This window comes from Delphinapterus leucas, chromosome 5 (assembly GCF_059928025.1).
Source record: "Delphinapterus leucas isolate spDelLeu-1000000601 "Yukka" chromosome 5, BTC_Dleu_Yukka2, whole genome shotgun sequence".
Taxonomy (NCBI): Eukaryota; Metazoa; Chordata; class Mammalia; order Artiodactyla; family Monodontidae; genus Delphinapterus; species Delphinapterus leucas.
In genome coordinates this window covers 16,468,022-16,756,379 of record NC_143133.1, presented here as the reverse complement: position 1 = coordinate 16,756,379, position 288,358 = coordinate 16,468,022, and the positions used below count along the sequence as shown (strand labels likewise).

Sequence of the window (288,358 nt, the reverse complement as noted above, 5' to 3'; positions counted from 1 at the left end):
GTAATAACATCTAATGGAGTATAATCTGTAAAAATACTGAATCACTATGCTGTACGCCTGAAACTATAATATTGTAAATCAACTATATTTCACTTAAAAGTAGAAACAATTTTAGTGGTATTATAGCTGCTAATATTCATAAAATCAAAGAGAAAGTTTATAAATGCAATTTGTCTTTGATACATCGTACTTGATATAATGTTAAAAAAATATTGGAACCTTCTCATATATTAGATTTTTTTAAAACTACATCTTAAATAATTAGATGAAATAAAATTTCTATTTTGAGGTTATGAAAATGTTCTTAACACAAAAATTTTACCTGCATAAAGTAGGCACTGAATAAATATTTACTGAATGAATGAGAATGTAACAAGACAGAATGGGGAAAAAAGCAACCCAGGCTGAGGCTGCCAAGCAAAATTAATACAGACTACGAGAAAGGCACAGAAATGCATTTGAGGGAAATATATTTATCTTTGTCTTGCTTTTACAGCACTGCATATATTTTCCATTCCTCCATCCTTAGAGGATTGAGGAGTAAGCCATAAAAAAGTGTAAAATAAAATAAAATATAAAAAAAATTAAACCCTCTTTTTATCAACAACGAATGATGACTGTTTGGAGAGGCAATCTGCCGTAGGATCTGCATGTTCTTGCTGGGTATTCTAAGAATTTAACACCCTGACAAGCTCTTTACCTGAGCCATTTCTCAAGGTAGTGACTGCAGTGAGAAACCTTGAGAGATGAGGTAGCATCACTCCCTCGACAGAGAGCAGGCTTGTTCTCACATGCTATAAAAGCAGTAAATCCCCCAAGTTGGGTATTCCTCTGCTATAATGCAATCCACTGCATGTGTAGGAATCCATGAGACCTGGAGGGCACGGGGAAACTGATACAAATATGAAGCTCTGGTTATTGCTTTTGCTGTGAGTAATAAGGTCTTTTGTCTCTGACCCAGGAGTTTCACGTTTTCTGTCAGCATATATTAAACAGTAACAGGTTAATTTTCTAGCAAGTAGGGTAAAATCTCAGACCCTGTACAGCTCTGGACAATGATATCATTATCAAATTTGTGAGTGTGTGTGTGTGTGTGTGTGTGTATACACATACAATTCTATACATATAACTTCATATACACTTATATACATGTACAGCTATATCTCACGTCTAATTTTTTTTAAGGTAGCCTTTGTAACATAATGTTAATGGCATACAATCTTCGGTCATTTATTAAAACTCTCTGTCCCCTATTTTCCTCAACTATACATTGAGAATACCATTGGTAGATAACTCACAGGGCTGTAATGAGAACTAAATTGTGTAATGAATGTAATATTCTTAGAACAATATTTGGCACTCAATAACTTTAACCATACTATTTTACCTTTGATGGGTCTTTTAGAATCCATCATTTTTCAAAGATATTTCACTGAAAGTAGGTTTATAATCCTTCTATAATTATTGAAGAACATTGATTTTGGGGAAAACAAATATAGTGTGAGGAGTAACATTTATATTTGTCATTTGGTATAAATGACAATTTTAAAATAAAGATTTCACATTTTGCCTTGAGTATGAAAAATCATATTTTATTTCAAATAGGCTGACTTCACAAAAGATAATACACATTTTCCTCCTATTTCTAAAATTTATTGCTTTTGAGTTACTCAGACACTGTATTTAAAGACTTCCCTAGTTACGAAATATATTGAAGAGACAACAGTGGCCTCTAGTGATACAAAAACTAAAATAACAGGATGGAAATCTAAACCATTCAAAGGAAAATAAATTTAAATGATTTAGTGAAATAGTCTAATTGATGAGAGATTAATATAGTCTTCACAGAAAGTCTCTTCCCTCAAAAAATAACTCCTTACACAGTGATAAATTAATGTACACACTTTTTCACTCAAACAGAAACTGGCATCTTCACTTCTACTGTTTATAAGGGACTATAGATTCATACATAGATAAATTGTACATAAGCACAAGAATACTAATTTACTTGTCAAACACATTTGACCAACAATAAGTTAGATCTTGCTTGTAAATAGTAGTATTGCACCAGCATTTGGAAACGCACCTAAGATTTAATCTATTAAGACTTGTTCAGAAAAAAACTGTCATGGAGGTCCAATCATTAACTGTTTATATAGATTTAGAGTCAAATAAATTTATTATTATTTTGTCATATGTAAACATATGCACATGTATCATGCAGGTATATATACAAGAATCATATGTCTACATGCTATATACTTGCAGATGTACACATGTATCATATCGATAACATATTCCTGCAGAGGTATAAATATCTTTTAATAACTATAAATCACTTTGTGAGAGTTAAAAAATACTTTCAACTTTTCTAAGAATTATTCTATAAGATACCTGGAAGTTAACATTTACTCCTTCAGCAGAAGAGTTTCTAAAGGAAAAAAAAAAAATAAAAACCTATGGAGGAGATGAATATTTGATGCATATCTAGCCAAAAACTAGACCAAAACAATGCCTAGACTAAACAATAAATCAGCATTATCAATATTTTAATTTTCCTTGTAACTGTTCTATAATTTATTTTCCACTGTCTTACAAAAATGATTTTTATTTTTTGTCATTCTTTATTTTTTAAAACAGTAAAATAAAATTGACTGAATCTACCCTCTAGCTAGACCTGAGAGGTTTATATAGCCTGAATTTCATTTGGATAACTGATACAATAACTATTTTTTGGACACATTCTAGGGGCCAATACGTAGGTAAATAAAAGATCAAATGGAGTATGTTCAGTGTAATGGTCTTTAATCACCCAGAACACCTGAACACACAGACTGCTGAGCGCTAACCCCAGAATTTCTGATTCAAGAGGTGGTGGGGCACGAGGTCTTGCATTACTAGCAAGTTCCAGAGAAATGCTGATTCTGCTGTTCTTGGGAAGACACTCCCAGAACAACTGATTGAGTGTGTTATACTGGTAGGGCTTAGCAAGCATGTTGTAAAATGGGCGTTAACCCAGACTTGGAGAAGTTAGGGAAGAATCCATAGAGGATGTGAACACTGAATCTTGAAGAATGGTGAACAAAGCCAGATGAAGCCAGGCAAATTTTACTGTTGCAAGAGCCCTATTGATAGCTGAGCTTTAATAGCCTACTAATCCAGACCAAACCAAGGCTTCCACTGAGCTGGGAAGTTTATTCACTTAAAAAGAATAGCATTTATCCTTTTCTGACAACTGCAGTTTCGATGAGGTTGAAAGTATGCATGATAGGTGTAAGTGGAAATCTGATCTCATAAGCTTTGGCTAAGCTGGGGTATTTTTGGTCTCAAAGAAAATTTAATACTCAACTTTTCTGAGAGTTGTAGTCCCAAAGGGCTAAACAAGACTTTTGACCTTAAAAGAGGAGGCTTTTATGTCTCTGAACAATAATGTGCTATGCTTCCTCAAACAAAAACAATTATTAAAATAGTGTTATTAATAAATTAATTAAGTCAACCATTTTTTTCATATGTTTGAGCAATGCAATGTGTAGCACATGTACAAGTCACTAAGGCAGAATAGATAGGAACTAATATAAAGGCTAATATGCAAGATACCAAATAACCAGAAAAAACAAAGAAGAGAATTAAGATTAGCAATTTATTTAGTAAATTTCTTAGTCTGTTCTTAGCACAACTCCTAAAACCATTGGAACTTCCTGTGATGAGAGGAAGAAAGGTTTCTTTTGTTATGTTAATTAGGTGATCTTTGGATTTTGTCTAAGGATGGGGGCTGGTTGCCTGGAGAACGAACCTGTGATTAGGGGGCTGGAATTTTCAGTCCCACCCCTTGACCTCTGGGGAGGGGAGAGAGGCTGCAGGTTAAATCCATGCCCAATAGCCAATGTTCTGATGAGCCATACCTTTATAATTAAGCCTGTACAAAAAAACCAAAAAGAAGGGGTTCACAGAGCTTCCAGGTGGGTGAACATACATGGAGATTTGGAGGGTGGCACACCAGGAAAGAGAACGGAATCTCTACCTTTCCCCATTCCTTGCCCTATGCATCTCTTCCATCTGGCTCTTCCTGAGTTATATCCTTTTATAATAAACCAGTGATCTTATAAATGAAATGTTTCTCTGAGTTCTGTGAGCCACCCTCTAGGAGGGTGGAAGGTCAGAATGTCAAGGGAACCTCTGATTATAAGCAGTTTGTGAGAAGTACCAGTAACAACCTGGACTTGGGACTGGCATCTGAAGTCCAAGGAGGAGGTTACTGGAACCGCCAATCTACAGCCAGTCAGTCAGAAGCACAGGTAACAACCTGGGTTTGCTATTGGCATCTGAAGTGGGGGCAGGGAGAGAGCAGTCTTGTAGGACTGAGCCATTCACCTCTGGGATTTGACGCTATCTCCAGTTGCGTAGTGTCAGAATTCAGTTGAGTTGTAGGCCACCCACTGGTGTCACAGAATTGCTTGGATGTGTGGGAATCCACCCCCGCCCGGCACACGATTAGAATTGGGTGCAGAGTCCTAACCTTGTTATTCTCATGTAGTTATAGTATCCAATTCTGAGTTTCAGAAATGCAACTTCTGAAAGACCAAAGAGGAGGCCAGGCACTGAGTTTGACAACAGCCCAGGGAATCCCTGTCAGAGAGAAGTTGCACCTAACCTTTAAGTTTTTGTCCAATACTCAGAGTCCCTGATTCTATCTATTACAACTTCCCTATTTTCTATCACACATTTTTATTCTTTAATTACCCATGAAATTTCCCATGTATTTTATTAATATAATCCCTCTTTTTATCAATAAAAAGGTATAATTACCTGGAAAACATTAAAGGGAAAATAACCTCAACATCTTAAACAGAGTTCTTAGCCAAAACTAAAATCTCAATTATTTGAGTGGCTCTGGACAAGCTATACTAAAGGAAAATAAAGATGAAATGTTTCAGCATGAATTGTTGATAAATCTGAACAAATAATTTATTGAATAAGGTAACATGTGGAGTAAATACCCATGATAAACATCTGCTCATTAATATCTAATAATCTTACTGGGAAGAACTCACTAATAGAAACCATAATACATTTTTATATATGATTTTAAAACCTCCATATATCAAAGACTACAATAAATAAACTTAAAGGGGGAAAAACCTTGAAAAATACTTATATACACAGCTAAAAGTTACCAACATTAACATATAAAAAGATTTTTATTAAGCAATACAAAGATAACCACTCAATTGAAAAAATGAGCAAAGGATGAAAAATGGAGTTTCATATAAGAAAAACAAATGGCCAACTAAGATTAACCTTAATAGTAATAAAGACATACATAAAACAAGATATTCCATATACGGACATATTTTACAAAATTAAAGCTCAATGTTGGTGAGAATATAGAAGAAAGGCATTCTTCAGCCCTGTTGGTAAGAGGGAATTAAAGTGAAAAATTTTGGAGGAATTTGTCAAAGTATACTAAAAGCTAAAAAGATATATCCTTTGGCATAAGTAATTCTAATGTTAGAAATTTATCCTAAGGGAAGTAATTGGACAATTGTACAAAGATTCAGGCATATTTATCATAATATTGTTTATATAAAAATAATTAAAGCATTGTAAATGTCCAGTTATAATGGATTGGTAAATAACATTTGATGTATGCAATATAAAAAAGAATCTAATTATCTTCACCTCATTTTATATTTTGAAATGCTCAATCTGTTGCATTATTTTGAATTTTTAATACAATAATTAGTCTAAGGTTTTATAACAGATTTCCGTGAATTCATTTGAGGTATGTCTGGACTAAAAAAGATATGAAAAGAATATCCTCAAAGAAGGTGGGGACTATATATTCCTCTCTTCACTGAGCAAGTCTAGTGTTGTGATAGCAAACAACCCTCTTCTTTCCTAGAAGAGACTCTTGGGATTACTACTGATAATTTACAATTGTATCATGTGTTAAATTTTCTAGAAGATCTGGGGCAAGAATGATCTCTTTAGAGTAAACCAAAATACACACACATACTTAATTTTGAAAACATGGCTTGATTTGACTCATTGTTTTATTAAGATATGTGTTGTTTAGAAACCTGAGCAAGCACATGTTTAGTCATTATTCGTATACACTTGTCTCAAAATTTGTTACAACCTTTTGTTCTAATCTCCAGGAAGCACGTTTCTTTACATACCTAAGTGAAATAACTAACACTTACTTTCAAAAACCATATCAGTATGTAAATTCTTATCTATAAAAGAATAAATAATCTATTTTACACTTCAATATTATGAGGAAATATTTTATATCTTAAGTTTCTTCAAGTCTGTAATTTAGACATGAGATACTAACATCCATTCTAATAATTTATTCTTTGTTTGCTATCAGCCACCTTGTTTTCAGAGCAGTTCTTCTGATTTTCCAGTATATCCAGAGATAAAAAAAATTCAGGTTCTTCTTCAAAATGCATGCATTCCATTATTTATCTATACAATTATTGGAAGCCTATCTTATGTAAACACATAGTGGTATGATAATGGAAGTTTACAGATATAAACTCTATCCCTAAGGAACTTCTTATTCATTTAGAATGAAAAGTAAGACATGCATAAGTAATTTAGGACTGTAAAAGGCAGAAACTAATAAATGCTAGATGGAGACCTTGATAAAACACTGTGAGAGTTTAAAGGAGGGACAGATAACACCCAGCTGAAAGAATCAAGGACGGGCTCATGGAGGCCATGATATTTCATACTGGACTCAAAAACAATGACATTTGTATAAGCAGTTGGAATGGAAACTCCAGGTAGAGATAACAATGTAAGAAATAGCAGTAGTGAAACGAAACAAAGAAAAGAGAAGGGAGCTACATCCAGCCAGTGCATTTTGGTAATTATTTTACATTCCCCATCAGCTTGAAATAATATAGTTTCAATGCCTATGGCCACAGCTCTATAGAAAGGATTCAAGTGGCAGTCAAGAACACTATACATGCCTGGAGAGAGAATTTTGCCCTTTGTCTATTCTTCTACCACTACAACTACAACTACATCTGCTCTGGGGCCATCTGCCTTGGGACCATCAAGACCAAGACCTTTACTCACTTTTCTCCTGTTTTTACAGATAACCTCATAATTTGCAAGTCTGATGGGTAGGGTGACCATATAATATAATTTGCCTGAGAGAGTTCCAGCGTATGCTTGTTATCTTGGTGTAATTATTATTGGGGTCTCTTTTTAGGTTTTGATAATTAATTATATGGTCTTGTTGCAGGAAAGAAAGTGGGGTGCAAGAAGATGGTCAAGTCCCAGGTCTCAGGCGAGTCCCTGGGACAGCCACCAAGTGTTGGTTCTTGGCTTCGCACAGGAAAGAATTCAGGAGCAAGCCATGATGAAGTGAAAGGAGGTTTATTCAGGGAGATACACACTCCATAGACAGACTGTGGGCCATCTCAAAAGGCAAGAGGCCCCGAAATATGGCGTGGTTAGTTTTTATGGACTAGGTAATTTCAAAGGCTAATGAGTGGGAGGATTATTCCAACCATTTCAGGGAAGGGGCGGGGATTTCTAGGAATTGGGCCACCACCCACTTTTTGACCTTTTATGGTTAGCCTCGGAACTGTCATGGCACCTGTGGGTGTGTCATTTAGCATGCTAATGTATTATAATGAGAATATAATGAGGCTTAAGGTCTACTGGAAGTCAAATCTTCCGCCATCTTGGACCTAACTGGTTCTAAGCAGTGTATGTGTATATTCAATGGCTGTCATTCTTTTCAAAGTTGTGCCTTGCCCACTTCCTGTCTTATTCTTGCTACTCCTAGGTTCTATAAATAACAATTCTGGCCTCATTTCCCATATCTCCCTAAACTCCCAACACTCCCTTGATACTTTGTGGATTAATCAGGGTCAATTACCTGAAAAATCCCTTCAAATCTTTCTCTGAATGCTCTTTTCCTCATTTGATCTAACTAAAACCAGGCTCACCTCTGAGTATATATTTCCGATAATGTCCCCTCCACTGGTGTGGTGTCAAAGGCATCCTTCTTCATTGTTGTGTCCAGGCCCTTCTCTCTTATTCTTCCCTGAAACCATCACCTCAGAATTTTATGATATAGGATTAATACAACAAGACTATCCCTCATTGTTGTAGTCATTTACCAACTCCTGGTTCACTTTCCCTTTTTCCTTAAAGATTTAGTGTTTTGTTTCCTTATACATATCTACAGTCACAATTCAGGGAAGGAATCCCCCAAAGCTTGACCTCTCAGTTTCTGTCCTCTATCCACAGATAATCTTTCTCCCCCCTGCCCCCCACACCTCAGCCACATACTTTCTTAGTCATAACCTAGACCTTGTCAATTTTAGCAGCTATAATGTCTCCATAGCCATGACCTTAAGCATCCTAAACTTCAACCCAATCTTCAGTTCACTTTCCACAGTATCCTGACTCCAATAATTTGTTAACCCCACTGGGGCTTTGACACTGCCATCTTTCATTGTTTCTTACTCCTTTCACGTTCTCATGTGCCCCTTACCTAGTTTGTCTCATGATCAAGAATTACGATCACTGTCTTACTTATACCCCAATGCATGTTCTATTTACCCCATGCCCACACACCTGTGTTATTTGGGATAAAGGAAATACACACACACACGTTGACCTGTCCTACCTCAAATTTGTGACCACTGACTCAGATTGCACCCTAACAATATGACAATCAAGTTTTCCTAATCTACTCACTCCCCTCCCCTAAACAACAACTTCATTTTAACTCCCCATTTCTTAGTTCACCAAATGATCTTGCTTCCTGTTTTGATGAAACTCTCTGAAGCCTCAGAAAAGAAGTACAACAATCAAATATCTCCATCTACCTACATCTAGCCACATTCAGTTGCTATCTCTCTTGTTGCCATATAAGAACTGTTGATGTTCCAATTTACAGAAAAACCTCCTCATGTGCACTCTGTCCCATTAGCCCTCATCACCATTCAAGGGCATTTCTCCTGCAATTCATGCTTTCTCCTGCAATTCATGCTTTCTCCTGCATTGTGAAGTTTTCCTTCTCTCTTGCATCTCTCCATAATATGCCACAACTTCTCTCTTTAAAAGAAGAAAACTAAATAAGACAAAAACAAATCCCTTCAAATCCACTTCCCTCTTCAACAACCACTTTAATTCTCTCATTCCTTTTAATAAAATTCTTTGAACCCAGTTTTCTATATTCACTCTTTCCAATTCTTCATCTCCCCTTCTTCTTGGAACACTTGACCAGGCTTTCACCATTGTCTTTCTCCTGTAACTGCTCTTGTGAAAGTCTTGAGTGACCTCCTCATTGCCGGCCCTTCAGTCAATTCTCAGTCCCCATCTTACTTGATCTGTCAGCAGTATTTGATGTAGTCAGTTACTCTTTTCTCCTTTGAAACACTTTTTTCTCTTGGTTTCCAAGACATGACCTGCCTCATGAATTTCCTTTCAACTCACTGGCTATGTTTATTCTTTTCCTCTATGAATGAGTTACCTCCTTCACCTGCTAGTGTTGAAATGAATCATGCCTTAATCTTAGGTCTCTTTTCTCTTCTATCTACACTCAATTCCTTGGCAACCTCATATTCTTTCCATATGCCAATGACTCCCAACTCTATATCTTCTGAGTAAACCTATCCCCTAAATTCAAGACCCAGGTATCCAATTGTTTACTCAACATCTTCAATTGCATAGGCATCTCAAATGTAAATGCCAAAAAGTGAGCTGCGGATCCCCTCACCTTCAAGACCTACTTCTTTTTCAGCCTATATCCAATTTCACTTAAAATCAACTCACTCTCTCACGTTGCTCGGCCAGAACTTTAAAGTCATTTTTGACTCTTGTCTTTGTATTTCTCTCATTCAACAAATATGTGTATCATGTGCATTCTAAGTTCTATCTATTCTTCTATGTGCTGAAGCTACAGTAGTGAACAAATTAGACAAAAATCTTGGTCTCACAGAGCGTATATACTAGTAGAGAAAAATAAAATTGTAAAATATAGTACTTTATATGTTACTGGTAGCATGGAGAAAAATTATTAAGGATGGGGGATCAAAAGTGTTATGGGTATAGTTTGAAATTTTCAATAGGATACCATGGAAGCCTTCACCAAGAAGGTGACAGCTGAGTAAAGATTTGAAAGATGTGAAAGATTGAGGCATGTGAATATTTAGGAGAAGAACATTCCAAGAAGAAATACTAAGTACAAATGTTCTGAGTCAAGAGTGGTCCATGTATTTCCTTGAAACAGCAGGAGGCCAGTGTGGCTAGAGCAGTGGGATCCCAAGGAAATGAAGGTAATAAATTAGCTCAGAGCTAGATCACATAGGGACTTACAGGTCATTGCAAAGACTTCGGTGTTTACAAAGTGAGATAGGAAACTACTGGAGGGTTTTGAGCAGAAGAAGGGCATTATTTCACTTCTCTTTTAACAGAATTACTGTCTCCTCTTTGGAAAGAACCTATATGAGGGCAATGGTGTAATCAGACAGATGTGTTTCACAGCTACTGTAGTAATTCTAACTTTATATAGTTCACTTTATTGAATTCTAACAACAACTCTTTGGAAGGAATATTATTTTTCAAGAATCTTGGTGAAGGAATATTCAAAATATGTAATAAACGGTTAGTCCCAGGCACTTACTAACTGTAAGAGTCACCAGTCTTAATCATCTAACAGAGCCGTGCCATGCAAATGAGGTAAAGACCAGCCCCACTTGGCTGAATGTGGAAAGTATGATGACCTCCTAAATGAAAGAGATTGGAGCTCCTATTCTGTAATATTTATTAAAATATTTTTATTGTAGGGCCTTAAAATATATAGTCAACCTCAGTTCATTGCATAAAAGTTGAGCTTTCAAGACAATTCTATAATCTCTAGAAGTTTATATGTCCCATATGTGCTAAAAAACTAAATCAATTATAACACAGAGGCAGGGCATTTAGCAAAATTATTAATTTTTAAAATTCATCAGCCACTTAACAGAATTGAGATCCTATTCTAAATAAGTTTTTAACATTTAGTTTCATTAATCTTTTTAATACTCTATGCTATTTTATATACATATCACTAAATGAGAATTTTAACACACACTGCACCATACACCATGATTTTAATGACTTCAGAGAAGGAGGATTGATTCTTCACAGGCTAAAATTCCCTTGATCTAAATATCATTTCTATATTTAGTTAAAGTAACTTATTTTGTCAGCAAAAGTAGATGAATACCCGTCCTACATTTTAATTACTCTCTTTGCAACGTTAATTAATTGAGTTAATACATTTTTGCACCTAAATGTTAATCACACATTTTGTGAATTGCTTGCCTCACCAGGGAATTTAAAGCAACCCTAACTACATTCTTGGCTACAAACTATCTATAAATAGCCATATTGCTATAAACCAAGCATGTGAGGTCAAAGTTTATGATACACTCAATAAATCCTACTATATTTTTTAATCTTCTTATTATATTGTGATGATTTAAAATTATATTTTACAGCTGTCTTTTGTGCAGACATACTTCTATACATTTTCCCATGCTTATAACAAAATAAAAAATGTAGAGATGCAGGTGATTTTTTTCTACAGAAATGAGATTATACTATTCATATTAATCTGAAAAATTATTGGTTTTCCCTTTACACAATATATCACAGTCATTTTTCCAGGTCAACACTTACAAATCTAACCTAATATTTTAAATAGAAGCAGAACATTTTCTATAGATATTCAGATTATTCCTTTTTAAAATTTACTTATAGGTTCTCAATAACTTATTTGCAATTCCAAAATTAATTTTTTTTCTAATTCATTTGTTGGGAAACCTGATCTGAAGCAATATGAGGCTATTTATAATCTTTAGTTAAGCTACTTAATTTGAATATTCTTACATTTTGCTGCAGAAATATAAATGTGTTTGATTATGAGGCACTGCCCCAGGCACCCTAGTGGTATTAATAATATATGGAATATGCTTCATATTATTGTTATAAAAATCCATAAACATCAGAATTCTTAAACAGATTTGGCCTCAAGAGTTTTAGTTAATTGTTTGTACATTTGTATAAAGAATGACGCAATAAACATCCTCTGACCCATCCAATTAAAGACTGGGATTTTTGTTTTTATAAATTAGATCTCTAGAAGTGACATTACTGGATCATAAAATATGGTGGCACTGCTTCAATTCTTACATGCCCTAAATTGCTTTCAGAAATGTTGCAATTCATACTTTTATCAAATATGTGTTAACATGTTTCTATTTCTCATGATTTTATTGGCAAAATATTTTGACAAACCTTTAATATAATAACTTCATAGACTACCTTAATTTGTATACTGCTATTTCCCATGGTGAATCTGCCCTTCTAGAAGTTCCATGCACAACATTTCATAAACAGTCCTGATACACCACAGACAATTTAAAAGAGGCAACTCAGGATGCATAAAGCATAATAGGTCACTTGTTTTAGTAGTTACATTACAAAGAGGTTTTTCTAACCATTTCCAACATCTGCTTGTTACTTCATTTCATTTATTTTTATGCCCTGGATTACTGTCCTTTCTATGCTGTTGTCTGTTAACTGTGAGACTAAATACTAACCCATATTAGTCGGCTGTCTCTTCTTCCCTCCCACCCTTCTCCCTTCTTCATTTCCATTTCATTTGGATATTACCATTTTTCCAAAGCACCTTAACTTTTGATGTTCCCTATTTGCTTCCCCTCTGGTCTCGCTATGTGAGCATTTTCACTTACTATGATACAGAGCTAATAAGCCCATATTTATTTCTCTAGAGTGAACTATTCTCCCTGTTTCACACACATATTGCTATAGGATGTACAGTAGAGTATGAGTGCTATATATGCTATTAGAATATCACATAGGCATTTCACACCCATCTTTCTCTCAGCATCTGCCTTCCAAAAATGCCTGTTTTACTCCTATGTACTCCAAGAGCTAGCACTGCCTGGCATTTAATGAACTCAATAAATGTTTAATAAATGCATAAATGAAAAACGATAGTGGTTTAAATTTCTAGAAAACATTTTCACAGTCATAATTAACACTAAAAACACAATCCTAATAATTCTTTGGTAAGCGCAGAATGTAATTTCAAAGAAGTTAAGCAGCGGAAAAAGGATATAAGACTCAAGTGCGACAGAATCAGGAATAAAATTGAGTTTTCTGGTTTTAAATCTACCTCTATTTCATCTTGTAGATTTTTAACTGATAAGCCCTTATTTTATTCATCTTGATGAATTATATATTGATTTTTGTGTTGCCCTGTAGCTTAAACACATTGTATATAAAACACATTTTATATTGTAAAAAATATAAAATATTAAATGCTAAATAGACTAATTGAGAGTGAACAATTAATGTGAAACATTTAAAAGTATTACATGTATTGTGTAAACAAAAAAATGTATGAATATGAGCATGCATTCTAACTTCCATTATTCTTGACTTACAACAATTTTCACTGGAAATCAAAGGCAATGCGGAGCATTCTGAGCTAGAAGATGATGCCTTTTGTGTTCATCTGCCTGTGTAGTATCTAGTGATTATGTAGATATAAGTATCAATAGATGGAAATGATTTTTCAAAGAGAATATATTTTATTGTATGCAGCATGAGCTTGCAAATAAATACCGCTTTATTCTTATGACTGGTACATATGAATCAAAATCAGTTCTCTGAATTTTTTCAAAGAGGTCAAAATCAATCCAAGGATACAACCTTTCCTTATTTCATAATATTCCTGAACGTGTATGACCAGCAGCCATCACTGTGCCTGTTTCCACATGTGGGAACTCTGCATCACATCCAGGAACCAGTTGTTTCTTGTTTCTTCCCTACATTGGCAGAATAGAATTTTCCCACGCTGGTTTTCTTCAGATGACTCAGTAAATCTTTCAGCTCATCCATAAAGCTCTCTCACACCATCCCCTTCCCAGAGTGTACAGAATGCACACCTGTGGTGCATACATGTTAGGATTTGATCAAGAAGCTGAAAATGGCTCTGTTCCCGGTTGTATTTTATAGTCACAACAGACGTTGGGCAAAACCATTATTCCGTAGACTTTTTACCTGCCTGGAGTGTTATGGCACTTCTGAGCTCACTGGAGTTCCAGAGAACTCCTTGGCCTTTCTGACTTCTTCTCAGCCTCATCCAGATCATCATTTCTCACTGCATTTTTAGAGATATTGCTCATTAACGACCTTTTAAAAAATCAGGGAATTATAAAGATCCATAATCCCTTCAGCAAATCTAACAGAAACTTATCTGAAGATAAAACCTAACCTGACTAGGCATGAGGTTATTTATGATTGCTATCCTATTTAATGTGACTATGCATTCAGGTCCCTGAAGAAATATGAATCTGTTTGATCACGGTGCCCCCAAAGACATAATGGGAAATGGTATAATAATATACCATGTGTGTAACATAATACCTTTCCAAAATTAAAAAGAAAATCTGAAATTCAAAACACATCTAGTCCCAAGGGTTTCAAGTAAGGGAGTATGGACCTACACATATATGTTGAGCTACATCTATGTACTAGCCTGAAAACGTTATCATGATATATTAGATTTTTAAAAGTCTTTTAAATGTATGGCATAATCCCATTAAAAACAAATACATATGTAACTTTGTGTGCATAGGATGTATGTATACATATAAGTATGAACAGATAAATGACTAGAAGTACATATTATTCTATAGTATATCTTATTTTATATTGTTTTATGCATATCAATGTCTTCATATGCAAGTACAGAAAATTTCCTTAAGCGGTTGGATTAGGTTAGCAGGGTGGTGTGCAAAGGGGTGAAGGCAGTTACACAATATTCTTTTACTACAAATATATTTCTAATTCTGCTACTGTTAGCAAAAACATTTACGAAGAACTTACTATAAGGCAGATGTTAGAATAAGCATTTGCACTGATTACTTAGTATTCAGTACAATTTTTTAGAATAGGTACTATTATTATTCACATTTCATTTATACACTTTTTACTTTCTGAACTTCTTAGAGGTGACCAAAAAGCATAGGACCTAAAAACTGGCAGAAATTTCCACTTTGACTGTATAAAATTTAAAAAATTGTTTATTATTTTAAGCTGCTTTGAAAGGAGATATAAATTTTTAAATGCAATAAATCTTTCTTAACATATTTATCAGAAAGTATTCATAAATAAGAGTAATAAGTAGTAATGTTTAACAACCAGCTTGCAGGGTGTTTGGGGAGGGAGTGGAGGAGGAGAAGGTAAGGGAACCCTGATACATTGCATTTTTTCATTTATGTGGTACAAGTACTCCCATTATGGTCAATTTCAAGCTATTTCAACATGACACCACTGAACATGGAGTTGCAATGAGATGTGAATAATTGCTCTTGGGACCCAGTGCAGCCTGACTCTAGTGCCCCTTAGAAGGATAACTCAATAACCCTAGAGATGATGAAGTTAATTTTTACAGCATAAATATAAATGCCAGGGCTAAAATGTTTTAGATGTGCTCATTAAAAAGGAAAGAGAGATACAAGTAAGACAAAGCAAAGCAAACAACTACAAGCAAGATTATTCTGCTTAAGTTCATTATATTTTTTAACATACAAATAATTTTTAGACAAGAGTTTTTAAAAAAACAAACTAGGAGCTATAATTATTGAATATAATTGCATCTATCTGAAAAGTCAGCATGATTAACTATGTTAAGGGGTTATAAGATGTGGGTTTCTTTGTGGTAACACTATATACTTCAGTTCACAGGATTCAGGGAGTGAACACATACAAACCATGTCACTTCAATAGCATTTTCAAAGCTCTGATTCCTTAGGCTGTTGCTTATAAAGTTCTGAAACATGTCACCTAGTCTCTCCATAATAGACATTTGGAAGCTTCTTTTAAGTAGAGTGAATGAGAAGGTTAGGAAAGAAAAGAAATTCTTGCTGTCATATAGACTCCTTAAGGTAAAGATAGAATTGCTTAGATCTTTAAAGTGCTATGGGTAGAGTCATGAATTTTAGAATCCAGGTAAATTTTTCAAGAGAATTGGTACATAAATATTAATGAGATACATGAAAAATAGAATTCCCTTACCCAGAAATTACTTATGAAATATCAGATTAGTACATATGGATTTCTTCTAAATAATAATTTAGATATAGAAATATTCATAAGAAATAACACTTATGAGAGTTAACGTTATGTGTCAACTTGATTGGGCCATGAGATGCCTAGGCATTTGGCCAAACATTATTCTGAGTGTGCCTTTGAGAGTATTTCTGAATGAGAATAACGTTTGAACCGGTAGAATGAATGAAGCAGAAACGGCCTCTCTAATGTGTGTAGACCTCATCCAATGAGTTCAAGATCTGAACAGAGCAAAAAGACTGAGTGGGGAAGAATTCCTCCTGCCTGACTCTCTTGGAGCTGTTACATTGGTTGTTCTTGTCTTCAGACTCAAACTGAAACATAATTCTCCTGGATCTCCAGCTAGCTGACAGCAGCTTTGACTTGTCAGCTTCTATAATTGCCTAAGTCAATTCATTTTATATATGTATATATTCTATAGGTTGGTTCTGTTTCTCTAGAGAAACCTGACTGGTAAAATATTTAACTTATTTTGTTTGAAAAAATATCAATGCGGAAGATTAAAGTGAAGATGAAATCCAAAGTCCTTACTATGGCCTACAATGCCCTACACGATTACCCCCTTCCACCTTGTTAGCTCTCTGACTTCATCTCTTCATTCTTCCTTTTGTTTGTTTCACTCTTGCCACATTGGTTTCCTTCCTTTCATTCACGTCAATCAAGCCATGAAAAGACACGAGGAACCTTAAAAGCATATCACTAAGTAAAAGAACCCAATCTGAAAAGGCTATATACTATATGACTCCAACTATATGACCTCTGTAAAAGGTAAAACTATGCAGACAGTAAAAAGATCCATGGTTGCTAGGGGTTGGGGGGAGGGAAAGATGAATAGGCAGAACACAGAGGACTTTTAGGACAGTGAAACTATTCTGTATGATACAGCAATGATGGATACATGTCATTATATATTTGTCCAAATCCAGAGAATGCATAACACCAATAGTAAACCCTAAAGTAAACTATGGACTTTGAGTGATTATGATTTACCAATGTAGGTTCATCAGTTGTAACAAATATACCACTGTGATGTGTAATAATAATAAGGGAGGTGGTGCTTGTGTGGGGACAGGGGTACATGGGATTTTTTAAACATGTCTCTCAATTTTGCTGTGAACATAAAACTGTTCTATAAAATAAAGTTTATTGAAAGAGAGAGAGAGGAACTATTGAGAAGCCATCTATGAAAATAATACCATTTGAGTTTCAAACAGACAGTCTGCCATGTAGATTGTTCTCTATTTGTTCTTTTATTCTCACTTTCCTCATTTCCTATTCCAAGAAACCAGAACTGTTTCTAAGCCTCTGTTTTGTGTTTTAGTATATTGATAGTAAACTTACATAGATTCAACAATTTCCTCCATATTTTTTCCTAAATTTTTTTCACATATTCATCTGTGTTGTATATAGCCTAGTAATTCAAACACAGCCAATATCTATTAAATAAGTATTGATTGACTTTTATAAGACATATACACATGTTCACTGATTCCATTGCTTGATACTAAATTACAAGTTCATGCTCGAGTGTATTCCCTACTGTGATGGTTTTACCTTACAAGGTACATTTTAAAATATTAGATTTAAAAATAAATCTTTATCTGTATCTGAAGATCTCCTTATTTCTTTAAAACAGCCTCAAAGGAGGGTTTTTGTTTAAATTTTCTAGGTCTTATTTATAAAATATGGCATCACCAACTCCAAGTTGCATTACATGATTTTGAAAGATACCCCAATTTCTACAATGATATAATAACGTGATAATAGAACACTTCGCATTCATTTCATTTTAATTAAGCAACTGAAAAATGATGATTTACTTCACAGGGCACCATACCATGCTTCAGGATCTGTGAATTCTAAAATCGGTTCTTCCACTTGCTAGCTGAGTGGTTTTGGTGCATTGCTTTACTTTTCTCTGCCTTACGTCTTTCATATGTTGGATGGGAACAGGTTATTTCTAAAGTTCCTCCAATGCTAATGCTCAATTATTCCAGCTTAAGAGAATGGACATTTCTAGGTACTAGCCTGCAAACTATGTTAAAATACCATCAACACAATGTAATAACATGCATTCACTAGGCTTAAACATCCCCAAGTTTTTACAAAAGTCATTTTCTTGTCTTTTGTAACTTTCCAGGATTTACAAATTCGGCCTATAGCAATGTGAAAACAGTGCCAGAGAAATTTTAAAAGTGCCTTGTAATTGAGCAATTTTCTTCCTTGGCGTGTTTGCCTTCTTTATTTGTCTTGCTAAGAGCCTCGTTTTTCTATTTTATTACCTACAAACCCTATGCCCTCTATTCCTGGTTTACTATCATTACTTGCTAAATGTTGCTTTTTAAAATTTTTGCTGGATTATTTTTAGGGCCCTAAGGTAGTAAGAATTAGAGAACTACAAGTATGGTTCAAATAAAGATGTTTGCCTTTGTCTTAAAGAATATTTGAACCTTAAAAATCTGTAAATACTGTGGGTCTATAAACAAAGAGAAATAAGTCCTTTTCAAGGCAGTGAATTTTTTACAGGAAATTTCTATTTCTAATAGAAAATACTGGTCTAACTGTTATAACCAAATGGCTATAAACAGAGTCCATCATTCATATAATCCTTATTAAAAATATATAGTGCTTCCCTGGTGGCGCAGTGGTTGAGAGTCTGCCTGCCGATGCAGGGGACACAGGTTCGTGCCCCGGTCCGGGAAGATCCCACATGCCGCGGAGCGGCTGGGCCCGTGAGCCATGGCCGCTGAGTCTGCGGTCCGGAGCCTGTGCTCCGCAACAGGAGAGGCCACAACAGGGAGAGGTCTGCGTACCGCAAAAAAAAAAATTTATATATATATATATATATATATATATATACACATATATATAGTGAGCTTCTTTCTTGGGAATAATGTTACTTGACAAAGAACAAAAAAAAGATATGAACTCTTCCCATAAAGAAAACATAGTCTGACTGGTTGATGGAACATTAAAAAGGTAAGTAACAATACATGCACAACCTTAGAACAGCAAATAAGTATTAAGTACAAATGCGTCTTGTAGATATGATATAATGTTAAGCACTGGGAAAGAAACTTTTCATAGTTGTCTTGACCTCGGTCCTTTAGAAACTAGACCCTAAGGCTTAGATGAAGTGTTGACTCCTTACTTATTTGGGAGGTGTAAGCCCAGACAAATGAGGTTGATGGAAAAATAAATAAATAAATAAAACAAGACAGGGAAAGATGAAAAGCTGTATAGTATGATAAGAAGCATTACAGTACCAGCCCCTTCTTTAGGACAATCTCTGGGACACAGCAGCTGCTGGCAGGCGTGTTCACACAGCACATGTGACCCTGGTAAAAGAACCGTAAAATGCAACTGCTCCTCAGAGGGGTCCACAGGAGAGAGAAAGGAAGAGGAATTTATCTCCTATTTTCACCAGTCAAGGTTCAACCCATAGGGAGCCACTCCCTACATGTCTGCCTTGCTCAGCAACCAGTATCCCAAGCTCCTAGGGGTATATTTCCTTCACATCTGCAAGAGGAGTGACTCAGCTTGGATGGTGTGCGGACTAAGAGAGAAAAAGGAAGACATTAAGGAGATAAGTCTGAGAATACAACAGGTTTGAAAGGTCAGGGAAAATTTATGGGCTTAAATATGGGCTTTCAGATGAGAGAAATTTGGATAATTAAAGAAAAGAGAGAATGTGTTTAGTAGGGAAAACAGTACAAGCAAAGTAGGAAAGAAAAGAATGCACACATGGAACATTATAAACACACTGAGTATGGTAGAGAGAGAGTTTTGGATAAAGATGTGACTGGACGGGATGTTTGGTAGAGTTTGGACAGTATTGCGTGTTAGGCTAAAACACTTAAATTTGACTCAGGCCAGGAAGGCACCACTAATTCCTAAGTAAGCTAAGCTAAGCTAAGCATGTGGGATGTTTAGAGCATCAGTTTGAGGAGTGAGAGCATAGTTGCCGAAGAACAATGAAATGGAAGTATTTTTAAAATCATCATCTATTAAATGTGCTTAATGTGCTAGATACATGTTAAGTACTATTACACATTATCTCATTTAATTCTATACAACAAACATGTGAGGCAATTCCCTCTTACAGATGAGGAAAATGAGGTTCTGAAAAATTAAGCAACTTGCGCAAGGTCACACAGCTAATAATCTCACTCTGCATTCAAACCTAGACCAACTACAAAATTTATATTTTCGCTACTACATTAATGGTCTAAAAAATTTTTTTTATTGCACATCATTTTTAACTTAATAAAATCCTAACATGTATACATAAAGTTTAAATATGAAATTTCCATTGTATTATAATTTCATCAAAGTCCCAAATACTGAGATCAATAAAACAAATCCTCAACACCATCATATTCTAAAGTGAGGTCATAAACCACCTACTCAGAACATTGTGAATTCATTTTTGTCACATCAGCCCATTACCCACACCTAGCCTACAAAAGAGAAGATCAAGTGAATGTGAAGTTCATTTGAAAAAGCCCTTTGTGTCTTGCCCTCCCCAGTCCCCTACCCACCATGGAGAGAAGGGCAGTATGCATTTTACCCTAGGCTAAGCCAGAGGGAGAGCTTGACATGTGTGCCCTGTAATTTGAGTAGGAAAGAGACAGATCTGGAAAGTCTGAAATCAAAGGGTTGTTTCTGGAGTGAGTGGGTTGTTTCTGGAGGAGACCTTTCTCTGGGAGTGAGCTATACTTCCACTGACAGAGAGTCAGAGGCACATTCTCCATGAGTTTTACATGGACATCTGTGTATTTGAAGAGGATAGATGAAGAAAGTTTTCCTGATGGGAGGGGGGTGGCCTCAGCAGAGAGGGCATGCACATTGAGATAATGGGGCAGGGAGTTGTAAGTGAGAAGCCAGAAAAGGCAGCACCCACAAGAGAGCTTCACCTGGAGACCACAGCAGGGAGTCCCTAAGGAGCCCTGAGAAAGGGTCAGCTGTGGACCTCAGTCACCTCTGATTACAGTTCTGCCCCTCAAGAGGACTTTTTCTGTCCTTCACTACTGCTCCTCCCCACTCTCCAAACCTGGAGATGAAGAAGCACAAATAGAGTTGAATAAAGAAACAAAGAAATTGTCAACGACAACCCTCTCACCACACTGCAAGCACTTTTGAGGCAGGCCCAAGGTGGGGCAACAAAAGGGCTTTAAATTGGTAGAGAGTCTGAAGATTTTATATTAGACCGGATTGAACTTGAAAATATCCACACCTCTGCAACTCATCAAGATTCTATCCAAATGACTGAGGAAATAGTAGACTGCAGATGGGGTCCATGGAGTGAGCAGAAATGAAAAAGAATAAAGTTGCCTTCTGCTAGAGCCCCTCAGAGACCAGTGTTTTCAGTTACTGGCTAAGATGTTTATTTACTTATACTGCAATTACTTCTCTAGTACTTTTAAAACCAACGAACATATAAAACATAAATAATATATGTCTTCAATATATTAAAGATAAGACTAAAAGTAGTAGAAATTCTAACATTGTAATTCCACTTTGAAAGTCAATCAGTTGTAATAATCCTTGTATATATTGAAGTATGTATAATATGTTGTAATAATCCCCATATAAGACAAGGATATTGTATATATGCAGGGGGTGATGTGCAATGAGAGAGAAAGAGATGGTTGTTATATGCCTATGAAAGAAAATACTGACGGTTAGGGAAAATTACTTTGATGTGGCAAAAGGCAAAAATCTAGACGAGTAGTAGATTACTACTAGAACATATTGTGATATATATCACATGTGTGTTGAGCATTTTAAAAACTTTTTAATGAAAATGAGACATTAGAGAGTATAAGTCGTAAAGACAGATTAATAACCTATAGTCTTTGTGATTTTAACCCCAATATTCATGTTTTTAAACTCATATTACAATTGATCTTTCCTCTTAGGCATAACCTGTCTCTACCTGGTCAAAAGAAGAGATTCAGAGGAGAAAAACTATACAGTGAAAGGAAAGACCCATCTCTTCCACTCTACAGGACAGCCTTTGGGGAGAGAAAGAGGCCCCCTATCTGATACCAAAACAAAACTCTCTGATACATGAAATTCTATTTCTAGGTTTTTAGACTATAAAGATGAATAAGATATAGTGCCTTACTACGTTTAATTTTGTAAACTTTTGTCTTTTACAAATTGTCTAAAGCAAAATATGACACTGCAAATGATTTTTAAGAAACATTTGTCCCTTTTTGGTTAAAGGCTGCCACCAAGTGGCTAATTTAAAAAACAACATTTTCAGAAGTGATTTTTCTTAAGCATTTAGATCTAGAAGGGAAAATAGGAGGGTATGCAATACACAGTGTGCGTTTCTGTCTTTGTTAATCTAATTTAATCAACATAGAACATCCGTTTGTGGTAATATTATTACCATGCAAAACATTCCACATAAGTTATTTATTTCTTCCTCACTACCAGCCTTTGAGGTAGATACACATGACATCTCTATAGTCTGCAAGTATTATTTCTGTCACCTCTTGTAGAGTCCTGACACAAGCCCAGGAGAGAATCTTCACATTCTAGGTTGGTCTCTAATGTCAATGAACTGTATCTATAGCATCACTTGACTATATGTGGCAGAACTGGATTTTAACCCATTACTGTCTGACACTGGAACTATATATATCAGGACCTAAACTTTTTTTCCCCATGTCTTGAAGTTTCTAGCTGTTTCTTAGAATATTAATTACATTTTTCAAATAACAAAAATATCAAAGCTTTACTTTGTACTAGGATGACAAAATTAATAATAGTGCTAGTATTAGTATAATGTAGCACTAATAGTGAAAGGAAAAATTATCATCTTATTAAGAATTCGTGCCTAAGTATTTCAATTTTTTTCATGTTATGGCAAACAAACCACAAGGGAAAAATAAAAATAACACTCATGAGCTAAATAAAAATGGTATCAATAAATACACATAGAATGCTTGTTTTGTGATCTTACTGAAATGAGATGAAAAATTATTATCACTATGTAGTGTAACTAATTTTACATAAAAGCAATCTATAACAATATACTTTGATTAAGGATTCTTACTAATTGTTGAGATTTATGTTTTGGACATAAAAACAAATTTTGTAAAGGCAAGGTCGCCTACTTCTTATCCTCATAATTATTCATACCACAATGATACCTCTCCTCTCATAGAATCACATGGAAAAAAAGAATCTATTTCTATACAAACTAATTGTATATGCTTTACATTTCATTGCAAAATTATTTCAGTTGCTGTATAATTTAGGCAAAGGATCAGTCAAGGAAAAGATAATTTATAATTCCAAATGCTTTTCCTTTCTTCTTCTTTATAATGTTATAGCAGAAAGGCATAGAGAATAGTTACCACTCTGTTTCACTCCCTCTTAAAAATCATAGGTTGAGGGACTTCCCTTGTGGTCCAGGGGTAAAGAATCCACCTTACAATGCAGGGAACACAGGTTCAATCCCTGGTCGGGGAACTAGGATCCCATGCGCCGTGTGGCAACTAAGCCTCAACTAACGAGCTCGCGCACCTCAACTAAAGAGCCCGCGTGCCACAAACTACAGAGCCCACGCACTCTGGAACCTGCGTGCCACAACTAGAGAAGAGAAACCCCACATGCACAACTAGAGAGAAGCCCACACACCACAACGAAAGATCCCGCATGCCTCAACGAAGATCCTGCGTGCCGCAACTAAGACGTGATGCAGCCAAAAATAAATAAATAAATAATAATCAATAAAACTTTAAAAAAATTATGGGTTGAGGAAAGTCCAAAACGTCTTACATAAGGGTTTAGAGTTTTTTGTTGACCCCTTTCTCCAAAAAAATCATTGACAAGAACTGTGGACTCCAGAAAAAATATCTGAAAAAATGTGAATACATTTTTCATAAGTCACAATGAAAAATCACCAAATCTAAGACTTACTGTTCTGATTTGATCTTTCTCCACTTTCTCCACAAATATACACTTGTAAAGTTAAGGTACAACTCTGTTGCTGTTAGTATTTGCTATCTCAGGATTGAAGTTGATTTGGCACTAGAGACATCAGTTGCCAAAGCAATCTTGAGGAAAAAGAACAAAGCTGGAGACATAAGCCTCCCAGGCTTCAGACAATACTACCAAGCTACAGTAATCAAAAGAGTGTGGTATTGACACAAAAACAGACACGTGGATCTATGGATCAGAATAGAGAGCCCAGATATAAGCCCACACAACTATGGTCAATTAATCTTCAACAAACGGGATAAGAATACACAGTGCAGAAAAGACAGTCTCTTCATCAAGTGGTGTTGGGAAAGCTGGACAGCCACAAGTAAATAAATGAATTTAGAACATTCCCTTACACCATACACAAAAATAAACTCAAAATGGCTTAAAGACTTAAATATAAAACAAGACACCATAAAACTCCTAGAAGAGAACATAGGCAAAACATTCTCTGACATAAATTATACCAATGTTTTCTTAGGTCAGATCCCAAGGCAATAGAACAAAAAGTAAAAGTAAATAAATGAGACTTAATCAAACTTACAAGCTTTTGCGCAGCCAAGGAAACCATAAGCAAAATGAAAAGACAACCTCTGGACTAGGAGAAAATGTTTGCAAATGATGCGACAAACAAGGGCTTAATTTCCGAAATATACAAACAGCTCATACAACTCAACAACAACAAAAAACAACCCAATTAAAAAATGGGCAGAAGGCCTAAATAGCCATTTCTCCAAAGAAGACATTCAGATAGTCAATAGGCACATGAAAAGATGCTCAACATTGCTAATTATCAGAGAAGTGCAAATTCAAAACTACAATAAGGTATCACCTCACACCAGTCAGAATAGCCATCATTAAAAAGTCTACAAATAACAAATGTTAGAGAGGGTGTGGAGAAAATGGAACCCTCCTACAGTGTTGGTGGCAATTTAAATTGGTACAGCCATTATGGAAAACAGTATGGAGGTTCCTTAAAAAACTAAAAATAGGTTTACCATATGATCCAGCAATCCCACCTCTGGGCATGTATCTGGAGAAAACTCTAATTTGAAAAGATGTATGCACCCCAATGTTCATAGAAGCACTATTTTCAATAGCCAAGACATGGAAGCAACCTAAATGTCCACAGACAGGTGAATGGATAAAGAAGATGTGGTACACAATGGAATACTACTCAGCCATAAAAAATGAAATAATACTATTTGCAGCAACATGGATGAACCTAGAGATTATCATACTAAGTGAAATAAGACAGACAAATATCATATGATATCACTTATATGTGGAATCTAAAATGTGATGCAAATGAACTTATTTACAAAACAGAAACAGAATCACAGACGTAGCTTATGGTTACCAATGGGGGAAGGGGGGAGGGATAGCTTAGGAGTTTGGGATAAGCAAATACAAACTACTATATATAAAATAGATAAATAACAAGGTCCTACTGTATAGCGCAGGGAACAATATTCAATATCTTGTAATAATTTATAATGAAAAAGAATATATATATATGTGTGTGTGTGTGTGTGTGTGTACAACTGAATCACTTTTCTGTACACCAGAAACTAACACAACATTGTAACTCAACTATACTTTAATTAAAAAAAAATAGAGTATCAATACTCTATGAATCTTATGTAAGGATTAAGTGACATGATCTAAATAAATGGTCAGTATCATGTTTAGCATAAAATAAGTACAGAAATAGTATTGGATCATTGGGTTTTGGGTATCTGAAGATATTAAAGAAACATTTTAAATTTATTTTAAGTCTGGTAATGGCAACTGGGTATGTAAAAATGAATAGCCCTTAAGAACTAGAGATATGTATTAAATTCTTATCAATGAAATGACATATTATCTGACATCTGTACCTGATAAAACTTTAAAAAATATTTTTGAAGAGATAGATGAAATAAGATTAGCACAATGTCAATGATTTTTTTTGAAGCTGGGTGATAGGTAATATTATCTGTATTTTTGAGTATGTTTTAAAATTTCCATTAAAATTAAGAAAAATATATTCTGCAAGCTAAAACTGAGCACAATAATTCCAATACTCATTCACCTTTAAGGAGGATAAGAGAAGAATTGAAATCTCTGTAAGACAGGAGATAAAGTTCAAAAATGAACAGTTTAATATTAGCTTAAATTACATCCCTGTGACATTTATTATCTAATTGGAGGTTGGTACCTCTTAATCACCATTATCATTTTACCCCCCTAACCCCGCCCTTCTGGCAATCACCCTTTTGTTCTCTGTATCTATGGGTCTGTTTTCATTGTTTTGTTTATTCCTTTGTTTTCTTTTTTAGATTCCATATAAAAGTGAAATCATGCAGTATTTGTCCTTTTCTGTTTGATTTGTTTCACTTAGCATAATACCCTCTACATCTATCTATATGTTGTCACAAATGGGAAGATTTTATTTTATATGGCTGAGTAATATATACCACATTTTCTTTATTAATTTGTCTATAGATGGACACTTTGCTTCCATATTATGGCTTTTGTAAATAATGCTGCAGTGAGCTTTGGAGTGCATATTGAATTAGTGGGTTTTTTTCTTCTGGTAAATATCAATAAGTGCAATTGTTGGATCACATGGTAGCTCTATTTTTAATCTTTCTTTTTTTTTTTTTTTGCGGTACGCAGGCCTCTCACTGTTGTGGCCTCTCCCGTTGTGGAGCACAGGCTCCAGACGTGCAGGCTCAGCGGCCATGGCTCACGGGCCCAGCTGCTCCACAGCATGTGGGATCTTCCCAGACCGGGGCACGAACCCGTGTCCCCTGCATTGGCAGGCGGACTCTCAACCACCGCGCCACCAGGGAAGCCTTATTTTTAATCTTTTGATGAACCTCTATTCTGTTTTCCATAGTAGCTGTACCAATTTACATACCTCCACAACAGTGCACAGGGTTCCCTTTTCTCCACATACTTGCCAACACTTATTTCTTGTCTTTTTGATGGTAGCCATTCTGACAGGTATGAGGTGGTATCTCATTGTGGTTTTGATTTGTATTTCCCTGATGAATAGTGATGTTGAGCATCTTTTAATGTGTCTTTTGGCCCTCTATATGTCTTTAGAAAAATGTCTATCCAGGTGCTCTGCCCATTTTTAAATTGTGTTATTTGGGTTTTTTTCTTTTTTTGATGTTGAGTTTATGGGATTCTTTGTATATTCTGAATATTAACCCCTTTTCATAAGGTTTCTTAAGATGGAAACTTAGGTTATTGATTTTATATCTTCTTTTCTAGTACATGCATTTAATGTTACATTATTTGTTGTATAATGCTATATAAGTTTTCCTCTAAACACTGGATTTATTGCAGCCCACAGATTTTGATGTTATATTTTCATTTTCATTGATTTCAAAATATTTTAAATTTTTCTTGAAACACTGCTTTGACCCAAGTTATTTCAAAGTGTGTTGTTTAATTTTCAAATATTTTAGGATTTTCCAGCTATATTTCTATTTTTTATCTCAAGTTTAATTTCATTATGGTATGGGAACATATTTTGCATGACTCCCATTCTTTTAAATTCATTAAGGTGGGGCTTCCCTGGTGGCCCAGTGGTTGAGAGTCTGCCTGCCGATACAGGGGACACGAGTCCTGGTCGGGGAAGATCCCACATGCCGCAGAGCGGCTGGGCCCATGAGCCATGGCCGCTGAGTCTGCGCGTCCGGAGCCTGTGCTCCGCAACGGGAGAGGCCACAACAGTGAGAAGCCCGTGTACCGGAAAAAAAAAAATTCATTAAGGTGTGTTTTATGAGCACTTATATGGTCTACTTTAGCAAATGCCATTTGAACTTGAGAAGAAGTCATTGGAGAAAATTAGATCATGCTGATTGATAGTGTTGTTCAGGTCAATTATATCCTTAATGGTTTTATGTTTCCTTTGTCTATCGATTACTAAAAGAGGAGAGTTGAAGTCTCTAGCTACAATAGTTGTCTGTCTATTGTTCCTTTCAGGTCTATCATTTGCTTCTTCACGTCTTTGGATGCTTTGTTGGTAAGTACACACATGTTTAGGATTGTTATATCTTCTTGGAGAATCAATCCCCCTATTATTATGTAATGCCCCTCATTATCCCTGATAATCTTCCTTGTCCTGAGGTCCATTGTCTCTGAAATTAATATAGCTACTCTAGTTTTCTTTTAATTAGTGTTAAAAATGTTATACTTTCTCCATCCTTTAATTTTAACTTTTCTGAGTCTTTATATTTACAATGGGTTTCCTATAGACAACATATGGTTTTATTCTGTCAATCTTTCTCTTAATTGGTGCATTTAGACCATTATCATTTAAATGATAATTGATATAATTGGACTAATATCTCCCATATATGTAACTTTTTAATATTTCTTGTACTTATTCTTTGTTTCCTCCCCCCCTTTTTTTTCTGCTTTCTATGGCTTTCATTGAGCATTTTATATAATTTGAATTTTGTCTCCTCTCTTAGCATATCAATTATAAAATTGTTTAATGGTTCCTTTAGAGCTTGAAATAAACATTTTAAATTAATCCAAGTCACTGTCAAGTAACACTTCATGTGTAACACAGGTTTCTTAGAGTGTATTCCCCATCCCTCTGTCCTTTCCTTATAACATTTCTGTCACTCATTTCACTTATCCATATGCTATAATCACCCAATACATTGTTATTATTCTTAACAGTTATATTTTATATCTATTAAAATAAGAAAATTAAAATATTTTTATTCATTTGTTCCTTCTCCAATTCTTCCTTATTTATGTAGATCTGAGTTTTCTGACTTACATCATTTCCTTTCTCTCCAATTCACTTCTTTTAATATTTCCTTCAGGATGAGTCTGCTGGGGATGAATTCTCTAAGTTTGTGTGTGTGTGTGTGTGTGTGTGTGTGTGTCTATGCACAAGAGCGAGATAAACAGTCTTAATATCCTTTTGAAGGACATTCTTCTGAAGGGTAATTTCACTGGGCGTAGAATTCTAGGTGCTTTTTTTTCTTTCAATACTTTAAATATCTCACTCTGCTCTTCTTGTTTGCATCATTTCTGATGTGAAGCCCACTGTAATTCTTATTTTTTTTCCTCTGTAGATAAGGTGTTTCCCTTCCTTCCCTTTGACTTCTTCACAGATTTTTGTCTTTGTCTTTGGTCTTCTGTAGTGTGAATATGATATGTCCAGGTGTAGTTTTTATGAGTTTGTTTGCTTTGCATTTATCCCGTGTTATTCTCTGAGCTCCCTGGATCTGTAGTTTGGTGTTTGCTATTAATTTTGGAAACATTTTGTCCCTTATTACTTAATATTTCTTCTGCTCCATATTCTCTTTCTTCTTGTTCTGGCAATCCTAATACATATATGTTACTTTTCAAAATGTCCCAAGTTCATGGAGTTTCTATTCTTTTTTTAAAAAAATTCTCTTTACCCTTTGCATTCCATTTTGGGAAGTTTCTATTGGTCTACCTTCAAACTCACTGAATCCTGCCTCAGCTGTGTCTATATGGATGAGATGTTTAAAGGCATTCTCCATTTCTGTTGCAGTGTTTTTAATACTTAGCATTTCCTTTTCATACATTCTTAGAGTTTCCACCTGCCTGCTTACGTTAGCTATCTATTCTTGGATATTGTCTTCTTTTTCAATTGAAGCACTTATATAATTCACAGTTATTTTAAATTCTTTTTTTTAATAATTCCAAAATTTGTGTCATGTCCAAGTCTGGTACTGATGCTTGCTTTGTCTCTTCAGATATTATTTTTCTTGCCTTTCGGTATGCTTTGTAGTTTTTTGTTGAATGCCAGTGGTGTTGTATTGGTGAATAAGTATTGAGGGAAATAGGCTTTTAGTGTGAGGATTTATGCTAATCTGAATACGAGTTGGGCCTAATTAATGTTTGCCGTAGCTGTTGGTGCCAGTGGCTTCATATTCCTCTGGGGTCCTGATTTTTGTCCCTCTTCCTCATTGTGGGCTTCCCTCAGTACTCCCTCCTCAGGGTAGGTCTGCATCTTGCAGCTCTGTCAGCTGTATTACACTGTCATTTTCCTGGAATCCAATGTGTGGTGCAGAAGACCAATACTGTCATCTTATGATTCAATCTCAGTCTTTTAATGTGCCTGAAACTCTGGGCTAAAACACTGACTGGTATTTCCACAGTAACTGTTTAGCTTCCCTCCACCCTCTAGACTAGGCAGGAAGGTGAGAGTGATCTGGGTCAGGCAGCATTCCCTTCTGCTGCCTGGGATAAGGCTCTGGGTAAAATTTTTCCCCTTGAAAAGTAGGCCTTTGTTATGGAGAATCCTCTGGACATATTACACAATGATTACTCATATCCCCTCCTCCAGCCAGAATCACAAGGTTAGAGAATTTGCATGTGCAGTAGGAAAACCCAGGGGGGGGTGCCCCTGGAGCTAAAACCTGTGAAGGTATGGGGGTCATCCAAGACCACAGCCCCCATGGGCTTTTCCCTCTCATTCTAGTCCACACTCAGCCTCCAGCAATTCATCAAAATGATTGTTTAAGTATCCCTACCAGTTTATGGCTCCAACAGCTTCTGCTCCAGGTAAGCAGATCTCATCTGTGACTCTCTGAATTTACTTGTCTCTACAGATTTCAGGGTAACAAGTTTCCTTATAATCTCAGGTCTCTGATAAGTCCAAGAAAAATTACTGATTTTCTGTTTCTTCTTCCTCTTCTTGCAGGCACAGGAATGACAGTTTACAAGTTCTTTGCACATTGGAGTTTAAACACTGGAATTCTGTAACCTGAAGACTTTTATCGTGGTGTTCATCAGGTTTCTTTTTATGAGATAGCATCTTCTCTATGAGTTCATCACATACAGATGGATTTCATGGAGAAAAACTAATTACATAGGGTCTTTTAATTATGTTTATCAAACAGACACACAGTGTACACTCTAATACTGTTGAGCATTTTTCTTTCATAAAGCTAACTATCTTTTTAGACAGTACTGCAGCCTTTGGTTTTAGGAGGCTTGCTGTTTCAGCTCTCCATGGACACATAAATACTTAACAACTATGTTTATGGTTCCACCTGCATTTTGCAAATGCTCTCTGAATATCTAGTTGACCTAAGCTGGGATCAGCTAGTGGGTGAAAGATAGAAATATCAAACCCCCATGGACGGTCACCATCTGGAGAATTATCAGTGATAATCACTATAGACTTAAATGTGTCATCTTGATAAAGTCATTGCCATATGAATGCTACTCTGAACCACATTAATGAAGAGCTATAAGATGGCTACTCATAGACACCAAGTAACTTCTGCTTTACAACCAAGAAGAGAATACTTCAAGAAGAGAATATTCCAGAGAGAAGGGTCTGTAAGAAACATGGGTGCCATTTGTTTACTGCTGGGGCAGGAGATACAGTCTTAGTTATGAGGAAAGCAATTTGAGATTAGAAGGCAGCTGTGTTTTCGAGCTGTGCATGGTGTTCTGGTTTGCAGGTCCCCTGTGAAAACAGTCTCCTGACCACCAGATCTTTTGCACACAGTGCTTGTAGACATGCTCCAGAAAATGGTTCATAACATGTATTTCAAACAAAGAAATGAAATGATCTGTGTCACCAATTTAATTCATGCTTGGCATACATTTTCTAGTTGACCTGTGGCGCCCTTCATCTTGATGACTTCAATACAGTGCTCTCTGCACTTGACTCTCCAGGCCCAACAGCTTATCTGGCCACAGTGCAAGCCTGCCGCTGCCCACTCCCCTACCCACTATTCCATCCTATATGAATTATTTTTAACTAAGAAAGTTATTAAGAAGAATGGCCCAAATCAGGAGAGGCGCATATTGAATTCATCAACAGATACACAGCAGGATGCTGTAATTAAGGCTTCACTTGGAGCCTAAACTCTGTGTTGTAATCTTGAAATCAATATCAGTTCTACCACCCATTTTCTAGTCTGAAATAATAATAGTTATAAATATCAATACACTGTGAACTCTAAAGTGCTATGCAAACCTAACATATTATCTCCTTCCAGTGCTATAATACTTAAAAATTACAATAGAGTTCTTTTTCCTCAAATGTTTTAATTAGAAAAAAATTATTTCTCATAAGGGCAGCAAGAAGGATTTTAATGAATTTAAACCATGAAATATAGCCACTACTTTGTAATTTTTGTTCTCATGGAGTGTGGTCAGCAGCCTCTAAGGTGGCCCCCATCATCATGCTGCTGGTGTTCATGCCTTGTCTGATACCCTCCCCTCCAGTGTAGGTGGGACTTATGAATTGCTTCTAACCAACAGAATATGCCAAAGGTGACATGATGTACTAGATTATGTGTATATATTACAAAAGATTGTAACTCATCTTGCTAAGAGACTCTTTCTTTTGCGGGACTTGAAGATGCAAGCTGCCATGTTGTGAGCTGCCATGTGGAGAACAGCATGTGGCAAGGAGCCGAGGGTAGGCTCCAGCTCAGAGCAAGCAGGAAACTGAGGTCCTCAGTCTGGAAAACTGAAAGGAACTGAATTCTGCCAATAACACTGTGAGTTAGGCAGCTGATTCCTCCCCAGTCGAGGAACTTGGCCAACACCTCGATTGCAACTTTGAAAGACCCTGAAGCGGAGGACTCAGCTAAACTGTGCCCAGACTCCTGACCCAGAAAAACTCTGAGGAAATACATGTGTGCTGTTTTAAGCCACCAAGTTTATAGTATCATTGTTAAGCAGCAATAGATAACTAATACACTGAGTTTTACCATGTTCTTTTTAAAGACTGAACATAACTCCTGTAATTGATTTTATGCATTTGCTCCAAATGAGCACTCCTGTTGAATTTTGCCATATGAATAGGAAAAATAGCTAGTATTTATTGAATGCTTCCTTGCACTTAGTACTTTACAGACATTATCTCATTGATTCTATTTTCAATATTTTCCAGCATGGAAGATACAGCTCTCTATCATCATTCATTAAATCAATCAATCAATCTGAAAATCACAATGTACCTCCAGGACAGATAGAAAAGAAAGCACTTAATTCTAAGAGATATCTGGTGGACTGTAAGGATTAGGATTCACTGAGAACAAAACTGAACTATTAATAATACAGAACGTTGCAAACAAGCAAAATTATCTCAAACTTTGCCAAAATTATTAAAGAAATAAACAATTGGCAATGAATTGGTATGGCATTTAGATCATCTTATTCAATCTTCTTAATAGCATCAATTTAATGTCTTGAGTTATGAAATTATATGATAAATGCAATCATCAAAAAGGGCTGAAAAACAGAGACAAATTTACCATTTGCAAGCAGTAGTCTTCAATGAGGCAGTAATCATAATGCACCTTTCAACAGGCAAAGATGAAACACAAGTTATCAAAGCAAAGATGCTTATTTCAAATCATAGTATTTTTTTAAAAGAAAATTCTTTAAAAAAGAAAAAAACATGTCACAGACCCACTGGGGATCAGAAAGAGTTTGGACTATTGCCTTAACATGATTGATGTAAACTTCTTACTACCAATCTCCTGACTCAAAAGCAACAAAACATTTTTTACAAAATATGGTTCAAATTCAATATATAGATTCCCCAAAACAACTAGTGATAGGACTATAGAGTAGTATTTTGGTTGCAGTATAGTAATTCAGGACGTATGTGGTTTTACCGAAAGTATTAACATGACAGTGGAATTTCTTTAAATGTATTTTTAAAAATTTGGAGCCAACAAAACTTTTAGATTTTCTGAAATATTTGTCTGTGTGCTGCTATGACTACTTATATAGGCTCTGTTTCAACTTTATATGGGTTATTGTTTCCTTTGAACTAAATTTTTGAACAAATTGTTCCATCTGAATCTACTCCATTGAATTTATTCAAATTCATTTAAAAATAAACACACTATTAGTATTGTCTTTCACACAACCATATTATAATATTTGACTTTACCCATAAATATTTCAATATATTTATTTTATATTATTTTTATTTTTTGTTCCAAGGTTTTTAGAAATTTATGATAATTCTTGAAATTCTATACATATAACTATGCAATGCTGTTTTGAAATGAATAAAACTGTTCCTCTTCCATGAAAATTAAAATTATATTTTCAACTTTCCCTCAGTATAGGTATGATTAACAGTATTTAACTTTTATCTAGAACTTTTTCTAATTAAATTGAGGTATGTCTCTTGCTCTGATAGATGATAATCAACTTACAGTTACCATGTGAGCTGATTTCTCTCATTTTACAAACGGAGAAGTCAATTGTGGAACGCTGAAATGACTTACAGTTGACCCTGTAGAGAGGAAGAAGCAGAGTCAGTAGGATTGGATCCAGTGATTGTCAGATTCTAAAACTGATCTTTCTTGAAGAGCAAAAATTAAGTCTTAACCACAATAATATCCTATCTGTGATTGTCTGTGTTATTTTAGCTGAACATTGTTTTGTAAATATTAAACTGTCACTTTTGTTTGTTCTTTCAGAAACCTCTCCTTGGTATAACCATACAAAGTATTTGAACTGAAAAGTAGTTCATTTTTCTATGCTTTGCTTGTTTCTTTTGTGTTTACTATTTCCTTGAGTCTTGTTATAAGTTCATGAGTAGGGTGGAGAGGAAGGGGTTAATATGTCTGCCACTCTGAAATTACTACCCACAACCGAAATCACAGCTTAGTTTCTCTCAAAACACATGTTTGCCATTTTTAATCACAGACTCAGTGATTAAGAATGGAATGAAAAAGAGACATGACCAAGGAGCAATTCAAATAAACAAAGATTAAGATGTTGTGATATGTTTATAAAGACTAGAGACATCTGGAATATTCCAGCTAAATAGTACAGATAATGCACTCTTTCTTTTAATAAGGGCTTTGAGTACCATAAAATATCAAAATGCTTAAGTACTACTTCGATCCTCTGTTATTTTTCCTTTGTCTTCTAGTATATGCCAAGTCCTGAGATTTTTCTTTATTCCAATTATATTGTGCACACTACTCCTGACTCATTTTAGATTTTAATCTTCTTTAATTAAGGAGACTCTATATTGTGTTCAAACAGTACCATGTTAATCAAATCTCCATCAATTATGCCTGTCATATGTGTCTTTTCACTTAGAACACTCTCTATCCAAAAGGAAGATATGTGATGTTAAAGAGGAGGTAAACATTCTGATTCTCACCATAGAATTTCTCCTTTACTTGAAAGAGAAATGAAAGTGGAATAATTTTTATCACTTGTGATTGTATCAGCCAACATCCAGTTGCAGGAACTGTTAGGCAGTCCAGCTGTTTCAAGAAGAACATTTAGGGAAGTAGGTGCTTTCAGAATTGTTGGGGGCATGGTGATAGAAACAGAAAAGCCCCACTGTGGGCACTGTGACTTCTGCCACAATCAGCAAGGTAGAAAAGCAGGAGGTCACCATTGGAATAATTAACTTCACCAACACACCATAATAGCTGCAATTCAAGGGTTAGGAATTTGTGGCAACAGCAAATGATACAATTGTTGGTTCTCTACACACATAGACTGGACACTTGCACACCACTGTGGAACTGCATCCACGACTGTGCTAGCTGGCAGAGAAAGGGCTAAAGTAAAATGAAGACGGTCTCTGCCCATGTTTGCCTAACAAATTCCAAGTGCTTGCATTTAAATAGAGGACCATTGCATGAAGAACTGTGGATGAGAAGGTGTCTGAAGAAAAGCCTCTAGAAATGCACACTAGAGGTAGGCTGGAAGGTTTGAATGGAAGGTGAATGTCAAGCCACAACACTCACCATAGTGTTTTGATTTTCTTTTTTTTTAATGTCTCATGTTTTTTACTCTTTTCAATACCCTCTTCTGAGCCCCCTGGAATCATCTGTGAGTACCACCCTTTACCACATTTTAGAAAACAATGTTTTAGACCGTAGAGTTCAAAACACTTATTACTGCTTTTTAAAATTATATATATTTTAAAAATTTTATGTATCCTATCTGGGATGAAATTGAGCAGACTTCTGTTGAATACTTCCTGAATTTCAGACATGATGCTAGATTCAGAGAAAAGAAAATTATTTATCTGCTCTGCTCCAGTGGCATTATGCCAATTGATACAACATAATTAGGACAAAGAAGTAGAAGGAAGAGCAGAAAGAGGAAACTAGAATTAAAGTTTTATGAATAGTCTCTGGATAAAGGAAAGAATTAAAAATTTAAAACAAAGGTAGGTGTTTATAAAGGAGAACAAATTGATTAGCAATATCAGCAACAACCAAAAAAATAGATCTGAGACCCCAATTGATTAAATCGAAAACAAACATGAATAATTTCTTTTAAAAAAAGGAAAACAAATAGTTAATATATGAAAAATATAATAGAAATGCATGTTGAAAGAAGACACGTTTTTAATCCCCTGTAAATAGACCAGGATTTAAGACATGTTATATTCAAATGTATTTGTTTGTTTTGCTGGGAGGAGAACTCTGATATACTTTGGTTTCAATTATAAATTGATACATTATTTATGGAAGGTGACTTGGCAATAAGTAATAAAGGTCCTTAAAAGTTTAAATTATTTTAAAAATTTCTGCAATTTGACTAAACATGGCAGAAGCTGTGTCTGTTTTATTCATTATTGTCTTCCCTCTGTAGCTTTTAAAGTACCTGACACAGTTACTTTTCAATAAATTTTGTTTGGAGGAGTGACGGATAATTATCAAAGCATGCATTTAATAGCAAAATAAGCTGGAAAAATCCTGAAGGTCAACATTGAAGGAACAATTAATAATTTTTGGCCTATTCATATTACAAATAGTATCCATCTAATAAAACAATATTTACAAAAAATTATTACAATGGCAAGGAAATGCTCATTAGGCAATAACACAAAATAAAGGTATCTTATAGTAGTCTATATTTCATCATCTCAAATAAAGTTAAAATAGAAAAAAGATAAAATGTTAGCTGTGGGTCAAGATTATTTGTTTTCGACTCCCTTTTTCAAGAGCACCAGAATCACAACTAACTGCTGAACAATCATCAACAGGAAGACACTGGAACTCACCAAAAAAGATACCTCACATCCAAAGACAAAGGAGAAACCATAATGAGATGGTAGGAGGGGCACAATCACAATAAAATCAAATCCCATAACTGCTGGGAGGATGACTCACAAACTGGAGAACACTTACATTACAGAAGTCCACCCACTGGAGTGAAGGTTCTGAGCCCCACATCAGGCTTCCCAACCTGGGAGTCTGGCAATGGGAGGAGAAATTCCTAGAGAATCAGACTTTGAAGGCTAGTGGGATTTGATTGCAAGACTTCAACAGGACTGGGGGAAATGGAGACTCCACCCTTTGAGGGCACACACTAAGTAGTGTGTGCATCAGGACCCAGGGGAAGGAGCAGTGACCCCATAGGAGACTGAACCAGACCTACCTCCTAGTGCTGGATGGTCTCCTGCAGAGGCAGGGGGTGGCTGTGGCTCACTATGAGGACAAGGACATTGGCAGCAGAAGTTCTGGGAAGTACTCCTAGGCATGAGCACTCCCAGAGTCTGCCATTAGCCCCACCAAAGAGCACGGGTAGGCTCCAGTGTTGGGTTGCCACAGGCCAAACAACCAAGAGGGAGGGAATCCAGCCACACCCACCAGCAGCCAAGCAGATTAAAGTTTTACTGAGCTCTTCCCACAAGAGCAACACCCAGCTCTACCCACCACCAGTCCCTCCCATCAGGAAACTTTCAGAAGCCTCTTAAATAGCCTCATCCACCAGAGGGCAGACAGCAGAAGCAAGAAGAACTATAATCCTGCAACCTGTGGAACAAAAACCATATTCACAGATAGACAAGATGAAAAGGCAGAGGGCTATGTACCAGATGAAGGAACAAGATAAAACCCCAGAAAAACAACTAAATGAAGTGGAGATAGGCACTCCACTGTGCCTACTCCATTGTGAAAAAGAATTCACAATAATGATAGTGAAGATGATCCAAGACCTTGGAAAAAGAATGGAGGCAAAGATCGAGAAGATGCAAGAAATGTTTAAGAAAGACCTAGAAAAATTAAAGAACAAACAAAGAGATGAACAATACAATAACTGAAATGAAAAATACACTAGAAGGAATCAATAGCAGAATAACTGAGGCAGAAGAACGGATAAATGACCTGGAAGACAGAATGGTGTAACTCCCTGCCATAGAACAGAATAAAGAAAAAAGAATGAAAAGAAGTGAAGACAGCTTAAGAGACCTCTGGGACAACATTAAACGCAACAACATTCACATTATAGGGGTCCCAGAAGGAGAAGAGAGAGAGGAAGGACCCGAGAAAATATTTGAAGAGATTATAGTTGAAAACTTCCCTAACATGGGAAAGGAAATAGCCACCCAAGGCCAGGAAGCACAGAGTCCCAGGCAGGATAAACCCAAGGAGAAACACGCTGAGACACATAGTAATCAAATTAACAAAAATTAAAGACAATGAAAAATTATTGAAAGCAACAAGGGAAATACGACAAATAATATACAAGGGAGCTCCCATAAGGTTAACAACTGATTTCTCAGCAGAAACTGTACAAGCCAGAGGGAGTGGCATGATATACTTAAAGTGATGAAAGAGAAGAACCTACAACCAAGATTACTCTACCTGGCAAGGATCTCATTCAGATTCGACAGAGAAATCAAAAGCTTTACAGACAAGCAAAAGCTAAGAGAATTCAGCACCACCACAATAGCTCTACAACAAATGTTAAAGGAACTTCTCTAAGTGGGAAACATAAGAGAAGAAAAGGACCTACAAAAACAAACATATAACAATTAAGAAAATGGTAATAGGAAAATACATATCTATAATTACCTTAAACATGAATGGATTAAATGCTTCAACCAAAAGACACAGGCTCACTGAATGGATACAAAAACAAGACCCATATATATGCTGTCTACAAGAGACCCACTTCAGACCTAGGGACATATACAGACTGAAAGTGAGGGGATGGAAAAAGATATCCCATGCAAATGGAAATCAAAAGAAAGCTGGAGTAGCAATTCTCATATCAGACAAAATAGCCTTTAAAACAAAGAATGTTGCAAAGACAAGGAAGGATACTACATAATGATCAAGGGATCAATCCAAGAAGAAGATATAACAATTATAAATATATGTGCACCCAACATAGGAGCACCTCAATACATAAGGCAACTGCTAACAGCTATAAAAGAGGAAATCAACAGTAACACAATAATACTGGGGGACTTTAACACCTCACTTACACCAATGGACAGATCAACCAAACAGAAAATTAATAAGGAAACACAAGTTTTAAATGACACAATAGACCAGATAGATTTAATTGATATTCATAGGACATTCCATGCAAAAACAAAAGATTACACTTTCTTCTCAAGTGCACATGGAACATTCTCCAGGACAGATCACATCTTGAGTCACAATCAAGCCTAAGTAAATTTAATTAAATTGAAATCATATTAAGCATCTTTTCTGACCACAATACTATGAGATTAGAAATAAATTACAGGGAAAACAACGTAAAAAACAGAAACACATGGAGACTAAATAACCAAGAGATCACTGAAGAAATCAAAGAGGAACTCAAAACATACCTAGAGACAAATGACAATGAAATCACGACGATCCAAAACGTATGGGATGCAGCAAAAGCAGTTCTAAGAGGGAAGTTTATAGTAATACAAGCCTACCTCAAGAAACAAGAAAAATCTCAAATAAGCAATCTAACCTTACATCTAAAGGAACTAGAGAAAGAAGAACAAACAACACCCAAAGTTAGTAGAAGGAAAGAAATCATAAAGATCAAAGCAGAAATAAATGAAATAGAAACAAAGAAAACAATAGCAAAGATCAATAAAACTAAAAGCTAGTTCTCTGAGAAGATAAACAAAATTGATAAACCATTAGACAGACTCATCAAGAAAAAGAGGGAGAGAACTCAAATCAATAAAATTAGAAATGAAAAAGAAGAAGTTACAACGGACACAGCAGAATTACAAAGCATCATAAGAGACTACTACAAGCAACTCTATGCCAATAAAATGGACAACCTGGAAGAAATGGACAAATTCTTAGAAAGGTATAACTTTCCAAGACTGAACCAGGAATAAATAGAAAATATGAACAGACAAATCACAAGTAATGAAATTGAAACTGTGATTAAAAATCTTCCAACAAACAAAGTCCAGGACCAGATAGCATCACAGGTGAATTCTATCAAACATTTAGAGAAGAGCTAACACCCATCCTTCTCAAACTCTTCCAAAAAATTGCAGAGGAAAGAGCACTCCCAAACTCATTCTATGAGGTCACCATCACCCTGATACCAAAACCAGACAAAGATACTACAAAAAAAGAAAATTACAGACCAATATCACTGATGAATATAGATGCAAAAATCCTCAACAAAATACTAGAAAACAGAATCCAACAACACATTAAAAGGATCATACACCATGATAAAGTGGGATTTATCCCAGGGATGCAAGGATTCTTCAATATATGCAAATCAATCAATGTGATACACCATATTAACAAATTGAACAATAAAAACCATATGATCATGTCAATAGATGCAGAAAAAGCTTTTGAAAAAATTCAGCACCGATTTATGATAAAAACTCTCCAGAAAGTCATCATAGAGGGAACCTACCTCAACAAAATAAAGGCCACATATGACAAACCCACAGCAAACATCGTTCTCAATGGTGAAAAACTGAAAGCCTTTCTTCTAAAATCAGGAAAAAGACAAGGATGTCCACTCTCGCCACTATTATTCAACATAATTTTGGAAGTCCTAGCCACGGCAATCAGAGAAAAAGAAATAAAAGGAATACAAATTGGAAAAGAAGAACTAAAACTGTCACTGTTTGCAGATGACATGATACTATACATAGAGAATCCTAAAGATTCTACTAGAATCTACTAGATTCTAGAAAACTACTAGAGCTAATCAATGAATTTGGTAAAGTTGCAGGATACAAAATTAATGCATGGAAATCCCTTGCATTCCTATACACTAATGGTGAAAAATCTGAAAGAGAAATTAAGGAAACATTCCCATTTACCACTGCAACAAAAAGAATAAAATACCTAGGAATAACCCTACCTAGGGAGACAAAAGACCTGTATGCAGAAAACTATAAGACACTGATGAAAGAAATTAAAGATGATACAAATAGATGGAGAGATATACCATGTTCTTGGATGGGAAGAATCAACATTGTGAAAATGACTATACTACCCAAAGCAATCTACAAATTCAATGCAATCCCTATCAAATTACCAATGGCATTTTTTACAGAACTAGAACAAAAAATCTTAAAATTTGTATGGAGACACAAAAGACCCCGAATAGCCAAAGCAGTCTTAAGGGAAAAAAACGGAGCTGGAGGAATCAGACTCCCTGACTTCAGACTATACTACAAAGCTACAATAATCAAGACAATATGGTACTGGCACAAAAACAGAAATATAGATCAATGGAACAGGATAGAAAGCCCAGAGATAAACCGATGCACCTATGGTCAACTAATCTATGACAAAGTAGGCAAGGACATACAATGGAGAAAAGACAGCCTCTTCAGTAAGTGGTGCTGGGAAAACTGGAAAGCTACCTGTAAAAGAATGAAATTAGAACACTCCTTAACACCATACACAAAAATAAACTCAAAATGGATTAGAGACCTAAATGTAAGCCTGCACACTATAAATCTCTTGGAGGAAAACATAGGAAGAACACTCTCTGACATAAATCACAGCAAGATCTTTTTTGATCCACCTCCTAGGGTAATGGAAATAAAAACAAAAATAAACAAATGGGACCTAATGAAACTTAAACGTTTTTGCAAAGCAAAGGAGACTACAACCAAGATGAAAAGACAACCCTCAGAATTGGAGAAAATGTTTGCAAGTGAATCAACGCACAAAAGATTAACCTCCAAAATATATAAACAACTCATGCAGCTCAATATTAAAATAACAAACAACCCAATCCAAAAATGGGCAGAAGACCTAAATAGACATTTCTACAAAGAAGACATACAGATGGCCAAGAAGCACATGAAAAGCTGTTCAACATCACTACTTATTAGAGAAATGCAAATCAAAACTACAACGAGGTATCACTTCACACCAGTTAGAATGGGCATCATCAGAAAATCTACAAACAACAAATGCTGGAAAGGGTGTGGAGCATTGCACTGTTGCACTGTTGGTGGGAATGTAAATTGATACAGCCACTATGGAGAACAGTATGGAGGTTCCTTAAAAAAGTAAAAATAGAATTACCATATGATGCAACAATCCCACTACTGAGCATATACCCAGAGAAAACCATATTTCAAAAAGACACATGCACCCCAATGTTCATTGCAGCACTATTTACAATAGCCAGGTCATGGAAGCAACCTAAATGCCCATTGACAGACGAATGGATAAAGAAGTGGTGGTACATATGTACAATGGAATATTACTCAGCCATAAAAAGGAATGAAATTGGGTCATTTGTAGAGATGTGGATGGATCTAGAGACTGTCATACAGAGTGAAATAAGTCAGAAAGAGAAAAACAAATATCATATATTAACTCATATATGTGGAACCTAGAAAAATGGTACAGATGAACCAGTTTGCAAGGTAGAAATAGAGACACAGATGTAGAGAACAAATGTATGGACACCACGGGGGGAAAGTGGCAGTGGGGTAGTGGTGGTGTGATGAATTGGGAGATTGAGATTGACATATATACACTAATATGTATAAAGTGGATAACTAATAAGAACCTGCTGTATAAGAATATAAATTAAATAAAACCCAAAAATGCAAAAAAAAATTGTTTTCTTAGAATCAACTCTTCTGGCAGGACTCTCATAATTCTCCATACACCTATTGTTGATGGAAGTTACAGTTCAAATTGTTCTGTATTTCCAAATGTTTTCACATGTTACAAGTCTAGTAAACCTAGAGTGAATATCATATCATTTTACTTATCTCTTCTCCATGACAAATATATATATGTATATATATATATATATATATATATATATATTAGAGGTATCTATTTTCTTAATTCTCTTTATATTCTAGCATGAAATTCAACATCAGAGTATTTTAATGCAGCCATTAATTATTACCCATATTAATATATTTTTGTTTGAGATAAATTGTATACCTATACCTAATCAAGATTAAAATATAACCAACCCATGATATGCATATTTCAACAAAAGAGTAGCTTGTCACAGTCGTTGGACTGAGCAGTTTCTCCAAATTATAGTAGGTAATTACTAGTTTGTGGCAAATGCCACAGTATTCAGAAACCTACTCTCACATTTAGTGTAAGCAATTTCCATTCCAGTGGGTTTGCTCACATATTCACATGTAGTATATTATGAAGGATTTTAAAGCTAACCCTTCATTTTGTTTCTCCCATAAGTGTGATGTTAAAAAATATGATTTTAGTTTCCATGATGTAGTTTCAGATTTATTTACATACACTGGTGGTTCCACAATCTTTGGAAATTGAACACTGGCCAGAAAAAGATGGGTAAACATATATATTGTATAATTATATATATATAGATATATATATAAATTATATAAAGGGGATATGGAAAATGGAAGGAGAAAGCTAAGCACCAAGTAATAAGGGCCAGAAAATTTTTATAGCGACTAGAAAAGATAGGTGTTTATAAAAAAATAGTTTTTGCCTCTACTGTATGTTGCCTTGAGGCTATTATTGTCTGCTTCACTGCAGACACTGGCAGCAGTAGCCAAGACATCAGTGTTCACATGAAATAAGTGCATTCTGAAGAGCTGCCCTTAGGTATAGAATATCCCATCTTACTCTCTAAAAATCCCTAAGACCATGGATTACAATTTAGGGAGATTGTCACTTCCCAATCATACTATACCTCAAAGTTTAAAATTTAAGATTACAAAAGGTCAGATGGTAAAGAGAAAATAAATGCAGTGTTTGTACAACAGACAGAAATTTTGAATCATATTCAAAATACTGACTCTATATACGTGTACATATATATGTAAAAAAAAGATTACAAATGGGAATGACCAGCAATGGTCATCTGGTGGAGTTTTCAGCACAAGGCTTATCTCCTATGCTCTAAAACAGTGGTCAGCAAATGACAGCCTGCAGGCCAAATTGGGCCTGGTTCCTGTTTTTGTAAATAAATTTTTATCGGAACACAGCCATACCCAATAGTTTCCATAATATCTATAGCTGCTGTCACATTATAAGGGGAAGTTGAAATGGTATGACAGAGACTGTCTGATTTTCAAAACCTAAAATATTTACTATCTTCTCTTTCACAGAAAAAATTTGTCAACCCCTATCTTAAACTCACACACTGAGATCTGGCCTTTGATCCCTCCTCAGCACAGACAGACAATTAATGGATAGACATTTATTGTCAATATAAAACAAGAATTAAATTTCATTTAAAAATGAGTGAAGTATAAATATTTGGTCAGTACGAAAAATTTTGAGTTGATGTAAAGAGAACAAAAGATTAAACAGTGGTAGATTGGATATACCTGAAGACCAAATTAGTGAGTTGGTACATCAGATTGAGGAATTTTCCCAGAAAACAGCAAGAAAAGCTAAAGAGACCTGACTTATGGATAAGTACCAAATGATAAGATTTCCCAAAGGAGAAAAAACAAATGAAAAAAGGAAACTATTTGAAGAAATAAGGAAGATAGACTTCCTATTCTGGTAATATGCCAGGCTATTATTTACCACTAAAAACTACTAAAATTACTAAATTTTAAAATATTTTCTTAAAAGATCAAAAAACTGACATGATATTAGAGTTAGGAATTACCATATCTAGTCTAGATAAGAAGCCATAGAGGTAAGCTCAACATTGAAGTAGTTTTTGCCTTAAGGACATTTACCAAACTTCACAAATATGAGCTTTGACTTTTAAGGTGTGGTAAAGTGTGAGAGCTAAGAGAAAAAGCCCAGGCTTCTCTGAAGGTGTGGAGTTTAATAGGAAACTTTTCTTATTAAAGCTGGAGCTCCTAAGTCATAAGTCTTAAGTTAACTAGTCCTAAGATAACTAGTTATCTATGCAGGTATACCTAGTCACCCTGCCTTCTCCAAAATATTGAAAATAATATTGCCTTGGTAATGATTAGACTGAGGTGTGGAGAAGGGGGAAACCATCCCTAAGAAGTTGAAGCCTCAAGGCAGCACTCAAAATCACATTACTGAGGAGGTGCAGAAAAAAACCCTCAAGTTGTAAATTCACCATATTTAATTATTCTAAGATTCAACATGTTTTTGGTCCTATTTTAATATTTAGCAGTTAGGATGTGTATTATATCTGCTAAAGGCCTGGCAGCAATTGTGACTTAATTATCATCGACTATATAGCAAACATGCAGTGTTAGTAGGTTAGAAAAAAATCACAGACAAAATGGAGCACTTTTTCAATAAATGCTATACCACTTTGAGCTGGATTTTCAATGTGAAAAAGATCTAAGATGGCCTTGTTCAATTTATTTTGCTTATAGTTTCCTTCTCATACATATAGAAGAATGACATGACAAAAATCTAAATGAGGGTAAAACTGTCTTTAAATAAAACTCCAAAATGATGAGAAAGCATTTTTTATGGTTTACTTGGCAGTGTTACCTTTTGATTCATAAAGTGTTATTGCTCTTTTGCTGTTGCCATCTTAGCTTCAATGAAAACAGTAGTTGTTGCAGACTAGTAGCAACTCACAAGAACCTAATGGAAGCATACTCAGCTCTTCTTTACAAGAGACACCAATCCCAAGTCTCAAGGAATAGCATAAATAACTTACCAATTAAAATGACCACTTCAGGGACTTCCCTGGTGGCACAGTGGTTAAGAATCTGCCTGCCAAAGCAGGGGACATGGGTTCAATCCCTGGTCTGGGAAGATCCCACATGTTGTGGAGCAACTAAGCCCATGCAACACAACAATTGAGCCTGCTCTCTAGAGCCTGTGAGCCACAACTACTGACCCTGAATGCCACAACTACTGAAGCCCACATGCCTAGATCCCATGCTCCACAACAGGAGAAGCCACCACAATGAGAAGCCCGCACACTGCAACAAAGAGTAGCCCCCACTTGCTGCAACTAGAGAAAGCCCGCACACAGCAACGAAGACCCAATGCAGCCAAAAATAAATAAATTTATTTTAAAAAAAAAGACCATTTCATATTCAAACGTAAATACTCACACAAGGAAACAATTTACTGTGAGCTAAAACTAGCAATAAAAATGGAAAGCATAGGGCTTCCCTGGTGGCGCAGTGGTTGAGAGTCCGCCTGCCGATGCAGGAGACACGGGTTTGTGCCCCGGTCCGGGAAGATCCCACATGCCGCAGAGCAGCTGGACCTGTGAGCCATGGCTGCTGAGCCTGTGCGTCCGGAGCCTGTGCTCCATGACCGGAGAGGCCACAACAGTGAGAGGCCTGCAAAAAAAAAAAAAAAAAGGAAAGCATAAACATTAAATATGCCTGATACTGGAATCTTCAGATACCTATCTAAATAACATCTAAAACTATGTTTAACATGTTCAAAGGAATGAAAAACAAGCTTGAAAATATCTGAAGGTGATAGCTAACTTCAAAACACATCAAGATGTTAAGGTATAAGAATTCAGTAATTAAACTTATAATTAAATAGATGAATTTAAAAGTAGGTTAAACATAGCTAAAGACAGAATTAGTGAACTGGAAGACAAGTCAGAAAAAATTATTCAAAATTAAGCATAGAGAAAAGAAAAGAGAAGATATTAAACTGATAATTGAGATATACAAGATATCGTGAGAAGTCATAATATGTGTCTAAGTAAAGTTCCAGAAGGAAGAGCAAGGAGAAGAAAACAAGGAGTAATATCTGCAAACACAAATATAAAGGCTGAACATTTTTCAGAAATAATGAAAGAATGATTTGCATCACGAAGACTTCAATTTCCAGGCAAGATTACAAAAACATTTTACACCTACACATATACCAAAGCAAAACTGCAAAACATCAAAAATACAGAGGCATTTCAGGAAGAATCAGTGAAAAGTGACAGATTACCTTGAGCAAGAGATTAAAAAGAAATAAGAATTAGATTGACAGAAAAATGAAAGCCAAACTTCTGTATAATTAAACTGTGCTGATAAATATAGTGATGATTCTGAATCATGTGAATTAAACTATCAATGTGTAGTATTAGAAATACCTTAATTTATTTCCTTTAAATACCCTTTTTCATATTTGCACTAGAATGGCATATGACAAAAAATTTATATCTAAATGACTCATTAATTTTGAATTTATAATTTTATTCTTAAAGAAAAAATATTTCAAGAATGGGGCACTATAAAGTGTTTCTACCAACAGCTTCCATTCCAAAGGAAACTCAGAAAAATGTATTTTGGGCAGAATGCAAGAGATCCAGGATAGGATGTTTGTGATAGAGGAAAGATCAAAACACAACAAACTGTGTTAAATACATTATTGCCTTTTTAAAAATAAAAATGTTATGCAAGATTAAAATTTAAATAAAGAATTAAAAAGCAACACCAAATTAAGAGGTAAATTGAGAAGTAAATGAATGTATTTAAAAATTTATTGTTCAAGAAGTGCCCTTTTTCCTTAAGGCATTGAACTATTTAAGACTTTGAGAAGAATATTTTTTTTAATTTCTTGAAGTAAAATGGAAATAGCCAAAACAGAGCATATATCACCCAAAGTATTAGCAGAAAGTGAAAGAAATATCTAATTAATTTAAGAAAAAGGAGAGAAGCACAGAAATAAACAAAAAGATAAAACTGGAGAAAAATAGCAGCACACAAAGTTAGACAGGAGATTTAAACAGGAATGTGAGTAGTTATACTAAATGTAAATAGGCTAAATGCTCCAGTTAAGAAGCAATGATGATAAAAAAATATCAGTGAATGCATTTTCATATATAATGCTGTGTCAAAAAGACTTTTAAAACATTAGGGTACAGAAAATACGAGGTGAAAGGATAGGAAAAAAATCTGTCATGATAGTACCAAAGAATGCTGGTTACCTGTACTTGTAACAGACAAAAATAGACTTTAAGGAAAATACATTATTTGGGATAAAGATAGTCACATCTTAACTAGAAAAGGTTTAATTCATGATGAATATATAAAATTATATATATGTACTTATAAATATATAAACATATAAAATGAGGAATAAATAAAATATAAAATATATATAATAAAATATATATTAATATGAAAAACAAGAATATGCAAAACAAGAATAGCTACATAACTATAAGGAGATTTAAATTTGCAATCATAATGCAGATTTAACATGCCTCCATGCCTCTTTTAGTATCAATACATGAAGCCAACAGAAAATCAGTAATGATATATAAGATCTGAATAGCATAATTAACAAACAGCTTAATGGATGTGGACAGAACACTAAACCCATGAACTGCACAGTTCACATTCTTTTCTGAGTGTAATCAACTTATTTGAAGACTCGCTACAAGATGAGATCACCAAGAGGCAGAGTTTAGAGAATGGACGGTGACAGTTTGTCCCATGAGCCCTGAGGTGCTACATAGTAAAATATCTGAGACTGAAAAGATGAGGCAGGATGGCATCCTGGAAGGGAAATTAATAAAGTTAATCAAGGAAAAGGAAGTGATCAACTGAGACTTTGATACGAAAAATTTTGGAGGATCGCTTTGGGTAAAACTGATTGGGGTGGGTTAAGATAAGAAGAGAGGACAGAAACTGGAGACTTTTTTTTTTTATCACAGATACTTTGTTTTGCTCTGTTTCTTGATATTTAACATTTTTTTTGTTTGTTTTGAATTTGTGTTAAACATGACTGTGGTACGCCGGCATGCTGAATTCTTAGACATGCATAGTTACTGTTCCATCTGGGATGTGTTCAGCAACCTTGCAATTAAAAAATGTTTCACAGTCAACCTTTAAGAAGGAGGAGATGCAGAAGAATGAGAAGCAGAAGTAAGTGGAAACCACTTACAAATTAAATACAAACTGAGTACTTTTCATTGCTATCATATATTCCTTCACATGAGTATTCCGTGCCGTTTGAATGATAGAATTCTTTGAAGAAATGCCACCAGATGGCAGGCACCTTCCTTTTGTATCACAGATACTTTGAATATAACACAATGAAGAAACAGTAACAAAGGGAAGGTGGTGAAAGGCAGCAGGATTGTTGAAGGAGAGGGCTCTTTATTACTCAACACATATTTAGAAATGTATTTATATACTAAATACAATCTTGTGCTACAGAGGAAACCATAAAATAAGTTACTAAATATTTAAAGTTAAATAAAAGTGAAATCATTACACGTAGCATTTTGTAATTAATATTTTGTGGAGTAAGGCTCATACTCCACAAAATATTAATTAATTAATACTTTGAGGGAAATTTATAGCTTTAAATATATTTATCAGGAAATAAGAAAGTCTAAAATACTGAGTTAAATATTTAGCAAAAAAATCCTATCCACCTGTGTCAATGATACCAAGAGCCAATTATAAGAACCAGTGTTAAACCCACCCCAAATCATGTTAAATTCACATCGGTAATCACAAATATGAAATTTAGCCAATCTGCAAAAACTGCAGTCTACTAATTTCAATTCCACATTCAAAAGTTAACCAATATCTAACCCTTCCTACTTCTGAAAGTTTGCCATCTCTGAACTCCATGCTTCCCGATCCTAGGATCAGTTGTCTTCTTGTTCAGAAACACTGCACCCCACAAACACAACTCTCTCTTGTTCAGCAAACAATCAGCTCTTCATTTCAGATATGGAATGGAGGCCTCTTCCATTCCCCACTACATATCCTTAAACTATTCATTTCCTTTTGAGGACAATTACAAGGATGTTGTTCATTGCAGACTAATCTTTGATGTCAGGAAGTTAGAGGCAACCTGGATGCCTATAACCATGTAAATAGACAGGTTAAGAGTTATGAATACATGCCTTACAGTAAAAGGCAAAAGTCAGAAACAATAATTTAGAGGAACACATAACAACATGTGTAAACCTTAAAAATAGCTCTTTGTAGAAAGACACAAAAGAGGATGATACACATACACAGTATAACCCAAACCATTTATCTCAATTAAAAATACAGGACAACTAAATAATACATATTTTGCAAAAGCATGGAACCAAAAAGTACACATTCCACTTATTAGAATGTTTGCCTCTGGGAGTCCTGTAACAGGACTGAAGAATGATAAGGAGAAAAGAGTAAAGCAGAATAAGGTAAGGTGAGCAAAGTATAATAAAGAGTAAAGTGAGGGACGGGAGGGGAAGGATGGGAGAGGAAGGGAGAGGAGGGGAGTGGAGGGGAAGGGAAGGCAGGAATTGGAAGGGAAGGGAAAAAAGAAGGAGAAGAGAGGAGAAGAAGGAAGAGAGGGAAAGGAAGGGGAAGAGAAGAACAGGGAGAGAAGGGAGAAGAACGGAAGAAGGGAGAAAGGAAGGGGAAGAAGGGAGGGAAGGGGAGAAGGGAGGAATAGAAAGGAAGAAGCAGTGGGGAGAATCCTTTTCTGGGACGATGTTGCTAATGCGATATGAATTGTAGAGTATGATTAACCTAAGCTTCTTTACCTAGGGTCTAAAACATGAAAGTAATTTCAGACATTTAATGAAGTAATGATGGTAATTGTGTACAGACCAGGATAACAAATTCTTACAAAAACTATTTGTTTTAATGTATGCTCTAAACTTCAAATGAGCTGTGTTCTCTAGTTTCTTTCATGCTTGGACATAAAAAAATACAATTTTCCCCTACAGTTTACTAAAATTGATGAATATCTTCTCTCTTAGAAGCATGTAATTTTATGTTTATTGAAAGTTTTCACTAAATAACCCTTTTCTTAAAATAATTAAGCTTTTGGTGGAAAAGCAAAAATACACTTTGCTCTTTCACACATATAATTACAATGTGTCTTGATTTGATATTGTTGGGGGCATCCTTACATTTTATCATGCATTATATTACTAGAATTTCTGAAATCCAAGGGAGAAAAATTAAATATAATAAAAGCTTTATTCTTGTCTTTTATTAAAACCATTCTCTATATTATACCTTAAATTATGTACCTATGTGTACATAGATTGTAATTTTGTGTAGGTTTTATCTATAAATGAATGTGTTACTTTAATGTAGTTATCATGGAAAGTTTCCATTTATTTGAATAACCATGCCATTGTCTAAATCATTTTTGATAGTCTTCATTCAGAATGTTCAAAAAATTATTTTATGTACTGAATATATGTACATTTTTTGTATTACTTAACTTGGTCATATCTTGTTTTTTTACTTAAAAATATATATTGCACTTCCTATTCCACAAAATGAATGATTTTTACCCATTTCCCCAATATTAAATTCACTCGTAAGTGATGCAAATTTAATACTATTGAGACTAAATATGAAGATGATCCCACAGGCTTTCCAAACAAACAATAAAACAGAAAAAATACCTGGTCCCCTACAAGTATCTAAGTGTTTTCTTTCTACTGTTTCCTACCTGAATGACTGAACTGTGGCACATTAGTAAACAATATACAAGTAAGTAAGAAAACCCTCTTAAAATCACACATCATAGCCAGGGTTTGTAAAAATTTCTGCTTTCACTTTAGTTAATCAACAAATCTTTGTGTGTTAATTTACATCAAAATAAAGACTATAATTTATTGGCAGAGATACGAGTTTTGAGAAAATGCTTAAAAATATCTCTCTTTTAAAAGAATAGCTTCCAATGCTTTCACAAGTTTTCAAGGCCTAAAAATACAAAAATGGTGAAATTTAACTTTCTTGTCTGTTTCCAATTCACCCATTATATGTACCATATACATCAGTATCTACAGTAGAGGAAAATGCAGAAGTAAATATTCTAACCTAAACAAAGGAATTGGTGATAGAGTTATTACCATTCATGTTTCCATATATCAGTTTTGGGCTACAGGCTGTCTGGATCAGAGGACTTGAATTTGCTCTCTGCCTTATTGCTTAAAAAAGGTTTTTGTTTTATTTTGTTTTTAACCGTAAGTAAAGAAAGGCACTAGGAGATTCCTAAAGATCTTTTTTCTTTGCTACTATCCCTAGGCAAGAAGGAGGAATTAGCCTTGTAACCAGATCCTTCTGTCTCTGCATTTAATTTTAAGCAAGAAACCAGACTGCTAAAAATGTAAGATGGACAGAGAACAGCAGAGGGCAGTATTTACTCATGGCTGAATCATCTCCGAACTCAGAAGTTTTAAATTTGGAGGGGTCAGTGTGGCTGAAACGTATGACACATGCCCTATATTTGCATTACTTGGCTTACATTCTTATTTTCTAAACGGTTGTCCTTAAAGGGGAAATAATACTGACCTGATTCCTAGTCCCTTTTTTTTTTCTTTGAAGAATACCACAAAAATTAGCTACAGTAATCTGAGTGACTTGCGTGGCACGTGGGTAATTTTAAAATTTAAATTTCATTCTATTTATTTCTATTTCCTCATATCTGTCTTTTCCCCAGATAAAAACCAAACCAAAGCAAAAAGAAACAAACCTTCATCAGGATTCCTTTGGCTTTAAAATGTCTAGGGGGAAATACTCCAACGGAGATCAAAATTCCAAACTTTGCAATAGGAAGAGACCTCCATCTTTCCAAAGGGCTACCATTGTTATTGTTGAAACTCTAAGGTTTGGCTACTGACACCTGGGATCTATTTGGGACAGGAAACAAAACAGAGTTCCCCTGGCTTTTCCTATAGGAAATCCAAAGTGCGGTCGGTACCGAGGCCTTGGTGCCCCTACTCACCTGGAAGTGGAGACAGGCTTAGGGTTAGATCTGGACTGCAATTATCTCGCTCTGTAGACAGAGGAGGAATGGGGAAGATTTGGTTTGGATGCTGCCGGATCATACTGTAGAGGTACTCCCTCCCCTCTCATCGAAAGAGAAGGGGCAGGAAACGGTTAAAGCAAATCTGCGCTCTGCATTCCCAGACAGGCTTTGCTTAATCCTTCTTCCCGCTCTAATAGACCTTCACCCCCTGCCTTTCTTTTATTTCCCTCGACCCCCCCCCTTACCCCTGAGTTATTACTAGCATAACAACCTAACGGTCTTCCCCCAGAACCCATCACTAAAGTTATTTATCTGCAAACCTGACCCCACCCCCATCTATTCGGCGGCAGCTTTTTGCTGTTATTGCTCAGATGCCGGCCAAGATGTGACCAAAAAGAAAAAAAAAAAAAAGGGTATAAAAAACCCCACCCCACCCCCTTCTCAGCGCCTCCTACTCGCCGAGCTCCCACACCCCACAGCCTACAGTCCTCCGAGAGGCTGGAGTGATTAGCATCCCGAGAAGCCAGTCGGAGGCAGAAGAAGTCGGAGAGCGCTCGCGGTAGGAGTGCCAGGCGGGGCTGCTTTAGCTCCGGCCCAATGGGGCTGGGGCGAGGGAGGGGCAGTAGGTGACAGCACGGGGAGCTAGGGGGAGTCCGGGCAAACTAAAGTGCGGGATCAATGAGTGGCGAGCAAAGTTTCTGAGTCCTGCTCCAGCTCGCGGTCTTCCCTCCCCCTCTGTTTGTGTTTCGACAACGCGGTGTGTGTGTGTGTGTGTGTGTGCGCGTGTGCGCGTGTGTGCGCGCGCGCGTGCGGCGGGGAAGGGGCGGGGAGAGTGTGAGGGAGCAGCCGGAGGTTGAGAGGGGCTCGCGGAGCTCCAGCTCCACAGCGGTACAACCTTCAGCCCGGGCAGGCGAGAGGGAGAGCGCTGACAGCCGCCGTACCGAGCTGCCGCGGGCGCCGCCAGAGCCCAGCGCCGACTTCCCCGCCTCCACCGCCAACGGTGAAGGAGAAAGAGGGACCCACCACCCCCCCGCCCCAAACCAAAAGCCTTGTGGATTACAAAGTGAAACTGACACGGGACAATTAAAGCAAAGGGCACGAGGTCACGGGCGAGGCGCACTAGAGTGGGCTTCTGATTGGGGCCGCAGGAGAAGGAGCCCCCTGGCATGGTGAGGGGAGGGGACTCGGGGACAGCGCGCTGCTCCTGCCCGACCCCGGCGAGGCCGAGAAGAAAGCGGGACCTGCGCTCGATTTGGATGTACAAATAATGGGTCGGCAGGCGTCCCGGCAGAGGTAAAAAAAAAAAAAAAAAAAAAAAATGCTGAGGAGCGCTGGATTTTGCCTGTGCCCGACTAAGGGCTCGAAGCCGCAGCAGGGGCGGCGGCGGCTCCTGCTGGAGGAGAAGGGACGGAGCTGAGCGCTCCCGGGTACCGGAACCTAGCGCCAAAGCGAGCGCTTGGAACGCAGTTTGCTAGCTGCCCGCCCTCAGACGCCGCCGCCTGGGCCTCAGCGGCCACTTCTGCAGCCCTGTTGGAGGGGCGTTGCAGCCTCGTTCTTGAGGAGAGGGGACTCGAGGAAATCCCTCGTCTCCAGCTTTTGGGAAAGCAATTTGATAATCTCCAGGTTCCCCATCGCCCCCTCCCCAGTGCGCAGTTGTTCTTTCCACACACCGCTACGGACGTTTGTCCTTCCCTCTTCAGTTTCTTCGCTTTGGGTAAGTTCTAAAGTTTCTGAAGACAATTGTTTGCAATGATTCCTCATATACCTTAAGTACAGGCAACCTCTCCCAACTCACATCCACCCAGCCGAAAACGCTCAGACTTTCTGGATTCGAAAACAAAGTGAAGGGGGAAAATATAGGAGGTTTGAGAAACTTTTCTGGGAACTCGTCAACAAACAGGAGTGCCCCGAGGAATGCCCTGCCGCTTTTCCTCAAGGCATCTCTCCCGCGCTAAGTGTCCAGATGGCTACCTGGAGCTTTTTGCTGATGCGACTTGCTTCTGCTGGACTGGAGGTTCTTTGAAATAGCAGAGCTCCCAGACAGATACATCGGCTGCATGTTTGCTGGTGCCTACTTGATCCCTGTCATTATCACTCTTTTTTGCCTCACCTCTTCCTTCTCTTTATCACACCGTTCCAGGGAGCCAGGACCATGGACTTGGCAGCAGACAGGGGGGGCCGCCCGTGGCTCCCGCTGCCCACTTTATCATTATTTCAGCTCCTTCGCGTCTTTTGGCTGCTGTCACTGCTACCGCGGCCGGCCCGGGTCAGCGGGGCCGAGCAGCGCCAGGTGTTTGAGGTGCTGGAGGAGCAACCTCCCGGCACGCTGGTGGGTACCATCCAGACGCGCCCAGGCTTCACCTACCGACTCAGCGAAAGCCACGCCCTGTTTGCCATAAACAGTAGCACCGGGGCCCTGTACACCACTGCCACCATCGACCGCGAGAGCCTACCCAGCGACGTGATCAACCTGGTGGTTCTTTCCAGCTCACCCACCTACCCCACCGAAGTGCGAGTGTTGGTGCGGGACCTCAATGACAACGCCCCGGTCTTCCCTGAACCCTCGATTGTGGTCACTTTCAAGGAGGACAGTAGCAGCGGGCGGCAAGTCATCTTAGATACGGCCACCGACTCAGACATCGGCTCCAATGGTGTGGACCACCGGTCCTATCGCATCGTCCAGGGCAACGAGGCGGGTCGCTTCCGCCTGGACATCACCCTGAACCCGAGTGGCGAGGGCGCGTTCCTGCATCTGGTGTCCAAGGGCGGGCTGGACCGCGAGGTCACGCCGCAGTACCAGCTACTGGTGGAAGTGGAGGACAAGGGAGAGCCGAAGCGGCGGGGCTACCTTCAGGTAAACGTAACTGTGCAGGACATTAACGACAACCCCCCAGTTTTTGGTAGTTCCCACTACCAGGCGGGGGTGCCTGAGGACGCGGCGGTGGGCTCCAGCGTCCTCCAGGTGGCGGCAGCGGACGCGGACGAGGGCACCAACGCGGATATCCGCTACCGGCTGCAGGACGAGGGGACCCCCTTCCAAATGGACCCCGAAACTGGGCTTATCACGGTGCGGGAGCCCCTGGACTTCGAGGCCCGGCGCCAGTACTCGCTTACCGTGCAGGCTATGGACCGAGGCGTGCCTTCCCTCACTGGGCGCGCCGAGGCGCTGATTCAGCTGCTGGACGTCAACGACAACGACCCTGTGGTGAAATTCCGCTACTTCCCTGCCACCTCACGCTACGCCTCGGTAGATGAGAATGCTCAGGTGGGCACTGTGGTGGCTCTGCTCACCGTGACGGACGCAGACTCCCCCGCGGCCAACGGGAACATCTCTGTGCAGATTCTTGGGGGCAACGAGCAGCGCCACTTTGAGGTGCAGAGCAGCAAAGTGCCGAACCTGAGCCTCATCAAAGTAGCCAGCGCCCTGGACCGGGAGCGCATCCCTTCTTACAACCTAACAGTTTCTGTCTCTGATAACTACGGGGCGCCCCCTGGCGCAGCGGTTCAGGCGCGCTCTTCAGTGGCGAGCTTGGTGATTTTCGTCAATGACATCAATGACCACCCTCCCGTCTTTGCCCAGCAAGTGTACAGAGTGAACCTGAGCGAGGAGGCGCCCCCGGGAAGCTATGTGAGTGGAGTGTCTGCCACTGACGGCGACTCTGGTCTCAATGCTAATCTGCGTTACAGCATTGTCTCTGGGAATGGACTAGGTTGGTTCCACATCAGTGAACACAGCGGCCTGGTGACCACTGGGTTTGCTGGGGGCTTGGACCGTGAACTCGCTTCCCAGATTGTACTGAATATCAGTGCTCGGGACCAGGGGGTTCACCCCAAGGTTTCCTATGCCCAGCTTGTAGTCACCCTCCTGGATGTGAATGATGAAAAGCCAGTATTTACGCAGCTGGAAGGGTATGAGGTGTCTGTGGTTGAGAATGCCCCAACAGGGACTGAACTACTGGTGCTTGGGGCAACTGATGGGGACCTGGGTGACAATGGGACAGTGCGTTTCTCCCTCCAAGAGTCTGAGACTGACCAGAGGTCCTTCCGCCTGCATCCTGTGTCGGGGAGGTTGAGTACTATCTCCTCCTTGGACAGAGAAGAGCAAGCTTTCTACTCCCTGTTGGTTCTGGCCACAGATCTGGGCTCCCCTCCCCAGTCATCAATGGCTCGAATCAATGTGAGCCTCCTGGATATTAATGACAACAGCCCTGTGTTCTACCCAGTCCAGTACTTTGCTCATATTCAGGAGAATGAGCCTGGAGGTAGCTACATCACCACAGTGTCTGCCACTGACCCAGACTTGGGTCTCAATGGAACTGTCAAATATAGTATATCAGCTGGGGACAGGTCTCGGTTTCAGGTCAATGCTCAGAGTGGGGTTATTTCTACAAGAATGGCCCTAGACAGAGAAGAAAAAACTGCTTACCAGTTGCAAATAGTGGCTACCGATGGTGGCAATTTACAGTCTCCAAACCAGGCAATAGTAACCATCACTGTATTGGACACTCAAGACAACCCACCTGTGTTCAGCCAGGCTGCCTACAGCTTCGTGGTCTTTGAGAATGTGGCTCTGGGATATCATGTGGGTAGTGTGTCTGCATCCACCATGGATCTCAATTCCAACATCAGTTATCTCATTACTACTGGGGATCAGAAAGGTATGTTTGCTATCAACCAGGTCACTGGGCAGCTTACCACAGCAAGTGTGATTGACAGAGAAGAGCAATCCTTTTATCAGCTGAAGGTAGTAGCCAGTGGGGGCACAGTGACTGGAGACACTATGGTTAACATAACAGTTAAGGATTTAAATGACAACTCTCCCCATTTCCTTCAGGCAGTAGAGAGTGTGAATGTGGTAGAGAATTGGCAGGCAGGTCACAGCATTTTCCAAGCAAAAGCTGTGGACCCTGATGAAGGTGTCAATGGCATGGTACTCTATAGCCTGAAGCAAAACCCCAAGAACCTCTTTACTATCAATGAAAGGAATGGTAATATTAGTCTGCTAGGACCCCTGGATGTTCACGCTGGTTCCTACCAGATAGAGATCTTGGCATCTGATGTGGGTGTTCCCCAGCTCTCCTCTAGTTTCATCTTAACAGTTTATGTCCATGATGTAAATGACAACCCACCAGTGTTTGACCAACTTTCTTATGAGGTCACCCTTTCTGAGTCAGAACCTGTGAATTCTCGATTCTTTAAAGTGCAAGCTTTTGATAAGGATTCAGGAGCAAATGGTGAAATTGCATACAGCATTGCTGAAGGCAATACAGGGGATGCTTTTGGCATATTCCCAGATGGTCAATTGTATATAAAAAGTGAACTGGACCGTGAACTTCAAGACAGATATGTTTTACTGGTTGTTGCTTCTGACAGAGCAGTGGAACCCCTTAGTGCTACTGTGAATGTTACTGTAATTTTAGAAGATGTAAATGATAACAGACCTCTTTTTAACAGTACCAATTACACATTTTACTTTGAAGAAGAACAGAGAGCTGGGTCGTTTGTGGGCAAAGTAAGTGCTATAGATAAAGACTTTGGGCCAAATGGAGAAGTAAGGTATTCTTTCGAAATGGTGCAGCCAGATTTTGAGCTGCATGCAATTAGTGGGGAAATTACAAATACTCATCAGTTTGACAGGGAGTCTCTTATGAGGCGGAGAGGGACTGCAGTGTTTAGCTTTACAGTCACTGCAACAGATCAGGGGCTCCCTCAGCCTCTCAAGGATCAGGCCACAGTACATGTTTACATGAAGGACATAAACGATAATGCTCCCAAGTTTTTAAAAGACTTTTACCAAGCGACAATATCAGAGTCAGCAGCCAACCTGACACAAGTTTTAAGAGTATCTGCCTCAGATGTTGATGAAGGTAATAATGGACTTATTCATTATTCTGTAATAAAAGGAAATGAAGAAAGACAGTTTGCTATAGACAGTACCTCTGGTCAGGTGACACTTATTGGCAAATTAGACTATGAAGCAACAGCTGCCTATTCCCTTGTAATTCAAGCAGTGGATTCAGGGGCAGTTTCCCTCAATTCGACTTGTACCTTAAATATTGATATTTTAGATGAAAATGACAATACCCCTTCTTTCCCTAAATCAACACTATTTGTTGATGTTTTGGAAAACATGAGAATTGGTGAACTCGTGTCCTCTGTTACTGCAACTGATTCAGATTCAGGTGACAATGCTGACTTACATTACAGTATTACTGGGACTAACAATCATGGAACTTTCAGCATTAGCCCAAACACTGGGAGTATTTTTCTTGCCAAAAAATTGGACTTTGAAACACAGTCTTTGTACAAATTAAATATAACAGCAAAAGACCAAGGAAGGCCTCCTCGTTCATCTACAATGTCAGTGGTTATACATGTGAGAGACTTTAATGACAATCCTCCTAGCTTCCCTCCTGGGGATATTTTCAAGTCTATTGTTGAGAACATTCCCATTGGAACGTCTGTCATTTCAGTGACTGCACATGACCCTGATGCAGACATTAATGGGCAACTCTGCTATACGATCATCCAACAGATGCCAAGGGGCAACCACTTTGGCATAGATGAAGTCAAAGGTACTATCTATACAAATGCTGAAATAGATCGGGAATTTGCTAATCTCTTTGAGTTAACTGTAAAAGCCAATGATCAAGCTGTGCCTATTGAAACTAGACGGTATGCTTTGAAAAACGTGACCATTTTGGTTACAGACCTCAATGACAATGTTCCAATGTTTATATCACAAAATGCCCTGGCTGCCGACCCTTCAGCTGTGATTGGTTCTGTTCTGACAACAATTATGGCTGCTGACCCAGATGAAGGGGCGAATGGAGAGGTGGAGTATGAGATCATCAATGGGGACACAGACACCTTCATTGTGGATCGTTATAGTGGAGACTTGAGAGTGGCTTCAGCGCTGGTGCCTTCTCAGCTGATCTATAATCTCATAGTTTCAGCAACAGACCTTGGCCCTGAAAGGAGGAAATCAACCACTGAATTGACCGTCATTCTTCAGGGCCTTGATGGACCTGTTTTTACACAACCCAAATATATCACTATTTTGAAGGAAGGAGAACCCATTGGCACCAACGTGATATCAATAGAAGCAGCTAGCCCTAGAGGATCTGAAGCCCCAGTGGAGTATTATATTGTTTCAGTCCGTTGTGAAGAAAAAACTGTGGGACGTCTCTTTACTATTGGACGACAAACTGGCATAATTCAGACTGCAGCCATTCTGGACCGTGAACAAGGAGCCTGTCTTTACCTGGTGGATGTTTATGCCATAGAAAAATCAACTGCTTTTCCCAGAACACAGAGAGCAGAGGTAATGATTTTGTCATCCCTTATGATTATTTGTTGATGTGTTTTTTAGGAAGATCGTTCTCTTTATATTTACTTTCTATAGTAATTTACCTTTACTGTTGATTGTTCATTTTACTGACAGGAGCATATAAAAATGTTCTGTCACACAGACTAACAAGAATTACATGCAATTTAGCTTCAATCCTGATCAAAACCAAACAATGAACAGTTTTTACCTTATATTTCATCTCACACCATCATTTGTGTAATGCTAATGAGAGCTCTTTAGCCATTTCAGAAGTACAAAAAAAAATTCATTTATCTAAGTTACATCACCACACTAAACTAAACACCTCACAGTAAGGAAGTCTACCAGAGAATGAGCAATTTCAGACTTAAGAAATCCATATTCCAAAATGAAGAACTTTGGTAGAAATCAGCATTATAGCATGGCTTTCAAGGGGGAGTGGCTGTGGACTGACAGTTTACATCAGGACGGTATTAACTTTCACATCCTCAGCAGTCTTGGCAGTTTCTTTATAGACAGTGACTAATTTCAATGTGCTGGGCCAAGTTTGGGGAGATTCCTGATTTCATCTGCCTTCACATTTTAGGTACTATCTTCTGACTTAAAGTAATCCTCTCTCTTCCCTCTTGAACTAAAGCATGTAATGTGCTGTGAATGATCAGAGATTAGAAGCTGTTTCTTGAGACACAACTGTGTTGTTCAATGCCATGGTATAGGTACAAGTTGTTCTGTCTGCTGATGGGCAAGAAACTAGTGTTTCAAAACATAAGCCAAAAGATTTCAAGCTTGGCCTTTCCCGGGGTATATTTTTGGCTGTTACTACCTCAGTGTTTCATTGATTTGCTTTTTAATTGAACTACTTCCAATGCTGTTTTGATAATCAACTAGAAATGATATAGCTATACTCTGGAAAGCTCGTTTGCCATTTCCTAAGTTCTCTCTCCTCACTCCCTTCAAAGAGATTCTGGTGTCACTCAGCCAAAAACACAGAATATCAAGCGTGGTTTGTGATACTCGGCAGTAACCCAGACACAACATGCTAGTGAAACTGAGGCTCATGTGTTTGTTTTCTTGCTTTTTTTTCTTGTTTTTACAGAGGTGAGGGGTTTTCTTCATTTAAAAATGTTCATTTATTATTATTATCTTTCTGAATCCCCTGTGATTTTTTTTCTCATGTTAGCTACCTATGTCTATTCTATGGATGGAACAGTATATTCATGGCCTAGAGGATATTAGAGATATAATTAGAGATATAATTCTTAATAGAGATATAATTCTTAGAGATAAAATTTTAAGTGGAATTCAGTTTTACCTTATACACATAGACCTGAAGAAACTTTTAACCCATATGTCCTCTTTTACCTAATTAGTTTTTTAAAGATCTTAACATAGGTCTTACTTGTTGAGCTATTTGGTTTAACTCAGGCTATGATTTACATGTAATTTTATTTTGATTTGGGGTTATTCCTCCCTTAAACCCACTCCCTCGCTCTACCTTCCTTCTCTGGAATTATTTCTTAGATGAAGAGATTTAAGCAGCTATTAAAAACAGGCAATTAAGTCATTCTAGACTTTAAATTTGTTAAACTGTAAAACAAATTATGTTATTGGTTGTTTGGTTCAATGCATTACATTTGCTCTTCAGTGAGAATAAATGTCCATTGTTTTCATTAGAAGATTTATTTAGTCTTATTATTTATCCATGAGATATGCAAAGATTAGCTTAGCTTAAATTTATTAAATAGTGCTGTTTCTGCATTAGGCACGAGGACTAAAAAATAATGATTATAAACCATTTTGTTAGGAATAGGGGATTATATGTCTGTTACTTTTTTTAACCTCAAATAGCACCAATATGAAAAGTTATTCATATTTACTGTAGCCTATTTAAAAATCTGGAGAGAATTCATCATGATGATTTTTTTATGAGAAAAAAATTGTTTGTCAGGGTACCTTCTGTGAACTGAAGTGCTGAAATTGTAAACCAAGTTTGAGTTCCCAAGCTCCAACCACTCCTAAAATTAAAAGCAAATGTGTTTCTCCAAAGAATATTGAAAGCAGTAGTTGGGAGCTAGAATTTCATATTATTATTGGTTGTATCTTCCAAGTGCATACAATAAAGTTTTTTTCCTTCTGCTCAAACAGTTAATTTACCATGATTCTGCAAAAAGAAGCTGTAAATTACCTCTGGTTGTCAGAGGTGATATTTCAATTGTTTGTTTCTAAGTGTAAACTTTGCTCCAATGCATTTTTTAACAATTTATTCATGTACACTGATAGGAGTCTGGGTTGCTTACTCAGGTTTCTGGCTAGAGTCATGGCTGATCACATTCCATGGACAAGCAGAGGGTCAGTGGGTAAAAGAAAAATGATTTAATCTGCATTCTTTTTCAAGCTCTGACACTTGTGTGTGTGGGGGAAGGGGGCGGTGCTGGGGACTTGGCTCTGATACTTCTCATTCCAGAGCTCTGTCCAGTTGTACACCTTCACTGCCCCTACCTGTCATAGCTAAAACTTTGGCATGGATGAGAGTGTCTTTGAAGGATGGCTTTTGTGTTGCAGACACAAGGTTTATTATCCTTTTATTTTATATCTTTGTATTCTAAGAAGAGTCTTGATTATGTTAGAATAGCTCATATACACTTTGTACCACTTTTTTAGGTTCAACAAAAAAATTGGAGATGTAGCACATCCATAAGCATTTCTCTTTTAATATGTGTTTTATGGGAACATGCAACTTAGGGACTGGGTTGGACTTCTTGAAGATCAAAGGCTTTGTCTCATTGGTCTTTATTTCTTTTATTTTTTACATCTTTATTGGAGTATAATTGCTTTACAATGTTGTGTTAGTTCCTGCTGTACAACAAAGTGAGTCAGCTAAGTGTATACATATATCCCCATATCCCCTCCCTCTTGAACCTCCCTCCAACCCTCCCTATCCCACCTCATTGGTCTTTATTATCTTCTAGTATAATATCTCCTTGATAATAATATCTCCTAGAGCCTGGTGTATAGTAGGTGCTCAGTACATGTTTGCTGAATGAGATGGTAGAAGAGCTAAGACTGGTGTGTGCATTCTTGTGCTTCAGGAATAATCAGCAGAGAGAAGCCGGGGGAATAAAGGAGGTTAGTAAATTTGATCTCGATCATTATTTGAACTAAGGACATAAAGACATACCAATTATGTCTGTTCTACAAATGAACTGAGAATTGTCAGAAGACTCAAAGAGGAAAGAGGAATTTAGGTGGATGGTCTCACATGGAACTTAGGGTTTAAATGGAGAGAAATACTGTATATGCTTCTAGGTTGCAGTTCTCAAATTTGTCTGTCGCAGGACCCCAAGAGCTTTTGCTTAGGTGTGTCTTATCTATTAATATTTATATTTTGAACATTAAAACTGAGAAAATTTTAAAATGTTTATTAATTTCTTTAAAATCACATTAACCATATAACATATTTTTATTTTATTTTATTAAAAGAACTTAATTTTGCCAAACTTAAAAACTAATGAAAAGAGAGACATTATTTTACATTTTAATAAATCCCTTTAATATCTGGCCTAAGAGAAGACAGCTGGATTCTCAAATCTTCTTATTCCATCTACTGCAATATGTTCTTTTGGTTAAAGTACATGAAGATAATCCGTTCTCACTCAGATAGACAAAGCTGGATAAGGGAAAGATATTTTGATATCCTTTTCAGATAATTGATGATTTTCTTTTGATACTACACCGGAATTCCACAACTGGCTGTTTCTTAAAACTTACTTGCAGTTAGGAATCTGGAACCTTACCATTGAACTTTTCATACTTCGTTGAATGAAAATACTGATCTGTCTTGCATTCTGAATGGAAATTTTACCTATGTGTGACTTAGAAATATCAGGCATTGATCATTTGGAAAATACTGGTTATAACTGATAAGGATCTTATCAAAAGAGTCGTTAAATATATTGACTCACAACCTCATGGTGATGGTTTGAAGTTTTCCAAATTTGAATTTTCACTTGTAAGCTCAAATTTTATCATTAGTAATTAGTTAGTTGTTGTCCTGATGTATTAGGCTTCCTTTGTTCATTTTCAAACAAACAAAAAATGTCTGTCACATAGCAAATCTAAAAAAAGTGTAGTTTCTCTGTCAGTTGTTCTTTCAAGTAAAAATTGTATTCTGTAAGTAGAGCACCTAGTTCAGCCTTTAACTCAATCCATTACACACATGCTTTTCTTTGAGACTACTTACAGTGGTACAGATTAATGGTTCTTTGTGCACGTTTCACTATTTGTCACCCAAATATTGAAAAGACATCAGGATTTAATGGTCTAGATTTAATAATATTAATCATTTTACTGTTTCTTCAAGGAGAGTTCTTCAGTTTTTAAGTGAAACTGGCATTTCATTTTTACTGTGCCTAGTTAGTGAAGAATACAATTAGAGCTGAATACTTTGGAACTACTGCTTTGCTTCGTGCTAAGGCACCAGCAGTTTTACCTGCCCTTTGCTTTTGCACTTCTAGTGTAAATGTCAACATAGTGAAAAGGCAAACAGTGTTTTGTATAATTATGACCACAGTTTTTTTATTTCCCAGGCATCTTTAATGGGTCTCTGGTATGCCTAGGGCCCCATGTTCCACAGTGGGAGAACCATTGGTCTAGGCACTGAGATTTTTGCAATTCATTAAAAAAAACAACAACAAAAAAAGCAACTAGAAATATTCTATTACAAGTGTGTTTAGAATGTTAAGTGAACAAATTGTGATTGCGTTTAGCTTAGAAATGAGTTTTAGCAATTGATAATAAATAAATTTATTCTACAGTGAAACCATCAAGAGTTCCAGGAGAAATGATGCAGGCGTTTGTAATATCAATACTGAATATCAAGTTTAGAAATGATTTTCTTCCAAAGGGTTTAGAAGAAGAGTTAGTGCACCTTATATTAAATGTATGTATATCTTGTGTGTCATTCCTCACAGGCAAAATATAAGCAACGGAACTGAATATTTAATAATAATGATAATAATAATAATTATTATAAAATTGATTGCATATCACTATGTTCAGTCATTGACCTGAGTGCTAACTGTTTCTTTAGGGATTTTTATCATTTGAGCCTCAACAACAACTAACAACAACGTTAGTCATATCACTCCCACTTCGTAGTTGTGGAAACAGTCTCAGAAAAGTTAAATGATTTGCTTAGGTTCAGATTGATAGAAAGAAAAATCACATCCAGACTTGAGTAATCCATTATTTGTGTTCATAGCTACTGTCCTATAAAGACAGGGTAATCTGTGGTCTTTGTTAAGAGAGGGGCTTTTTTACTCCATAGATAAAAGTATAGATGTATGCTTTTGATAATCTTGTTTTCAAGATTAAAAACTCTTTGAAAAGTAGTATTATGTATTGTCTGAACCAAGAGAAGCATGACTTTTGCTGCCTCAATCAAGGCCATCAGCAGATGCTGTACATTCCTATGGGTCAGTTACTGGTAGCAGCAAGGATTCCAAGTTGAGGACCTGTGGAGGTGTTTTTGGAGCAGGGAAGAAGGGTGAGAATATGAGAGAGAGGCACTGGAGACAAAGGAAGCGCACACGTATATGTAGTGACCCTCCTAATTTATGGTACTGTACAGGTTGGAAACAGTTGGTGTACTTTATTTGTGGAGAATAGGTGGAGAATCCATTTTTGGATTTTCAGATGATAAGTCTTACTCTCCTAAGGAATAATGATGAAATTGTGTGGGTGGAGTGTGAAGATTATATTCAAAGGGGGAAAACATTTTCTTACTTCCTCGACTTTTGACTTCCACATTGTTTTTTTTTAAACAATCTATGATTATTTTCTGATTCTATTTTTTCCCTGTTGGTATGTGTTTATTAAATTTATTAAACTGTGACTTAAAGGCCTCTATAAGTTTTTAAGACATGTATAAATGTGTATCACAGACAGGAATATTGATGGACAATTAAGCTCATGTTGCATATTTCATATATGGCTTCAGGATGCTTGATTTGGTCTCTCTCTTTTGTTGATATATTTCCATAGACATAGTTTATTTTCTGACAAAGTTATTGTTTATTTCTCTCTTTGCCTTTATTAAAACCCAAATTATTTTAATCCTTTATTGTTCCATTAGATTTTTGAGGCAACTACTCTAGGAATAGTTTTGAAAAGACATTTATATGCTTCATATTTTGTGGAATCAATTTTTCATTGCACTGTCTGCAGCTTGCACTTTGCCATCATTACAATGAAAAACTGCCAAAGAACCTCATTAGCTGTGAGGGACTGTTGAGTTAGTGACTATAAAGGATTCCACAGGCCCTGAGGTATGTCCTCTCTTCCAAGAATTAATATGTCTAAGGTTCAGCTCTTGATGAATATCCATGAAATTAGGTAGTATTCAGAATAAGGAGCTTGGGAGTGGAAATTGAAGAAGAGTAACTGGCAAGTGACATGGCCAACATGAATTAAAGGGTTTCTTAAAGCCTCCTAGATATGGAATATGGTAAATATATTCTAATGCTTTCAGGCTTTAAGTAGTCTGTGACAACAGCAGCCAATTTTAGTAGTACAATAAATAAGGAGGAGAGAGTATGAAGAAGGCAGAGAAGTGAAAAATTTTTAAACTTCTGTTAGACAAATATCATTTATAAAATATATACATGTAATATATATATATATAGTACCATGTACTAACATGTATGCAACCATTGTACAAAGATTACTGGATTTTCCCTGGTGTTAAAATCCTGAGACAAAATAGGACAATAAAGTCATGAAGATGACAGAATCTAACTGGAAGATAATTTACATGTGGCAGTCAAGAATTGACTCTAGGGATGCAGTTTCCAGACATGTATGCATATTTAGGAAACAATTAGGGAATAAAAACCAAGTTTTAAGGTATTGAGGAAATGCTGAGAGACATTTATAAACGCTGTCTGACAACTGGCAACTGGGAGCCAATGGCATTGTTATGGATTATTTGTTTCAGATTATTGACATTTTTCTGAAATGTTTTATCATGTATAGATTCTAACATATATAAACATAACATATATAAAGTGTTTACTGGTGAGCACGGGGCATTGTCTTGCCTTCACCATAATCCACGACATCTCACCATTTGACAAATGAGGATACCAAGGCTAATGGAGGTCAAGTTTATGGAGCTGGTTTATGGTGGAATGGAATTTGAACCCAGCAGTCTGACTTGAGTATGTATGTTTAATCACAACACAACATGTTATAAGAAAGGTTGATACTTTCTATACTCTCATAGGCATACAAGTTTTACTGTGTAAAAAGTTGTTTTCATATTTTTATATTTCTTCATACTGGTGACTGAAGAAATATAGGGTAAAGTGAAGTTTAGTTAATGACCCAGTAGTAGGATTACTTTAGGTCCCTATTAATCTTTATTTAGGTTAGGCTTGAATAAATGGACCTATAATGTCAGTTCTTCATTTTATTTTTCGATGTGCCGTGAGAATATATTTCCATTCTTCCAGTTACTGGCTCATTTACTTTCTTCCCTTTTCAGCAAAATTTTTGAAAGAGTTGCCTTTCCTGTCTTCTTTCTTCTCATTATCTCTTAAATCCACCCCCATCAGGCTTGGCTTCTGCCACTCTAGTAAAATTGCTCTTACCAAAGCCACCATGATAGCCACATGTTTACATCCATTGGGCAGGTCTCAGTGCCCATTGTATATATACTTTTAAGTAATCAAACTCTCAGGATTTTTATTCTGTTTCTTGGACCAGTTCCTTTTCAGCCTCCTTCACCAGCTTATCTCCATGCCCTCAAATTTTAACTGTTGGAATATTCCTAGAATCAGTTCTTGAAAACCTCTTCCTTTTTAATCTACACTTATTCCCTTGAAGATCTCAATCAAACTCATGATTTTAAATAACATATGAACAGATGAGTCCAAAATTTTGTCTCCACCCTGTATATCTCTCCTGAATTCCATATTCATATAACCAACCACTTACTCATTACATTTGATTAGTTTCTTAATAGATATTTTAAATTAACATTTCCAAATCTGAGCTCTTGATATCTTCCCCAATAAAAACTGACTCAAGAACCCTCAGCCGTCTCCTTTTCAATTGATGGCAACCCCAATCTTCTAACTGCTTGGGTCAAAAAACTTGGTGTTCTTTGACTTCTCACTTTCACACCCTATGTGCACTCTGTCAGTTAATCTTGGCTCTCTCTTAAAAATATATCTAGGACTTCCCTGGTGGCGCAGTGGTTGGGAATCCGTCTGCCAATGCAGGGGCATGGGTTCGAGCCCTGGTCCGGGAGCATCCCACGTGCCGCGGAGCAACTGAGCCCGTGCGCCACAACTACTGAGCCTGCGCTGTAGAGCCCGTGAGCCACAACTGCTGAGCCCGCGAGCCACAGCTACCGAAGCCCGTGCTCCTGGAGCCCATGTCCCACAGCAGGAGAGGCCACCGCAATGAGAGGCCCACCCACCACAGCGAAGAGTGGCCCCTGCTCTCTGCAACTAGAGAGGGCCCGTGCACAGCAACGAAGACCCAACGCAGCCAAACAGAAACAAAAACAACAACAACAAAAATATATATAGGGCTTCCCTGGTGGCGCAGTGGTTGAGAGTCCGCCTGCCGATGCAGGGGACACGGGTTCATGCCCCGGTCCGGGAAGATCCCACATGCTGCGGAGCGGCTGGGCCCGTGAGCCATGGCTGCTGAGCCTGCGCGTCCGGAGCCTGTGTCCACAATGGGAGAGGCCACAACAGTGAGAGGCCCGCATACTGAAGAAAAAAAATATATATATATATATACATATATCCAGAAACTGATCTTTTCTCATCACTTATACTGTTACTCCCTTTGTCTAAGAAGCCGTCATCCTTCCCTTGGATTATTGAAGACAGACATCTTCTTACTGATTTCCGTCATTCTTTCCCACTCTTGTCTTTCCTTGCTCATCTTCTTTACTCATACTAGCTTCTTGCTAGTCCGAAAACTTGCTAGGAATACACCTGCCTCAAAGCTCTTGCTCCTGGATCCTCACTCTGCATAGAATGCTCTTTCCTCCAGAGCACCTACTTGGATAATTTCCTCCCACGCTTCCAAGTATTTGCTCATATCTCACATTCTAAGTGAGAACTAACCTTCCTTTACTGACTTATTACTGGAGCTCCCCACCCCCTCATCCTGCCTGATCTCCATTTCTCTATTATAGCGTTTCATATTCCTCCCCCGTAGAATTGATCAGCCTCCTTCACCAGCTTCTTCTCATCTCCCGAAATGCTAAACACTGGGATGCCCCTGGAATCAATTCTTGTAATTCTTCTCTTTCTAATCTACTCTATTCCACTGAGGTGATGAGCCCAACCAATCTCATTACTTTGAATAATATATATACACTATACAGGTATAAGTGCATGTGTGGTATAATTTGCTGATCTGTAATTTTGATTATATTTTATCTGTCTTCCTCCTGCTAGAATGAAGTTCCACAAGGGCAGGTGTATTTATCTGCTATGTTCACTGATGTACCTCAAGAGCCTAGAACATTAGTTGGAACATAGTCGGCACAAAGTAAATTTTTGTTGGATGAATGAATGAATAAATGAATGAATAACTAATGAATGGATGAGTTGATTTCCCTGCTTCTGTCCTTCATCTCTTTGATTTAGTCTAGCAGGTGGAATGATCCTTTAAAATGTAGGTCAGATCATTTCACTCTTTTGCTCAAAACCCAAAGCTTTCCATTTCACTCGTAGTAAAAGCCAGATCCCTACAGTGAGCCCCAAGGCCCTTTGTGGCCTGCTCTCATCAGTCAGTCATTTCCTGACTTCTCTTCTTCTTGGCTGTCCCTCCCTAAGCTTGCTCAGCGGCTTCACTGTGGGCTGTGGCCCTGCCTCACCGCCTTGGGCTGCCTGGGCTCTCAGCCTGGACTGCTGGCTTTGTGCTTCTCTCATATCTTTTCTCAAAGTCACCTTGCAAAGTTCTCATTCCCTCAACCTTCCTTCTTCTCTTTTCTTCTTTTCGTTTCTTCTTAGTCCTTATCATCACCCAACATAACACATATGTTACTTCTTTATTTTGTTTATGGTATGTCTTCCCTCTAAAATATACGTTCCACTGGGGAAAGGTTTTCATCTGTTTATTATTGCTGTATTCCCGTCACCTTCAATAGGGCTGGATCAATGCAGATGCTCAGCAAATCTTTGATAAAGTAAGGAATTACTGTTGAACATGCTGCAAATATGCTGCTTAAAGGCCAGAAGCTCAGTCAGTGATGCGTGCTGAAGGAAAGGAGTCATTTTTCATATTTCAAGCCAAGCCATGGAGCTTCTTCTGAAATCAGTGAAGCTAGCTAATTGGCCAGGACTGATTTTCCTGGGTAGAATGACCGTGGCTGCGTGAATTGACTGGCTAAGAGCCTGTAACTCAATATCCAGAAATCTGTATTGTCTAAAGTACAGTGAGATCACTAATGCTTATTTTATAGACATTTTGGTAAAGTAGAACATTTTAGAGTATATATAACAATGTATGCTACTCTATTACCATGTCTTCTCATTTCCTTAGAATTTATCAAATTTTGCTTTAGAGAGCAAATCTTAGCTTACTGTAAACCATGTTTTTCTTTCTGCAAAAAAGCAGGATAACAATATTCTACTTTGGACATTGATACGTTTAAGTACTGTCATTCCTTTCTCAAATTTACACCGTTGCTCAATATTTAACATCAACAGTATTAGTAAACTTGATTAATAAAATGCAGCAAATAAAATATTGTTTAATATTTCATTCTGACTGAAGTTTATGTGAAATAGTGCATGCTTTTGATTTGGAAGAAGCATGATTCAAGCTTTTTCATGGTTACTCTCTGAATTTCATTTTTCTCATCTGTAAAATAGAAATGATTACCTGTTTCATGGCTTCTTGTGAGGGTGGAAAAACAAGGTGCTCACTAAAGTTTGTTAGTTTCCTTCCTTTTTCTCCAAAATGCAGATATGCACAGAACTATTAACATTTTAAAAGACGCTATTTCCAAAGTGTTTTAGAACTCTATCCCTCCTTTTTTTTTTTTTAAATTTCCCTAACAAATCTGTACAGAGGCATATCAGGTGTTTTTTGATTCATTTTAAGGAAAAGGCACAGAGAATTTCATGATTTGCGTGTGATCACAAATCTAGAGTAACATTTAGGTTTTTTCTGACTTTGGTCCACATGCTTGGCACTAAGCCACACTGCCCATCTGTGGTTAAGTTGATGCTATTTACCTATCCATCGTTTTATTATTGTTGACATAATTCAATAATAGTTATAGTCTCTTAAGGGAGTTAATTTACTAATCCAGAAATTTTGAGAGGCTTAGTTGCTTATGAAACAAGCAAATTAAAATAGATTATTCAGTGTCTGTTTCATTTTAAAGCCTTCTCTCTCATTTAGATGAGAAATGTTCATCTCTCAGTTGTCAGGTATTGACTACCATGAAATCATGTGTGTTTATCTGAGAACCTAATCTGAAAAAAAATTTTTTGTGAATTACTTAATGCAACTCTATTAATTGAAGTCAAATTGGCTGGTTCCATCAAATATAGGTAAAACTATCTTTTCTTCAAAACTACTTTGGTTTTTACAAAACATATAAATGCTGGTCACTTCTTAAGTGAGAATTTTCTAATTCATAATTAAAATATCTCCCTGAAAAGAAAAATGTTTTATTACTTTCTGAAATTGTTCAAAAAAAGCAAATACCCAAAGAAGATGTGCTTCCCTTCTGCTTGACATAGTGTTCTATAGTATGTAACTTTGTTTTTCAGTCAAGATATTTACTCTCTCTTTCTTTCTCTCTCCCTCTCTCTCTCTCTCTCTGTATATATATATATATATATATATATATATGTGCGTGTGTACATATATATATGAAGCCACTTCATGCTACAGTGGGTTTGAAGCAGGTTACAAAAGTATATATACAATGAAAGGAAGATAAAATTGTTAAACTATAGGAAGTAAAAATAAGTGTAGCTACAAAGTAATCCTGGAATATGTAAGATTAGCATACAGAAATGTATGACTTAGGTAGCCCACTAAGTTTAATTTTCTAAATGCCAAATCAGACAGAGAAACAAGATCAGGTAGATAAGTCATGGTGTCCTAGACTAAACAAGCACATACATAAGACAGTTAACAAAAGAAATATAGATTTTCTAAACCTTAAGAACCTAAGAGGAATTTATCTCAGATGCTCAAAAGAGATCTACTTTTAAGTGATGATTTTCTCAATGGTACTTTTACTAGTACAATGACAGATTTTCAATATCTCCTATTATTGTGATGTCTTTGATTTATTTATTTTTCCTCCCCCGGTTCTCTTTTTTTTTTTTTTTTAAACATCTTTATTGGAGTATAATTGCTTTACAGTGGTGTGTTAGTTTCTGCTTTATAACAAAGTGCATCAGTTATACATATACATACGTCCCCATATCTCTTCCCTCTTGCTTCTCCCTCCCTCCCACCCTCCCTATCTCACCCCTCTAGGTGGTCACAAAGCACAGAGCTGATCTCCCTGTGCTATGTGGCTGCTTCCCACTAGCTATCTATTTTACCTTTGGTAGTGTATATATGTCCATGCCACTCTCTCACTTTGTCCCAGCTTACCATTCCCCCTCCCCATATCCTCAAGTCCATTCTCTAGTAGGCCTGCATCTTTATTCCTGTCTTTCCCCTAGGTTCTTCTGACCTTTTTTTTTTTCTTTTTCTGTTTTAGATTCCATATATATGTGTTAGCATATGGTATTTGTTTTTCTCTTTCTGACTTACTTCACTCTGTATGACAGTCTCTAGGTCCATCCACCTCACTACAAATAACTCAGTTTCATTCCTTTTTATGGCTGAGTAATATTCCATTGTATATATGTGCCACATCTTCTTTGTCCATTCACCTGTCGATGGACACTTAGGTTGCTTCCATGTCCTGGCTATTGTAAATAGTGCTGCAGTAAACATTGTGGTACATGACTCTTTTTGAATTATGGTTTTCTCAGGGTATATGCCCAGTAGTGGGATTGCTGGGTTGTATGGTAGTGTTATTTTTAGTTTTTTAAGGAACTTCCATACTGTTCTTCATGGTGGCTATATCAACTTACATTCCCACCAACAGTGCAAGAGGGTTCCCTTTTCTCCACACCCTGTCCAGCATTTATTGTTTGTAGATTCTTTGATGATGGCCATTCTGATCAGTGTGAGATGATATCTCATTGTAGTTTTGATTTGCATTTCTCTAATGATTAATGATGTTGAACATCCTTTCATGTGTTGGTTGGCAATCTGTATATCTTCTTTGGAGAAATGTCTATTTAGGTCTTCAGCTCATTTTTGGATTGGGTTGTTTGTTTTTTTGATATTGAGCTGCATGAGTTGCTTGTGTGTTTTGGAGATTAATTGTGATGTGTTTTAGAATGTACTTATGACAAATTGTAAAACTGCCATTCTAACAAATAATTTATTTGTGGATCAAAAGAGATTCCCCCGTTGGTAGAGTGCTCTTGTTTGGCTTTATTTCACGTAGTGGTTTAATATTTTATAATCACATGATGAACATTCCTACTGAGGTTTTCACATTAGCGTATCTGCAGCACATCACAGGGGTAACCGGATGATAGGGGTTTCGGTAAGATTATAGCTTAATCCTTTGGTAAGATTTTAGCTTTACTTGTATTTTTTTAAAAGTTCATTTAAAGCAATTGGTTAAAATAGTTGGCCCACATCTAGCAACCTGTGTCTTAGATTGTGGCCATTTCTTAGAAACATAATTGAGTTACTAAATTCAGCTTGAATTAATTATATTGCTTTATTGTAGCATTTTTTCCTCACCGGTAGCTGTATGGCAGTCCTTTAATTGATACAAAAAGTTGACTCAGTCTCTTTTTTTAAGATGGTAACTTCAATTATCCACTAAAAAGATTAAAGTACTAATTCATGTATATGACTAAATGGGACAGAACTGCCTGTGTTGCAACTACAGCTTAATATTTAATTACTTTGCATAATAAAATAGGGAAAGTTATTTATTTGTCCATTGAGGTTGTAATTAATTACAAGTAACTAATGAATCCTTAGTATTTCATGTCCACAGCCTGGCAGATTTAGAACACACTTGACCCCAGACTTGCTGGAAAATGAAGGAAGTGGGAGTAAAAATTTTCTTTATAGGACAAGATGCTTTGGGATAGGAGGGACCACATAAGCTTGCCAAAACTTTGGGTCAAACTGAGCACAGATGGCCATAGCTGATAGAGGTGTCTATTATTGTATTTTCTTCTAGGTACTTTTCTGCCTGTGTGTCAGTGTGTTTATACTTAAATGAAGAATTTTGGTTGCTTGGCAACCAAGAGAATATACATTTAGAGAAAACATTTTTGCTAAGGAAAAAGAAATTGGTAGTTTTAGATACTGGATAGTGGAGGTTAGGGAGGTGTTGCTTTGAGCAGTATTAACATTAAGCAAAGGCAATTTTCCAGGAGAAAGGTGTTTGCTATATATGTCTAAAATTAAATAATTCACATTGTACATTTACTTCTTATCTTGTCTCTACCTTCTACCTCAAATACTATTTGAAAAAATAATGGCCTAAGTAAATGCATTATGTTAGTTAATCTAACTTCTTATAGTGCACAGGGTAAACATTTGATGAAGTGAAACTCTAATTGACATTTTATTTTCTGACTTTAGTTTTTTCTAAAATTAATTATTTTAAACCCTCAATTAAAAGATTTAATATGTACTTCAATTTCTGAAAGAGTTCTATGTTATTCTTAATATTGAGTATAGTTGTACACTGCATGATTAAATACTGAAATAAACATAAATTTGAAAGTTAGACTAATTTTATTCAAATCCTGGCTTTACCCTTTCATGCTGTGTGACCTTGAAGCAGAAGTTAAACTTCTCTGAGCTACAGCGCCTTCATCTGTTAAAGGGAGAGAATTCTAACCATTTATCTTAACCACTGAACATAGCAGTGCATATTTTCCTAAAAGTCTGTTGGTTTACTTTTATTGATGCTGCATTCAGTTATTTACTCCTTGTGTGGTCAAGAAGGCAATGATTAAAAAGAAAAAAAATGTAAACAGCTACTGGGCATGTAAATAGCTACTGTTTATATAGGAACTGTTATGACATTTCTAATGATACCATGTAGATGGGAAACAAAACCAAACTTACAAATTACATTTCCTAATTTTAGGGAAATTACTCAGGAAGCACATTGAAAAATACCTCTTTGGTTATTTTCTCATTCTACTATATCAGGTAGAAAAATAACTTTTAAATGATGGTGACTAATAAGCTGAAAGGTATAACTCAGAAAAGAAAGGTTATTACCTAAGATAAGGAAATGGGTGTAGTGTTTAATTGTTTATTTGCATATAATTTAATTTAAGTAAATTTCAGGATTCTTCTTTTAATTTTAATATAATGTACAAACAGATAAGCATCTTCCAGTTTATGGACTGTGTTCTTTTAAAAGTATCAAATTTTGAAGTCATTTTAAAACACAGGCAGCCTACCTGGGGAAAACAATTAAAATAAAAACTTTGTTGAAAGACAGCCTGTTAGAAATTGGACTTCAGAAACAACTCTAAAACACCTTTATTTCAATTTAATACCATATCTGAAACATCTAGAAGAGACAGTTTTAAATATTCCAACAGTGCATTGTAAGCACTGCAACTTTACAAGTTTTATTTCTAAGAAAAATTATGTTAAAAACTGTTCATTTTACATGTGCTTTTCTGAATAAGGAGTCTTTCTGTTTTAAAAGAGGAAATGAAACATGGTACTGCTCTCAATGTGTTTGTTCTGATGTCAAGGCACTTTTATTGGAACAATTTTAAGCGTACTCTGATTACAAAAGCAAATAAATTTAAGCAGATCTGGAGTGATAGGAAGATTCCAGTTTTTGTTGATTTCCAACTTGTGTCATACACTGTAGCATATAGTTTGCAAATATATCATTTATTCCTCTTGAAAATTCTTTGAGGCACGTAACAGTATCTCCATTTCACAGATGAAGTATCAAGGACCATAACAATTTGAGTAAATTGTTTTGTGGTACAGCTGGATTTGAGTTCATTTGGTTTCAAAGCTTTTGTTCTTTCCACCACACTCTACGGCTCTTTAATTATTATAAATCATTGTCTGTTAATGTAATAGAAAGAATCAGATTAAAAGAAAAAAACCCATAAATAGAAAAGAAAGCATTGGTTTGAATCCTGACCAGATATCATAACCAGATCTTACTTTTTTGTTTGGAATATTTATATACTGAATATTCACTTTTTAAATACTGAACAATACAATCAAATAATATTTTTTAAAGAGTTAATAATCTTGCTTCAAAGAACATTACTTGCTTCAAAGATTAACCATGAATCTCATTAAAAGGCAAGACATGCTGAGGAATCACAGAAAATTTCTGTTTGCTAATGGTTGAACTTATAACTGAATTAAATTAGATGTTAACTATCTTTGATATACCTAAACCGATCTCCTAATTAAATAGTTAAAAATGAATGAATCCATTTTTGCTTTTAATAATGGCTCTAGAAGAAAGAAAAAATAGGATAATTAACGTCAATTTAGTAACTGATAATTAATATGGACTTAGTCATGGATGAAGGGGTAATATGGAGCCTGCGCTTATAAATACATTGATATATTATAAAACACCTATGTACATATAACCAGGTATATTTATATGCGGGTTGCATTGAAGATTAGTGCTATTTCATGTGTAAAGTTTTCCTTATAAGAGCAGGTGAACAGGAAAAGACTGTTGAATTCAAATTTAGGAAACAGTGGGAAGAGCAAGGACTTTTGGTATCGACACAGTAGTACATACAATTCATGATCTTAGGGGAGCTGTTTAATACGCTAGTGTGTCAGCTGCCTCCTTGTGAAGTCTATTTCACAGAGCTGTTTTGAGAAATAAAATAAATAAGCATACTCAGGATGTTCACCCCAAATAAGCATTAGTTCACTTCCTTGTCACCTTTTTGCATTTGCATAGATGCTAATTTTGTCATTAATCAGGCAAGATAGCAAGGTTACAGCATTGAGAGATGCATAAACAACACCTCAGTTTTTCATACCTGCTTTTAAATGAGACCAAGTTTGAGAGCTTTCTTGCAGTGTTTCTCAGTGGAGAATTCAAGCAACTTAGGATTTCCAGTTTTCTTCTGAGGTGGTAGATGGACACAGAGGAGTTGTTAATCTTTTTCCTGGCCATTTGCCCAGATGTATATGTTCACCTTGCTAAAATCTTGTTTCTCCACATTGTCACATAGGCAATAATCAAAGGACTTCTAAATTAGAAGGGATGTTTCATTGTGAACAATTTATTTGCCTTTATATTGATGCCCATCCTTAACTTTCATCCCAGTATTCAATATGCCAGAAAGGATGTTTCGTACTGGAGATTCAAATTAGCGTTTTACAGATCTGTGCCTTTGAGGGACAAGCAGTCCAACAGGAAGACAAACGTCACATAAACCATTATCAGAAAATGTAGAAGGTTGCTATGATGAAATAAAGTTTTACTAATTGATTATAGTAACTGGTTTCACACAATTGAGATGATTTATCTTAAGAATTCAAAAAAAAAGAATTCAGTTATTGTACTTCATAAGGGGTTGTCTGCATATTTTAAATTATTTGAAGTGCAATCATTTTCTTGGTCTACAGTCTGAGAAGACAGCTGTAAAACAATACCTATTTTTCATATTTTCCTGTTTTTAAAATATTTGATATGAGATATCATTGTGTAACTAAATAGAGTTTGACTTACAATATATCCATCTTGGGCCTCATCCCAGAGATATTCTAGTATCTAAGATACTCTTAGATAGTTTGAGGCTGCCACTCAGTCCTGCTGTGCCTTTCCTCCTTTCCTGCTAGGACACTGGTCCATTCTGGGCTGCATCTCTGCCCTTAGGAGCTACCTTTGCCCTTAGATGCCTCTATCCATGTTTACATTTGATGAATGTGTGTATCTTGGTCAGGAACTATATTTATTCATCTGTCTTCAACATTATTCCTATCTCAGGTAATGGTTATTAAACAATAACAGCATGGTTATTAAATAATAATTATTGAACAACAATGGCAACCACCCCTAGAACAATACAAACTATTTATTAAGAAAAGATGGCTATCTGTGCTTTTTAATCCAGATCTCAAAATAATGCTGTGAAATAAATGTTGTTACTGCCATTTTACAGATGAGAAAACTCAGGCCTAGGGAAAGATAAATTTACTTCCTTTGGGTCATACAATTAGCAAGGCATAGAGCCAGGACTGAAGCCCAGGCACTAACTCCAAAACTCATCCCTACCAATAGCACATTCTGACAAAGTTTCTGACAAAGATAACAGTATGGGAAATTTAAATAAGTAATTCCTGTTTTCACTGTACATGGTATATTATTTGTATAATTTTATATGTGTGTAGCATAGATGGCTTTTAAGATCACTTTAAGTCTCTTTTGGAATGAATCATAAATTAAAAAATAGATTGAATGTGGAAGCAGAATTTTAATCAAATGAATCTGGAAAAACATTCTTTAAAATATCACTGACTCATACAAAATATGAGAGTGTATGAAAACATCTTCTTCAACATATTTTTTCAAAATCTTTTATTGTTTCTGTTTTGTATATCCAATAAGCAAAATTCAAACTTTTGAAAATATTCCATTTTCATATGGTGATATGTTTTAGTTTGATTAGTTCTCAAAACAATGCATGTGAGGATTCCTTACGTGGATGCTTATTTAAAATGCAGATTATTTTTAAGAAGATTCAAGGAACATCCTTGAATCATGTCATTTTAACAAGTTGCTCAAGTGATTCTGATGCAGATGGGCCCCTGACCTTGCTGTAAGAAACCTTTCTTCTTTAATTGGTTAGGATTTTTATGAGATTAATTATACTTTTGCAAATTTGGAAACTTCTCTGAAGTAATACTAGTGGTGGTAATAGTAGTAAGCTCAACACAGGGAGCCCCAGTGGATAATTACCTTTTCCCCTTTGATAGTGACTCAAAAGTACCAGAACACTTTGGCTTTAGTTGACAACAAATATCTGGGGCAACTAATGAAATACTAAAATGTAAATTGAATAACTAAAAATGTACACCATCCTAGTTATTTATGAATTAAGCTCGTGTAAATGTGTTATAAATAGCTATGTAGCATTCAGAATCCCCTCCCTGCCTTGTCAGAAATTACCTTACACAAGATAGCTTTTAGTTATTTATTTTATTTAATTTATTATACATTTAGAAAGAAGATGAGAGTAATAGATTTTTGTTGGTATAAGCCAAACTTTCAGAGATTAAATCTCATGGAAAGCAATATTTCCGAGAGAGATACAGGAAAAAAGAACAATAGGAAAGAACTAAGTAGTGTTCCAAGTACAAGGGGATGGCTCTATGAGTCAACCCTGGGAGAGTATATTTAAAAGGACCTGAAATAAGGACATTTTGCTTTGAACAGAATCTATGGGGTGTTTTTAAAAATACATGAGGTGGCCTGAGACAGTAGGTAGATGGCAATTTATGCTAATATTAAAGATTTACATTTAATAACAAATAATATATTCTGTACTTTACTGACTTATTTAAGAAAGACCTCTTAGTTTTAATATTATGGTTCTATAACTGTGGAATTACTATTAGCATAGAGGCCCAAAGTATTTCTTATTTCTGAAGTCTTCTGAGACACTGAAACGCAAGGTATAGTAATATCCACTTATGAGAAAATTGATTAATAATACTTTAACAACATTTTAGGATCCCTCATTCGCTCAGTTATATTTTCTAACTTTTGACAGTGTACTGCACGTTGTCTTTTAATTCACGTACATTTTCCCTTATCCAAAAACATTTACATTTACAAATAAGAGTTTTTTTACCTGCCCACTCAAGATACAATCAGTAACATTCTAGATGTAAAAGAGTAAGAGGACACTTGAGAAAAACTGCAATTTAGCGTAATTGAAACATGTGCCTAGCCATCTGGAGCACTTCTGCATAAAATAAAGACATTTGGCATTCTAAATAAAGGATTTTGAATTAAGCCAGAAATCTTTTGTGTCTTCCAAAGACATTGATTTATTGAGACTATGTGTGGCTTTCCCTCATATCCAAAAGATTAATGATTTCCTAAATGTTCTTTCATTCCTTCTTTTTATAAAATGAATACATACAGTTAGGCAAAATGACATCTTTGAGGTTGTATGCACAAAGGTGACAGAAATATTGCAAAGTATTTTGTTTCAACAATTTATCAACGGATACAAAATATAAATTTTTCCAAAGTGAAAAAAATGAGCTTGGCATTATTGAATGTTGATTAAATGAATGAGTAAATATATGATTATCTTCATATTGCATCATATGTAAGTGATTTTTATGAAACACATTAAAGATACAGTAAAATAAGTCAACTTTTGATCTAAAAATTTCTAAAATATGAGCATGTGGTGATTGGTGTTGATAAACTTAAGACATCAGACAGATCTGGTCTTACCAATATGAAGTAGTTTACTTCTATAAAGGAATTTTTAAGAGTAAAATATTTATTAAGTTCAAATAATTCTAAATCTTATAGTTCAAGTGATTAAAATACCTTTTATATTATGAAATTGAAGTTGCTATAGTTTTTATTATAATAGCTCTTGGTATTTTGATTTTTGAAACTTTTAAATTTTTATTGAGATTACATAACTGACGTTATAAATTTAGTATTTACAGTCCAAATTGGAACTGAGCTGCTTCTTCAGTGGACTTTATTAATGTAAAATGTTTATGTGGAGTGGTCACCAACGAGATAGGTTTTTGTTATTTCTTGTCTAGGATATATGCAAATCTCCATAGTTAAACAAATTATATAGTTTTATATAACTACATATACACAGGCTTGGGCAAAAGGATTAAGCCAAGAAAAACAGGAAAAAAAAAATTTAGGACCACTAACAAAAACCTGAAAACCTACTCGAAAGTGAATGAATTTTGTCAATTCTTTCTTGGCTGATCAGAGCTCCCTTTCACTGACTGACATTTATATATTCTGAATAAAAAGTAGAACGACCATATTATTATGTTAAATCAGGGTTTTTAAACAGAGAAATGTTTTATCTGTGTGCAGTTCTTTTAAATAAGTATGCTGAAGTAAATAAATCAATACTATATGATTTTGAAACTGCACAATGGGTTGTAATTAACGATACAGGCCAATATTAGTTGTATGAATGTTATATTTACTAGATAGCAAAATTTCTGCCAGACTTTAACATAACTTAAGTAGAACATACGTAAGCTTTAGGTAATCCATCATTTTGCAGTTTTAAATCCCATCCAGTGGATTCTTTGTAAAGAAATGCGTGGTTTTTATAATCGGGCCTCCATATTTTCCTGTGTAAGCTGACACATGTCATTAAATTCTCTGTGTCTACTCTTCTGCATACTGAGAACGTACTCTCCTTTGTCAGTGCAGACATTTTCAGAAACAAATCAGTGTTTTATCCCAGTTGTGTTGAACTATCTTTACTGGTTTAAAGACAATGATGAATTAAGCACCTTCAGTTCATGGGCCTGGTTACTTTCCAGCTGCCAGGGCTGGAGACTCCCCTGCTTCACCTCTAGAATGTTACCATCTACTTACTGTTCTATTTTGACCCCTAAATCAGTCAAGAATTTTCATCTCATTTACAATTCCAATTGTTTAAAAAAAATTGATGAAACTTTAATTTTATTGATATTGTTTTAATAGCAGTTCTTCATAGTTTTATCTCAGACTTTTGAACTGATTTTTAAAAGTCTGGGTTTGAGTATTGACTATCTAATATGTGAAGAACTTCACTGCTCAAGAAAATAAATTGAAAATAAATATTGGCCTTGATCTGACAGAAAATTTGAGAAGCCACACCATAGAAAAAAAGAAATGTAGTGAAAATTGTGTGAGTAGATGGAATAAATTAGTTAACCATATTATTAAGCAGGTTAATTTGAAAGGCTTCCTGAAGAGAATTTTGATCTTGGACTTACATGGATTGCTAAACATAAATGTGCAGGGAGGAAACACCAGGACTTTTCCAAGGGCGAATTGAACCCAGGACTGTGTAAAATGAGGACCAAGAACAGTTAACTGAGCTGGTCACAGGACCATATGGTGTCATAATGGAGGAACTGATACAGGTTTGGTTTGTGATGTGAGTTAGGCAAAGTGAGCAGAAGTACATCAGGACCAAGAGACTTTCTTGCTAAGTTAAGCAATTTATACTTTTTAAAGTTGGAGGGATTTCTCATAACTTAGTTACTACAGTGCAGAAAGTTTCTGATGAACGTTGAACAGTTCTATAAATTTTGCCAGAGCATATCCAAGACATATTGTATGTGGACTTTTAAAAAGATTATTTGCTTTATAAATTTATTATTTTAATGTATTTTATGCTTCCTGTGATGAATGAAATTCCCAATCACCTTGAAAAATTTAGAAGCAAATTTATTAGGTAAAGTATTTCATTTTTGTTGTAACTGAACAAGTAGCATGTGCATAGCAAGAGTAGGAGGCCTGGTACCAATTTAATTTACTTTTACTTGTGAGCTTACTCAAGTGGAGATGTTCCATTAAATCCAAAGGTTTCATCCTAGAAACTTCAAGAGCATACCCCAAACACCAGTCCTCAGTTCAGGAATACCTAATTGCTGCTGTTGCTTCTTTGCGTGCTCTAGCTGATGGACATTACTTACCTTTCCTGTTTGGAAGATTCCTTCTCATCATTCACTGTTTAGGTCAAGAACACCTATATGAGAAAAATCTCCTCAGTTGCCCTCCAGGTAGAATTAATTATTCCCTTCTAAATTCCTTAACATTTTAGTCACGCTACACGTGTAATGCTTACCATATTGAATTACAATGACTAGCATTCCCAACTGCCTCCCTTTCCAGATTATGATGTCTCTGTGCCTGGTCCATTTGTCACTCATCCCTGGATCTTCATGTCTATAGTGGTACCTGGCACATGGCCATGATCAGTAAATGCTGAGAGAATGAATTCATTGAAGTGAGTTGTATGAATAACTGGGTTTAGTTTTCTTGGTACTGTTGTAGCTATTATTTTCAGATTATTTCCCTTTTACTTTGACAGGCACATTTGTAATTTGGTCATATGTAAATTGTTAATAGAAAAAAAAGACTCTCCTTTATTTAAAGTCCTACAGTAGCTGACCCTTTCTTTTACACAGTATAAGTGATCAACAGGTGTTTGTGAAATTGGTGAACTAGGTGAATGTCCAGGTGCCCCCGGAGGAGAGTGAATGGAGTAAGTCACTGTCCTGCTTAATCACCTCAATGTATTTTTTGCATTGGAGTAGGACTCTGAAAAGAATCTCTGTAAAAGAAAAATATTGGGCAGTGAAGGTGCTGCTAAGTTTGACCCTTCTGCGTTTTTGATTTGAAGACTATATATTTCACATGACACAGTGCACTTCCAGTTTCTTCCCTGTCAATCTTCTGCTTAAGGCCAAAGAGAAATATCTAAGAACCTCTTAGGAACCATTGGAAAAGAAAGGGAAAAGTGATGACAATGATACATATTGTTTCCCTTTTAGTAAATTATTTTCCTTTAATTTTTTTCTGGTCCTTTTTGATGTTGTTACTATAACCATTTAAATATAGCTAATATTAGAGATAACCTTTGATGCCACAAAAAGAAAAATTATATATCTGTTATTTTTTTCTTCACTTTCTTATTTGTAGGAGAAGGCCTAGCTTTTAAAAAAATTCTTATGTCTCAAGCCAATAGCTAGGGTGTAGACTTTTGGTAGCACTCCTGAATATTATTCTAGCATGCATTATTAATGGACTTTGATTTGCATTTGCATGTTGGAATTTCTTTTTGGCTTATAATTAAATTAGAATGCACTTAGAGTTTCAAAGTGTTGTAGTTTACATAACTTACATTATTAGCTACAAATGAAGTTCCAGATTTATTCTTGAAATGAAGTCGTACTGACAGCTATGTTTTAAATAAATCTATACATAGAGTGCTTTAAAAGGTAACCAGGCAGATTTTCCCAGCTGCCCAGCCAAGGAGCACTGTACTCAGTGTCACAGTTCAGCTGAACTGTCGTTATCTGTATGAAATCAATCTTTTGGAGAAGGCGATGAAGGTTTTTTTCTTGTTTAATTTGCTTTCAAACAGAACTTCTTCTTTTTTTTTAATTTTAAGAAATGCTCTTGGTAGGTCATTAGACTTTGAGAGTTATTCACTTTTAGGCGAAACACTAAAACCTTCTGTCTTTTAACTCTGATTAGTGACACTTTAATAAAGTCATTTGAAGTTCAGTGAGCTGAATTTTCCAACTTTTCTGATGTTTCTATGGTCACAGAAAAGCAACCTGTATTGAAGCTTGTATACAATCTTTTAAATGCAAATCTTGGAAAACTGTGCATAATCTTGTATATCTGACTTCAACGCTGACTGCAAAATGTGAGGGATTAAAATAAAAGCGATTGCAGTGTTTTCCTTCTATTTTTTTTCAAGTTGGGGTACAGTAAGTGGTGGGAAATAGAGAGGTTGTCACTTGCCTAAACTTGAGTCTTTGTAGATATAAAGTTTGTAGGTAAAACTTTTATGGCTATACTTTTTTTTTTTGACAAACCAGTAGGACAAAACCTTATTTCTTTCCCACATGATTAGATAATAAGGATAATGCAAGACTATTGAATGAAAAATTTCTTAGAGCTAGAGCCTTGAATTATTTTTTTAGAAAAAATAAAGGAAAAGTATATCCAATTGGCTATAATTAAATCATGCACGGTGAACTCACTTTGGAGGAATTAATGCATTTTGTATTGGATTGTGGACTTGAGTGAACATTTACAACACGTGAGAATGGAAAGGATGAAAAATTATGGTTGTCTTTTGGTTCACAAGAAGCCAAGGAGGCAGGTCATTGACTTGATTTTCATGGGAAGACTGATTCTTGCCAGCTCGCGTATTCAGGGCCTGAACAACCTGGTATTGACAGACGCGGTTTGGGAGGGGAACATGCAGCAAGCATTGTGCCATGGTTTGTTGAGGAAAAACAAGGGAAGATTTAAAACAAAGCTGTGAATAGGAACAGTAGTCCTTGTGTCCTGAAGCTGACTGATTTTCCTCTGTAGTGCTTCATGAAAGTGTTACCCTTTTCTCTAAATAAGGTCTATACTGTGCTAAGAGAAATACTTAAGTTATAATTCAGTGACTCTCAGGAAGTGGAAGCACTTACACTCTTACACTCTTTGAAGGAAATAAGATGGGAGAAATTAATCGCAAATGCTATAAAAAAACATGAGCCTGAGAGGTAGGCTCAGGGCTAGTCAAGGAATATATAAAAATACTAATATGAAGAGGTTAATTTTTCGAAACCAAAAGAATTTGTAGCCTTGCATATTTTTGGGGGGATTTCTAAATCTTGACATTAACAAATGTGAATATTTGTATTACAAATTCAAGTGTATAGGAAATATGGCTCAGCATTTAGTTATTGCCTTAGTGAATTTTAAAAGGCATTTTTTTCTTTTACACCAACTTAATCTATGGATATTTTCTATGAATTAATTTTATGGAAACTCAACAGAAATGTTATTATGTAGGTGGGGTCTACTACCAACAATATCAATATATTCACTAGAGACTTAATCAATGTTTGTGTTTAATAAGTGAGAACATCAATAAATTATGACAAGGTAACGGAGAAAGTAGTGGCTAACAGTGAACATAGAAATTTGTTGCATTTTTAATGAGTAATAAAGTATATTGTGCACTGATGAAAATGAATATTTATTTAGAATGAAGCAGTCTTCCGAAAACTGATAAAAGAACAAAGGTGTTCTTTGAATTGATATGTTGTGAGAATAACTGATAAGGAATGCTTTACTTTTGGTTCCTATAACTTCAATTAATGAACGTCAACTATAGATATATATTACCAACTTTATATAATATATAGTTTATACCCTATACATACATAATATACAACATATATTCTCTCTATATATTTCAATCATATGAGTTATTTTATATAGAGAGATATAGACATATAGATGGGACAACCTACCAATTAATGGTACTAATTAAAAATGATAGAACAGGGGCTTCCCTGGTGGCGCAGTGGTTGAGAGTCTGCCTGCCGATTCAGGGGACACGGGTTCGTGCCCCGGTCCGGGAAGACCCCACATGCCGCGGAACGGCTGGGCCTGTGAGCCATGGCCGCTGAGCCTGCGCGTCTGGAGCCTGTGCTCCGCAACGGGAGAGGCCACAGCAGTGAGAGGCCCGCGTACCGCAAAAAAAAACCAAACAAACAAAAGTGATAGAACAAAAGGTAAAAGAAGAAAGATAAGAAATGCCAGTTTAGTAAAGTTTGCACATTTGCAATATCTAGGGTACATGCTTCAGAAACGTGGGGGGGATTCTTTCTGTCCTCATTTGTCCTCTCATCACTGTATCCCCTGCAGAGTCCAATGCCTGACAGCTAGAGGGCAATCAATAATGATATATTGAGGAAGTGCATAAAGAGTACAGGGTTAGAGTGGGAGAAAATTCAATAATGTGAAAATTATATTCTTAACCTAGATTGCACACTGGAAGGGCTGCATTTTTATCGTGTAATTATGTAAAGTACTAATTCTGGAGAATATGTATATATGATCTAAGTAAATATTCAAACTTGGAACCATATAGTGCTGTCTACACGGATAATCTCAGCCAAAATGACATTGGTAATACTATATTTTACTTGTGATTGAAGGCATTTTTTTCCCTAAAAGAGTGTGCTGTTTATTTGAAAATTGAGGATAGTTTATCTTAAAATTATCACATCCAAGAGAAAACTGCATTTGTATTTTATGAAGTTAAAGAATATGAGAGAATTTGGGAGTTCTATATTGATAATTCTCTGATCTGAAAATGTAGTTATTTTCCAAGATTCCAACTGAATTCAGGAAGAAGATTAGAAACTAAATATATCATCATATAAGTAATAATGAATCTGTGCATCAAGAATACTGTATATACTTTTGGTTGCTATAATTGAGAAAGATACAATGATACTGAAAAAGGACATAAATTATCTAAGCAGGTTTAGAAAAGTATAATAAAAATTAGGGCTCTTAAGTCTAGGGAAGAAAATAAAAGGCATTTTTGTTGAAATTTATAAAATGATGTAAAGTATTGCTGAAACTGGCATTTGTTAAGAATTTCCCAATATATTAAAGACAATGGCTAACACTTGTAGCTTGAAAGAGATATATTGAGGAAAAGTAATATAATGCACAGTATTCTATTATATATACTATATTAACATGTGTTATAGATTGAATTATACCAGTATCATGAGATGAAATGGGTTGAAAGTATTGTATAAGTTTAAAAGAGGTTTAAATTAATTTGTGAACGGCTTTCACACTCTTTCACAAATGACCCAGCGCTCCCATAGCCAGAGGTAGAATATTGGGTCTAGTGCACTGAAGATCTGATATGCTAGGTTAACGTCATACTTAGAGAGGTTTATGGGGACTTAGGCAAATGACATAAATAGAATTATATACGTAATATATGCAATGGCTTGATTTAATATATATGCCCACTTTTAAACTTTTAAATATACCAGCAGTGCATTTTGGAATATAATAATGAATTCGTTTAGAATATTGTCATTTTGTTTGACATTCGTATGTCACATAAGCCGGGTTCAAATCATATGAAGATGTACAAAGGCTCATTTCAGAAATAAAATAACAAATAACATTAATTTATACAAAGGCGAAGGACAATGAAAACTGATTAAAATCCACCTTAATTCAATTCAGAGTGCTTTCACAGGACCCTAAACTCAATGTGAAATTTCAGGCGTGTGTATTGAATTTACAATTACTGACTACATTGCATTTATTTTGCAAGTATGGTCAAATTTTCATGTGTGAATCCATTAATTTCAATTAAATTTGGATTTAGTAAATTTCTGGTTGTTTGGCACTTCATAAAAATTCACATTTCACATAATAAGTGAATAATTTTCATTATGATCTCTTTTGGATAGGACAGCTTTTTTGAAGGAACACAAAGGAATTGTAAATTTCGACTCCCACAGTTCACACACTTTAGAACCAGTTGAATGCCTGAGTAACAGTGGTTGTGTTTATCTTTGGTCACACTCAGTGTTTTCTTTCTTCTCCTCAACGAGATGAGGTAATTGAAGCATTTTCTGTATTTGGGCCATGTAAATTCAAAAAAACCTGAGAAAACTATAGATTTTGCGTTGGACCTATAATCTCTTTATCTTTATTTTCCAAGTACAAAAATCAAAACTTCATCCTACTTTATTTACATGATCTTCCCAAGTTCTGTTACTTAATGCTGCTTATATATATATATATATATATATATATATATATATATATATATATATATCAGTTCAATGACTTAGTTTCTTGTGTACAACAGAAAGAATCCAGTTTGGTCTTTGTAAGCAGTGGAAGAGTAGGAAGGAAGTATGTGTTGTATAGCCAGTGTTTCGAGTTGGTAGTTTTTGCTTTTGTTTACTGTGTTTCTCATTCAGTCTGAATGTCCCTATCTGTAACAGCTTTGGAAAAGCACCTTTGTCCCCAGAGCTGGCCTCCAGGAAGGCTTGGATCCTTACAAGTTTGGAGAAATGGGTACTGGCTGTCATCCATAGGAAAACAGAACAAGTTTACAGAGCTCCTGCTGATTTCCTTGAAAGTTCTCTCTCCTCATGCACTGCAGTAAGCCATTTAATGTTACTAGGGACAGACACTAAGCAGAGATTTCTGAGGTATCTATTCATCCTTCCCAGCTAGGCAGTCCATTAAACTTGAAGAAGAATGCCTGTCCCTTAAGGCAGGGTGGTTCATCATGTTTCCCTCTCTGACCTTTTGGAATGAAAAGACCCTTAAATGATTATTGGTATTAGTATTAGTGTTTTCATATTAGGGCATGGGAATGGTGACTGAGGTTTCTCAGTGGAAGATTCCTTAATCCAGACCTTGCATCACATGGTAGCCAACCACAGCCAATACTCAGTGGATTTGCATATGGTCATGTGATGTGGTTGATTGGTCAGATGGTACCAATTCAATTTTAAATTCTGTTTTACATCATTTTTATTTAATTAACTTAAACTCAAAGGCAATGAATCATAACTTTCTAATTTTAAGATTAAAATATTTATGAAATATGCTTGGTGCCATCAATTTGGAATTTAAATGTACAGATTAAACACAAGAGCTGTTGCTGATACAGTGACTACTTTCGAAGGCTTCATAACTTTCATTTCCTGTTGATTTTGGTCTTTGTGCTTTTTTTTTTCACATTTAGTTTGGCAACTTTTATTTCTAGCAGTATTGGTCGTAAATAAATAAGCAAAGCAGTATTTTACATTTTTGAGAAACCATGACTAATGTGATTCATTTTCTTTTGTTATCTTCTACTGTCTTGACTCTTTTTTCTAGTCATGTTATTTGTAACAGCCAGTCTGCCATATGATGAATCTTCACACTTCACTTTTTTATCAGAAAAACTTCGATTTTCTTGTGTGTACAAGAGCTCTTGTTCATGCCACAGCTTTTTAGCTGTTTCAGGTGACAACTTGATTGGGCTAATATATAGACCTGAACTGTATGTAAAGTTAGCAAGCGCATAATGAGTGAAAGGGCAGAATTTTGTTATGATTTTTCAACACTGGTCAGTGAACATCAGAAATATTTGTTCAAATTTCTGTTTGATCATGAATGATAACTAAATTTTTGTATTCACAATTCTCCCTACCATGAGATATTATTCTTCATTCTGAGAAAGATGGGCTCTTCAGAATTCTTTGGAATTCCTCCACTTCCTACAGAATTCTAGACTCTTCCCAACTCAGGATAAACTTGTTTTTGAAGGACACTGGATTTTGTGCAACAATTCAAACCATTTCAGAAAGATAGATTCTACCTGTTCAAACATTTTATATTGAAATTTCAACAAACAGTAGCTATATTAGCTTTTAACTTTATTATAGTGTAACCCTTATTTTCTCTAACAAAACCTTTTAATAAAGGAATTTAGATTGTTGCAGAAAGTTGTTACTTTAATTTTCAGGATTTGTATAACATATAGAATAGTTATGATGATGACTCATACATTGAAGTGCTGCTCTTAAATACAGTATAATTCTAACTGATTACATAAAGGGAAATTAAAATATTCTGGAAACATTTTTGATTGCCTAATGCAGTGATTTCCAAACTAGAGCTGAAGAAGCCTCACAGGCCGGGCATAACTTTGTCACCAACATTCCTCTTGCTCTTCATTATTTCAACCAGAGTAGCTCCAAGTTTAACTGTTTCAAATGTTTTCTTCCACCTACCATTTATTTTTAATATTACAATTCATTTTTCATGACCAAAAAAGGTTTGAACAGAACAGGTAATCACTAAGTGTTTGGTTTGAAAATGTAGCAGCACACAGGTTGCCAACAGATTTGGGAAATACATCTCCTCTGCTTGCCTGTTCCTCATAAATAAAGAATTCTCTTTCAATTGTTGCTTTTTATGTCTATCTGTCAGTATTTTCAAGTATTCCATTTGTCACAGTAAGGACATTTTTAAAGTGGGATTTTGAGATCCCTGATTTCAAAGAGCGGCTTTTCAGATCACTTCCCCATATAGGTAACTAATGACAGGATTGCCTTCTTCTGTGAGCACTGCCAGTCTTCTCCTTTGCATGTTCAACATGTATAAATTGTCCTCCTGTGAAACAAAACTGGGGCTTTCTTCCGCTTCTCCAATACACTGCAACCTTGACACTAAAGGAAAAAAAGCTAGCATCAATTATATAGGCCATAAACCTATAATAAGTTCTATAAGATGCAGGGGTGGTATTAGAAAAATGATTTATTTCTGTATTTCCCTGTCCCCAGCAGAGTGCTTTGCACATAATGGGCCTTTGATGAATGTGTTTTTAATTCATAATTAGTCCTCTTCTGTATGGTAATGTTAAGATATGATTCCAGGGCTTCCCTGGTGGCGCAGTGGTTGAGAGTCCGCCTGCCGATGCAGGGGACGCAGGTTCGTGGCCCGGTCCGGGAAGATCCCACATGCCGCGGAGCGGCTGGGCCCGTGAGCCATGGCCGCTGAGCCTGCGCGTCCGGAGCCTGTGCTCCGCAATGGGAGAGGCCACAACAGTGAGAGGCCCACGTACCTCAAAAAAAAAAAAAAAATATATATATATATATATGATTCCACTCTAACTTGAAGATGTTTCAAATCCTTCTAAAATTTTAGAAGGATGCAAAATTGAGAAGGATGCAAAATTGAGAAGGATGCAAAAGGTGCATTCTTAATGACTAATAAAGGTTTTAAATGATGCGAATCAGACCTCATTTTTCAAGAAATGTTCAGTTCTATAGAAAGTTTAGCATTCAGTTAGAATGACTTATTTATTCAAGCAGTTTTACAATAATTTGAAAATGAAAACCAACCAGCATTTAGTGATGATAGTCTATAGAAGTTTCACCAAAACATTATTTCATCACAAACAAAGAAACTATTCATTGCCTGTTAGGCATCATCTCAACATCTCTCCACTATTGACTTGTCCATTTATATTGTTAGAGAATATGATGTAAATTAAAAATTTCTTTGTTTTCTTTTTAGTTTAAAATTGTATTTTGCCCCATTGGAATTGGCCCAGAAATGAGATAAATATGTCTTAAAGTAATCATTTTCATAATATGTTTACTGTCCTTTGTCAATCTGTTAGTTGATCAAGGACTTGATATTATCTTTAAAAACAGAAATTAATATGTCTTTAGAATACAGCAGTGCTGTAACACAGCTTATGGTTACATAGATTTGAGAGGACCACGAGTCAAATTATATATATCACTAAATAAGAAGTCTCAGTGATGGTGTTGTGTTATAAAGGCAGTCTGTTGTTTCTGTGATATGAGTTACACACACACATCTTTACTTATAAATGAACACTTGATACATTTTATTCTTTAGAGCAAAATATTTAATGACTGAAAAACACCAAATGAAGACTATATAAAATATGCTTTGGTTGAACTGGTGTTTGAGAATTTGCAAAGCCATCATGTTCGAATTGATCCAAAGGTCTCAGAAATGTTATATAATCAGTCGTCCTTTCTTCAGACTGAATTCAATTTTAATTACCATAGTCAGATAGATATCTATGCTGTTACTCAACAAATCTTTCCAAAGTGTAATTCATAAGGTGAAAAAGTAAATACTGAAAATATGCTATTTTTAAAAAAAAGGCATGTCTGTGTTTCAAAGACAAAGATAGGAAATTAGTTGCATCTTACAATATTTTAGAAAAATCCTATAAATCACTATAACTAAAGTGGTTTTAAAAGATTTTGCACCATATTTTCACAGGTTTTAAATGAGCAAATAAATCATCATTTTCTGTAATCAGCTGGTGTTAAAATTTACAGAAAATTTTAATTTATAAGGGATTTTTATTTAATGAACACTTCTGTTTGTAACTCTCAACATATATTTTATTTGCTTTTAGATATAGTTTTTGATTCAAATGAAGAAAGGAATAACCAAGATACTTTGGGGTTATACGTAGATAGAATTAACTTTCAAAATCCTACACACAGACTCTTTCTATTGTGGTTATCTATAAATTAATTGTGATTATTTCTTTGCTGACGGAATACTGAGCAAATTCTCACTCTTCTTTCTTTTCCAATGTGCAGTAATAGCATATGCCAAATAAGAAGGGAGAGTCTCAGGCCAATTTAAAGAGTGATGGAGTTTACCATTCTTAGTCCTAAGAAGCCAGCTCAGGGAGAGAAAGGAAACCACAGTCTGGAGGGTCAAAGGCTGTAGCTGGGAAATTAGTGTCATCTCAAATCCAACAGGAAAATGCAAATCAAAGAACAAAAGAAAGATTGGTAGATGGGAGAATAATGAACAAGCCATTCAGGGTTTAATGAAAATAACTTATTGGAACAATTGGGTAAGAGGGAAAATAAATTTAAAGTTTAGTTTTTAACTTGATCAGGGTCCTGGATCAAACATGGTGTCCTAAAGGAACTGGTCAAAGCAGTATTCTTAGAATGCTTTCTGGGACTTTCTGAATTCTTGGATTCAAGAACTGGGGAGAAAATCATAATAGTTTAGCTTCAATGTACACTTATATCATGGCAGCCTTTGCTATGATCCACATATTTTTCCATTCAGAGATGCATATAAAGAAATTTCGTATAACCTCTACTTATTAATAATGTTGATACTTCACTTTTTCCAAATGATTTCCTGAATATCATCAACAATTTATATTTTTATCCCATTGAGTTATAGAGGACCTTCATATGATAAGAAAGTTAAAGACCTTTTTAAAGAAATATTGATGTCTAAGCAAATGATTTATAAATGTATTTATTAATTTCCTCTAATCCTAAAACATACTTCTTTACAGTAAAGTTAAATAGCTTCTGAAGTATCTATTAGACTTGGCTAGCTGCAACAGAATACTTGGGAGGTACTCTCAGTAAATTGACAGCCTCCATATATTTTAATATAACAAAATATAACAAAAATAAAAATTCCTTTGATCCATCTTTTTACAAGATACATTCCAGATCTGACTCCAAATGCATTTGGGTAAATTAAAACAAAAATTTGATCCTGGTGTGGTGATGGTATGATGGGAAAATTATTATAGATATGTTTTGAATCTCAGCTTTTTACCAGCTCTGCGCTCTTGGTCAAGTTACTTAATTTTGTGAACGATTTTCTTATCTGTGAAATGAGGAAGACACCTGCATTTAGGGGTTTGTAAGGATCAAAGGATTTAATTTATGTATTGCACATATAACAATGCCCTTTACGTTATATGTTAAAATATTTTACAGCTTTATCTCACTTGTTTCTGGTGATGTAGAGATGGTGGTTCAACCTTTTTTTCCTCCAGAATCAATGGATGCATGGTGCTTTCCTTTGTAAGAGAGAGAAAAATATGTGATAATGATGGTGATGATGACGAAAGCGATTTCCAGGATTTTTTAAATACAGATCATCTTGCTACAGGGCCATTGACAATTTGCCTAACACAGATATATAGAAGCACAAATAGTCTCTTCCTACCCCCAAATATATTTGCGTTAGAGGATTTTCTCTATCACAGCTGCATCGCTTGATTGACATAATAATATCCTGTGAGTAGCAGCCCTGCTGTTTGGATCATGTTTTGTTTTCTGTCAGCAGTGTATCACAAGTATTTTCCTCAGTGGGCTAAACAGACCCCGAGTGGGAGGCTGATAAAAGCAGCCTCGTCCTCATGCATCACTTTGAATGATTTCAAAGAGAAAAGGAGCAGCTGTGACAGTGTTCACACGAGCCACTCAGGGTGGTCTTATCTTTGTAGTCTAACAATAATAGTACACCCTGGTTTGCATTCCTCAGCTTGAGAAGAGCAAAGTCGCCTAAGAGTCATACATTTTTATTCCTTGACATGTCTTAAAATTGGATCTGTGATAAAGGAACTGACATCTTTACTTCCCTCGGTAATTTGTCTTCAAAGTAAATGCAGAGAAGTGCTGTTTATGAATTTATTGCATGTCTGAATCAATATTTATTTTAAACAGATACTTGAAGTAATATGTAACAGATTGGTATGTACATACACAATCTGAAGGTTTTTGTTTTATTTGATTCATTAAAAGGATATGAAAAGAAGTCTTCTACCTATGTAGAAGATCATTATAGTAATAATATTCTGCTCTAAAATTGTACATCTATATTTTTTTTTGCCATTTTCTAGATCACGAGCCATGTTTACATATTTGGAAAGGTCCTACATGAGAATTATTTTTAAAAGTGACTGTATAATACGAGTGATGAGACCAGATAGTAAAGTAAGATATAGTTGAGTTAGAGAACATTTAATAAATTTAGCCTAACACACATACAAATGAAAGTCATTCACCAAAGATAGATGGTGGGACATTGCATTCAATCTTTAATAGTTCCATTTTGAACATTCATGAATCTAGAAATATGAAAATTGAATTTCCTGAGGGTGTGACTATGTTTTTGCATTTCTTCTATTTTGTCTTCTCACTCTAACCACTCACCCCAACAGCAACATCTCCCGTTGCCCACTGTTATACAGAGCACATGGCACTAATGATGAATGACTAAAATAAAAAGTAAATACACCATATGATGTGCTATATAAAATGCAGTATAAGGCCATATTCAAATAAATGTAATAATTGATCATCAGTGTGCTCCAGTGTAAAAGTTGCTGTTTTTGAGCATCTGTAAATAAAAAGAAACATTAAAACCTCTCAGGTGTGACAGGTGATCATAGAGTAAAACACTAAATTTGCTTCTAGTGAATAAGTATGTCTGAATAAGATGTTCTTGATTCCAGTTTTTATGAATTTAGGCAGATGTACAATCTCTTGCTCTATAATAAAAATAGTTGCTCACTGAAATTGACACAGATTCCTATAGAGCAAAAGAAGACCTATAAAACAAGGTCCGGAATAGATTTATATTTTAACTCAGACAATTTTGGACCTTTAAGTAATAATAACCAAACCAAGGAATCAAATGGAATTTTAATAGAAATTATTTTACCAATATGCCCACTGGCATTTAACTAAGTGAAATATATCAAACATTCCAGCTGTATTTGATCACATTAGGTTTTCACACAAAGACATAGGAGATGTTATTTTACTGCTCATTCTGGTAGATTTTACTCCTCTCACTGAAGAAAAACAAAATATTTTATCTCCTTGTTGCAGCTCAGATCTGAAGTGTAACAGCTAAAGCATAAATTGTTGAACACGGCTGGCATGTGCTCTGTGGGTATGTTTGAATCAAGGAATTTTACGAAGGGCTCAGACCTTCCTCCTAGGGGGCTGTCATTACTCTTGTTCATTGTGGGGCGTAGCCTCAGAAAACCTCTCAACATTGTTTGTCAAATCCTACAGACTAATGAACTAGGCCATATATCCCTTCCCCTTCACTTATGAAGGGAATAGCTAACTGCTTCGCAGAGCTGTAAGATTATTTCCTTTTGCCCTTTGGTATTAGTTTCATTTGTAGTTATTTAAGCTTTAAATACATAAATCCAACTAGAGATTTTTGTTTTTTGTTTTTTGTTTTTCCTGCGGTACGCTGGCCTCTCACTGTTGTGGCCTCTCCCATTGTGGAGCACAGGCTCCCGACGCGCAGGCTCAGCGGCCATGGCTCACGGGCCCAGCAGCTCCGCGGCACGCGGGATCCCTCCCGGACCGGAGCATGAACCCGTGTGCCCTGCATCGGCAGGCGGACTCCCAACCACTGCGCCACCAGGGAAGCCCCCAACTAGAGTTCTTTTAAGTGAGCCAGCAAGGGGGAAAAAGCCCCACTATTATTATGAGTGTGGAATTTCCGTTGACTGACATTAGCTATGTTTTTTCCTTTAGAATAATTGTGTTTAATTTTACATCTTTATTTTGAAATAATTTGGACTTGTTATTATAAAGAAATCACCTGTTATGTTGTGAGATATATGATTTTCTGTTACCATTTACATCCACATGTTCTGTCTTTTGTGAGGATTTGGTGTGGGTTATGGATTTAGGAGCCAAAAATTACAAAAAGGAAGTCAACTCAAAGTGGAAAGTAAGGCCATGTACATCGTCCTTTGTTGAGAACCCACATTCTAGGTATTATAAATCATACAAACTTTTTCACTATACAAAACGTGATTATTTTACCATTGTTTTATTTAGAAGGTAGTTAATTGTGCATGAGTAATAATCACCATTGTTGATTGGTCTATATTACGTTTTTGATCAAACAGAAGTTAAATGTTCAACAAATCATAGAAGTAGCGGCACAAACATCTATACATACAGCACTTACCAGGTTCTGCTCCCACATGTTGACACATACTAGCACATTTAATGCCCCCAACAGTCCTGTGAGGTAGGCACCACTATCCTCTCCATTTTCCTGATGAGAAAACCATCATAGACAGGTGGAGGTAACTCACCTAAGGTTGTTAAGGCCAAATGAAAATTCTTCTTACTGTAGTGACTTAGGTTATTTGTTAAATATCCTTGATTTTAGGAATATTATTGTTTTCCTAATAAGTTAGTTATCTGTATTAAAACGCTAAACTGGCAATACATGCTGAAGACCAATATATCCCCCAAATATACTGCATTCATACATCTTTGCTAAATGGGATATTTTAAGACAATACACTGTTTATTTTTCAATGCAAATAATTTATTTCACTGTGGCTTGTCATATTACTCCTCCGTAAATCAACTAATGGGTAGTGTAAGATTTATCAGTCCTGAAAATATAATTATTTATGAGATCATTATATATAATTCTATTGTTGTCTAATTTTCCTTTTAAATAAAAAATATGTGCCTTTTTGTTGGTAGAAGCATAGTAATGCAAAAGGAAATAGAGACTTCAAAGGAAAAACTGAAATAGTGGAGAGTAATTGTCAGAAGAAAATAATAATTGCATATAAGTTAATATTGAAACATAACTGTGATATTAGCATACAGGGAATGAAAGCCATTATGTTTTACCTAGTTTTGTGTATTGTTTTATTTTCTCATCTGTTTATTTTTTTTTTTTTTTTTTTTACTCATGGGCCCTAGCCTGAATCTCTGTGGAGAAATAATCCAAAGTTTGTGCTTCTTAACCTTACTGTGAAAACACCATGTATTGACTCTCCACTGGAATCCACTCACCTGTGTATTCCTAGATGGATTTTCTCTTGGAACACAATAACCTAAATTTGAGTGTCATAAAACTCTCTCTTTCTCTCCCTCTTGCCATGGGCTTTCCCTCAGTTTCACCACTCCAATTAAACTTATCTTTTATTCTTTTCTAGTAACCCTCTGACATTCACAAAGCTGTCCTATTCCTTTACAATGTTTCCCCTGTACGAATTACCAGTATCAGCTCTTCTTTCACCCTGGGAATTACCACCTCCTTCCCTCTTTCCTAAGCAGTTAAGAGATATGGAGTCACAATGTCTGGTTTCATATCCCACTTTCAAAACTTATTGGCTTTGTGACCTTGGCAAGTTAACTAACTTCATTAAGCTTCCATCGCTTCATCTTGAAGACATGGATCACAACATTTCCCTCCTAGGCTTGTAAGGAGGATAAAATTATGTAATGAATACAAGGTGGTGCATAGATTCACATGTTAGCTGCTATTATTATTGCTCCCACAATACAACCCCTCTGTTAAGTTGTTATTTCTAAAATAATTAACTAATTCAGGAACTATTTAATCAAGTCTATTATGTCCAAGGACCTGAGTAAACAGGTACTGTCCTCAAGGAACTCACAGTCTGGTAGGGGAGGCTGACCAACTCAGAGATAATTATAATGCACCTATACTATTTCCACTGAACTGCAGTACATGCACACTCAATTGTATTCATACCCCTGAATATACTTACAAAACTCAGCATACCTTTAGAGGAGGAGGATGGATCACAGATATGATGTGGGAGGCATAGCCATCTTTATTTCATTAAAATTTGAACTTACTAAAGATGAGGAATATGTAAAGTATGGTTTTGCTTAATTCTGGGGTAAATATTTGTGGATGTAAATATAATAATGTGTATTACTTCAAATACTTTTCCTTACATTGAGTATCAAATTGCTAGTTACTGTGAGGCTAAATATTGCATTTTTTTCCCTTTGGGGCCAAGTTCAAATCAATTAGCTGAAATGAATATGCATTAGATCTCAACTCTCTCACAGAGGTACTGTGTTAGATGTTGGAGGGAATTCAAAGATAATGAAAAAAAAAGTGTCTCTGTTCTTTGGGGTTTCAGTCAATTATTAGCTAAGCATATAAAGCAGTTACACATATGAAGCAGGTCAGTATAACATGTACAGTGAATGAAGTATAACAAGGTGCAGTGGGAATAAAGGTAATGAGATCCATCAAATTGTGGTAATCTGGAAGGCGTTGTGAGGGAGATGGCATTTGACAGAGTAAACAAAGGATGATGCATTTTCAATAGTTAGTGATGGAGTAGGGACCTGCATGCCCAAGAGAGGTTTGGAAAATCTAGTCATTGTCTTTGTTTTAAACCTAGGATGGTGTGCAGGCACTGATGCTGAGAGGTGATCTAACAAATGCTTATTCAAAACCTGCCACCTTGAACAAGGGACCGTGTTAGAGGATATAAAAAGACATTAATTTTGCCTTAAGAGGGAGGGCAGACAAATAAACAATTGATTTTAAAGCTGTGATACTTACAACCTCTGGGAAATTGTAAGCCACAAAGCCACACAGAGAAGGAGTTATTCACTTCGTTGGTAGAACAGGATCTGACAAGGATGACTCTGTCTAACCTGGATTCTGTGATACAGAATAGGGAAATAAAGTAGGGGAGATGTTGTGAGAAGCAAGAACATCCATACAGACGAGTGATCATTTTCTTCCTTTTAATTGTTGCTGGTCGCCCATTCTTCTCTGCCATACGTCAGTCATGAGCTCAATTCATTTATCCTCATGTGCACGTCCCAGACTCACTGGGATGAAATTCAGTTACCCTTGAATCACAGGGACTCCCACAGGAAATGGGAGAAAAGGACTGTTGAGTTCAAACCAGACTTCGATTGCTAGGGTGAAATGTTGCCCTGTTTATTTTGAGTTTTACATTCTATTTTATTCCTCACTAAGCATTGGTGAACTTTGCAGTTTTCTGACATTCAGTTGCTGGCAAAGTCCTGTCTGTCACTGGAAGCTCTTGGTTGTTGCCCCTCACTGGATTCATGACCTGCAGACAGTACCATTTACACTTCTTTCCAGTGTTATTCCGTAATATTACCCCCTCTCTTACCAAGGTTACTGATTAAGAGTGTGTATGTGTGTATGTTTGTGTGAGTGTGCACACGTATGCATTTTCCCCCTTTCTCAACTTTGTAGGGAAATGCAGTCTCTATATTTCCTTTCAAGAAGACAAGAGTCAAACTCTTGGAAGGCAAGCACTGGATTCTTTCCAGCGTACTAGTCTGAGAACCTCAGGTATATATTGAAAGATATTAGTTGAAAGAGTAAGTAGAGATATCATTATGACAAAAGTAAGGAATATTTTATGAAGTTCGGTGAAGAGAAATGATTCCTCTCTTTTGATAAGAAGTAAAAAAGGGATAAAGTTTTCCAAAATATGAAAGTGAAGAATCTGTAAGCAGAACCCTTCAGTTTATGAGCATATGTGGAGATGAATAGACTTACTATTTGATCTTTATTACATGGTTGAATCCAATGTGAATTTATTAGTAAAATATCCAAAATTACTATTGATAGAAGATAATTTATTGAACTACATATTCTTTGAACAGAAAACTCTGTCAAGTGAAAGAAGAATAAATACAGCAAAACTTCTATTAAATATATAATATTCTAAGCCTGTGTGAATGGATCTAGCTATTATGACCAAATCAAAAGAGAAGATAATGTTTTTCTAGCTTAACATTAATTGGGTGGTTTATATAAAGGTTGTAAACCTCTTAGCACTCATTAGAAAAAATGCTTAAATTAAACAAAAATAAATTTCTCCTCCAGTTAAAAATAAAGAAGACCAATTATCAAACTAAATTTCACAGTAATTGAAATGCTGGACAATGCAAACTATATATATATATATATATATATATATATACTTTTAGATAGACAGGAATAAATGAATACTTTTAAAGAAATTTAATTTACATATATTAGTTATATCTTGGCTGCACTAAAGCAATATATTAATAAAATTGGATACTTATAATTATACATAACTTAGTTTGAAAGAATAAAATAGAAGCACCCATGTAAGTACGTTTGCAGTATTCATATTCAACTATAATTTCTTCTAATTTGTTCCTTGTTTTAGAGTGATGTCCTGGGAGCGGAGTCTGTCAGTTTTAGGGTTATCCTATTACTTTACCCAGTTAAATTGAGACTTGCTTTTTCTTTGGTTACTTCTCTGAATGTTTTTATTTATATTCTCTCTCTCTTTCCCTTTCTCCCCTAACCTCCCTCCTGCTACAAATTAAATGGAGGTTTCCTCAAAGACTTTTCCTTGGACTTCCCCTCCTCTCTCTCTACAGTGTCTCCTTAGCAGTCTCATAGTGTCAGCTGTCACATTTATGCTGGTCACTATTTACCTCTCTCTCTTTATTTCAAGAGCATCACATTCTGAATATTTGCTGGATTTCTACCTGGAAATTTAGGCACCAATCCACTTCAAGTTCACTCTGCTCATTGAGAAAAATAGTTATTAATAAGGTAGTTTAGTAAATTATGAGGAGCGTGTGATAGAAAAACAGGGCACTTTAAGAAACTATTGGAAGGGAACTGAAACTAGACTATGGATCACTGAAAGAGTCACCATGGAAGTGATATTTACACTGTAGCTTGAAGGATCACTTGAAACTAATTAGGCCAAGTTCAGTGGTTAGGAGGCAGTGTTCCAAGTAAAAGGAATACCATGCATAAATGACCTGAGAGAGTACAACTCTGAGTAACCGAAAAAAGAGAAGTTTATTGAACTGACAGAGCTGAAAGGAAAGAAGTGAGAGATGACCCTGGGGAATTAGCCTGGGTATGAGTGTAAAGAACTCCAGAAGTCAGGTTAAATATTTGGTATTTTTCATGCCAAAAGGAGAAGCCATTGAAGAGTTTTCATCCAGTTATTGATTTGATCATATCTGTGTTTCATAGAAAGTCTTCTGCCTGAATGGATGTAAAGAGACCAGTTAGAGGTCAGGGGCACTGTGGTCTTAGTAGTTCAGCATAGAGAACATGGAGCCGTGGAGTAGGAGGTGGCAGAGATGTTGGAGATCAGGCATTGGTTTGAGATGTGTTGACCTGGTGGTACTGGTGTTTCTCGGTGATGAATTGGATGTGAATGTGGAGGATGATGGCAGGATGTTGGGAGTGGCAAGATGCTGGCTAGGTTTCTGCCATGAACAGCTAAGTGGTGAGTTAGGGAACATGGGAGGAGGGGCAATACCTGGAAGGTGATGAATGTAAAAGTGAGTTTACTCTGAGACACCCAGTGGAAATATCAGTTAGGTGGATATTTGCATCTGGAACACAACAGGACAGTCCGGGTTAAAATTTAGATCTGGAGTTCAGTATTCATGAAAGTAGCAGATGACAGCAGATGTGTTATCCAAAGGAGAGTAGACTCTCTTTTGATATTAAACACCATCACTGCAAGTTCAAAACCTCAACTGTATCCTGTAACTCCTCTTCCTCTTTCTTTCTTGCTTCCTATATGAAATCAGTTGTCAAATCTTATCAGTTTAGCTCTCCATTTTCCTTCTTGTTCATCCCACCATTTCTATTTCTAATAGTCTAATTAGGTTATTTTTATTTCTCACCAGAACTATTACATATTTGAGGGTAGCAAGACTGGTTGCCAGATTAACAGACTAGTGCAGGAGAGTTAGGAGACTAGGCTAGGAGAGTTATGACCGTCCTTTGAACAAGGATATTAGCTGTGGGGAAGGAGGAAAAAGGATAGAGTTAATAAATATAGAATATGGAACAGAGGAATGGAAAATGAATGTTTGATTAAAACTAGTAGGGGAGACATTTGAAATGCCTCAACATGTATGTATACAAGAACTTTGTTCCCTTTCATTTTTAACATAGCAAATATGAATCAAGTGATATCAATTTATTTTACCACACTGCTCTACACAAGCCTTATCCAGCAATAACAATTCTTTCAGGTAAAATTGATTCGAAGCAATTTTTGACAGAGCTAGGAATAAGTATTTACCAGACATTTTTTTCTAAACACTTCACATATATTAAAAATTTAATATTTATACAAATTCTATGAGATGCTTACTTATAGTACACATTTAACAGATGAGGAAATTGAGGAACAGCAAGATTATGGTGTTTCTATCCCAAGGTCATACAATTTGTAACTGTCAGAAATAGATTTAAACCCAGGTGTTCTGGTTCCAAAGTCTGTATTCTTATCCAGCAGAATAAAAGATTTCATATGGTTAAAGAACCAGCTAATGTGCTAAGGAACAATGAGGTATACAAAAATGCATAACTTAATATTTAATTATACACAGATATCTAATAGATATTTTAAATACCTATTGAAATACACATAATATTTAAAAACTCAGAAACAGAGAGTAGAAAAGTGGTTTCCAGGGGCTGGAGTGTGGGGAGAATAAGGAGAGGTTGGTAAGATGATACAAACTCTTATCTATAAGATGAATAAGCTCTGAGGATCTAATTTAAAACATGCTGACTATAGTTGATAACACTGTATTGTATAATTGAAATTTGCTAACAGAGTAAAACCTAAATGTTCTTATCAAAAACAAAAAGATAAACACATGAAGTGATGGATGTGTTAATTAACTACATGAGGGGAATCCTTTCACCATGTATATGTATCTCAAATCACCACAATTTATCCTTTAAATATCTTACAATTTTATGTCAATTATACCTCAGTAATTAAAAATTACTCAGCTTAAATATCAGGTTGGGAAAAAAAGAACATATTCTTTAACTAGTTTTAAGACGTATATCATAGAAAATTAAGAAAATTATTTAGTTGTTCAAAGTTAGTTGAGTTCAATGGAAGATGGTTGAAATGAAAAAGGTTTCCTGTAGGGAAATTCAAGGGTCACCATTACCATTTATACCCAAACATCCACAGCATTCACCTTTCCTTAAGTAACACATAAGGAACAGCTGCAAACAATATATACAGAAATGGGTTTGGAGACTTTTGCCAACAAATCTACCACAGTTTTAAACAGGAGAAAGGGTATCTGTGTGTGAAAATTCCACCCTGTCTCAGCTAGGTAGATATTATGAACAAAAGAGGAAAAGGCAATTTCCTATCTGATGGTGTAGAACTCTCTAAATCTGCCAGTCCAGTTTTTTCCCCCTTCTGTTTTAGGTTTTATAGGGCCTTCTGAATAGTCAATTTAGTATTTGTCACTAGTTTGGAAATTATTTTTCTGGAGCCAATATGAAGTGTTAAGTATTTATAGACAGAAACTTTGGCAAAGACTATAAGAGAATCTTGAAATGGCCTTTCACTGTGGCAGAAGAGCTTGAACATATTCAAGTGCAAATCCTGATTTGTAGAGAGTAAGTGTAGGTTTGTGGAAATAAAGTATATGACTGAGAAAGTCGGTTTTTCCAGTATGACTGACTGATCATTAAAAAGCTTGTTTTTTATCTGAGTCGCTTGGAGGGAAGCTCCATAGCATTCGTAGTAAACAATTTATGCAGTTAAAATATGAAAAAGACAAAGAAAAGCAAACTAAAAAGACGTTTTAGAGTAGAATGGGAATTGGGCCAATGAGCCTGACTGGTAGAGTCTTTGGAGGGAAGCCAGGAAGTCTGTGATATTTCTCTAGTTAGGATATATATATGTGGTATTGGCTAAAAAATGTTAACTCTTTCCATTGAATTTGAGACTTCTGATTCTGAAACTGAAAACTTGAGGCAAATTAAGATGTTTTTAAAAACATGATTAAAAAAATACCACATGCACACATGACATTTGACAATGCCTTAGATCTTTCTAAAATGTCAAGATAGGAAAATATCCAAAAGCGCTTTTTTTTTTTTTGGAGAAAAAGAGAAACTTGGATTCTAGCCAAATGCCTGCTGAGGAATTCTTATGAGAATTTCTGGAAACTGTACTTTTTAAAGTAATCATATTCTCCATGCTTGCATAGCCCCAAATGTTCCTTGAGTGAATTTAAAGTCTCATCTATTTGTGCCTTTTTGTTGTACATCTTTTAGACTTCAGTGGTCAAGTTTCACTTTGGCGAAGGGACGAAAAAAAAATATTGTGTTTGGCACTACACAACCTTAGAATACTTTAAGAATAAATATGCCAAGAGAGAATCATATTATGTAGCTTGAATTATATTTTTCATGTATGATATGTATGTCTCCTTATGTTAGATAAATCGATATCAGCCTTTTGCTTTTCCATTAAAATAAATGCAAATATCTGATATACACATACTATGGTTGGAGGGCATAAGAGTGAGATATGATTTCAGGTAAATAACGTAAAATCAGCAGAGCTCTTATCTAAATGTAATGTTTTAAATCTTATCAACATAGTTTTTTAAGGAATAGGGAACACCTATCTACAATGAAAAATGACCAAGAAGAAAAATGCCAAACTTTCCTGCAACAATTTGGGAGATTAGTATCACCTGTATTAATTAATTCATTCTGTTGTATGATATAAATGGTGAAACTGTGGCCATACCATTGAGGGTCTTTTTTTTTAAAATTCTGATAAAATGTACATAACATAAAATTTATCTGTAAGTATTTTTAAGTGTACAGGTCTGTTATCATCATCCACCACCAGAACTCGTTCATCTTCCCAAACTAAAACTCTGTATAAATTAAATCTTCACTCTCCATTTCTTCCAACTCCTAACTCCTGGCAACCACCTTTTTGTTTTCTGTCTCCATGAATCTGACCACTTTAGGTAATTTATATAAGTAGAATCATACAATATATGTCTTTCTGTGGTTGACTTATTTCACTGAATGTAATGTCTTCAAGTTTCATCCATGTTGTGGAATGTGTCAGAACTTCCGTTTTAAAGCTGGATAATATTCTATTGTATGTATATATCACATTTTGTTTATCTATTCATCTATCGATGGACACTTGGATTGCTTTTATCTTTTGTTATTGTATGCATTGAGCTTTAATATTATGTGATCCTTAAAGAAGACAGGTACGGGGCAATAAAATCCATAGTAGTTTGGAAATAGAAAAGCTAGACTGTTATGTCACAATTAGGTAAATTAGTTAATTTCTCTCTGACTTAGTTTTCTCATCTGTAAAATAGGGATACAATTGTATGTTATAGTATTATAGTATTATTTTTATAGCTAATAATTATTAAACTTTCATGTTTTTTTGATGTATTCTGACAGAAACCGTATAAAGCAGGGACAGTTCCATTTCCCAGAGTTGTGAAATTGTGACATATGTGAGAAACTTCCTATTAAACTGTAAAACACTAAATTATGCAATAGGTTATTCTACACAATGCCTGGCATACGTAAAAATGTGAGATATACTATTGGAGAATAAAAACTGTTCTGTTTCATAGCCATAGGTGGCACACTTGGCAGGCATTGGAAAAAGGTGTGCCTTGATAAGAGATTATTGCATTTGGATTAATATAGATAATCACCATGACTAATGAGTAACTGAAAGCAAAAACTACAAAGCATATATAGAGAAAATATTCAAAATGTTTGTAATACTAAAATTGGTAAGGTGAATCTTATTCCCCAATACAATCAAATTTTTAATGGTGATGGTGGGACTAAGGGAGTTAGGGGGAGGGTGAGTATCATCTTTCTAATGTCACCATTTTATAGAAATCATTATTAATCAGCAGTTGAAAAATCTACTGATATGTTTTTGAGTTGTTTTATAGGAACTTACATTTTTTTCTACATATCAAATATGTAACACAAATATTGGGTCATGTGATGCATATTCATTATATTAATAAATCTTTTAAAAAATACTGCACATACCTTTTAAGAGACTTCCTTCCAAAAACCAACAGTGGAGAGTATGGAGAGCCATGAAATCTCCCAGGATAGCTGTTGTGAAGGATGGCAGGAGACTGAGGGCTAGAGCCTTGTGGGATGGGGTATACTTTAGGTAGAGTGCATCCAACTGAGAAACTGACTTGATTTCCTGCTGTCTGCTGTAAGTACCATAAGTAATAATACAGAAATAGTTGGCTCACAATTTATTCAGTGAATAATGAGAGAGCCTCTAGTATTTGCTAGACTTAGTCCCAGAGGCTGGGAACATAGAAGTGAATATGATGAAAACTGTCTCTTTTGTGGGGAGGATCAATTGTGGGAGAGTTGTAGGATGATTCTACAAATATATAAGTTGGATAATTATGGATAGTGACCTGTTTTATGAATAAAACTCAATATAGTGATGTACTAGAGAATGATGGAGGTATGTGGAGAATACCCTTTATATCAATATAAGGTCATTTAGAGAACTGCCTCCTGAGAACGGGGCATCATAAATGTCAATCATTCAACTAGTCTGCTCCATCAGGATGAGAATCATGTTTTCCTTGTTGGTTAGTACATCCAAAGTGCCTAGTACAGAGCCTGGTCCTTGGTAAACATACTATGATAATGCTCTATAAGTGTAAATTACTTTTTAAAAATATTTTAATAGATGTCATGTTACTTAATTTTTAGAATGACCTGAGGTAGTGTGCCAAGAATTATTAACTACATTTGGTGAGTTTGAGATACTTAGATCACACAACTAGTAAATGGCAGAACTGACCAAAAAAAAAAAAAAAAAAAAAAATACAGAAGGAGCTTTTCAAACAGTCCTCTTCTTAAATATATGTCACAATGATTCATGATTAATCGTGTTGTTAATATTGAGCATGGAATTTTTATGAGTGAAAATCACATTTATTTACATAATAATAGTGGACTGATTTCAAATCAGTTTTGATATGCTTGCACCCTTACAATGGTCCAATAAGAAAGACAGTATTATCATATTCATGATTATAGACATAGAAATAGTAGTTGAGAAAAGTTGTCTTCATCAATATCACATACACTAGCAAGTGGAAAACCCATGCTTTTAATTTAAGATCGAATAGGGGGAATCTTTGCTTTTATGGATTTCTTTATGTATTTAAAAATTTTTATTTTAAATTCTAAACCTAACACCTTTACTTTTTAAATAGTATATATTTTTCACTTTTTACAAAATGTTAGCTCTTCATTGTACTGAATTTAGAAAATATCTTAAAGAACAAAATAGAAATAACATCTGGTATGAGTAATTGAACTCCTTTTGTCCTAAAAAAAATTACAAATGTGAAATGTGTTTTGAAATTTGTGTAAAAGCTAGAGTATTATTTGATTTAAATCTATTATTTAAGTTTAATTTAGTGAAGTAAAGGTAATTTTATGAGTTATTCAAATCAGAATTATAGTGATGTGGCCTCACATATATGAAGTAAGTCAACATGAGGAATATTTTGCTTATAGTTTCCTTTTTATCCTGATTTTATCTTAATTGTGCTAACAAAGGCATGTTTTATCTAAAAAGAGATCTGAATAAGGTCAGATCTCTAAAAAATGTTGACATTTTATACTGTGAACCTAAAATATGTTCCTTCTAATAACTGAAGCTTTATTTCTATAACTAGAATCTACATTTCTGTGTGTGTGTATTGAATGTTTGTGTTCTGTTGATTACAAACAACACTTCAGCAGTGCACTATTCAATACTAGTACTGACATCCCTTTTCTTAATGAGCACTAAATGTGTGCCAGTCACTATTCTATGTGCTGTACACCCTTTATCTCATTTAATCATCAGAACAACCCACTGAATGTGGTACTTTTATTATCTCAAAGTTACTGATGAAGAAACAGGGGCACATTCAAGTTAAATAATTTTCTAAGTTCATATAGATAAAAATGACAAATCCAGGATTTAAACCCACTAACAGCATCCTTGTCTACCTTTAGAAATAAGTTGTAGGCAAGGAACAACCCTTGTTTAATATCTAATTTTAAATAGCCTCTAGATGAAGATAACAAATGTATTAGAAAATAATGGCAATTATATGCATTCTATTTCAGACTATTTTTCCACTTTCAATAAATTAAGATAAATGGCATATTTGTTAAAGTGTGAAATGTTAGGAAAAAAATCTCAGTTCTAGTCATAGATCTCTACTAACCCTGAAATTAGGGATACCACTTTAACTCTTTGACCTGGAATTCTTTATTCAAAGGAATCAAAGGAGATGATTTCAAAGTGTTTTCCAATTCTAAAATTCTATTAAATCATCTTCTATGTTATCATTTGATTGTCTGTGAGTCAGTGAATGTAGTCATGGCTTCAACCTTCTCCACATGTTTCTCTTGCATCCTTACTTGTAAAATGAAACTGAGTGTAACGAAAGAATGATAAACCTAGTCACACAAGCCCCTATTTTTAAAACTATGAAGCATCAGTGTAATTTAACAAGCTTAATAGTATTTCATGACACATTACTAAAACTATTCTTTAGAAAAACTCAGAAAGGAAGATGCTGTCTATAAACAGCCATCTTTGTTGGCTTCAGTACAAATAAATTATATAAGATAGGCATCACTTCCTTATTCCGTAGATTTACTGATTTCAAAGGCCTCTTACCTACTTTTTAAGAACTTTAGCAAGATATAATTCACTTTTCATAAAGTTCATCCCTTTAAGGGGTAAATTCCCTGGTTTTTAGTACATTCACAGAACTGTCCAGATTGACCCGTATTTTCTCTCTCTGCTTGTTGAAGAGCATCTATCCCCACAAAGTGTTCGGTAGTGGCATTCTACCAGTACTTGCTGAATAAAGCACTTCATGGATATAAGGGTATAGCAGAGGGAGCCAGATAATCCTAGCTAAATGCAGATGAAATAGCTTGTAAAAACACAAGGAGTAATTAAGTATTCAGATATAGATTCCCAGAGGCATGCAAATAGAAGATTAAAATAACATGTTTATTTGTAATTTTAGCACCTAGAGAAACAGTGTAGGCTTGTTAGCATCAGATAATTTGCCAAGTATGACATTTGTCTCATATATTTGGAATCACTTTATGTGGCACTTAAATTCATAGGCACATCTTAGCATCTTCAGAGTAAAATGAATTAACACTCAAGAGTAGTTTTTTGTTTTTTTTTTTAAATAGATTATCACTTGAGAAAGGGCAACATCATAACATTTATTGGCAAAAGTTGAAATTTTTCCATGGGCCCTAGTGATTTAACAGCTCATAAAACCAACAAAAAGAAAGTTTGATCCTTATTTTAGGTTCCTTCTTGTTGATTCTAAGTTGAAAGCATAGCAAGAACGTTTTCACTGGCAGTCTCCTTTATCTTAAAATTTAATGGCACAACATATTTGTCAAAAGCAGCTAAATTATTTCTCATGTGTACACTTGGTTGAGGCAGTTATTACTATAGAAAAGACAAAAAAGAAAATGAGATTTTATTCCCTATCTTGGTTCACCCGTAGCTCCAATGAGCATTTGCCTGAGTGTTCCTCTTCATTTCACTGAATGATTATTCTTTATGTTTACTCAGTCCTTGGCCACCCGCTTGGGTGCCCTAATGAGTGGGTTCCCTGGAGTTTGGGCCTGTAACTGTGTATTATGAAAATTCTGTCTGGTGATTCTAATTTGTAAACCTCGTTAGAAACCACTGCATTGAAAGTAAGTAAGCTCTTTTTTATCTCTGCCCTGGGTTCAGTAGTTTTCATTATCCAGTAGATGTCTTTGTAACTTAACTCAAAAGATTTTCCTGACTTTTGATGCCGTCCACAAAAGCATTTTCAGGAACTACTTAATCATTATTTTTAACTGATTCTAAGATTTTATTAAAAAACATTTTAATGTGTGATAATTACTAGTAAGTTTTTCATTTTAATAAGAAATTACTAACATTTATAGTCACTGGCACTATGTGATGACTATGTTTATAGTCACCATCATTATATGATGACTTTATATTTGTCTGACATTCCACAAAGCTTCATTATTTTTGCATTTGGAAGCTTCATATTATATGTGAAGAAGCTGAGGCTTAGAAAAGGTGACAGGTGCCTGGATAATAGCACCAAGATTAAAACGGAGGAATGTAGAGGTAACTTTGCTAAATCTCACCCTGCTGATTAACAGAGACCTTATTTTCAGCAAAACAACATATACAATTATTGCTATTAATTTGAATTTTATGGAGTATACATTTAATTTGAAAATTTTTATTGGTTTCTGATTTGTAAATACATTTACAAAGTTTTTACCAAGTTTATACTTTTACATATCTAAGAATGTACTGTTTCCACTCCAGATTATGCTGTTCTTCCTACACTTATGTTTTCTTGCCTTACACTTAATGTTATTTCTGAAAGTAGACCCCAAATAAGCTAATTTTGGTTTTGCTAAGATTTTCTTAAATATAAACCACTAGTAACTCTTAAATATATTATTTTATTAACTAATTAACTAATTTTATTAACTATTAACTAACACATACATGAGTGGTTATTTATTCTTTTGTTACATATGTTCTGAGTAATCATGTACATTTTATTTTATTTTATTTTTTTGAGCTGGTTTCCTTTTTTTAAAATTTTTATTGGAGTATAGTTGCTTTACAGTGCTGTGTTAGTTTCTACTGTCCAGCAAAGTGAATCAGCTATATGTATACATATATCCCCTCTTTTTTGGATTTCCTTCCCATTTAGGTCACCACAGAGCACTGAGTAGAGTTCCCTGTGCTATACACTAGGTTCTCATTTGTTATCTATTTTATACATAGTATCAATAGTGTATATATGTCAACCCAATCTCCCAATTTATCCCACCTCCCCCCTTGGTATCCATGCATTTATTCTCTATTTCTGCTTTATGAATAAGATTGTCTATACCAATTTTTTCAGATTCCACATATATGCGTTAATATACAATATTTGTTTTTCTCTTTCTGACTTACTTCACTCTGTATGACAGTCTCTAGGTCTATCCATGTCTCTACAAATGACCCAATTCTGTCCTTTTTATGGCTAAGTAATATTCCATTGTATATATGTACCACATCTTCTTTATCCATCCCTCTGTTGATGGGCATTTAGGTTGCCATTGTTACAAAAAGAATGAAATACCTAGTAATAAACCTACCTAAGGAGGCAAAAGACCAGTACGCAGAAAACTATAAAACACTGATGAAAGGAATCAAAGATGACACAAACAGATGGAGAGATATACTATGTTCTTGGATTGAAAGAATCAATATTGTGAAAATGATTATACTACCGAAAGCAATCTACAGATTCAATGCAATCCCTATCAAATTACCAACGGCATTTTTCACAGAACTAGAACAAAAAATTTTACAATTTGTATGGAAACACAGAAGACGTCGAATAGCAAAAGCAATCTTGAGGAAAAATAAACAAACAAACAAAAAAAAGAGCTGGAGGAATCAGGCTCCCTGACTTCAGACTATACTACAGGGCTACAGTAATCAAGACAGTATGGTACTGGCACAAAAACAGAAATATAGATCCTGCACATTTTAAAAGACAAGTTATTAATCAAATTAAACTTTAAAATTTTAGATTTTTATAGGTAATATTTGCTTTTCCTGAGCACTGAACTTCTAAGAATTAAAATATACTCTAATTATGAATAAACAGATTAAAAAATGTTGGCAAAGCCTTGCAAACCAAGGCAAAATTATAACATTTTAGTTGATTTTAATATTACCTTAGCAAATAGAAATAAGAAGTTAGATGTTTTAAAAAATATTCATTAAAAGTAGAGAAAACCTTGTTCATTTATTCACACAACTATTGTCTCTAGTAGGCAATTGAGTGTGAATTATAATTTGTAGTTTCCTTTAATGAACAGTTTGCTCAAGCAGAAAACCTGAAAGAATATTACACACAGGGTTGTGACAGCTTATTGAGACCTAGAGCATAAGACATAAGCACTCCTCTCCTCAAACACTTACAATTTTAAAAAATTCATAGATGTGAGAATAGCCATTGCCAGACAAAAAGTGTACCTACTCTGTTCCACACTTACAGATATATTTCTGGTTGCATATATTGAATTGGATATAAAGACCAATGAATTTAGGAATATAATCTTTAAAACCTAAGCTGTTTGCAGCAAAATGTCATTGTAAGAACCCAAGATAAAGGATAACTTTAAGAATGTCATTAGGCCGATGAGGTCAGAAAAGATGGTTTTGATCATTGTTACACATCTACCACTTAAAATAGCACGTAGTAGGCCTTAAGTAAATATTTATTGGATAAATTAATGAAAAACAACTACAGAAGTATAGTTGTTGCTTAGAAAGGTAATATATGACACATCAGTCATTTTTAATATAAAAATAAGCTGTAATTTAATATTATTTCTTGAGATGGGTATTGGGTCAGAAACTTTTTTTCCTTATCACAGATGAGTCATAAAACTAATTTGAAAATCACAGAGAATCTCAAATTAGGTCCCTGAATAGACAATTATTAATTGTAAAGTATCTTCTTTTAAGGAGGTAATATTTGTGTTACAGATTCTTGGCTCCAGGAATTTTATACATATCTTCTAATCTTTGGTTTTGCAAATGTATTTTTTCATGTGACTAAAAAAATATTTATCGTTATTCCTGCTCACCAAATATTGCAGTGCAATCCTCTAAATTTAACAACATTCAAAACACTATGCAATAAAATAAGAGAAAAAATTTCATGCTCAGTGTTCACCATTGTAATATAACTTAGATTACTTTCTCAATTGCTACTATGAAAATTTTAAATGTAGGAAGTAAACTGCACTGAGAAGATTAAGTTTTCCTAAAGGTGGTTTCATTGGCAATGTAGTAACTGGAAATTATGTTCTCTATTGTAGAATGTTTATGAAAATTGCTTGATTTGCAATTTCATTGGTTTTATTGAAAGCTCATGATGTACAAAAAAATAAAAAGATGTGCTGTGTGAATAAGTACTGTATCTACACAAGGATAAACAGAAAAAACCTTGATTAAATGAAGTGTGGAAAATGGTTACAGGCTCATTCCAGTATCTTTGAGTTTGCAGTTACTTGGAAGCATAAAGTTTGTCATGCCTTAGTTTTGACACGGAATATACTTTTTTTTAAAAAGTGAGAATAAATTTTATTTTATTGCCATGATTAAAAACATGTCAAAGAGAATGAAAAATGTTAACATATTAAATCAACTTTTAAAAAGTGAATTAATAGATTGTAGAGCTCCAAAACAAACACATCGATATTTTCTAATGAATAAATTTTATGTACTTAATCTTTCTCTTCACTGAATTTTGAATTTAATTCATACTTGTTATATTTTAAAGGAGGAAATTTCCAACTTGAATTTCCTATGCTTTTATGGAGTTTATTCTTAGGGAAATTAGGTGGGTGAAGGTGGTTTTCTACTACAAAGACACAAATTGAAAGAGGTAAACTTAGCTGTTGTAAATACTATTACTACATTCAAATAACAATATTAACTTGCAAGGGTCTTTTTTTGTCACAATCAATAGTCTAATTTGAGGGTTTTGGTTTTTTATAGAAAATATTTTACAAAGAAAGACTATGCAGTGTAATGGACAAATGTTTTTGGTAAAAGGGAATTTTATGTGAAAATTTGCACAATGATTTTTCATATATATACATAGAATATTAAAAATTGTCAATAAAAACGTGTTGACAATGCTTAATCACACTTTAGTAATAATAAAAATGTTAATAAAGACTATTAAAACTGTAATTTATTCTCTTATTAAAAAGTATTCTCTGATTAACTGAAAAAACACTCATAGGCTCTAATATCTAAATACAATCACTAGAGGAAAGGGATAGATTTCCTGTAACATTTATTAACATAAGCAGACTGTGAGAATTCTATTAGTCTAGACAGGAGAACTGCAGTGTTTCTTTTGTTTTTCTTATTAATTTTGACAGACGAAGTGCTTGCAGTTCTGCACTACCAGTTTTCCATGAATCCCCTACTCTGATATAGTTTAATTTTTGCATACTTACCATGGGTTTAAAAAATGCTTTAAAATGGGTTTTAAAAAGTTACTTAAATATGAGTGCAGAAAAAACTAATTAGTAATGGAAGATTACATGAGACATTTTTCTTTTGTTTTGGTTTTAGTGAAAAGAATATGCCTTTGAAAAATAAAATCAAAGCATCTATTGATGTCATCCTACTCATGGTTATAGAGTCATAAATTGAGAAAGAGTGAGAGTATATTTGGACAAAATAATCAAACCATGTTATTTCATGGAGACGATTACTTGTAGTCAGTAAGTATTTATGATTGGCATATCTTTTTCATCACTCTTGAGTCTAATCTCTTAAAGTATAGAGATGTTTTATTGTATTTTGCTCATTTTTTTCTCTTTTCGAGAGAGTACACTTCTGTAACAGTTCAATGATTTCTTTAAAGTGAAATACGTTTTTAAAAATGTATTAATCTTCTTGTGATACTGTTATCACACTAAAAAATTTGGTACTTTGGCTTTGACAATGAGAAATAGAAGACAACCTTCCACACTGAAATATCTTTTTAAAGAAAATGTATTTTGCTATTTATTTATTTTTCACATTTAAAAATATTCTTTCCAATTAATTAGTTTTTACTTTGCTAAACATCAGGGAATCATTCTTAGGAAATTAGTTTTTACTTTGATAAACATCAGGAATCATTCTTAGGACTTTTGCTACTCAATGTAATTGTTACAGTTGATGGTTCACCAGCTGATGTCCTCTGCTCTTAATTTTGCTTATAAAATACCATTCCCTTCATTTCTATGTATATAACTACAAGATGTTCTACTGCAATAAGCATACTGGCTTTTAAATCATAGAACAAATGTAAATTAAGTGCCTACTGTACGCTAAACCCTATGCCGGAAACTAAATGTTCCATGTTCCACTGAAGCTTAGAAGAGAAACAGTCTTTCTTAATTCATTGAAATAGGCTTTCTAAATATAATTAAGCACAGTGCATTGCAAAAAAATTATGCTTTGACAGTGAATTCAAAGTTTTCAGAAGATATATTTTAGATTAAAGTTATATTCACTCCTGAATATTGATGAGCTAATGCTGTTTCATATGAATAGAAATTGTTACATTTTTGAAGTTAAAAAAACATATATGGGACTTTGTAAACTATAAATGGGACTTTAATTTTACAGTGTGAAATAGTTGTTTAAAATATATAAAGAAGGCTTCCCTGGTGGTGCAGTGGTTGAGAGTCCGCCTGCCGATGCAGGGGACACGGGTTCGTGCCCCAGTCCGGGAAGATCCCACATGCCGCAGAGCGTCTGGGCCCGTGAGCCATGGCCTCTGGGCCTGCGCGTCCGGAGCCTGTGCTCCGCAACGGGAGAGGCCACAACAGTGAGAGGCCCGCATACCGGAAAAAAAAAAAAAAAAAAATATATATATATATATATATATATATATATAAGCAGTATAAACTAATAACCAACTAAAATAAGATAGAATAGCTATAAGTCAAAACATGATGTCTTTGGTATTGAGTAATCGAAATTTCTTCAAAGGTGAAAGCTAATGTGCAAAGGTGAAATGGGGCAGAGGGATCATTTTGGCATTGTAGCAATTCCATAAGAAAAATCTAGCCAGGCCTCATGTGGGGCCACTTAGTCATAGGAGCTGCATTGTAGTTGTGCCATTATTATTTTCTTGTAGTGTTTCCTATTTTTTTCATAAATTTCACTCTTAAGAAAGACAATTTCATTGACTCAACCCAGTCATAATTTGTTCCTCTTGGGTCAAGTATTCCCACCCTCTTGCTCCAATTTTTGGATTGTGGGAGGGGCAGGGAGCTTGATCAAAACTTGATCATATCTTGTTTTGCATTGTCCTTCTAAAAGGGCATGGTGTGTTAAGAATGGGAAGTTATACAGGGTAGGAAGATGTTAGTAAGTTCATAGCATTAAAAATTACCTCATATATATACCTCATATATATATATATATATATATATATATATATATACCTCATATATACATCAGTATACGTTAACATTTTTTTTCTTCTTTTTGCCCCTCATTTTAAACAGAACAGTAATCCATTATTTAAAACATAATAATTAGCATATTCAATAAATGAATCCATTTTTTTTGCCTTAAGGTATCTGTCAGCTATTGCCACAATAATGTTGCATAATAAAGAGCCACACAATCTCAAAGCCCTACAACAATACACATTTATTCTCATGCATCTTTGTGTAGGCAGTTGGGTTGATCTAGTCTGGGCTCAACTGGGAAGGTCTGCTTCAGGCTACAAGTCTCTCCGTGTCAATGTCTCTTCTATTCAATGTCTGTTGTCCTCCTTCTGGTACTAGTGAACTAGCAGGGACATAGTATTCTAATAACCGTGGCAGACGTACAAGAAAGCAAATACATTGCAAATCTGTACTTGGGTCATATTTGTAAATATCCATTGACTGAAACAGTATCATGGATGAGCCCAAAGTCAAGAGGCAGAGAGAGAAACTCCACCTAAAGGTGGGAGGGACTGTGAAGTTGCTTATAGGGATGGGTGAAGAATTGGGATCAATAATTCAATCTACCACAGCTTGTATCTTTAATATAAATCAAACTGCTTTTCTATTTTTCAGCAGTCTTAATAGAAGCCTTTTCTTTTAAAAAAATCCAGGATCTATTAAGTCAAAAAAAAAAAGTGAAGAACAATTTGGTGGAATATTTTTATTTGTTTTTCTTATACTACATTTTCCTTTTGATGTGTTTTTACCACATTCAGATGAACAACTGTTGAAAAGTGTACTCCAGGATGCTTTTGCAGGGTGTTTGTTTTGAAGAATAGTATAAAAATTTCCATAAAGTTTCATATGCAACCACAGATATTTTAACTTGATCCTTTATTCTGCATTTACTTTTAGGCATCCTTAAGAATCTGTTAAAATGCAGAAATTATGCAGTATTGATTTCAGGAAAAGTTGAAGTGGTTACACATGATTGCCTTTGCCTTAAAAGAAATCCTTATTTGGTTCTAATTTGAACAATATTGAAAGCACAACAAAACTAGCTTTTTATTATGTCACCACACATTTGGTGAGTTATGGAAAGCATTTTATTTCAGGAATGGAGTTAACTGTGTCTTGTCCGCACTTCTAGCCATTCTTGTCATTTCTGGCTACTGTCCAAGCCTGTCTGTGACTCATACATACTTCTTTCCTGGTAAGAAATGCATTGAAATCCCGGGAACATATGCTGCTGACTGCTAGAAGAGTTTTAGTGGTGAGAGATTAATGTAATTGCTTTTATTTGAGAAATATAATTGGTCACAGTTACATACATGTAGCTTATATGTAAAATATGTTCTATTTTAAAACTCATGACAGTCATTTTTACTTTGCTTTTAAAAATTATGCTGAAAGGAATCTAAAATGTATATGCTTCATTCTTTCCTCTTATTCCAGAATAGTTGGAAGGGAAAAAGTACAAACTTATGTGAAATAAATGCACAGATATCTAAATATACACAAAACTTAATGTAAATTTCAAGTATAAAGTTTGAAATGACAAAGTATTTGTTAGCCTAAAATTCCAAAAAGAGGAATATTCTAATTCCCAAATTAAATGTTGCTTCCTCAGATATTATCATTATATCATGTTTCTCTTATTAAAGTGTTTTCTCTTTAAAAACATAGTAAAATATGGGCTTCCCTGGTGGCGCAGTGGTTGAGAGTCCGCCTGCCGATGCAGGGGACACGGGTTCGTGCCCCGTCCGGAAAGATCCCACATGCTGCAGAGTGGCTAGAACCGTGAGCCATGGCTGCTGAGCCTGTGCGTCCGGAGCCTGTGCTCCGCAACGGGAGAGGCCACAACAGTGAGAGGCCCTCGTACCGCAAAAAAAAAACAAAAACAAAACAAAAAAAAACAATTAGTAAAATAATGTTTAGTATATAAGGTAATATTTTAGTGCTAAATTTCTGTGAAATACATGATTTTTCTATTTTTTCTTGTCATTCTGAAGAAACACTGTACCTAAATGCAAAGATTTCCTTTCTGATGATCCCTGAAGCTTCAGTAAAGTTGGGGCCTGCAACAGACCTGTGTTCTCAAGAATTTCTAGTTCATGTATACGTGCAGTAGTGGTGCTATTAATTTTCTCTAATAGGTCACATCTAACCCCTACTGGTCTTCCATTGTATGGGATCATAGGTCATTTCTCCATAGTTTGATTTTCCCCATTTTCTTCAAGATTTCAGTTTCAAAAGTTCAGAAATACCATCAAGATGAGACAGTACACTATGATTACAGCTACCACAGACTCTTGTGAATAAAGTTGGTTATACATCATAAATAAATAAATACCTCAAAACATTGTTCACAGAGTATGATTGGACCTTACACACCTATGCAGTCCAAACAAGACATTCCTGACATTTAGGGACTTTTAGATGTAAACTGTTCTTTGCTAGGGCTCTCTCATAACTGAAGTATGAGTCACTTGCAAACCATAATAGATTTTGGCTCTGCAACATGATGAAGTGTTCTGGATGTAGTGAAACACTTCACCCAGACTTATGGCAGCAGAATTCCCAGTGGTCACCCAAAATAGGGAAAGAAATGAAGAACAAAATTAAAGGAAATATGCAAACCCTGGCACCATCCCTTCATGGCAATACAGCTTTTTATTCTTGTTGTTAAGAGATGGAAGTACTTGGAGTTTAAACCCACAAATGATAGTACAAGTAGGTGTTGAATTTTCTTGTTCCTAATGACTGAACTTAACCTCATACTTGAAATTTTAAAAAGGGGTAAGATATATGCCCTACCAAATGAAATTATTTGGTTAGTTCTTCTACCAAAAGGCTAATATAGAATGTCAAACTTTCTGCAGAAATGTAATTAGACCTTCTGCTATGTATTCTCAATATATATAGGCTTTGACACAAATTTACTAAATAAAGCCTTGTTATTGGAAGCCAACATAGCATGCAAAATGTGTCAATCCCATTGAATTGGGTGAATCACATAGTATTTGGCTTCATTTGAAGACAGGGAATGGGAAGTTATTGCCAAACATTTAAAATATAAATTTGATTATTTACTTGAGCCATGGTTTCGATATTTCTATCTTGATGTCTTTGTTTAATGAATTTTGCTCTCAATTCCCAAGTTTAATGTCAAGTCATAGAATGTTTCTTTGCACACACCACCCTGATGTCCCCCAGCATGAAGCCGCTCACTGCATTGCAGGCAGACTCATACTTCACACACAGCCTCATCTCAGACAGGAAAGGTGGAGTTTTCCTTTTCAGAGTCAAAGGAAGTGACAGCTCAGGCTTGATAGTTGTACTGATCCTGGTGTGGATTTCAGTTTCGTTACTTTGCTTTCAACTTCAACTTCTCACTTGAACCTCCATACAGAAAATTAAATGCTAGATTTCAGCATTTTGTTTCATGCTGATGAAATAAAAATTGTTTTGAGTGTAAGATTAGACTTTATCCTCACTGAATTTCAGTAGCACCTACACAGTATAAACTAGGGCATCGTTTAGCAAAGTGTTATTGGAGTGACATCATAATGACCTATTAAGGGTAATACACATTTGAATGACCTCAGTTATTTTTTCATGTTTATTCATGACTTTTTGGCGTTTAGTGTAGTTGTTTCTGAAGCAGTGATGGGCATTTCATAGGATCTTATATTCCAATCTCCCAACTGGGAGATTTCCTGAGTTGTTATTGTATATGTTTATATACAAGATGTTTTTCCTGAAGCTCTTTTAAATCATTCTTCTGAGTATAAGGTTATTGAATTATCATCAAATATAATGTCATATCATAAAAATTATACATGATGGCATCATGGACACACAAGAACTAGGAAGTCAATGGAATTGGATTGGTTCTAAATATTATTGTCATATAGGGCAAATTTGATGAATACATTCCTTATATACCAATAACATATCTAATTTATTAAATTTGCTGAACATGTGACTCTAATAAAAATGTAAAAATAACCTGGGTTTGCTTTTAAAACAAATATCTCTGGAGAGAAAGTTACATGCTAGAGATGGATAAGTTGTGAGAATGCAAAAATGAACAAGACAATTTTTGCCCTCAAAATTCTAGAAGTTACAAATTTGAGCAGTATAAATGATCTGTTAACCTTTGCAACGACCAATTTCTATAATATATAAATGTGTTAAAGAAATCAGAGCAAAAAATACTTCCCTTGAAATAAATATTTTTGGCAGAATTATTAATTAAAAAGGAGTGTTTAAATACAATCTGGTGGCATTATCACAATATCTTTGGAGGTAATACATGTGAACCCTAAGCATTATTTTTGGTGCAATGCTTTGTCACAATTTATGTGGTAATAGTAGTATTTGAGAAACTTGGAGTGTCAGTTTCACAAAAATAAAAAGGCAGTAATGTAAATAATTACGTTTGGCACTAAAAAAAGCAACTAATCAAGCACTATTTGCTGTGATATGTCTTCTTTTACTCTTTTATAGTTTATGTACTTTATGTCTGTCCCACCAACCGTTTAGACTTTAGTCATTTCTGAAAATGAATATTACTGCATCTTTTGAGAAAAAGAAATAGCTTCTTTGTAGACATTTTAAAAGCAGTAACTTTTACTGATATCTACAGAGAATTTAGCTATAGTTTCTCTACTTGTAATGTATATCCACCACCTTTTTGCTGAATGTTTAATAGTCTTCCAGTGACATCAATAAGGCAAACCTTCACAGATTATTTTCCCTTAATGTAAATATATATAAAGGAATTTAAAAATGAGCAAGAAGGTGGATAAAGTAGTATTTGTAGGGTAGATAATCAAACATTAATTTCTTCAAATATTATTTTCCTGTACACATCAAATGCATATTTTGTTTGAATGATCTCTGTCTTTGTGCAAAGATTAGAGACAGTGGTCTAAGGCATATTATGCTGCTTGCTCCCTAGCCTGGTTTTTTCCACAGATCTCTGCAAAAGTCAGTGGACTAGAGTTAAGAGGCTGACAATAGTTTTTCTTAGATAAATCACTTGACATTTCAATGCTTTGCTTTTGATTAGGAGATGAACTTGATGATATCTAAGATTCCTTCTAAGAATTTTAATATTTCTTCTTGCAAATGAATGGATTCCTAAACCTTTGTTGTATTATAAATTTTACAATCTTTCAAAAGAAAAAAAAAAGATTGTTTTCCAGAACATGTTATGTAGGTTGCAGGAAGACTGTGAATTAAAAATATGTTTTGGGGCATTTTTCATCCTGATTCACTAAGAACCACTTTATTTAGCTTGCAGAGAGATTGTGTATTTAAGTATATGTTTTTAATTGTGGTTGAGATAGTGATCACAATGCAATTATCAGTTTATTAACTGGAGAATGAGCTCATAATGGACCTTGATATTTTAGTCAATTCCTTAGCCTTGAATATAGTGTATTACTTCTGTAATATCAACTTAATTTAGTGAAATACCATATTTTATATTTACACATATGTAATGATTTGATCATTGCTATTGCTAACTAATAATAATAGCAATTGCTCATTTATTATGTATCTGTATTCTGATTTATTGACTTAAGAAATTAAAAGTAAATCCCCAAGATATAACATCATTCCTGATGCAGTGCAGAATAAAATGATAAATTGCATATAATAGGAAAAAATTTTTAAAGAGAAAAGCATTGTACTCATTTCATAGTAACTATTTGCACAGTAAGAGTTTTAGTTTTTAAATATCCATTTGGCTATTCAGCAAGTAGAATATCAAGGATTCTATTCCTTCAGCATAAATAAGTTTGGTGACAATATTTAAAGCCATATTTTTAATTAACTTTTACCTTTACAAAACTACCAAAAGACAAACCAATTTTTAATGAATTGATCATTAGCGCCTTAATCTCGGTCATGTTTTTGTCTTTAAATATCATCATTTACCAAGGTTTCACTGTCTAGGGATCAGGTGTCTCAGCTTAGAAAGTCATTATTCTGAAGGTACCTAAATGGTAATGGAGTGATGGCCGTAGACAATACCTATGGTTCAGCCGTTAGCTGTAGCTGATGTTTTTGCTATGAATAAGTCAACCACAAAGCTACCAACTGCCTTTGTAATTGTAGCAGATGAAACCACATATGTTCCTTAAGGGTCAAATATCTAAGCACAAAGGTCAACATTTGATAGGCAGGCATAAAATATGCAAGTACCTTATCTTAATGGTGTAATGTTTCTTTCATCTTTGAGGGTCAATTTTCACCAACTTACAGAATTGATACCTTAAAATGTCCCCAGACTTAAGTGATGGAAGCTACTGGCAGTTTGTATTTGTTTTGTTTTCATTTAAAATACAGCCACTTGTGAAGGGAAGCTTCTGAGTTCAAAATGTGATATTTTTCGGACTTCTCTGGCAGTCCAGTGGTTAAGACTCTGTGCTTCCAATGCAGAGGTCATGGGTTTGATCCCTGGTCGGGGAACTAAGACCCCACATGTTCACAGCTTGGCCTAAAAAATAAAAAAAATATTTTTAAATATGATAGTTTTTACAAAATAATATTTAAATGCAATTATTTTGCTTATTTCAGATCCAAACAAATATAAAAATAGATGTAAAACACTAAAGGGGCAATGCTGGCACTAAAAGCTTAGCTATGCTGTAGTTTTTTGTTTTTTGTTTTTTTGCGGTACGCGGGCCTCTCATTGCCGCGGCCTCCCCCGCCGCGGAGCAACAGGCTCCAGACGCGCAGGCCCAGCGGCCATGGCTCACGGGCCCAGCCGCTCCGTGGCACGTGGGATCCTCCCGGACCGGGGCACGAACCCGCGTCCCTTGCATCGGCAGGTGGACCCCCAACCACTGCGACACCAGGGAAGCCCTACGCTGTAGTTTTTGGTGTGTCTTTTAAAAGAATGGAATGTATTTACCAACATATACTTTTTTTAGTTTAGGAATTATATCTTAGACATTTTTTAAATCTCAGAATTTTAAAATAAACCACTAATCTAATTTGTACAGAAAGGACTCTTTAAAAATTATAATGTCTTAATTCTTATTTCCAGATATCTTCTCTAAACTTTTAATGTTTGACTCCTGTGTTTTATATGATAATATTTCAAAACAAATCATACCAAATCTTAGTCCAAAGAGGGAGTAGTAATGGAAAAAGACTCTCAGGTTGGTGGCAGATCCAAGAGAGTGAGCCAAGTGCATGTTAGGATCTGGACTCATCAAGAGAGATGGTAACTGCCAAGGACAAGATGCAGGGCAGTTCAAAGAATTATCCATGGTGTGGGGAACTAACTTCTTGGAATCAAGATGTCAACAGTATGTTTTCCTGGAGGTAGTTGTAAATGTTTATTTGTACATATTTCCATGATCAAACTTCATTTCTTCCCTGCAAGGGATGGTGGCCTGTCTTATTTTCATCTGTTTTTTGTTTTGTTTTGTTTTGTTTTGCGGTACGCGGGCCTCTCACTGTCGTGGCCTCTCCCGTTGCGGAGCACAGGACGTGCAGGCTCAGCGGCCATGGCTCACAGGCCAAGCCACTCCGCGGCATGTGGGATCTTTCTGGACAGGGCACGAACCCATGTCCCCTGCATCGGCAGGTGGACTTTCAACCACTGCGCCACCAGGGAAGCCCTCATCTGTATTTTTAATGACTAACATATACCCTTTATGTGATAGATCCTAAAATATTACATGGATAAATATTGGAATCAGTGACCACCTCATAGGTAAACAGGGTCCATGATCTTGGAATTCTTGGTAGTAGAAACATGGCACACCGAGTCAGAAGTGAAGGGATTGCAGGATGACACCTACTTACACCAATAAGTTCAAATCTCCTCTCCTAGGTAATTCGTACTCCAGGCAACTGAGGGAATCTAGAGGAGTCATGCTGAAAGCTTTTCAGGAATACTTGAGGAAGTGTGAAGTGGAGAAGAGAGACTGGACAGTTAAAGAAAATATCCAGATTTTTCTTTAAAAAGGAATATAAAGTTTCAACTTTTTGATTGGCAAGCTGACACTGATTTGGAAAAAGCATAGTCTGGCTTATTAAATGGATGACCTATTGTATCCTTAACCAAAAATATAACCTTTGCATATATCAGATCCAATGATGAGATGTTCTAGATCTGTGCCTATAACTGGTTGATTCTAGATACATTCAGAAATGTTTAGTTTTGAACTCATTAATATTTAACTAAATTTATACTTGCTAATAAAAAAGGAAATACTTTTCTGTACCTGAAGTGATGGAGTTGGCCAAAATTTCATAGAGAATACATGATCACAGACTTTTAGAGCTGTATCTAGGAATCACCTAGTTCATTTTTTTTTTAAATTCTGACAAATATTTATAGGCTGACCCAAGATTATATGGCTAGTTAGTTCATATGTAAGTGTTCCAAATTCCAGACAGGAATAATATGCACATTTGTAAAAATATATTTATATAGCTGTGACATACTTTTCAGATATGATTCATTATGTTTATTGAACACACACACAAGCAAGGGAGGTATGTGTGGAGAGAGAGAAAGACAGGTTTGCATTGTAGTGAAGAAAACACTGACTTACTAGATCTTAACCTACGTACCTTTGGTTAACTCATTTCTCTAATGGAAGATAATAGTACTTGCCTCATAAGGCTCTTTTGAGGATTTTATATGTATATATGTGTGTGTGTGGATGCATGTGTATATGTGTGTACACATATATATAACTTAAAACAGTGTTTGCCATGTGCATGTTAGTTATAACTATTAAAATATAGAAGGGTCTTGTTCAGTTCATGCACTCATAATGAAGAATCTTTCTATTATACCCAACATGCTTCTAGTGTGTGGTACAGGTCCTGATGTATCTTTGATGTCATGTTTAATTGGTGCCAGTCTGGATTCTCTTTACCCTCAATTTAGTGTTCTTCCTTCCCCCCACAGATATGAACATATACTTACATAAACACACACTCATATATGCATGTCACATATGCAGTCTCTCTCTGGTTCTGAGGAACACCTAGTTCTGTCTTGGTAGTTTGAAAACCAAGATCTACTTTTTATTGAACGCTTCCCTCTGTGCTAGTCATTTTGCCAGCATCATCAAGGTTTAGTCTTCATAAAATGCTCCAAGATAAATGTTATTATCCTAATTTTAAGATAAGGAGACTGAGGCTCAGAGAAATTAAGTGCTCGAGTTTCCCCAGTTAATAAGTTGCAGAGACAGAATCTGAACTCCGGTCTTTCTAATTCGAAAACTCATGTTGTTTACAACCTTGCAAGGAAGTTGGGAATGCTCCTTATAGACTGCAGTTTTAGCCATTGTAGATCTTTTCTAAAGGAAGTGGTGTAGAGAATGATGTCAGCCAAAAAAGAAGTGGCAGATTTCTAACTACTGAGGCTGTCTTAACCACTTCCTAGACTAATTTGAGCCACTAGCTATGATCAAAACTGTCCTGTTAAATGGTGGAACTATAATAATTATTTAGTACTGAATTTTGTACATTGTTTTCTGGGTTTTTCTTTTTTATCAATTGCTCATCCGTTTACTTGCCTAGCTTTCCTGTATGTCCCACTCATTCCTTGCCAGAGAATAATGACAATCCTACCTATTACTTCTCCCTCCACCCAAGCCCGCCCTCCTCTCTTCCTGGAAAAGAAGAAACCAGAATTCTTTTGCTCTCTCCTAATATTCATACTCATCACTCTTGGATCTGATGGAGTTTTTACAGTGTAACTATAAAAGATGACATTTCATCCTAGGAGAAAAATGTCCTGGTTATATCTGAGCTAAATGGATGGATGGATTTTTCTCCATGACTTGATTTTGTGACCCAACTGGGGAAGCTTTCAGTTTTATTAGCAGCTGTCTCCCCTTTTCTTATCAGATATTCAGCTTTTAGCACCTAGCTCGAAAGAGAAAACACATGGTTTGAAGTTATTATTTAAACTTCACAAATTGTTATTTCTAAACAGTTTTTCTTAGGTAGGGAAACAAATAGCTCTGACAAGGATCTTTCAAACAAAGCTGTTAATATTTGCAATTTATATGAATGCTACATCTGAATGGAATGATTGTTTAGCTTTAGTCACATTAAGATGTGTTGAAAGGAGTGGAAATAGAAAGAAAAGATGTGTGTAGTTTTCTTCCCCTAAAGATTGAGAGTTGACTTTAAAGGGAAAAATGCTGAGTGTTTCTTAAAACAAAATGTGAACTTCTTTATTTCCTTTGGACATTAGTTGCCAATATGTAAACATTTCAGGAAGAAATTTTATACAACCTCATCTGTGTGTCAGGCAACATTTAATGGTTGAAAGACAGTCCTAAGTCTCAACAATTCTTCACTGGTGCACAAATCTGGGGATTAAAATGACAGTTGATCGTGGACCTATTCTATTATAAACTCCAAGTTGATCATTTAAAGTCAGTTACGATCAACAAGTCAAATGATCTTTATTTGGCTTTTATATTTTTCTATAAATATTTCACAACTTTCTCTAGGGCATTTTCTGTTTTTGATGTCATATATGAAGGTTCTGATTCTTTTTGGAAGGACTATTTGAATAGACTCTTGGTATACAATTTAATTGGTATCTTGCAGACATATGCAATATTCATACATTGTTTCTTTCTCTCCTTGTAGGTAGAAATAACACTTCAGGATATCAATGACAATCCACCAGTGTTCCCAACCGACATGCTGGATCTCACAGTGGAGGAGAACACTGGAGATGGCTCTAAGATTATGCAACTAACAGCCATGGATGCTGACGAGGTAGTTCAGACACCCTCTCTGAATTTTTGAAACCTAGTATTCCAGTGATCTATCAAATTTCTATTGTATGTTGACAACATTTATTTCCTAATAACTAAGGTTAAGTGTTGTGTGCTCTTTTCCAAAGAAATTAAGTAATTCTTGAAATATGATATAGGAATGCTAAAATAAAGACTGTCTAGTCATGATTTTCCTTTGATCAGCAATTAACAACTCAGTTCATTGCTGGCTACATTTTGGATTTCTTAGCCAAATTATTTTAATTTCTCAAATAGTAAAAAATTCCTACAGAAATATCTTATTTTTTAATGCTGGTATCACTCCCATTTGCTATCTTATATATAGCTAAGAATTTATTTTTTATTTGTAATTAAAAAAAAGCAAATTATTTAAAATTTAAAAAAAATTAAGGTTACCTTGCAACTTTTCATTTAATTTGCATATATACATATATGCAAATATATATAATTTAATTATAGCCTTATATATTTTAAGGAAATTATCTAGGTAGCTAATGAGTTTTCAATTCCATTAATAAACAGAAATTTCTTTCCTAGTGGTAAATTGAAATTTGGGGGCACAATCTAGATTTCTATCTTCTGTATTTATATTTTAAGTTTAGCTAATGCTCCAAATGGCATGGCAGCTTATATAATTTGTAATTTACATTTTTCCCATTAAAAAAATAGTATCACTTGTTTTCTCCTTCTTGCTAGGTAAAGGGTTTAATTAATGTTCTAGAGTTTTGGAAAGAGGAATAACGTTCCCCTACACTAGTATCCCCTTTCTCTTTAAGCTAAGCCCCAAACAGGTCAGATAATTTAATTTCCTTACCCTCAATTAAAATCCAGAAGCATCTGAAAACTTGATTTTTGGCTTATTTCTTTGACTTTAAAAAGGTAAATAGTGGGTTCGAGCCCCGGTCCGGGAAGGTCCCACATGCCGCAGAGCGGCTGGGCCTGTGAGCCATGGTTGCTGAGCCTGCGCGTCTGGAGCCTGTGCTCCACAACGGGAGAGGCCACAACAGTGAGAGGCCCGCGTACCACAAAAACAAACAAAAGAAAACGAATATATAAATATATGTATAATTGAATCACTTTGCTGTGCAGCAGAAATTAACACAACATTGTAAATCAACTATACTTCAGTAAAATAAAATTAAAAAAAAAAAAAAGGGCTTCCCTGGTGGTGCAGTGGTTGAGAGTCCGCCTGCCGATGCAGGGAACACGGGTTTGTGCCCCGGTCCGGGAAGATCCCACATGCCGTGGAGCGGCTGGGCCCGTGAGCCATGGCCGCTGAGCCTGTGCTCCGGGAGAGGCCACAACAGTGAGAGGCCCGCATACCGCAAAACAAAAAACAAAAAACAGCAACAAAAAAAAGGTAAATAATTCAATAGCAGACTAATATTTAACAGCCAGTACAGAAATATAATGACTTAGTCATTTATACATTTTACCAAATTTCTTTTTCCTAAGGAAAAGGAAACAAAATAAAGCAAGGGCATTTAGGTAATTGTAGTTTTCTACTGAAAAAGATTTGGTATTTCAAGTTTAGTACCTCCTACTCAATTTTATATAGAGAAAAGTTTATTCCCAACTCCAGCTACCATTAAGAGTTGTGTGCAGAATATTTCTATTATTATTGATAGATATGAAATATCATCAACTATAATTTAGTAAATACTGCATTTCCTTAAAGCTCATCATTGATAATATATATTTGGATAGCTCAATTCATAAAACTTCATTATCTCTTATTTAGCAAAATAACTAAAAATCAACAACAGAAAAGAAGCTCATGCAATTGCTATAAGCCTACACAATCAATACATCAAATAATTGTAATTGTAACAACTGCTCTGTTAGCTATACTCTCTGTAGAAACAGAACAAATAAACCTCATTTATTTCAAGTGATTTATCCAAGGCAGGAAGCAATAATATATTAATTATAATATATATATATATTCCGATGGGATACACTAGTCTCTTAAGAACTGATTGTTTGAAAGAGATGCCAACATTCAACCCTTTTAATACTATTACGTTGATACTGTTATAATTTTATTTTCCCCTCTACTTTTTCTTTTCACGATATGACAGAGAAGGGTTAATACAAATGCAGTGCTACCTGCGTGTTTATTTTTCTCTCTTTAACTTTTCTGTGTGTGTGTATGCCCACACACACTTGCATTGTCTTCAAGTTCATCTTTTGAGATGTGTTTATATTTATGATGAAATTTGAAGAAGGCTGGGAAAGTCCTTATGTCTCTAGGTATTTACATCAACACGGTTTTAGTGTACTTGTTTTATTTCTATTGAGTTTTGTTTTTTAAGTTAAAAAAATGTAAGTAACCATGCTGGTGTTATCCTGAGATATTCCAGTTTTTCTTTTTAAATTACTAAATGTAAGGTGATGATAGCTAGGATATGCAAGAAGTGCATTTGAGGTGAGAAAGGGTGGGGAGTTAAAGGGGCAGAAACGGGTAAAGTTATAAAGCAGGAATAACTAGGGAAAAGAAAGAATTGTTTGCCATTCAGGGGGCGGTAGGGATGTTGACAATTTGTGCAGGATGTGACTGCACCTGAAGGCATAAAAATCACCACTGAGTATTTTGTAATAGGACCTGTAAGCGGGGGCAAGGAGAGGTGGGGGGGAAGGAGGAAAAGGCAGCAGAGGATGGAAGGGAGGAAATAGTTTCACCTGCAACTTTAAAGAAAAGAAGGGGAGGAGACCTTCAAGATGGTGGAGGAGTAAGATGTGGAGATCACCTTCCTCCCCACAAAAACATCAGAAATATATCTACCTGTGGAACAACTCCTACAGAGCACCTACTGAACGCTGGCAGAAGACCTCAGACTTCCCAAAAGGCAAGACACTTCCTACGTACCTGGAGAGGGCAAAAGAAAAAAGAATAAACAGAGACAAAAGAATAGGGACGGGACCTGCACCAGTGGGAGGGAGCTGTGAAGGAGGAAAGGTTTCCATACACTAGGAAGCCCCTTCCCGGGCAGAGACTGCGGGTGGCGGAGGGGTGAGCTTCGAAGCCGCAGAGGAGAGCGCAGCCACAGGGGTGCGGAGGGCAAAGAGGAGAGATTTCCGCACAGAGGATCGGTGCCGACCAGCACTCACCAGCCCGGGCGGGCGGGGCTGGAAGCTGAGGCTCCGGCTTCGGTCGGAGCGCCCGGAGAGGACTGGCTGCGTTAACACAGCCTGAAGGGGGCTAGTGCTGCACAGCTGGCCAGGACGGAGTCCGGGGAAAAGTCTGCAGCTGCCGAAGAGGCAAGAGACCATTGTAAACAAGCTCCAGAGAAGAGCACGAGCTGCGGCTACCAGCGCGGACCCCAGAGGCAGGCATGAAACACTATGGCTGCTGCTGCCGCCACCTGTGTGCAAGCACAGGTCACAATCCACACCTCCCCTCCCAGGAGCCTGTGCAGCCCGCTACTGCCAGGGTTCCGTGATCCAGGGACAACTTCCCTGGGAGAACGCACGGCACACCTCAGGCTGGTGCAATGTCATGGTGGCCTCTGCCGCCGCAGGCTCGCCCCACATCCGTACCCCTCCCTCCCCACGGCCTGAGTGAGCCAGAGCCTCCCAATCAGCGGCTCCTTTAACCTGGTCCTGTCTGGGCGGGAAGAGATGCCTTCAGGCGACCTACACGCAGAGGCAGGGCCAAATCCAAAGCTGAACCCTGGGACCTGTGCGAACAAAGAAGAGAAAGGGAAATCCCTCTCAGCAGCTCAGGAGCAGCGGAGTAAATCTCCACAGTCAACTTGATGTACCCTGCATCTGTGGAATACCTGAATAGACAACGAATCATCCCAAATTGAGGAGGTGGACTTTGGGAGCAACGATATATATATTTTTCCCTTTTCTCTTTTTGTGAGTGTGTATGTGTATGCTTCTTTGTGTAATTTTGACTGTATAGCTTTGCTTTTACCATTTGTCCTAGGGTTTTGTCTGTCTATTTCTTTGTTGTTGTCGTTGCTTTTTGTTTGTTTTAGTATAGTTTTTAGCGCTTGTTATCATTGGCGGATTTGTTTTTTGATTTGGTTGCTCTCCTTTTTCTTTGTTTTTTAAATTATTTTTATTTTTAATAATTATTTTTTATTTTAATAAATTTATTTTATTTTTTCTTTCTTTCTTTCTTTTTTTCTCCCTTTTTTTCTGAGCCGTGTGACTGACAGGGTCTTGCTGCTCTGGCTGGGTGTCAGGACTGTGTCTCTGAGGTGGGAGAGCCGAGTTCAGGACATTGGTCCACCAGAGACCTCCCAGCTCCATGTAATATCAAATGGTGAAAGCTCTCCCAGAGATTATAAGAAAATTATAAGACACTGATGAAAGAAATGAAAGATGATACAAACAGGTGGAGAGATATACCGTGTTCTTGGATTGGAAGAATCAACATTGTGAAAATGACTATACTACCCAAAGCAATCTACAGATTCAATGCAATCCCTATCAAACGACCACTGGTATTTTTAACAGAGCTAGAACAAAATATTTCACAATTTGTATGGAAACACAAAAGACCCCAAATAGCCAAAGCAATCTTGAGAAAGAAAAACTGAGGAATCCAGCTCCCTGACTTCAGACTATATGACAAAGCTACAGTAATCAAGACAGTAAGGTACTGGCACAAAAACAGAAATATAGATCAATGGAACAGGATAGAAAGCCCAGAGATAAACCCACGCACATATGGTCACCTTATCTTTGATAAAGGAGGCAAGAATATACAATGGAGAAGAGACAGCCTCTTCAATAAATGGTGCTGGGAAAACTAGACAGCTGCATGGAAAAGAATGAAATTAGAACACTTCCTAACACCATACACAAAAATAAACTCAAAATGGATTAAAGACCTAAATATAATGCCAGACACTATCAAACTCTTAGAGGAAAACATAGGCAGAACACTCTATGACATAAATCACAGCAAGATCCTTTTTGACCCACCTCCTAGAGAAATGGAAATAAATACACAAATAAACAAATAGGAACTAATAAAACTTCAAAGCTTTTGCACAGCAAAGGAAACATAAACAAGACAAAAAGACAACCTCAGAATGGGAGAAAATATTTGCAAATGAAGCAACTGACAAAGGATTAATTTCCAAAATTTACAAGCACCTCATGCAGCTCAATATCAAAAGAACAACCCAATCCAAAAATGGGCAGAAGACCTAAATAGACATTTCTCCATAGAAGATATACAGATTGCCAACAAACACATGAAAGGATGCTCAACATCACTAATCATTAGAGAAATGCAAATCAAAACCACAATGAGGTATCACCTCACACCAGTCAGAATGGCCATCATCAAAAAATCTACAAACAATAAATGCTGGAGAGGGTATGGAGGAAAGGGAGCCCTCTTGCACTGTTGGCGGGAATGTAAATTGATACAGCCACTATGGAGAAGTGTATGGAGGTTCCTTAAAAAACTAAAAATAGAACTACCATACAACCCAGCAATGCCACTATTGGGTATATTCCCTGAGAAAACCGTAGTTCAAAAAGAGTCATGTACCACAATGTTCATTGCAGTGTGATTTACAATAACCAGGACATGGAAGCAACCTAAGTGTCCATCGACAGATGAATGGATAAAGAAGATGTGGCACATATATACAATGGAATATTACTCAGCCATAAAAGGAAACGAAATTGAGTTATTTGTAGTTAGGTGGATGGACCTAGAGACTGTCATACAGAGTGAAGTAAGTCAGAAAGAAAAAAACATATACCGTATGCTAACATATATATAGAATCTGAAAAAAAAAATGGTTCTGAAGAACCTAGGGGCAGGACAGGAATAAATATGCATATGTAGAGAATGGACTTGAGGACATGGGGAGTGGGAAGGGTAAGCTGGGAGGAAGTGAGAGAGTGGCTTGGACTTATATATACTACCAAATGTAAAATAGCTAGTGGGAAGCAGCTGCATAGAACAGGGAGATCAGCTCGGTGCTTTGTGACCACCTAGAGGGGTGGGATAGGGAGGGTGGCAAGGAGATGCAAGAGGGAGGAGATATGGGGATATATGTATATGTAGAGCTGATCCACTATTTTGCAAAGCAGAAACTAACACACCATTGTAAAGCAATTATACTCCTATAAAGATGTTTAAAAAGAAAAAGAAAAAAGGAAGACATTTTTTGAAAACTGCTTTTGGACTCTTATGTTTAAAATTTTAAGCCCCTGAGGTTGTTTTCCTTCTTGGATATGTTTTCTCTTAAATTTTTTAGTAGCATTTTAATGACTACTGACTATTTCCAATCCTGGCTTTAGAAACCAATTTCTTTGGCTCTATGCCATGCATAATGGATACCTAGGCTTCCTGTGGCATTCAGAATTATTGGCTGTTTCCTTTTTTGAGTGGTTTATAATAAATTAATATTAATGCTTTTAGGTAAACCTTCTATCTTCTTCTCTATTGTCAGCTCCTTACCTCTTAGTTAAATTTGAAAATATGTGTATATATATATATATATATGTTTGAAATGTTTTCTTTCTTACCAAATCGTGGCTCTGTTTTCTTTCTTCATCTAGTTTTGAGTAGGAATCAATATTGAAAGCAAGGAGTTGCTTTTACTTTGTGGCCAGCATTAAATTGTCACACAACTATCCAGTAGATTGATTTTGCAAGATTACTAGAATTCTTTAAAATGCTAAGATTATGTAGGTAATCAGCAAATTATGTCCATATATTCTTTAGCTTATACACTTGTCCTTAATTACTAAATTGAACATAAAAATATTAGTATGTTAGAGAAACTAGTAGGTCACTGAAGAGTAATGCCTGGGTAAAGGAATCAGTTTTAGAAAGCAACATATACATGTTGAACGTAATTTAAATATCTTTTGAAACATGTGTTGGATCAAGATACACATCTCTCAGAAGCATGTGACTTTGTCAGTCTCTTGTTTCCTTCGATAAACAGAATTATTATGCTTGTAATTGGCCAGGATACTCAAGCTTTGTTCCATGGTACCATATGTGTTTTTGAAAATACTACTTAAGTTCATAAAATGCATTTGCAATTTATAGCTATTTACTTTTAGAATTCCTTCCACTTACTTTTGTCTCTGTGGTTCCTCAGGAGAGTGGAGTATTTTTAAACAGCATTATTTCCACTGGGCTACAGCTGAAATACGATATTTGTTTCTTGTAGCATTGCTGATACTGCATATTTGGAATATTAAATAAATAGACTTTTCAAAAGACTTAATTAAATCATTACTCTTGGCTACACATTTTCAGACATTCACTAGAACTACTAATGCACCACATCAGCTGATTTTGAAAGTGAAAAAGATGGTTTATCGACATAGTCTGTTGCTTTTGCTTCTGTTCAGAAGAATTATCATAAGTTTAGGAGTATTAATTATTATAGTCATTTTGCAGACAGGACATTTCTCAATTTCAAACCATTTGTACAATAGCTTGAAATGTTTTTGTATCTTGGCTTTCCCCTAGTTTCCAAATTCCATTTTAGTAGGTCAGAATTGAGTGTAGCTGTTTTTCCCTGGACTGTTTTACCAGAATAATCGAATTCCTTGTGAAATAGAACAAATGGTACAGAATGTGGTCAGATTAGAAGTCTAAAATTCTTATTGAATGTTTTTGTTAAACCATACAATTACAATACATACATTAGATACTCTATGTACACCTGAATATGCAAGATAAATGTGCATAGTATGTTAAACCCAGCTGTTCCATTACTAAATTAAAATGTTCTTTGAGGCATTCATGTTACTAAATTTTAAGATTAGCTTAGGGAATGCAGTACAAATATAGCAAATGCCACTAAATGTAAATTTTGAAAGAGTATTTTTGCCTTCAACTGTTAGAAATCATCCCCTTATGTGTTTGGTCATGAAGATAAAATATATTTAATCTGTGATGGAAAAGATGTATGGAAACTTCAGCTGCTGAAATTTCCCAGCATGTCAGCTTTATAGTCTAAACACCCTAAATTTATGTTCTTCCTAATATCTTCTGGAGAGTTCTTAGCTGTATATTTTAATAAATACCTTGCTATAGCTTAATATGGTAAAAAAGTATATTTGTTTTATGTGAGTATATTTAAATCAAAAAGCAATTTTTGAAGTTGACAATTCCAACACTACTTATACCTCAGTGTCAAGACTCAATACTACATATTAACAGGAAATCAGAAAAAATTTTCCCTGGGATATGTAGCAACTCTAATCAAATTTTTACTTAAATTATTTATTTGCAAACAACTTAGTCATCAAATACATTTAACTTGTTGTATTCCTTTTATAAGAAAATAATTAAAATAGGACTAAAAGTAACAATTAGCATTGTCATACACTTAAAGCTTCTCAAGGATTTTTCTAGGTCCTTTACACATATGAGTGCCTTTAATCCTCAGAGCAGCCCTATGTGGCAGGTATTATTACCAACCCGATTGTCCAGGTAAGGAAACATTGGTTTAAAGAGGTTAGGTAGTGGCCCAATGACACACAATTAATAAGTAGTAGAGCAAATATTCAAGCCCAAAACTATGACTCCAGAGCATCAGATCTCAGCCAGTACAGTGTATAATATTTAACTCAATATTTCAATTATAATATACATATAAGTAAACATATCTAAATCAAACTGCTCATAATTGCAACAATATATAGGTAAGTTTATAAGAGACTTTTAAATACTGTAAAGTTATCATCCCCCATCATCAAATCCAGATGGGTGCTTAATTTTTTTTTATTAATTTTTATTTGAGTACAGTTGCTTTACAACGTTGTGTTAGTTTCTGCTGTACAGCAAAGTGAATCAGCTATACGTATACGTATACCCCCTCTTTTTTGGATTTCCTTCCCATTTAGGTTACCACAGAGCACTGAGTTCCCTGAGCTATACAGTAGATTCTCATTAGAAAAATATGGAACACTTCATGAATTTGTGTGTCATCCTTGCGCAGGGGCCATGCTGATCTCCTCTGTATCATTCCAATTTTAGTATATGTGCTGCCGAAGCGAGCACTGGATGCTTTAATTTTAATTTCCCTTAATTTCTTCATTTTTGATGCTGCTAAAATCTGTTCTTTCTTGAAACCTTCCCTTTAACCTCTGTGGCAGGCTGTCCTCTGGGTCTCCTAGGTCCCTGCCCCTTTTTCTCATTCTCTAAATGTAGTATTCAATCTTTATGCTGCTGTTCCTTTCTTGATCTATTCTAATTTAAATCCTCAACAAATCTTGTGGCCTCAACTGTGACCTACATATATCGACCTTCAGATAGTTTTATGAAACCCCTTTTCAAATCTCTGACCACACAACCATTTCTATGGTTATGACCATTGCCACATAACCATTTCTATGAAACTATCCTTCAATTGCTTAACATACTATATATAAAATTATAAAATTTCACTGTATACTTTCTCCTGCATCAAAGCAGATCTTATCCAGAGATGTCTTCAGCAAGAGTATTCTCCTAATTCACAGCCAAAGTAATTTGAAATTAAATTTTTTTCCTTCTGTTTCACTTTTACATCCATTGCCTGGAGTTGTTAAAAGGAAGAAATGAGACTGAGTGAAGTAAGTCAGACACAGAAAAAAAAAATATCATATTTTTTATATTTGGAAACTAAAAAAAGGGTACAAATGAACTTACTTACAAAACAGAAGTAGGGTCACAGATGTAGGAAACAAACTTATGGTTACCAGGGGATAAGGGCAGGGGGGAGGGATACACTGGGAGTTTTGGATTGACATACACATTACTATACATAAAATAGATAACTAATAAGAACCTACTGTATAGCACAGGAAACTCTACTCAATATTCTGTAATGGTCTATATGAGAAAAGAATCTAAAAAAAGAGTGGATATATATATAGATAGATATATATATATATATAACTGATTCACTTTACTGTACACCTGAAACTAACACAACATTGTAAATCAACTGCAATTTTAAGAAAAAGAAAGAAATGAGAATATAGGGGAATGTTGAACAAATGAGAGATATTGTTACTTCTATATCCAATAACCTATCAGATCTTAACTAATTTGTCCTGTGTATTATGTTTGGTACATAATAATTGAGAGTCTCATTTCTAGAGCAAGATAGCCAGGGTTCATATTTCTTTGTCTCAGTTTCTTTATCTTCAAAATTGGGATAATAATAGTACTTACCCAACTGGATTACCTTTAAGTATCTAAACAACTAGTGCCCATGAAGTGATATGCTCAGAGCAGTGCTTAGCACTTAATAAACACTTAATAAATGTTGTATTTTTCTCAACTTTTCCATTCCTTCTGCCAAATTCCTAGTTCATACCTCAGATTTTGAGTGCTACAGCTCTAAGGTCTGAGAGAAAACAAGAATGGATCCCTGCTTTCATTTTACAGAGCAGGGACTTAGAACCAGAAAATAATACAGATTGTATAGAGTTTCATCTTGAGGAGCTAAAGCCCCAGTCTCTTGGGGCCAAACTTTATTCACTGTCTCCCTTCTCTGGCCTCTCCTCATTCTAGTCCATCCTACACTATCGAGAGCCTTAAAAGATTGTTTTCAATTAAAACAAGATTAGTGGTTTCTTGGCCATACAATTCAATGTGTGTTACAACTGAGATTCTCCAACATACACCCATAATCTAATACTTTAGCTTGATTTTTCTTCATTTATTTTAGATTTAAACTCTCCACACTACCAAATTGGTCAAAATAATCCCTGTCTTTGGTTCTTACAGTGCTTATTGCAAGCCTCCATTTAGTGCTTGATTTGTTTAATACCTTTTCATGTTGAACCAGAAGGAGCATGAGCTCAGAGTCAGGCAGACTAGGGTTTGAAATCCACACTCACACTTACAGTGTGACTCTGCATAAGTTAACTAGCATCTCGGAACCCCGTGTCTTCATTTGAGGAATAGTATCTCACGGAGCTGTGAATGGAAGCGAGATAATGCATACTTAGTGCTGTCACTAGGCCTGGCACAGAGCAAGCCTTTAGCAAACCTCTGGTTATGTGGTTAATAGTATTAGCATCATTCGTATTTTTCATGTGTATATTTTAAGAATTAAAAAATATATAAATACTGAAGGTTGAGATTTGTTGTGTTATTTAATGGAGTGAATGGTATATATAAATACTGAAGGTTGAGATTCATTGTGTTATATAAATACTGAAATATACATATAAATACTGAAGGTTGCGATTTGTTGTTATTTAATGGAGTGAATAGTGAAAGACTAGGTAATACACTACTCTGGCTTGTTACCTTTTGAAATCTTACAGTAACATGTGAAATTAAGCCCCAAAGCTTCACTTTGTCAAATACGTATTCAGCACAAGGAGTGGTACTCTTGGTGTTCTATTTCTAGCAGTTCAGATACTCATCTTTTTTTCCTAGGGTGCAAATGCTCTTGTCACATACACAATCATTAGTGGAGCCGATGACAGTTTCCGAATTGACCCTGAATCTGGAGATCTGATAGCTACCAAGAGGTTGGACAGGGAACGCCGTTCCAAATATTCCTTGCTGGTTCGTGCAGATGACGGCCTTCAGTCCTCAGATATGAGAATAAATATCACTGTCAGCGATGTGAATGACCACACACCCAAGTTCTCCAGGCCTGTGTACTCTTTTGACATCCCAGAAGACACTACCCCAGGTAGGTGGCACGCCCATAAGTGTATTGGCAAGGATCACCTTTGACTACAATTATGGACTATGTTCTGGCTACTCTTAAATTGTGACTAGTTTTTACCATATGCTACTAGGTATAAATGCTGGATTTTGAAATATTTTAATTAACCATCTTCACCACAATTCCCAAACAAATTTCTAGACTTTTGAGAGCAAATGAAGGTAGCCAATCATCTGATTACTAATTACAGATATTTCTGTTTCTGAAAGTATTTGTGACATGCATTGTGGATTTTTCTGGCAACCATAGTTTTGATAGCATTTTTCCACTTTAAAAACGTCTGATGTTCCCTTTGTTATAAAGCAGAAACTAACACATCATTGTAAAGCAATTATACTCCAATAAAGATTAAAAAAAAAAGTCTGATGTGAATATGTTGCTGTGCATAGAAAGAGCAAAGAAAAGCACATGAGAACCTGTCAATACTGGTTCTAACACTTACTAGCTGTGTGAACCAGGGCAGTGTATTCATTTCTCTTAGCTTCAGTTCATTCTGCTGTATATGGAAACAATTCCTGTTAGAATTAGGGTAAAACATACATGAGTTTGCTAACATGGGGTTCGAGGATTAGCAGATGCTCAATAAATGTTAGTAAAATAGGAATCCTGAATTCCCACCTTGTCTATTTGAACATATTATGCTGTGACTGTTGAATTTGAGTACCCAAAATCCATGTAATTGGTGTGGGTATGCTTCCTTCCCACTATTGGAAATTCTTATCTAAGACTGAAATTGCATTCTGAATTACATTTGGAGTGAGTTTGGAATAAGGCATATGTTTTAGAAACTCATTTGACAGAGAAGTGAAACATTTATAGAAGCCTACTTCTCACTACAGTCCGCAAGATGAGTTATGCATGTCCTTCATGTAATTCCCATTACATTTCTTTCTCGCCTTAATTCTAGCAATGGTCATGACACTGCCCAGGGTTCATGGTCTTCCCCAATCAATAGAAATTGACTAAAGGCCAGACAAGAAATTCAGGCTAGGCTTTATTGGGGCCCCTGCCCCAGCAGGAAGGAGCAAAAACAAGTAACAGGTTCCCTTGCTTGCTCGGCAAGCTGGTTCCTTATGTGGGGTCAGGTTAGGGGTGTGCCCAGGGGTCGGGCCAGAGGGGTGGCTTAGGTGTTCTGCCCACCTGTTTGTGGTGCTGAGTGCAGGGAGCATGCGCAGTACCCTGCTTTTGCTCCCAACACCCAGTTTTTGCTCCTGGCTCTTCAGAAGTGGCAGTTGGTTTTTTTGGTCTTTTTTTATCTCTTGGTCCAGAATTTGCCCCAACTGGGCATGCACACAGTTATTTTCAGTCCCATATAGTTTCTCTGTATTTGTTTTGCTTGAGGAGAGGTGTGTGCTGGTGTAAGCCCTGCAGCACTGCAGCAAAGGGCCCCAGGTCCCAGCCTGTCTCGGTCATATGAGCTGTCAACTGGTATCCCCTCAGCATAAGTTTGTATTATTGCTTGGAATTCCCAGTTCCTGACACTAGCAATGGGCCCCAATATATGCTCATTGAATTCATCAATATGTTTATGGATTGGTAGTGCCAGGTAGAAAAATAATGTCCGAAGTAGTGTTCATTCCCCAGAACATTTACATTGCAACATAAGATCTACTGGATATCTAATACGCTATACATTTTGATGCTATTTGGGAATGTTGGTATCGGGTGTTAATGTAGAAATCTACAGAATGTTGTGTTCATTATATTTTCATAGTAATTCTCTAGTTAAAATACTTTACTGTAGAAATAAAGTTTTTGATATCATAAGTATTCTCTTAGCAATACCCTGTCCCATTAATTTTAGACTCTTTATTTTTCTGATAGGTTCTTTGGTAGCAGCCATTTTAGCTACAGACGATGACTCTGGTGTGAATGGAGAAATTACATATATTGTAAATGAAGACGATGAAGATGGCACATTTTTCCTGAATCCAGTTACCGGAGTCTTTAATTTGACTCGAATATTAGATTATGAAGCACAGCAATATTATATTCTCACTGTTCGAGCTGAAGATGGTGGGGGACAATTTACTACCATTAGGGTTTATTTCAATATACTAGATGTAAATGATAACCCACCCATTTTCAGCTTGGATTCATACAGCACATCTTTAATGGAGAATCTACCTCTAGGATCTACTGTTCTTGTGTTTAATGTTACTGACGCGGATGATGGTATGTACTTTATTTTATATACTTAAACTTTATTAAAAAATACCATCAGCTTTATTTCGTATTTCTTTACTGTGTGCAGCTGTCACAAAATTGCATTTTATAAGTATAGGTCCAAAGTTAGGGAATAGATTATAATTTAACTATAGAGGATGAAAAGATTAAGTATTTTGTTGGTTAATTTCTTATTTATAACAGTTACACTGCATGCATTGTTATCATCTTATAAGCTTTTTAAACTTTGTCTTTCTTTTTTTCTCCCTAACTGTATGACACTATTGCAGGTTAGCAATGTAGAAGTCATAAAACAGCTTTTTGGTAGGTTTATGTCAGATAAATAACTATTTGCTTACATATATTCTTTTAACATGAAAAGGATAAAATATGGATGCAAAAGGAAAACCAAAGTCTCAAAAAATACTTAAGAATGCATGATTAGTTTTATATTTCTTTTTTTTTTTTTTTTTTTGCGGTACGCGGGCCTCTCACCGCTGTGGCCTCTCCCACTGTGGAGCACTGGCTTGGGATGCACAGGCTCAGCGGCCATGGCCCACGGGCCCAGACGCTCTGCAGCATGTGGGATCTTCCCGGACCGGGGCACGAACTCGTGTCCCCTGCATCGGCAGGCGGACTCTCAACCACTGCACCACCAGGGAAGCCCTAGTTTTATATTTCTGACTGAAAATTGCTCAGAGTATTGTAGCAAGCTTTCATGCTTTGTCTCAAAGGACAGTCTCAGATCTCTTTAATTTATGCTATATCATCCAGTTGAGATTTTACATTAAATCTAGACTTTACAATGTTCGATTTTTGCTTGATTTTTATTTATTTGAAAAACTTTATTTTAAAATAGGACTCCCGTGGTCTTTCTTCTAAGACTAACTTGTATATACGAATATCAGATAATACAGGCTCAGAGATAACATTGTATAGATTATCAGTCTTTAACTAAACTGTTTGGAAAGTTAGTACCTTGTTTTCCCTTCCAATGGATGCAGCTAAATGTTCATTCAGTTGAGAAAACAAGGGACATTATTTTAAGAGGAAACGGGTCTCTAGCCCAAGGATATGCCTCGTGACATAGGCATATCAACCTTAATTTAGAATTTCCTGGTTCTTGCTGACTTAAATGATTTATGTAACCTCAGAGTACCATTCTATCTCAACATTCTGCTCTATACTTAGTTTCCTTTCAGGAGTGTCCAGAATTGCCACTTAGAAAGATATGAGAGGCAAAGAGCACAGTATTTTAATTCATGAGAATGCTTTCTTTGGAATTCATTAAGTACATTTTGAAGTTTTCCCCTCTTATTTAAGCACAGTTAATATTGGACACATAAATATACATAAAATAGAAGTGCCTATAATGTTAGTTCTAGAAATTGCTAATAATATTAGTAACAATAACCGACAATTGTCAAATACAGGTCGTCCCTTGGTATCTGCAGGGGATTGGTTCCAGGACCCCTACTGGTACCAAGATCCAAGATGCTCAAATCCTTTATATAAAGTGGTGTAGTATTTGCATATAATCTATGCACATCCTCCCATATAGATTACTAGATTAGTTATAATACCTAATACAATATAAATGCTATGTAAATAGTTGCCAGTGCATGGAAAATTCAAGTTTTTCTTTTTGGAAATGTTTGGAGTCTTTCTTTCCCAAATATTTTTGATCCATGGTGGTTGAATCCGTGGATGGGGAACCAGCAAATGTGATGGGCCACCTGTCCTTAGTATGTACCCAGTCCTGGCCTAAGAACATTGCTCAGTCTATTTCATGTACATCAGCCCAGCTCTGTAATTGTCTACCATTAGGCTTTATACACAACTGAGGTTAATCTTTATTTTGGATGTTGATTTCTCTATTATTATTGATATAAACTTAATTAATTTACCTGATCTCTGGATATGAACCTTTTTTATTGGTTCCAACTTTTCTGTAGTGAAGAATTATCTGCCAGGTTTCATTGTGACTTATTTATTATGTATTAGAGAGAGTCCATTGTATCACAGGATTGTGTGCAGCTCTAAAGTAAATTTCGTTTATCCTCACACCTTGATTGTAGGGAACTGGGAAAATAGCAAATAAGACACTTTTTTGTGTGTGAAAGCTGCTGGAATAATCCATGTAAGCATATGCAGAGAAATGTGTTAACCATTGACTTCAAGTTACTTTTTATGGATTTTTTTTTTTGCCTTTAATTGTGTTAGGTAAAAGTTTCAAGCTACATTTTCCCATTGTTTTAGTTTAGAATACTTTTATCAGTGTAATTTCCTGTACTTTGACCTAAAATATGGGACACAGTTTCTAATCTCTCTGAATTACAGGGATCATGATAAGACTGTACAAGGGTAACCTTCTTTGTTTAAAACTGCCAAGTCAGTTATACTAAATAGTTCTCAACATATTTCACAAACAATATTATTTGCTAATTAGACTTTTCTAATTAGAAAATTTATTAGCAAATTTATTTTAATCTCTGATCAAGAGTTTTCAGATGAGAGAATATTGTCATCTTAAATGAAGACATTTTATATGGAAATAAATTTAACATTTTCTGTTACTTATATCTAAATTCTCTAATTTTAACCTAAAATTTTAGATTACATGCCATTTAATAAGAATAAAGCAAATATTTTACTGTGTTCACAAGATAAGTAGCACATGTATTAATCTCAAGGCTTTCGTGCATACAGTTAAGAAAGTATCATATTGAGGCAAAGTATTATAAAATGGAAGTTTCATGGAAATATTCTGGCTTTGATAATTATTACATTATCCTAGAAATAAATTCATAAACTCTTCAAAATACTGGGGAGTTGTAGAGTCATAAAGCAATTGTAATTATTGCTGAATAAATTTACTGATATATGCTTGGTACACAATGCAGATCATTTGACCTGTAAATGGGTTTCATATTCCAGTGACCTGATGACCTTGTTGGAACTGCTTCATAAAAGTGAATGCTATTTGCAAGAGTTCCATGTGTTACAGCTGTATGATAAGTTGACAAATACTAGTTCATCACAGAAATAATTAGACAACATTTATGGATTGTGAATAAATATACACATTTCATAGTAGAGCTACATACCTATAGTTATATGCTGTATTTCCTGGAACTAAATTATTCTTAAGATTGAAATAAAAATCAACCAAAAAAAAAAAAAAACCCAACACAACCACACACACACAATAAAGCTGCCAGAAAGAAAGAAAGAGTCATGTAAATAAACTGCTTTCAGAACATTGAACACAAATGGTTAGAAATATGAACTTTTCTAAGCTTAAAAATCTGGTGCTATGAAAGCCCACTAAATTCAAGTCCCAACACATATGAATAAATTATAGAATACTAAAATAATATATTTAGTGATTCGTGATTGGGATATTTGATGCAAGGAGCAGAGAGAGAAGAATGGCCTGAGCTCTCAATTTTTCAGGATAGTACAAAGGTTCAGGGAGAATTTTGAGTTTCAATATGTCTACATGTATTTTCTAGATGTAGAGCACATGCCCAGAGTCACTTAGACTTGACAGGAATGAAAAGTCCTTTTCTTTACAGTAAAGTCCATATAGATGGCTTCCATGGCCTGTAATTGCAACCGTAAGGTCTCAGTTCCTGAGATGAGAGCTGTTTCTTAGATGATGCTGCAATATTTTGTGCAAACTAGTTGTATTTGTATGTTTATTTTTTCAAAGATAATGATTGTTATCGTCAGTTCATTGTTAACGTTATCACCTGATACATTTTTCATTATGAATTTGAATATAAAGCCAAATTTTTCTTTTTTCATAATTCTAGCTAAAGCTTAATATTTATTACTTCCACCATCTACCTACTCCACTAAACGTTTTCCCTAAAAAGGAGGCTCTCCTGCTGTTTACAAGACTATAAAATCTTGGTATCATGTTCTCTTTTTGCCTCTGCAAGTTAATTGTTTACTCCAGGAAGTAGCATACACAGTGGACCAAGGGTGTTCAGATCCTTGATTTAATTACTTGCATTCCAGTTGATTTATGTAGAAATGTTAGGCCATCACTTTGTAGCCATCTGTAGTTTTGTAAGTATTTTAAATTTCTTTTGATCTTGGGCATGAAAGGTTTTATATGCTTACATAGAAGTATATCTCTGCTTGTTGGTATTATTTTTATCCAGAGGTCATCATAACTTTTTTCTCAATAATAATTGTGTATGAATTTGTGCCTCAAAGACTAGAAATTAAATATTTACTGATGGAGTTAGCGATAGGAAAGGCAAAAAATTTCCTTAGAGAGTAATTCTATTTAAAAATATATGAAATATATATATATAATATATATATGGGTATATATATCTTTAAAATCAAATGGCTTTCTAAGTAATATATACATATATTGCACCAGTTGATGAAACTTTTTATCTTTGCATCAGTTGATAGAACTTTTCTTCCCCCAAACCTGTGGAATTTTAAGTCAAAGAGTTGAAGTAGGCTCTTGACCTTGTTCTATCCAGATCTTAAACTTCTCTTTATCTCCTGCTGGTGAATTGAGCTGTGGCCTCCGTTAGCTTTATTTATTCATATTTTTCCTGATCCTCAGACTCCTAAGTATTTGGAAGTTTATAACCTCTGCTTTGTTCTCTTGTGAATAGTCTTAAATAAACTACAAAGATTAAAAGCCACAACTCTTAAATGAGGAGAAAAATCCTACCTTTTCAAAGATCTACTCAATCCTTGTTTATCCTAGAAATTTTTGTGAATAAGCCAGTTCCCGAGAGTTATCTCCATAAATATTTTTCTCTGCATCAACATATTGACAAAAGACATTAGATAAGAGACTATTAAATCACAGGAAAATAATAATTCTAGCATTTTTTTAAAAATAGAGCAAGCAGACTTTACCTGGTAGAAAAAAAATCCTGTTACTCAACTAAACTTACCTTTATAAAGATTGTAATGAGTTTAAAGAAAAGGCAAAAGCAAACTCAAATATTCACAGAATCTTGAGAAAGAGTATTTTTCAAGAAATAAAAGAGGAAAAAGGCGATCAAATTGTTCTAGAAGACTTTTGGCAAAGGGTGGACATCTTTTCTGACACCTGAATAGTTAAAATTAACTTCAGAAATATAGGAGCCATTTGTAAGCAGTTTTTGTAACTCAACAGATTTTCCCTAGCAGAAGATCCCAGAGTATAGTATCTTTATTAAGGATGAGTTATCTAGATATACAGTATGTTTCTTGGAAATTCTTATCCTATGGTTGCCCAACAGCTTTATGATAAAATATAAAAGTACACATGACATTGTGCACCAGTGAAGAAAATGCTATTCTGGGGCAGAAAATATGATTTTTTTTTCTGTTTGCACTGCTTATCTGTTGTTTACCTTTAAATTATTTACTAAACTAATAGGTTGATCCATTCTTCATATCATCTTTGTTAGAAGAATCTCTGCAATCATTTTATGAAATGAGGATTTATATATAATTTTTTTTTTACTTTTTGTTTTATATGGGACTATAGTTGATTACCAGTGTTGTTAGTTTCAGGTGTACAGCAAAGTGATTCAGTTATACATATACATGTATCTATTCATTTTCAAATTCTTTTCCCATTTAGGTTGTTACATAATATTAAGCAGAGTTCCCTGTGCTATACAGCAGGTCCTTGACACGTGTTCCTGGGAAAAATAGATAAAATATTATCTAAAAATAGCCCCCAAATAGTGTGAACCTTTATATTTGGAGCCTTTTACTGCTAATATTTCTTTCAAAAATTACTTTTAAAACACGGTACATACACATAATAAAATTTGAAAGAGAATTATTTTCTCAAAGGCCATTAGCCAGATGCTTAATAGGAATTAAAAAGTATTTATTGGTTCTGACAAGAAATGTAAAAGTAAACTTAAAGCATCCATGACTAATGCCATACATCAGAAAATTTTATTACCCTTCTCTGAAAATTGGTGTCGGCCTCAATAAATTACTAAAGTGATAAATGTTTGGCTAGTAGTATAGTGTGGCACTGTTAATGTTGAACTCTCAGGAATTATGTGACAGAAATAAGTAAATGTATAGAAAAATATCCGCTCTCTGGAATATTTTTTTCCTCTTTATTTTTGTAATTTAGCATTTCAACACCATGGTAAATAGCCTGCAGTATATAGATCATTTGTTCACCAGATTGTAAACATCTTTTCAGATCAGATGTTGACAAGGAAAGGATTATGGGTTATGTATTACTTATAAAGAAAATTAACTGTGGCTAAATCATCTGTAAGGTGTGTTTGGAGGCATCATATATCAAATGTGCAGTTTCATATCATGAAAATTTTGGTGCAGTTTAGTTTGCAATCAGCACATGTTTCAGAAAATTTAATTTTTCCCTTCCATTTCAGGCATCAACTCCCAGTTGGCTTACAGCATTGCTTCTGGTGATAGCCTTGGGCAGTTTACAGTTGACAAGCATGGGATACTGAAAGTCCAGAAAGCTTTGGATCGGGAAAGTCAGTCCTTCTACAATCTGGTCGTTCAAGTGCACGACCTGCCACAGCTTCCAGCCTCCAGATTCACAAGCACTGCTCAAGTCTCCATTATTTTGTTGGATGTAAATGATAACCCACCAACATTTCTTTCCCCTAAATTGACATACATTCCAGAAAACACACCTATTGATACCATTGTTTTCAAAGCGCAAGCAACTGACCCAGACAGCGGCCCAAATAGCTATATTGAGTACAACCTACTGAACCCTTCGGGAAACAAGTTCAGTATTGGGACCATCGATGGAGAAGTGAGGCTCACTGGAGAACTGGATCGAGAAGAGGTTTCTAATTATACTCTAACAGTGGTGGCTACAGACAAAGGTCAACCATCTCTCTCTTCATCTACAGAGGTTGTAGTTATGGTACTTGACATCAACGATAATAACCCTGTTTTTGCACAGGCCGTGTATAAAGTGGAGATTGATGAAAATACACTCACTGGAACGGATATAATACAAGTATCCGCAGCAGATGGAGATGAAGGTACAAATGGACAGGTCCGCTACGGCATTATTGATGGTAATGCCAATCAGGAATTTCGGATCGACTCAGTCACAGGTGCAATCACTGTGGCTAAGCCCTTGGATAGAGAGAAGACCCCTACTTACTTTTTAACTGTTCAGGCCACAGATCGGGGCAGCACCCCCAGAACTGATACCTCCACTGTCAGTGTTGTTCTACTGGATATTAATGATTTTGTTCCCATATTTGAGCTATCTCCATATTCTGTAAATGTCCCGGAGAATTTGGGGACACTACCCAGAACAATTCTTCAGGTCAGTATATTTAAATAAAACAAATATTGTGTTCATTATAAGACTCTCATTTAATTAAAATGTACATGCTTCCCCCACTCTCTTCCTCTTTCTCATCCAAAAATGCTTACTTGCAGGTATAGCAAATCTTGAAAAGGACAGTTTCATGAAAATTATACCTAAGGACTTATTTATTTCCTTGTAGATTAAATATTGCATTTCAGTTATATTCTTTTGTGTTTACTCATGTTGCACATATTTATGCATTTGTGTATTTTTGAATTTTGTTTCACTATAACTAATATCTGCACATGGTAAGAAAATAAAATGATGTAAAAGTTTGAAAACTTACAAATGTTGTTCTCCCTTCCCTCTTTACAAATCCAACTACTTGGATGAAACTACTGTTGAAATTTCTTGTGAAGCCTTCCAATAATTCAATGTATGGCTTTTATGCCTATTTTTGCACAAATAATGCATAATACTCTGTACTATTTTAATTTTTTGCTTGAAACTTACAAACATGTCTTTGAAACCTTTTAATATTGGAACATATGGCTCTACCTCATTATTTTTAATGATACACTTTATTTCATGATATACATTTTGTTAGTTTTACTCGCATTCATGGTGTGTATTATTCTCTCCTATAGGTCGTGGCAAGAGATGACGATCAAGGTTCTAACAGCAAACTCTCGTATGTTCTATTTGGTGGTAATGAAGACAGTGCTTTTACTCTCTCATCTAGTGGAGAGCTTCGAGTGACACAGAGTTTGGACCGTGAAACAAAGGAGCATTTTGTCTTGTTGATCACAGCTACAGATTCAGGTAAGTCTGTAATAATCTTGTTCAACTGTGAAGAATTTCTTCATAATATAAATAAATGGAAGTATTTTTATCTACCATTAATTTAAATATTTGTTGAAATTTACTAATGCTTGGAACTCCAGTTGTATCTACATCATTCATAGAACAGATATCACTTTATGAAATTTATATGTAAGTGGTAAGAGCTTAAGCACATTACAAGCAAAGCTCTATTCCTGTAAAGCAAAATGTGTCCTTGCCTGGAAGGATACCCCAGTACCTCTGGGGGTGACTTGATGCTCTAACACTTGAGCTGCGGGGCATTGCAAATATTGGGTTGGCCAAAAAGTTCTTTTAGGTTTTTGCAGAACAAAACCCAAACGAACTTTTTGGCCAACCCAATACTTTAGCTTTGAAAACATCCAAATTGTTCTAACTGGTCATGGAGATAAGAGAGTGGGTCCAGAGTTTTACTTCATTAGTCCTTTAGGTTCTGCAAAATTGTAAGTAGTCATAATAAGCATTTGATGAAGCCTCACAGAGCTCCAAAGAGAGCGGTGAGAGCCCTGGGTTCTCACTGAGATAGCAGTGGAATGGACTACCATGGAGAGAAAGAAAAGCAGCATACGTTAGCTTTTAGTGTTTGGAAATAGTCATTACATAAAATTGTATAGCAAGTAGCATAAAATACAATCTATTCAAAAAAGGAACGTTACTGTTTACCACTACATTATTTTGCATATATTGACTCTATTCATAAGTGTTGATCACTTCTAATTAAAAACTGAAACAACTAAAAATTTGTTAAAGAACCATTATGCCTTGAAGAAAGTAGGTATTGCTTAAATATTTTTTGAATGAATGAATGAATGGTTGGATGAATGAACCATTGATCTACAAAAGTATTGGGGAATTATGAAACACTGTCTTTATGTAACACTCATTTATAAAAATTGTCACAACTTAGTATTTTAAGTATTGAGGAATTTAGTAATGTTGACATATTTTAAAATTTTGTTGAAATTGTTTTAAGCCAAGGCAGATTTGTTTGAACCTCAAAGGACTGACATTTTTTGTATATGTATATTCATGTAAATATGTGGCTCCTGCTATAGAAGAACAATTCTGAATGTTCAAATGAGCCGTTTTTACTGTGGTTGAAACGTTTTTGATGAATATAATATATCAATTTTTTATATATAACCAGTTTCGAAGTATACAATTTCATGTTACCGCTTCTCATTAAAAAAGGAGATTTTAAGATTGAGTAATAATAAATTTACGTTAAGTATTCAAATGATAGTGCCATTGCTTATTAATCAAGGTGGCTCTGTCTGTATATTATTTGCCATTTGCTTTTGGAAGTATAATCATCTGAGACTATTATTTTATGAAAGAAAGAACTATTCTCTGTATTTTTTAATGGTTGTGAATGACCATATTACATTTCATGCAAACTATAAAATCCCAGAGAACGATGAACAGAATGTAGTGTGGTAACCACATAAAACTTAAACAAGTTGATCTGAAGCATGTTTCATTATATGTGTAGGCAGTGCTTCTTGGTCAGTAGGTAAGCATTTTCATGTGAAAAATGCAGTCACTGCCACATTGTTCAAATCAATCCAGTATTGATTCAAATCAATCCAAGAGTCACCTGGAGGGAAGAGAGGATGAAATGGAGTAGAAACTGGTAGAGGGTCAGATATTTAGAACCAAGGTTTTATTACGAAAACACCCCAGTCTCAGCTCTCCTCTCCAGTTCCTGGATGTGTGCAGTCAATTCTAGGCACGCACAAAAACAGCCTTTGTGGAGGTCAGGTGGGGGAGGAGAAACCAGAACCAGGAATCTGGTCGCTAAGGCATCAGTCACTATAAAACTTGCCGCACGAGATGGTGTGTCACAAGTAGGTCATCCCAGGGTGAGGAGCAGATTGTGGTTGTGAGAATGCAGTGCAGGGCAGGGCACAACCCACAGAAGTTCTCCATCAGAGGATTTGTACTTTGGAACATTCTAAAGTCAAAAGCCATGGTAGAGAAGGAATGTAATCATCTAAACAAGAGTGCCTGTTTTCAATCAAATCATTCTGAGAATTTAAAAATCTTTTTGTGTGCCTACAAAGCCAAGGGGGGATATTGTGAAGGGGAAGGGAATGCTTGTTTTTTTGACATTTGGCAGTCTGAGTCATGCAGTTTGTCAGGTTTTACAGATATTAACCCATTTCTACACATTACTTTTCTTTATTATCTCAAAGACTTTGGCGCTTTTATTTCCACCTTACTTACAGTAAGCCCCACCTCACAGTGGTTAAATAATTTGCCCAGGATTTCACCTCCAAGAAGTAGAAGAGCAGGATTCAGACCCTAACATATCTGACTTCCAAGTTTAGTGTATATGAAGGTTTTAGTGTGGAGGTAAAGTAAATTTTGAAAAATATATTCATTTTCAAAATTATTTTATTTGCAAAGTAAACCCAATACTATTCTATATAATATAATATAATGGTAAAAGCTTTGAATATGAATTGATCTTGATTTGAATTCTGGTTCTGTCATAATTTTCTCCATGATTCAGGCAAAAAGTATCATCTCTCTCAATCTCAGTATCCTTCTCAGTAACATGGGGATAATAGTAATTACAAAATATTTTATTACAAGGTTTAATTGATACAACATATGTTAAATTGCTAAATATGCCTACCACATCACATATATAATGATTTAAAAAACAATTGTGATCCATGCACTTTAAACATTTTAAAATTCTTGGAAATATTTGCCCTGTTCTTTACTACATAAGTATCTTATTAGAAAATATAATTGAATTGCTTTTAAAAAGCATTTTTAAAAAATTGCAGTTCATATTTTTACATTTTATACATTACTACATTAAAAATTTTTATTGTGGTATCAGATTTTTTTTCAAACTTCCAAAGAATGTATTTCATAGTAAGTGAGTGCTTAACCAGTTAAAAACTGTAGTTCAGACAAATTATGGTTAAGGAAGCCTTTGTGGGCTAGCCAGCAAGCTTAACCACCACTTGTAATGCTGTTTCTCCATCAATATGACAGCACAAAAGGGACATTTCATTAGGAAAAAAAGAAAGAATGAAAGAAAAAGAAAGAAGGAAGGGAGGGAGGGAGGAAGAAAGAGAAAGAAAACTTGAAATGATAGAGTTAAAATTATTCTCTTCTAATACTCATGGGTGAGTCAGCCTGTTGGGAGGAACTTTTGCAAGTAGGAGGTTCGATAGAGCCTTCGTCTAAGTGAGCAGACTGCACAAGAACCAAGTCCTGGTTCCAGGGAGCTGAACTGTGTGCATTCCTGATGCCATCGGTCTCGATCCTTGGGAAAATTGGGGATCTAGAATTCTTAATATAAGGACAAATAGTGCAAGTGCAACTCTAATTTCTATGAAGGACTGTTGCCATTAAATGAAACATGTGAGGACCAGGTGTGTGTATATTCTACCCAACATTGAGATAGGAGAGTTAGAGTTATAGAGAGTGAAAATTCATATCATCAGTAAAATGAAAGTACCTGGAAGTTTGTCATTCAGGCCTTTAAATATGGTGCTTAGGAGCGTGGTGGGAGACATAAATGAGATTCAGGGACACTGGTGCCTTGGTCACAGTATTTTGGCAGTCTTGGAAATTAGAGAATTGCTTGAATTTTGCCCCAAAGCACAGATTTTTATGAGTGCTTTTTGGGGGGCTGCCTTGAAATGGACTGGTGCTTATGAGGCCACAGGAGTATAAGTATTCAGTTAGGTGTCTGAAGGTCATTTCATACAGATCACATGTAAACCAATCAGAAATTGTGAAGTAAGTTGACTAGATGCTTTTAAGATTATTAAAACTCATATGTGACCATAATTTTTTAGTCAATTCCTTTGTATACTTTTGGTATCATCGATATCCACTTGTATGGAAGAATGTGAGAGTTTCAGATATCGGGTTTCAGAATCTGCAGTTTAATCCTATACTCCAGGAATGAAGTCTCTAACACAGGATTTAGAATACTTATTCACTGCCATGATTTAAAAGTCAAATTGGTAGATGACATGAGAAAATTCAGAAAAATATGGCAGCTTTTAGGTCCCAGATGCGATGTTATTCTCAAATTTGCAGTGTTCTAAGAACCAGGGAAACATCAGTGTTCTAAAGAAGGAAAAAATTTGACAGTTTTATTCCTTAGCTCACAAATCACTTTTGCTTTGCTCTTTTAAAATTCTTACCTGATGGCAGCCCAGAGATGGGTCAACTTTGGCAATATGGCAGTGATTGAAGCAGCAGCTTACTTTTATCAGCGGATCTCTAAATCTTTGAATATTTTTGGAGAAAATACTAACATTCCACTATCATCATATTTTTATTTACTGACTGCATGGCTATAGAGTAGGACATCTGGAAACTCTCTGACTACTCCTGTCTACTGCTTAAAATGAGCTGCAACCACGCTATCCTATGTGTGTGGGACCGACTGTTACAATGTTAAGTAACAATACTAGGACAGAGTATAATAATTCTACCTCATTGTTTTTCCTGTAGGATTTACTTACTAAAGATTAACTTAATGACTATAACTCAAAGGCGATATTTTGTTTAACTGGTGTAATGAAAAGTGTGGATATTCTGCCTTCAGTCTGTATTACTCATTGTTACTTCTTCTAGAAATGTGTACCAAGTAGAAACTCCTAGGAGGTTGAGGCTTCACTAGGTATAGTCATGCAGGACCTGCAGAGAACCCAGCTCTCTGTGGTTCCTTCTAAGTGGGGAGCTGGCCCTAAAGCAGTTAATGTCCTTAACATGGTTTGGCATTCTGTTCCCAAGGACCCTTCCCTACAAAAGTTTTCCTTACCATTTACTCGTAAGTGCAATAAATAAAAGAATATGTTTTAAATATAGCAAGTAGCAGGGAATTATCAGGGAACCCAGAGCAGTATACTTTCAAAAATCAATCCTAAGAATTAATTACAAAATGGAAGTATATCCTAAAGGTAAATACATAACTTTATAGTTAAAAAGAGGCTCAAATCCCACCCCTGCCACTTTCTAGGTACATGACCTTGAAGAAGTTACCATTGTGTTCATATCTATAGAATGGCAACAGTAATTCCTATGTGAAAAACATATCGGCAGGAATAAATATGGAAATGACTTATTTTAGCTATTAATATTAGTCAACATACTTTCTGGACATCTCAAGCTTAGTAAGGCCAAGTAAAATTTTTTGACTTCTGTCCACCCTAATCTCCATAAATTGTTCTCTGTCCCTGATTTCACAGTTGCTAAAGATAAACCTTGTTATCACTCTTCATTCCTCTTTCTCTGTACTCCGCATTCAACAGGTCCATTGACAAGTAGACTCTGCCTCAAAAAATGTCCTGAATTTATCCACTTTTCTTCATTTCCACTACCACCACTTTAGTCTAAGCCAGGGCTGATGTGAGAGCTTCCTAATTGCATTTCTTCCCACAGTACCTTCTCCAACAAGCAACTAATGAACCTTAAAACCATAACTTAAATCGTCATGCCCTGTCGCTTACTTAGACGCAAGAGGGAAGAGATATGGGAACATATGTATATGTATAACTGATTCACTTTGTTGTAAAGCAGAAACTAACACACCATTGTAAAACAATTATACCCCAATAAAGATGTTAAAAAAACCACAAAACCTTCAATGATTTCCAAGAAGAAAAACTATATTTCTTACCATTGACCACATGGCATTAAATGACCTGACCTCTGTCCACCTATCTGACTCCTTCTGTCACCAACCCCTGGCTGCCGTTATCATGTGCCACCATTGGCCATTGTCACCTCCCGACTCTGTGTTCAGTATCTTCATGTTGGTTTGGCTGAAATTGGCCAATGCAGGAGTATTTACACCACAGAAGTCAGCAAACTTACAAATCAGGTGACTTGCTTCTGGAGAGCAGTTGCTAAACATTTATTGCAAATGGCCAGTGCCAGTTAACCTGGCCCCTTTATAAATGCTAACCTTTTCCTGCCCCTGGCCCTTTGCATTTGCACTTGTTTTCCATTCATGTCTTGGTCATTTTGTCATTACCTCTAGGTAAAATGTCAACTTCTCAGAGAGGACTTATCTGACTACCAATCTAGGGTCCCACTTCCCATCTCTCCAGCGTCTCTATCACTTTAGCTTGTTGTGGTTTCTTCTTAACACTACTTGCTGTCTAAAATTATATGCTCATATAGAACATAATGGATCTGAGTATGTATAGTTTGTTTACCCCATCAATAGCTGCTATCCTTCCAGTAGCATGTAAGCTTCCTAAGTCTTGTTCAAAACTGAATTCCCAGAAACACTCCGAACAGAACCTGTCACATAGCACTTGCTTGACAGCATTTATTGAATGAATGAATGACTTAATGTGTGAAAAGTGATGATAATTAGTTATCAATTAATCAACATCCTGTTATTTTAATATGTAACTGTTATTTCATATTCATTTACCATACTTATATTTATTTTGTTATTATGTATTTAATCGCTTGCAGATTTTTCAAGGGAACTACCAAAAGGAAAAGTGCCAATATTTTTTAACTCACGGCTGAAATTCCAGAAGTTTTTGCTGCATTGGTTGTGGTCATTCAAATTGACCCCTGCTTTGAAAAGCAGTGCAAGTGTTTTAAGGCTGTGTAGTGTTTAGTGTGATGTGATAAATTGCAGTCATATGTAAGGACCCACTGAAGCATTTTATGGCTTTAATTCACTTTCAAATGCTTAAAATACTGCTTGAGCTATATTCTCATGACTCTCCCCTGAACCTTCTGGCTCTTATTCAATTCTGTTATCTTGTAGATGTTTCTAGGTAGGTCTTATCTCTACTTTGTGCTGTGCTGCCTACCTTTTCTTACTCTGGTTCACTAACTCAGAATCTGCATAAACAGACACTGTGCTTTTGAAGCGTTTCAGCATTTGGCGATTCTCTTATATCTGGGCTTCCCAAAGCAAAAAGCAAAAAAATGTGAGCCTTCCATATCTCCTAAATACCCAACACCTTTTTTCTTTCTTTCTTTTTTTGTTTTTTTGCGGTACGCGGGCCTCTCACTGTCGTGGCCTCCCGTTGCGGAGCACAGGCTCCGGGCCCGTGGCTCACCAGCGTAGCCGCTCCGCGGCATGTGGGATCTTCCAGGACCGGGGCACGAACGCGTGTCCCCTGCATCGGCAGGCGGACTCTCAACCACTGTGCCACCAGGGAAGCCCCCACCCAACACCTTTTTAGCTACAATAAAATATATCCTATATGTGGTATTTGGCTTCACATAGCTTGATACTAGAGGCCTATGATTCTTCACGTTAATGTAATATGAAAACTTTTGCTTGTTTTGAGTTTTGTTATGAAGATTTTGGTATTTAGACAAGCTATTCTAACAGATATGTATCTATATATGTAATTTTCCAGGTCTCTTAGAATTTTTTTTAACCTTCGATGATCTTCTGCCCTCACCAGTAAATTCAGAGTCTGTGAGCCATTAAAATTTGCTAGTACTCTTGCAAGGAACTGAATTATATACAAGAAAGCAGTAAAACAAAATGATGTGACAATAAGGGGTTATTGCATTTGTAACACAGTGTGTAATATGGAAGGATTTTAAAATAGAACTAGAAATGAAAAAATTCTAAGCTAGAAAAATCTGACTTAAAATGATAATTTCATAGCCAGTAGACTTCTTGGAGATGAGCCAGTCCATTTCCTTTATTTTTGAGAAACAGAACTGAGGCCTGCGATAATTTGGCCATTTGCCAGAGCTTTGCACACCCGGAGGGTGGCAGCGTCAGGAGCAACATCCAGGATTTCTGCCTTTCCACCGAGTTCTTGCTCACTTATACTGTATCCAAAAAATCAGGATCTTATGACTGTCTGCACAACGTAGATTTCCAAAAACGCGATTTTAAGAAAGCTTTTCTTCTTTGCATCTTCTATGCTATTCCTTGTACTCTAATGAACAAAACGTTCTACGGTTATTTTTCTTTTTCCAAGTACATAAATAAATGTTTCACAATATTTTAAGTAAGTCAAATCAATTGGAATCAGTAATTTCAATAGTGATTGTTTGAAAATGAGCTTCAGTTTAGGCACTGTTCAAATTAAATTGCTAAGTAGGAGAAGATATAAAAAATTCATTAGACTTTACAGGTCGAAGATGATAATATTGCCAAATATCCCTGCCAGTTGTCATTTTGTATGTATTAAAACGAAGCTATGATGGTAATTTAGTAGACCTTATGAGTGAATTATGATTAGAGTCAGTGAGACTCATATGCTTCTATGGGCTGTATTGATGTGTAAAAAGCATCTTGACAATGTTTTGTCAGAAAATATTTATGGAGCAGTCTCTCCCAGGTATTCTTCTAGGAACTGCAGATACAGTGGTGGAAAAAATGACAGTCTCTGTCTTCACAGAAGTTACATTCTAGTCAGAAAGATAGACAAAATATAATATGTAGGCCTAGAGTTATATGAGATGCTATGAAGTTAAATGAAGCAGGTTAAGTGGCTAGCAAAATAGGAATTGGAGGTATTATTTTTGATAGCAGTCAGGACAGTGAAAGGTGAAGAACTGGGTAAACTTGTAGATGAAACAGCCCGGAGGCAGAGATCAAGTTGGCTATATCTAAAGAAGAGCTAGAGGGTGTAGATGGCTGCACCAGAGTAAAAGAGAGGAAGAGTCTTGGAAGATGAGGTAGGCAGAGGCTGGATCATCTAAACTTTTTAGGCCAGGGTAAGGAGCTTTAATTTTATTCAAAGAGTGAGGCCAAGTCTCATTAAAGCTTTGGACAGGGGAGTGACAGGGGATTTTGGAGAGATCTGGCTTTGTGGAGAAGAGATCTGGTTTTGTGGCAGTGGTGAAGACAGCAGTGAGAATAGAGATGGTGATTTAAAGGCCATGACAGCAAATCCCTGAGAGTGTTTGAAATTAGAGACAGTGTGGAGGTGGTGTGAATGAGCTAATATTTTATCCATGTTGAAGGTTGAGCCAATAGGACTTGATGATGGAACTGGAGGTACAGGACATTAGGAAAAGAGACAAATCCATCATGAGTCCTAGAAAATTGGCCAGAGAAATTTGGGGATGTTAAAACAAAAGTTTTTTTTTTTTCCTCCGCGCCACGCGGCATGTGGGATCTTATTTCCCTGGCAGCCAGGGATGGGACCCACGTCCCCTGCATGGAAACACAGAGTCTTAACCACTGGGCGACCAGGGAAGTCCCACAAAAGTTTTTTAGGGTGGATTATCCTTAATTATTTTTTGGATATATTGTATTTTAGACATCATGAGATCTCCAGTGGAGATGTCAGGTAGATAGATATAAAAGCTTAGTTCCCAGAAAAGATGTTTGAGTAGAGATACAACTTGGGCAGTCAAACTTTAGAGGATATTCATTCTGTGCATGCTGAGTGCTTGTATATACCAGAGTTTGTATTATAGTATCTCATTTAATCTCATAACTGCCTTGTAAATTGGATTCCAATATTAGGGATTAAAAGTAAAACAAAAACAAAACTGAGAAGGTTTGCAACTTGATTTAGGTCTGCAGCTGTTAATCAGTGGAAATAGGATTTGAAGCCACTAAACCTGATCAAGGAGACCATTTTTTAACCATTACTCAGTTTCCCACATATTAGTTCATCTACCATATTATGTCTTATGTAAAACATGTTTAAAGAGTTTATTATCTTTGGGTTAAATATTATTTTTATATTAAAAAGAGCACTGGTTTTTGCACCAAAGGAAAAAAAAAAGGAAAGAAACAAATTTTGGCTCTCTGCCATTAAGACAGCAAGTAAAATAAAAATATTCATGAATTCAAAATCAAAGGATTGCTGTTCTCATCAGATCAGGAAATGAATATCCAAGGGTTTTATAGAGTGCAAATCAAATGTTAAATATTATACTAAGAATATACAGTATGTACAATATACACATACATGCACATACAATAAGTCAATTGGGCTGTATGTGTATTTACATTTAATTTGGGGGTGGGAGATTAATCTGTGTACCAATTAAATACATTACCTTTATTTATCTGTTCTCAGTCTAATATACTAAAGGAATATAGAGATATTCTGGCTATAGATTTGGCCAAAAAGTCTGGTAATGAACTGTCTATGTGTTAGCATAATTAATAGGTCTGAGGGGAAAAGTTCAGTTATTAACATTCCTAATTAAAGGCATTTATCATCTGACTGAAAGAGGGAATAAACTTCATTCTTATGCAGGGATTGGAAATTACTTTTTGATGGAGGGGATACATGATGCTTTTGCAAAAGTTAATCCTAAAATCTAAAAGGGCTAATCACTATGCTTTATTTTCTTGGTGAGGATATGATGACATTTAAATTAATACTATCTGTCACATTGTTCAGCTGAGAGGGTCACAGCATTGCAAATGTCTCTATAATCAAAAGAGAGGTCATAAATGTGGCATATCATATTTTAGATCTGAAGAGAGTTGTTTTTTAACTGTTCCAGGAAGATTGCATTTGTCAGTGTTATTTGTGGGAAGATGTTGAAGAAGAGCTTGCCTTGTCTGTTATGAAGAACATTTTTAATAATGAAAATTGCTTGGGAACTTTCCATAAGGCACCAATGATTTCATAAATCAGATTGCGCTAGGGTAATCTTCAACTACCAGAAATCACTTGCATTTCACTTAATTATATATTTAAGTTGAAGGAAGTTTTGGTTATTTCCATTGGAGTATTTGTCTTAGATGAGAATTTTGTTTCAAAGGTTGATAACTGGTTATTGTTTTACTTCCTCTTATTTCTAGTAAGTTTTTGTATAAAATCTGTTAGCAACTAAGTATTATCATAAATCATTTATTTAAATAATTTTCTTTAAATCAGCTACTCTTTAGTAGGAACAGTTCTTCCTACATAGAATTTCATTTGTATATTCATAAGATAAAAATACAAAAAGAAAGATGATCTAACTTCCAAAACTCCACTAAATAAGATCTAGAATTGCCATCATGTTGCACAGAATTAAAATTTGATAATTTCAGTCTACTTTTCATTTACTCAATTTAAGCTATAAATCTGAGTAGACAAAGGAAACCCAAGCTTGAAATGGAAACAAACAATTTGAAGTATTAAAGAGAATGTTTATATTACCTAAAGGATAAATATTAAACCTAATACAAAATAATGTCAGCTTACTATGAGGAAATTTTTTCTTTTCAAAAATCTGCTAAATTTTATCTTGTCAAAACTTGATCTTATTTTGTGGCCTATCTTGATAATTATTCCATAATATATTAATTTGATATTTTCAGTAGGCAAGTAGGCAGGAAGCAGGTTGTATTTCAAATTTGGTGGTAGCCTCTCGTATTTCAGAGTTTCAACGTGTGTTGAGAGGTTGTCTTTTAAAATGTTCTCCAAAAAGTAACTCCTCATGACATGCTTTGTGTGGGGGATACAATATTTAGTTTCCATTACATTTTATTACTTTATAAACTCTTTTTATAAGTAGATCTTTATTGGAGTATAATTGCTTCACAATACTGTGTTAGTTTCTGTTGTACAGCAAAGTGAATCAGCCACATGCATACACATGTCCCCATATCCCCTCCCTCTAGACCCTTCCTCCCACCCTCCCTATCCCACCCCTCTAGGTGGTCACAAAGCACAGAGCTGATCTCCCTGTGCTATGTTGCTGTTTCCCACTAGCTATCTATTTTACATTCGGTAGTGTATATATGTCAATGCTACTATCACTTCGCCCCAGCTTCCCCCTCCCACCCCGTGTCCTCAAGTCCATTCTCTACATCTGAGGCTTTATTCCTGCCCTGCCACTAGGTTCATCAGTAGCATGCAGTAAATGCATATTTCTCACAGTAAGTAAGCCGTTCCCTGAAAATGTATTGAAAGCCATTCAATATTAACATTAAATTATGTGGTTAGATTTAAATCCAGAAAATACTTGAAGCAAGTAAGTATATAACATTTTAAATATGACCATCAGCTTTTATCTTAAAATTTTCATTTTATAATATATTACTGCTAATTAGTTTTATAAATATGTTTATATAAATTAGGTATATACACATTAGGTAACATTTTATTTTTAATCATTTCTCAGGAATCTTTATCAAAAACACTGTATTTCCTTAATATAAATTCCTATACTAAATAGAGGCGACAAGTAAAACTAAAGAAAGAACTTAGTAATGTTATGAAAATGAGACTGAAAAGTGGCCCACAATATAAATGTACTTAATGCCGCCGAACTGTACATTTAAAAATGGTAAAAAAGGTAAATTTTATGTTACATGAATATATAATGCAAGAACTGCATGCAAGAACAAATCGGCTTTGTTGCAAAGCAACAAATTTCAGTTCAGCAAAAATACTATTTCGGCTGAATAGTTGTTCAAGTTTCAAGAAAGTATGTTTAATTTATAGGGTCTAACAAATGTAAAATGTCTGCAGTTTGAACTTTAATTAGATGGTTAGGCTCATTCATTACACTTATTAAAGATGTATTTTCTGATAGAGCATCTGCCTGAAACGTTTTCTTTTTAAAATCTTTTTTTTTTTAACATCTTTATTGGAGTAAAATTGCTTTACAATGGTGTGTTAGTTTCTGCTTTATAACAAAGTGAATCAGCTATACATATAGATATATCCCCATATCTCCTCCCTCTTGCGTCTCCTTGCCACCCTCCCTATCCCACCCCTCTAGGTGGTCACAAAGCACCGAGCTAATATCCCTGTGATATGCGGCAGCTTCCGACTAGCTATCTATTTTACATTTGGTAGTATATATAAGTCCATGCCACTCTCTCACTTCGTCCCAACTTACCCTCCCCCCCACCCCGTATCCTCAACTCCATTCTCTACATCTGTGGCTTTATTCCTGTCCTGCTCCTAAGTTCTTCAGAACCATCTTTCTTTCTTTTTTTTTAAGATTCCATACATATGTGTTAGCATACGGTATTTGTTTTTCTCTTTCTGACTTACTTCACTCTGTATGACAGACTCTAGGTCCATCCACCTCACTACAAATAAATCGATTTCGTTTCTTTTTATGGCTGAGTAATATTCCATTGTATATATGTGCCACATCTTCTTTATCCATTCATCTGTTGATGGACACTTAGGTTGCTTCCATGTCCTGGCTATTGTAAATAGAGCTGCAATGAACATTGTGGTACATGACTCTTTTTGAATTATGGTTTCCTCCGGGTATATGCCCAGTAGTGGGATTGCTGGGTCATGTGGTAGTTCGATTTTTAGTTTTTTAAGGAACCTCCATACTGTTCTCCATAGTGGCTATAACAATTTACATACCCACCAACAGTGCAAGAAGGTTCCCTTTTCTCCACATCCTCTCCAGCATTTATTGTTTCTAGATTTTTTGATGATGGCCATTCTGACCAGTGTGAGGTGGCACCACATTGTGGTTTTGATTTGCATTTCTCTAATGATTAGTGATGTTGAGCATCCTTTCATGTGTTTGTTGGCAATCTGTATATCTTTTATGGAGAAATGTCTATTTAGGTCTTCTGCGCATTTTTGGATTGCATTGTTTGTTTTTTTGATATTGAGCTGCATGAGCTGCTTGTGAATTTTGAAGATTAATCCTTTGTCACTTGCTTCATTTGCAAAACTTTCTCCCATTCTGAGGGTTGTTTTTTTGTCTTGTTTATGGTTTCCTTTGCTGTGAAAAAGCGTTTAAGTTTCATTAGTGCCCATTTGTTTGTTTCTGTTTTTATTTCCATTTCTCTAGGAGGTGAGTCAAAAAGGATCTTGCTGTGATTTATGTCAAAGAGTGTTCTGCCTGTGTTTTCCCTCTAAGAGTTTTACAGTGTCTGGCCTTACATTTAGGTCTTTAATCCATTTTGAGTTTATTTTTGTATATGGTGTTAAGGAGTGTTCTAATTTCATTCTTTTACATGCAGCTGTCCAGTTTTCCCAGCACCACTTATTGAATAGGCTGTCTTTTCTCCATGGTATATTCTTGCCTCCTTTATCAAAAATAAGCTGACCATATGTGCGTGGGCTTACTCTGGGCTTTCTATCCTGTTCCATTGATCTATATTTCTGTTTTTGTGCCAGTACCTTACTGCCTTGATTACTGTAGCTTTGTAGTATAGTCTGAAGTAAGGGAGCCTGATTCCTCCAGCTCCGTTTTTCTTTCTCAAGATTGCTTTGGCTGTTCGGGGTCTTTTTTGTTTCCATACAAATTGTGAAACTTTTTGTTCTAGTTTTGTGAAAAATGCCTTTGGTAGTTTGATAGGGATTGCACTGAATCTGTAGATTGCTTTGGGTAGTATAGTCATTTTCACAACGTTGATTCTTCCAATCCAAGAACATGGTATATCTATCCATCTGTTTGTATCATCTTTAATTTCTTTCATCAGTGTCTTATAGTTTTCTGCATATAGCTCTTTTGTCTCCTTAGGTAGGTTTATTCCTAGATATTTTATTCTTTTTGTTTCAATGGTAAATGGAAGTGTTTCCTTAATTTCTCTTTCAGATTTTTCATCATTAGTGTATAGGAAAGCAAGAGATTTGTGTGCATTAATTTTGTATCCTGCTACTTTACGAAATTCGTTGATTAGTTCTAGTAGTTTTCTGGTAGCATATTTAGGATTCTCTATGTATAGTATCATGTAATCTGCAAACAGTGACAGCTTTACTTCTTCTTCTCCGATTTGGATTCCTTTTTTTTTTCTTTTTCTCTGATTGCTGTGGCTAAAACTTCCAAAGCTACGTTGAATAATAGTGGTGAGACTGGACAACCTTGTCTTGTTCCTGATGTTAGTGGAAATGGTTTCATTTTGTTCACCATTGAGAATGATGTTGACCTAGTTTTGTCATATATGACCTTTATTATGTTGAGGTAAGTTCCCTCTATGTCTACTTTCTGGAGAGTTTTTATCATAAATGGGTGTTGAATTTTTTCAAAACCTTTTTCTGCATCTATTGAGACGATCATATGGTTTTTATCCTTTAATTTGTTAATATGGTTTCTCACACTGATTGATTTGCATATATTGAAGAATTGTTGCATTCCTGGGATAAATCCCACTTGATCATGGTGTATGATCCATATAATGTGCTGTTGGATTCCGTTTGCTAGTATTTTGTTGAGGATTTTTGCATCTATGTTCATCAATGATATTGGCCTGTAGTTTTCTTTCTTTGTGACATCTTTGTCTGGTTTTGGTATGAGGTTGATTGTGGCCTCATAGAATGAGTTTGGGAGTGTTCCTCCCTCTGCTATATTTTGGAAGAGTTTGAGAAGGAGAGGTATTAGCTCTTCTCTAAATGTTTGATAGAATTCACCTGTGAAGCCATCTGGTCCTGAGCTTTTGTTTGTTGAAAGATTTTTAATCACAGTCTCAATTTCAGTGCTTGTGATTCATCTGTTTACATTTTCTATTTCTTCCTGGTTCAGTCTCAGAAGGTTGTGCTTTTCTAAGAATTTGTCCATTTCTTCCAGGTTTTCCAATTTCTTGGCATATAGTTGCTTGTAGTAATTTCTCATGATCCTTTGTATTTCTGTAGTGTCAGTTGTTACTTCTTTTTCATTTCTAATTCTATTGATTTGAGTCTTCTCTCTTTTTTTCTTGATGAGTCTGGCTAATGGTTTATCAATTTTGTTTATCTTCTTAAAGAACCAGCTTTTAGTTTTATTGATCTTTGCTTTTGTTTCCTTCATTTCTTTTTCATTTATTTCTGATCTGATCTTTATGATTTCATTCCTTCTGCTAACTTTGGGTGTTTTTGTTCTTCTTTCTCTAATTGCTTTAGGTGTAAGTTTAGGCTGTTTATTTGAGATGTTTCTTGTTTCTTGAGGTAGGATTGTATTGCTATAGACTTGCCTCTTAGAATTGCTTTTGCTGCATCCCATAGGTCTTGGGTTGTCGTGTTTTCATTGTAATTTGTTTCTAGGTATTTTTTGATTTCCTCTTTGATTTCTTCACTGATCTCTTGGTTATTAAGTAGTGTATTGTTTAGCCTCCATGTGTTTGTATTTTTTACAGATCTTTTCCTGTAATTGATATCTAGTCTCATAGCGTTGTGGTCGGAAAAGATAATTGATATGATTTCAATTTTCTTAAATTTACTAAAGCTTGATTTGTGACCCAAGATATGATCTATCCTGGAGAATGTTCCATGAGCACTTGAGAAGAAAGTGTATTCTGTTGTTTTTGGATGGTTGTGCTATAAATAACAAGTCCATCTTGTTTAATGTATCATTTAAAGCTTGTGTTTCCTTATTTATTTTCATTTTGGATGATCTGTCCATTGGTTAAAGTGGGGTGTTAAATTCCCCCATTATGACTGTGTTACTGTCAATTTCCCCTTTTATGGCTGTTAACATTTGCCTTATGTATTGAGATGCTCCTATGTTGGGTGCATAAATGTTTACAATTTTTGTGTCTTCTTCTTGGATTGATCCCTTGATCATTATGTAGTGTCCTTCTTTGTCTCTTGTAATAGTCTTTATTTTAAAGTGTATTTTGTCTGATATGAGAATTGCTACTCCAGCTTCCTTTTGATTTCCATTTGCCTGGAATATCTTTTTCCATCCCCTCACTTTCAGTCTGTATGTGTCCTTAGGTCTGAAGTGGCTCTCTTGTAGACAACATATATAGAGGTCTTGTTTTTGTATCCATTCAGCCAGTCTATGTCTCTTGGTTGGAACATTTAATCCATTTACATTGACGGTAATTATCAATATGTATGTTCCTATTACCATTTTCTTAATTGTTTTGGGTTTGTTATTGTAGGTCATTTCCTTCTCTTGTGTTTCCTGCCTAGAGAAGTTCCTTTAGCATGTTTTATAAATCTGGTTTTGTGGTGCTGAATTCTCTTAGCTTTTGCTTGTCTGTAAATGTTTTAATTTCTCCATCGAATCTGAATGAGGTCCTTGCTGTGTAGAGTAATCTTGGTTGTAGGTTTCTCCCTTTCATCACTTTAAATATGTCCTGCCACTCCTTTCTGGCTTGTAGAGTTTCTGCTGAAAGAACAGCTCTTAACCTTATGGGGATTACCTTGTATATTATTTGTTGCTTTTCCCTTGCTGCTTTTAATATTTTTCTTTGTATTTTATTTTTGATAGTTTGATTAATATGTGTCTTGGTGTGTTTCTCCTTGGATTTATCCTGTATGGGACTCTACGTTTCCTGGACTTGATTGACTATTTCCTTTCCCATATTAAGGAAATTTTCAGCTCTAATCTCTTCATATATTATCTCAGTCCCTTTATTTTTCTCTTCTTCTTCTGGGACCTCTATGATTCGAATGTTGGTGCATTTAATGTTGGCCCAGATGTCTCTGAGACTGTCCTCAATTCTTTTCATTCTTTTTTCTTTATTCTGCTCTGCAGTAGTTATTTCCACTATTTTATCTTCCAGGTCACTTATCTGTTCTTCTGCCTCAGTTATTCTGCTATTGATTCCTTCCAGAGAATTTTTCATTTGATTTATTGTGTTGGTCATCATTGTTGGTTTGCTCTTTAGTTCTTCTAGGTCCTTGCTAAACATTTCTTGTATCTTCTCCATTCTGTTCCCAAGATTTGGATCATCTTTACTATCATTACTCTGAATTCTTTTGCAAGTAGACTGCCTATTTCCACTTCAGTTGTTTGGTCTGGTGGGTTTTTACCCTGCTCCTTCATCTGCTGTGTGTTTCTCTGTCTTCTCATTTTGCTTAACTTACTGTGTTTGGGGTGTCCTTTTCGCAGGCTGCAGGTTTGTAATTCCTGTTGTTTTTGGTGTCTGCCCCCAGTGGTTAAGGTTGGTTCAGTGGGTTGTGTAGGCTTCCTGGTGGAAGGGACTAGTGCCTGTGTTCTGGTGGATGAGGCTGGATCTTGTCTTTTTGGTGGGCAGGACCGTCTCTGTTGGTGTGTTCTGGAGTGTCTGTGACCTTATTATGATTTTAGGCAGCCTCTCTGCTAATGGGTGGGGTTGTGTTCCTGTCTTGCTAGTTGTTTGGCATAGGGTGTCCAGCACTGTAGCTTGCTGGTCATTGAGTGGAGCTGGGTCTTACCACTGAGATGACGATCTCTGGGAGACCTTTTGCTGTTTGATATTACGTGGAGCCTGGAAGTCTCTGGTGAACCAATGTCCTGAACTTGCCTCTCCCACCTCAGAGGCACAGGCCTAACACCTGGCTTGAGTACCATGACTCTGTGAGACACATGGCTCAGAAGAAAAGGGAGAAAGAAAGAAAGAAGAAAGAAAAAATAAAGTAAAGTAAAATAAAATAAAATAAAGTTTTTGAAATAAAAAATAATTATTAAAAATAAAAATATTAAAAAGTAATAAAGAAAAAAAAAAGAAAGAAGGGAGTAACCAAGCCAAAAAAGAAATCTACCAATGATAACAAGCATTACAAACTATACAGAAAGAGAAAAAAAAGAACAAGAAACAAAAATGGACAGACAGAACCTTAGGACAAATGGTAAAAACAAAGCTATACAGACAAAATCTCACACAGAAGCATACACATACACACTCACAAAAAGAGAAAAAGGAAAAAAAATATATATCTATATATATTAAAAAAAAAGGAGGAAGAGAGCCACCAAATCAATAAACAAATCGACCAATGATAATAAACTCTAAATACTAAACGAAGATAAACATAAAACCAGAAACCAGTCAGTAGCATACAGTAAACCCCAAGTCTACAGTTGCTCACAAAATCCACCGCCTCTATTTTGGGATGATTTGTTGTCTATTCAGCTATTCCAGAGATGCAGGGTACATCAAGTTGATTGTGGAGATTTAATCCGCTGCCCCTGAGGCTGCTGGGAGAGATTTCCTTTTCTGTTCTTTGTTCGCACAGCTCCCAGGGTTCAGCTTTGGATTTGGCCCCGCCTCTGTGTGTAGGTCGCCAGAGGGCGTCTCTTTCCCGCCCAGACAGGACAGAGTTAACGTAGCAGCTGATTAGGGGCTCTGGCTCACTCAGGCCGGGGAGAGGGAGAGGTACGGTATGTGGGGCGAGCCTGTGGCTTGCAGAGGCTCATGTAACATTGCAACAGCCTGAGCCACGCCAATTTTTCTCCTGGGGAAGTTGTCCCTGGATCACAGGACCCTGGCAGTGGTGGGCTCCATAGGTTCCTAGGAGGGGAGGTGTGGATAGTGACCTGTGCTTGCACACAGGCTTCTCTGTGGCTGCAGCAGCAGACTTAGCATCTCATGCCCATCTCTGGGGTCTGCGCTGATAACTGCAGCTCATGCCCATCTCTGGAGCTCGTTTAGGTGGTGCTCTGAATCTGCTCTCCTCGCACACCCTGAAACAATGGTCTCTCGCCTCCTAGGCAGTTCTAGACTTTTTCCCAGACTCCCTCCCATCTAGCTGTGGTGCACTAGCTCCCTTGAAGCTGTGTTCGTGCAGCCAACCCCAGTCCTCTCCCTGGGAATTGACCTCCGAAGCCCGAGCCTCAGCTCCCAGCCCCTGCCTGCCCTGGTGGTCAAGCAGACAAGCCTCTCGGGCTGGTGAGTGCTGGTGGGCACTGACCCTCTGTGCGGGAATCTCTCCACTTTGCCCTCTGCACCCCTGTTGCTGCGCTCTCCTCCATGGCTCCGAAGCTTCCCCCCGCCACCCCCGTCTCTGCCAGTGAAGGGGCTTCCTAGGGTGTGGAAACCTTTCCTCCTTCACAGCTCCCTCCCACTGGTGCAGGTCCCATCCCTATTCTTTTGTCTCTGTTTATTCTTTTTTCTTTTGCCCTCCCCAGGTATGTGGGGAGTTTCTTGCCTTTTGGGAAGTCTGAGGTCTTCTGCCAGCATTCAGTAGGTGTTCTGTAGGAGTTGTTCCACATGTAGATGTATTTCTGGTGTATCTGTGGGGAGGAAGGTGATCTCTGCGTCTTACTCCTCCTCCATCTTGAAGGTCTCCTCTTTTTAAAATCTTATTTTAAGTTTCCTTGAACTTTTTTTTTTTTTTGCGGTACGCGGGCCTCTCACTGTTGTGGCCTCTCCCGTTGCGGAGCACAGGCTCCGGACGCACAGGCTCAGCGGCCATGGCTCACGGGCCCAGCCCCTCTGCGGCATGTGGGATCTTCCTGGACCGGGGCACGAACCTGTGTCCCCTGCATTGGCAGGCGGACTCTCAACCACTGCGCCACCAGAGAAGCCCTATTTTGATATATTTGATCTTTTTAGGCCACTAGTGTTAAAAGGCAATACCAGTTTAATCATTTCCCAAATAAGAGTATAAAATATGACTCAGACGAGGCTTGGAACTTCCCAATTATAATGGACTATCAGAAGATTAAGCTGTGAACAGTCTGTGTGTGTGTGTGTGTGTGTGTGTGTGCGTGTGTGTGTGTATGCGTTTGTGTGTGAGATGTGTTTTTGCACATTTTAAAAAGTGCTTTTCAGAATCATACGTATTTTTTTCTATTTGCTCTAAAAATTTCAGAAGGTTCCTATCAATTTACCTATATTTATTTTATTTATATATATATACATATATACACAGATTATGATGTATACAATACATATAATTTTCATATATGAAATTTTAATTTAAATTTTAATTTAATATAAATTAAATTTAAAGTTCATTTAAATTTAAATTTACTCATTTAAATTTAAATTTACTCATTTAAAGTTTAAAGTAAATTTAAAGTAAATTTAAAGTTACTCATTAAACTTTAAATTTAAATTTAAAGTTCAAATTAAAATATAAATTTTAATTTAATATAAATTAAATTTAAAGTTCATTTTATCATCTGACCTCTGATCGTATTTCAAATGTCCACTGTACCCTCCTGACATCTACAATTATAAATTTCTGAGATCTTGTCCTTTTATTTCATTTGTTTCTTCAACCTCTTTCACTGGCTCACTGTCTTCTACCAGCAGCCTGTGTCATTACATCCTCCCTCTTCTTTCTGTTTGCCTCTGGTTCTCATAAATCAATTCCAGATGAAATCGAGTAATCTTGCCCTAGTACGCCACTACCTATATAATTCATCCTTATCAGATCTCTCCAAGCTAAACATTGGCCCCTGGTATTCTGATTCTTCTCATGGGATTCAGGATTAATTGGGACCCTCTGTTATAAGTAGTAGACTATCTCCAAAACTTTGACCTTTGTCGACAGTCTTGTTCTCTGACCCTGGCCATAGGCTAAAACCTATATTCCCAGATGTACATTTCTAGAACTGTTCAGCTTTTTGAACTTTCAGCCATGTAGTCACTAGATCAGATTTCCATACATTGAGTCAAAGGAGAAGTTAATAAACATTGAGGACAAGGTCTATTGGTATGCATTATGGTTTTATATAAAGATGAATTAAACAATTATTTCTTCTCTCAATTAGTTTGTAACTTAATAGAGAATATGGCAGAAGTACATTGATAAGAATAATAATATAGAGTAAAAATGTGCAATAAGAGTGGCATACTTTTATCTGAGCCTAATGAACTGAGAAAAGATATTTTTTTTAAGAGTTCAAAACTGATTTCCTTCTGCCACTATGGCTGAATGTAAATAAGTTGCTCAAATTCTTTGGGTCTAAAGTTCTTTATTTAAAAAATTAAATAGTAATACTTACTTCATGAATCTGTATATTAAATGAGTAATACATATATAAGATACTCATACATATATCTGTTATCAAATAAATGTTCAATAATAGGTATCTATAAATATATATGTGTATATGTATTTGCACAAATGTTTTTCAATTTATATATAAATATGTGGGCTAAGTTTACACAGAATAATTAAGACTTGAGTTTTTGACATACTAATATTGAGACTCTGGAACCAGCAGAAAGTTCTGGACCAAAGATAAAGTAATAGTGAACATCATGCAGCACTTCACATGGGCTATAACCAAAAGGATGTGGGGAAACAGGAACATAAGCACCAGGACCACTTTTTCACAGAGTTAAGAGGAAGGGTTCAAAAACAAGCAAACAAACACAGAAAAGCAACAAGAACAACAACAAAAACAAGACTTCATCACTCCATTAGGAGACGAGGAAGCACTAAAATCTGTGTGGACCAAGGACTAGGGAATTTGTGTCCTTCATCTGAGAAGAGTGTGTAGAGATGAGGCTTACTCACTTGAAATCCAGGGGCATTGCTGCTTTTTGTCCCTTGATTTCATCTCCCTGCCTAAAGCTGAGAGGAAGGGCCTTGTGGAGCTCCTGCTATAGTGGATAAGTCTGAGGCTGGAGTGAGGTGTGCGATGGAAAGCCCCACCCCCAAGAATAAATGAAAAATGTTTATTTCATTTCATTTCAACTCTGCCACTCCGAGGCAGAGTTCGGAGTAAGTTAAATCTCAGTAAAAGACTTAGAAATGTAGAATGTTGTCTTTGTGAAGTTTCCTTGTAAAACTTTAAAAGGTAAATAAGACCTTCATGCACATCCCCTGGGGCAACAAGAAAGTGAGACCGCTGTAGAGATTGTGCTTCACTCTATCAATTCTTGAAGAAAATAGGAAGAGAAGAACCCCAAGTGCTTTGAAAGTGGGCTGTGGCTGCTAATAAGAAGAGAAAAGGGGACTCTGGGCATGGTTCTTGGCTTAAGAAGATGTCCCATGTGGATATGGGATTACCTATGGGGCCATTTCTCAAGCCAGGCCCATCTGTTGTCACTGGTGCGCTTTTAAGATCTTGTGAAAAAATTATTCTCTGGTATGGAGATTGAACTTGCTGAATATTTTCCTGGGTAAACAATGTTTTGTTCTTTTTGCTTACTAATTCATAAAACACATTAGCAACAATATTTATGTAGTTTATAGACAAGGAAAGAAATCACATGTTCCTGACCAAATGAGTTAGACATCATTTTATGAGGTTTTCCATATGTGTGTCATCAGACACTTTAGAATACCAAAGATGAAACCTTTGTTTGGCAGTACTGTGTTATTTCTTAACAAGTTTAAACACTGTTGATTAGAGAGCATATCAGACATATTCAGGTCTTCTTTAAACTCTCACTGTAAATTTTTAGATTTTGCATTTTTAAACTTTCAATTCAACGTCTTCCACAAAGCTGTGAAAGTTTTGAAAGCTGAGTATCTCATATACTTATAACTACAAAAAAATCATTAAAAGAAAAGAATGATTCCAAATCTTTTCCTGAATAATATTATCATCGGATTGACTTGAAAGTTTTGTGGAGGAACAAAAATCCTGAGGACTAATGACACAGAAATCTGTAGGATTAAAAATGGACCTTTAAAAGGTCAATGTTCCATTTTTTTGTTTCTAAAACAAGTACAACAACAAAGAGTGCTATAGAATACATTTCAACTATGTACCAGCCACTATCCTAAGCATGTTACGTTCCCCTCAACACCTCTTTTGAGGTAGGTCCTATTTTCATTATTCCCATTTTGCATATAAGGAGACAGATTTAGTGAGTGGAGTACAATGTCAATAAAAGAGATAAAAGAGCCCTTCATGTCCTCTGGGACATTGATTTAGTTATCCCTTCTCTCAATTCATCAGATGTACAGCCTCCTTCCCATGATATCCCCTTCTGTCCACACAAAAGCACAGATATCCTCTAGTTATTTTTTTTAATGCAACCAGTGGGAGAAATACTAACATCATTCACATCATTAACTTCCATTTCATCAAACTGTATGTAATTAAACACATTCAAGAGCTTTAGGCCAAACATTGGCCAAAAATAATACCCCAGAAAAATTGATTTTGGTTTTAACATGTGCTATGAAAAATTCAAAATTCATGACCAGACTGTTGTCTCCAAATGCTCCACAAACAACCTCGACAATAGCTAGGGTCCCTCACAGAGGGACCTTTTTCTCTAGCTTGTGCCTCGTGCTGTTCTCGGGGATCGGCTTGCCCAGGGTCCCAGAGCATCTCACTGAGCAGTACCTGTCCAGCTGCTAACACCTTATGGCTTTTTGCCAGTAGTCAACAGCTCCGCATTCAAGTCAAATCCCAGCTCCATTCCCCACTAAGTCTGTGGCCCTAAAAATGTTGTTCAGCCTTTCTCTCAATTTACTTATATATAAAATGGAGATAAGAGTTGTACTAACTTATGAAGATTAGACAATGCAAGTAAACTTCTTCAACCAGTACTTGAATACCTAAAGACTCAGTAAATATTTGCAATTATCATTATTAATATGTTGAGTGAGATTTAAAATGTATTATTTTAATGTGCTTCCTCCTTCAGTGTTTATAACACTTCCAGATCTATTCTGGGTGTGAAATGTTTGTGACATCAGCCTACCATTGTTTAAGTGACTAGTAAAAAGGCAATTACTAGTAAAAAGGCAATTACAGTATTTTAACATTTGTAGTCGATTGTACAAAAAAAGCAAAAAGTGAGAACTAGTTTTCTTTCCTTTAATGTAAAATCAAACACCTAAAAAGTAGGATTTCTGCAGTCATGAATTTAAAAATATGTTAATGTAAATGGAATGCTTAATATAAATTATGTCACGGAGAAGGATATATATGGCAACAAAGGTCAGCTTGCAGCCTAAATTTAATTGCATAGGTTTCCGGGAGGTATCATGCCTCATTACACTGCCCAGTTCAAGTGGTCTTACACATTTTTTATCTAACGTAGAATTTGAGCTTCCTTACATAGAGCACAAAAATACCATATCACTAAAACCACTGCATTCCGTAATTTTCTAGTCTGTTGATTTTGGTTCCTATACATTTGAGCATAAAAGCTGATTGGTACTATGCCATCAATAATAACAATCTAATAGGAAAAAGTTTGAATAGTAGTAAGGAAATACTAGCAAATCACTAGAATATTATTATGAAAAAATAATATTGGAAGGCTGTGAATCTCAACACCATCCTGATACTAAAGAGCTACTCCATAAACATTTTACAGAGAAACAAATGAGCGAGAGAATGAATGGCTTTATTTACAAAATGTTGAGTACTGGAAATAAGTAGAATTTAAACTTCGTTTAACAGGAGATAATTTTATGGGAGAAAGAATAGTATCTTAAACAGAAAGTGAGAGTATCCAGGGCTTTATTTTATTGTACATAAATACAGTTAAACAGACTTTCATTATTTCTATTTAGAGAAATTAAAGTTTGAAAACTAATTTTGAAAACACAGCTAAGGACAGATGATTTGCCATTTACCTGTGGGACAACCCACAGAGTCTAACCAAATATATCATCTGATCTTCACCACAGAGTCTGCTAACCTTGTGTAGTACAGATCATGTACTCCAAGATTTTGTTAAATGCTAGGTTTTCACCATATGCTGATAACGGAACTGGAACAGGAAAAAAAAATGAATTGTTTCACATTTACCTTAAATATTAAGTAAATGCAATAAAAATGATTTCAAGTCAGCTCATTGACATAGTGTTATTTCCAGCAAGTGGAAGAGTTTTGATGTTAACTTGAAGCTTTCTTCTTTAAGATTTCTGCAAACAAATATTGGTTAGTACAGAAAAGGGGATTTAAAGGCCTCAGAAGCCCAGTTGAATTTTGTTGACAATAACATTGAGAGTCACATCTAGGAATACAGTTTTTAACTCTGCCTTGTCAGCTGGCCAGCTATTCCAGGCCCAGGCGTATTCTCCAAATCTGGCTTGAGCTACTTTACTGTAAGTGCCTCTTTTGTGGCATTTAAATGATATTGTTGTGTTCTGCATTGCTGAATCAGCACCTTTAAAATAGAATAAGAGGTTGATGTATTCCTTTTGTGCAGTATCACTAGGAAAGAGTTGGGATACTAGTCCCTAAATAAATTTTTTTTTTTCTTGTAACAACACTAAAAAATCACTCAATCACTTGCCTATGTGTTCACAAATTTTACTTTGGGATGTTTTCTAAATTCTCTTCCGTAGTTCTGTCTACAGCTAATTGTTAAGTTTGCTATTATTTTTGTTATTTATGAACATTAAGACTTGATTTTCTTTTCCTTCTAGGATCCCCTGCCCTGACCGGAACTGGAACTATCAATGTCATAGTGGATGATGTCAATGACAATGTCCCCACTTTTGCCAGTAAAATGTATTTCACAACAATTCCTGAAGATGACCCAACGGGGACAGATGTTTTATTGGTAAATGCCTCAGATGCTGATGCTTCAACAAATGCAGTTATCAGGTACATTTTTCTTTGTAAATTTTAATTATTTTTCTCATTAAACGTTAGTCTTTGGACTAAATGCACACAATGCTTCATTTTGCTGAAATTCTGTAGCATTAACTCATAGCCCAATTGTGGTTATCTATTGCTGAATAACCAACTATGCCTAAAATTAGGATTAAACAATAATGATTTTATGTATTGTTCTAAAATTTTATCTTATTCATTTTATTTATATTTTTATTGTATCTCATTATTTTGTAGTTGAGGAATTAGGGCACGGGTCAGTGGGAGATTCTTCTGCTTCTTGTGGTTGACTAGTGTCACTTATGGTATTTACCTGGTGACTCTGTCCTAGAGGGTCCAAGATGGCTTCACTCGCATGCCTGGTGGCTTGGCAGGGATGGCTGGAACTTTAGGCTCAGTTGGACCCCTTCTCTGATCATGCGATCTCAGAGCTTCTCAGTGTGGTTCTTCAGCAGGGTAGTTGGACTTCTTTATATGGTAGAAGAACCTCTGGGTTACAAGGACCTCAGGTGAAAGCTGCTAATGCTCTTAAAGGCCAGGCCTTGAAACGGCGTAGAATCACTTCCATAATACTCTCTTTGTCAAAGCAGCCATGGCCAGCCAAGAGTCCCCGGGCTAAAACCCATCGGTGAAAAGCCTTCAAACGACTGTGCCATCATATAGTCAGATATGATAAAAATCCATGCCATTTTTATCTTGCAAAAAACTATTATGTTCACTTTAAATTGACAGACAAATATTACAACTTAAATGAAAAATATTTTCACAGAATAGTAAGTTGTTATGCCAACCTAAATCTTATTTACTCTGGCTTGATATGTTTTTAATGGAATATATATTTTAGATGTTAATCACTCCTTGCTATTCATGGAATCCTGGAGAAAATCCACTTTTTCCTCTGGTTAACAGAGCTTTTATGTATTAATTTTTATATTGACTATTTAAGTATTACATATTTAAGTCATTTACCCAACTACTGATGGACTCTCTAAAAGCACAACCTTTTATGTGTGATGTTAATTTTCCCATATGGTCTAACATGATCTTTTACACAGCAGCTACCCAAGAAATATTTATTTATATTCTTCTTTCTACCAGTGTGATCAAGTTATGCATTTTAATGGATGGAATACTTATTTTGAGTTAAACCCTTTACATAACTTTTAATATTTTCCCTTCTAGTAAACCAGCCTGCATTAATTACTAGCTTATCTAGTTTATATCTTTATCTAGTTTATATCTTTGTTTCCCAGACACCTATTCCAGAATTTAGCTCTTATAGAAATATATTCCTTTTTTTTCTCCAACTGACCAAATCTCCATTCAAAACCTCACTTTTAATTCTTTTATGTCATAACATTGGAGAAAGTCACAAAACTGTATCAACAGGGTTGACATTCAAGGGCAAATCCCTTTCTCTGTGCTCCTAATCCCATCCCATTCGATTTCCCTCAAATCATTAATTCAAAAGTTACTACATTTTGCTCTGGATCTTCAGGTAATCCTTCTTTCCTTGATCATACCTTTATCCCTATAGAAATGCTCAGAATATCTGGTATTGAGCTCTGGTTCCTTTATTTACTTACATGACTTAGGAAAGTCATTTTAGTGTCTCTAAGGCTCAGTGTATCCATCAGTAAAAGTGGAGTTAAGAATTGCTACTTTCGAAATTTGTGAGAATTAAATATATATTGACCAATTACTAGGTGCCAAGTATCATATATGGAATCAGTTAATATGTGCAAATGTCTCTAACACATTATTGGGACATGAAAGTCACTAAATTTATACTAGTTTTTTTTTCTTTTCATCACTCTAATATCTATTTTATTCCTAATATATTCTTCTACAACATAGTAGTGACTGGCACCTAAATAAATGCATTAAATGAATGATCCTAGTATTCTTTACAACTGCTGCTTTTACTCACAGTTTTCACACCACATTTTTGAGAGGGTGGGTTACTGCCTCAAAGTTTTCTCTGGCCATTTATTCATAAAAATCTCTCAGTCTTTCTCCTCCATTGCTTTACCAAAAAAGACTATTCGAAGATTCTACTGAAATTTATCAAGTCCAGTGATTTCTGAGTCTTTATTTTCCTTTGCCTTTTGCAATATTTGCACCGCAGGTCAGCCTTTCTTATTGGCATTTTTTTTCTCCTCAGTGTCTGTGTAAATGTTATTTCTTATTTCTCATCCTGCGTCTCTGACCACACCTTCTAATTTGCCTTCTGTATCCCCTCTTTCTAGCTCTCCAAAGAAATTTGGACATTCGCCACAGCATTTTTTCTCAGTCCTTTTCTTTCCTTTCTTTATTTTCCCGCACGTGTGTGTATGTGTGTGTGTGTGTGTGTGTGTGTGAGAGAGAGAGAGAGAGAGAGAAAGAGTAAAAGAGAGAGAGAGTAGAGAATCATCCATTTCCATGGCTGCAGCCATGAGAAAAGTTACCCAGAAAACTAGACAGAAAACCTCTAAACGTATTGTATCAACTCTGACTCCATCCTGGAGATTCCCACCCGTCTTTAAAACTCCCTAGGAGGCACTTCTACATAGAGGTAGAAGTCATAAGAACAACATATCAGAAACTACTAACCTCTTCTGTTTCTCATCTTGGTGTACTGCTCTCTTTTAATGATGTTGCCTTGCTTTCTTCATCCTCCCATCTTGATGGCTTACAGTCATCCTCTCCCCCTACACTCACTCAGTGGACAAGTTTTCATGTTTCTTCTTTCCTAATGCCTCTGGCACTCATTCTTTTCTGTGCATCCCTCCTGCCAAGACCCTAGTTCAGTCCATAATTACATCATGCCTGGACTATTACAATAAAAATTAACTTACTTTCCTTACTCTGGTTTCTAATCCTTCCAATCTATATATTACATGATCCTGTATAATCCTGGAGCCCTTACGATGTCCCAGATACTTTGTTAAGTTCTGAGGAGTTAAGCACTTCAGTTCTAATAAGAACACTTTAATATAGAAGGTAATTTTGCAATATTACAATTATAGTACCTTGTAACAAGTATAGTTTAAACAGAATGTGTGGAAAGAACAGCATACTCAGTGATACCTGAGGAAATAAGTATAAGCTTCAAGTAATTGATGAGTTTTGGAAAGACAGAGGAGTTGCTTATGGACAAACAAGGGATGAAAGGCCTTCTAGGGAAAGACAATAACAGGTGCAAAGCCAAATCTATGCAAAAACATAGCATCAGAAAAACAAAGCTGTTCAGTATGGTTGGTGTGGGTTAGGAACGGGCCTTGTATACCATAGGAGAAAATTCACATTTCTTTCTGTGTCTAGTAGGAGAAACAGCTGAAATGTTTTAAGATGGGCAATAACATGATTAGTTTATGTTTTATGATGATTCCTCTCTCAGTGTTGTAGAAAGTGATTTGGATAAAGCAAAGCCTGAGTCAGTGAATGAAAGGAAAATGGCAGTAACATGAAACAGCTAGCTCAGTGGCTCAGCTTTAACGATACTCCCCCCTCCTCAAAATCTTTCAACTTCCAGTTTGCCTAGGGCATAACGCCCAGTCTGCATATTCCAGCCACTCCGTAAACAGTCCCAGCATCTTTCCAAGCTTATTCTGTACAAATGTATAGCCAAACTTTCAGCCTCACTGGATCACTTTCTGCTCCTGGGAAAAGGACCTGTGCTTTTCCAAGCATTATGGCTCTGTTCAAATCCTTCTATATCCTAGACCAGGGTTCTGCAAACGGCAGCCTGCAAGCCAAATTCGACCCAGTGCCTAGTTTTGTAAATAAAGTGTTACTGAAAAATAGCTATGCCCATTCATGTACATATTGTCTGCGGCTGCTTTTGCATTAAATCACAGCAAGTTGAGTGTTGCAACAGAGATCTGATGGCCTAAAGAGCTGAAAGTATTTACTAACTGGTCCTTTACAGAAAAAAAATTGTTGACTCCTAGCCTAAAATACCTTCATTCTCCCTTTACGATACTATTGTAAGGTGGGTAACCTCTTTAAGACTTAGCCTAAATTTACATTTCTCGAAGAAAGGCTTTTCTATCAAAAGTGATCTCTTTGTCTTCTGAATTCCCTAAACAATGCTTCTGAGCAATTTCATAGCACTTAAACATACTGCCTGGTTTTGTATTTACTTTTCCATGTGTCTTTCTTCCATCTAGGGTATAAGCTTGAGCACAGAATTTTTTTTACCTACTTATCCATGTCTCTATTAGTTCATCCATTTACCTAAAGATGGATTATAAGAGATTATATATAATAGATTATTATAATTATGTACGTATATATACTGTTATGTGTGTAAACCTAAACTTTGAATTCTTGTCACATACTAATTACTCTGCCAAGTGCTTTTCAAAAGAAATTATATTTGATGCTCAAAACTACCAAATGAAAGGAATACATATATGTATAATACTTTATAGATAGAGAAGACTTAGAAAGGCTAAGAAACTTTATGAATTTAAGTACTTGAATGAGATCAAAATTCATGTCCAAGGGAACTGTGTTCCAAAGTCCAGTTTCTAAACTATTACTAAATCAGTGTATTCTAGCAGCCCACAGTGCAGTGCCTTATGACCGTAGCAAATCTCAGGAAGAGGTAAAAAAAGTTTCAAAAAATCAAATGGGGATATTTCAGCTTTACAAATGCAACAACAGTTGATTTAGATTTTAGATAACAATGATCAGTTTATGCCAGTAATTTGAAACAGTAATTTCTTGAGTCAGAAAAAAAATTAACACCTTGTTGATTTGCATTGAACTAAATCATTGTAAACTGATTCTACATCGACAAACCTGAGCAAGAATTCCTTTTGGCCTTAGCAAGAGCTACAGTGTGCCTTGTCTCACCCACATCCCCCCAGGCTGTGTCCCACCTTCCATCTACTGTAGGATAATGGAAAAAGTGCATGTTGAAGTCATAAAGACAGAAGTTCAAAGTCTCCATGTACCATTTATAGATTTCATGTTTCTCTGTGCAACTAGATTAGCCTCCCTTAGACTCAGATTCCTCATCGATAAAAAATGTAGTACAAAACCAAACTGTTAGGATTGTTCTGAGACTTAAATGAGAGCGTATATAAAATGCCTTGTAGTCTGCTGGGTGCACCCTAAGAACACAGTAAGGTGCTGCAAAGTTGTAAAGAACAGCGTAGGTGTTTAGCTGTTAAGAAGGTAGCACAAGACTTGATCTAAGTTCATAACCTTAAAAGAAATTAATGTGGACCAGAGAAGCAGGAGAGAGATGCATGAAAAGATGAGAAGTGAAACAAGACTCAAAATAATACAAGTAGGGAAAACCTGGGCATGTGATCTCAGCAGTCCATCCATTTATATTGTCCCCTATGTTTCTTTTATCTCTTTCTTTTTGTAACTTACAAGAATACATTTGATTGAAACTGGTATTATAGATATTGTGAGATATTAAAGAATATCTCATATTTAAAATACACTATTGATACACTTTTATTCTTTAATTTTTAAAACTAATAAATATATTACCTACTTTTAAACAGACAATCTTATGTGCAATAGCATAAAATAAAGAATAAGAATTTATAGTACAGAGTTCCTCTATGGATTATTTAGTTCAGCCTGGGCCAGAACTCACATCATTTGCCTTTCAACACATTGTTCATTCTAATATACCACGGTCTTCTCACATACAAAGCATCCAAATCAAATTTACATACATTTTGCCTCCTTCTTATTTTTATTTGTAAATGCTTAAGGGAACAAATATTTGAGTGAACCCTGACCTTTGCTGCCATAAAGCTGTAAGAAAGCTTGTGGCACTATGAAGCACTTGTTCCAACCCCTATTAACTTATTTGGTCATTTCTACACCTACCGATAGAAGCAAAGTTTCCCAAAGTAAAATCACGTAATTCTCATAATCCAGGTGTCTACAGACTTTCTCCAAAAGGTAAGGCAATATGATTATTTCATGAGTCCTGAATTTCTAACTTTGAGAAATCATTTACAAACCTTTGTTATTTTTATTTTGATAAAGGGAATAGATATCTTCTACTGTGTAAGCATAGTAATTACACTTTGTAAAGTCATTTCTGGTCCAGGAAATATAGTCAGTGCTGTTCTCACTCCTGATCGTGGCCTGTGGGTGTGTCAAAGGGTGTTCAAATCTGAGTGATACCAAGTACTTTATCAATATTAATATCATTTCTCAACCAAATTCCTTCTTTATTCTTTTTCTATTTAGCTCTCATTTTATAGAACCTCTATTTAAAAAAAAGAAATAGCTCCCAACGGTTCATTATGTCTCTAAAAAGGATGAAGATGCTGAAATGTTTGTTTTAAATGATGAACTTCATAGGAGAAATGTGCACTGGCTGCAATGCAAGGTTTTTCTTGCTGTTTCTATTAGGCGCTTGCTGTTGCTATGATTTTATGGACACAAATCAAACTGTAGAAACACCAGTTAGTTCCAACAAGGGCTTTTCTTTGTTGGCATAAAGGAGAAAGCTTTGAAAGATGTCTATTATCTCGCTACCCTCCAACTTAAAAAATTATGGACCACAGCCAGCTTCTGAACCTTCAAGCTTAGCTACTTCTTTCCCAGCTGACCTCTCAGGAATATATACAGACAGCTTTTTTCTTCAGAAAGAAGATAGAAGCTATTCTCAGTGGAAACTCCTCCCCGCTAACCAATCTGGTTAGCATCAAAATATCCATGAAGATGTCATACCTCTCCTTACAACAAGAAAGCAAAGCAGCATGGCCATATGAGGAATAGCAAACGAGAGAATTCGTAACTAGGAATGTCTCTGTATAAATAATCAGTTCTTGAGTTGTTCTGGACAGTCAGTATGTGTCAAATACTTTGTTTGGTCTTTAAAGAAAAAGATCTTCCACTGACCTTTCTGGTATATTATGGTGCACAGCAGAAAAAATAATTTTTAGATTCATTTAACAGATGTTCATTTGTGATCCTGGCCACTGACCACAATATTAGAGCAAGGCCCTGATTTATGCTCTCAGGCTGGTTTATTTAAAACACAGTAGTCTTCTGGGTATATTCTGGGGACTTGCATGATTTAAGAAACCCACAAACCTTGTGAGGACCTGCTTGAGGTCATGGGATATCTCACAGTAAAGTTGTTAATGTGATGTTCACATAAAATTTGAACTTGCCATATCCTTTCGTTGTTGTGTGATCTTACTTGTAATGTTTTTCTTGACATTTCTGCCTCGGTCATTAAATTATAGTAAATAGATGTTGCAGCATTAAAACTGGAAGAAATATGCCCATGTCTGCTCTCTGCTTTAGTTATAGGATCATTGGTGGAAATTCTCAGTTCACCATCAACCCATCCACAGGACAAATCATCACCAGTGCGTTGCTAGACAGGGAAACAAAAGAGAATTATACTTTAGTGGTTGTTGCATGTGATGCTGGATCCCCGGAGCCTCTTTCCAGTTCCACCAGTGTGCTCGTCACGGTGACTGACGTCAACGACAACCCACCAAGGTTTCAGCATCACCCGTATGTCACACATATCCCGTCCCCTACTCTTCCAGGTAACCACACCAACTCGGAGGTCTCATAGATAAATAAAAACTATACATTGGACACTTTCTATAATTACATTGCTGTTATTTTTACGTGTATATTTCTGATATAGCCAAAGTTGGCAAATCCTCTAAAATTCAACTCTCGCCTAAATAAATTGAAGGAACATCGAATCTTGCAAATTAATTCTTTCTTCCCAGACTAATTGTATTTAAGGTTTTATAATTGCCACACCTTTCCTAGTGCTGTTTCTTAATTTTACTTGAATATTGTTAAAGATTAGAATAGATTTCACTTTGTAGTCAAGGAGGGTTCTGTCCTGAGATGTAATTTGTGTGTTCCTTGATAGGAGGGACATTATCTCTTTTTCCATGCCATATCCAAGCACCTGAAACGTTATCTGGGAAGTAATAGGCCTTCAACTGTATCTCTTAGTAGAAACTGAATATTTTATTCAATGCTTCATAGATAGATAAGTTTTCAAAAGGTTTAATGAAGGAATCCTTCTCGTTAATTATTACTGTAAACATTTTACTCTAGTTTTGATGACTGAAGTTTTTCTTCCGTTAGTATGACTATGAAGCCGTTCATGAAACACTTTCGTATTGACAATGTGTATTTAGCTTTCTGCATCTCTTTTAAATTTAGTTTGGTTTTGTTTGTTTCTTTGCAAGGAACGGCCTACTCTCTTAGGCACTACACAAATCATCTACCATTGGTGATTTCTGAAATGAATTTTGAAACAGGAAAATATACAAATAAAGGCCATAATTAATTTTCCTTGCTTTAAGATACTTTTAATTAGAAAAACAAAGAAACGGATGCAGGATTTCTCCTCTAGTGGTCTTTGATCTTCTATTCACTTGAGAATGTCTAACTGATACCAATTGCAAGTATAAAATCCATAAATTATTGTGCCAAATTTCTATCAAAAGGAAATGTCAATAGTGAAGTCATAAATCCCTGATGACGGCCTTCAGCTGAAATGATGCTGGCAGGCATGATTCTAATCACACCCAATGTGTGGTGATGCAATATAACATCTCCTGTACAAAGTGAGTAAGGCTTAAGCATTTTTTTCCTCACTAGACATATTATAATTAATCAGAATCACTGGCCTTTTTTTAAATTAGAGACTTTTCACTTGTGTCACAAACTCTTCTGTTACGGGTAGGAGTGCAGGTTTGGGAAAGGTTTCTGAATAAGTTCATCGAAAACACGTCCTTATGGCAGCTTTTCAGCGTTATCTCCTCTACAATCTGTCCAATTGGCCCTCATCCCAAGCATTGACTTTTGGAATCCAAATTGAGTCCATTCTTCCTCATTTCTTCTTACTACTTTATCATTGTTTATATATGTGTGTGTGTGTGTGTGTGTGTGTGTGTGTACTTTATAATTGTTCATATATGTGTGTGTGTAATTTATAATTGTTCTTATATATATATATATATATATGCACGCATACATATATACACTTCATCTCCATATGAGAATAGTTCACAGATAAGAGAATTTTGCTATAAAAGAGTGGGTATAAGGAATCAACAGTAATTTTTTAAACATGTTATTTTTGTTGACATGATTACATAAAAGGTAATTCAATAATATTTTAAGACATAATAGGGCAATTATTTTTTTCCCCCATTGGGCATAAACATAGTTCTTAGCAGAACTCCTGTATTATCGTGTTTGTTGGAAGTTCTGTTATGTACAGATTTTTCTCCTAGGAACTATAATTCGGAAGGATTAGCTGTTGCCCTTCCCTGTGCTTCTCGCAAAGGCATACTGAAAATTATTAAATTCACTAGACTGCATGGGTTTTAGGTAGATAATGGCAGGTCAGTTCCTGAAGACTATTGTTAGATTTGACTGGGGAACTTCAGAGACAATATAAGAGGTACTGTTCTCCACTAGTAATCATGGGGAAATAAAGTTATGTCAGGTAGCAATATAGTGTTTTATATATAGTTTTAATATAGTGTTTTAACTTACTATCAAATGTTTTATTGGGGTTCCATGAGATTATAACTGCACACTCCCTCTTTTATAGGTTCCTTCGTCTTTGCGGTTACTGTCACAGATGCTGATTTTGGACCCAATGCTGAACTACATTATTCTCTTTCGGGTAGAAACTCTGAAAAATTTCACATTGACCCACTGAGAGGAGCTATTATGGCAGCCAGACCACTAAATGGCACTTCAGAAGTGACATTTTCTGTGCATGTAAAAGACGGTGGCTCATTTCCAAAGACAGATTCTACAACAGTGACTGTTCGATTTGTGAACAAAGCAGATTTCCCTAAAGTCAGAGCCAAAGAACAAACTTTCGTGTTTCCTGAAGACCAACCAGTAGGCACTCTTGTCACTACCATAACAGGGTCCTCCTTGAGAGGAGAACCTCTGTCCTATTATATTGCAAGTGGGAACCTTGGCAACACATTTCAGACTGATCAGTTATCAGGGCAGGTGTCCATTAGTCAACCTCTGGATTTTGAAAAGATACAAAAATATGTTGTATGGATAGAAGCCAGAGATGGAGGTTTCCCTCCTTTCTCCTCTTATGAGAAACTTGACATAACAGTATTAGATGTCAATGATAATTCCCCAGTTTTTAAGGAAGATCCATTTGTATCTGAAATACTGGAAAACCTTTCTCCTCGAAAAATACTTACTGTTTCTGCAGTGGACAAGGATAGTGGACCCAATGGACAGTTAGACTATGAAATTGTTAATGGCAACAGAGAACATAGTTTCAGTATCAATCATGCTACTGGTGAAATTAGAAGCATTCGACCTTTAGACCGGGAAAAAATATCTCAGTATGTGCTTACCATAAAGTCCTCAGACAAAGGCTCCCCTTCTCAGAGCACCTCAGTAAAAGTCATCATTAACATTTTAGATGAAAATGATAATGCCCCTAGGTTTTCGCAAATATTCAGTGCCCATGTTCCTGAAAATTCCCCATTAGGGTACACAGTTACACGTGTCACAACTTCTGATGAAGATATTGGTGTAAATGCAGTTAGTAGATATTCTATAATGGACACAAGTCTTCCGTTTACGATTAATCCCAGCACTGGGGATATTGTAATTAGTAGACCTTTAAATAGAGAAGACACAGACCGTTACAGAATCCGAGTTTCTGCCCACGATTCTGGGTGGACTGTAAGTACAGATGTCACAATATTTGTGACAGATGTCAATGACAATGCTCCAAGATTTAGCAGACCATCCTATTACTTAGATTTTCCTGAACTTACTGAAACTGGCTCCAGAGTGACTCAGGTGTCTGCAACAGACCCTGATGAGGGATCAAACGGACAAGTGTTTTATTTTATAAAATCTCAGTCAGAGTACTTCAGGATTAATGCCACCACAGGAGAGATTTTCAATAAACAGGTCTTAATATACCAGAACGTCAGTGGCTTCAGTAACGTGAACATCAACAGACATAGCTTTATAGTGACATCTTCAGATCGAGGTAATCCTGCATTACTTAGTGAGACAACAGTTACCATCAACACGGTGGACAGTAATGACAATGCACCACAATTTCTTAAAACTGCATATTTTACTCCAGTCACCAAACATGTTAAAATTGGTACAAAGTTAATCAAAGTTACTGCAGTAGATGAGAAAGATTTTGGATTGAATTCTGAAGTGGAGTATTTCATTTCGAATGAAAATCATTTGGGAAAATTTAAGTTAGACAATAATACAGGGTGGATTTCAGTAGCAGCTCCCCTGATATCTGACTTGAATCAAAACTTTTTGATCACTGTCACCGCGAAGGATAAGGGAAACCCTCCACTTTCATCCCAAGCAACTGTTCAAATAATTGTCACTGAGGAAAACTACCACACACCTGAATTCTCTCAAAGCCACATGAGTGCAACCGTCCCTGAAAGCCATAGTATTGGGGCCATTGTCAGAACCGTTTCTGCAAGAGATAGAGACACGGCTATGAATGGCTTGATTAAGTACAGTATTTCCTCAGGAAATGAAGAAGGCATCTTTGCAATCAATTCCTCCACAGGTGTATTAACACTAGCCAAAGCTCTTGATTATGAGCTATGCCAGAAACACGAAATGACCATTAGTGCTACAGATGGAGGCTGGGTTGCAAGGACTGGTTACTGCAGTGTGACTGTAGATGTGATTGATGTGAATGACAATTCTCCAGTGTTCCTCCCTGATGAATATTTCCCCACTGTTTTGGAAAATGCCCCCAGTGGGACGACAGTTATCCACCTAAATGCAACGGATGCCGACTCTGGAACCAATGCTGTGACTGCATATACTATACAGTCATCTGACAGTGACCTCTTTGTCATTGACCCCAACACAGGAGTCATCACCACTCAAGGCTTCTTGGATTTTGAAACCAAGCAGAGCTACCACCTTACTGTGAAAGCTTTCAATGTCCCCGATGAAGAAAGGTGCAGTTTTGCCACTGTTAATATACAGTTAAAAGGGACAAATGAATATGTGCCTCGTTTTGTTTCCAAACTTTACTATTTTGAAATCTCAGAAGCAGCTCCTAAATGTACTATTGTTGGAGAAGTGTTTGCCAGTGACCGTGATTTGGGCACTGATGGGGAAGTGCATTATTTGATTTTTGGTAACAGTAGAAAGAAGGGTTTCCAGATCAACAAGAAGACTGGACAAATTTATGTTTCTGGACTTCTTGATAGAGAAAAAGAAGAAAGGGTATCTTTGAAGGTACTGGCCAAGAATTTTGGCAGCATTAGGGGTGCAGACATCGATGAGGTCACTGTAAATGTCACTGTGCTTGATGCCAATGACCCACCCGTTTTTAGTCTAAACATCTACAGTGTTCAGATCAGTGAAGGGGTCCCAACGGGAACTCATGTGACCTTTGTCAGTGCCTTCGACTCAGACTCTGTTCCCAGCTGGAGTAGGTTTTCCTATTTTATTGGATCAGGGAATGAAAATGGTGCCTTTTCCATTAATCCACAGACAGGACAGATCACCGTTACTGCAGAATTAGATCGAGAAACCCTACCCATCTATAATCTCACAGTTTTAGCTGTGGATTCAGGGACCCCCTCAGCTACAGGAAGTGCCTCCTTATTAGTCACCCTGGAAGATATAAATGATAATGGGCCTATGCTGACCATCAGTGAGGGAGAAGTTATGGAAAACAAACGCCCAGGAACTCTGGTGATGACCCTTCAGTCCACGGATCCTGACCTCCCTCCAAATCAAGGCCCCTTTACCTATTACTTGCTGAGCACGGGCCCTGCCACCAGCTATTTTAGTCTGAACACTGCTGGAGTTCTGAGCACAACTAGAGAGATTGACAGAGAGCAAATTGCAGACTTCTATCTGTCTGTGGTCACTAGGGACTCCGGTGTTCCTCAGATGTCTTCCACAGGAACCGTGCATATCACAGTGATAGACCAAAATGACAACCCTTCACAGTCTCGGACAGTGGAGATATTTGTTAACTATTACGGCAACTTGTTTCCTGGTGGGATTTTAGGCTCCGTGAAGCCACAGGATCCCGATGTGTTAGACACCTTCCACTGCTCCCTGACTTCGGGAGTTACGAGCCTCTTCAGTATTCCAAGGGGCACTTGCAATCTGAGTTCCCAGCCAAGGTCCACAGATGGCACGTTTGACCTGACTGTCCTCAGCAATGATGGCGTCCACAGCACGGTCACCAGCAATATCCGAGTTTTCTTCACTGGATTTTCCAACACGACAGTGGATAACAGCATCCTACTGCGTCTCAGTGTACCAAGTGTAAAGGACTTCTTGACGAACCACTACCTTCATTTCTTACGCATTACCAGTTCACAGCTGACTGGCCTTGGGACCGCTGTGCAACTGTATGGGGCCTATGAAGGGAACAATAGAACATTTCTTCTGGCAGCTGTGAAGCGAAACCATAATCAGTATGTGAATCCCAGCGGTGTAGCCACCTTCTTCGAAAGCATCAAAGAGATCCTCTTCCGGCAGAGTGGAGTGAAGGTAGAATCTGTGGATCACGACTCCTGTGCTCCTGGCCCATGTCAGAACGGAGGGAGCTGTGTAAGGAGACTGGCCGTGAGCTTCGAATTAAAGAGCCACGAGAGCCTTCCAGTCATCATCGTGGCAAATGAACCTTTGCAGCCTTTCTTATGCAAGTGTCTGCCGGGCTATACTGGCAGCTGGTGTGAAATAGACATAGACGAATGCCTTCCGTCCCCTTGCCACAATGGTGGGACCTGTCACAATTTAGTGGGAGGATTTTCATGCAGCTGCCCAGATGGCTTCACTGGCAGGGCCTGTGAGAGAGATATCAACGAGTGCCTGCCTAGTCCCTGCAAGAACAGTGCCGTCTGCCAGAACTTTCCAGGAGGCTTCAACTGTGTTTGCAAAACTGGATACACAGGTATGACAATGTTTGGCTTTTTTTTCCACCAAGACTTTAGCCATATCAGGTATAATAGAAAGTCATGAACTTTGTCATTTTCAAATGATTTTCCCTAAAGAGTAGGCAGAATCACAGCAAATGCTTTAAGCATTTACTATTGGCCAGACACTGTTCTGAGCCCTTTATCTGTATTTATTTCACTTGCTTCTCACAAGAAACCTATGAGGTAGGGATAATGATTTTCCAGGTTTTACAGAGGAGGGAGATGATGTAGAGAGAAGTTGAGTTGGTGTTCTAAGGTGACTCAGTTGATTTGTTGTAGAGTCGGGATGTGAGCTTACACAGTTCATTCCGGAGGTTAAGTTCTTGTCTTGTACAAGAGCAAAAAGAGCATCCTATCTTCAAAAAAGTGTTCTAAAGTTAAAGGCCATGGTATATTTAAAGTATAAGACCTGGACTATTTAATGTCCTAAATACAGTTATCAACTATTGTTGTTGGTTCCTTCATTTTATCATGATCATCTTTATGATTTTTTATCATAATTATCATTAGGATTATTGAAATTTGACCCACACTGTGAGGAGAATGAAGCAAGAGCTGTGATTCAGATTGAGATTAAAATGCCTTGTTATTTGTAGTAGTCGGTTAGAAAACATCACAGGCTGATTTGTAAGGTAACTGAGCCACAATGTACCTTGACATTTTAGAAACAGTTAAATATATTGAGCAAATTTGTTTGACTAGTCTTTGGCATCCTAATAGGACATGATGTATGTTTATAAATATACCTCTGTTTCTATCCCTATCTATCTATCACTTATTTATTTATTAGCTGATCTGTAGTTAGTGCACCTTCAAATGTGTATAAATTTATGCTGTTGATAAGTTTGAGGAGAGACAATTTCTCTGCTGTAATTTGCACAGTATACATTTTTAGAGCATATATATTACATTGTGTTGCCCTGTAGTGTTTATGAACACAAGTTAAAGTACAGTGAAATAGGTAAAACCAGGATATATTTTTAAAAATTTGGTAGATGTTTTGCAGAATACTATTTTCAAAGAAGTTTTTCAGAAAATGTATTTGGATATCATATTTTAAAATGATGCCCACCATGTGTATACTTATAGTTTTATATTTGGAGAATTGAATTGCTTGATGATGATATAAAGCAAGTTTGAATAAGCCGAAGCAGGTCTCATAAGCTTTGCCTTCTAACAAAATAATGTCCTTGAAATGTAAAGAAAAACGGGGCAGCAAACATATGAATGAAAGAATCAAGGGATTTGACAGAACTTGATTTATCTATAGCTTTTGGGAAGTCACCTTAGCTTGCTGACCTTCAACTCCCCCATCTGTAAAATGGGAATAATCGTACTTTACTTATCTTTTAGGGTTGTTGTAATGAGTAAAAATAATGTTTTTAAAACACCTAGCACAGAGCCCAGCTTTCAATAAGTAACAATGCCGATTAGCAGCGTTAGTAGTAGTGCTAGTATAATGGTAGATGTAGAGGTACGCCATAGGATTTCTATAAAGACAAGCCTCAGTGGCACAAGGTAAGCGTGAGTCTTACCAGAGTTGTACTTGTAGGATCATGAGTAACAGGCTTACATACATGTTTTGAGTTCAGGGTTTCTAGAAAACCTTCTTCACTCTTTCCCACACTTCTCCCCCCACCAACCACACCCCCCGTTACTTCCTCTGTTGGGAATTCAACAATAAGGATGATTTATTTGTCCCATTTTAGTATAATACACTGATTCACACTTAGAGTGAGTGGACGCTTAGTTCTGGAATGAAGAAAGTGTGACTGCATTGGGTAGTAGATGGGGAAGAGGGAAAGTGTGTTAGCAAGGCACCCTATGCTGATCTCAGCATAAATGTTACTTACTGCATGAAGGGACACAGAACTAGCCCTTTCACTTCACTTCTCTGTAGTTTGTTTCTTTATTTGTTTCATTTTACTTAAACATACACCACATCCTTTTCTAAATGTAGTTGTTGAAACTTTTAAGCATACTCTTCTTTCATGATGAAATATTAATAACATTTATCGAGTGACCATTTAAAACACTGCTTAAAGCTCCTTGCATCACAGACATTGTTATTCACTTAGTTATTTATTCAGTTCTTCTCACAACTCTATTAAATGAATATTTTTATCATTCCCATTTAAAAACAAAACGATTTGGATCTTAGAGAGATTGGAGATGAGATAACTTGCCTCCAGCATGGCACAGAAAGTGATCTGAATTTTGACTAAAAGCTTTACTCCGGAGCCTCTGCTCTTTTATGCCTGTCACGTCTCATCACACTTTGATCTGCACTTGCTAGAGAGTTTTGCTAGTGGGCCTGTGATATCTTCTAAGAATTTTTTTTCCCATTATTCTACTTAAACCGCACAAAAAGCCTATGAGATAGGTATTGGAATCCTCAAACTGGATAAGAGTGAAGGTCAGGAAAATTCACCCATAACCTCAGCAGTAAAGACATTGCGGGTATTTCCAGAAACCACTGCTGATCATCACTGCAGTTCTGCAGTGAGTGATTCCCAGGAGAACAGTCCCTGCTTTGCTGTCACCCTTCAGATATCATTCAACTCTCACCCACTGGCAGAAGCTAAACCTGAGTCCTGCTGGAAGGGAGTCTGAAAAAGTGATAGTTTCCAACTTCCAGTCCCTGCAATACAGAAGGATGGAATGGAGCTGGGTGTCAACAGAGAGTATCTGACATAGAAAGATCCTCCTACTGCTCCTATTTTATGTTGTAGGAAGCTGAGCCTACACTCTGGTGACTCTAGGCCCAGAGCTGCCAAAAACGGGATCATAACCTCTTTCTCTAAGGGACATCATTTGAAGTAATGTATTAATTTTACATGCGGTCCCTCCTCAGAGCTCACTTTAGTCCCTGTTTGCATAATTGGAGATAATCCAATTGATCAGGAATGATATAAACAAACGTATAATTGAATGCTTCATATAAATCTTACATTTTTAAATTAATGTTATTCTTTGTTTCCAAATTCTATATGCAAAGTCCATCCAGTAAAACTAGCGGATAATTAAAGTCTGATAGTTTTATTTCTTTGTTTGGTTTTGCAGAAAACAGTATATGAAAAGCCATGCTGACAAATTGTTAACCCACACACTAAATTAGGAATGCATTGTTTAAATGTCTGTAAATGTTTAATGTTCTTTGGAAAGGTAATCTCTCAAGTATCATTTTGAGTTACTTTTTTCCAGCTAGTCTTTACCAGGTAACCTGACTCAGGAAGGTGGAGCTAATGCACCAAAACATCTTAAAGAACCAATCAGAGCTAATAAGTCATAAAACAAAATTCATACTTAAGCACAAGTGTGCCTCACAGAATGAATTTTTAACTATTCATTCTGGCTAGATTTTACTTCTGTTAACATTAAGTATTAGTGCCTTAGTGAAGCCTTCTTCAAAGTCTATATGTATTGTATTCAGATTTTTTTGGATCATCAGAATTATTTCAAAGCACCTATATTTTATACTCTATTTACTATTGTGGACTTTCACTGCATTTTTTTTCAGTGATTTTTAAAATCAGTGGCATTGCAAATTGGAGCTGTGAGAGATTATAAACTTTCTGATTAAAATAATTCTCAGCTGCTGCCCCCCATCACACACGCACACACACACACACGCACACACACATACACACACACACAACTGAATATTTCATGTGAAGCTAGAGATTGTGCTACAGATTAGAAGAGTGTTTATGAATTGATGCAAGTTGAGAGACTTTATCCTAAGAGCACCCCACAGAGAGTGGTTAAATATTAGCTCAACAGGGGATCTTTGTGGAGAACATCCTGTAAGGATGCAAGTAGAAAAATGAAAATTATGGAATGATTACAACAAAAAGATATGAAGAGATATAGTTATTATCATATTGCTACCATATTCCTGATATATTTATTTTTTTAAGTTTATTTTCAAGTTTGTGGCTATAGGGTCACATAATAAATATGGAATAAGAATATTTTTTATTTAATGACTTTAGAGAAAACTAATTTGTTTGTGTAACTTGTATTTTGGGTGGGTTTTTCTTAGTTACTAGAAAAAGAACCAAAAAGAAACTGAGAAAAGAAATACTGAGACTTCATTTTCTGTTATAATCACTTCCTGTTTCACTGTTAAGAACATTTTCCTATAATTTAATTTTATGTTAATAGCACTAAATGAAGCTTTGATTAGCTATATGTAGAGTATATTAGAAAAGATGAATAAATTTTAATATAGTCTAGAACATGTGAAAAATTAATGTCTAGATTTTCACGGAGTTTAATGGTATAAGAAATTGCATCAACTGTCAATATGACCCAGTAAATTGAAAGAAAATATCTTCCATATTATTCATGCCTCAGAAGTTCGGGGAACCCTGGAGGAAAACATCAGCCTAATAACTACAGACCTAATATTTCTTTTCCTAAACAAATGAAAATTTCTTGCATTTAATAGAACACTAATTAGAAAGCACAATTGTAGTCAGTAACCACACAGCATTTGTCTTCCTGCTCCCAGGTTTTCTGTTTGCAGTACACCCTGCATTAAATCCTTCATAGTAATGAATGGTGTTATAAAGGGCAGCATGTATATGGAACTTATTTCTAAATCCTGGTCTCTCATAACAGAATTAGTTCATAGCACCTTTAACCTTTCCTGTTCACTTTCACACATCTGGATGCATTTTAGGTGTGGTATTTGTAGTAATGCCAGGAGTGTACTCCCACAAGGAGAAGTTTTCCTGTGCTCTCTAGTAAGTCCCAGTATGTCAGGGGAGGATGAGATTTGTCCATTCATCACTTTTATGTCACTTGACAGTATAAAAAGGCCCGTAAAGTTATTTACAGTTTGTGCATAGTAATTTTACCAAGAAACTTGGCAAACATTTGCTTTCACGAAGATGGGAGTTGTAACTAAGAGTCATTCTTTTAAAATCACAGCAGTCATATATTAATGTTGTCAATGATCATGTGATCAGGAAACCAAGGAATATAAACAAATTTTATTTCCAAGAGTGGAATTACACAGTTTGCCTCAAATGATACATTAACTTATTAAAGCATTAATAACAGGTTCTAGTAGCTTAAAAGCTTCTTATTTCTGTGGAAAATAAGTGTGTATTTGTAAGCATATTGTAGATATTATGTGTATCATTATATATAATCATTTGTAGTCTCATTGAGATTGTATTTGTGTGTGTTTTAAAATACGAAGGTAAGACCGTTTTTTTTTTTCTTTTTGGTTTTATTACTAGCGACCCTCATTTAAGCATAATATTTTTGCTTTGTTTCCATGTGAAAAACCATAATGCTAATTGATCAGGATATTTAGATGAGCTATCTTCATAGTGCCTTTCATTTACATAGCATGCAAAAAACAGCTACTTTCTATTAAAACAATAAAAAAGCCTATAAGCATAAACATTCAGAATATATAGCGTATATGTATTATGGAATTATATTTGCTAATAAAATAATCAATTTAGATATAAAATGAACTTTGTTAGTTCCACATGGTCTTCCTTCTCCTCTGTGTATAAACACAAGACATGCAAAAGTATTACTTGTGGTGATCTAACATATATATGATCTAAGCTATTAAATTGAAGCCTACACAGACTATGGGATATCAGAAATCATCATATCCCCATAGGGTGGCTGAATTTAACAGGCAAGAATAAATTTAGCACAATTATACCTAACTTAACATTAAAATGTGCTATTGCAATAAGTGAAACTTGAATATACATCCTTGTCAAAAATATCATAGATGATCACATCAGATTCGATTTATGTTCAACACTTCATCACACCTTCTGCCCCAGAACATGAAGACACATGCTAAATTTCTCCTGTAAGTTTAAACTGTAATCTTGAAAAGTCTGGATTTACCTTGGCCTCCTATTATGCATTCACTTTCATCTTCACCAGTTCCCATTCTCCATGTGCTAGGAGCTTACACTTCCGAAAGCATATCTCCTTCTATCTATAATAAATAATGTATATCAACACCATTAATTGATGAATGTCAAAGCAATGAGATCACTTTATTCCTCTAAACAGCTGCTCTGACAGTTAACATATCTCAATAGAAAAAGGCTTCTTGAGTTCAGGAGACATAAATGCCTTTCTCTGTGCAAGTCCTATCAGCATACTTCCAAGCCTCAAGGCACTGACAAATATTGTTAATTGACTTGCAGCATTAATTAAGTTAATGATGCAAAATTTTGTTTCACGGTGCTCCAACACATCAGATTGTTTGTACCAGAAGCATGTTAGAGTAATTCAAACTGCTGCATTCTCTGATAATCATTATGCCACTAACATAGATGTGTGCAGAACAATACAGAATTTGTTGCTGACTTCTAATTGGGTAATAGAGCATAAACTTTTCAAACCCTAGAAATACGCATTTAAAGGCTTTTTGATTCTAAGTAAAATTATGACATCTTTCCTTCACATGTAAGAAAAAATGTTCTTTTAATAATAACTTAAATTGCAACATTGAGTTTTCAAACTGTATCTTGGAATCTAGTATGGCAACCTCTTTGAAATCTACTAATTGTAAAATAAAAATATTACTCAATAAATGGAGTACTCAAACTAAAGTTTTGAATGGTAAATAATTTACATACTCTAACAACAACAAATAATACTATTTTACCCAAACTCAACAAAAAGTTCATTTGCATAACCCCTAGAAAATTCATTTCTTAAATTTTTGACAAATATGAAGATAAAACTCTGGCTTAAAATAAAATGTCAAATGAAAGATTGAATTTTCTTTCTCCTTAAAAGACGTTCATTCTCAAACTAATATTTTCTCAGTTTGTAGCTGCTTCTATTTATGTAGTCACTGTATGTTTTAACACATGAGTAAGTCATATTTATTTTTGGGTTTCTTTCCACCTCTTGCTTTGGACTAACTGAAATAGCTCATAGTTTGTATTTGAATTAAATTCAGATGTCTGTGTTAAAATCTTATTTTGTAAGGAGTAAATAAAATAACCCTTTTATATATTTATTTTTAAAAAACCCTAAATTTCTTTGTTGTTATTGCTGTAGAAACCAAGATTCAAGGTGGTCTTTTCCAATAAGATTCAAAAAAGTAGAGAGTTGAGATTTACAGGATCAATGATTTGGGTTTTTATAGTCATACATTGTTCTTGGAGAGCACATAGGTCCAAATACTTGAGTAAGTGTACATGACCACACCCGCTAAACTGTTTAGCCTTTGTTCCCCATTTCCAGTCTTCAAGAAGTGAAGTTTGTGATTTTGTAACCTACATATATGTGTTCACAACTTGAAGGTTATACTGACCATACCTGTAAAGAATATTATTCTATATTCTTAATACATGCTACTTTTAACAAAACTCTAAAAGAAATTTTCAAAAAAGTAAAGGAAAAGAAGAAAATAAAACCTTACTTAGTACAACGGCACATGTGAAAATTACGCATAATCTTACAGTGGAAAAAATGTAAGGACTGGGATGTGACTCTCCTGATACTAGGTAAATAATCAATAGTATAGTCAATAGGTCTTATTTCATTCTCTATTGAGTGGTATCAGCATTGTATTAAGGGAAAAAAAGTACACTTCTCTAGAACAATCTGTCACAAATCCACTTAGAAAACACCCAGAGAAGAGAGTTCTCCCATGGCACAGCATCTCTCTGGTGTGATAGTTTGTATGGGCTTAGAATAAATTTGTCCTGCCTGTTTCTCTAGTATGACTCATTGCTAAAGTACTTAAAACTTAATTTCTGTGCTTCTAGATTGTTAACTTGTTTATTTTCATTATTTCCCCTTAGAATAGAAAGGTATTCTGAAATTGTACTGTTTTGCCTTGTAAGGAGATTCCCAATTTTATTTATAAAGGGAAAAATTTTGTGTGTATGACCGTTAGCAGTGTCATGAGATCTGACTCACACTCATAATTTCAAACAAACCAGCAAGTGTGGCTACAAAATCAAGCCACAAAAGCAGAAATGAATTAAACAAAAACTTTGACTGTGTTTCAAGCATAGTTATTATGATGAAATGGATTATCTATGCACAACAGGGTCTAGTTGTGCATATAAAACTTACACCCTTTCATGAGACATTGAATAAAGGCATTAGTGCAGTCATGCTGGGAAGTAGGTAATAGCTTTACAGAAATAAACTCTCCCTCCTGTCAATGAATGGAAATTAAGAACTCTAAGAAATGTCTTAATTTCTTAGGAAATTAAGAAATATCATTATTTCCTCAAATCAGAAAACTAAAAACTATTCTAACAAATATGTTAAATGATTACAATATTTATTATAGAACAGTGATATTAGAACAAATTTACATTTGCATAAAAAAACACACAGCATCACAACGATAACAAAACACAGATGGGACTGGCCTCATACCCTAAGTTTTGCCTACTAGGCGATTAATTATTCAATTATAGATGTCTGAAACCTGGATATGGGAGCAGAGTTACAGTGGTCTGTACCATAGTTTTATAATTTCTTTGGCAAGAGATTACCCTCCAAAGGCTTCTTCTCCGCCATCTGTGAAATATGTTTCCTGTTGTGTGGATCAGTTTCCCCCACTAAAGTGGAGACATCATGTAAAGACACTTGTCTGCTTTTTAACTGTCAGACCTTCATCTTCTAGCATGCCTGGCCCATAATAGGCACTCAGTCAATATTAACAGATTCAATTAACAAGATGATGTATGAGAAGTCTTTATACACTGAAATATATGCTTGCTAGGCATTATTGGTTTAGAAGAAAGACAGAACATATATAATCTATAGTCAAGAATAAATTTTCATAAATATTTGAAACTGTGTTTGACGTGTCTTTTTATTTCTTACTGTACTTTACAACAGGTAAGTCAAAGTTAAGGAATATTTCTTGAGAGTGAAAGGATTGTAATTTGGCAAATAAGCTAAATGAGATTCATTATTACCTTTGAGAAATCTGAGTTAAGGATATCTCGATGGTGAAAATTATACTGCAGAAGTTTCAACTCTCCAGTTATAATACATGAAAAAATTGGCATCGACAAGAGAAAATAAATTCAGTGAAAACATTTAAATATGTTCACCATTTGTGATTTCCCTGAAAACAGTAGTTCCTTCCAAGATGATTATGTAAATTACTTCCTAAATATTATAATGCACATCTTTAAATTAGGACAACTGAATAAGACTTTGAACTCAGATATAATATTCCTATGTCCTCATGTCAAGTAAAATGTTCTTGTATTTCTTTTCTCCAAAGATAGGCTCTCTCAGGATAGACTATTACATATGGTCATGCAGTAATGGTGTTAATATATTTATGCAAGGATTTTTTAAATGAGTTTGATGCTTTTCAGGGAAAATCTGTGAATCTCCAGTCAATTACTGTGAATGCAACCCCTGCTTTAATGGTGGTTCCTGTCAAAGTGGTGTGGAGTCATACTACTGCCATTGTCCGTTTGGTGAGTAAAACTTAGTGGTTGATATAAAATATCAATCTATTTTGGCGCACAGTTTAGCAATTTTGTTTTATCTTGTCTTGGAGTGACTAAGAAAATGTTAGTCGTTTTACACAGGAGGTTTTAGCAAAATAAAATCTCAAAGGTTTAATATTTTCTGTTAATTATGGAAATTCCATTGAATATATTGTTTTGATCATTACTAGAAAATAATCAACCAAAGATTATTAAATTTGATGTTGTCTCCTCAGGACATTTCCTCTCAAAAACTTGTGTATGCCTTCTTTTTAGCCTAGAACCTATCTAATGAAAAATCCTTTAAGAACTATTTGACATCACTTTCTACTAAAATCCTTAAGACTAGTCAAAACGTTTTTGTTTTATTTTGCTTTTGCTTCTTTACTTTTGTTTTTTGCATTAATTCAACCACTTCAGTTAGAATGATTTGGTAACTTGACATGCAGTTTTCATATAGGCTTTGTAGATAGTGTCGTGTAACTAATCAAAATTCAGAATGATGTGTTCTGTTAAGGAAGAAAATTGTTAAAAGAATTTTTTCATATGCATGCATATTTAGTCATCGTAGTGGAATGAATTAAAGGATTCCTTCCAGGTCTCACCCAAATGTTACCCTACACTGGGACAGCCAAGAACTATGAGAACAGCTTTGCAGGAAGCTTTTATTTTAACTTGGTTTGTTTCATAGGTTGGTGATTATTCCATTTATTTAAAAGCTGCTTTACTCCACAATAAAGTATTCTTCTCCAGAGGCCCTGCAGTAGTTAGAGACTCTGTCTTTCTCCATAGGCAAGAGAGGAGAAGGATTTTTTTCTAGTCTTTCCTTGAATATATTTATTACAGTGCTACGTGGACCTGAAAAGTGAATCTCAATGTATAGTAGAGAATAGAACTTAAAAAGAATTTCAGGTTTCTAGTAACCAGTAAATGTAACATTAATTCATTTTCAAGTAATTCTATGACTATCAAGTTCTAAAGCACAATATCAAAAGAATGATAAAGAAAAACAGAATATAAAAATATCTAATTGTGAGGCTTGTATTTTAGCAATGGTTCTGAGGCCCAGAAATTGAGGGATTTGTCTACAGTCAAACAGTGAAAACAAAACAAAACAACCTCAAAATGGTATATTGACTAAAACACAATTTTATTTTCAGTCCAGGATGATATTCACAGTACCTCTCTTTTTTAAAACTTCTTCAGATTCTCACTAATAATACCCTCGAAGCAGTAAAAGGTAGATCAAGGTCGAAATAATCACAATGTTAGATCTCCTAAAATGTCTTTCTTTCAATTATCTCTGTTTTTTTTAAACTTTTTATTTTATATTGGAGTATAGCTGATTAACAATGTGGTGTTAGTTTCAAGTGTACAGCAAAGTGATTCAGTTATACATATACATGTATCTACTCTTTTCTCAAATTCCTTTCCCATTTAGGTTGTTATATAATATTGAGCAGAGTTCCCTGTGCTATACAGTAGGTCTTTGGTTATCCATTTTAAATAAAGGGTGCTGCTTTTGACAGAGAACCACAATCAAGTTTCATGGTTTTAACTTGTGTTTTGGAAGGAAAGATAAGGGGATTAGAGTGGAAAGTGGAAAAATTATTTTCAAGGTGACTGAACCAAAAGTTTTTACATTTTTAGAGATTCTTTTGCATTCCATTTGTACATATGAGGATTTAAGATAGATAGTTGATAACAAATAAGAGCAAATTGTTGCAGCATTGTAGCTGATACAACAGTGATTGCCTGTTGGGTGGAAGTGTTTTGGTGTCCAAATAAACCTTCTCCTCACCACACCAGAGATCCTCAGGGGTAGGGGACTAGCACAATAACGTAAATTAAAATAGAGACAGATCACATGTAGCCGGCTGAGCGCACTTACCCCCCTATTCTTTCTAGTGGCAAAGGCAAAAAAACATTATTTAAACTTAGACATTGTTAGTTGGGAACAGAAGCCTTAAAAAGAAAGCAAAACAGAACAAAAAACCTTGAAACAATACAGATTTGAGAAAAGAGAGATAGAATTAAAAGGAGAAAGTATTGTCCTTTACAAATTGAATGTGGGTGAAACATACAAAAAAATGGCAGATGGAATGCCTCAGGCAAATAGCTGGAGGTAGTTACACATGCATCCTATAACAGAACATCTTAACTATAATTTTGAAGTTGGAAAAACCTTTACACCGGTTCCCTTCTCATCAGTGAAAGATTTGCTGTTTTGGACTAATTTTTTTTAATTTTTAGACTTTTTTAGCTTATGTTTTATAAAAACACATAAAGTACTTAAGACTTTATAAAGAAGAACCTATATAGCTATAACTTTATATATATGTATAACTTCATACACACACACAAAATATTTCTTATTAAAGTAATTTAAATAATTTATTTTTACCTTTATGTAGGTTTATTTCATGGCATTCTATTTGGAGGGCAGTTTTGAAATTAAAATTTCAAAAAATTTTAAATTACTTTTAAATAATTTAAAATTATTTCAAAGACAAAAATTTACATTTCTCTAGAAACAATAACAAAAACCGTTAGAAAGATAATATATTCTATAAAAATATTATCATTTTTGAAAGTACAGTGTCAATTTAAATAAAATGTAGAACATATTTCCAGTATATACTTTCTACATATATTTATATTCAAATTTTAAATATATTTTCATAGATTTATTAAAATTTACTCATAAGAGACCTAAGGGAACACACAGTAAAAATTTCTAATAATGTGCTTCATTTGTATGCTTTATTTTTCCTTTCTATTTAACTTTGATTACTCTTTCTGCATCTATAAATAATATATATAATAAAATATATGTTTAATATAAACTTGAAAATTTATTATATATAAATATAAGTTTTATATAAAATATAAATACTCTATGAAAGATATATTTATGATATAAAACATATGCCGTATATAATATATATGATATATAATACATATAATTCCTATAATTTCTTTATGTTTTTGTTAACTTTAGTTAATGATTAAAAATAAATCATATAGATTTCCTAGTCATTTATAATGAATATTATCTGAGCCTTTACAGAAAAAGGAAAGATAAATGACACAAGGAAATTCTAGGCCATTTTAATTTAAAGAACATTTAGATATAAAATGTGGTGTAGTCAAAACAACTAGACAATCAGTAGATCTGGCCTCAAATTTTGGCTCTGTCTCCCATGGTTCTGTGACATTGGACAAGTTTTAAGCATTCTGTAAAATGATGACATTGGTTTCTTCTAGCAGAACAATTCCCTGCATCTATATTTAATGGATTTACATGAGATGTACAGCCAAAAAGAAGGAATGAAACCTTTGCAAGTTAATAAGAATTATGATGTGTTGGCATGGGTTAATTTTCTGATCATTTGCTACAGGCTACTAATATTTGTGGGAAAAGAATTTTGGCATAGAATTGTAACATCAGTAAAACTCACTTTTCAGGCTTGAAAAAGAACCAGCACAAACAAGTGGGAATGCTAGATTTCAGAAAAACAGAAAGCAATTTCAAAGTAGCTCCTGTAAATCATACCCAAAGATGGTATAAAACAAGAAACAGAGAAAAACTTAAGACAGTTATTTTCTTCGCTAAAGGCAGTGTATTCCTTTCCTTAATTTTGTGACTTGAAAATACCACAAACACAGGGACTGATTCTTTTAGGTCAAAACAAAATTTACCGTCCTTAATTGAATTAAAATTGTTTTCAGGAATTGTTTATTATGAAGGAAATAACTTGGTTGAAAATTACAGCATATTAAACTTTAAAAAGATTGACAAACTCACTTTGAAAGTTTTTCAGAAAAGAAACCTCTTCAGACCTACTCCATTCTACTAATTCTAATTTTTTAAAATGAGGCATAGTTAGATATGTTTCCATATTGGCCAAAGAAAAATAATTACACCAGTTTATCATTTCTTATATGCTTTAGAGATCATTTTTTTTTCTATTTCAAATAAATTTAGACAGTATTCTTTGGAGAGTAATAGAAAGTTGTTAAAAATGTGACATTATTGTAATTTAAAAATATTTTAATCAAAGTCATTTAATAAAACTTTACTTGAATGTGATGTGTCAGTTTGTCAATTTTCTCATTTACAGGTGTCTTTGGAAAACACTGCGAGCTGAACAGTTATGGATTTGAGGAGTTGTCATACATGGAATTTCCCAGCTTGGACCCCAATAATAACTATATTTATGTCAAATTTGCAACTATTAAAAGTCATGCTTTATTGCTTTACAACTATGACAACCAGACAGGGGACCGGGCTGAGTTTTTGGCCCTTGAAATTGCTGAAGAAAGACTAAGGTTCTCTTATAACTTAGGCAGTGGTACCTATAAACTCACCACCATGAAGAAGGTGTCAGATGGACATTTTCATACTGTGATTGCCCGGAGGGCAGGAATGGTAAGATATTAATTCCACATTAAAACTTGTTTTATTGAATATCCAGTCAATCAGGCTGGAAACTTGAAAAGTTAAAGCATGAATTGTGGTGCAAATTGAGTTCAATTATATGTATTCATTATTTGTCCAGTTTTGTTATGAACTACAGCAGCAAATGGGTAACATTCTTCTTTTGCTCATGACAGCGTTGTTTGACTCAAAAACAGCTCATCTCAAAAACAAAAAGGGAACGAAGGAAAGAAAATATCCTAGTGCATAAACATTCCATTTCTTATATTGAACAGATTTTTAAGGCTGTGTCAGAACTCTACTTAAAATGGCTCCTTTGCTTTTCTAAGTATCCTTGTCCAAATTGAAGAAACGACTTAAAAACAGACAGGGAAAACTTTTCTACAAAGAAATTACTGGTAAAATATGATACTTAACACAGATTTCCGTATAGTAGGTAATAATCCTTATTATACCAGCACTTCAGTATACTGTCATCTGTGAGGTCTATGACATGAAATTGTGTTAGGATGAAGTATTGGTTTTTGACTATTAAAGTATTCTCAGAATTATAACTCAGTAATATCCAAGATTTCCATATTATATTCCATTTCATTATATGGCTCTCATAACAAACAGGGTACATATTTAGCGCTTGTGTTCATTAAACAAGTATTTTTCTTCATAAAGGGAAATGCGTCATATCTTTTCCATGTTAATGTTTGAAAACATTTGATACAGAGTAATAGAATGGAAGGATTTATTTATTTATTCATTTATTTATTCCAACTCTCTCTCCATAGTTCCCCCCGTCTTCAACAACTATCAAAGATTTGGGAAAAAGTAATTTGTAACAAAAACTATTTTTAAATATTTTTCGATTTTAACGCTGACCTTTTAAAACCATAACTGCTCTTTAAAATTTTTATTTCACCCTAAAAATGCAATGGTTAAAGTATTAAACCAACTATTAAAAGAAAAATTAGCCAAAAGAACAAAATAAATACTCTGAAAATTTTTTTAAATGAAGAAACTGGGATCTAAATGATTATAATTTTACCTCTTGGCTCTATGACAAGCTAGAAAAATATGGTAATTATATAGTTCTGAGATGGATGAAATGAATCATATGAGAGAAGTATTTTTGCCACTAAACTTCGGGAATACTTTGTATTGTTGTACTACACGTAAGCAACTTGCAGAAGCGATATTGAAAATGTTTTTACCATGTTTTTGCTAGCTTTTTCTGTGATCCATAATTAGGTTTAAAAGCAAAACTTTTGTGCCCTCTATAATTACCAACTTCATAAAGCTATAAGACAGAAGCTACCTTATAACATTAATTTTTTTCTGACAAATATGAATAACAAGTTGTCTTTATCAAAGGACAAAATTCTCCATTTGTTTCCAGGAATACTATAAATCTATGTTGAATTGGCCTCAGATACAATGGCTTTTCTCTCCTCCACTCTAATTTATTATATTAAAGAAGATCTAAATAGCTTTAAAATACAGAACTATTTCCAATTATGGAAAAAAAGAGAATAGTGATTAACCCTAATGTGACCAAATGATTGTGTCAGCATGATCAAGATTGGCTGTTCAGATATTTCATCAGGTACAGTCACCACATCCATTGTGTTGCTTTCAGAACCCTACTAGATTATTAGATGTATGCTATTTGAATATAATGAGAGGTGAGAAAACAGAAAAAGGAGTGCAAATTTATGAATTATTTTAATTCTATATTGTCTTCCATTTCCTTATGAACTTGGTGTTAATATCTGTAACTATAACTTTTTTCTAATACATTTAATTTATAAAGTGTTTATAAAATTACCCCAACATTTTGAAAATGAGAATGAAACAAAATTTAGTAACAATAATTATAATTAAGATCATTTAGATTCTAAAAATAACCTATGTAAAAAATCTATTGAAAAGCACTCATTGGAGACCTGATTTGATAGTAATTCAGGTGGCTTTGTTAATTGGACAGAAAATCAAAATGTGAAGATAATATCTCCACATTTTTAGCATTATCACGAATAGTAATATAAATTATATCTAAAATTGCATACATTTTGTATGAAAAGGTGCTTAATAAATTTAATAGAGTTATAACAAATACATCTTGGGAATAATTTTTCAGATTAGTAATAGGTTACTGCACTCATTTCTGCCTGAGATTTTTTTACACCTACATAATATGAAACCAGTGTGCTTAGAGGATGATCTCTAGGAGAATAGGGATTTAGAAAATTCCAGTGTCCCTGATTATTGATGTACCCAGTCATATTGAATCTGACAAAATTAGGACAAATGTGGAGTCTTGTGTGTATATGTAGATTGGTGCCTATGTTAGCCATAATGATTTTCTAATACTGAAAGGGAAACCTAAAGGGGTTGGTAGATACCACTCACCGTAGCCCTCCAAGCATACGTAAGGTAACCATATTGCTAAGATGTTGTCAATGGGCTCTTATATAGAATAGAGGATTTTACGTGGTGACCTCTAAGGTCCCCTTAAACTTCATGAACACTTGATTTTATCAAAGAAGGGCTTGGAAGCAAGAGGGAGAACAGAGAAAGAGGCACCATGAAATATGCCCAAAGGGAAAGAAAAAGAAGTTATTTCAGTTCATTTGTAATATGTCACCATAGTCATGAGGTTTTGAATAATACTAAATGTGGAAAAAATGCTCTTGTCATAATTAATTCAATCAGAGGAAAAATCTCTCCCTATTTCAGAAAACATCCAAAATAAGGCCCTACTGGATTTTGAATCTGTTGTTTTCTACGATTCAAAAGGATTTTTTTGGAAACTGGCAAAATCATTAACTTCTCAGCTTTGAATCATTGCATAGACAGGATAAAAATATCTCAATTTACAGTGGTAGTGGTAGAAATATTCAACAGTAAAAGAAGGTACATTTAACTCTGAAGATTAAATTGAATGAGCTATTATTCAAATAAAACTTTCCCTCGGGTATTTTTTCCTTTGAGTTGTATCACTAAGCTTTTAGAAAATAAGAAAAAATAAATTAAGTATGAACATTCATGAAAATACGATACTATTATGCAAGGTTTTTTCCCTAATTAAAGCATTCATAAATATCCATGTGATACTCTCTAGCTTGTAATAACTTTAAGTATCTCTAGAATGGATGGATAGCTTACATAGTATACATAGAGATGTGTTAACATTTTGTTTTAGAAGTAAATTGAAAGGAATTGTGCCTAAATTAATAGTCAACATAAACATACATGGTATTATGGAAACCTAATACCTATTTTGAGATTGAATGTCCCTCAATTTTATAGATCACTGGAAAAAAAAATAAAAACTACTGAAAGAGTTAACTAAATAGGACATGAAAGTCTTGATATAGAATTGGAAGTGTAAATGTTCCCTAAAAATATTAGTATTTATCATAACTTATTTGAGAAAGTGGCAAAAAAAATTACATGGCTTATGAGAGTTTGTTGTTTGGAGTTTATAATCAGTTATAATAACTTATAGAAATATTTTAAAATATTTAGACACTAATATTTGAGGCACAGTAAGTATAAATTGGCCCTATTTATTATTTCTGAAATGTGAGTATTTAAGATATACTTTTACAAATCCTAAATATATATTTTTATGGACAATACCTTAAAATCATATGCAATATCAATAAAAAGGTGATATTAAGGAAACCAATCATTTCCATACATAATGAAAGAAGATAGAAAACCTGATACTTTTGCATTTAAGTCAAAGGTAATGTTAACTTGCTTAACTTCCCTGTGCTGTGTTTCCTACATTTGCTTTGCTTTCATTAAAATTAACCTCAAATGACAATTATTCTCTCTTTTTTTGTTGTTGTTACTGAAGAAACTTTATTCACAGAACAAGTGTGAAAATGTCTTTTTACTGGTACTAAAAGGGAATTTTAAGGCTGTAATACCAGCTCTTTATTCCTTAAAGGAAAGCAGTTACTATAATGATGTACTTGGAGCCACAGGGCTAGTTAGCACCTCCCTCTTCATTGGGGAACCATGAAATCTATTACGTTCCCCCAGGAGGGCAGTTTTCAATGAGAAATTGCTACATTTGTAAAGAACATATTGACCATGATGAAAAGATTTTATCCACATCTACAGGATGATGACAAAATTGGACATGACTAAAAGGTTTGGGCAGCCCAATTCTCAGGAGCAAAACCTAGAAACAAATGTCATGATACCCATAAAAATGCCTTGATGTGTCACAGGACACCAATCTAAGCCTTTAATTCACATTCCAGTGCAGATGGCCTCAAAGGTGTTTTGGATCAGCGGTTTTTAATTTTTTTTTTTTTTTTTTTTTAGCAGAACAGCCCTTTTCTCAAAATTTTACATGGAACCCAAATATGTAAACAAAAAATATATATTGCTGGGCCAGTCTAGGTTGAAAATCATAGGATGGCAGTTCTACCCAGCAGTGGCCCCTGAGCTTCTCAAAGAATTTTCCAGGCACCATGAGATCTCATGAGCCCCCCCACCCCCACCCATAAACTCTGATACTAAATTGGAGAAGATCAGGAGAAATGAAGGAGGGAGTATGGCAATAGAAGAGACTGCAATTATCCCCCAAAGACTGATCACACTCTAAAGGGACTTTACAATTACTGGATCCTACCAAGTTCTGAACCACATTAGACTTAACAGCGCTAATTTTTTTCCTTCAACCTGGTAAGTGAGGCTCTTGAGGAGCCCCAAGACAATTGTCCTCAAGACAATTGTTCTTATAAATGCTTTCATAGTATTTATTTTTCTGCTATACAAATGGACAAAGTTGGATTAGTCTTGTCCTGTGGTACTCAAGTAAATTTAGGTAGAACCTTTGATTTTCTGCATTAGGAGAAACCCTCAGTCCTTCTGTGTTTCTGGATTTGGGGTTAGGCCTCTTCCTATGAATTACTGGCCATGTTCTGAAATACCACATTCTGAATATCAACTTTATAATCTCACCAATTAAAATATCCAAAGTTTTGCAGAATTTCACTGCAGTCTGGGAAACAAAGGAGGGGCATCATTACAGCCTTGTAGAGCACAGAGTAACTTGGTTATGCAACCACCATGGTCTTAAGCTGGACCACAGCCATCCCCAATGGCCATTGCCCAATAGAGAGAGCCCTGACTTCATCATATTCTTGGTCCTGGTGACCTTGACTTGATGACTTTGCTTATTGATCAAATGGAGTGTTAATCTGTCCTACTAAACAGAAGGCTTTTGTCTCAGGGGAATATGCATCCCATAGGATACAAAAACAGTTACTGTTAGTTGTGGTTTAAATATTTTTGGTGAGTTTCTACTGTATAGCAATATATAATAATGCATTCAGATTATACATAAATATGCTATAATATGCCATTTATAAACAATGATTCTTATAAATGAAAAAAGCATCTAATCGACTTGTTTAAATTATCTCAAACTTTATCTTTAATACAAGTATTACGATCTTCATAGTTTGCAGTAATAGTATTTATATTATACTCCCAAAATCTTTTTTGTGAATATGACTGAAATATTATTGGAAATAAACTTTTGAAAATTCAGAATCTAATTTTTTTTTATTTGTTGGAATAGTTGGATAGTAGGATAAACATTTTTCTTAAGATTGTAATCCCAGGAAGCTGTCCCAGACCTAACGTATGATATCCTAAGAGACATTAATAACATTTTTATTCTTTCATCTATAAAACAAAGGGGCTGGAGATTTTTAAAAGTACCCTCCCACTTCTTACATGCAATAATTTCACAATTTTAACTTTGGATATATCAAAGAAATATGTACCCCTAATTTAAGCATGTATTATAATTATATAATATTATAATATACTACATCAAAAATGTATTTCAACTTTAAAATCATGTCCATATAGAAACGAGTCCTGGGTAGTGTTGGCTGAAAAGGACAACAAGGTCACTAGAATCCAAACTGAACATCTCTTTCTTTTGCTTTATAGGCAGCTTCCTTAACTGTGGACTCTTGTTCTGAGAACCAAGAACCAGGGTACTGCACTGTTAGTAACGTGGCAGTTTCAGATGACTGGTAAGTAAAATTTTTAGTTTGATCTTTATTATTCCTTGACATTCAAAATGAAATTATACCTTAACAATCATTTTATTATGCTCAGTATTATATAAAAGTTTAAGATATTTTGTCTTCTCCAAAGGGATTTTCATACTGTAGAATAAAAAGTTAGTAAGTAGTCTACAACATGTGTAAAAAGGGGTGTAAAAATGAAGTGGTACAGATGAGGATAAAGTTAGAGAAAGGGAAGATGAACATAGCCTATCCTCTTTGAGAAGCTTCATGAAATAGTTGCACGTGACCTGGGTCCTGCAAGAAGGTTAGGATAAGTATCCCACCTCTTTTAAATGTATTTTCTGAAAGTTGTATGTGACAATGATTGGCAGATATTTTTCAATAGCACCTGAAGGTGAAATACAACATTACCTCACCTAAAACATAGTGATTTTGTTAGAAATAGTAACAAACAGAGAAAAAGAAATAGTGACACATCATTCATTTGCTTTAATCAACTTATTGGCATTCCTTATAATCTCTGTAGTGAAGGAAAAACATAATCTGACATTAATATTAAAGTTGTCACTTCTACTGCATTTTATTTTCTTTCCGATAGTATGCTCCTTCTCTAAGACTCAACATTGTTATATACATCTCATGTGACTAACTGAACCTATTATTTCCATTAGTTTTGTTATTTTTCATACCCTGAAAATCTAACAATCCTGTAGGTATCTATTTAGAGGACATGCATCCATAGGTAATGTTCCCCATTCAAATATACCATGCTTTACTACATGCCAGAAAAAATTATAGTCACCTCTTCTTTTATTTATTTGTTTGTTTGTTTATTATTTTTTTGGCTGCATTAGGCCTTAGTTGAGGCACGCGGGATCTTTTGTTGTGGCGAGCAGACTCTTGGCTGTGGCGCACAGGCTTCTCTCTAGTTGTGGCAAACAGGCTCCAGAGCACGTGAGCTCTGTAGTTTGTAGCACGTGGGCTCTGTAGTTGAGGCACGCCTAGGGTCAGTAGTTGTGGCATGGGGCTTACTTGCCCAGCGGCATGTGGGATCTTAGTTCCCTGACCAGGGATTGAACCCATGTCCCCTGCACTGGAAGGTGGATTCTTTACCACTGGACCACCAGTGAAGTCCCTAGTCACCTCTTCTTAAGCTAAACATTCTACTGAAATCTGTTGCATTGGTACTAATACACGTACCTTTCCTTTCTTATGCAGGACTCTTGACATTCAGCCAAATCGAGTCACAGTTGGAGGTATCAGATCGCTAGAACCAATCCTTCAGAGGAGAGGACATGTGGAAAGCCACGATTTTGTTGGGTGTATAATGGAGTTTGCAGTCAATGGAAGACCTCTGGAACCAAGCCAAGCTCTGGCAGCACAAGGCATCCTAGATCAGTATGGCAACCTTATTTCTTACCATTTTAAAGAAAGACACCAAAAGTGTATGATGATTGAACATCAAAATATGAAATTCTTGTGCCCAAAGCCCTAAAAATACCAAATGTATTATGCTGTTTTGAATTTCAATTTTTTACTTATAGCTGTGAAATTTTGGAAAAAACAAATGGATGTGTGCATATATGTATGCATATACCGTTTACCTTACATAGTTGTGAAGAATATATGAGTTAAGTAAGTAAATCACATAGAAAGGAACCTGGCACATAGTAATATAAAAGTGTTAGCAATAATATGTACAAAAACTATTTGAAATTAAATAGTTTTACATATAAATGTACGTATTCCCTTGGCCTGGCCCTAGGCTCAAATAAACGGACAAGGCAGATCCTTGCTCTTGAAGAGTTCATAGTCTCTTTAAATTCCTGATTGTTAGCCTCTAGTGCAGCCATAATTATTGCCTGGCAATATATTATATTCTCCTAGTTTAGTCACTTTTCACTTCCTCAGTAACTATTTCATGCCTGTTCTTTCCATAAACCTCAAACATCATCTCCTGCATCCTTTTTCCAGCTAATGAATTTGCTTCCTAACTTGCTCAGAAAATTGGGGCAATCGAAACAAAACTTCCCAAAGCTCACTCCTCCACATCTTCCCATGCAGCCTATAGTCTACCCTGTATACTATTATTGAATGAACTGTTCTTATTCCCACAAAGACCAACCCCTTTTTATGTGATAGACTCCATCCCCCCAAACCTTCTTAAAACAGTACTCCAGCTTTCTAAAGTGTTTCTTTTCTCATTTCAATTCAGGCTTCTATTTCTCCCCACCCCCCTTTTTTCTTAAACTTGGTTAATCCCATTTTCACATTGTTCTGTCTCTGTCAAGTGATCAATAACCACTGTGTTGCTAAAATCAATGGTCAAGTCTCATCTTATTTGAACTTCAGCAACATTGAGAACAACGTTATTAGTTTGTCCACCAGCACACGGTATGCCCCCGGTTTTCTACTCTGATTCTTCTTCCCATCTCCTTAACCTCTTCTCTTTTGTATCTATATTCATTTTTAAGTCATTTTTAGTAGTCCTTGCTTTTAAGTACTATCGCTAAAGCTGATGACTTTGAAACGTTTATCTTAAACTTGACGTCTCCTCTGAACTTTAGACCCTCATATCCAACAGCATACGGAATATCCTGTGTGTATTTCTAACAAGTATTTCAAACTTAAGTTTAAAACTGAACTTCTGGCCTTCCTTCCTGACTTCTCCCAAACCCACTCCTTCTAGGTTTTCCCATCTCAGGTAATAATAACTCAGTCTACCCACCTGGTCAGCCACAATTTGTAGACCACCTTTGACTCCTCTCTTTCTGACAAACCACATTCAATCCACCAGCAAACAGAAGTCATGTCAATCTGCTATATTTAAAACAGATAACCAACAAGGACCTATTGTAGCACAGGGAACTCTGCTCAGTACTCTGTAATAACCTAAACGGGAAATGAATTTGAAAAAGAATAGATACATGTATATGTATAACTGAATCACTTTGCTGTACACCTCAAACTAACACAACATTGTTAATCAACTATACTCCAATATAAAACAAAATTTTTTTAAAAAGAAAAAATAAATAAAATAAAAACAGAGGTCAGTTCTTACCCTGACTTATAAGGCTGACCTTCCTCTTGTGAACCAAATGGACGAGGAACTGTAAAGAGGCATAAAGGCATTTTATTTGGGGTCTTATAATGGCAACTCGGGGATCACAGATTCCAGGGGAAACCAAACTAATGTCCCACCAGAAGAAAATGGGCAGGGTTTTTTTATAGGGAAATGAGGGAAATTAATGCAGAATTTGGACTGGAGGGTAAAATTATTCTATACATGTGATTGGGTTATGGAGCACATCTCATTTGTTACTGGGGAAAGGTATGTTTTCTTTAGTCCAGAAAAAATCCAGTTCTCAACATTATTCTTTCCTTTTTGCAACTTAACAACTATTCAGCAGTTTTAATTTAGAGTGTTCAGCAGACATCCAGCATGGGTGGCAAACGTGGAGGTACTTAGGTCACTTCCCAGCCATTTCTTTTTATTTATTTATTTATTTATGGCTGCATTGGGTCTTCATTGCTGTACACAGGCTTTCTCTAGTTGAGGCGAGTGGGGGCTACTCTTCGTTGTGGTAGGTGGGCTTCTCATTGCGGTGGCTTCTCTTGTTGTGGAGCTTGGGCTCTAGGCGCGTGGGCTTCAGTAGTTGTGGCACGTGGGCTCAGTAGTTGTGGCTTGTGGGCTCTAGAGCGCGGGCTCAGTAGTTGTGGTGCATGGGCTTAGTTGCTCTGTGGCATGTGGGATCTTCCCGGACCAGGGCTCGAACCCATGTCCCCTGCATTTGCAGGCAGGTTCTTAACCACTGTACCACCAGGAAAGCCCAAGTCCCAGCCATTTTTGAGATAGCTCTTTCCACACCCTTGACTTCCTTACCATTGTCTACCTGCTCTTCTTGTTCACGCTGTTCTGACGATATTGGCCACTTGATGTTCCTCAAACATGCAAAGGACACTTTCACTTCAGGACTTCCTCACTCGGTTCTTTCCTCGCCCTGGAATGATCTTCTATCATATATACTTTTCTCTCTCTCCCTTTGTTTAGGACTTTATGAAAACAGATCCTTCCTTCACTCCCTAACCTAGAGATCCAGCAATCCCCTCAAAACTCCCAATCCCCTTTCTCTGCCTTAATTTTCCCATAAAACTTCCTTCTTTCTAACATACTACACAATTATATATTTTTTTGTTTTTTGTCTGTGTCCTCCACAAGGAAAAAGAAATATTCCATGAACACATGGATTTTTTTCATCACTTTATCTCCATGCTTAGAACCGTGCTTGGCAGGTAGTAGCCTTTCAATAAACATTAGGTGCGTGAGTTGTCTGGTGGAGGAGATGGGTATTCAGATAAACATGTGGCCCCGAGAGCACATGAACCAAAGTGTTTATTTGACCAAGAGGCTTTGCTCAATTAAGAATTAATTAAAAAAAGGAATGATCACCTCTTTTCTTTATTGTGTAAGTTGTTATTTTGTTTAATCTTCTCCATTATGAATGAGACAGGGCATGTGTTACAGGACACCTTGTTAGATTAGATGCTCCAAATATAGTTGTAACATGAGTTTCAAAGATATGAGTTCATGAAAGCTAAGCAGGTTAATAAAAGTTTATATCTAATTTTAACAAATTTCCGCCCACCTGATTTTGTGCTTTATGTGTCTTTATTCTGTTTATTTTAGATGCCCTAGACTAGAAGGTGCTTGTACTCACAGTCCCTGCCAACATGGTGGCACGTGTACGGATTACTGGTCGTGGCAGCAGTGTCATTGCAGAGAAGGACTGACTGGGAAATATTGTGAAAAATGTATGCAAGCTATTTCATCTTCCACCAGAAATTATAATAACCATTAAAAGTATAAATATATGCACCCAAATATGTAATTGAAGTAAAAGAATTATGTTTTGATTCTAAATATTGAAAATATTAAATGGGCAATAATTGGTAAAACACAGTGACATTTTTTAATTCATGTTTTAACCTGAGAAAGAGTGAAATCCTTTTAGAATTATTTACTAAATATGTCCTTCATTTCCATTTTATAAATATATCACTTAGTTATTTTTGTTTTACCTATAGGAATGCTAGACAATTTACAAGGCCAGAGGCTATATTCAGGCTTTGGCGTAATATTATCTGCATCTAGGGGATATTTCTCTGGTGAATATGTTGTATTTGGTTGAAAAGTATAATACTAAATCACTAAACACTGAGTTCAAAACATGCAATGGCAATAAAATCTGTTATAGTTCAAGGTGATACTTAAATTTTAAATTGCAATTATTGGAATTGGCTTCGAATATTACTTTTTAAATTCTTTTAATAGTTATTTGTTTCTAAAGCCTAATTTTATTGTTATTAAGACATTAATGATGTTCAAGCCATCATTAGAACATGGCATTCTCTAATTTCAAGTTGTATATCCCACTAACTAACCCTAATGGAGTCTCTTTTATAAAAATTGCTTTATTTTCAGATAAGTGGTTACTGCTTAAATCATTGCACTTATCTGATCACTTTTTAAGTAGTCATTTGATTCTATTATAATATGAGAATGAATAGAAATTTATGATTAAATTACGTATATACTATAATCGAAAAAATCTTAGTAGCAGAGTATAATTTTGTTTATTTAGGATAAAATCAAAACATGGGAAAAGTACATTGTCACATGATATTTTTTAAAGTAATGAGTATTTAGTAGGTAGGACCCCAACTATATTTGGAAAATAAAATGTCACTCACTTGAGCAATGCCTGCAGTTTTTTCTTTTTAGTTGAGATATAATTCACATACTACAAAGTTTACCTTCTTAAAATGTACCATTCATTGCTGAAGCCCTTTTGAGCTCATTTTCTTTATGTCCTTTCTTTAGCTCTATTAGCTATAACACACTTTTATACTTCAGAAGTGTGAACATTTTATCAGATTATGAAAAATTATAATTACATATGATGTTTATACATGATGACAAATTAAATTCGATGTGATTATTGCTACCAATAAAGTTACTTACAAATGTGAATGTTTGTACAATTCTTTGTTCAAATTTTCCATGTTAGAGGCTTTAAAGATTACAAATCATTATAACTGTGAAAACATATATGGATTTACTAATTTTAGAAACACAGTGAAACTTATAATCAAATTCTTCAACTGTATATTTTTAACATGTGGCTATCTCTCGAGGTATTCATAATGTATGTAGCATGTATCAAATATTTTAATGAATATTTTCCAAATCAATAATTATCATAAAATGTTTTATATTTCATGGTTCTGAAATGGATTTAAGCATTTGAAATCAACTTACACAATAATTCACAAGTGGGAATTATTTTTTCAGAGGAGGATTAAGGGACACTAATTCCAAAAACTTAATATTTTCATTGTTCTTTTTTTATATTTTTGTCACCAAAGAAACTCTTTAAGAAATGCCTATTGGATGCATTCATGTTTCCCTTTCTTCATTGGCTTTCAGCTATTACTCCTGACACGGCCTTATCATTAGAAGGCAAAGGGCGCTTGGACTACCACATGAGTCAGAATGAGAAGCGGGAGTATTTGTTGAGACAGAGCATCCGAGGTGCCATGTTGGAACCTTTTGGTGTGAACAGTCTGGAAGTAAAATTCAGGACAAGAAGCGAGAATGGCATTTTAATCCATATCCAAGAAAGCAGCAATTACACTACTGTGAAGGTAAGATAAAAGCTAATGGTGACTTCATTTGATTAGACCGCCTGCTGTGTCATGGTTTAAATCACTTCTCCCATAATTTCTATCCTTTTCTTCACAACCCATTAGAGTTCCGACTGAGGCTGGGCACTATTCCAATATCATCTATCTTAACTATTCCTCAGGCATTGGCCAGAGTAACAAAGAACTGAATGGTTTGGTTTCTAAACACTTTTGTTTAGAGTAGAGAGCACTGCTGTGTAGGCCAGCAAAGAAAGAATTTGTTGCAATCTATTTTGCCAGATAAAAATTTATATTGTTTTTACCCTACTTTTAAACAAAGTGAAACAAAAAGATAGTATGTCTTTGAAATGTAAAAATATGTTTTTCCAAGAATTATCCCAAACTGTTATGTATATATTAATTGGAATGATTAGAATAAAAAATTTCTTGAAATTTTCTGGCTTTATTCTGGAACATATATTCAATTCACTATTCAGGTAAATCCTGTGAAATTAAATACCTTTGGAATTTATGGTAAGTAAAATTTCAGTTAACTCCTCCAAATAATTTCTAAATAAATATTTCTGAAACATTATATTTCATGATTGATTTATCATTAGGCTTTTACACATTTTTTTTCTCAGCTATAAATGAGATGCTAAACTGGTGAATAATTTCATTACATATGCATTTCCTGTCAGCTCTTAGCTTTCTTAATTTCTAAAATGATTATTCTGCTTTCCTTCCCACAAATAAGACTTCATCTTTCAGACCATCATTTTTTTTAGTTTAGTTATATCAACTGCTTTTTTATTAATATCATTCAGTCTATTATAAATCTGCTGGTAATTTTTATATGAATTTTAGTTAATTCTTAAGAAAACAAATCCAGATTTCCTGAATTATTTTCACTTATAACTCAATATTTTGAAAATTACTGAAAGCTTAGTTCATAAAGAAAAGAGCAATATGCATAGAAAATTACTAGGTTTAATTCACATAAAATGCTAAAAATAAAAACAGACATTCACCTTTAAACTTCAGCTTATTTATTCTCAAAATTTCTCTCTGTCCAAGCCAACTCGATTGTTATGTGACCTGTACATAGCTTTAAATAGTATAAAAAACAATCTTTTTAAAATTCTTATAATCCCCCTAGTCCAGCCATTCTCAGCTGGGGGTGATTTTACCACCCCTCCACAGGGGATATTTGGCAAAGCCTGGGAACATTTTTATTGTCTTGGTTGTTGGGAGTGAGGAGGGTACTGCTGCCAACATCTAGTGGGTAGAAGTCAAATATGCTGCTAAACACCCTTTAGTGCTCACCACAACACCCCACAAGAAAGAACCATCCAGTCTGAAATGTCAATGCTGAGGTTGAGAAACTCTGCCCTAATCCAGTTGAAGAATATCTTCAGGTTATAATTTTACCTCCATTGTTGAAACAAAGAGCCCAGATCCAGAATTAATAGAGTAACTGCTGCAAAACGAAACACCTAAGTCACTGTATAACGTTATTATTCGGTGCTTATGGTTTTCATTGAAAAGTGTATTGGAAGTAAAGAAAGTAAGGAAAGAAGTAGACCACCATATTCTACCAGAAACATTTTTTATATTCATTGAGAGGCTTTGACATTGAGGTCTGTGCGTTATCTGTTAGGCTGCTTCCAAGTCCTCGTGCCATTTAAATGACATATGAAATATTTCTGTATGCTATCTCTTTAAGCCAAGAGATACAAAAACAATGTGCTTGAAGAAATTGGAGACAGAATATTTTTCTTCCTCAAGGAAGAAGCTGAATGTTGACATCCGTTTTTGTCACCATAAAATCTTGCATTTCCAACAGGACAGCAGCATGCAGCTTCTCCAGATTTCGTTGCATTGGTAGCAAGCACTTAGAGATTTCTTTTTTCCCTGAAGGGAAAATGAGTAAAAATAATGACTAATGCAGACCAAAATGCACATTTCTTTTGTATGAAAATTTTGAAAGGCGGTTTTTCAGAGATTCAGGGGTTTGGCAGGTGGAGTAAATAGATTAAAAAGAAACAGTGATTAAGAAGAACTGAATAGACAGGAAGAGAGTGACTTTTGTAAGTAAGCAAGTTACTTGGATGACAGGAATCCGATCTGCTTATCCAGGCGAGGAAGCAAGTTAGAATGGACTGTTACTTATCAGTTGGCTTATCAGTGACCAAGGCCCCTGGTTTTCCTCTGTCTTTCTTTTGGCTCAGTTTCTGACAGTTGCTTTTTCTCTCTCTCTCTCTTTTTTCCCTTCTTTTATTTCTTTTTTTTTTTTTAATTCAGATAAAAAAAGAAACTAAGGAGAGAAAATTTCAGAGAGGAAAACAAAAGAAAAGCATTCTTATGTATAACGGCTTTTGAACTGTATTTAAAGTGTTTCACAAATCTCTCTTCTTTCACGGCACATTGGGTATCTCCATATTTGGAAATGTAATAATGCCAGATGATGGGTTTTGTTTCTACTCCAAATCAATTCTGGTTTTTGGTGTATTGTTTGTTTGTTTGTTTGTTTTTCTTTTGAAGTGAGGCCAGGTATGACGTACAGAGTTAGGATGATTCCGAGCTCTACAGAGTCAAAAATAAATAAATGAGCAAATCAATCTATGAATAAATAAAACCAAGCAAAAAATGAGCATGACGTTTCAAAAGTGAGGGTGGGTAGAAGAGTTAGGTAGAGTATTATTGGGGAGAAGGAGAACATGAAGAATGTTGTAATGGAAACATATATTCTTATTCATCCTACTCCATGGCATGTTCCAAGGACCCTGTCATCAGAAATTGGTCGAATGAAAGGATGACATGGTGTGATCAATTAGGAGAGAAACACAGAGCTTGCAGAAGGCTCTTCTCAAGGCTTCTTTCCAAAAAGTACTCTGGCTATAACCAAAGAGGAGTTACTTCACTGTCTGTTTCACGAGACATTGCCCAGTCGATGAAATGTTATTGTCATTTAACCACAGTTTTCTTTTTTTTTTCCCCTGGGTTCAGTACTGGAATATATTACTATCTGGAGAAACTGCTTTAATAAAATATTACATTATGAATAACTTATGTAAATGTGTTAGGCATATTTTCCATAAAGTAAAAATGAACTCATTTTTAATTCTACCAGACGTGTTTGTTGCATGTAGAAAAAGCATTTGATCTGAGTGACAAAATAAACGGATCCATCCTTTCATTCCCGTCATTTGATACGCAGTGCCACTTTATCCCCCGGCCGAGGCACCGGCTCTGTCTGGCAGTAGTGATGGGATTATGCTCTTTTCATCCTGCCTTATAAATTATTTCATTTTCTAAGTGTCTACTTAGAAAACTGGAAACTTGGGAGCTGGAAACTGGAGTAAAAGCATCCTGTTACCCAATGTTCTACTGGGCGAAGTAAAAGAAACCAAATATCCCTTAGATAAATTTTAAAAGACAGCCAAAATAAAGACTTGTCCAGATGCCTCATTATTAAGAACTCACCCTTTACTCATCATGATGGTCATCTTAATAAATAATAAGCATGATTTTTTAAGATAAAATTCCAGTGTCTAATAGATGACAGGTAAAACAATTACTTCATGTCTTCACTTTTCCAACTATGCTTCATTTATAGTTAATCATTGATTTCTCATTTTGGATATAGTTTTAAAATTTTTTGATAGCTATGGGCCATTTACGAAACAATTTTTTTAAACTTGCAATTGCCATTAAAATATAAGTACTCATAAAAAGGTGTGATTTACCTATTTTTAAATTAGTATTCACCCTATTATTTATCTCAGTTGCGTTCTGGAAAATAAATCTATACATCTTGAAAAATTAGTTATAAATAAAAGAATATCTTGAAAACTGCTGAACCTATTATATGTGAAGGTATATGTTACCTAAAATTGTAAAGGCATACTCTAACACAACCAGACTCCTCAACTGTTCTCTCTGCTTTAAACTGATCAATGTTTTAAGGTTTCACAACACTTTTATTTTTATTCAAGCATACCATAGTTTAATTGTACACTACTTTTAATATCTTTTACAGATTAAGAATGGCAAAGTACATTTTACGTCAGATGCAGGAATTGCTGGGAAAGTGGAGAGAAATATTCCTGAAGTCTACGTTGCTGATGGCCACTGGCATACTTTTCTAATTGGAAAAAATGGAACAGCCACAGTATTGTCCATCGACAGAATTTATAACAGAGATATCATTCACCCTACTCAGGATTTTGGTGGCCTCGATGTGCTCACTATATCTCTTGGAGGAATTCCTCCCAATCAAGCTCATCGAGATACTCAAACAGGTAAATGCTTGTGTTGAGTAGAGGCACAAAAGAAAGGTAAAATTTTTCCTCTAAAAGTAGTTGGATATCTGTTAATGTCCATTATGAATATTCTAAGACTATCATAACTACCTTTAGAAAGTTGGTAATAAATTATTGGTCGTCACTTTCTTTAGGCATTTTCTACCAAGTTCATAACTCAGCCCAGGGTGTTTTGATCCTTTCCTTGTGTACCAAATATTTATTTATACATTCATTCATTTACTCATCCGTTTGTTCATTCACACAACATACAGCCCTGTAGGTACTTGGCATGAACTACAATGGTGGACTCTTTCCATAGAATACATGGTCCTGTAAGGAAGACAAACATCAATCAGATCGTTACACAAGTAACTATATTATTTTAACCTATGATAAATGATGTGAGGAAGAATATAGAATTCTAAGAGATTGCCAAAAATGTGGAGAAGGGGAAACTTCTCTGGAAATTGGCATTTATACTTAAATCTGAACTATGAAGATGAGCATGAGAAAGTATGAAAGTTAATTTATATTGATGGGAACTAAAGGGAAAGAAGCAGATTAAGTCAGGATCACAGAACCCAGAATATAGGGGACTGATGTCACAGATGAAAGATGAAGTTGGAGAATGAAAGTTCTCCTAGACTATGTGGCAATTTTTATCTCGTTCTTGGAACAATGGGAAGTTACTGAAAAATTAATCACAGAAGTATCAAAATCAGATATACAGTGACATTAAAGATTTTTCTGGCTACACCATGGAAAATACATTGGAGAAGGACAAGAGGGGACTTGCATAAATTAGCTGGGAAGATATTGCAGTGATCTACGCAAGGTATTGTGTGAGCTTGGACTGGTTTGGTGGCACAGGAGTTTAAAAGTAGTGGATAGGGAAGAATATTTTAGGAATGAAAATGAGCCAAAGTGTTGATGCTTTTGGTAAAATTCAGGAAGGTTTCTGACATTCCAACTAATGGGTAGTGCCACTAAGAGAGGAAACTGCAGAAGGGTGCAAAATATATATATATGTATACATCTATGGGGAACATCAAGATTTTGTTTGGAGATTTCTGAGTTTGGAGCACCTTTGAGAAAGACCTTTGGGTAGATGGGTTAGAAATCAGGAGTAGACCAGTTGGAAATACTTATTTAGGAGTTATGAGTGTCGAGCAGGTAACTGAAGTACTGGGCATGGATATGATAAGGAAATATGAGGGTGTAGAGTAAAAACAAAGCCCAGGGCCTTACCTTGAGTAATTCTAAGAGCCAATGGCTGCCTAGAGGAGAATGAGACAGAAAGGGGACTAAGCCATAGAAAGAAAACCAGGAGAGGAGGAACAAAAGCAGATGTCCCAGGAACTCATGGAAAAAGAGTGTTATCAGGAATGGAAATGACGCTAGGGTGGAATGATGCACCAAAGAAGAGGAAAATTGAAAAGTGTGTTGCAGAGTAAAGGAGTCAAAGCATAAAAGTTAAACCCTAGGTAATAATTAGTTCTTATGTATTTAGCTTGTTTTAGAATATGGATGCTAATTCATTTGGATGTTGTAAGAAAATAAGCCAATGTAAATTATGCCCTTTTGTTAGTGTCAAGATATATTCTTGGGCTTTGTGACTGGAGCATTAGCAATATTAGCACACAAATATTAGTGTAACAAAGTCTTTCTCAACTTTTTTTAAAATCATCTCCCTCTAAGGAGCTGTGTTAGATCTTCTTTTCCAACCCGTGCCATCACTACCGCATAAAATGTTAATTGAATGAGTATACTCCATTTTTTTTATTGAAGTGTAATTAACTTACAATGTTCTATTAGTTTCAGGTATACAGCAAAGTGATTCAGTTATACATATATATGTATGTATGTATATATATATATATATATATATATGTATACAGATATGCATATACAGATTCTTTTCCCTTATAGGTTATTACAAAATATTGAGTCCCTGTGCTATACAGTAGGTCCTTGTTGGTTATCTATTTTACGCATAGTAGTGTTTATATGTTAATCCCAACCTCCTGATTTACCCACATCCCCGCCCCCCGTGTCCCTGCCACAAGTATACTCTATATCTGCCCTTTGGAGGCCCACAAGTCATGGTAATAGCTAAGATTTTTCTTTTACTCCTTAAGAAGCTATGTTCAACTCCCCCCCTTGGGAGCAGTATCACCTCCACTGAGAGTGCAAGTTCTAGTGCTTGAAGCTATTGGCCTATTTTGGTTCTTTTTAAGTAGTTTTAAAATAAAATTTATTTTTATGTATGTAATTCTTGGTACATAGACTCTAAAAATAAAACCAACAGATAATTAAAGGAGGGATAAAACGAAGACACAGCCTGTTAGCGCCCTTCATGAATGTTCAGAAAGAGCAGGATGCCAGCAATCTGCTCCACGTTCTGTTATGGAAATCTTACTCATCTTGCTAACTTCTGTTGTAATATGCACGGATTTATTGCCTTCGGATGGGGTGATGGCGCTGGGACTGTGGTGTCTAAACTCTCGTGATGTGATTGTGAAGCTTCTCTTCGGCAGATCTGTGCAGCCTGTTAAGCCTTTGGTTTTCCCTAAAACGCCTTACTGCTCCTTCTTGCCCCGGCAGGGTTTGATGGCTGCATCGCTTCTGTGCTGTACGGTGGAGAAAGTCTTCCTTTCAGCGGGAAGCACAGCTTGGCCTCCATTTCGAAGACGGATCCCTCAGTGAAGATGGGCTGTCGTGGCCCGAACATTTGTGCCAGTAACCCCTGCTGGGGAGATCTGCTGTGCATCAATCAGTGGCACGCGTACAAGTGCGTCCCCCCTGGGGACTGCGCCTCCCACCCGTGCCAGAACGGGGGCAGCTGTGAGCCAGGCCTGCACTCCGGCTTCACCTGTAGCTGCCCGGAGTCACACACAGGCAGGACCTGTGAGACGGTGGTGGCCTGTCTTGGTGTCTTCTGTCCTCCAGGGAGGGTGTGCAAGGCTGGAAGTCCTGGAGGGCACGTCTGTGTTGTGAGTCAGGGCCCCGAGGAGATCTCCCTGCCCCTGTGGGCTGTGCCTGCCATCGTGGGCAGCTGTGCCACCGTCCTGGCCCTCCTGGTCCTGAGCCTGATTCTGTGTAACCAGTGCCGGGGAAAGAAGGCCAAAAATCCCAAAGAGGAGAAGAAACCGAAGGAGAAGAAGAAAAAGGGAAGTGAGAACGTTGCTTTTGATGATCCAGACAACATCCCCCCTTACGGGGAGGACATGACCGTGAGGAAACAGCCCGAAGGGAACCCGAAGCCTGATATCATTGAAAGGGAGAACCCCTACCTCATCTACGATGAGACCGATCTTCCCCACAACTCAGAAACCATCCCCAGTGCCCCTTTGGCTTCACCGGAGCAAGAGATAGAGCATTACGACATCGACAACGCCAGCAGCATCGCCCCTTCGGACGCAGACATCATCCAACACTATAAGCAGTTCCGCAGCCACACCCCGAAATTCTCCATCCAGCGGCACAGTCCGCTAGGCTTCGCCAGGCAGTCCCCCATGCCCTTAGGAGCCAGCAGCTTGACTTACCAGACTTCCTACAGTCAAGGTTTAAGATCCAGCTCCCTGAGCCACTCGGCTTGCCCAACTCCCAACCCTCTGTCTCGACACAGCCCAGCTCCTTTCTCCAAGTCCTCCACTTTCTACAGGAACAGCCCGGCCAGGGAATTGCATCTTCCGATAAGGGATGGAAATACTTTGGAAATGCATGGCGACGTGTGCCAACCCGGCATTTTCAACTACGCCGCGAGGCTGGGAAGGAGAAGCAAGAGTCCTCAGGCCATGGCCTCTCATGGTTCTAGACCGGGGAGTCGCCTGAAGCAGCCAATTGGGCAGATTCCTCTGGAATCTTCTCCACCAGTAGGACTCTCCATTGAGGAGGTGGAGAGGCTAAACACCCCTCGCCCTAGAAACCCAAGTATCTGCAGTGCAGATCACGGGAGGTCTTCTTCAGAAGAGGACTGCAGAAGGCCACTGTCCAGAACGAGGAACCCAGCGGATGGCATCCCGGCTCCAGAATCTTCCTCTGATAGTGACTCTCATGAGTCTTTCACTTGCTCAGAAATGGAATATGACAGGGAAAAACCAATGGTATATACTTCCAGGATGCCCAAATTATCTCAAGTCAATGAATCTGATGCAGATGACGAAGACAATTATGGAGCCAGACTGAAGCCTAGAAGATACCACGGCCGCAGGGCTGAGGGGGGACCTGTGGGCACACAGGCAGCAGCGCCTGGGGTTGCTGACAACACACTGCCCTTGAAGCTTGGGCAGCAAGCAGGGAATTTCAACTGGGACAACCTTTTGAACTGGGGCCCTGGCTTTGGCCATTATGTAGATGTGTTTAAAGATTTGGCATCTCTCCCGGAAAAAGCAGCAGCAAACGAAGAAGGCAAAGGTGGGACCACTAAACCAGCCCCCAAAGATGGGGAAGCGGAACAGTATGTGTGACCTTTGTGTGCTGGCGTTATAAAAATATAAAAAACAAGAAACACTCAAACCATTGTAAGGTTGCCGAATAGGGTGGGTCACATTTGCAAAACAGGCCAGTATGAACTGGTGTTAGAGGAAAATTTAAAAATAATAACCACAATGCTGCTGAAACAGACTCAGAACAACTCTTTAATTTAAATATGTTTGGTTGAATTTCTTTTCCTGCATGCCTTGTATTTTGTAACTAGTCATGTGGCATGCAGCGTTTGGAAAGGTTTTTCTTATTTACCAATGTTTGATTTGTGACTTTTAAAATTAATACCGTTGCCATTGCCGAAATGAACTTGTGCTTTTACGGTGGGGTATGTGTATTGTTTCCATTGTATTATTATTGTCATGTTTTGCATTGCAAGATCCTTGAGGTTTAACCCATCTTTGTAAATTGTAGAAAGAGCCCTCCTATCCTTGAATGAACGACTAAGTATTAACACTTTTCAGAATTATGGATTCCGTATTCGATGTTGCTCAGAAATGTCTGAATATTTGAATATGTTTGTCATGACAGTGGGTACTAAAATTAAGTCATTTTGTTCAGCACTTTAGAACTTTCTTATTACAAAGTTTTGCTAAAAATTCCGAATCTTTTTTGTAAACAATTTTGGTCTTCTGACTCTCATCAGGCTTCCACTTGGAACAAAATGCTGTCCCCAGAACTCTGCCGCTCTCCTGCTGTGGAATGATGTCCTAACAACACTTCTCAGTAACACTTTTAAAAGTTATTTATTGAAAAATGTTCTATGCTTTTAAAATTTTAAAGAATCAGCCTAAAGAAAGCCTATGACTGGACTTAGTTTTCAGCCATTTAACATTTACCCCAAGTACCCAGTTTTTATAATTTATATAAAGTCAAATTTCAACACTTCTTACTTTCTGTCATTTTGTAGACCCTTTTTTTAATACTGTGTAAAAACTTTTTTTTACACCGAAGCTGTGTTTTTGATACTGATATTTTCCTATGCTGAATGGTTTTCTTACTTTCAGGGAAGGTAAGAAAATACCTTTTTTACATTTGTTACTTATGTAACGTTCATATTTTTCACAGTTTGATATTTGTAACATACTGTATGCTTTCTACTTTTAAATGCCAACGATAGAATTAAAATATTTATTTAAAATACTTTGCATTCATAGTGTACTATTAATTTTTCATTTTTCCCATACTCTTTCCATGCCCAATTGAGAAAAGTCTTTACTTGTCAATAGGGTATGACAAGTTGAATGATAAATGGGCAACATCATTTTCTTTAAAAAAACATGAGTATGGATAATTGCCAGAACAGATATTTTAAGGTCGCGTTAGTGCATTCCTACCTGTCAGAGTTCTTGGACTTCCCTAGAGCATAATGAGTCTAGACTAGGTTGGACCTTAGGAGACTAACTTTGTTATGAGCCTGGTTTAAGCATTCTGGCAAAAAATGCTTGGAAGTTCCCCCTAGATATGTTCACTAAAGGCCAGCTTTGGACCAGGCTTATAATAATAGGAGTAGCAATGAATTAAAGCTAATTATGGGAAAATGTCTGGGTCTCATTTTCTCCAAGGATGCAGCCCCAAATTTTCTAAATCCAGTCGTGGGTAGGAAGAATGACAGTGAAAGCTCTGTAACGCATACCTGTGTTTAATTTATTGATCACTCTGCTGCATAAATTCTAAACAAATTTTACGTACTATCTTAGCCAAGACAAACCCCTGTTTTCGCATAGTCACCCAAGAGTGAAACAATCCAGGAGAGGAGACTAGCCCGGAAGAAATCCAGTGGTGTATAAATAGTTATATCTGAAATAACAGAACTTCTGCAAATTATGTCACAACCTCAGCACTTTTTGTAATTAAATACCTGCCCCACACCTAATATTTGCTGAGAATATTATCCTCTACCACTGGTTGCCCCATAATGAATAGAGATTTTAACCGTATGTAAAAGTTCTCAGTACATAACATATGAAAAAGCTTTTAGTAAATAAAATATTTTAAATTAATAACAACAGATTGAGATCTGTGCCAGAATTATTGATAGAAAATAAAATGTGGGTATAATCTAAATTATAGTATTCATATAACACAATTTAGGGACTGAGTGTAAGATGCTAATCTAATTTGGGGGGTTTTTTTGGTCACCTGCAATAAGCCAACATATTTTAGTATTTCCCTATGAATTTTAGGATTATGAATCTATGCACCAAATATGGGAACATGTTGCTAGCTTTGCATAACTCAAAACAGGATACATTTTTCTTTCTGAGAAACTCTGAAGCATCTCAATGTCCTCAAGAATATAAACTCTATAATTGAGAACAGAGCTAAAAGTAAAATGATAAACATGATTATAGCTAAGGGTTAAGGAGAAGGAATGTGATGCCAGGATTCTGTATTCTAATTCTCTAGGAATTCTTTGTGAGTTAGAGAATTACTATTCCCTTGATTAATTAATCCCAGTTTCGGCATAAGATAGAATTTTTATTGGAAAATTTCTAGCCTTTGGTTCTTCTTTAAATCTTTTCCACTGAAGCAAGAACAATACTTGTATAGCAAAACAAATCAAAAATGTATGCAATGAAATTTTCACTCAAAATGGAAATTAATCCTTACCAAAACAATGACATGACATAACGTTACTGTAGTGGAATGGGGATTGAAGACAAACTGACAAGGTAACAATCCCCACAAATTAATTGCTAGTGGTGACCTGCAGTTTCACACATAAAATCATGCCTTCAGAATTTTAATCCAGCCCTTGCAAGGGTATATTGGGTTGCCTGGAATACAGTCACTCTTTGAGGCTCTTCCTGCATGTCTGTTGTGGAGGAAACATGACTTTCCTTCAGGTACACATAGAAAATAGTGGGCATGTTGCCAGGAAAAGCAACTTGTGATCACTCAGCCACAAGATCTGTGGGCTTGGATCGGCAACATGGCACAGGACTCCAATCACTCAGCTCTTAAGGAACCCATTGCTGTTGCTTTCAAGGCTCTTTCCAAAATCTTCTAAGTTTGCTGATTTCATTGACCACTTGTTCAGATATGTTAAAATCATTTGAGGAAAACAGAGCATCAGAAGGGAGTGGAGGACAACTCCTGCCTCACATGTTGCCCTTAAAATGTTTACCCACACAAAGGGTGATGAAAATGATAACTGACTTAAACTATTAAAAGCTATGTTCTTTATATTTTATTTATAAGAAAAAAAATATATCACCCTGTGGCTTTTATTACTTCCCGACAACACACCTAAAAAAATCACTCTTTTCATGCAAATGCATTTTTATTCACTTGAATTCAGCATTATGATAAAATTAATGTGTAAAAGGTGAAAATGATTTTTAAATTTTGAATCAGTAATTCAGCAATGCACTTTTCGTTTTCTCATTATTTTATGTAATAGATTCAATTTTAAAAGGACTAACATTCTAAGATGACTGAATTTACATTCCCCTTAGGAAAAATAAGCCTAGAAATGAAATGTATTTTGGGATACATTTATTAGAGCTTTCAGTGTGAAATAAAATTAATTAATCTGTAATTAATCTAGTATATATTCCTTAAAGGTATTTTGAGTGAAATGTCACATTATTAGTAATTTATATGGTTACCACTACTGAGCCAGCCAGCAGTTTTAATTGTTTATCAGTCCAAGAGTTATAGATCAGTATTATACATGATTCAGTACTTCCATTTATTGTTAATGAGGCAAAAGGCACTAGGCTCTAATAAATTTTGGTGCATACAATTTTCATGCATACAGATAAATATCATTGATTCAATTCTAACGTAACCTATGCATCTATGATAATCATTGCAAGCAAATATATTCTAGACCAAAGTCCATGAAGTACAACATTCTCCGTCAACAAAGAAATAAACTGAGGTATAAAGAAGTTCAATGTCCTGGGTAAATCCATTTAATCACAGACAATATCAAGTGTTCTTTACATGTCAGGCACTCTTCTAGATCATGGGATAAAACAGTGAAGAAAATAGACAAAGACCTTCCTCAAAGGAACTTACATTTTGGTAGAGGAGCTAGACAAACCATCAATAAGTAACAAATACAGTAATAACTATGCAGTGTAATATCTAGTGGAGACAAACGCTTGCAAGCCAACTAAGGCAGTGTAAGGACTAGATGTTGACTTGGGAGTGTGCCTGCTGTTTTATTTTATTTATTTATTTGGCCACGCAGCACGCAGCACGGCTTGTGGGATCTTAGTTCCCCGACCAGGGATCGAACCCAGGCCCTCAGCAGTGAAAGCACCGAGTCTTAACCATTGCACCACCAGGGAATTCCTCCATGCTACTTTAGATGGGTTGGTCAGGGAGGGCCTCTCTGGGTAGGCGACATTTGAGCAGAGCTCTGAATGAGGCAAGAAAACAAGCCACGGACACGCGTGGGTGATGCTGTTGCAGGCAGAGGCGGTGGCATGGGGAATCCCCAAGTAGGAGACCATTCCATGTTAGAGGAACAGCCAGAGTCAGGGAGGCCAGATCATTGTCAATACACCAGCAAAGACTGCACCACAGAAACCTTAGGGTCGAATGGATGTGAGGATAAACAGTAAGAATGGTAATTCAGAACAGGCCCAGAAACAGAATGATTGTTGAAGCAAACCTTCATTTATGCATATTCTCTTGAAAAATAAGTGCATCTCCAAATGCAAAGGAAACCCTGAGAATGTGGATATGTGCTCACTCTGCATTGATGTGTAAGATCCCGAAGACAAAAGGAGAGATGTTTAACTGAGATGAATGTGCTAACACTGATTGATTCATGCTACCCTCCATGACCAATCCAAACCTGTACGTGTATTAATAGGAAGCATGTTAAGATATATAATAGTAAAGCAGTCTGTTTCCTTACTGCTGAGGCATTAATATATCCAAAGTATGTAATTCCTACCTTTTAGAAGTTTGTATTAATTTTAAAAATTGACTTCTATTTTTATGAAGCAGATCATTTGCAAGGAAAATTTTTCAAGTGGAATGAGATAGATTAATATTGTTAGGAAATGGTGGCAAACAAGATATCTCTAAGACATGACGAAAAATCTATGCCTAAATTTAAGGCAACTAAAGCTTGTCCAAACATCTTATAATGAGTCTTTGTTTGTAATGAGTGTAGTTAACCTCCATCTTTGCATCACTAATAAACCTTTTTCAAAGTATGTTAGAATTTTAATAAGGATGCAAGTTGAGTGTAGTGAACTAGGATTAAGATATAAAGACAGGGGCTTCCCTGGTGGTGCAGTGGTTAAGAATCCGCCTGCCAATGCAGGGGACATGGGTTCGATCCCTGGTCTGGGAAGATCCCACATGCCACGGAGCGCATGGGCCCATGCGCCACAACTACTAAGCCTGCGCTCTAGAGCACACAAGCCACAACTACTGAAGCCCGCGTGCCTAGAGCCCATGCTCTGCAACAAGAGAAGCCACCACAATGAGAAGCATGCTCACTGCAACGAAAGTAGCCCCCACTCGCTGCAACTAGAGAAAGCCCGCGTGCAGCAGTGAAGACCCAACACAGCCAAAAATTTTTAAAAAATAATAATTAAATAATTGATTAATTTAGAAAAAAGATATAAAGACAAACTTTAGGCATTTACCAAGAAAACTCTTGGAAGTCTTTTTTTTTATGTACATATGACATACGTACAATGTATACATGTCAGACCCATAATTATGTTAGAATTCACATAGACAATTCTGACAAATGTGTAACTGACATCATATAGGTAACTTAACGACTCTTTGTGTCTCTTAAAAGAATATGTTGAATGGATGGACAGACTCATCAAATCCTCATATATCATGTGATATATTCAAGGTAGAAATACTGAAAATATTTTGAGAGAGTCTCCATATCTGAAGATATATAATTAAAATGAAAAGACCCCAGAATGTTTAAAAGCACACTGCATAAAGGCAGAAAATTTCCAGGTGACCCATTTGGATACTTCCAATTTTATTAGTTTATGAATCAATTTGCCAAAGACCCAAATCAGTTTGCAGAGTACAAAGTGCAGTCATCATGGTATTCTGGCAGAAAGTTGGGATCTTAATCTGTGTACCATTCTAGCCCAAATAAAATAACCACCAATGTACAACGTTCTTTGGCAATGTCAATGAGTTCCCCGTTTCCAATTAAAACCATATTGTGTGTGGTACAGATGTTGATCAAAATAAGATTCTGTTTTGTCAGAGCTGACTGCTCACTTAAGTCATCCTTTCCTTACTGTATTCACACAGTCTTAGGCCAGAATGCTGTGGAGGATAGAGTTATTAGTACTTGACTTTGATGTCGAAAAGTAAGACATCTAGGGAATTATCTCTTCAGAAAAACAGTATGATTAAGACAATAAGTGCAGCATAACCTGCTCCAAAAATATGTTAATTCTTTTACAGCTATGAGTCTGTAGAAAGAGATGTTGTACTGAATGAGGGGTAGGTAATGCTCATCAGAAAGTCAGATCATGAGATGGACTCTATGAGAAACTGATAAATATGAGAAATGGCTTTGGATAAGTAGAAACTGAAAAGATGGCTGCCCTCTTTTGCTTTGGGAGAACTGTCATCACGAAACTTGATTTGATGATCTCTACTAACAGGAAACCATTCATGTCTTTAACGTGTTTCTTCTAACTGATGCAAAAAGCTTATGATAGCACGAGCTGCACACACTGATACATGGATCTGGAGAGTGAATCAAAACCAGAATTTTTTTTTCTTTTAAGTTTTATGGATAGTGATTATAGAATAGTGTTTCCTGAAAGAGGATGGTTTGGGCTGTCAGCATTGTAAGATAGAAAAAGTACATTCACATTTGAAATTGTCTTAATTTATGCAGCTTCAGATCAAGAACAGAATGAGACCAAGAAATATTCAAGAGATTTTGAAGTGGCAAAGTCAATTATCTATAATTTATAGGGAGCTTTCTATCCACATTAAAGCACAATTCCTGGCCACTCTGCATTTAATGGGCCTTTCTAAATAGATACTTGTGGGACATTGAATTAAAGTTTAACTATTCCCTACAAATTAGTCTGTAAGTGAATCTTGGTAATGCATGCTTTTTAAAATTTGCTCAGCCTTGTCTGCCAAGTGCTGGGAAGAACTTGGTGAATAAAGATGACTTTTGCCTTCAAGAGGCTTGTGATTTTTGGTGACTAGACTCTCCCTTTCCCAACATACCTTAAAATTTGCAAAGCTCTGTTTTCGGAGAATTATTTCAATATTTTCGACATTACTGTTTGTACTCATGTGTGCTCCACATGCATTCTTTTGGACAATTGATGTGATCAATAACTCCCTAAACTTTGGTAATCTGCTGCATTTCTAAAGTAACAAAATTGTAGGTTTAGTGAGATTTAAAGAACACAAGTTCTTGAAGTAAGGCAATTGGCTGATACTTTTCAGCAGTTCCTTCATAGTCTAATTATGTAAGACTTAGTTAAAATTCCTGGCATTTGAGAGCTTTTGCCCTGAACTAACTATTATCAGCTTTGTCTTATCCTTTACTACTACTTATTTTGAAACTGTTTCATTTGGTTTCAGGATTATACTTTTTCACAGAATTTGATGTCATCCATCCCCAGCAAAAAAAAAAAATATGTTATCCAGATTCATCATGGTTTGTTGAGTTTGTGAGAAATAAAGCTGAAGTATAATTTGGGTAAAATTACTGAATAATTACCTCTGACAAGTTGTCTAGCTATCTCAAAGTTCCATTTGCCTTCCAATTCCAATGATTTTAATTTTCCATTTTAATTTCTCTGGACTCCATTCAAATTGTTATAGGATCCATTTGTGGCTGTATTCTGTGGAAAGGAAACATTCAAAACTGTGAAGAAAAAAAGAATAACCAAATGGTTCATGCTTTTTTCTGACATTTTTGTTTTTCCAACCATATATTTTCCTAATTATTCATGAGCAACTGAATAAAATACCTCTATGTGTCCTGTTTTTTCTTTTTCTAAATTTCCCCTGGAGTATTCAATATAATTTCATATTACATTTTAAGTCTTTCATTTAAGCAGATTACATATCTCCTAAAAGGAGAAATACCTGGCATGAAATACCTGGCAAAAAATAGCTTTATAGACTCAGTAATCATCATGAGATAACTTGAAAAATATAATCTACTATTGTCAGAGTGTAAACGATATTATCACCATTAATGTCACAAGACAAAAGAAATATATCTTTATACACTGAATTCTACTCTGATTGTGTTTTAGATAACAATTCATTGCTGCTTTTTTTATAGTATTAATCAGAAAACTTAGTTTTACTTTATGATTCTACCAACCTTAGTTATATTTTGTTTAATAAGTACTAGTAAAGGCCAATAACAAAGTAAAATACTGTAATAGTTTAACAGTAGCACTCTGTAACAAAGACAATATCAGAATAATGAATGGGGCAACGTGATGTAGAAAAACATTTTGCCTATAGTATCAAACACTGCAAAAATTTTTTGAAGTGTTTAAAATATTGTCTCTCATAATGTCTCTCACAGTAAAGTCTTTTAATTCTGGGGATAATTGAGAATTTTGGAACAATTTCAGAGATAAGTACAAGAATATTAATTTCTGGTTTCATTAAGCTAAGGTGACCTCTTTAATATTTCCCCTAATATTAAAATTGGTTTTAAAACATCAGCATACAGAGAAGATTAGTTAATAAAGGAAGTGAAAGATAGCAATAAATCTAACAGTTGAGATACCCTTTCTTGTGACTACACTCTTTGATACAGACACGTGTTCACACACAGCTTAACAAAGAAAATTGTGACCCTTTTTTAAATCAAAGCTTCTTGAGTATTTTTGCCAATTTGATACTGCTGAGACTTGAGTAAATAGTCTAACTTTCTCAAACAAGGATTTAAAAAGAATGAATTTGCAGCCAATATACTGAGTGTTCTCTTAATTCCAAAAGGGTGGTTAGTAACTTACAGACAGGGGTGGTTCAGAGCGACTACTGAAGTTAAGGTTTAGAACAGGAGCCTGTCAGGTGAAGAGCTGGACCGAGCATCTCACACAGATGGAAGGGAATGAGCAAAGTCATCACAGTGCGAGGAGTTGCAGTGTTCCAGGACTTGAGAAGGGCCAGGGTGTTGCCATGTGTTGAGGGAAGTCTCAAAACGAGGAGTGAGGAGAAGCAGCCTTCAAATCACACAGATCCTGGGGTGATGCATTTGCATCTTAAACTCTCTTAAATGTTCCCCACAAAACAGTCCAGTTAATCTCATCTATATGTCTGGTTGCTCAAAGTAACTTTTTTTTTTTTAATCTTAGAAGCTACATATAAGATTTTGATAACAGAGACTTCTGCCATTTGACTTACAAAAAATGGGACAAGCAGGCAATACACGAATCCAAGTTACCTATGTATATCTTTTTTTTTTGCGGTACGCGGGCCTCTCACTGTTGTGGCCTCTCCCGTTGCGGAGCACAGGCTCCGGACGCACAGGCTCAGCGGCCATGGCTCATGGGCGTAGCCACTCCGCGGCATGTGGGATCTTCCCGGACCGGAGCACGAACCCGTGTCCCCTGCATCGGCAGGAGGACTCTCAACCACTGCGCCACCAGGGAAGCCCATGTATAACTTTTTTGAAGAATGAGCACTAAGAACCCTTACGGCGAGTATCTTTCTTCCACACACTAAATATTCACTGATCCCTTCATTTGTGTAAGCTACAACACCATCAGTCTAAATCAAGACTGATTACCCAGCACTTGATTTCTATTACAAAATCTGTAAGACACATGAAATTAAAATGTATCTCTAAATTATAGTTAATTCTTAATTTGCCTTTGTAATTTAGTTTTTTTAAATAAAAATGTATTAAAGAATTAATGACAAAACATAATAATAAGCATAAATAGTAAAACAACGAACATAGAATTACCAAGAACCCAATCCCTATATAACACTGTGTACATTCTTACTGTTAAACATGGTCTTATCCAGTGTGATTTAGTTTTGTCAATAGTTGAAATAAATCTCTTCTCAGTAATTGCCATAGGGGTACCCATGTGATAGTTTAAAAAATAATAACTTTCTCACACAATTTACGTTAAGATGTTCCTTTGATAAGCAATTGTGAGCCACGGCTCTTCAAGCCTGTCATACTACAGTCATTATCATCATCATCTGTGACCCTGCCTTTTGCATTCAGCATCGTTAGGGATTCTTCAGTGTCAAATGGTGAACTAGTGCCTTCCTGCTTCAAACCAGGCCGGCTTGTCAGCTCTTTTTATTTCTCTGAAGTCTACGGCTAAGCCAGTGTTTGATGCTTGCCCTCACCGCTGGCAGCCAACCCATTTCATCCCATCTTATGACAGCTGTCTAGGCCTTACTGTCATCCATTCTCTACACAATTCGAATGCAATGAGATCATGTCATGGTAAACAAATTTCACTCTTTATAATCGTGCTACATAATTAAATCGTCATGGACTACAAAAGAATCCCCCTTTCATTTTTATTTAAGACTCCAGTGAATTTCCTTCCTTTGGAATCAGGAACCTGTTAGAAGCATGGTAAGCTCTGGCTAAAAGTTTGGAGAATAATGATCACTCTCCTATCAGGGTTTTTTGTTTGTTTGTTTTTTATTTTTGTTTTGTATTTAGTGTATTTTGTGCTGATCATACTGGAGCATGTAAGAATGGTATAAAATAATGTCTAAGTACTAGGGACAATGTGATTTATTGATGAGACATACTTATGTCAAAAATTACAAAAATCCCACAATATTTAGTGATAGAATTTTCCTTTGACAGTAGAGATTATTCCTCCCAGTTTTATTTCTAAATACTGAGTCTCAAAGAGGGTAAGTGACCTCTAATGTCCACAAGGTTGATAAGGGTCAGAGCTAGAATCTGAACTGGGCTTGAACTAGATTTCAAAGTTCCTTCTTTTTCTACTACTGCCTAATACTTGTATATGTCTTTTCAGCTTTTAAAGAGTTTTCAAACGAGTTATCTAATTTGAACATTATATCACACCTGTGGGGTTGATCAGACAAAAATAATGATCACATTTTACTGAGAGGAAAACAAACAAAGACTTGCTCAAAGTCACAGTTAATAGCTGACAAAGTTAATGCTTATCTCGAAATAGACATTAGCCCCCTCTGGAGTATTTTTTCCCAGTATATTATGATAAAATGTGGAGAGAGTGAAACACTGGCATGATATCTTTGATATTAAACTGCAACTATTTGAGAAACATTGAGCCAGGAATGATCATACTAGAAATAACGGTGTTGGAGTGTGAATCTGGCAATAGTGAATATTATTGGAAATTAGGAACCAATATTAAAGAATCTATAAAGAAAATATGACATCAAAAAGCTAAAAATACAAAGCCATGTATAGAGAAGATCGCCAGAACATGTTAAGCACCTATGCACATTACTCTATTCTATTCTATTCTATTTAATTAATTGATTTTACTTAAGTCTCACAACTACCATACGAAGTAGTAATTTCATTCTCTAATTTACATACAAGGAAATAGAGGGTTAGGGCTTTGTTCAAAGTCATATAACTGATGAAGAGTAGAACTGGAATTCTTTTTTAGATTCTTTTCAATTATAGGTTATTACAAGGCATTGAGCATAGTTCCCTGTGCTATACAGTAGGTTCTTTGGGATTAAAATATGCATACTACTATGTATAAAATAGATAACCAACAACGACCTATTGCCTGCATTTCTTAACATGGTATGTCTTTGCCCTGTTTTCCACAACAGGGCTTATAATACAATTGAACGTTCCTCCTATTTCTCTTTACTTAAGATGTTGATCCTGAACCAATGTGCTTTGCCATTACTTCCTCTTTGCTATTTCTCTATGTGCATAATGAGGGTGATAATAATACCTACTCATAAGATGGCCTGAGATTAAATGGATTAATTTATGTAAAGTGATTAAACCTTAGAGTGACCCACATGTAATCAGAACTCCATTAGCATTGAGAAGGATGAAACTGATAATTTTTCTCCAAACTGTTAGTGAGCACCTACAATGATTTTAATCCTGAAGTTGAAGTTTCTGTCGTCAAACTAGTACAGTCTGATCTGGCCTCTAGTCAAATGAGTAGAAAAGATAACAAACTCATCTAATATTCCTGGTATAAAAGTATAAGCTCATTACTGCACAGAAGAGGCAAACAAATTTGAAAAATCTTTATGATATTATTATGAGTCTTCAAGTCAGTTCATACAGAAGATTCTAAGTGGACAAGCTTAGGGGTTTGTATCTATAATACAGTGAGTGACTGTGAGATATTGCTAAGTCAGGACAGGCAGACCTTGTTTTATTGAGCTTCTCTCTCTGTTGTGCTTTGCAGATATTGCCTTTTTTTTTTTTTTTTTTTAACAAATTGAAGGTTTGTAGCAACCCTGAGCTGAGCAAGTCTTATCAGCACCATTTTCCAACGTCATTTGCTCACTTCATATCTCAGTGTCACATTTTGGTAATTCTCACAATATTTCAAGCTGTTTCATTATTATTTTATTTGTTATGGTGATCTGTGATCACTGATCTTTGATTTTACTATTGCAAAAAGACTATGACTAACTGAGAGCTCAGATAATGGTTAGCATTTTTTACCAACAAAGCATTTTTAAACTAAGGTATGTGCACTGTTTTATCAGACATAATGCTATTGCACACTTAGACCACAGTATAGTATAAACATAACTTTTATATGCACTGGGAAACCAAAAATTCTTGCAACTCATCTTATTGCTATGTTTGCTTTGTTGCAGTGGTCTGGAACTAAACCTTCAATATCTCCAAGGTCTGCCTGACTTTACATTAGACCTGAGACAATGAGTTCAAATTTTCCAATATTTCTTGTCAAAAAATGTATTCTTTTCAGAAAGCCATTGTAGATGCATTGTTTCACCTTTCTAAATCTAAGGTTTCTCTTATACTGATATGAAACTGTTTACCCTTACGGCTTGCAACCAGAGAAGTCATACTCCAGGCATAAATAGCAAGCCAGTTCAGTTAACAGAATCATTTCTAGAGCACCCAATTTAGTATCTTTCTCAAGTAATTGTGTTAAAAATAATCACATGGTCCCTGGAAGATTCGTTGCTCTTGTGAAGGGGAACCATGTGTGTATAACATTATTACTCATGAATTTTTATTGTGAAATAATAGAATACTTTAAAAAAGCTTCAAGTGAAATAAGTCAGACAGAGAAAGGCAAATACTCTATGATCTCACATGTGTGGAATCTAAAAATACTGAATGCATAGAAACAAAGAACAGATTGGTGGTGGCCAGAGACAGGGGTGGGAGGATGGGGGAAATAAGTGAAGGCGGTCAAAAGGTACAAACTTCCAGTTTCAAGATAAGTTCTGGGAAGGTAATGTACAGCATGGTGACTAGATGTAACAATACTGTGTTGCATACTTGAAAGTTGCGAAGAGAGTAGATAGTAAAAGTTCTCATCATAAGAAGAAAATGTGTTACTATGTAAGATGATATGTATTACTCAACTTTTTGTGGTAATCATTTCACTATATATATATAGTGAGATACCTATATCAAATATATATTTATTTGATATATATATATCATATATGTATATCAAATTATTATGTTGTACACCTTTGACTAAAACAATGTTGTGTCAGTTATATTTAAATATAACTGGTAAAAATAATATAATGCCTACAAAACCTTCTCTGAATCTTCTCTGAAATATAAAGCCCCAAATGGTTTACAGGCCCTTTTCTAGATAATAAAAAACTATAAAAGAATCAATTACTCATGAATGTATAAATGCTTCACCTTTAAGATATTTGATGTGGATGTAGCCATCACTCAAAAATTTAGTTTTTAATTTACCTTTAAAATCTAAGAATGCTGATTTTTTTTAAATGCTGCTATAAGAATACATGATAACAAGGTAGTGGCAGTCTCAAGACAAAAAAGTTTCCTTGAAGTTATTTATAATAATTAGGTAAATAGAGAGAGGGGGATGATGGCGGAAGAGTAAGACGTGGAGATCACCTTCCTCCACACAGATACATCAGAAATACATCTACACGTGGAACAACTCCTACAGAACACCTACTGAACGTTGGCAGAAGACCTCAGACCTCCCAAAAGGCAAGAAACCTCCCACTTACCTGGGTAGGGCAAAAGAAAAAAGAATAAACAGAGACAAAAGAATAGGGACGGGACCTGCACCATTGGGAGGGAGCCGTGAAGGAGGAAAGGTTTCCACACACTAGAAGCCCCTTCGCGGGCGGAGACTGTGGGTGGCGGAGGGGGGAGCTTCGGAGCCGCAGAGGAGAGCACAGCAACAGGGGTGCGGAGGGCAAAGTGAAGAGATTCCCGCACAGAGGATGGGTGCCAACCCACTCACCAGCCTGAGAGGCTTGTCTGCTCACCCGCCAGGGCGGGCGGGGCTGGGAGCTGAGGCTCGGGCTTCAGTTGGTCGGAGCGCAGGGAGAGGACTGGGGTTGGCAGCGTGAACACAGCCTGCAGGGGGTTAGTGTGCCACAGCTAGCTGGGAGGGAGCCCGGGAAAAGGGCTGGAGCTGCCAAAGAGGCAAGAGACTTTTTCTTGCCTCTTTGTTTCCTGTTGCGCGAGGAGAGGGGGTTAAGAGCGCTGCTTAAAGGAGCTCCAGGGACGGGTGTAAGCCGCGGCTATCAGGGCAGCCCCCAGAGACAGACATGAGACTCTAAGGCTTCTGCCGCCACCAAGAAGCCTGAGTGCGAGCACAGGTCACTCTCCACACCTCCCCTCCCGGGAGCCTGTGCAGCCTGCCGCTGCCAGGGTCCCGGGATCCAGGGACAACTTCCCCGGGAGAACGCACGGCGCGCCTCAGGCTGTTGCAACGTCACACCAGCCTCTGCCGCCGCAAGCTCGCCCCGCATCCATAACCGACCCCCCCACCCACGCCTGAGTGAGCCAGAGCCCCCGAATCAGCGGCTTCTATAACCCTGTCCTGTCTGAGCGAAGACAAGACTCCCTCGGGCGACCTACACGCAGAGGCGGGGCCCAATCCAAAGCTGAGCCCCGGTAGCTGTGCGAACAAAGAAGAGAAAGGGAAATCTATCCCAGCAGCTCAGGAGCAGCAGATTAAATCTCCACAATCAACTTGATGTACCTGCATCTGTGGAATACATCAATAGACAATGAATCATCCCAAATTGAGGAGGTGGACTTTGAGAGCAAGATTTATTATTTTTTCCCCTTTTCCTCTTTTTGTGAATGTTTATGTGTATGCCTCTGTGTGAGATTTTGTCTGTATAGCGTTGCTTTCACAATTTGTCCTAGGGCTCTATCCGTCCTCTTTTTTGTTGTTCTTTACTTTAAAAAAATTTTTTTTCTTAATAATCATTTTTTATTTTAATAACTTTATTTTATATTACTTTCTTTTGCTTTATTCTCTTTCTTTCTTTCTACTTTTTCTCCCTTTTATTCTGAGCTGTGTGGATGAAAGACTCTTGGCACTGCAGCCAGGAGTCAGTGCTGTGCTTCTGAGGTGGGAGAGCCAATTTCAGGACACTGGTCCACAAGAGACCTCCCAGCTCCTCATAATATCAAACAGCGAAAATCTCCCAGAGATCTCCATCTCAATACCAACACCCAGCTTCACTCAATGACCAGCAAGCTACAGTGCTGGACACCCTATGCCAAACAACTAGCAAGACAGGAACACAACCCCACCCATTAGCAGAGAGGCTGCCTAAAATCATAAGACCACAGACACCCCAAAACACACCACCAGACGTGGACCTGCCCACCAGAAAGACAAGATCCAGCCTCATCCACCAGAACACAGGCACTAGTCCCCTTCACCAGGAAGCCTACACAACCCACTGAACCAACTTTAGCAACTGGGGACAGACACCAAAAACAACGGGAACTACGAACCTGCAGCCTGCAAAAAGGAGACGCCAAACACAGTAAGACAAGCAAAATGAGAAGACAGGAAAACACACAGCAGATGAAGGAGCAAGATAAAAACCCACCAGACCTAACAAATGAAGAGGAAATAGGCAGTCTACCTGAAACAGAATTCAGAATAATGATAGTAAAGATGGTCCAAAATCTTGGAAATAGAATAGAGAAAATGCAAGAAACATTTAACAATGACCTAGAAGAACTAAAGATGAAACAAGCAACAATGAACAACACAATAAATGAAATTAAAAATACTGTAGAAGGGATCAATAGCAGAATAACTGAGGCAGAAGAACGGATAAGTGACCTGGAAGATAAAATAGTGGAAATAACTACTGCAGAGCAGAATTATAGAAAAAGAATGAAAAGACCTGAGGACAGTCTCAGAGACCTCTGGGACAACATTAAACACACCAACATTCGAATTACAGGAGTCCCAGAAGAAGAGAAGTAAAAGAAAGGGACTGAGAAAATATTTGAAGAGATTATAGTTGAAAACTTCCCTAATATGGGAAAAGAAATAGTTAATCAAGTCCAGGAAGCACAGAGAGTCCCATACAGGATAAGTCCAAGGAGAAACACGCCAAGACACATATTAATCAAACTGTCAAAAATTAAATACAAAGAAAACATATTAAAAGCAGCAAGGGAAAAACAACAAATAACACACAAGGGAATCCCCATAAGGTTAACAGCTGATCTTTCAGCAGAAACTCTGCAAGCCAGAAGGGAGTGGCAGGACATATATAAAGTGATGAAGGAGAACAATCTACAACCAAGATTACTCTACCTAGCAAGGATCTCATTCAGATTTGATGGAGAAATTAAAACCTTTACAGACAAGCAAAAGCTGAGAGAGTTGAGCACCACCAAACCAGCTTTACAACAAATGCTAAAGGAACTTCTCTAGGGAAGAAACACAAGAGAAGGAAAAGACCTACAATAACAAACCCAAAACAATTAAGAAAATGGGAATAGGAACATACATATTGATAATTACCTTCAATGTAAATGGATTAAATGCTCCCACCGAAAGACACAGCCTGGCTGAATGGATACAAAAACAATACCCATATATATGCTGTCTACAAGAGACCCACTTCATTCCTAGAGACACATACAGACTGAAAGTGAGGGGATGGAAAAAGATATTCCAGGCAAATGGAAATCAAAATAAAACTGGAGTAGCAATTCTCATATCAGACAAAATAGACTTTAAAATAAAGACTATTACAAGAGACAAAGAGGGACACTACATAATGATCAAGGGATCGATCCAAGAAGAAGATATAACAATTGTAAATATTTATGCACCCAACATAGGAGCACCTCAATACATAAGGCAAATACTAACAGCCATAAAAGGGGAAATTGACAGTAACACATTCATAGTAGGGGACTTGAACACCCCTCTTTCACCAATGGAGAGATCATCCAAAATGAAAATAAATAAGGAAACACAAGCATTAAATGATACATTAAACAAGATGGACTTCATTGATATTTATAGGATATTTTATCCAAAAACAACAGAATACACATTTTTCTCAAGTGCTCATGGAACATTCTCCAGGACAGATCATATCTTGGGTCACAAATCAAGTCTTGGTAAATTTAAGAAAATTGGAATTCTATCAAGTATCTTTTCTGACCACAATGCTATGAGACTAGATATCAATTATAGGAAAAGATCTGTAAAAAATACAAACACATGGAGGCTAAGCAATACACTACTTAATAACGAAGTGATCACTGAAGAAATCAAAGAGGAAATCAAAAAATACCTAGAAACAAATGACAATGCAGACATGACGACCCAAAACCAATGGGATGCAGCAAAAGCAGTTCTAAGAGGGAAGTTTATAGCAATACAATCCTACCTTAAGAAACAGGAAAAACCTCAAATAAAGAACATAACTTTGCACATAAAGCAATTAGAGAAAAAAGAACAAAAAACCCCAAAGTTAGCAGAAGGAAAGAAATCATAAAGATCAGATCAGGAATAAATGAAAAAGAAATGAAGGAAATGATAGCAAAGGTCAATAAAACTAAAATCTGGTTCTTTGAGAAGATAAACAAAATTGATAAACCATTAGCCAGACTCATCAAGAAAAAAAAGGAGAAGACTCAAATCAATAGAGTTAGAAATAAAGAAGAAGTAACAAGTGACACTGCAGAAATACAAAAGATTATGAAAGATTACTCCAGGCAACTATATGCCAATACAATGGACAACCTGGAAGAAATGGACAAATTCTTAGAAATGCACAACCTGCCAAGAATGAATCAGGAAGAAATAGAAAATATGAACAGACCAATCACAAGCACTGACATTGAGACTGTGATTAAAAATCTTCCAACAAACAAAAGCCCAGGACCAGATGGCTTCACAGGCGAATTCTATCAAACATTTAGAGAAGAGCTAACACCTATCCTTCTCAAACTCTTCCAAAATATAGTAGAGGGAAGAACACTCCCAAACTCATTCTACGAGACCACCATCACCCAGATACCAGAACCGGACAAACATGTCACAAAGAAAGAAAACTACAGGCCAATATCACTGATGAACATAGATGCAAACATCCTTAACGCAATACTAGCCAACAGAATCCAACAGTACATTAAAAGGATCATACACCATGATCAAGTGGGGTTTGTTCCAGGAATGCAACAATTCTTCAATATATGCAAATCAATCAAGTGTGATACACCATATTAACAAATTGAAGGAGAAAAACCATATGATCATCTCAATAGATGCAGAGAAAGCTTTTGACAAAATTCAACACCCATTTATGATAAAAACCCTGCAGAAAGTAGGCATAGAGGGAACTTTCCTCAACATAATAAAGGCCATATATGACAAACCCACAGCCAACATCATCCTCAATGGTGAAAAACTGAAACCGTTTCCACTAAGATCAGGAACAAGACCAGTTTGCCCACTCTCACCACTCTTATTCGACATAGTTTTGGAAGTTTTAGCCACAGCAATCAGAGAAGAAAAAGAAATAAAAGGAATCCAAATCAGAAAAGAAGTAAAGCTGTCACTTTTTGCAGATGACATGATACTGTACATAGAGAATCCCAAAGATGCTACCAGAAAACTACTAGAGCTAATCAATGAATTTTGTAAAGTAGCAGGATACAAAATTAATGCACAGAAATCTCTGGCCTTCCTATACACTAGTGATGAAAAATCTGAAAATGAAATTAAGAAAACACTCCCATTTACCACTGCAACAAAAAGAATAAAATACCTAAGAATAAACGTACCTAAGGACACAAAAGACCTGTATGCAGAAAATTATAAGACACTGATGAAACAAATTAAAGATGATACAAATAGATGGAGAGATATACCATGTCCTTGTATTGGAAGAATCAACATTGTGAAAATGACTCTACTACCCAAAGCAATCTACAGATTCAATGCAATCCCTATCAAACTACCACTGGCATTTTTCACAGAACTAGAACAAAAAACTTCACAATTTGTATGGAAACACAAAAGACCCCGAATAGTCAAAGCAATCTTGAGAACGAAAAAAGGAGCTGGAGGAATCAGGCTCCCTGACTTCAACTTTATTACAAAGCTACAGTAATCAAGACAGTATGGTACTGGCACAAAAACAGAAATGTAGATCAATGGAACAGGATAGAAAGCATGGAGATAAACCCACGCACATATGGTCACCTTATCTTTGATAAAGGAGGCAAGAATATACAGTGGAGAAAAGACAGCCTCTTCAATAAGTGGTACTCAGAAAACTGGACAGGTACATGTAAAAGTATGAGAATAGAACACTCCCTAACACCATACACAAAAATAAGCTCAAAATAGATTAAAGACTTAAACGTAAGGCCAGAAACTATCAAACTCTTAGAGGAAAACATAGGCAGAACACTCTATGACATAAATCACAGCAAAATCCTTTTGACCCACCTCATAGAGAAATGGAAATAAAAACAAAAGTAAACAAATGGGACCTAATGAAACTTCAAAGCTTTTGAACAGCAAAGGAAACCATAAACAAGACCAAAAGACAACCCTCAGAATGGGAGAAAATATTTGCAAATGAAGCAACTGACAAAGGATTAATCTCCAAAATTTACAAGCAGCTCATGCAGCTCAATATCAAAAAAACAAACAATGCAATCCAAAAATGGGCAGAAGACCTAAATAGACATTTCTCCAAAGAAGATACACGGATTGCCAACAAACACATGAAATAATGCTCAACATTATTAATCATTAGAGAAATGCAAATCAAAACTACAATGATATGTCATTTCACACCAATCAGAATGGCCATCATCAAAAAATCTAGAAACAATAATTGCTGGAGAGGGTGTGGAGAAAAGCGAACACTCTTGCACTGCTGGTGGGAATGTAAATTGGTACAGCCACTATGGAGAACAGTATGGAGGTTCCTTAAAAAACTACAAATAGAACTACCATACGACCCAGTAATCCCACTATTGGGCATATACCCTGAGAAAACCATAATTCAAAAAGGGTCATGTACCAAAATATTCATTGCAGCTCTATTTACAATAGCCAGGAGATGGAAGCAACCTAAGTGTCCATCATCGGATGAATGGATAAAGAAGATGTGGCACATATATAGAATGGAATATTACTCAGCCATAAAAAGAAATGAAATTGATTTATTTGTAGTGAGGTGGATGGACCTAGAGTCTGTCATACAGAGTGAAGTAAGTCAGAAAGAGAAAAACAAATACCGTATGCTAACACATATATATGGAATCTAAGAAAAAAAAAAAAAAGGTCATGAAGAACCTAGGGGTAAGATGGGAATAAAGACAGAGACCTACTAGAGAATGGACTCGAGGATATGGGGAGGGGGAAGGGTAAGCTGTGACAAAGTGAGAGAGTGCCATGGACATATATACACTACCAAACGTAAGGTAGATAGCTAGTGGGAAGCAGCCACATGGCACAGGGGGATCAGCTCAGTGCTTTGTGACCACCTAGAGTGGTGGGATAGGGAGGGTGGGAGGGAGGGAGATGCAAGAGGGAAGAGATATGGGAATATATGTATATGTATAACTGATTCACTTTGTTATAAAGCAGAAACTAACACACCATTGTAAAGCAATTATACTCCAATAATGATGTTAGAAAAAAAATTAAAATAATTAGGTAAATAACAAGGCCTTAGAAAAGTTAATTTTAATTTCTCAAAATGGTTTTCCTCTTATGACATTCTAGATTTTATAATCAAGTTCTAAAAAATAAAAATGTGCTGAACAAAGAAAAGGAACTTTTTCAGGCATATCACAAAAAGAAAAATTAATAAGGATTAAACATTTTTCACACGTTGTTCAAAAGTGCATATTTTGATTTTGTTCTCACTTAAGTAATGCTAAATTATAGTCTGAAGCCCACCTTAGTAACTACTCTTCAAAAGCCACATTATCCGTAATTACTGGAATTAAGTTAGCATTAGCTGACTGCTATTGTATTTAAATTAATTATTTTTTTCTGTTTCTCTGAGTTCTATGAATTACATTGTATAATCTCCTTTCTCTCAAGGGACAAAGGGTGTTACAGTGAAAATAACTGTGGCCTAGAAACAAACAAACAAAGCTTTAATTTATTATAGAGCATACTTATTTAGGGAGCTGTATTGTTATAAAATGCTGAGTTTACTTGTGCCCAATATCGGCAAATTGAAAATGTCATCGAATACTAATTTCACTAGAAACTGAGGTTTCTAAATACAAAGCAGCATTTACCTTCCATGAATTCTTATAACACTACTAAAATGTTGTACCGGAATTCTCATTTCTTTCTCCCTTATTTGATTACCTGTGTACTCAGTGTTTCATTTATTTTGTTCTTATTTCCTCCTGAGCATGGTTTAGTCAAGTGATGTTTCACAGTAATTACAACTACACCTGAGAAGCCCACTATGGGGAAGAAAGAAAACAGTTGGTTCAAATGATATTTGAAACACAGTATATAAAACACATGAACAAAAATGCCACAGCTTCTGTTGCTGAAGCTTCTCTCTTGGGTGTAGGTGACAGTAGAAGGAGACTTGGGAAGCTGGAGAATTGGGAGGGTTACGCCTTTCACACTGCCTATTGGACCCCTTTTGCACCCAACACAGCCTCTTATGAGTCCGGGCTATGGAGCAAACCCTTGGCTTGATGTCTGCTCTCATCTCACATCTTTCTTTAAAAATCTCTTTGCCACTCTACCAAGTTGCTCAAGTTTTCTGAATGATAGTGTCTTAATCCTCCAAATGACTGAGAGACTTCATTAAACAGAATATATTAAAACACAAATGTACACTGTAAAGCAAAATACAAATATATTTACAGTTGCCTCACAGATACCATACTTTCAACACACCATTCTTGCATGTGTGGATACTTTCTTCTAAATGTTTCTAAAGACTAGATAAATCATTTCTCAAGGGAAAAGAGAATAATTTAAAATATCTAATTAGAATTTGCTTCAAAGTAATAAATTATACTCTCCTGTTTTGATTTTTGTGTGTGTAAGGAAGAGTCTAATATAGAAAATGTACAATATAATTCTTACTGAGTTCTCCCTTTCATGACATAATACATGGTCCATACGTACAAGAGGGAGAAGATATTTTGAGATGTAGTTACTGTATTTTTTTCTTTTTGTTTTGACTAAAGAATATAGATGATTAGGGTATAGTGTCCTCAGACAAGAAATAAAGCAGGTAGAGATAGGATAGAAGATTTACTGGGGTATTAAAGTGGCTTTGTTTTATATGATGTGATATTAATTAAGACACTAATAAATGTTCTTCTTCTTGTGAGTTTAAAGACTCAAAAAACGTTGCTCTCAGGCATTGGGAATGAGCTCTTGGGGTCATGCTCTGACTTTTACAACAGCCAATTGCCAATCCCACGTATTTGGCTTAACGCTAGTCTTGATTGCTTTGGGTGATTAATCGGTAGACTGTATGAATGACTTCATAGTTGGAGCAGTATCTTTCTGCTCTGACATTGCTTTGGTATTTAGTAAACTGTGAGCTGTTCTTAAAATATTGCCAATGATTCTAAAGAAGCCCAGTGCTAGGATTAAAATATGGGTTTAATATAAAGATTTTTTATAACAATTTCTTTATTTACAGTAACGGGACAGCCAGATCATTGACCCTATTTCCAAAACTTTTCACCCCCTGGTACATGATACATAAATTTATTTGTGTAGTTATCCATGCATTAAGCCATGTTACTGGTTAAATTTCAGAATAGGAAGTGAACTGATTCTGATTGCAATCTTTTCATATTAGCCATATAAATCTGATATAGATCAGATTTGATATAGATCAGAACCACAAGCAGAATAGTCTAATGAAAATACCTATCCTTTTATGGAAGATACTTGTGTGATAATATCAGGTTCTTCTACATTTTAGCCAGACTTGGAAACATGTAAATAAATGGCAGCATATTTTATAATCAGCTATAATATTTCCTCAGTTTTCTGTCATGTCTACTCAAAGTCTTTCTGTCAGAATTAAGAACTTAGTTTCAGGACTGGTGAAAAGTGTTATAAGTTTACTTTAGAAAAAATAATTATAAGACAGGTTGTGTTATCATCCAAATTTCTGTTGCATCTTCTTGCAGGGACAATCCCTGCAGGGAAACTTTCTCATCTTACTGACATCAGGCTTGGTCGTGTGAGCTCCCTTTGCCGATTAAATGTGAACGGAAATAATGACGCTTCTCAGCAAACGTTTTAAAGTAGCCCCTAGTTCCATCATCATTCCTTTCTTTCTGCCATGAGAACAGCTCATTCGAGATAGAGGCGGCACCTTCCACCAGGTATTAGAATGGTGAATATGGAGCAGAGCTGCAATGAGCATTCATGAGAGTGAGGAGAAAAACAAACAAACAAACAAAACCTTTCTTTGTTGTAAGCCATTGAGATGGGGTGATTTGTTACTGTAGCATAGTGTACTGAAACTGACGGATACAGACAAGCTCAGGAAACAAAGACGAATAGCTCTGAACTTCAAGTTTAATAACGTAAGGTATTCTTAGAACTAATTGCAATGAGGATATTATGTAGTATAGAAATTGCAGAATAACCCTTTATACTCTTTTATCGCTTGTATCAGATTATTATTATGAAATATCTTGGCATATAGGTAATGTAAATATATTGATAGAAAGTCATAGTTCTACTTTTACCTCCCAATAGATGAGAGCAAGTGAGAATTAATTTGTCTGCATTTTTCAGAGGTACACAGCCATCTGTTGATTGAATTATTAATACTCCCAATGAATCCGTGTGTTGTTGTTACTTTTCCTTTGATGACAATTAAGAAGCACCAGTTTGTAGATTCTTTTTCTTCCTGTAATATAAATTTAATTTATTCTCTATCATTAACAATTTTATTGCAGAGGAACATATTAAAATATTCAACAGAGGGTAATTAGCCTTCTATGTTGTATATGCAGTAATAATGCTTGAAACTACTTTGAAATTTAGTAAGTAAGCTCAGGCTAGAGCAAAACAAACTTGATTGTCTTAACAGTTAATTCAGACAAACCAAGAGACTTACAGCCCCCTATAGACATTTTGTTTTCTCCTCTCATATTGCTCAGTTTTCTAATTAATAACAGAATAAAAATTACGGAATTTTCTTTTGCTGAGATAGAAATTTCCCCAGTGGCTCTCAGTAGAGGGTAGAACAATCAGCAATGTTCCAGAAAATCTGATAACAGATATTGCCGTTTTAAGAAAACAGAATTTAAAATTGCTAATTAATGTTGTTACTTAAAAGTCAGGGGCATTACAGTGTCAAAACTAAAAGCCTCAGAACAAAACTTCTCCAAAAGAGTAACTTCAAAATATTTTGATTAACTAGTCTCTGCCTTCTTTTAATAAAAGAGAATACATGGAGCAAAATACACAATCCTGTTGCCAGCTGATCTTTTTACCCCCTAATTTAGTGGCAAATTAACCTTCTGACTATTTTATTTCCAAGGCACAAATATAATCTGTCAGCTGAAGTTGTATAGCTTGGCAGCAAACTAGATAAATTTTAAATGCATAATTGTACATTTGTTATAATCTTTGAAGGTTTTGGATTCTAGTATCTTACTCTCAGCTGGACTTCCTGTAGAGAGATGAAATCTTTCTTCCTCCAAACAATTTACAAAGGCCAAAGGTTTCTAAGGAAAAAGAAAATAAAGCTAAAGAAAACCTGATATTTTGCACAACACTGGTGGAGCACAGAAAAAAAGTTTAGAACAGAACTGAAAATCCATTAAATGATTTGTGTCCCAGGGGATAACTATGGCTAGTCTTGAATGCTCAACAGATTTTTCCATTACAGTTTTTTGGGATGTGTATTTTATCTTAATAGTAAAATAGTTCTCTGTGTTCCTGTGACTCTCATTAAGCTACTCAAAGAAAACACTTGTTCATTGACCTTTATTCTCCTTAGGTAGAAAAGTCTGGATTTAAGTTTTTTGTTGTTTGTTTGCTTATATATTTTTTTGTTTTATAGTCATTTTCCATGATCAAGAAGTCATCATAAGTCCCCGTGAACTCTTAATAGAATTTTTTAAAAGATTATAGTATCTTGTTTTTAGATGGAGGAATTTCTGGGAAAATATTATTTTTGTAAGACTAGATCAAGCAAAAAGAGGATCTGAGATTTTATGATTTCATGAGCTTTCATAAACAATCCTGAAGAAAGCTATTCCTAACTTTTAGTTCATTAATAAGAAATAGTATACTGTGACTTTAATAAATGTAAAAGATTTTAAAGCTAGCAAAAAATGAATGGTATTTTTGTGAAATTTTAATATAAAAACATTGCTTTCAAAAAAAGAAATATGTTTCATACTTCATTGTGAAAGAAAAAAGTCTTAATGCTTTTAAACCTGGCATAAGTATTACTCATCAAATAAAATAATGAGGCTTCACTATATTCATACTTTGATTGAAAATATATTTAACTTTTTTTTTTTTTTTTTTTGCGGTACGCGGGCCTCTCACTGTTGTGGCCTCTCCCGTTGCGGAGCACAGGTTCCGGACACGCAGGCTCAGCGGCCATGGCTCACGGGCCCAGCTGCTCCGCGGCATGTGGGATCTTCCCGGACCAGGGCACGAACCCGTATCCCCTGCATCGGCAGGCGGACTCTCAACCACTGCGCCACCAGGGAAGCCCATATTTAACTATTAAAATTGTTTCTTTGCACAAAGTATTGTTCACATTTTTAAAATAACCAAATTTGTCTATAAAAGCATAGTTTAAAAAACAACAGCAAAAGAAAATTATATGCGAAGGTATTTAATAAGAAATAGTCAAGATCCAAAAGTTTGTCTCTTCCTAATGTATTGCATAAGAAAGAATAGCATATACACTTTCATATAGGTACTCATACTTGGATATGTTAAAATATAGTTTATAAAATAAGAGAAGCTCAAATTCATCACCTTCTGATAATGATAGTATACGTTAGCAACATTTCTAGAAAGAGTTTTGTATAAAAACATAATAGAGAAGGCCAATATGTTGTCTGATGGAACTAACTGAACAACAGGAATTTATTTTATTGGATATAATGTGATTGTAAGAAGAGGTACAAGAGAAGATCCTGGCACAAGTTGGTCAGTTGGTCCTAAAACAATTAGGATTAATTTGCAGTGTTTCTGAAAAACATGAAGTAATTCCTCCTTGTAATATTTTCCCTCCTCAAAGGGATATTTGATAGAATAATGACCAGTCAAATCCTCTGAGAGGTCAGCAGTTAGTGATATCATGGTTAGTAGTAGAGGTGGGTTGCTTGTGTTTGTAGTACAGTAAGTCCCCTACACACGAACCTCCAAGTTGCAAACTTTCAAAGGTGCGAACGTATGTTCGCATGCCCAGTCACGTAAGTTCACATGTCTGGCGTACATTGTCACACACGTGCGTCCTCTACAAGTGGTTGTACTTCTGTGTACTTTCTGTACTGTGTTTATTTATTTATTTATTATCTATGCGAAAAGTATTATAAACCTATTACAGTACAGTACTATATAGCCGATTGTGTTAGTTGGGTACCTAGGCTAACTTTGTTGGACTTATGAACAAATTGGACTAAAGAACATGCTCTCGGAACAGAACTCGTTCATATGTAGGGGACTTACTGTAATCAGGAGCTTAGTTATCACTTTTGAAGAAAGACGAGTGATTCATATCTCATTGCTTTCATCACTTCCTTTCTATATGCTTTCATATTTTTCTAAAGGGCCTTATGTATGGAACAGAGTGAGGGGAATAAAAGCTGAGAATGTTTCCAGTATACACTGGTTACATAGTAGTTTCCTGCTTACCCTTTTCTAATGGATCCTGTGTGGAACAAGAAAAATCACACTCCTGAACCAGTTTCCGAGTGTATACATTTACCCTCTGCCGTTCTATTTCAATCATTCATTTATCTAACACATTTCAGTTCAGCACCTTGTTTATGCAGGAGACAAGGATGAAGAAGAGAGAGAGATTCTCCTTCGTACATCTTAGAGTCCAGAGATGCTGCGAATCCCTGAGTCAAGGAAGGGTTTTGCATATGTGAGAAAATGAGAGGGCACTGTGTCTGCATTCATTTCCTATTACTGCTATAAAAAATAACCACAAACGTAGGGTCTAAGATAGCATAAGTTTATTATCATACATCTACAGAGGCCAGAAGTCCAAAATCAGTTTCCCTGGGCTAAAAATCAAGATTCAGCAGGGCTGTGTTACTGCTAGAAGTTCTGAGGGTGAATTCATTTCCTTGCCTTTGCCAGTACCTAGTGGCCTAAGAATCCCTGGCTTGTGGCCTCTTCCTCCATGTGTAAAGCCAGCATCATGACATCTTCTCTCCCTTCTGACCCCTGTGTCCACTGCACATCTTTTCCCTCTGACTTGATTCTCCTGCTTCCCTCTTATAAGGATATATGTGATTATATTGGACCCAACTGAATAATCCAGAATAATCTCCTATCTCAGGATCCTTAACTTGATCACATTTGTAGAATTCCTTTTGTAGGTAAGGTAATGTACTCACTGGTTCCTGAGATTAGGGTGTGACACCTTTGGGGACCACTGTTCAGCTACCACAGTGACCAACGACCTCAGATTGAACTGTACACAAGCAGAGGTTGATGACTGAGGCAGGGATCAGGTCTTCTAAATTGTTTGGACTCCTGTATAAAGTTTGGATTTATTATTAACACCATGAGGAGCCCTTGAAGTTTTTTTCTTTTTTTAATGAAGAAATTTATATGGCCTAATTTATATCACATGTTCTATGAACAATGTATGGGAGTGAAGCCAGAGTAAACATAAATGCTTACTTGTTTTCTATATTTCCATGTATTACTTTGGAAAATGAAATAAGTAACAATTAGGCTGGTATTTGTGAGGTAAAATATTTTACAATCTTAGTTCACTGTAAAAAGGAGCATTGACTTTTAGCCTGTATACTAGAAAAGTTATTAACTGTGAAATTTGGGAAATTAAGGCCATGCTACATATTAGATTTTACATGAGTTTAGAGTTCAGTGATAAACGCTCAGAAAATGCATGGGTTGCTGCACACAGTTAATTAAAAAGGAAAAAAATAGTTCCAGCATTATGTAACTCAAACCAATTACCCTAAGACACCATAGTCACAGCAGTACTTCTCCACCATCATTTAAATTACTTCTGTAATTTGAATATTGTTCCAGCTCCACTACTTACTTGAATGCTCATAAAATTTTGAAATGGCCTCCGAATTCTTCTTCACTTGGTTTTGTGATGAAATATAGTCATCCTACAGGTTGACAACCCCAAATATCTAGGTCATTAATTTCTTCCTGGGATATATTTGGAAGGTACTTTGCCTGAAGTTCAGGTATCCTATGAATCCTTGATATTGTTATCAAAGATTGTCAAATCCAGATGCTTAGAAATAGCACTGCTAGGCAGATCCTGTGTTGCAAATTTGATGTGGCTCCTGTCATTTCAAAGCTGCATGCTCTGCACAGCTGTAACAGTTCTCTCACCTTGCAGTTCTGCCACTAGGTGATTTCTCCCAGGAAAAGTTGCGTTCACTTGTAGGGCACGGGTTCAGCTCTGATCTCTGTTGACTAATTTAAACCATGTGAATGAAGGCTGATTGTTGACCTTTTCTTAAAAGAAAATAAAAACGTAGTGGTTTTAAAACAGCTTTATGCAACCGAAACTGTAAAAAACAAACAAACAAACAAAAACTGAAGAAAAGGCAGGGCCAGTACTACCATAACACTCAAATGTGGAGTATAGCTTCATGAGTGTCACATATCTGCCCTCTAAAAATTCTTACCGAACTCAGGGCTGGCTGTGTCTGATTAAACACTGGAAGGAACATGGCAACGAAGTTCCTCTGCCCCTCTTGATGTGTCTGAAGCAGTATAAACTTACTTATGTGATACATGTGACCTGGTTAATGTGGGCATTCAGTCCTGAGTGATTATCCATCTATGTATTACATCTATGCCAGTAAATAGATACCTGCAAATCTAAATGATACTTAGAAATAATTATAATTATAAAAGGAAAGCTAGGCATAAACATGAGGAATTCCAGTGAATTCCAGTGTGTCAGGACAACTTTCCTTTAATCAGGTTTTAAGAAAATCAGAACAACTAGTAAAAAGGCCAACTGGGACACACTCTTTGCCACTTAATATTTTCACAAATATTAAGCCCATTAATGTAATTTCTTTTTACCTCTCAAAAAACTTTAGGAGCTCTTGCAGAAAGAAGGATGGTGAGAATATTGCAGTTTCTCTTGGTCAACAGTCTTTACCTAGCGATTAAATAGTCTGGCTCCAAACCACCCAGCTCATTGTTTTTTTATCCACAGTGTGAAAGAAAAATCATCTTTGTGCCAACCCCACATCATATAAAGCCCTAACAATGTGTTGAGTGCGACTTAAGAGCCCATAATGCATTTTTCATGAAGGTAAGGAAAATCCATTAAAGAGATTAATTTGTGTTTGGAGGCCCTACCTCTCTACAGCCAAAAATATTTATTCTGTTAACTGTGGTTTGCTGGTACACAAGTGATAGCACTGAGACCTAGTGATGGCATTGTTATTGTACCATTACATCTTCCACAGATGCATCATTTATGAATTATTTAAACAATTATTTCTCAAAGAGTACTATTGATTTGGCGCTAAACTATCTTTTTTATTTTTGGTGATTATTACAGTTAAAGGTTAAAAAAAAAGGGCAATTCTAGGCCTAGTAATTTTTTCAGGAACATTCATGTTGAAGAAAGCTGCTCTTCTACACCCAGGTAATGTTTATTTGCTACCACTCTACCAGAACTTTCTGAAAAGAAAATTGGAATGTCTATAATACATTTTTAAATGATTAGCAACAACATAGATTTAGCCATTTTGATAATCTTGTTGAAGAAATACAATTAATAGGCTTGAGTTGAATTCTGTAGTTAAGCATTTTGAAATAATAAAATGCAACATTTATGCTATAAATAATTTAAGTCACACAAACATTACAAGGAGGTGTGGTCTGAAGGAAGGGAGCAGAGAGCACAGTTTTCTCCTTATGCTACCTCACAGCTCAATTATTTATATCTTCAGTGATTCTCAATTTAACTCCTTGGAATCAACCGAAGCACTCAGAAGATACACATGCCTGGGTCCTACCCTTACAGTTTCTGATCTAACTGGTCTGAAGTTAACCCTGAGGATCAATTGTTGTCCAAGTTCTCCAGGTGATTCTAATATCCAGCCCAAGTTGAGAACCATTAAGCTAGAGGAAGAATAAAAGATCTAAAAGTGGAATGCCCTTGCGAGAAATGGGCAAGAAGAATACAAGGAAGCAAATTTTATTTTTCCCTCAAATATTTCCATTGACCAGTCTGCTTTTATATTTTCCACTTAGGACTCAGATTCTAACTATGAAGCATTCCTGTTGAATTGTTAAACAGAAATGAAAGCCTCTGAGACATGAGGTCCTCATGCTGTGTAGTTGCTTTTGTCTACAGATGTAGCTGCTGCTTATGGCACGTGGTGTCTACTGCACAGGGACAGACACCTAGTGATGAAATCTAGCCTGTGTTCCTTCCCCTCTTCAGGCTACACCCTGAGGCACTGAATAGAACTTTTCCTCCCTGAGGAAGGATGACCTTTTTCTAATTCATACAAAGTATTGCACAGGATAGTGGCAGACCTGGAAGACATGGAAGATTCATGTTGGAGATTAGATTATTGGGTTAGCTAGGAGACGGCGCCCTTCACCAACCTACAGGCTGCCTCAGAGGGGAAGGAGCAGCCTCAAAGCAAAGAGCAGATCCAGCCTGGCCTTGGGCACCCATTCAGCAGCCATACTCCACTGGACCCCAGCGGCCAGAGTAGGAAAAGCAAGAACTGTGCAGTCATGGCAAGAAAAGAAAGGAGCTTGAGAAAACTCCCAGTCTTCTGAGGCAGCATAAGCCAAGCCTTAATTGTATGGGAATACCACTGTAATAATTATTCTTTGATACATGAGTAATAAATTTCATGTGTAAGAGATAGGTGTTGGGGATGGCTAATTTTGCTCTGGGTAAACTCATAAAGAAGAAGTGTGATCCTACAGGGTCTTGACAGAAAAGAGTAGATTAGAACATAGGATACTGTAGTATTTATGGCAACACACACACACAACAACAAAACACACACCCCACATGCAAAAACTACAGAACAAGCACACATTTATTTTATTAGACTTCTTGGATGGCCCAAGCAAGCTGACCAAGCTGTGTTTGAAACATAGAAAAGGGAGAGAGATAAGACAGAAAAATAGTTAAGGATATAGGGCCTAGAGTCAGATTAAATAAAATTTTAATTCTGTAAGCCCTTGAGGAATTTACCTAACTTCTTACAGCCTAGTTTTCCTCAATCCAGTAAAAAGGATGACAATGGTAACATGTTGGTTGTTGTGAGGGTTAAATGAGATAACCCACATAAAAAGCTGAGCTCAGAGCTTGGCACATTATAAATGTTTAATAACAATTAGTTATTATGTTTTTAATTAATCAGTCACAATCTAAGTTTAACAAAAGAGTAAACACCTTGACATTAATTCCGTGCCAACATATTACAAAATGCTTCAGAACTGTCCTCATTACAAAGTAGTCTTCTTCACTGAGGGAGTTCTTCTTTTTTAAAATTTTGCAGTTAAGTAGAATCATAGGCTTGGAGAGAGATAAGTTTCTAAAATATTGGCAGGGAGCCTGGAATTTTAAAAAATAATAATTCTTATCACCCTTTCAATCATCTGAGACACTCTAATCACTGCCAAAACACTTCTTTGTTACCATAGAGACCCATAGAGATATTCATATATTAAATAACAAACATTGCTCAACAAGAATAGAAATTAGAATGAGACACTCCTGTTTAAGTTCCTGAATTAGATTTCTTTTTGCCAGAAAATGGGCATGAAGGAGATTTGAACATATGGAGGATTCTGCAAGTTTACTTATAAAGCAAATTTTGGTACTTGAAATACAGGATAGTCAGTACGTTGAATAAGTGGGGCTCACCGATATAATCAGAAATTATATTTTCTTCTATAATGATTCCCCCTACATAGCCATTGTCTATGAGGATAATTCTTGCCCACCTTTCTAAATACAGTGAAGAGATTTTTCTGGATGTTCTCAGAATAAAATACATTTTGGTGGCTTTAATCCCCCACTTCATAATATACTTTTATTATGTTAACATGTTTAGTACTGTAAATTTGTCAAAATTCTGTACTCCTTTCAAAGGAAAAATGTCCTGGTCTCTACTAGCTTTGGTGTGTTTGGCAGGGGGTGGGGTGGGTGTCTGAGACTCACGATAATTTTACTCTAAAGAAATCCTCCTAATTCCCAGCACTCCTGCCCTTTCCATTTTATCCTCTGTTATATTCTAGAAAGGTGACATTAAGAGCCAAGACCCATAAAGGAGTTCACTCCCTTCCTTTGCACATCAACCACAGGTGTTCTTGAACGTCTTTTTGGAATTTAGGAGAAGCTGGTGTTTAATGTTTTGAGGGCTTGGTTGAAATTCTTTCCTTCTGAATACTCTTTTGTGTAAACTGGTTTGCTGGAAGGTATATCTTCTTAGATAGGACAAGGGCCAGATATTTTAAGGCTTTTTTTTTTCCCAGTTCTTGAACTACTGTAGTGTTCAGTTTAGCCAAATTAGCTTTGTTTGTGTGTTTTCTAATTAGTAAAGTGCCATTTAATATGACACAGCCGTTCTTCACTCGGCGATGTTACCAGAAAACGTGAGATGTCACTAGGAAAATTAATACAGCTTCTCTAGATCACTGAGTGCTGTAGTATTTTAAATCTTCTACTTCCTCCCCCTCCTCCCTCTCTTTCTCCTTCTTTAACAAAAATAACAAGAACAACTAGTAACTTAAGACTTTCTGTATCTCAGGCAAAGTATCCAGGTACACATAGTATTCCTTGAAATTTGGCTAAGTATAATACTCAACAACATGAAATATCTCCTTATAATGTATATCCAGAGAGTGAAACCCCAAAATCAAACATTAAACATTTTAGCCAATACTTCAGAAAACTAATTCCTCTGAAACCACTCCATCAGCACTAGTATTTATCAGATTTTCTGAAAGAATTCTGGGCCAGTCTTGCAAAGTTGCCATGGGTAATTCTTATTATTTCAAAAAGAGTGGAAGGCATTTTTTTCTTGTAAGAATGCAGGAAAAGTTTTTGTTCAACTGAAAATATTCCATTCTTTCTTTACAAACTGCGACGGCAACACCTCCCACCTGTCAGAGTTATATATACACCAACAAGAGGATTTAATCATGTTCCCAAGCTTGTGTGGTGGGATCGGGCCCGTCCTCAGCCCATGTACAATGTGGAGGGAAGTCCATATGCATGAGGAAGAGATTCATTAACTCTATGGCAAGTCTGTGGTTCAAAGTATCTATTTGGGGGAGGGTCAGAAAAGGTTATGTAACTCTCATTTTCATCAACATTTCCAAAACGTTAAAGTAGGCTTGTTTTCTTTTTAAAAGGACGGGGGGTGGTGGTCGGGGGGGAAAAGAAGTAGAGATAATTCCTCTAATAGTATCAAATACACTTACAGACAGACATTTGGAAATAAAAAAATGTTATGTGTAGATTTTCAGGGGCTTAATGCTTTTCAAATAAATGTATGCACCATTAGCATTCACTCAGCTATAAAGGCTTTGATCCTCCTTTAAAAGAAGCTAGAGGAAAAAAGGGAGGGAAAGAAAGGAGTGAGAAAGCGAAGCTGTCAGCAATTTGAATGCTGCCAATTATTACACCACTTACAAAGAGCTAATTAAACACGATTGCTTCCAAAAGGAATCATCTTTACTCTTTTTGTGTTCTCTTTATATTTATACTGTAAAGAAACTTGATTATTGATAAGACCCACGTTGAAAGCTGAATGGGAATGTCTCCCTACAATAATGGAACCATTTCTTTAGTTTACTCGAGGCCAGTCTGTATGGTATTTCGGGTTTAGGAATTCTATTCTCATGACTTCAGCTTTAAGTTCAGTTTCAACAGTTTGCAAATAAAATGTAAGATTACTGGGTTTCTCTCTGTATCTCTAGTTCTCTCTGTGTATTTATACCAGGAAATAAATCTATTTATTAATATTTCTAGCAATTAATAATTATTGTCCAGCCATACACTCAAGGCCTACCCATCACTCTAAATAAATCCTTTCTTCTGTCTCATCTTCCCATTTTCAATTAGTCATCAAAGCTTATTTATAACTCCCTCCTAACTATCTCCATCTCCACAGTGGTTTTCTTCCTCTCTGTGTCTACTTCCACTGTCTTTGTTAGGTCCTCATTCCCTTTCCCGGGTATTAGTGAAATTTGGTCTCAATTGCTGGTTCCCTCTTCATTTTTGAAGACACTCCTTCAATAATTATTTTCACACTGGAACCTAAATAATCTTGCTTTTAAGACATTTCCAGTGAATACATGAGGTAAAATAATACAGAAAAATGTTCAAAACAAAACTGTACATCTTCATGAGTTGTATCACAAAGCCAACGTCTGTGGAACCACCACTCAGGTCAAGAAATCAAATATGGCCAGAACCCAGAATTTTCCTCATGACCCTAACCTCATAAACCCAGTGACTCTCCAAATATTTTGTTCTATTTTCTATGACCTCATTTGTCTTTTTGCTTACTTCTAGGAATTCTTTACATATTATGCGCATAAGCCCCTTTTTCATACACGTAACACACGACTTCTCCCTCTCCTTTGCTTGCCTTTTTATTTTCTTTATACTCTCTTTTAATAAACAGAAATTTAAGATTTTGAATCCAATTTATCAGTCTATTTCTTTATGGCGACTGCTGTTTGGGTCCTGTTTGAGATATTCTTCCTTACTCTGATAGCATGAAGACATTCTTGTATAGTATATTTTAGAAACTGTATTGTTTTTTTAAGTCACATTGATCTGTAATTTACCTCAAATTGATTTTTGTGTATGGTGTGAAGTAGTGGTCAAATTTCTTCCACATGGATTTCCAATTGTGCCATCACCATTTATTGAAAAGTCCATCTTTTCTCCACTGCCATGTATTGCCAAGTTTATTTTATGCTCCGTCCTTATATCTGTTTAATCTGTGCTTGGGCACTCTATTTTATATACTGTTGTATTATTTGTCTATTCTTATAGTACAATGTCTTAATTAGTATAACTTCATAATAAGTCAAAATCAATTGGAGTAAGTCCTTCCAATTAAAAAAATAAATGTTTTGTTTGTAATTTGCTATATATCATTTTAGATCAACTTATCAAGTATGATGCTTGTTAAATGTTGTTTTACCCTTTATCATAATAAGGAAGTTTCTGTGCATAATGTTTTATAATCTTTTTCTTTATCATGAGAAGCTGTTGAATTTATCAAATGCTTTTCTGTATCTTTTGTTAATCACATAATTTTCTCTTCTGTTGTATTAATGTGATGAATTTCACCAATTCCTTTCAAATATTAAAATAAGCTTATAATTATGAAGTAAACTTCAAATAGTAAAAGTATTATCCTTTAAAAATATTTATTGGGTTTGATTTAATATGCTTGTTTAAAATGTTTGCATCCAATTAATGAAAAGATTGCTGGGTAAATGTTATTTTTTTATAATATTTTTCATGTTTTGGTATCAAAGCCTGACTTCATAAAAACAATGTGGCAAATGTTCTTTCTTCTATTTTCTAGAAGAATTTCTGGGAAGATGATATTATTTATTTTTTAAGATTTTAGCAGCGATTGTGAGTGAAATCATCTAAGCCCACGGTTTCCTTTGTGAAAAGTTAATAATGCTTACAAATACTTTCACTTTAATGGAAGTGCTCAGATTTTCATTATTTACCTTGTCAATATTTGTTAGTTTTGTTTTCGAATTGTTCAATTTCATCTAAATTTGCAAATTAACTTACATAAGGTTATCCATATTATTATTATTATGTATTATATAAGGTATATATCAATGATACAATAATATAATAATTAGTATGATAATATGTTATTATTTTTGTGTGGATGATTTGTAGTGTTCTCTCCCATTCATTACTGACATTATTTGTGCCTTTTGCTTTTATTCTACTAGCAATGTCTTAGGGGTTTAACATTTTTAAAGTCTTTTCTTGAAAACAACTTCACTTTTGTTGATTATTTAGTATATGATTGTTTTCTATTTCACTAACTCCTTTTCTTATTTTCATTATCTTCTTTCTTTTACATTTTTTTTAGATTCAAATTGCTGTTTGTTGCTAAATTTCTAATTGATTTTTAGGTGTTTTTTCTTTCCTAATACATTCATTTAGGACAATAATTCTCTTTAAACATGACAAAGTATTGATATGTAGCATTTTTTGTACTATTAATTATTATTTGTTTATGCAAGATTTCCAATACTCAGTATGATTTCCTCTATGACTTCTGAGTTATTTAGGAATGTATTGTTTTCTTTAAGAGCATACAATATTCTGTAGTTACATTTTTCTATTGATTTCTTGCCTTATTATATTGTTGTCAGATTAAATTTTCTGTGTGATTTAAATTTTGATATTTATTGAAACAGGCTTTAGACCTGACATATGGTCATTGTTTTGTTTATGTGTGCTTGAAAATAATATGCATATTGCACTTTGGGGGATTATGGTTCTTTATATATTCATTAGTTCAAATTTGCAATCCTGTTGTTCAAATGTGCTATGTTTGTATTACTTATTTTTTTTTTTACTTTTTCAATCGGTTATGGATAGAAGTATCTCAAAATCAACCACTATTCTGAAATTGTCCATTTCCTTTTAGTTATGCCAGACTTTACATGTTTTTAAGTCATGTTTTTAGGTGCATACAAATTTAAAATTTTTATATGTTTCTGCTGAATTTTTTTAAATATGAAGTGTCCCTCCTTATTTCTAGTTATGAGCTATGCCTGTATATCTTTTTAATTTGTATTAAAATCAAAATTAATTAAATTTTGATTTCTACTGCTGTCTTTTTTAGTATTTTCATGGTATGTCTTTTTCCATTCTTTACCTGTAAGCCTTTCTGTTCATTTGATTTTATATATATGACATAAAAACATTGAACATAGTCGGGTTTTGTGTTTTATCCAGCCTAATCAACTCTCCATTTAATGGCAGCACTTCTCCAATTTTTACGTAATAATTGACATAAACTAAGATCATGTTGCTCAGTTTATGAAATCAAACTTGCCCATAATAGCCTTTAGAATAAAGTTCAAATGTATTATCATAGCATAAAACTTTATTACCAGACTCCTTTATATGTCTCTCATCTTATGCCCTTTATTTTCACCACCAGGGCAGCATATGTCTGTTTGTCACTCCACATGACTCCAAATTCCAATTGTATCTTGAATATAAATATATGCATGTAAATATACATATATATTTCTATATATATATATGTGTGTCTTAATTCTATGCCGATAATATGCATATACATGAATTCATATTGTTCTGTACTATTCGAGATCAGAAATGGGTTAAAGTTTTATGCAACATAAAAAGTCAATACAAATTAGAACTTCATAAATTTATACCAATAAGAAAATAAGAACAGCTATAAAAGATATTTGAAGCCAGAAAGCAAACTGAATAAATACAATAAGTTTATGCCACTGGCCCTTCTGACATATTTAACAAACATATAGACATACATGCACATATATAACTATGTATGTAAGCATATAACTACAAAGAATGTTAAGGTGTTTTGTATCAATACTTAACATTTGGTCTTTTCTCACACATATTAAAACTGCTTTTTTAAAAAATTTTGTTAGAACAAACACAACTAAAATTCAATTCCAGGAGATAATTTTGGAGATAGAGATAACTAAATGTATGAAAAAGATTTACTTATGCATTCCCATTTTATTTACATTATGTAGTGACAAACAGCCAGCATGATGTGGGCAATGAGAAATGTTCAGAGAATGTCTAATTATGATGCAGATTGGAGGGGGGATCTCCGTTACTTTTTAATATGATAAGCCTCTGCTGAACAAATGGGACTATAGATTTTCTTTAAATAACAAAAACCAAACAATAAAAATAATCTTAGCAGCAGCAATTACTGAGTGCTCATTCTTTGCCAAGCACTATTCCAGGTTCCTTACCAGCATAAACTCATTGCTCCTCTCAATGGCTCGTAAGGTAAGTTATTATTATTATCTTCAATTACAAACTAAAAAAAAATAAGTATTAGGTAACTTACCCAAGTTCACAAAGCTATTATGTATCAGAGCTGGGGTTAGACTGAAGGCAGATTTGTTTTAAATGTTTCAAAGTCTGGGCTGTTAAAGATTATATTATATTCTGTCAAACAATAAAAAAAGTTTGCATTTTATAATTCAGTGGTTCCTAAACTGAAGTCCTGGAGGCACTGGGACCTCAGTGGAAATAATATATATCTCTGAATAACTTTCGTGTTTCTAACTAGCGTGATAATTACTCATATATTCTCCCGTGATAAAGCATATCTGTTTAAATATCTCTATGTATGTAACTCTATGCTAGGCCCTCGCAATAAGGCAGTGAAGAAAACAAAATTCCTCCTCTCAAGGAGCTTACATTTTAGTAGAATAAGAGAGATGATAAATAAGTAAGAGACAGCATGGTGGATATATGATCAATAAGCAAACAACTATAGTAGAAAGTACTGGCTCTACCACTTTGCAAATGTGTTTTCTTGGGAAAATTACTTGAATTCTCTCACCTCTTTTACCTGTTCTGTAAAGTGTGGAGAATCATAGTATATAGCTCCCTGAGATGTTATGAAAACTAAATGAATGAATATTTATAAAGATCTTAGAACTGTGCCTGGTGCCAAAATAAGCAGTACCAAAGTGTATGTTAAATATTTTTTTAAGTATGTTATTAAATGCTTTAAAATAAGAGAGAGTAAAGAAATTACATTAGGGTAATTAAGGAGGAAGGAACTTGGTATTTTAGGAAAAAATGATCAGGGAAGGTATCTCTAATAAAAGTTCCATGTGAGTAGAGACCTGACAAAAAAATTGCGGTATTTGGTGAAGAACATTCCAGTCCATGGAAACAGCAGACACAAAGGCCTTGGACTTGTGGTTAAAGGATTGATGAAGCAGGCTGGATTCAAAATGTCTGCAGCCCAGGATGAAGGGAGTGAATTGTGCAGATGAGACCAGAGATGTTACAGGCCAAATAAAGGGACCATGGTAAAATCTGCTTTTAAGGTAAGTGAGTTTGTTGGCCATGGGAAGGTTTTGAGCAGTAGAAGTGACATAATTTGACTCATTCTGTATAATTTTCACACTAATTGCCACTAAGAGCTGACAGAATTGATTGTAGGAGGCAAGGACAGAAGGAAAACATTAGTCAGGAATTATTGCAGTAGTCCATGGGGAGGTGATGTGGGCCTGAACTAGCATATTACAGGAGGAGGGTGTGGGGGGTGATTGGATTCTAGCAGACTTCAGTTCTTTAAACTTCGATGCCTCAAACTGAATTCCTCATATGTCTCCCACTGAGCTGCCCTCCTAATTGCTGCTTTACTAATCTTCCCCATCTTGGAAAATGAGGACTCCATTCTTTCAGTTGTTTAGTACAAATATCCTGAAATCATCCTTTTTTCTTCTCTTTCTCCAACACCTTGTTTCACACTCACTGACGAATCGCATCAGTCTACGTTTAAATCATCCCCTTCTCTCCCACTCTCCTGATACCTCTGGAGTCTAAGCTGCCACTACGTTTTTGCCTACATCATTAAAATGACATTTCAATGGTTCTCCCTTCTTTCATCCTTAAATATTTTCTCAGTAGAATGGGCAGAGGGGGGAGAGGGAGAGAGAGATTGATTGAGAACCCGTTTAGACACGTCAGATTTTATCAGTCAAAACCCTACATCAGCTTCACCCCTCACTGGGTATGGAAACCAAAGTCCTGCTCATGGACCCCAAGGCCGCACATGCTCTGCTCATCTCCCGTACCTGGTCTCCCCTTCCTCTCACTTTCACTAGTCTGGACTCATTGTCTCTTGAATATTCTAGGTACATAACACCATCATCTTTGGGATTTCTTTCTGCTCTGCTTAAAATATTCTATCCAAAGAAATTCATATGACTGGATCTCTCACATCCTTTAGGTCCTTACTCAGAACCATCTCCACGAAGTCTTCCCTGGCAAACCAATCTAAAGTTCCACACCTATACACGCACGCACGCACACACACACACACACACACACACACACACACACACACACTGTTTTCTCCCTTCTCTGCTTTCCTTCTCAGCATTTATCACTTATCATTACTTATTACAGTATGCATTTTGCTTAGTCATGTTGTTTATTGTCTGCATCCTGTGTGAAAATCTAGATTCCATCAGGCCAAAAATTTGTTTGTTTTATTAACTGCTGTCTCCTCAGCATCTAAAACAGTGTCTGGCATATTCTAGCTGTCCAATAAATATTTGTTAAATAACAAACAAGTTATTAACAGTGGATCCAACTTCCAAGAATAAAACCATACACTTTTTTTTGTTTGTTTCTTTGCTTGTTTGTTTAATATATAGAGAGTGAGAGGATGTGAGGGTTGTGTGTGTGTGTGCATGTGGTTTGTGTGTGTGCCCAGACAATTGACATAATCATAATTCTTATTAAAATAAATATTCTGTTTTTCAGTTTGGGGGAGAGAAATGAGAATTTGTTTTTTTAAAGTATGCATACATGTATCTATATGTATATACAACAGAAAAATAATTTAAGGAAGCCAACATTTATCGAATACTTATATGCCCCAAGTCATTTTGCTGGAAGGTGACAGATATAAAAATTAATAAACTATGCTTCTGTACAGAAGTGGTTCAGAATTTGTATTTCTTAAGATGCTATTTTGTGAACATTTCATGCATGCCAAGAATGAAGCTGTTTCGGTTACTTACATAATCTCATATTATATTCACAACAGTATCATGTACTTTGAAAAGCATAGGCTTGAGATGTATCTCTAGTTTTGTCTCTAGTTTTGTGAATTTGGACATAGTATCTACATTCCTAGATCTCATTTATCTCATTGAAAAACAAAACAGAGTTACTGAGCATATGCAAAGTATTAATACATAGAATCTACTTAGCATAGTGGTTGTAAAATAAGCTTTTAGTTATATTAATCATTATTTTACATCTATTCTTTAAGTTTACAGTTAACAATCCTGCAAACTAAGTAGTTTCTGAAAACAACTGTACTATGAATACATAACTAGAAGATGGTATTTACTGAAAACACACAAAATTATGCAGTTTGGGCAATGATGTCTGGAAACACCTCCACTGCTGGTGGTAATGGTATTTGCTACAATACCTCAGGATAAATTTGGCCACAGGTATCAAGAGACTTAAAACTGTGGAACATATATATGGGGGTTGTATAAAATCTAAGAATGGAGAAAAAAAATTCAAAATGAATTTTGTAACATAAAATAAACTGATTGGAGGAATAGAGGAATGTTTTAATTGTGATGAAAAGCTGTGGTCTTGATCCGCTAGGTAATAGAGTTATTAAATTTTTTTAAAGGCCTATTCTCCTAGGATTATGTAATCTGTATTAGAAAAAGGGACACTGAAGGAACAAAGAGCCTATTAAGAAGTTATAGCAACTGTCCAAGTATTTAGTGAAATGGTATTGAGCTAAGGATAATAAAAATGTTTAAAGGTGAAAATTTTAAGAAATATTATAAAAGAAGAATTAACAAAAATTTGAGGTAATTTTTTTTTTTACTTTTTAAATTTCAGTATCACTGAGTTTAAACATTCAGCATCTTTAACTTTTCCCTCTTTACAGAAATTTTGAGTCATCTTTAACTAGAAGTGATTAGAAAGATCAACGTTTTCTTAATTAAGGGCATATCATCAAAAGCCTAACAACAAAAACCCCATAGGTCTTTCAGAAAATTTTATTAATTCAATGTAAATTTGAAAAGTAAAAAACAGATAAAATAATTAAAAAATTAATGCTATATGGAGTATTCAATTGAATCAAACCATTAATTTGATTTTGAGAAACTGAATTGAATTATTGAGTTCACTAATTTAATCCAGAAATGGTTTCCCTGTCATAAAGAAAGTATTCTCCCTTTTTTAATAGCATAAATATTTTGCATAAATTTGCATCCCTTAATATTATGTGTGTGTAAAAATTTTATGATGTTCAAAATATTTTGAAATTTTACTTTTAATTAATGTTTGTTGCCAGTAGCAAGTAATTAAATGTAAAATGTACTTTTGTTTGGGATACTGGTGATATTTTATTATGAATGGAAAAATTTAACAGAAACTTATAAGTTTCTTCACTCCAGTTTTTCAGTTTAATCAAACACAGATGGTCTGTACAAAACTAAAATGTTTATCTTTTTTTTGGGCGGGAGGGTGTTTATTAGAATCTAAACCAATTGCTTATCAGTTGAGAATCTTCCTTTAAGTATGCATTTGAATAATAAACTATTATAACATAATAGGGACAGATGGATGTTTACACCTAAACTGAATGATATATAATTTTCATGGTCATCGCTTTCCCTTTCAAAAGTCTGTTTTGGCTTTTATCCAGTTTCCATCTACTTTATTAGTCCTTCATGAATTGTCCAACATGACAGTTATTTGATTTAACCAATTCAAAGACATCCTACTGAGTGAGTAATCAAGGCCTGCTGATTCAACACTATACTGTGGGGAATAACCGTTTCAAACTATAGTATTTCTCAGTATATAATAAAGAACACTTGGATTCTAAGTTGAATAAAACCTGACAATTTTTCAACTGAAGATTCCAACTAGATAAAGGTTTATCCACTTACGATTAAAAATCCAAAATCCTAACCATTTGCTTAGGAGACAAGTAAACATCCTGTGTTCATTTTATATTTTAAAATTTTATGCAACTTGATTTTTTTCAGAAAGAAAGAATTCTGGATACTCTATCAAACTGCTCTTAAACTCTGAAATAATACCAATATTCAACAACTGTCTTCATAATTAAATTGGTGGGTTTTTTAGCTTGTTATTTTCTTTTTGTTTTGTTGTACTTTGTTTTGTTTTGCTTGAGGTTCTGGGCACTGTTCCACAGCTCTACACAGTTCTAGCAAGATGTAAAAGTTGAGATATTTCCAAAGCAACAACTGTATGCATATTAACTTTTTTGTTTGAAACCAAAAATGATAGAAATGATCTATATATGAATGTACAATCTTTCTACTCAAACCACATTTCTTAAAAACATTTAACGCACATCATAGAAATGTTCTTTTCCTTTGTATCAGTTGGTATCCAGCACATGGTAAATAATTCCGGCCTTGAGTTCATTGCATTTATGATCCTCTTGCATGTTAAGCTGTCATTCAAGTCATTGCCCATAGGCTTCATTATCTTCATCAAGAGAAAGGGAATTTAAGAGTATTATGGAAGGAGCAACAAGTCTTCCTTTTAGGGTCTGGCTCAGTCTGGAAACTTCCCTTCCAGCAAAAAGAAATATTATATTAGGCCTCTTTCCAACACTTTAATAGGTTCAGAAAATAGAGAATAAAAGAATAGGTGGCACCACCAAGAATAATAAGGAATAATATTTCTAGATAATAATCAAAACATGCCTGGCATTTTGAGTACAAAGCTGTAATGAAATGCAATTAGTATTGAAAGCTTAACACAAGAAATAACTATTTCTGATCTATATGACACAAGACTATCCTAACTAAAAGTTTCAACAAAATATAACCAAGAAAAGAAGTGAATTAGGAGTTAATGTGGACAGAGCAAATAATCTGTAGAACATTAAATTTAATTATTCAAGAAAATGTATTTTGTCACTCTCTATCTGCTGTCCTTATAAAAGCATAATTTAAAAGAATCTTTTCATCATTGCTAATAAAAATACAATAATGGAATGTGAAATAGCAATTGTAATCAAACTCATGTGGTCAGAAAAGGCAGCCATATAATTATTACTCCTTATTGAAGAATTTTCACCTGATATTGGGTATTATTAAGTTTGCTTTCTCTAAAGATTGCTTCTTCTTATCTATCTGCAATGGAATGAAAGTATTCTTAGCATTAATTATTTAAAAATTTAATGGGATTGTACCAATTTACATTCCCATCAACAGTGCAGGAGCGTTCCTTTTCTCCACACCCTCTGCAGCATTGATTGTTTGTAGATATATTGATGATGGCCGTTCTGACCAGTGTGAGTTGATACCTCATTGTAGTTTTGATTTGCATTTCTCTAATAATTAGCAATGTTCAGCATTTTTTCATGTGCTTTTTGGCCATCTGTATGTCTTCTTTGGAGAAATGTCTATTTAGATCTTCTGCCCATTTTTTGATTTAGTTGTTTGTTTTTGTGATATTGAGATGCATGAGCTTTTTGTATGTTTTGGAGATTAATCCCTTGTCGTTCGCTTCGTTTACAAATACTTTCTCCCATTCTCCAAACCACTGTGGAGAACAGTTTGGAGGTTCCTTAAAAAACTAAAAATAGAAATACCATGTGATACAGCAATCCCACTCCTGGGCTTATATACAAAGAAAACCATAATTTGAAAAGATATATGCACACTACTGTAGATTGTAGCACTATCTGCAATAGCCAAGACAGGGAAGCAACATAAATTTCCATAGACAGAGGAATAGATATAGAAAATGTGGTACATATATACAATGGACTATTAGCCATAAAAAAGAATGAAATAATGCAATTTGCAGCAACATGGACCTAGAGATTATCATACTAAGTGAAGCAAATCAGACAGAGAAAGACAAATATCATTTATATATGGAATCTAAAAAAAAAATGATACAAATGAACTTATTTATAAAACAGAAACAGACTCACAGACTTTGAAAACAAACTTATGGTTACCAAAGGGGAAAGGTGTGGAGGAGGGATAAGTTAGGAGTTTGGGATTAACATACACACACTACTATATATAAAATAAATAACCAACAAGGACCTACTGTATAGCACACGGAACTCTACTCAGTATTCTGTAATAACTTACGTGAGAAAAGAATCTGAAAAAGAATGGATATATATATATATATATATATGTATATATATATACATAACTGAATCACTTTGCTGTACACCTGAAACTAACACAACATTGTAAATCAACTATACTCCAATATAAAATAAAACTTAAATTAAAAAACTTTTAAGGGGAAATTCACCTTTGGCATCATAGATTATATTGAAGCTTCCAAATCACTGTTATGTTCCAGATTTCCTTCATTTTTGTTTTTTCTCTTGCCATAACATCCATAAATAGAGCATATCAGGCACACTGTTACCTTATCAGTGCATTTCAAGAAAGGAAGTGTATATTTGTGAAGTTATTTTCAAAACATGAATTTAGATACTTGCCTGGAAGTTTATAACCCAGAATGGAGAGGGAATTGAAACATAAGCAAAATGTTCTATTATTTTACATAAAGAAGATTATGTTCATTTAAAAATATCAGACTGTGGGATCTAAACATAAAGTTTTGAAATATAAAGAGAAGAAGTAATAATTGACAGAATGATATATAGGACATTGAACTTGAAAACCTTGGTTCTGGGCATCACCCAAGCGTTTATCTAAAGAAAATCAGGTGACTACAACGTTCTAAAGATATGCAAGATATCAACACATCAACAACTTGTGATTCATTCTTAAAATTATGGAACTCTTAATCCTTTTTTAAAATAATTATTTCCAACTGTTCATTCTTTCTTTCTTTCATTAGGTGATAATATTAGAATTTAACATTTTCATCTATAGTAAATTTCTTGAAGGCATATTTTCAAATATAGTTGTAAAACAAACAAAACTAAAAATGTAGAAATTCCACTTCATACCAAGTTTTCCACCAAATATAACTAGAAAATTTATCATCCAAAGCTGGATATATTCTAGAAATGTAGAACTGTTTTAACATACAGGTATCTGGGTAAATAATTACATCAATAAAATAAAGGAGAAAAATCATAAGATTTTTTTCCAGATGCTAGGGAAACATCTGATCAAATTCAACGTACATTAATTATTAAATAATTAGATAAATAAAGCTTTTGGTAAAACCAGAAATAAGAGAGAACTTCCCTAATATGTTAAAGGAAAACTACATTAAAAGTCATACTCAAAGGTAATATACTTACATTTTTCTTATGAAGAATGGGTATGAGGTAAGGATATACTCTGTTATCTCTTTTATTTAACATTATATATACCCTACTCAGTGAAAAAATGTAAGACTAAGAAATAAAAGCTTTAAGGGCTGCTTAAAGAAAGAATAAACTTGCCATTACTTATAGATTATATGATTGAGTACATACAAATCTAAAAGGTCTACAGAAAAAATTTTAATATAAATAAATGTTCTTAGCACTGTTTCTGGATAAGAGATTAATATACAAAAAAAGCAATTTTATTTCCTTCTTTATTTCCTTGTAACTATTTTTACAAACAATAATTTGAAAATATTTTAAAGATGATGATCTATATAGGAGCATCATAAACAAATTAGGAATAAATATAATAAAAGATGTGCAAAATATCTACATAAAAATTTATTAAATATTACTGAGAGAAATTTAAAAAATAAAAATAAAGGGAAAATTATATCATATTCATGGAATATGAAGACTCAGTATCTTAAAGATGTCAGTTCTTCAGAAATTTTAGTGTAGATTCTATGTAATTCTGATACAATTTCTGAAAGGTTTTATATGAATTCACAAATTAATTTTAATTTGCATATAGAAATTCAAAGAGTCAAAATTACAGAGGACCATTTTTAAGAACTGCTAAATGGGAGAGCTTCCTCTACTGAGTATTACACTTCTCTGTAAGTCTACATGAATTATAACAGTACAGCATTGGTGTGATGATAGATTAATAGACCAATGAATCAGAATAAAGAGTCCAGAAACTGACCCATTCACAGTTGGATGCTTGAATTTTGACAAAAGTTGTACTGAAAAACGGTGAGAAGAATTATCTTTTCATTAATTCTTCCAGAATGAAGGGTATAGATATAAAAATTAACTAAAAATTAGTCACATCCTTCACACTGTACTCAAAATCATTTCAGTTGAATTAAAGATATAAATGCAGATGGTGCAACAATGAGCCCCTAAAAATTAATAAAGGAGAATATTTTTATAAACTCTGAGTAGGGAAATATTTCTTAAACCAAATATAAAATGCATTAACATTAAATAAAAGATTGATAAAATGGATTACATTAAAGATAAGGGATTCTGTACATCAAAAGATAGTATTTAAAATAAAAATAGAATTAAAAATTGCAACATATATAACAACAAGAACATCAACAAAACCTTATATAATCTACAAATCAACGAGAAAAACAGTAAATAATGGTCTTTGGATTTGAATATGTACTTCACTAAAATTATCCACTTAACACTTAATATAACAAAAGGTGTTTGACTTCATTAATAATTAGGGAAATGTAACTAAGAACCAAAACAAGATACTATTATATACCTAGAAGAATATCGAAAATTAGAAAGATTGCCTATGACCAAATTTTGTCACCATAGCCAGTGGGAGTGTAAATTGGTACAACCACTTGGGAAATTATTTGGCTGCATCTGTTTTATTTGAACATATATACATACCTTATCATCCATAGGGGAAACATTACTTTTTTACTCCCAAATAAATGAATGTAAATATGTACATAAGATATGTATAAAAATATTGAGTGTGATTTATACATTAAGAACATATTAAGACTTGAGAAGAAAAGAAAGAAAAATATGCTTCATAGGATAAAGTACAAGGAAATGAGTTAGAGTCTTTAGTTCTGTATGCAAATGAAATACCAAACTAGACTCTCATAAGAAGGAGAGAATTTCAAAGTAGAATTAGTTATCTACAAAAAGTGTCTAAAACTTAGAACTATAAAAGTATCAACTCTATCTCTCAGCACCTTACTATTTAATCTCTTCATGTGCCAAAGCATCTTTCACATCCTAGTGGAAAAATAATTAGGTGTATATTCACATACACTTCATCTTTCACAATTCTGCATGCTTCTTTTAATATCATCTGTTTAAGAAAATATTGCTTTTTTGGTAGTCAAAAGAGTAATATTTTATCCTTAACAGGTCAGCATGTAATATTGTTTTCCTCAAATATAAAAATGTTGGAATGTAAAGAAACTTCTACAACTTTGTAAAGAGAAAATGAAGAGTTTTTTGAAACTGTTTTCTCTTATCCAACTTCAGGTTCATAGTGCTGACAAGATCTTCCTTCCTTGCTTTGGTCCCAAGAGTTAACTTGAAACAATATAGGATAAACATTCAAACTGAAATGTCTAAAACTCTAGCAGTCTACTTTCCTGCAAAATAAGGATAATCTGTATCCACATTCCAAGATACAGTCAAATAGTAAAGCATCATAAGGTACCAAAGAGATGAAACAAATTTTGTCTCTCATGTGAAGTTATTATCCTAACAATACTGAGTTTTCTCCATATATATGCTATTCATGTATGGCTTTAAGGAAGACATGACATTTTGAATTAGTGTATGTTTTCTATTATGGAAACTTTAAGTACACATGCTGATTAATATTACTCTATGATAAAATATAAAATGCACAATTTCCTTCAAGATTGAAACTGTCTTTGTTTTCTATCTAAAATTATACTGATCATTCTCAAAGTGTATGAAGAGAAGACATAATTAGCTTTAAAGAAGTGAAATTTATTCAGCCAGAGTTATAATAATAAGATGGAGATACTTTTTTCTGACAGTTAGTGTTAAAACCTTAATTTTAAAAAAAATCCTAAACTGATAGCAGTATGGCTGAAATAACAATATAATTCCAGTATAATAATTTATCAAGTTTCTTGGTATGGTTTTAAATGTTTTGCAATTTTGGTGAAAATTTTTTAGAAGGGAGATAAAGTGAATTTATTTTCAAGTAAATTTCTCAATACTTTTTTTTTTAATCTCTTTCACTTAATCTATCCAAAGTGATAATGTATAAATTTGTTTCAGACCTCATTTTATAAAGGAAACATCAAGGTAGTCCTTAAAAGTTTTTACTTATTTGAGCAAAAGAGATAGAATATAGTATCCAAAATTTGCCTTTTTAAACTTAATAGATTCTAAGGAATTTAAATGAAGACTGTAGCTAATTAATGTATTCATCTTCTATTCAACATAAAATATTCAGTGTGTATCTGGCATTGGTAAGTACTAGAATTATAGTTCCTTGATGTCAAGATGTTAACATGTTTGCTATGATCTGAATGTTTGTGTCCCCCCACCCCCAAAGTCATGTTGAAATCCTAACCTCCAAAGGCAATGGTGTTAGTAGGTGAGGCTTCATTGTCAGGAGTGGGATTAATGATCTTATAAAAGAGATCTCACGGAGCTCCCTAGGCCCTTTTGCAATGTTAGTATACAAGTTAAGCACTCATCTGAGCACACTGGCATGCCCATCTTGGTCTTCCACCCTCCAGAACTGTGAGAAATAAATTTCTGTTGTTTATAAGCCACCCAGTCGGTGGTACTTTGTTGCAGTAGCCTGAACAGACTAAAACAGTAGTGAATGAGGAAATTCATTCAACTATTTTTAATGAGTTAAATAAAAATAATGATTTTAAAGTGTGTTGGGAACAGAGAGAAAGAAGTACCGATTCCAATGAAGTAGGAGAGGTGATAAGAGTCTGCATGTGTGGGAGAATGGGTCTTCTAGAAGGGGGTGAGATTTCAATTGATCCTAAAAAATGAATGTTTTATGGGAAAAAAATGATATTGAGCTATTCCAAGCAAGAATTAAACTTAGAAACATCATGGATTGGGTAAGTAATATGCTTCTGCTCACATTCAGATGGTTAAAATCATATCATGAAAATCCCTGAATCCCAAAAGATCTGCAAAATACAGCTCATGGCTGCACAACTACTTCTAGCAAAAATGACACACAATTTTGCAGAGTCTATGGAAATTGTTGGACAGCAACAAAAGAAGATAGTTCATTTTTCTATTTGTTTACTGCTGTGTTATGTACCTCAAAACCACAGTGGCATAAAACTAGAATTTGTAATTATTTCTCATGGTACTGAGGTTTCACTAGGAGCAGACAGGTGGTTCTTACTTGGAGCCTCTCAAGGGATTACAGTCAATTCGTGGCTGGGGAAGAAATCATCTGAAGGCTCAGCTGGGCTGAATATCCAAGATAAACTCAGGACTGTCTACTGGGGTGCCTTTGCTCAGTGTTTCTGTGTGGCTTCAGCTTCTCATAGCATGCTAACTGGGATCTAAAGGTAAGTCTTTAAAGGATAGGAAGTACATGCTGCTAGTGTCATAAGGACTGAGACAAAAATCTAGCACAGTCTCACTTCTGGCTTATTCTGTTAGTCAAAGTACTCAGAGAGTCCTCCTACAGTCAAAGGAAGAGGAAGTAAGCCCCATCTCTTGATGACAGAAGTCTTAAAGAATGCTTGGCCGTCTTTAATTCACCATGGTTCTCTCTCTAGACACATGTTGATTATATTCTGGCCTCCTTTCCCTAAAAATATACATTCACTCCATCCCAACATCCTTAAAGTTTCATTCTAATATAGCATTATTAGCTCAAAGTTCTGGATCTTATTACCTAAGTTAGATCCAGGTGTTATGGTGTTCCTTAGGTATCATTTCATGAGTATGGTTCCTCTCACTCTAAAATTGGGTAAACTCAATTGATAAGTTTTCTACACCGTTTCTCCCCTTCTCACCAAAAAACCTACTACATAGTGATAAGAACGAGACAAGAGAACCACAATAGGCATTCCTATTTAAAAAGGAAAAAAAAAATCCTTGGGCACATAGCAGCCACTGTTTCACAGAAACTCTTAGATTCAGCCTGGAAAATGTCACCAGATCCTTGATTAGTTCTGAATCCTGCTTCCTGGGAATATTTTCTGTGGCTCTTAATTCTATCCTATTGGCTCTTGGTTTTGTCCTCTGAATTATCCTTCTTGGTACGTGTTTGCAACCACATGGTCTTCTATGCCTGTTTGGAAACTAGCGAGGCATAAGAGCTCTTTTCATTTTGTACTTTCCCTGTCCCTTTTAGTCTAAGCTATTGTTGCTTCCGATGATATAATTCTCTTAAAAACATTACAGGTTTTCAATGAATATTATCAGGTCACTAGATTAGATAGATAGACCCTTTCAATCTTGTGAAAGACCCTGTGTAAGGTATCTGTGAGACAATGTCTTTAGGATTCTTAGAAGCTTTCTGTCTTAGAAGAGAAGATTAATAAAATAATCCCCTTGGCTTTTGACTAGCTGGAAATGTGTTGCACTGCCACAGATCTTTCTGTGGTCTTAACAAAGAATCTTTCAGCTCCATGCTGGATTTGATATTTATCCCGACGCCATTTTTTTTTCTTTAAAAATGTTTTGCTTGAAGAGAATGTGGATAAGAAACAGATTGGTTTTCCAACCCAGGAAGACTTTTCTCCTTTATATTTCCTGTATACTATGCTCAAAAGTGAGCAGGTCCTTCTTTAGTTCATATCTGCCTTTCATATTTTCTCATAGGAACTAAGAGAAGTGATTGGAACATTTTACCTTCTGCTTGAAAATCTCCAGAGCAAGATCGGTAAGTTAATTAGGTACCCTTTTTATTTTCCACATTTATTGCCAAATTTTCTGCTACACATTATGAAGGTATCATTTTCTCTAACTACCGACTGCAAATTCCTCCTGTTCTCTCAGCTCTCACCAAAAATCTCATTGAGATGCCTCCAGATTTTATTAAGAATCTCCTCTAGGGCCGTCCAACTTTGCTTACCACCTGGTCCAAAAGTCAGTGTTATTTCCAGATTCCAAATTCCATCTCTTGTTGCACAACAAATTACCTCCAAAATTAGAGGCTTTAAACTCTAAGAATTGTATTTTATCTCATGATTTTGTGGGGCAGAAATTCAAGCAGGAATCATCTGGCCAAATCTTCTGCTCCATGTGGTATTGATTGAGGCCACTCAGTAGTATCCAGCTGGTGGATGGGCCAGTCTAGAGAAATCAGAGCAGCTTCACTCACATGCCTCATGCTTTGTTAAAGAGGACAGGAAAGATAGGCTCAGCTTGGACTATTAACCATGTTATAATACATGGACCCCAAGAACAGTTGTCAAGATAGTCAGACTTCTTACATGGTGGGTGAGGACTCCTTGAGGGAAAATTTCCAGAGGCAGACATGGAAGCTGCCAGTCTGTAAATACCTGAGCCTGGACTCTGGCACAGTGTCATTTCATCATTTTTTACTGGTGAGGGTAGTCATAGAGCTTACCCAGATTAAAGGTGTGTGTGCATGTTTGTGTGTGTGTGTGTATGTGTTGGGGGTGGGAGATTTGTAAAAGAATTAGCACCCCTGTTTAATCCATCATATATGTACTTGGAAAATGAGGCAGGAGAGATTTACACATGATATTAGGCTTTAAGGAAAGGCACCAATGTGGAAGGAGAAATTGATACATAAGAATAAAAGCATAATTGATGGGACAAGGTCCTGGGGTGAAACCAGAGGAAATGAGATCACTAGTATAGGCATTAGGATTAGTCGTGCAAATAACTAAGCTTGCTCTTTTCCTGGAGTCCAACATATATGGTAACTATGGCTAAAATATTAATAAATTTGAACTGGAATATGTGATGGCTGAAAAAGAATTCACTTCCTAATTCTTGGATTCTGTGAATGTTGCTTTATGTGGCCAAAGAGACTCTTGGCAGATGTGATTAAGGATTTTGTGATGATGAGATTACCCTTGATTATCCAAGTGGGCACTAAATGCAATCAAATATATCCTTATAAGAGGAAGATAGAGGGTTATTTTACTATACCCAGAGGAGTAAACAATATGAAGACAGAACAGAGAGAGAGAGATTTGAAGATGCTGGCCTTGAAGATTGGAGCAATGAAGCCACAAGTCAAGGAAGGCAGATGGACACCAGAAGCTGGAAGGAAATGGAATTTATTTCTGGGCCCTCTATTCTGTGATTCTAGACAAATTAATCTTTCTAAATTTTAGGTTTTTAATTGTAAAATGGGAAGAAAATAATACTTATTTTATAGTGTTCTTGGGAAGATAAAAATACAATGTATAATATAGCAGCAAGTATAGTGGCAAAAATGTTTTTAGAAACAACTGAATGTGTATGTGTGTGCGCGTGTGTGTGTTTGTGTGTGTGTGTGTGTGTGTGTGTGTGTGTGTGTGTGGTTCGGGGGAGGGAAACATATAACCTAGAGGCAGTGTGAAGAACACCATCGTTGATTTGGGGCTTCGGAGTCAAGTTCTCTATGTTCAATTTCTGGGAATACTGCTTTGTGGATTAATAACATTGGACAAGTTATTGAATTTCCCTGTTCCTCAGTTTTATTCTTTGAAAAATGGTATTTATCATAAAATCTACTTAATGGAATTGTTTTGTTGATAAAGTGATGTATAATTATAATCCATTTATAAAATGCTTGGAACTTTGTGCAGACCTAACTTATACACTGATAATTCACTACAGCATAAGGAAGTTCTAAATGTGGTTTAATAATTTTGAAGATTCTCTTTCTCCATTCCAGGATTTTTAATTTTAATTTGAATGATCCTATGTTATGTTAATTCTATTTGTTCTGGCTCATATGCCAGTTTATGGGTATAGCTCAAGCCTGGGGATTTAATTTTATGAGCCAACTAAAGCAATTGATAGAGCTAATGTGGAACATTAATTCATTATTTTGACATTTTGTACAGTGCAAAAAGGTCTGCATCAAAATTTAAATTACTTCTGTGGATTCTGTGAGCTGAGAGGTAAGAAACCTATGCAAGGGTTAGGTTTTGTGGTTAATTCTTCTGAAATCTATAGTATTAAATATAAAATTATCCTCATCACTAAAGATAATTGTTTTCATTTTATCTTCAGTCATATTCATTATGACTGAATGATCAGGAAACCTTTAAATAATATGTGGGTTTTCTTATATTTTTTATTTTAAACACCCAGTCAATAAATGGATATATTCTGATAATTTATCACAGCTATTAGCACATAATTTAAAATACCCATGTTACATCTGATATGTGTATATTTGTTCTTAATGAAAACAATGAAACTTCAAATGTTGAGAGTCATGAATTTGTAAAAAACACTACATCTGCAAAATTTCAGCCTCTGGTTTCCATACTTTCCTGCTCGCTGTGATCACTTTTATTTTTTTATTGAATTATGGTTGATTTACAATGTTATATTAGTTTCAGGTGTACAGCATAGTGATCACTTTTATGCTTCTGAGCACTTGGTTACCCCACTCCACTGGCAGAAGGGAATGCAAGCTAGTAAGAAACTTGGAGAAAATTATCTATATTAAATTTGTACCTCTCATTTCAGGAAAAAGACAGAATGAGGGAAAGTTATATTTTAAAAAATAGGGGTGAAAGAAGAGTTAAGTTTGAAATTTTGGTAGTAACATAGATAAGTATAAATGAATAAGACAGGGCAAAAATCCCGCATATAGACTTAGTCATTATAATTATTGCAGGTTATTAATTAAGGTGGTTGGTGGAAGGCACAGTCCAGTCTTCTAAGCTATGGGGTCTCCCACTGCCAGGGCGAGATGGAAGAAGTTTGTCAAAGGAGGAAACTGGGCTGCCAGAGCCACACAGGAAGCCGGAGCAGTGTGGGTGTGTTGGGGTATAATACACCTGCACTTTCAAATATCCTGATAAAAGAAAGGACTAAATAAAAGACTTGCAAGCTTCAGGGATCTGATGATGAAGAGCAAAGGTAAAAGACCAGAAATACAAGCCTTCTATTTCTTAGCCTTCGAGTTATAGTGAAGATATGATGTTAAATGAATGCATAAAGCAAAGTAAGCATTAGTGTCCATTGTGAAGTGTAGCAAATCACTTAAGCCTAATTCTCCGAAAGGGAGGAGAGAAATGGAACAGTACATAGCACACCACCAAAAGCTGGATCCTTAATTTGCCCACTTCTTTAGTTAGAAGACCAAAAAAGCACAGAGGGGTGCTTGGTTTCAACATTCTACTCTTCTAAATGCAAAATGCTAAATGCATTTTTAAAGAACAGGATTATGGGAGTGTGAAAATCTCACCCTCTGGTTGAAAATGGAAATAAGTTAGTGTCACCAGCTTTGAAAAATATGACTGACTTCCTTCCCGAATTTCCTACTCTATAACCAGTGTGTTGTTTTAATGCATCATCTTTTCCAAGCAGAAGAAAGCCTCAGAAGTTGTATGTGTGGGACCAGAAGAGATTAATCTGGCAGTTTATCAGGAGCTCATAATACCACTTAGTATGTTTCCCTCTTTTTTACTTTATTATTTTTCCTTTATGAAATGGTAAGTTTGTCTTTTAGTTAAAAGTTAATGCCAAGTTTGATACTTTTGAGATAAGAGAAGCAGAAATTCAATTGCAAGGACTTTACAATTCCATTTATTTAAGGTTTTTACATTGTGAGCAGCAACTGGTTATTTTTCAGAGCATAAATTTTATTTTACATATTTATTCACATATTCAGAGACTTTGTTCTTTCAGTAAAAGATAATTCATAAGCACCTACTAGATGTCATGTACTCAGCTAGGCTTGGGAGTTACAATAAGGCATACACATTTCTCTGTCTCGCAGGTTCTATATTCTAGTGGGGGAGAGAGACAAACAAGTAAACAGATACATCAATGAAATAAACAAGATTTTGATTACTGTTATGAAGGAGACCTTGTTAACTGTACAATTAAAAAGTAAGTTAAAAGAAAGAAACAAAAAATGATGAACCAGAGACAGTGTTTTATATTTTAATGAACTTTATAAAGCTCATTTAAACAAGATGTTGAGGAAAGCTATTTCACAGATACCTTATTGGTAGACAGTTTTAGGAAATTTAAAGAAGTCATGCTTGTGTAATACTTAGACTGATTGTAGATTAATATAGATTCGTATTTTTAAGTCCACATAATGAAGTCCTAAAATATTGAAGAAGTTTGGGTTTCAGAGCATACAGGCATTTCTGAATGTTTGGGAAACACATATTATTATTTCTATTGCCTTATAATGACTTTTCCCTCTGGCAAATGATCTGCTTTCCATAACACTTGTCTTTTATTTCTCTCTTAGACCCTAAAGCGGGGCATTGGTCAAGTTTTTATCTTTCCTTGTTTTGCTATCTAAATCATCTCCCTCATGGAACCATCTACTGCTATAGCTTTAAGCATTACTAACATTTTAGTTTTCAAAAGTGAATCTAAAAGAATTATGTTCCCACCAGAATCTGCTCTATCCTGACTCCATCTTTCCCACATCTTAGGCAAGAAAACTCAGAGTAATGAAAGAATCCTCTCTTTGCTTACGTGTTCCCACATCTAACTTACTGTCAGATATTACAGATATTAATTTCAGTGTTCCTCACATATATTACATCCGTTTTATTGTGACAGTCAATAATCTCTTTAAGATAGATGATTATTTACTGCAAGAAATGCCTAACTAGTCTCTCTCTTTTCCCGAATTTTAATTTATGTTATTCAAATCTTATAGATTAATCTTTTCTTAAGTGAACCTCATAGTTCTCCATTCAAAATGCCCTAACATCTGGCCAATTTTATTGATTTAAACACAAACCGACTGACCCTGACATTCAAGAAGCTTACAATTATTTTCCTGTTATAATATAGTAAGGACTATGTAAGCATTTGCTTATACTTTTTAATTATAGAATAATAGTAATTACTATTATTATTGTTATTAATAGCAGTAGTAGTATACTCACTTTACTCCCCTTTATTTGTAGTATTTTGGGGTTCAAAGAACCCAACTGTAGCATTCCAAATCTGCCTTCTACTTTTAATCAACCATCAAAGTATTCCATCGGTTTTCATTTAACTGCCTGATCATTTGTGTTGAAGGACGGGTAGTGTCCTTATAGCATCCTCTCCTCTCCTTCACACCTTCCTACTTTTGCCAATAGCCAATATAGATGTGTAGTTTTTAATATACACATATTGAGGCATTTTCTCTGAAGTCTTGAAAGTCCTGATCACAGTTTTAAAACTACTTGTAACATTATGGTCCTCTCTCTTCTAGTGATATTACCCATTTAGATCACATACTTCCTACGGTTAAAGATTGTGTCTCATTTTTTTTTGTATTATCTTAATGTAATGTAGAATAGCATGTTGCACATAATACACAGTTGATAAATATTATTAAATAATTAATAATTGTTATTAAATAATACTATTTAATAAATATTTTAAATATATAATTTTTCATATTGCCATCTTATTTTATAGCAATTTTGTTAGCTAGAAACATGCACCGACAAGTGAAAGGGCAGAGCATAGCTGCAGAAATCACTCATTGGTCAAAATCTATAATTTCTTTACATTGATATTCATTTAAATATCTGGAAATGTCCCTTCTACAGCTGTGTAGATTTTATGGAGGCCTCTTTCTTCCAGATTAGTTATAAAAATCTGAAATAAAACTAGATTCAGTAACCAAGTATGGGAGATATTTGAGGAATACATCTCAAGACAAGTTCTTGTTTATTTCTATTCTTTGTTTCATACAGTTTAATTTTCCATACATGAAAAAGATATTTTTACTCATAGTTTCACAGAACTTGGTTATATGTTATGTTTATAAAAATCTGTTTAAAAACTGTCTTTTGGAGGAGACCTTCAAGATGGTGGAGGAGTAAGATGTTGAGATCAACTCCCTCCCAACAAATACATCAGAAATACATCTACACGTGGAACAACTCCTATAGAACACCTACTGAATGCTGCCATAAGACCTCAGACCTCCCAAAAGGCAAGAAACTCCCCACATACCTGGGTAGGGCAAAAGAAAAAAGAAAAAACAGAGACAAAAGAATAGGGACGGGACCTGCACCAGTGGGAGGGAGCTGTGAAGGGGGAAAGGTTTCCACACACTAAGAAGCCCCTTCGCGGGCGGAGACTGCGGGTGGCGGAGGGGAGCAGCTTCGGAGCCACAGAGGAGAGCGCAGCCACAGGGGTGCAGAGGGCAAAGTGGAGACATTCCCGCACAGAGGATCAGTGCCGATGGGCACTCACCAGCCCGAGAGGCTTGTCTGCTCACCCGCCAGGGCGGGCGGGGGCTGGGAGCTGAGGCTCGGGCTTCGGAGGTCGGATCCCAGGGAGAGGACTGGGGTTGGCTGCGTGAATACAGCCTGCAGGGGGCTAGTGCACCACAGCTAGCTGGGAGGGAGTCCGGGAAAAAGTCTGGACCTGCCGAAGAGGCAAGAGACCATTGTTTCGGGGTGTGTGAGGAGAGGGGATTCAGAGCACCACCTAAACGAGCTCCAGAGACGGGCGCAAGCTGCGGCTACCAGTGCAGACCACAGAGACGGGCATGAGATGCTAAGGCTGCTGCTGCAGCCACCAAGAAACCAATGTGCAAGCACAGGTCACTATCCATACCCCCCCTCCCGGGAGCCTGTGCTGCCCACCACTGCCAGGTTCCCAGGATCCAGGGACAACTTCCCCGGGAGAATGCACGGCGCACCTCAGGCTGGTGCAACGTCACACTGGCCTCTGCCGCTGCAGGCTCGCCTCACATCCATACCCCTCCCTCCCCATGGCCTGAGTGAGCCAGAGCCCCCTAATCAGCTGCTCCTTTAACCCCATCATGTCTGGGCAGGAAAAGACGCCCTCAGACAACCTACACAAAGAGGCAGGGTCAAATCCAAAGTTGAACCCCAGGAGCTGTGCGAACAATGAAGAGAAGGGGAAACTTCTCCCAGAAGCCTTAGGAGCAGCGAATTAAATCTCCACAATCAACCTGATGTACCGTGAATCTCTGGAATAACTGAATAGACAAGGAATTATCGAAAAATTGAGGTGGTGGACTTTGGGAGGAACTGTAGGCTTGGGTTTGCTTTCTGCATCTAATTTGTTTCTGGTTTTATGTTTATCTTAGTTTAGTATTTAGAGTTTATTATCATTGGTAGATTTGTTTATTGATTTGGTTGCTCTCTTCCATTCTTTTTTATAGCTAGGTATATATATTTTTTTCCTTTTTCACTTTTTGTGAGTGTGTATGTGTATGCTTCTTTGTATAATTTTGTCTGAAAAGCTTTGCTTTTACCATTTGTCCTAGGGCTCTGTCTGCCCGTTTTTTCTTTTTTTTAATATGGTTTTTAGCAATTGGTATCATTGGTGGATTAGATTTTTGGTTTGGTTGCTCTTTTCTTTCTTTCTTTCTTTCTTTCTTTCTTCTTTCTTTCTTTCTTTCTTTCTTTCTTCCTTCCTTCCTTCCTTCCTTCCTTCCTTCCTTCTTTCTTTCTTTCTTTCTTTCTTTCTTTCTTTCTTTCTTTCTTTCTTTCTTTCTTTCTTTCTTTCTTTCTTTCTTTCTTTTTCCCCCACTCTTCTTTGAGCTGGGTGGCTGACAGGGTCTTTGTGCTCCAGCTGGGTGTCAGGCCTGTGCCTCTGAGGTGGGAGAGCCGAGTTCAGGGCATTGGTCCACCAGAGACCTCCCGGCTCCACATAATATCAAACAGAAAAAATGCTCCCAGTGATCTCCATTTCCATGCTAAGACCCAGCTCCTCTCAACGACCAGCAAGCTACAGTGCTGGACAACCTATGCCAAACAACTAGCAAGACAGGAACACAGCCCCATCCATTAGCAGAGAGGCTGCCTAAAATGAAAATAAGGTCACAGACACCACAAAACACACCACCAGATGCCCACCAGAAATACAAGATCCAGCCTCATCCAACAGAACACAGGCACTAGTCTCCTGCACCAGGAACCTACACAACCTGCTGAAGCAACCTTAGCCACTGGGGAGAGACACCAGAAACAACAGGAACTACAAACCTGCATCCTGAAAAAAGGAGACCCCAAACACAGTAAGTTAAGCAAAATGAGAAGACAGAGAAACACACAGCAGATGAAGGAGCAAGGTAAAAACTTACCAGACCAAACAAATGAAGAGGAAATAGGCAGTCTATCTGAAAAAGAATACAGAGTAATGAGAGTAAAGATGATCCAAAAAGTTGGAAATAAAATGGAGAAAATACAAGAAATGTTTACCAAAGACTTAGAAGAACAAAAGGGCAAAGAGACAATGATGAAAAACATGATAAATGAAATTGAAAATTCTCTAGAAGGAATCAATAGCAGAATAACTGAAGCAGAAGAACGGATAAGTGACCTGGAAGATAAAATAGTGAAAATAACTAGTACAGAGCAGAATAAAGAAAAAAGAATGAAAAGAATTCAGGAGATTCTCAGAGACCTCTGGGACAACATTAAACACATCAGCATTCAAATTATAGGGGTCTCAGAAGAATAAGAGAAAAAGAAAGGGACTGAGAAAATATTTGAAGAGACTGTAGTTGAAAACTTCCCTAATATGGGAAAGGAAATAGTCAATCAACTCCAGGAAGTGAAGAGGCCCTATAGAGGATAAATCCAAGGAGAAACACGCCAAGAGACATATTTATCAAACTATCAAAAATTAAATACAAAGAAAAAATATTAAAAGCAGCAAGGGAAAAAAAATCATAACATACAAGGGAATCCCCCTAAGGTTAACAGCTGATCTTTCAGAAGAAACTCTGCAAACCAGAAGGGTGTGGCAGGACATATTTAAAGTGATGCAAGGGAAAAACCTACAACCAAGATTACTCTACCCAGCAAGGATCTCATTCAGATTCAACAGAGAAATTAAAACATTTACAGACAAGCAAAAGCTAAGAGAATTCAGCACCACCAAACCAGCCTTTCAACAAATGCTAAAGGAACTTCTCTAGGCAGGAAACACAAGACAAGGAAAACACCTACAATAACAAACCCAAAACAATTAAGAAAATGGTAATAGGAACATACATATTGATAATTATCTTAAAAGTAAATGGATTAAATGCTCCCAACAAAAGACATAGACTGTCTGAATGGATACAAAAATAAGACCCGTATATATGCTGTCTACAAGAGACCCACTACAGACCTAGGGAAATATACAGACTGAAAGTGATGGGATGGAAAAAGATATTCCATGCAAATGGAAATCAAAAGAAAGCTGGAGTAGCAATTCTCATATCAGACAAAACAGACTTAAAATAAAGACTATTACAAGAGAAAAAGAAGGACACTACATAATGATCAAGGGATCAATCCAAGAAAAAGATGTAACAATTGTAAATATTTGTGCACCCAACACAGGAGCACCTCAATACATAAGGCAAATACTAACAGCCATAAAAGGGGAAATCGACAGTAACACAATCATAGTAGGGGACTTTAACACCCCACTTTCACCAATGGACAGGTCATCCAAAAAGAAAATAAATAAGGAAACACAAGCTTTAAATGATACATTAAACAAGATGGACTTGATATTTACAGGACATTCCATCCAAAAACAACAGCATACACTTTCGTCTCAAGTGCTCATGTAACATTTTCCAGGATAGATTGTATCTTGGGTCACAAATCAAGACTTGGTAAATTTGAGAAAACTGAAATCATATCAAGTAATGTTTCTGAAAACAATGCTATGAGACTAGATATCAACTACAGGAAAATATCTGTAAAAAATACAAACACATGGAGGCTAAAGAATACACTACTAAATAACCAAGAGATCACTGAAGAAATCAAAGAGGAAATAAAAAATTACCTAGAAACAAATGACAGTGAAAACACGATGGTCCAAAACTTACGGGATGCAATAAAATAATTCTAAGAGGGAAGATTATAGCAATACAACCCTACCTCAAGAAACAAGAAACATCTCAAATAAACATTCTAATCTTACACCTAAAGCATTTAGAGACAGAAGAACAAAAAACCCCAAAGTTAGCAGAAGAAAAGAAACCATAAAAATCAGATCAGAAATAAATAAAAAAGAAATGAAGGAAACAATAACAAAGATCAATACAACTAAAAGCTGGTTCTTTGACAAGATAAACAAAATTGATAAACCATTAGCCAGACCCATCAAGAAAAAAAAGGGAGAAGACTCGAGTTAGAAATAAAAAAGAAGTAACAACTGACACTGCAGAAATACAAAAGATTATGAAAGATTACTCCAGGCAACTATATGCCAGTAAAATGGACAACCTGGAATAAAAGGACAAATTCTTTGAAAAGCACAACCTTCTGAACCTGAACCAAGAAGAAATAGAAAATATGAAGAGACCAATCACTAGCACTGAAATTGAAACTGTGATTAAAAATCTTCCAACAAACAAAAGCCCAGGACCAGATGGCTTCACAGGCAAATTCTATCAAACATTTAGAGAAGAGCTAACACCTATCCTTCTCAAACTCTTCCAAAATATATCAGAGAGAGGAACACTTGCATACTCATTCTACAAGGCCACAATCGCCCTGA

The 288,358-nt window shown here is 35.7% G+C and overlaps 1 protein-coding gene and 1 non-coding gene across 2 annotated transcripts; one reads left to right on the top strand and one right to left on the bottom strand.

The window, feature by feature from the left end:
• The first annotated feature begins 53,419 nt into the window (after nt 1-53,419).
• Nucleotides 53,420-225,847, top strand: FAT4 (FAT atypical cadherin 4). Its single transcript, XM_022596265.3, has 17 exons — nt 53,420-60,354; nt 127,787-127,918; nt 139,322-139,583; nt 141,444-141,794; nt 148,178-149,100; nt 149,733-149,907; nt 175,800-175,980; nt 183,268-183,518; nt 185,561-189,910; nt 199,295-199,399; nt 203,536-203,843; nt 209,832-209,917; nt 211,133-211,312; nt 214,605-214,729; nt 216,405-216,622; nt 220,644-220,905; nt 223,513-225,847. Exons 1-17 carry the CDS (start codon nt 55,183-55,185, stop codon nt 225,375-225,377), a joined length of 14,946 nt encoding a protein of 4,981 aa, XP_022451973.1. The 5' UTR covers nt 53,420-55,182; the 3' UTR covers nt 225,378-225,847.
• Nucleotides 136,839-136,945, bottom strand: LOC115801963 (U6 spliceosomal RNA). The gene has a single exon (XR_004022340.1). It is a non-coding gene; the product is annotated as a U6 spliceosomal RNA (small nuclear RNA).
• Nucleotides 225,848-288,358: the final 62,511 nt, after the last annotated feature.

What these genes read in the sequence shown, in the direction of transcription:
- FAT4 (XM_022596265.3), top strand. Translation starts at nt 55,183, where the DNA reads ATGGACTTGGCAGCAGACAGGGGGGGCCGCCCGTGGCTCCCGCTGCCC. An exon ending in GTGGCAGTTTCAGATGACTG is followed by an intron (nt 209,918 to 211,132) that starts GTAAGTAAAATT and finishes TTTCTTATGCAG; the next exon opens with GACTCTTGACATTCAGCCAA. An exon ending in TGGGAAATATTGTGAAAAAT is followed by an intron (nt 214,730 to 216,404) that starts GTATGCAAGCTA and finishes ATTGGCTTTCAG; the next exon opens with CTATTACTCCTGACACGGCC.